This window comes from Chelonia mydas, chromosome 3, assembly GCF_015237465.2.
Source record: "Chelonia mydas isolate rCheMyd1 chromosome 3, rCheMyd1.pri.v2, whole genome shotgun sequence".
Taxonomy (NCBI): domain Eukaryota; kingdom Metazoa; phylum Chordata; order Testudines; family Cheloniidae; genus Chelonia; species Chelonia mydas.
In genome coordinates, this window is record NC_057851.1 from 192,019,430 (window position 1) to 192,307,787 (window position 288,358).

The 288,358-nt window shown below is 43.6% G+C and overlaps 1 protein-coding gene across 3 annotated transcripts; it reads right to left on the reverse strand.

Annotated features, from left to right (window-relative positions):
• Positions 1 to 20,282: 20,282 nt before the first annotated feature.
• SPTLC3 (serine palmitoyltransferase long chain base subunit 3) lies at positions 20,283 to 154,791 on the reverse strand. 3 transcript variants are annotated; one of them, XM_027826543.3, is made up of 12 exons: positions 148,689 to 149,108; positions 100,780 to 100,971; positions 98,058 to 98,212; positions 92,399 to 92,547; positions 76,082 to 76,206; positions 73,128 to 73,221; positions 59,376 to 59,481; positions 46,648 to 46,867; positions 45,223 to 45,349; positions 26,181 to 26,316; positions 24,268 to 24,397; positions 20,283 to 21,732 (listed from the first exon to the last, which is right to left on the reverse strand). In XM_027826543.3, the coding sequence occupies exons 1-12, from the start codon at positions 148,797 to 148,799 to the stop codon at positions 21,619 to 21,621; spliced, it is 1,659 nt and encodes a 552-aa protein (XP_027682344.1). In that variant the 5' UTR covers positions 148,800 to 149,108; the 3' UTR covers positions 20,283 to 21,618. The 3 variants fall into 3 exon arrangements, with proteins under 3 accessions (XP_027682344.1, XP_043399972.1, XP_043399971.1); XM_043544037.1 differs by lacking the exon at positions 148,689 to 149,108 and adding an exon at positions 154,670 to 154,791 and having other exon boundaries at positions 20,763 to 21,732; XM_043544036.1 differs by lacking the exon at positions 148,689 to 149,108 and adding an exon at positions 154,265 to 154,508 and having other exon boundaries at positions 20,763 to 21,732.
• Between the last annotated feature and the right edge of the window lie 133,567 nt (positions 154,792 to 288,358).

Below are 288,358 nucleotides of genomic sequence, written 5' to 3' on the forward strand. Positions count from 1 at the left end.
GGACACCTATCTCCTACTGGAACCCCTAAGTGCAATCCAGGAACTAAGGGAAGATAGGCACTCCTCTGCCTATCTTGTGTGTGGGGCCTGATCGGAAGGGTGTGCTCAGAGTCACCGAACTCCACACAAAACAGCTGCGGGGGATGGACGAGGAGGAGTTGAATGCCCCTTATAATCTTTAGCCTACCAGGAGCTGGAAAAACATTTGTTCAGGTCCCCACCCCCACAACCTGCATCATGAGAAGGGATATGAACAAGGCTCCGCCACCTCTGTGATGAGTGCCCAAACCAATGGGCTATAGATTCTTTCTCTGTCCCAATTAATATTTGATTCGTGCTGGCTTTGTAGAATTCATGCCCATTCTAAGGCAACTATGTCTCCCTGTTCATCGTATAGGGAGCTGAGGCGTCTAACTTAGGCTTTGTGGGTCACAATAGCGTTCCTGTTACTTTTCTAGACATTGCAACAGTCAGCGTTGCTCTGCCTCAGTTCCTTTGTGGATCTGGGCTTCAGAGTGGGACTCAAGGTCTCTGACGTCCCCTAATGGAATTCCCCACCTTGAGTCTCCCCTGTAAAATGCATGTGGAGACTTAGGCACCTATGATTGGCATTCACAAAAGCCAGCACACCACAGGCATAGCTACCAAAATATAGGGGATATTAACAGTGGAACTTAGGTGCCTAGGGACTTTAGGCTCCTACAGGGGTAGGCAGCAGCTGAGGAGGGGTTTTGAGAATGCTACTGGCACCTAAATGCTGAACTTAGGAACCAAACTGCCATATTAGGCACCTGACGGTGCAATTCTCAAGGAGGTGTTAGGTGGCTAAGTCCTACTGACTCTCTGAGACTTATGCTCCAAAGTACCAAAGTATTTGAAAAATGGAACGTAGGCTCCTAAGTTACTTAGACCCTTCTGAAAATGCCACCTCTGGTCCCTTGCTTCCTGGGTCAGAGGAGAACGAGTACTTTGCCCTCCAGCAGGGCCTCTGGTCTGAGCAACACAGATGGGCTCCAGAGGCCATTCCATCCAGCCCTACGTGGCCAAGAGGAAGCTGATTCCTGCATGGGACTGGGGGCCAGTTTGAAGAAGAGCTGTGCCACAGAGGGACTTTCCACAGACACATGGCACTTCAGGAGCTCAAACAGAGGTGCTTGTCAGCTGTTGTGCCATTGGCTGATCCACTGAGGATACCATTTTAGACGTTAGTAACATGACCACTTGCGAGGAGACAGCGTGCATCTCTAAGCTCCACCCAGGGGTACTTTAGAGCACGGATATGGACTCCATAAAGCAGTGAAATATTAAACACATGAGGCCTGATTTACAGTCGTGTTACTCTGATTTTATGCCTGTGTAACACCACTGAGCTCAGGTGGCAGGAAGGACTTGGATTCAGGCTACAGCTGTCTAGATAAGAATTCCCTGGGGTGGGGGAAGCTTTCAGGTGTCACAAAGCCAGTGGTGCTGGCTTCTGCTGTAGCATTCCCCCCTCCCCCGCTCTCCCACCATGGGATTAGGGATCATGGTAGGGCAGAGTGTTGGATCATATTAAAGAAGTTCTGTATTAAAATCACAAATGAGTTTGATTCCCCATAGTTTAAATTCCAGGGTATTGCTAATTAAGAGGTCTCTTGGGTTTTGGTACTGTTTCTCCCCCTCTATGTGTGAAACTTGCAAGCTCCTAATTGTGTTAGTACATTCTAAGACAGAGTCTGTTCTCAAAGCAATTCTTTGTAACAACAACTACTCACACAGAGAGAGACTCAAAGCAATACTGTGTAACAACAGAAACAGCACCCAGAGACTCCCCGCCCTTTTGTTGATTCATCTCGCTTTGTTAACAATTGTGATTAAAATAGAGATAGAGGATGTATGTGGATGGATGCGTGGTGTGGATAATAACTGAATGATCAGGGAGATGCCAGCCTAAGAATCCAGTGTCCATCGGCTGAAGAAGGCGTCAAGTGGAAATAACCAGAGGACCCCCGGAGGGCAGACTGGAATCCACCCAACAGCCTCAAGAATGGGAAAACCAAAGAACAAGATAACATCTGGCAGCATGGAGCCGTCAGGAATGTGCCATCTGCTGATTGATTCAGCAACAGGATGATGAAGCAATTCCCATAGACTGGCATAAGAAGAAATTCTATAAAAATGGACTCTAGAAAGTGAGAATTTTCGGGTCCGATTCTGCAAACCAACTTCCAGGAGCATCAGATGAGCGTCTGACAAGGCCCTGCTCCCTCCTCATGTCCAGGCCACCTGGCCAGTGGCTTGGCATGAGCAACTCTAAGGCTGGTAACTATGATAACAACCTTGCAGAACCTCTGTGTGTGTGTATGAAGGAATGTGTGAATAAATATGAGATTGAATGGAATGTTATAGCTATAACTAACTGCTTACTATGATTCTTTCTGTATTCAAAATAAATGTGGCATTTTGCCTTTTCCTCTTTAATAAGATCCTGCTGGTTTTTATTTTATTGGTATAATAAGAGAGGATGGCTGCTGGAGGTGGGGATGGGTGTGATGGGGGCTAATTCTCCTTCGGATTGCTCTCACACCAGGGCCAGCTCAGCCTGGCCCAAAGAATCAAGGAGCCATAACTGGCTTCCCAATGTCTCCCTCCCTTCTCATATGCAAGAGATAATTTAACCCTAAGGGCACAATCCTGCACCAATGCCATTTACCTCAACAGGTGCTGGATCAGGCCCTATATCTCCACTCTGTCTATGCCTCTTTTTTAATTGGGGGAAAAACTGAATGTTTATCCCAGGCTCCCAGGTGAGGCCAGCAGATTCCACCCTCCCATAGCATAACTGATTTTTGCATGGGGGGCGCCTTAGCATAGTTAAATAAATAAACCCACAGAAGACTGACCCACTTTTACAGGAAAATGGGGTGTCCACTCAAAACTGAAGCCTTGCAGATTTCTGAGGAGGCCTGGCAGGTATAAGGATGGCTATTAAAGGGAAAGGAAGGAGTAGTTAGCAGTTGTAACAACATTGAGGAAGGAGAAAGGACAGTACGACTATCACTGAGGTACAACCGTCCCATGGATGCATCTGATTCCAGTCTGACCTTTCCTGCTCTTTCTTCTTGAGGGAAATATATTCTTCTGAAACATTATCCTGTCTTTGATACTAAAGATCTCTGAAATCAGACCCTTAATTATAGAGGAAAAAGAGAACTTGCATGCTGAGATCACATTAGGAGAAATCAAGCAGGAGAACACTTCTTTGGTTACTGATCTTTCTTATCAGATCCCCTATAGATTGCCTCTAAACACACAGTAGATTCAGCTGCTTGCCCTGGTTCTTGTGAATACAGACCTAGTCAGAATAAGGGAGTCCCCCACCCCCTTGCCCTCTTTGTTAGGGGTACATCATATTTGTTTTCTTAGAACATTAGTTTCCTTTCATCAGGAAGAATGGTGTTCACAGATACAATATTTACATGGACAGAGAGAGTCAAACTTTGTGCATTTTCCCTAAATCCAGACTTACCCTACTTTCAGCAGTACAAAACGACATAATTACAGAACAGCTCAGCTCTGCTTTTAGGGTTGGATGCAATCTAAGCTTTTTCTTTCAAGAATAACTTTCTTTCTCAATGTTATGTAGGTGGAATTGTCCTACAGTCATTAATGAATATTCAGAGGCCCAGCTCCTCAGCTGGTGTGAATAAAACTGTATAAAAAAGTGGTGAGAGGAAAATTCAACCCTTAGATCTTGTTCCAGCAATTGGATCTACATGGGCCTGCGTGGAATGCCATTGGCTTCATAGAGGTGCAGGGCTCCAGCTGCAGAGTCAGAGTTTCCTTGTGAATAAATTTATGTCCTTTAATTGTGAAAGTCTCATTTGTGCCTTACCTGATGACTCTGCTTGTATTGGGCTCTTCCTGCACCCACTGAAGCTTCTCCACCACTCTTGCTCAATCTTGTTGTGGAAAGGCCACCTGTGTGGAAGAGAGAACAGTTCAGTGCGTTGACCCCATTCAGTTCTTGGCTTCTCCACTGAGATTGCAAACAAGGATAGCTAGTTAGCACCAGGTGTAATGTGCTCTCCTATCCATTAGGAACCCTGCTGAGATACCCACCTTCAATCACAGATATGCATCAGCATCATCAAACATGCACAGTCTACTGAGGACCGTTGCGCCAGCCAGAGTGACCATGGTTGATGGCACTGCACCAAGCATTGTGTAGCGGAGCTCCCAGATTTGTCTCAGTCCTGTGAATCCATGAATTTCTGGGGCAGCCCTTTGGGCAGCACCATGTAGGGTCAAAGTGTACTCCTCTTCATGCATCAATGGAGAGTTTGAGAGCATGGGGTGCAGTGGTATTTTTGTCTGCCCTAGTGATGTGGCTGAAGAGCATGCAATGCTAGTTTTGAATATAATGAGGGATTGGAGGAAGGCCAGATCTCTGTGAGATTGTGACAATTTGCACACAACCAGAGCAGTTTATCCTCAGGATTTGGTGCTGACAGCACATGTAGAATACCTCTAGCCACTCCAAGGTTTCTGACCTGTATACCAATACAGGTAGTATGCAGGTTAGATAGATCCTGAACTCTGTCTCAATGCAAAAGACTTTTTTGCATCCATATGTGAGACATGGACTTCAAGCAGGAAGCAGAGAGACATATTCATCAAATAATGACCAGTTTGCTGTGACCTTTTGGACTCTGCTTGTAGCCTAGGTAGATAAACCTGTAATGCTCTCCACAGTACTCAACCCCGCCTGGCTCAGCTGTGAGGTTCTGGACCTTGGTCTTCTGCCATAAGACATTCAACCTCATGGTACAGGTGAGATCTTGGATACCTTGGGGGGCAGGGCTCAAATTCTCTGACTTCTTCACAAGGAAGGAAGTGTTGTTGGTGTAGTCTTGGTCAGTAAGCTCTTTTTGACCAGTCTTGATTCTGACATGTGGAGTAGCAAGTCCTGATAACTGGTCGACAGCTTAACAGAATAGAGCTGGGGTGAAAATGCATCCCTGCACACCTGAGACTGTATAGAAAGTCTGTGAAAGCCAGGAACCAACATGCACTCTTGCACCAGTACCGGTGTACAAGAAGAACATATGGAACACCAGTTCCTTTTAGGGCAAGCCGAAGTGTTGACCCGTCATCTGAATCAAAAGCTGCTTTGATGTTGATATATACCACAGTTGTGGCAGAGGTTGATTCAGGGCTCAACTTTCCTAAAATTTGTGGTGTTCAGATTGGGCTTTGAGGTTTGGGCTCGTCTCCAGCAGCTGGCTGGCTCAGTGGTTTTGTTATACCAACTTCTGATCTTTACTGACTTGAGCAAGATACATACTGCTGATCCAGAGATGCATGGTTCCATCTTTCAACACCATGAACTACCCCATTCTCTTAGCTGTTGTTTCAAAAAGTGAAAGCCCACTAGGGACTTCTCTTGAGTCCCCAGTTGTAGCAAGAGACCAGATGGATGTACATGATGATATAATTAAGTGAAACCATTAAGGTTTGGTCGCCATAAGAGCTTACTCCTGAAAGCATAGAAATCCACTGAAAATTCATCTGTTTAATGTGGGCAACTAGCGTAGTGCTCATGTTTCAAATCTTTCAGTCCTTGTCTGCTTTGCTTCCCCCACACCTAGAATGTGGCTCTGTTTCTGTCCATACATGTATGTCCAATGCGCAGCAAACGGCAATGCAGCCTATATGGGATATTGGAAAATAAGGGTATTTTCTAGGGCTATTGATTAATCGCAGTTAACTCACGCAATTAACTCAAAAAATGTAATCATGATTTAAAAAAGTAGTTGTGATTAATCGCAGTTTTAATCGCACTGTTAAATAATAGAATACCAATTAAAATTTAGTAAATATTTTTGGCTGTTTCTCTACATGTTCAAATATATTGGTTTCAATTACAACACCAAATACAAAATATACAGTGCTCACTTTATATTATTGTGTTTATTACAAATGTTTGCACTGTAAAAATGATAAAAGAAATAGTATTTTTCAATTCACCTCATACAAGTACTGTAGTGCAATCTCTTTATTGTGAAAGTGTAACTTACATATGTGGATTTTTTTTGTTACGTAACAGCACTCAGAAACAAAACAATGTAAAACTTTAGAGCCTACAAGTCCACTCAGTCCTACTTCTTGTTCAGCCAATCACTAACACAAATAAGGTTGTTTACATTATGGGAGATAATACTGCCGGCTTCTTATTTACAATGTAACCTGAAAGTGATAACAGGCGTTCGCATGACACTTTTGTAGATGGCATTGCAAGGTAGTTACATGCCAGATATGCTAAATATTCGTATGCCCCTTCATGCTTCGGCCACCATTCCAGAGGACATGCCTCCACGCTGATGACGCGTGTTAAAAAAATAATGCATTATAAAATTTGTGACTGAACTCATTGGGGGAGAATTGTATGTCTCCTGTTCTTTTTTACTCACATTCTGCCACATATTTCATGTTAGAGCAATCTTGGATGATGACCTAGCACATGTGGTTCATTTTAAGAACACTTTCACTGAAGTTTTGACAAAATGCAAAGATTTCTAAAGGTAGCTACAGCACTCGACCCAAGGTTTAAGAATCTGAAGTGCCATTCAAAATCTGAGGGGGATGAGGGGTGGAGCATGCTTTCAGAAGTCTTAAAAGAGTAGTACTCCAATGTGGAAACTACAGAACCTGAACCACCAAAAAAGAAAATCAGCCTTCTGCTGGTGGCATCTGACACAGACGATGAAAGTGAACATGTGTCAGTCTGCATTGCTTTGGATCGTTATCAAGCAGAACCCCTCATTAGCATGGATGCATGTCCTTTGGAATGGTGGTTGAAGCATGAAGGGACATATGAATCTTTAACACACTTGGCATGTGACTATCTTGCGACATCAGCTAAAACAGTGCCAGGTGAACACCTGTTCTCATTTTCAGGTGACATTACAAACAAGAAGCGGGCAGAATTATCTCCTGCAAATGTAAGCTAACTTGTTTGTCTGAATGACTGGCTGAACAAGGACTGAGTGGACTTGTAGTCTCTAAAGTTTTACATTGTTTTGTTCTTGAGTGCAGTTATTTTTTGTACATAAGTCTACATTTGTAAGTTCAACTTTCATGATAAAGAGATTGCACTACAGTACTTGTATGAGGTGAATTGAAAAATACTATTTCTTTTGTTTTTTATAGCACAAATATTTGTAATAAAATAAATATAAACTGAGCACTATACACTTTGTGTTCTGTGTTGTAATTGAAATCAATATATTTGAAAATGTAGAAACATCCACAAATATTTAAATAAATGGTATTCTATTATTGCTTATCAGTGCAATTAATTGTGCGATTAATCACGATTAATTTTTTTAATCACTTGACAGCCTTAGTATTTTCTTAACTGCTATGCTCAAGGAAGGAACAATAATAATAAACAAGATGAGTAAACCAGACGGAAATCTGAGAATTCACTTTCTATTTAAAAAATCACTATTAACATTAGGCTAGTGGTGCCAAATTCACCCTGGGTGTAACTCCGCTAACATCCAAAGAATTATTCCAGGAACTAATTTGTCCATGGGATCTAAATGAAGATATAACATGCTCTCACAAGAATGACCATCTTACACACTATGCAGAGAACCATTCTAAACAGACTGTGTTTTGTGCACTAAATATGCAACACAAGTGTACAATGAGTAAACACGCTGGCCAAAACATCAGCTGGTATAAATGGACATAACTCCATTGATGTCAAGAGAGCTGTTGCAATTTATATCACATGAAAATCTGGCCAGCTGCCAGCTTCTGGCCAGCTTCCATCCCAAATGGGAGATCACAGAATAAATTTTATTTAGCACCAACATGATGCTCTTCCCCACGCCAGTGTGTAAGTCCTTTGCTAATAAAAACAGAGAGAAAGCAAATGGAGTTAGAATTTGTATGAGAAACCAGGTAGCCGAAGATCTAAATCAAATGGCAGTATTAATGTGCTAATTCTTACCTCCTGCCCCATCTCCCTCCCATTCCCACCCCCCAGTGGGCTGTCGGGAGGGGTGTTAACTATTAGACAAGAAACACACAGCAGTATCGTTTGTTTTTGTAGACTGCTCCTGTCTGATTTGATTACAACATTGTACAATTTTCCAATCAGTGCAAACTCCAAAATGGGATCACACCATTAAAAAAAGGGTCTATTGGTCAGCTATGATTTAAGACCATACCTACTGAAATCAGTTCTCCCAGAGCCATTAGGGGCTTTTCAATATTGCTTGCATGGGATCATAGATGCTTACGTTGGAAAGGGGAGATCGACAGAAAAGGTATATCGATGCTTATGTTGGAAAGTTCAATCTCCTACCGCTAGTGCAGGGTTATGCCCTACATTATTGCCCCAGGTGTGGTAGCTAACCCTTTGCTGGACATTCCTTCTGATTGTCATCTACCTCACAGCCCCATTTCCACCAGGAAGCGTTTCCACTATGGCTACCCTAAGCATGCCCTTGCTTAATTTAAGGCCTGTAAGTCTTGGGGGGCAGATTTTAAAAGGTATTTAGCGGCCCAACCCCCGATGATTTCAAAGAGCCACCTAACGGCCATTGATTTATACAGTATTATTGGTTCCCCCCCCTCCCCCCCCGCAATCGAGATCTTTCTGTGTTTTCTCTCTCCTGCACTGACAATACCTCTGCCTTTTGATACCACTTGACTATTTGATCAGCAGAACGCCTTACTTTATTTTCCAGTTCATTTAGGGTTAGGGAGGTGGCCAAGTCCTGACGCTTGTGCATCTGCCCCCACCCCAGAGATTGGGAGCTCTTCCCAGTCTGAGGATTAATAATTTGTCACAAGTCTTTGTCTCTGATTTGGGGACCACCTCTGCAGTAATGTTTTGTTTTCCACTTTTGCCACCAACATTATTTTTCTTTAGATTTTAACTGCTAGTCCATAGCGTGGCTCTCCTTGTTCTCCCTTTCTCAGTGTCTCCCATCCTCTCTCAGCTCCTTAAACAGGTTCCTGTGACCCCCATTAGTATTTGTTTTATGCATCAGAGCCCATGCTGCTGTCTTTATTCTGTGACTTCAAAGGGAGTTTTGTCGGATAAGATTTGCTATTTAGTTTTATTTTATGACGCTTCCTTGTGGATTTACCTTTGATTTTAATATGCATTTGATTGGCCTGGTGCTAGCTAGACAAGGACTCTGGAAATATTATGCCCATTTTTAATAATGCTGCAATGAAGGAAACAATTTTTATTTCCTGAACAAATGGGGCCATTGTGAAAGATCTTTGGTTGGTGTGAACCAGCCTAGCTCCAGTGCAGCGACACCAATTTATACCAGCTTGGGATCTGGCCCAGGGAATCAAGTACCTTGACATTCCCATAGATCAGTGGTTCTCAACTGTGGTCTACCGCTTGTTCAGGGAAAGCCCCTGGTGCGCTGGGCCGGTTTCTTTACTTGCCGCGTCCGCAGGTTCGGCCGATCGCAGCTCCCACTGGCCGCGGTTCACCATTCCAGGCCAATGGGAGCTGCGGGAAGGGCAGCCAGCACATCCCTCAGCCTGCGCCGCTTCCCGCAGCCCCCATTTGGCCTGGAGCATCAAACTGTGGCCAGTGGGACCCGCGATCGGCCGAACCTGCGGACGCAGCAGGTAAACAAACCAGCCCGGCGCACCAGGGGCTTTCTCTGAACAAGCGGTGGACCACAGTTGAGAACCACTGCCATAGATCCTTTGAAAGCCAAAGTTCTGCCTGCCCTAAAATGAGTTATCTGGCACTATATGTAAATGTGTCAGCTCATTGGTTGCATTCGTTCTGGGGAGATGGTGAATTTCTGAATATTCTCTCCTCTGGCTGAAGCTTTAGCTTCCTTTCCTTTAGAAAGCTGAGAACAACATGATGATGACGAATGAGCTATATATGAGAATATAGTCCATGTTGATCTATGTTGAACAGAGGAGTGCACTGGAAAGGACATAAATAAAATCTTCACAGAGCAATACAAATATTTCCCCTTCAAGCACCCGGGGGTGAAGGAAATCAAAGTCAATTTGCATCCACATGGGGGTATTTAGAAGGATATTTGTAATTCACCACATGGGCAGCCACACTGTCTGGTAACCCTTGAGATCATTTGTGGCAATGTACATGACATTAGATAGATGGTCACTGAAGTGAGAAAAAAACTCAGCCTTCCTTTTAAATGCTAATGGTTCCATATGGATGGGAACTAAACTTCTTTTTGTTGGTAGCAGTAACTGATAGTGTTGATAGAGGGAAAGAAATTGTGTACCTTATTGTTAACTCACACTCTGTTCAAGCAATGCCTGCTTGTTAACAGTGGCCTAATTTTGTATGTAACAAATCTGACGGAAAAGATCTTCAAGATCAAAGAGCTTTGGCTGGGTTACAAACACCATGAAAATAATGAAGGATTATTCTGTCCTGGCATGCCACGCAATGGTTTAGCATTTAAAATGAAATAGTCTAAGAAGGATGTGAGAGATTTTGTTATTCATATTCTCACCTGTTGGCTGAGTAAACACTAAGGGCTTGTCTACGTGGGGACGCTCAAGAAAGTCAATCCGAATTAAATAAAAGGTGTGGATTAGTTAAAGTGCATTAAACCCATGAGTGGACACTTTCATTCAGAATTAAAGTGGCTTTAATTCATTTTAATTCTGAAAGAGATTGTTGACACAGAAGTTTCATGCAATTTAAATTATCCACTTTGAATTCACACCTTTAATAATTCAGATTAATTTTCCTGTCCCCGTGTAGACAAGTCTTAATAGTAAACAACTGCCAAACTTCTGAGAAAGGAGGAGGAAAACATGTTTCCTGAGCTCAGGTCTACACTAGGAAATTAAGTTGGTATAACTATGTTGCTCAGGATGGTGAAAAATCCACACCCCTTAAACCAACCTAGTCCCTGGTGTAGACCCATCAGCCCAGCTACTGCCTCTCAGAGAGGTGGATTATCTATGTGGATGGGAAAAGCCCTCCCATTGGCCTAGGTAGCATCTTCACTGAAGCGCTACAGTGGCTCAGATGCAGCGTTTTAAGTGTAGACAACGAGATTCAGATGTAGGGCTCCAAGCTAAGACACATAGGTTTTATATGCACATCTTGTTTTCCTCCAATACGTCTTCTGCACAAATGGAAGGGTGTATTGGCTGCATAGTATTAACCCGAAGATTATAGGAAACATGATGCTGGTGCAGCAGAAAAGGTGAGCTTTAAGTCAAAGTGCATTCAAGTTATGATCCTATTCAGCTGAACAGCAATGAGACAATGCACTTTGCAGAAAGAGACTACACCCCAAAGAGTATTAGTGTGAAGAAGAATGATGGACAAAGTTTGGTATTCTGATCCAGAACAGATTTGGACTGGGCTGAATTAAGGCTCAGGTTAGAAGACAATGGCACCAAAACTATGGGAGCTGTTCTCAGGAGATTTTGGCTCAAAGTGGCAGATATCTTGTGAGATCAACTCATCTCATGTCATTTCTGTCATTGTGAAGTGTAGGAATCTTGACAGGAAGGTTGAATTTGAGGTTTCAGGCGTATCCAAGCCAGAAAACTCTCCCGTCTTTTGATTCTGGATCCCAATCAGACACAAATCCCTTAAGGATGGGTTTGGATCTGGGGGTTCAGGAGAGAATGTGAAATATACACTGAAGCCAATAATACTAAATCTTTTAATAAAATCATAATTCAAGAAAAAATATGCACCTGGTAAATAAACCTTTTGGAGTTCTCTCAGCTGGGTCACTCCCTTCTCTTTCAGCCATGAGGCAAGTCCTCCAGCACATACACACAGGGGCAATGGAAGCTCCCTAGAAGTGTGGGGGTCACTGGTGCCTGAAACATGGCCCTGCTATCGCACCACCTGTTCTCCTCAAGGCCCCACCATCGCACTGCCAGTTCCCCTTCGGCCCTGCCCCTTCTCACTCCTCTCCCCGCCTCCCCCCGTCACTTGCCGTTAGGGCCAGTACAAAGTGGGAGGGCATAGCCCTTTGACCTTTAAAAGTGATGGGGACATGGCCCCCTGGCCAACCTGTTCCGGCGCCCCTGCAAACACACTGCGGTTCTTTACCGATGGTTCATACTCAGTTCTAGGAGAGAGAACACAGACACCCCACATTTCAAGACTGGGGTTTTTAAAGATGTCTAATGGAGTTGGCTATTGAAATTCCATGGGAGTTGGTTGCCTAGATTTACAATGTGGACTCCATCTTGGTCTGGAACAATTAGGCATCTGGGACAATGAAGACGCTACTGTCACATGCTGTTAAGCGATGACATGATATACTCTGTTGCAGTTGGACATTTTATTGATTTATATTTGAAATCCTGGATGGCAAGGTACAGAGAAGCTGACATGTCAGGTTCAGATTTAATCTGTGTATTTCTACTTATACTGTGATATAAATTGAACACCACTGTTTCAGGATTCTGGGTAAAGAGTAAAACTGTTTGAGCTGCTCCACTCTGGTTTGAATTAGCTCCTAGAAAAAATATTTTTAGCTTTGAAGACTGTGCTATAAAATCTTGAACGTCACATTAACAAACAGACAACAGACATTTAACAAATTGGAAAAAGGTTGGTTCCAAATATTTTAAAAGATAAATTCATACGTTAAAAAGATTGAAAATCTGACTGGTATTAAGTAGAAAGAACTGTACAAAGCTATAGCTAATATAGAAGAAAGCAAACTTTAAAAGTCAGTATTCCAGCAATTTTTATACAGTGTTTATAATTAATTCCTATCATTGTACTAGTTATTAGGTTTGGTATGCATAAACTAAGCACTCTTCTAATACTTTTAACAAGAATAATGAACCAGTTCTGGGATCTATAAATAAAAAGACCAATTCAGATAATAATACCAAGCTCTTACATAGCGCTTTTCACCCATAGATCTCAGAGCACGTTACACAGGAGGCCAGTAGCATTATCCCCATTTATAGATGGGGAACAAGAGCACAGCAAGGTGAAGTGACTTGTGAGCAGGGCCCACAGCAGTGCTGGGAATAGAACCCAGCTCTATTGAGTCCTAGGGTATGTCTGTGCTTAAAATGCTACCGCGGCAGAGCTCCAGCACTGCAGCTGAGTCCCTGTAGCGCGTCAGTGTCGAATCACCCATGCTGATGGGCTGAAAGGTTTATTTATTAGGTGCATATTTTTTTTCTTGAATTAAGATTTTATTAAAGGATTTAGTATTACTGATGTAAGTGCATATTTCACATTCTGTCCTGCAGCCCCCGATTCAAACCTGTGCTTAAGGAGTTTGTGTCCAAAACCAAAAGAAGGGATTTTTCACACTTCTGAGAGATGTAGTGATGCCAGTGTAAGTTCACAGTGTAAACCAGCCCCTAGTCTGGTGCTTTATCCACTAGGCAACACTACTGTGAAGAGACGATAGAAGATTTTCAAAGGAGGTTGCTAGAGTGTGCATCGGGGTGCTTTGAACGTTGGGAATTTTCAACCCTGAGCGGGTGGTCCAGGAGCTCTGACAATATCACCTCTATTGTGACTGCCCCAGCTGTAAATAGTGGAACCCCCAGTCTTAGGCATGATCAAAAGGTAGCTTCCCCATGAGGTTAGAGTATCGAGCTACCGTGGTGCCCACCAACACCTGCACTAGTCAGGAGACCCATCTGGTGACCGTGAGGTAATTATAAAACAAGACATCGATCGAGGAAGCTTTGCCTTCGGAATGTATATATCGGTCAGATGCCAGCTCAGAATAGTTGCTGGAGAAGTATTGTAGAGAAGGAATTTAAATCAGACCGGGGCTATCACAGCATACCTTACCGGTCAAACAATCTCAGGAAACACCCTTTCTCTGGAGCTTTACTTGGAACACTGGACACCCAACCAAACCTCCATTACCTGCATTTTTAGCCCACTGGAGATCATACCCAACCTGCAGGCATGTTTCAGTGATCTGTGATCTGCATATGGAGTATAAGATGGGTAAATTGCTCTCTGCGCTATGGGTGGGTATGAAGAAGCCCCTTTTGTCCTTGTCACAGGCACCAGAGGCAATAACCAGGGCCAACACCTGCAGAGAACTCTACTGAATATTCCCCTTCTGCTAAAGATGCAATGAGTCACCAGACACATAGGCCCTGGCCTTGTATAAGAGGAGGGTGCCAGCCTACTGTCATGGCCGAATTCAGTCAGAGGGCCTATTTCAGTGGGGGGTTCATGAGAAAGCAGACTCCACTACCACTCTCCACCACTCCACATCCTAATTCCTTAACCCTAGGCCTGCATATGTCAGAGCTCCAAGAGCCATAGCCAGTGATGTCACTCGCATTGCTTGTAGCCGAGTTACCTGTGAGCATCCATCTCCTCCGACTGGCTTCCATGTCTTGCTTTCCCAGCGACATCTGGTTGATCTGGCCTCCTGGGGGATGGGGGACGGACTCTCTTGCTGGAGAGACATGCATGCAAAGTTTTCCTGAATCTGCAGAGAAGGAAGATATTGTCAGGCCACCACTGGAGCGAGTAGGTATAGCAGCTACTCCCAATACAGCACCATGCTAAACACACACTATCCTCACGAAGCCGCAGCAGATGATTTATTAAACACCCCTCCCCCCCGACTTGCCCTACCTGCTTCCCAGGCAGGGTAACCCTACTGGAGATGAGGAGGCACCAGAGGCCACACTTCGAGGACCCAGTGACACTGCACAGCTGCTGGCCCGGGGAATAGAGATGATGCGAACCCTTTTGGCCAGCTGACAAAGGAAGAGGGTCTGTTGGTGTGTTAAGGGGATTTTAAGATGATTCCAGCCAGTGTGAAGAAGGCACAGAGAAATCTGAATTGCACAGATTACATTAACCCATTCATTGCTGGCTGACACAAATGGGAGCAGTGTGACCAAGGAGGTGCAACGCAAGGTCATCGGTGCCAGTGTCCCTAAGGATGCATGCAGAATCTGCATCAGCTTATATGGATGCTGGCAGACACTTGCTGGATCAGATGTTTTAGCAAACTCAGCTGTCCCATTATTCTTTCCCAAATACTGAAGCATTAGAAACAGGTATATGCATGAAGCCATGACACCTGAGCAAAGATCTCCCATCAACTCTACCATACACTGAGTCCAATACCAAACTGAGCCCTGGATATGTGCACTCCCTGAGCCAGAGGTACCAAATGAGCTCACCTCTGACTCCGTGATGGGCCCCACCTCTTCCAGTGACTTTCTGCTGTCAGACCCCACACCTGACTCTCCTCAAGCCACATCAGCCTGCATTGTCATCACTGACCAGCACAGTGCTTCAGCTCTGCCAGGAGGAGGGTGCATCACTAGTGCTCATCTGCCCTGGCACAGCACCCCACCTGGCATAGGGTGCTGCAAGAGGGGGGAAATAGGATAATAGGGACAGATGCAGCCATCACCCCAGCCTCCTGCTCTCCTCTGCGTGAACACATTGTAATCACAGAGTCAGATTAATAGGCTGCTCTTTGCATGAGCCATAGGCAAGCATCACCATGATATTGCAGGGAACAATCTGCACCCACAAAAATTGCATGATTCAGTTCCTTGTGCACTGCTCACCTGGAAAACTGTGTGCACTGTGTCTGTCCCTGATTTGTCGCACCTGGATTCTGGCCATGGTCCCCAGCTCCACCACTTCTGTCCTGGTCCTGCACACTTCATCCCTCTCCTTAGCCAGTTATCTTGCAGCAAAAGCTGATTTATGTCCACTCCCTCAGGTGAGGGCCTGACAACGCTGTCTCCTGGTAACAATGTGGTGCGCACACCAGGAATAACCTTTTGGGGAGCCTATTGTGCCATGACGCTGATACAGACGCCAGGATCTGGGAGGTGTAACAGCGAGGAGCCCTTCTCGACATGGTAGTAAGGAAAACCTCCAGGCTGCACGAAAGGGAACAGATTGGCTGATGCTAGTGGTGTCCCCCATGGTCCCAGGTGAAAGGACTCAGTGGTAGCCTGCCTGAGGAGATGGCAACCCTGACAGGAACCGAAGGGGTGTGCCTGCAGGTCATGCTTCAGTTCATCACAATCTGCAAGCCTCCAGGCTCCAACAGGATAAGCCCTAGTCCTAACACTGCATTACCTGCACCATGAGGAGTTCCTTCCTGGGCTCACAGACCCTCGCTGCAGAGTGTGGACTCTTCCTGTGTGTGAGTCTGAGACAGGGCAAGTGGTGCCGGTCTCATCCTCTGTTTCACTTGCCCTCTCATGGCTAGGTGTTGTGCTGAAGCCAGAGTCTGCTGCACCCCCTTTCCTCAAAATGGCAAACGAGACTGATCCTCTTTCAGGCCCTCTCCCCCAACCCCTGACTCCCTGTCCTGTCCCTTCTAGTCTAGTGCTCCTCCTCTTTCTTACCTCCGGGCCCACATGACTCTGAACAACTGCTGTTACTCACTCTCTCCCCACTGGGCTAGCCAGAGTCTGGTTTGTGAACACAAACTGTATTTGCACATATATGAGGGAAACACCTCAGTACCGTATTTGCACATACAAATACAGTTTGCAAATATGCTCTTGCACACCCAGAATTTTAGATGTGGCATTTGGAATTGTGCCTGCAATTTTTTGTCTGTATATTGTAGCCCCTTTGGAAAATTTGGGTCTGGATCTCAACTTCCACTCAAAGAAAAATGAAATTTAGTGCATGAATAAAATGAGAGCATGTTTAAAATGTTTTTTGTTTTTTTGCATTTTTGAGGCATTTGGAGATTTGTTTGTTGCAGCACACTTTAGATGAAAGAAAATAATTTGCCTCCATTAACCTAATTAAGAATTTTTTGCCCTGTCCCTATAGGCTAGCAATGCTTTGTGTGAAATGCTTTCACCAGAGGACAGACTGGAAAAAAATGAAGTGACGGTACTCTATCTAAATTCTTCCCATAATCCTAAACTTCACCCAGAATACCTGGATCTTCCTGGTAGCGATCAGCTGTGACACAGACCAGATAAAAAAAATCTCATCATTAGTTTTCCGAGTTAAAATTCCATTGAAATAAATGCGGGAAGTTCACCCTACACTTAGACCTATTGGGCCTGATTCTGCTCTCACTTATGCCAGTGCAGCTCTGTTGATTTCAGGATGGGAGTCAGTCCTGAGCTACACTATTGTGGGTGAGTGGCGAACCAGGCCCAAGCTCAGACAACCCTGCCTTGGTTCAAATTTGTAAGGTTAGCACCGTACCCAGAGGTGAATGTAAGCCGGTACGCCCCGGTACGGGTACCGGCAAGAGCCGGTGCGCCGTACTGGGGTGGATCGGCTTCCCCAGGTGCAATTTAAAGGGCCTGCAGCTCCCAGCAGCGGCTGGAGCCCCCGGCCCTTTAAATTGCTGCCAGAGCCCCGCTGCCGGAGCCCTGGGGTAGCGGCGGCAGGGCTGGGGTGGAGATTTAAAGGGCCTGGGGTGGTAGATGGGGCTCCGGGGACGATTAAAAGGGCCCAGGGCTCCGGCCGCCGCTACCGCCCCGGGCCCTTTAAACCGCTGCCAGAGCCCCTGGCTGCCGCTGTTACCCTGGGGAGAGGGAAGGAGGCACTTGCCGGTACAGGGTGGGCCGGGGCTGGCTCTGACCCCCCAGCCCCACTTCTGCCTCCTGAGGCCCCGCCCCTTCCGGGGCCAAAGCCAGCCCCAGTCCAGCCCCGTACTGGTAAATCCCTAGACTTACTTTCACCCCGACCATAACAAGGAACTTTCCTTTTGAAAAATGAAAGGTTAGAATGAGCAAAAACTGATGGGGCCACCAAAAAGCATCGGCACAGCGTACTGTGCTTGTGATGCCAATTCTCCCCCCCACTCCCAGGTTTTAAACCTGTATGTTCTGAAGCTGCGTGGGTGCTCTCTGATGGTTATAGCAAACCAACTGCACAGGAATAAACAAACACATAGAAGTGGGGCTGGGGCACATGACTTATGAGGAGAAGCTGAGGGAACTGGGCTTGTTTAGTCTGCAGAAGAAAAGAGCGAAGGGGGATTTGATAGCAGCCTTCAACTACCTGAAGGGGGGTTCCAAAGAGGATGGATCTAGATTGTTCTTGGTGGTGGCAGATGACAGAGCAAGGAGCAATGGTCTCATGTTGCAGTGAGGGAGATCTAGGTTGGATATTAGGAAACACTATTTCACTCGGAGGGTGGTGAAGCGCTGGAATGGGTCACTTAAGGAGGTGATGGACTCTCCATCTTTAGAGATTTTAAAGGGGCGGCTTGACAAAGCCCTGGCTGGGATGATTTAGTTGGGGTTGGTCCTGCTTTGATCAGGGGGTTGGACCAGATGACCTCCTGAGGTCTCTTCCAACCCTAATCTGCTATGATTCTATGATTCTAAGTGGATGTAAAGATTATTTGAGGGAAAGGAGGCAAAACATCTTGTCAAGCAAGACAGGAAAAGGCAAATAATAAAATATAGGTGGGAGTGTGAAGGAAGAGGAAAGAGAAATGGTTCAACAGCTTTGTCACATAGACCTCTTAGGTCTTACCAAAGCATCCACCGGTGGACCAGCACTTTAACTCACCAGGCTGCTGGAGCTGGCTGAATTTGCAAAGGGTTATTGAGCTCACTAACACAAAAGACTTGTATGAGGTTGTGTAACATGACATCATGAACAATCTTTATTGATTATTCAAAAAACTTAGGAAGAACTTCTATTAAAAGCTTAAAATAAACCAACTATAGATCTCCACTTGTTCAGAAGAGAAATAAATCTCCCACAAACGTATACTCCTTCAAATGGAATACATTTTATGAATCATTTCCCAAAAATCTGTGATCATTATACTGGATGTGTTAATTTCCCAACAGATAACCCATCACATGATGATTTTTTTAAAATGAAGTGAAGTGCCTTCATTACCAAGGATTGGCCAAATTCTGATCTCACTTACACTGGTGTAAAGCTGGAATAACTCCACTAAGGTCACACTGAAAACTAGCGTGAGATAATTAGGACTCGATGGGAAATTCTGGCCCCGTTGAAGTAAATGGGAATTTTGCTAATGATAGAAATGGGGCTAGGATTTCACCCCAAGCATTCAAAGCTGAATACTTTTTGTAATACGTAAGATGTGGAGGGAATCAAGGGAAAGCATCTAATATTTATATATAAACTGACAACTCTGAAAAATAGAGGGCCTGTCTCCTTAATATGAGAGAGCGAGCGAGCAGAGAGTAATTTTTGAGGGCAGGAGGAATTTTGCTTTAGACAGACAACATTCCCCAATAGGATGAAAAGTGATCAGTCTCTAGCTTAATGAAACTCAGGCCTTGCTGAGAGAAATATTGCATGGGTTGTACCAGCACGTGTAATGCTGCTTTCTGAAGTATAGACTGTGACCATATACTCTAAGATGGGAGGTCAGAAGTCAGCTATACTAATTTACACGAACTGGCCACAGATGTGCAGGAGTGGAGAGCAAAACTCAATATATCAACTCAGTTCTTTTTCCTTGAAGGAAAACACTCCAAGGCTGCAGACCTTTCCCCTCCTTTCCCCATCCTCACAGAGTAGTGTTAAGCACACCCTCGCCCTACATGCAAATTGCCTGGAAGCTGTATCTTGCAAATAGGTGGCTTAACAAAGAAAAAAAATCACGTCAAATGTAAAAAAAACCCACAACCCAAGAATATTTTTAATATTTCTGCAGTGCATTTACCCTGATGCACAAACGTCTTTAGTACTTCTCAAGTTCATCGGTCAGAGTGAACAATCATATGAATCATAGAATCATAGAATATCAGGGTTGGAAGGGACCTCAGGAGGTCATCTAGTCCCACCCCTTGCTCAAAGCAGGACCAACCCCAACTAAATCATCTAAATATGACACTATTTACTTCTCCTTGTCCCCCAATATACACGTGCTAAGCTGACCTTTGATAGGATGGAATGTTTTGTAATCAATTCTTAAAGTTATAGCACCACTGGATTTTATTAACTCGCATAACAAAACAACAACAACAGAACCCAACAAAACCCAGGACCTCATAACTGATCAGCCTTGTTTTATCCTTAAAGCTGCTTTAACAAGCAGGGAGTAATATATTGCAATTGGTATGCCACAATTCAACTGTTCTGTTCTTAAATCTAATATTGCAGCTGTAGGTTAAGTTTACACCAGAGCTTTCAAGAACATGAAAGTGTGGTACATCTGTGCAACAGAAAGCTAAACATCTCTTGATCTGATGTGTTTACAGTGACATCTGATATTGTGGAAGGGTTTGGAGTTTGTTAAAGCTACAGAACAACTTTTAACTGGTGTCATACGACAACTATGGTCTGCAAAAATCTCCTCATAAACTGCTCAGCCTGATGTGAGACAAGTAAAGCCGAGGAGGATAATGTTTTCTCAAGAATCTTTGTAGATTCGTTTGATGCAATGGAAATGGAACTCTGACCATAACTTCTCTTTCCGACTGTGGGCCATATGCTCAATTATTTCAATCAAGCATTTGAAAAATAAACACCATTTAAATAAAAACACCTGAATACATCATAATAGCATAAAGAGAGAACACAATATTTCAATGAGTGATACTTAAATCAACTGGGGGAACTTAGTACATTCAGAAATCAAAGAGCCTTCAAGTTAACAGGTGGCAGAGCTGTGTATGGTACCCTGGACTTCATATTCTGTGTAACGAGCAGCTTCAGCATTATTTACTAGTTAGTGCATTTATTAAGCTCATAAGTAGTTCGAGAAACTTGGAAATGGGCTCATAAATGTCAGCTGCAGTTTGTGAACTGCAAGTATCTGAGTGTTTTGATCAATGCTTTTACAGGAAAGTTAAAGGGTTATTAAAATTGTTTACTACTGCTACATGAAAAGGGAACAAGCCTGCCGAGTAACTTCAGTGGCAATAAGATGCATAAGGCTGCAGATTGAATGCTGCAGCAGAAAAGAGTTTCCACCTTTAACTAAAAGATTCAGTTCACACACAACATCCGAGTCCACACACTAGGAAGCTTGTTGCATGTTCTTTCTTCACAATGAACGATACAACTTTATGGTTGGTTGGTTTTGTTTGCAACATTAAGTGACCAAGAACACAGGTTTCTGTCAGAAATATTTAATATGAGTAGGTTTCTGCATGAACGTTTTCTCATGCGCTAGTATGTCCTTCTGACACCTGCTGTCCTTTGAGAACTCAAAATGTGGAAATTAGGTAAGAAGATCCTTATCTGCCATTTCCTCGGAGGCAATCCACATTGATGCATTAGGTATTATCCAGTCTGACAGCTGAAATTCATGTAAGCTAACATACTACACTGGAATCCATTCAGGTTTCAAATTTATTATTTCAACCAGAATTAAGAACTACCCAAAGCCTCTTCATAAAAAGGCACCAAGGCTGCACAGTGGCAACTTGACTAATGGGGGACAGTCTGCTTGCATAAAAAATACCTTAAAAAGCATATAATTCCATGGGAGTAGATCTGTAGCAATAGTCTCTTGCACATGGAAATTGGATACAGTAAAATGCAACAACAGTGCTTCCCCTCAGTTCAATTAATTGAGAAATAAAAATTGCCCTTAGAAAGGAAGAAATGCATTCATATTTCTTAGGCTTTTTCCTCTTTTTTGTAACATCATAATGTTCTCTTCAGGGGTGGGAAACTTAATCTTCAAGTTCAAAGCCTGTTTCATCGTATAGTTCAGGATGAGATGACCTGGAATGCCGTGAATACTTCAGTTGCAGAAAATCGCCCAATTCATCAAGGGCATTCAGGACCTGCAAGATCATTACACTGTATCAGTTATCTTAAAAGGATTTAAAGCTGTTCTCACTTCTGCTTTACATCTGAACAGCAAGTGACACAAAAACATATGTGGTTTTCACAGTTTAAAATCAAACAAAAAGGAATAAAGTCAAAGGGGTGATTTTTTCTGTCAGCTACACTGGTGAATGTCAGTGAAATCAATTGAGTTACACTAGATTTACATTAGCATCGCTGAGAACAGAATTTGGCTCTACGGTAGGCTATGTTGTGGCAATATTTATTAGCCGACTGTTGGTAAATTGTGTATATTTCTCAGACATACAGGGGGAAAAATACTCCAACTACAAATTCTCTTTTTTTACATGAAAGAGGCACATACATAATATAAGACAACATTGCTGTATCTGCATACATATCCCAAAGGCCAGTTTCGCCACTGTATAACTCCAGAGGTGGACAAGGCCCAGATGTCTATCAGGGTCATTGTGACTATCTTGAACAGGATTATGTGGTTTGATAGCACATTTTCCACTTTTGCTTGTATTAATATCACAGCTGGCCTGATCCTATAATGTGAATGGCTGCACATCCTCAACTCCGACTGGATTCAATAGAGAGCAAGGGCATTCAGAATCTCCCTGGAGAAGATCAGAACCCTGCAGCCTCAAGCCCATGCCGAAGAGCAGCCAATAGGTTCGTATCAACTAAAAATATAGCACCTGTCCTTTCAATCCTGTTTCTGTTTACACAGTAACATATGCTCAAGAATAGAAAAGTCCCCCCCGCACCTGGTTTAAGACTGTGATAAAATGAGCTAAATAAAGAAGGACCTGCAAAGTATTTCAGAAAAATTACCATCCTTGGAAACTTTCCATTTTATGGGTCTTCCCCCGTATGTATTCCTGCCAGTGGTTTAAACCAATGGTTGTTGTGGTGAGAAATGGAACAAGAGCTGTGTGTTTTTATCTTACACTGGATATACAGCACAGTCACGCAGTGGTTGTCGTTAAAACCTTTTCAGCTGCCTGAGGTAACTAAACCACACTACCCAGGGTGTTTCCCATTCCCCACGTAAGGCATAGGGAACTTTAGATAGTGTTGCAAACACTATGGCAATGATACCTAGCTGCAAAGGCAAACCTGGAAGTTGTAAAAGGTGACTGCCGAGGAGCAGCGTTCAGTTCAAGGCCCCAATCTGCATACTGCAGTGAGATGAATTGCAAGATCAGTGCTTGAAAATTGTAACTTTCCTGTTTTGAATGCTACTGTTTTAAAGAAAGAAAACCTAAGCGAAATAAAGAGATGAAGCTCCTAATCTCCAGGGTGATTTCACTGTGTATTACTGCAGTTGCATAATCAAAAGCTTAGGCAACTCTGGAACTTCACAGCAAAATAACAGCCTACCTACCTACACTTTGGTAACTAAGGACATTGATATATATATTTATGTTACCATTCAACTTTAACTTCATGTTGAGTATTCCGTTGTTCCTTATTGTAGTTTTAAGATTAGCAGGAATTTCCTACTGCACATGTACAAACCAGATTTTTCAATTTTGTTTCTAAAATGGTTTAAATTGGCCTGGAAACTAGTCTTGAGTATACGGCTAAGGCCTCAGTCCTCCACCTGTGTTTGGATCCATGTGCTCACTGAGGTCTGCTTGGGCACAGGGGCCAGCTGCATGGAGTCAGAAGCAGGATCAGGGCTCTCTTCCCACTTTGAAAACACTGAGTGTATAAAACGCATCAGTTTCTGAGAGTTATGCTCATGCAAAAAGAGCCTTAAAATCTGTCGGCAACCAAAAAAGTTCCACCCTTGCCTAATTCAAAAATGGATGAACATATTTCATCCAAATTTGCTTCTGCCTCACGGGGTGGGGGAAATCACCCTTGGACTGCGAGGAAGATGGAAAATTTCAATCTTAAAAATACTTTTTTTAGGAAGTTATGAACAAATGGAAACAGAAGTTTATAATGCAAGTCTCAACATAACTGTAACTGCCCTTCCGGAAGCAAGTAAAGATACAGGGATGAAACTGGTCATATCGCACCTTTTAGCCCTCTTGTTTGATACAAACAATTCCAAATATTGGACTGAAAGTTCCACATGTATCATACAAAACCTAAGACGGTGCCATATTTTGCTGCTGCAATGTAACTCACATAAATATGGAATGAATATAAGGGCATGGACACCCTTATATGCAATTACCACCACATCATTTAGCATTTCCTGCCCTAGCAGTTTTGCCCTAGCAGTTAAGTTTAGTCTTGGTGTGCTCCTCATATAGGTCTTTATTATTATTAATTATTATTATTATTATTTGGTCACTATTAGGAATAGAGGACTATAGTACAGTTAATTGTTGTATAATTTAATATTTTAAATAAAATATGTAATTATAAAGGCTTTAAAGACCAAGTGACAAAGATCAAGAAAAGCAAATGCAAAATGAATGATTGAGATTCAACATAACAGACTTGTAGCTTCTCCCAGCCCCTCTAGCATCTGATGTTAATTTCACCAGGACATCTGCTGTGCTTACCGTGTCTAACATCTCCCGTGTATGTGCAGCTGACACACAAAACCGAGCCCTCGATTCTGTGATAGGAGTAGCTGGAAATCCAACCACAACCACCCCAATATTTTTGTCTAACATGCGCCTAGCAAAAGCCCTGGGAGGAGGGAAAGAAGAAAACAAAAGTGAGTTATTGCCAATAAAGCACAAAAGAGAAAATGCTCAAGTGTGAAAAACAATGGTTAAAAAATCCTAGCCATACTGAAGTCAATGGGAGTTGTACCATCAACTCTCCACTGCCTTCCTTGCAGCTTGTGTAGTCATTTTCATCTCTGCAAAGCGACTGCCAAATACAATCACTGATGTAAGTGAGCAGAGAATTCTGATTAGGAGCAATTTGAAATCACTGTGCACAGGTGCAAATGTCTATGTAAAGTGTAAGGCAGCAAGAATCAGACCCTATATGAGGCAAATATTTAGATTAACAGATGGTGATAAATAAATAATGAATGCCATTTAGATCAAATTTCATTGAACAAGGCACTGAACATAAAGTAGAAGGATGGTCTTGTGGCTGCAGCACGAGACTGGGACTTGGGAGACCTGGGGCTAATTCCTGGCTCTGCCAAAGACTCCCTGAATAGGCAGGTCATTTAACCTCTGTGTGTCATTTTCCCACCTGTAAAATGGGGAGAACAGCTACCTGCTCGGGGTCCTGAGGAGAAAATTGTTCATATTTGTGAGGTAAGTAATGCAGAGGGACATAGATCGATTCATAACACTTAGCATGGACTAACTGGCCTCAACTACAACCCATTCTACCAATCTGTGCAAACAGGTAGAGGAGACTGTGGTCACAAATAAACTGATCCAAAGAGGAAACATGCATGAGCCATGGGGACAACTACAGAGGGACTCTGACAAACAACTTCATGAGGGACTTCCAGAGATGGGGCCCCAATGCTGAGAAGTCTCTGCACCTTGACTGGTCCACACTGAACTTCAGGATGGCAAGGGGAGACATCTTGGTTGATCTCCAATGCCTCAAGAGGGAAACAAGATGGTTCTGCAACTAAGGATGTCTCCAATTTTCCCCCAGCATCCAGTCCAGCTATTTGGGTTGTGTTCTGGGCTGAGGATTTTCTATAGCTTATAATTCTAAGACCTGCCTTCTGCCCATCAGGTAGTCCTTGCAAGAGGGCTTGATAAATAGTTAAACTTCAGACTAAAAGGATCCTGGTGTAACTGGGAGACAGGGGAGTTCACTGTTCCCCACAGATCCTGAAATGCTGATGGAAGCTTGGCCATAGAAGGATACAAGTTCTCCATGCAAGAGCTGGCCTGTGTTCACATCGGAATGAGTAAGCAATTATCCTGGTGGCTTTACTGTTACCAGGTCTGATGGGCCAGGGTAGGACCCATATTTATGGTATCTAAGAAGCAAAGGCTCCTCCAGAGAGTTACTTTTGCAAAGATTCCAACTCCCTACACTCTGGGCCTTCGTAGATAAGCTAATAAGTTACTGCCAATTTCCACTTACACAAGTCAATAAAGAGTTATCGTCACATACTGTAAAATGGTGAAATGTATGTCAGCCTAAGACATGTCATATCTTACATAGAGAACAATGAAATACCTTCAAAATAATTAGACAACAGCTTTTAAATTATTATAATTTTTCAAAACATCAATAGAAAGAGAAAGAAGGGTTTAAATTTTTTAAAAATTCTGTACACTCATTTAGTGTATGGAGAAGCTGGCTCAAAATCAAGACCAGGATGAAGGCCAGGATTAAAGCTACCTATGGCAAGTTCACTGAAAGGAAGAAATTTCTCCCTTGAAACATCTACAGCAAGTAGCCAGATTTAATAGTTTTAAACGTACCCTCCATATAATTTTAGTGTAGTTTGTTTGCCTACCAGGCACATTTCAGTACTTACCCTATTTTACCAGGCATATAAAGGAGCAAGGGGACAACAGGGGAATCATCATTTCCATAAACAATGAAACCCATTTCGTGCAGTCTCCGCCTGAAGTATCTTGTGTTTTCTCCTAGCTGGCGCACTCTTTGAAGCCCTAAAATGAGACAGTCATGAAATCAGTCAGGGCACAGATCTCCAGGAAAGCAAAACAGGGACCTGTAAGTTTCAGAAACATTTAGCTCTCCATGAGATCTTTATATAGCTATTGGATCCATAAGAAAAATATTTAGTGAGTCACCTGTACAAGCCACATAAATACAGAGGCACATACTGAACCTAGGAATGGTTTCAGAGTAGCCGCCGTGTTAGTCTGTATCCGCAAAAAGAACAGGAGTACTTGTGGCACCTTAGAGACTAACACATCTATTAGAGCATAAGTCCACTGACTTCTGCTGAATTATGCCTGACCTACCATGGCATGAAATGAGACTCAAACCTACTGTATTCAGACACACACTCCTACAGACAGGAGTATTCTCTCTCTGTCTCGCTGGACATAGATTAGGGAACAGTTGCCTTTATAGTGCATATAGTTAAAAAGGACACATTGGATGAAATCTACGCATTGGCAGCAGTGGTGGTCTGGTATGACAGTGTATACATCCATCCAGGTGGCTGGGGGGCGGGGGCGTGTCCTTCAGTGCGGCCGAAGACCAGAGCCGGTGAAGGACCCAATGCCGAAGTGCCGCTGAAGACCCAGAGCGCCGCCTGACCCGACGCCAAAGACCCGGAGCGCCGCCGGGTGAGTACAAGTGTTGCAGAGATATTTCTATCGCAACCTATTTTTCTATTCCTATTCTATCATCACTTATATTCAAGGAAACCTGACTCCACAGGTCCCGGTCCGAATCGCACTGCAAATTCATAGACAAGATTCAGGTTCCCATGAGTTTGCACCCGTACACATGAGCTGGCCAAGAACAGAAGTGAAACTAGTAGCCATGGAAGAGTGAAAGCAGAATTCATCTTACTGCATTTGAGTACCATCCTTTCTGGAAGACAGAGATGTGTCCAAAGGCCGAGGCTGCCCACTTCCTACCCCATATCACCCTCTCTTGCTAGTCTAGAGCTAGTGAAACTTTTCTGGCTAAAGCAAACGAAGAACAATTAAAGAGAGGATAGAAAGTCAGCTTTGCCTTTTTCAACTTAAAAAAAAAATTTGTGCCCACCATTCTTTTTTAAAACAATGCAGAAGTAACCATTTTTTCCACACATGCATCTTGAGGTCTTCCTCTCACCCACCTCACAATTAAGTGCACAGGCACCGACTTTCTAATGTGCCAGGGGGTGCTTGACCCCCGACTCTCCCCCAGGCCCCGCCCTACCTCTTCCTCCAAGCCCCCCCTCCTCTTCCCCTCCCCCAGCACACCACTCCCTCGCTCCTCTCCCTCCCTCCCAAAGCCTCCTGCACGCTGAGAAACAGCTGATAATGGTGGATGGGAGGCGCGGGGGGGGGCACTGATTAGCAGGGCCTGCCTGCGTGTGGCAAACACTCACAGGCTGGGGGAGCTGCTAGGGGGCTGCTGGTGGGTACTATCAAACTACCTACAAGAGTTTAACATGAAAGTATTACATAAAATCTGGGGCAGTGGTTAATAGTTCATAAGAACACAGGAACTGCCAGACTGGATCAGAGCCCCATCTCTGACAGTGTACAGCACCATTGAGCCATTAGGCCCGAAGAGGGGTGCTGTGGATTTTTTTTTAAAAAATGACATGTGGACAAATTGGAGAAAGTCCAGAGAAGAGCAACAAAAATGATTAAAGGTCTAGAAAACATGACCTATGAGGGAAGATTGAAAAAATTGGGTTTGTTTAGTCTGGAGAAGAGAAGACGGAGAGGGGACATGACAACAGTTGTCAAGTACATAAAAGTTTGTTACAAGGAGAAGGGAGAAAAATTGTTTTTCTTTACCTCTGAGGATAGGACAAGAAGCCATGGGCTCAAATTGCAGCAAGGGTGGTTTAGGTTGGACATTAGGAAAAACTTCCTTTCAGAGTGGTTAAGCACTGGAATAAATTGCCCAGGGAGGTTATGGAATCTCCATCATTGGGCATTTTTAAGAGCAGGTTGGACAAACACCTGTTAGGGATGGTCTAGGATAATACTTAGTTCTGCCTTGAGTGCAGGAGACTGGACTAGATGACCTCTTGAGGTCCCTTCCTGTTCTATGATTCTATGTGAGAACAAAGGGGGGGGGAATCTGCCTTCTGATTAGTCGTCTGCCTCACGGCCCCGCCTCCTTCGGGGCAGAGCAACCAATCAGAGCTCAATCACCTTCTTTTCCTCACTCTGCTCCTGTGTGAGCGATGGGGTGGCTCCTTTGCCCCTCTCCTTCCCTCCTGCAGCTGCTGGCCTGGGCGGGGGAGGGTGGGGGAAGCTCCTGGAGCTCGAGGTGTGCCGTGGCAGAGAAAAGGTTGGGAACCACTGCGTTGGAGGAAGTTGTAAGAACCCTGCAGTAGGCAGATATGGGGTAATCTGCCCTCCACATAAGGTATCAGCCTGGTCTCTAATAGAGATTGGTGTAAGCCCTTATACACAAGCTTTAATATTCCTTCTACGTTTTGCTGCTAGTAATTCTGATAACTCTGGATATTGCTGATATCCATATAAATATCTAACACCTTTTTGGATCGATCTTATTAACTTCTTGGGCTCAACAATGTCCTGTGGCAAGGTCAGGGCCATCTGCTTCCCTCTGCTTCTGCAGATTGCTCCAGGGAGGCACAAAAGAGAAAGACCCAGTTCCATGGCAGGCTTCCTCCTTTCTCTCAACCCTATGGAAGCACTGCAGGGAACTCATCACTAGTTTGGAAGGGGCAGGTTGGGAGACCAGATGAGCTCAACAGCATTCCCCCACCCCCAAGCCACGGGGGAAAGCAACACAAACTACAGCAAAAGCTACTGCGGGAGAAGAGAGTGACAGGACCAGTGGTTGGCTGACCAAGACAGTTACATAAACTAAGTCAAGAGTTTGGCCTATCAGATATTGTCAGAGTTCAAGGATGACTTTTGATCATTGGAGATAATGTGAAATGATTAAAGATACTTTAACAATATTTCAGATGTATTAACTTTCTTACTAAGTGACATCCAGGGATGTCTGCATGACAAGAAATTGCATTCATATAATGTTTTCAGTTGCTTTGGAAAACGCTTTCACTTGTATCAATGTGTTGAACAGAAAACAGCAATACAGGTCAAACAAGTGTCTTGAAATTCATTCAGACATTTGAAATATTACACTGTTGCTTTGATTTAATCTCACATATTATAGTCTATTAAAAATGATTTTCTTCTCCTATGGTTTTGATGGAAGACTGACTAAGTTGAATGTATTTTTAAATAAATTGTTCTTTTCCCCGCTGCCAAGCTTGTGAATAGATCAAACACGTACAACATGTAATGCATGTGTAGTTACACTAAGGATGTATATAAGCAGTTCCATGCAGTTCTAGAATAGCTATACAAGTAATAAAATTATGTATATTACCCACATCAATTTGGAAAGTAGAATCCGCAGCTGGTGATCAGTTTACACCCTGAAGCAAGAGAACTGATAGACCTTGTAATTTTTTTAGTGCTAGATAGTGTAACAGATGCTCTTCCAATTAATATAATTGTCTGATCCTTTGATTCCTTCTGAACTCTGTATTTGTCCCAGCCATGTCCTGTAGCATTGATTATTATGAAATAATTATATGCTGAATTAGAAAGTATTTCTGAGTATCTGTTCTAAATTTGTTGCCTTTCAACTGAGAGTGTCCATTTGTTTTTGTGTTATGGGAAAGGGGTAAATAGGAGTGTTTAACTCACCCTTCACTATACTATGCTGCTCATTGTTTTACAGACCTCCACCATATGCTCTCTGTCTCATTTTTATTCTTTCCAAATTAAATAATCCTTGTCTTTTTACACTCTCCTTTACGTATCTTCTTCTAATACCTCTGATCTTTCTGGTTGCTACTTTCCTTCTGGTGATTCCAGTAATTGAGGAGATGGCATAATACCATGTTCCAAGATGTATAATACCATTGTAAAAGTATCCATGTGCTTTATTCCCTAAATAGCAGTCATGCCCCCTGGCATGTTTCTGACTCACTTGGCCCCTGTCCCCCGCAGCTGGGATGGCAGTAGGTTGCCCCCGCCCTCCTGGGCCCTGTTGTTGGGGACAGGGGCCGAGTGAGCTGGAGCCTCCTTCCCCCCACGACATGCTGGGCTCCCGTCCCCGGCAGCCGAGCCTGCCATTGCCTCCCAGCCAGGCTCTCTCAGGCAGAAGGGGTTCTGTCCCACTCCCTGCTCAGCTGCCAGGAAGGTGCAGAGAGAGAGGACAGAGCTCCTCTCCTTCCCTGCCCCCAGCAGGCCAATCTGGGGGAGCACTTGACCCTCCATACCCCATCACGTGTTGCCTCGATGATTTTTGGAAAGGTAAACTCCCAGTGTATGGGAGCGGTTTATTTCATCCTGTGCACTGCTTTCCACTTGACTGTTCTGATTTTCACCTGCCATTGTCAGAAGCTCTGGGACTTCTCACAACTCTCGCTATTCTTGATTGGGAAGTTGAGTGAACACCACATATAGTAGTACTGGTCCGTGAGGCACTCCAGTGTAAGGATCAGATTGTCCTGGGCTCTTGCACAGAGGGAGAGAAGAAGGGCGAGTTGTGCAAGGGCCAGGGAGCACTGCAGTCACTGGGAGCACAGAGATTGCTCCTTCCATTTTGTCCCAGGTGCATGATCCACTCTAAAGGAGGCAGAGAGGAGACAAGGCCATGGAGCTGACTGGGAGGAGCAGTCTGTACCATCAAATGAATGGTGTAGATGTGTGCTAAGGTAAAATCCTTCTGGTGCGCCCCATGGTGCAGTGCATCTCTGTATCACACTCAGAGACCAGTGGCTTAATGCCACAGTCTAGCCCTTATTCCTCTTCCACTGTAAGAATTGCCCATGTTTTACCTCCTACATCTTAAACAGCCTATAGGCATGACAGGGCCTCATCTCGCAACCCATGTGTCCTCAATAGCGCTGCATAAAGGACTTTCAGTAACAGCTTCTGGAATCAGAGTAGCAGCCGTGTTAGTCTGTATCCGCAAAAAGAACAGGAGTACTTGTGGCACCTTAGAGACTAACACATTCTGGAATGTGTAACCACGTTATGTCCATGAGTTCCTTTGTTGTATGCAGTGTTGTTTTAGCCATGTTGGTCCCAGGATATTAGAAAGACAAGGTGGATGAGGTAAAAAAAAAATAAAAAAAATTACCTTACACACCTTGTCTCTCCATGAGTTTCTTTCTCGATTATTTTGTGGGTGCATTCAAAGAATACCTTTGCCACACTAATTTCTCCCCATCAATTTATACTTCCCTAAATTCTATATTTCACAGTTTTCTCAGCAAGAAATCCCAGGATTCCTGGATTTGCCCTTTCTATTTTTATTAAAAGTTGGCACCATAATTGGCCATTCTCCAGTCCTTTGCTTTAATAGTAGCCTAGCTGTTCTATCCTTCAGATCCCTTAGAACTCTGATGAGTACCAGCTGGTCCTGGAGATTTATTGCCATCTAACCAGCTTTTTCATTTTTGATACCTTTATCTCCAACAGTACTTCATCTTTATTACCTGTGAAGGATAACCACAAATAGACATTTTCCTCCCATTCCTGTCTTCTTGGTGGGGTGAAGACCGACGCAAAAAAAATCCCACTTAGCTTCCTTGTTATTTCCTCCTTTAGATCTAGCTAACCCTACCTTCTTAATTCTGATGTACTTCAAATATGTGTAATGTGTTTGGGTCAACAGCTTTAGCTATTTGTGCTTCAAATTTCCTCAGAATCACAATTTTGTATTTCCTTTTAGTAATGTCACTTGGACTGAATTTGCATTATTAAGAGGATTCTTTTTTTTTGGCCTGAATTAATTTTTACAAACCTGGGGCTGAACTGTGGTATCCCATTTACAGGAAGGTGCAATTCATCATGTCCAGAGGGCCTGAACAAAGTTTATGTGCCACTCCAGTTCATTTACTCACATGACCAATCCCACGGACTTTGCTGGGACTAATTGCATGAGCAAATGCTCACCAATGTAAGTAGAATTTCCACAGTTGGGCTCTTGCCATTCAACTGTTGCCCTACTTTTCCCTTGTTTTTGTTCTCAGGAATGCAGACTTTGTGACTCTAATCAGGTAATTCTTTAGCAGTCTCCATTCGGATTCTATGGATTTTCATTTCCTAGCTTTCCCCCTTCAGGCTGTATCTAACTTCCTCTTTAAAAAGAAAATAAAATCCTCTTTTCTTGAAAGGTACCATCACAGTACTATCTCCTGGCATGGTCCCCTGCTGAGGCCCTGTCAAATTGTATCCTTTTGTGTCATTGGGCCAAATGAGGCAGTTAGGAAAAGAGCCGTAGACTGATGAACAGTGTGGTAAGTTAAAAGTGATCTGCAAAATAAAAAAATGGGTTTCTACCCTTTTTGGTTTTAATGATGCATAAAAAAAGATGTAAAGCATTTTTATTTTCCAAGGTATTCTTTCCTGCTTGTTTTTTATTTTAGAAAAAAGCAGGAATATTAAGCCTAATCTTCCCTCTTCAAGTTGGGAGACTCATTGGAGGACTGGAGAACGAGTGAATTTCCTCAGCCATCAGTTAAAGGGTCGTATTGCTGAATGTTTCAGAAAAAGAGTTTGTCTTAAGCCCTTGCCAGGAGTTAGAATGAACAAACGCAATCGCTCTTTTACCTATTCCTTATGTGGCCCTATTATCATTTGATCATTCGATGTTGATGAAATTTAATAATATAGAACCCAGATAAGTACAATCTGATAGTCAGATTATTTAAAACTCATTTGTCTCTAAAAGTCTCTTCCCCGCTCAGTTGCTCAAGTCCTCCAGCAAAAGCAGGGGAGTAGAGAATCAATATTTACAATGTTAAAAAAAGAAGCAGTGAAAAATCACTTATATTTAAAAACCTTTCAGTCCTTCTTTCTACATCACAAGGAAGCAGATTTCTAGCAGATTTTGTTGTTTCCCATATCTTTTACAGCCTGATTGAACAACCATGTTTCCAGTAAGAGGACCGAATCACATGCTTCATTACTTCATTTCTGTTTCTATATAGCATAGATTCTACAGTAAATCCAGTTCTGGCCCATCCACAATTTTTATTCAGATAGTCTAGGAATTTCTTGTGGTTACTACCATTGCTCCATTGTTGCAAGTGAACCTGTTTTGTATTTCCCCCCAGTAAATACAATGACCCATAGATTATTCTTATGTCACTAAAGCTTCAGAAATTCTTATCATGTCTCCCAATACAAAGTATTTCAACTTCTCTCTTTTGTTTGTGAAGGGTACAGTATTGGTACTCTACATGAATATTTACAGTTTTTACTCTTAATACCTATTTTTATGTACTTCTTTCTGATGACTCCATCCACTTACTGGATTGCTGCTCCTTGGTTCCCCATTCTCCTCTCTGGTCCAGCTGTGACTATTGTGCTAACCCCGATTACTAGCTAGGTACTGAGTAGATTGCATAGTCAGACTACACTGCCCCTCAGCACCTGTTATCTTTCATTCTATTCTTTTGGTTAATGTGGGGATCACCACACCTATGCAAGCCCTGTTCCTCTAATAATTTCCTACTGCTTAATAAATTCTAGGTTTAACTAAGAGCTATTACTTCATCCCTTTTGTATCTCATCTAGTCAAGACGCTCTCCTGACAAGCTTCTGGCTGGGAAATTTATAGGGAAACTGGGACTTGCTCTATAGTGATAAGTGTTTTGTTGAACAAATTAAAAGATCCCATAAAACCACTGCATTTGTAACTTCATGCACAAAACTGCCCACGCAGACAACTCGCTAGTTATAGTTTCTGCCATTCAGTTTAAAACTTTCTGTGTAAGAAATCCGCTGGGTTAGTAGAGGCCACAAATAGTTTAACCATCTCGCCAATGCTGCTAAAACAAAAACAGCTGTGCCAGAGCAAGGAAAACAAATGAAACACAAAAGCATCCTACTACAAAGCTTTCCAGTCTCTAATAAAAACAATAGTCTGTGGTATTTCCAAAAATATTTTTGGTATAGTAGCTCTCAAAAGAACCAGGAGGAAATATTGAGGGGATGGGGTGGGGGACCACAGAATAGCTTGACTGAAATCTACAAAATGAAAGTTCTCTCTTCTTTTGAATATTAAACAGGTTATTAGCACCTCTTAATGTATAGAAAGAACTGGGTCTTAAAGATTAAAAATAACTGTAGTATTTTAACACTACCCAATCTAATTCCTAAGCTCTCAGTCTACCGCATTTGAAACTACTGACTTTTCAATTAGGGAAAGTTTTCATAGATGCAGATGTTGTTGGTGGATGTAGTTTAATACTTCTCCTTTCTAGTCAGCTATTTACCACAATGCTGGAAAGAGATTCTCAGCCATTCAAAATTCCAGGCTTTTCAAAATTTATCAAACCATCTGATCATTGCATAGAGCTGACAGATAAAAAATATGTAACAATTTAAGGTGCAGGTAATATTCGTTCCCTATTAAGGGGAAAATCCCACCCCTGAGTGATGTGGCTATACTGACGTAAGGTGGTAGAATAGCCTCAGACAAGCGCCTCAAAACTGAATATCCAACCCCTCAAATCTACATCCTTAGACAATTTGTAAGTGTGGAGGGAGAGTTCCCCTTTGGAGCATGCCCACAGGGCTCAGTTCAGGACATTCAAATGCTGATATAGGAATGCCTTTTAAAACAATGATACCAGACAGTGTGACATCCCAGAACATTAGACTCAGAATGCTAACACTGTTTTGCTGGGGGTGGAAAAAGCCTAGGAAAAGATCTGAAAATGCATGAATTCTGAAGAGTGAGGGAGAGAATACTGGAAGAGGATGGGCGGGTGGGTGACCATTTCTTTACCAAGCCTCCACACTTTCCTTTCTGATGTTAAGTTTCTTGGTTAAAGACCACCTACGTGCCTCATACACATTGTCATATGTTTTAGTACTGGTCCACTACTACCATATATAATCAGTTATTCATCTTGCACGCTACTGTGGTAGGTGCAGCAGAAAAACCTCAAGTTTGTAATTATATTTCAACGCTCCTTTTGTTTTTAGTTTTATGCGTCTCTTCAAAACTAGATTTAAGGGCAGCTTTGGGTAAAGCGCAGGCTTTCATTTGAAGAGCCTATTTTCCTCACACATACCTGACCCCAATTACTTCCCCAGGCTTACTTTGCCGGGTGGCTGAATTGAGGAGGTGAAGCCTACTCTTTGCCCTGCCCATTTATTCCCCATCACATGTGGGAGGGGAGCAGTGGTTCTGTGGAGGCTGCCATCCTACCTGCATTGTGACCTGGAATATGGGTAATCAGTGCAAAGGGACAGGCGGTGCCCAATGCCCTCTCACTGTCTTGAGTGAGCACATAAGGCAGCTCACAGTTGAGCTCTCTGGGTACAAACCTGCTTTCATTGGAGTCCCGCAATGTTAGTGTTGAATTCAGTAGTCTAACAGCCTGAGGACCAGATTCTTAGCTGGTGTAAATCATTGACTTCAATGGAACTAGGCTGATTTACAAAAGCAAATTATCTTACCCTGATTGCAAAATTATCATCCCTCTCAAGCAAAGTTTCTTTTACTCTTCCAAATACGTTTGTTTTTCACTTCTGAAAGCTTTTAACCAGCAAATAATTTAGATCTGTCCAACTTCTGCACGACATTTTACCTTTGAATGCCACATGAAGGTTTTTAACCTTGGAAATTCTTACTCAACATATTGAAACCAGGAACAAGCAACCTGTAGCCTTTAATGTTTATATCTCAGGTGTATGTTCACTGAAAGAGGGTTATTTTTCCTGAACCTGTTCCAAAGAGGACAATCCCGCTCTTTGTACTTTTCCTCGGCATACTGTGGGCTATGCAAGACACAAATCCACCTGCTTTAATCTTCTCCAGCTGTTTTTTCATGGGGACTTTTTTAGATAATTAGTTATCCAATCCAACTGCTACATACCAGTGTCAGACTGTCTCTTCAATCTATGTTCCTGGGATACAGAGCTCTAGTCCCCTGCCTTCTTCTAGTAACAACTAGATAGTAAAAAGAAAACTTTAATAGGCTGCAAAAATTTTTGGAAAACAATAGTTGTTCTTCTCCCCTAAACAGTTACAGATGGACTGATTTTCTTTCCTTCTCTGGTTCCACTATAGAAGTAACACATATGTACCTCCATGTGCACTAAATCACAAATAGAACACTATAAAACCAGGGTGCCTAAAGGAAATGAGCTCTAAGATAACGGTTCTGTATAAAAACAACTTTGTTATGGATTGGGGAGAAGCAAAGACCTACACTAACACCACCTATAAACCAAATGATTTAGACTAATACTCCTGCTAAATAAGCCTTTAAGGACTAGAGTCAGTCTAATTTTAACTGTGAATTGCTGTAAAACACTTTTCAGAGAAAAAGCAATGGTAATTTCAAATAAAGGACAGAGAAGAGGAGGAATTGTACAAAATTCTGTTGATTTTTTTATTGGCCAGGTATGTACAGGCACTTGCACACAAATATTGATAATTCTGTATCATGTACACTAAAAGCACCTTGCATGAAAACAGAGAAAGAGGGACAAGCCCTTGCTGTGCATATTTATTACCAAACACAGGTGATTAATCACAAAGCATGTCAGTCCCGCAGCTGAAAGCCAGCCAGCACACATTGCACTACATCTGTAACATATTAGGTATTGCTGAAATGCCAAGGATCTAAATGCATTTAGGAAAGGCAAGTCTCTCTTTTGTGTTCCTCAGACTGATTACACACACTACCAATTGGAGTAATACGACAGCAGCAAGCTTCTTCCAGAACTGCCGGGGAATCTAAAGCTCTGCTATCTCTAGAATGAAGAAGGTACCTTGCCGTGCCATGGAACTATGTATTATTTGCCTATTGTAAAAATGAGGTTTACTAAGCGCCACATTGTGAACCCCTTGCTCACACTGAATAATTCCTATATCCTTGACTTCAGTCCCACTGCTTGAGGGAATAATTGCACACAAGTGTGTGCAAAGGAGTTCAGAATCTGGCTTCATAAGAATAACTGTGAGATTTATTTCCGTGCTAGTCTGTGGATCTCTTTCACCAGCCCTTTTTCTAATGCTTAATTTGAGACTAAGGGGAGATCAGTATTGTGAGAGGGATTAGCACTGGCCTCTGTCCAGGGGTGCTGGTATGGGGGTAGGGATAGGGGGCCATTGCCCCATCACTTTTAAAAGGGGGAGGGCTCTTCCCTCCCACTTTTTACCAGCTATAAGGGTGAGTGACGGGGGAGACAGGGTGGAGAGGAGCAAGCAGGGGTGGGGTCTTGTGGGGAAGAGGCAGAGCTGGGACAAGGCCTCGGGGGAAGAGGTGGAGCAGGGGCAGGGCCTTGGGGGAAGGGGCGGTACAAGGGCGGGGGTTTGGGGAGAAGGGGCGGTGCAGGGCCAGGGCCTCTGGGGAAGGGAAGACATGGGGGCAAAGAGTAGTGCGGGGCCACAGTCCGGGCGACAGTGGCCCTCCACTTTTAGGGAGCTTCTGCCACTCCTGTCCCTGTCCCAGTGGTGGAACGAATGGGGGGAAGCAGGGGTGACCGCACTCCTAGCAGCCATTAGGTGTATGCGTGGCACCTTTTGAGGCATGGAGAGTGAGCCCGCCCCATGCTCACACTGTGCTGGTGGCTCCTGGCCCATGGAGCTAGGCCCAGCTTCCCACTCTGGGCATTACAGCAAGGTGCATCAGGTCGCACAGTGCCCAAACCTAAGTGGTGTCAGGTTGCAATGACTGGAGGAGGGAGCTGGGCCTAGCCCTGCAGGATGGGAGCTGCCTCTGCCAAGCGACTGCAAGACAGGTTGGCTCTCCAGCTCACCACCAATGACCCACCACCCCACCCCCTGCCAGTCACAAAACCTCACTCCACCACTGCTCTGCTCCCACTGACGTCAACAGAAAATCTTCCACTGACTTCAACAGGAGCACCGTTATGCCAGTGCTGAGTGCTTTTGAAAGTCTTACTCTGTCAGCCTATTACTCAAGTTCCCTTGCTTGTTAGAATCAACAGTCCATTATTTTCTATGGACGCAATTCTGCCACATATAGGGTGAGGAGTACCTTACTCTGCAGGTGGTGCCATTGAAATCAGGATGATTACGTTCAGGGTTTGTTCTGCTTCAGCTTGAGTACGGGTGGCAGAATCCAACCTGACTCATCATCTGCTGCTGAGAAAATGGCTATGATGCAAGGCCCTGTTCCAGGCAGGCACTTCAGCATTTTGAACACATCACACGTGGGTAGTCTCATTGCATTTAATGAGAATACTCAGAAGCTTAAAATCAAGCATGTCCTTAAGTGTTCTGCTGGATCAAGACCTAAGAGAAGTTCTTGCAGTTCATAATAAAAGACAAGAAGAAAATCTGAGGGAGCAATAAAGGGAAGTTCCATAATAATTAGAAACTAATGTAGTTCATCATAGCTCCAATCCTGCAAGCCGCTGAGAGTGGGTGCTGGGGCCTGCCCACACAGAGCAGCTTGCGGCATTAAGGCCTCAGATTTGACAGGAGACGCTGACAGCCATATTTCGTTTTACAAAACATGAAAGGCCAGATTTTCAAAAGAGCTCAGCTCCCATTTAGCCCTGGAAGCTCAGCTGTCAGGAGCTGAGCGAGCTCTTTTGAAAGTCTGGTGCCAATTGTGGGTGCTGATCATTTTTGAAAATCTGGTCCTAAGTTTTTACAAAACCCAAGACAAATGTAAATGTTTCCAGGGATTCGTCGCCAATTTTTAAAATAAACCTTTAAAACACAAAAACATATTCCCCTGCAGGTTTTGCAATCCAACTATGCCAGCATTGATCTAGTACATGAGAACTCAATTCTGACTACAAACTACTTGTCCCATTTTCAGTTTCCAAGCAGAGAGAGAAATTGTGATACAAAGTTAAACCATAAACAGCGAAAGTCATTTGCATTTTAAAAATATCCTTTCTGTTTTAATAATCTCAGGTATTGTTTTGTAACATGCCTGAGGACAGTAGCTTCTTAAGAATATATTTTAAAATTAGACAGAGTCCCATAAAAGCATATAAAAAGGAATGCTACTTTATTGTTAATGAATTACCACATATCAAATAGAAAAAATATGACTTTTTAAATGCTTTAATTAGCAAGTTACATCACTACATTTTATTCTTCATCAGTATGGAAACTGCTTTCGTTTGCTAGCAGTCTTAAATCTGTAAACTTAGTGGTTCTATTTTTTTACCTATCAAATTTAAGTGTAAAAATATGCTTGTGGTATTCTCAATAAGAAAAAAAGGTCCAAGGTCACAGCTGGAAGGGGCTAGCATGGCTTTCTCAGACTAATCTTAGCCGAGAAGCTCTGTCAGTGCCTTATAGGCAAGTACGCATAGTATAAGCTATTATTAAAAATCAGACAAAGTCCAAGTATCCTGAGCCAAGTGCAGGCTCATCGAGGGGCTAAAACTGCTAAGGCAGCTGTTGAGTTTCCTGAGGTATCTCCAGTGGTATAATGAGAAGCCATGAAGAGAAGGTATAAAGAATATATATATAATCCAAACTATAAAGTGAATGTCATGGGAACTTCTGCTTCCCATGTCCCATATGAATGAAGAAGGGTATATTTGAGATTAAAAGGCAATGTAAGTTTAAAAGGCAATGTAAGTTTAAAAGGGATAAAATGACTTTAAAAAAAAAACAACAAACCACTGCAAACTAACCTATAGAACTCACCGCTGCATGGTATTAGCGAGGAATATAGTTATAGCTGTGAAAGGTTCGTACAGGGATTAGACACTTGTATTCTATTAGCAATTGTATTATATGAACTACAATAGAACATTTGCAGTTACTCTATCTAGGATAAAAATTGCAAATGCTGTGGGTCCTCAAGTTTTAGTGCCTGAACTGACATATAGGCTCAGGGAGAGGTTTCCTCCTCTTCAACTAAGAATGCTGTAATACTGCATAAATGGCCAGAGGCATTAGGGAATTTTTCACCATTTTCTGAATCCTCTGGCATAGGCCATTGTGGAGGCAGAATACTTAACTAGATGGACCATTAATTAGAGTGAGCCTGGCATTTCCTGGTTCGATTTGCTCAGTGAACAGGAGAAAACGAGGCAGAATGAAGGGTATGCAGTAATTTACTCATGGATTCTGTAAAATTGTTACAGGCCATCTGGTGTACATAAGATAGTCAAGAGATATTGGAGAAATGATCATGAAATGACGCTCGGTGGTTTCAGGACTCTATCACAAATTCTGTGCCAGATATTCATTTGTAGACAAATTTTGGGGGAGACCTTGTATTTCCTGCATTTCTTTTTAGTTACGTAAAGTGGGAGTTCTTGAATGATAAAATGGAACATTCCACTGAAAGTAAAACGCACATTTTGCCAGTGGGTTCACAGCTATTTGCTAACAGTAGAGGAATGGTGAGACTCAGGGCTCCTGGGTTCTGTTCCATGTTCTGAGAGGAGTATACTGTACTGTGTACAGACTCTTCTGCTCCTGTCCCACCCAAGCCTGAAATCTTCTGCTCCTGCCCCTCCAATATATCCATGTCCCAGTTTTAGACCTCCCCTTCCCAACCCAGCCTGCAACCTCTTCTTAGTCCCAGTCTTCCCCTTCATTCCAATATCCTCCAACTCCATCCCCTCATCTCAGTCCACTACCTTCCCACCAAACTCAAACAAGTCTCCACAGAACATGTGAAATGAAGATGTTTCAGAGACTCATATTTGGGTGGATTTTCACAAAGATGGCAAAAGGCACAACCTTGACACCAGGATGACCTTGTGTCAAGTTTCAAGTCCTTGCTCCAAAGCATGGAAGTATTAGAGCTACTCAATGAAACATCTATACATTGTTCTGCCCATGTTAAATATTCTAACATTTCCCTAACTTTATTGAGAGAAACAGAACTTTTTTTGTCTAAATAAATAAATTCAGCCATAGGCAGACACCTGGCATCCATGGAAAATTTCAGTCTGAAAGGTTGAAGTTTGGCAAAGTTATAAGGAACTGAAAACAGGGACTGATGATGGAAACTGTTGGGCAACACTGACTGCAGATATCGATACCTGCAATGCCTTTAATTATATAGTACCACTAGTGCACACATGTATCTACTCAGACCCTCCAGTCATGAATCCATTAATTAGGTCTTGGAAATTCAAACCTTGTTTTCTTTTTCAACCAAGCATAATCATGCTAAAGCAAAATAACTGCAGAAAAAACAACAGCAGATCGATCATTTTGATACATGAGGAGGTAAACACAAACACTGGCTGCATTTCTGGGCTTTGATTACATCCAATGTGTAAGCACATTTCTCTTGCTCTGCTCCAAGTCAGATGCTTACCAGATCAAGGCAGAGTACTTTAACAACTAATGGAAGGCAGGGTGGAAGCCCTATAACTAACTTGGGAAATGTAAACCAAAACTGAGCAAAGCACTAGAAAATAAACGACAGGGAATAACCTGGAAGTTGCAAGGGACTGACTAAACGATCAAATTATGATCTGATTTCTATACATCTATTATTCTAGGATTCAGTGATGAAGACAACTGGGACAAATTTACTCATTTGCCACCAAGGTATTTCACTGTCTCTCTCTAGGTGAGTTATTCCATGTTAAGCTAGCAAAGATGTATTTTCTTTCCTTTTCAAAATACTTAATACATGTGTTGGCAGTTTCCCTAGATATCTGAGGGTCAGCGCCTCTCCACCTACAGGAATATCTGTTGGAGGGGAAACACTTTGTGAGGTTCTCCTTACAGAGTCTCCCCAAAACTATTCTGTGGGGAGTGGGAGCAGCTTTACTCCCATGCAATGAATTCCATTCTCACAATCCAGCAGACCTGCAGGGAGAGGCCATCCCTCCTCACTGGCTCTGGAAGCTTCCCCAGTACAGAGGAGTCTGCGAAAAAGGTAATATGGCCTGAGGCCATGTTATCTTTCCTGGGTAATCTTCATAGGGCTGTTGGAAGACCCATACCCAACTTTACCCATTCCTCATGAAGACCCCATTCTTCATAGAGTTTTTTGTGTGGTCCTTAATTTGGCGTTGGGAAGAGAAACGTGTGCATAAAGGTGAATTACTTAACCTTCTGCAAGGGAGAGATAAACTCCATATGTCAATGGTTTCTTCCATTTTTGGATGTAGGGATGCCATCTTGTCTGAGCTGAGACTTTCCCGTCATGTGGCATGTTGCCCCATGAGGATCATTCAAAAATTAACAGCTGCTATTTTATATTATATTAATGCACAAGGGCCCCAGTCAAGATAAGGGCCCCGCTATGCTAGGTGCTAAACTAACATCTAGGAAGATTCAACCAGAGCACGCTCTCTCCCCCTCTTTCTGTTTACATTCTGAGCCACAATCTGTGTTCCTGAAGCCAAAGCAGCATCAAAGCTGATGACCTGATGCTCAGTATATTTGTATTAAATGTTACAAGGCAAATTAAAATAAATTGCCAGAGCTAACAGAGATAAGCGAAGCAACTCAGTTTATGTAAAAATACAAACATTGTGTCACTAAACTACACTGCTGCTGACAGAACTTTTTCTGAAACTCTAATCCTCCAAATCACCTAGGTGTAGACAGCTTTAAAGGCTCTCTTTTGAACCCAGGTCTCCGATCAGCCTGCACTACACTATATGCAGACTCATGTTACCCCAAAGCCATTTCTAAGCAGCTCTGGAAGGCTGAGATTAGAAATGCTTTACATACCATATATTTTAGGCCCTAAAGACAAAACTCTTGAAAAAGGTTGGTACAATATTGCCCTCTGTTGGCAAGCATTTTTATAAAACTGATTCAGAGGATTATATAATGTATCAGGATCATTTGAATGTACAGTAGGTAAAATACAAGGAGTGTAGTGAGTCTCTTATATCATAGGTTTCAGAGTAGCAGCCGTGTTAGTCTGTATTCGCAAAAAGAAAAGGAGGACTTGTGGCACCTTAGAGACTAACAAATTTATTTGAGCATAAACTTTTGTGAGCTACAGCTCACTTCATAAGATGCATGCTGTAGCTCACGAAAGCTTATGCTCAAATAAAATTGTTAGTCTCCAAGGTGCCACAAGTCCTCCTTTTCTTTTTGCGAATACAGACTAACACGGCTGCTACTCTGAAACCTGTCAAATAAATTTGTTAGTCTCTAAGATGCCACAAGTACTCCCTTTCTTTTTGCGGATACAAACTAACATGGCTGCTACTTTGAAACCTACATAGATATTACTATCCCCAACCCTTAAGTTTCAAATTGGAGAGTATAACAACAACTTCCTTAATCCAGTTTGGATTATTTGCCTAAATGACTAAAATATTGTTTCCCCAGCCTTCAGGCATCACAATGGAGTGTTTCTAGATTCCAAGTAACCTTAATTTTTGCTCGTGCACTGAAGCAAATTTTGGTATTTTGGGCCAGATTCTCCATTCCTCCTTTTCTGCACTGGCACCTTGCACTGGGCCAGAGGACCCATTGGCCCCCGGTACAATTCTAAGTAGCCACAGGGCTGCTCTAAATTGTACTGGTTTGCAACAGCACTCTATGGGCCATTGCATCAGTACAAAATAGTTGGAGTGCAGTCTGATGTGGCCATGCCTCTGTCAGTCTCCATCCCCAGCTTGCCCTCCAACCCAGGACTATGAGGGAGGGCCAGCAGGAAGTCACTGAGTAGATCTTCTCCAGTCAGGGACCCCTACTACAAAAAGATTCTACCTCCTTTATGCTGCTGAACCAGCATAAATGAACTGCTGTTCAGGACAACAATCTGGTTCTTCAAGTATATGTTATACATAAAATTGCAAAATCCACATCATTCTCCCTAAACACCTCCAGAAAATTAAAATGCATTGGTACATCAGCTATTACCCCTGGGTTAGGACAAATTTAAGTCCTAGGAGCTTGGATATACTTCAGTAACATACTGCAGTAGTAGCAGATAGTTACATAACACAGTTGTTCTATAGTTTATATAGTGTACATTATACAGAGACTCTGATCCTTGGATACTTAAAAGTAGATCCCCATCACAGAAGGAATACAAATAAAACTTATCCTCCATAAATGACCTCAATATGTCTTTATTGCAGTTTCTCCAGAACCTGGGGACAAAGCATGTTCGGAAACAAATTTAACTTCAGGACACTGCAGTCTAGTTACAAATTGAAGTGTGACATTAATGTCATAATTTTAATAGTACCATCATGTACAGTGTCACACCTAGGTAGAAAGTCTATATCATGCTTTCAATCATTTGCTGTTTCAAACATTTACATTCATCAAGAATCTCATGTGGCAACCACCTCTATTGAGACAAGGCTGAGTTTGAAACTCCAGGAGTGGTCTCTAAGTAGTATTTTTATTGCAATATCTAAGTCCAACAAGATGATTAATAATAATAGATTCTCAGCTTTAACTCTGAACTCATGCTGTAAAGGCCATCATCAGATTTAAAGAGTTTATATCCTTTTCATATACATTTTTGGGAAGCTTATGTGGTCTAGTGGCTAGAAAAGGCAATTGAGAGCAAGGACTCCAGAGGGGCACTTCCATCTCTGCCACTGTCTTGCTCTGTGATCTCAAACAAGTCACCTAACCACTGCGTGCCTCAGTTTACCCAACAGCAAAACAGACATCTTCTTGCAGGAGTGTTGTGAAGCTTAGTTTGAAATGGCTTCCAGTGTACTCTGAGATCATTGATGAAACTGTGCATAAAAGTATGTAGCAGTATGATTAAAAACACCCAAGGGCATGCCAGGATGGATATGATAGACTGTACAATGTGAATGACTACATTTACACTGACATTTTTACCATACTTTTCTACTGCCTTTGGGACCTTTGTTGTTGGAAGGTATTTTTTGCTCCCTGTCAGTACATGCTAAGATTATAAATAAAATGCGTGCAGTTACTAAAAGGGGTCTTACCTTGTGTTGTTCCGTCTAGTCCCATGACACATTTCATTGACCTAATGATCTGCTCTGCTACAGGTGGACTCATAGATGTGGCATAAATAGCACTATGGGAGTGAGTTCGTAAAAAATCCACAAGTTCCTTAAACAAGTGAAACAAAATTTGAGTTAACTTTGAGTTGTCAGGAGAGCAAAACGCCTTCCCATCTACTGATACAGGTGAGAACATACGGAGATCAAGGATATTTGACCAAGACATTTCATGACTGATTTATTTTCTTAATTGTTATTAAAAATCCATGGTCTGAAGAAATACAGGTGACACTTGGCAAATGTAGATCCTTTAAAATGTAAGCTATGCACCCACAGCTGAAACAAAGCTACAAACTAGAATACTACTTTGCTTATAATGAGACTCTTTACAGAAGGGGAGGCGGGAAACCTGGGCTCACTGCGGGACTAATCAACAAGCTGTATTTAAAATACAGAATTGTCCCACCTTTCAGAAGGATGACTGTGATGTGCAAATGGCAAATAGTGCAGTTTGTCTCCCATTAGCAGAAGAAAAGTAACTTTACTAGTGTCTGTATTCAACTTCACTGTAGTCTTATTAGTTTGTCTTTACTATAAGGCTGAACCCTACCTAGCAGTTCCATCAAAATCCATTGCAACTCCTCATTGCCACATGCTCTCCACTTTAACACACTCCTTCGTCCTTGACACATGCTTCTGCATAAGCTGAAAATGAAAACAGGCCCCAATCATGCAATTGGATCCACCACCAGCCTAAACCCCTGCACCTGTGCAGAGCACTACAGACTTAAATGGGACTCGAGGTGGGCACGGGGATTTGTGCTAGTGGCTCTGAGTGCAATTCTTAGGCCCTGATGCTGCAGTGACACCTCCCCTGCTACTTACCTGAGCCAAACGACTTTATACAAACTAGGATAAGTCATAGGTAGGGGGCCTAGTTACAGGACATAAAGGCTTAAGGCCTTGTGCACACAGGAAAGTTTTACCAGTTGTACTGATATAGTTTACAGGTATAGTTATACTGGCATAATCCCAAACTGGGCATGCAAAGCTGTACATTGAAGTATATTTAGCCACCCACAGCTGGCCGAATATCCCCAAGACAATGAACAGCAGCATTATTTATAAAGCCCTCCACCCAGATTTGGGACAAAAGTACCAACAGCGCAGCAAATTACCTAATATGAATATCAAACAAAAATAAGAAAACTGAATATTTTACCCATCTCAACATGAAGAATATCTGAACAGCTCAATCATGCATTTGGGATCCAAACAGGAATGATGAATTCTCTATAATAGCACGGCTATATGGCAGATTGTATGGAAAGGCAGCTATACATACCATACACAGATAAGATGCCATTTGTTTTGGTGCCAAACAGAGACTAGAAGTTTTCTATTTACCTTCTTGCCAGCTATGTATCCTCCAGCTGCTCCAAAGCTTTTAGTGAATGTACCCATCAATACATCGACATCTTCAGGGTCCATTCCAAAATATTCCACGACTCCCCGGCCGGTGGCTCCCACAGCACCAATGCTGTGAGCCTCATCCAAGTAGAGATAGGCTTTGTATCTCTTCTTCAAGGCGACTATCTCTGGCAGGCGCACAATGGAACCTTCCATGCTAGAGAATGAGAATTAGTAATGAATCTTTTAATCCCCCACTCTCTTTAAATATTAGCACTACGGTACACATTATGGATGACAGGGTTACCCTGATACCACAAAAGGCCTCTTTAAAGCTCAAACCAAATTCGTAGCTCAAAGGAAAACTGGGAAGTCTTTATGCCCATTGCTGAGCAGGCAGTCACTCACATGAGCAGTCCCAGTGACTTCCTTGGTCTTTTGCAAATTATCAGCCCTACTTCTGCATGCAGAAAAGAGAAGGGAAGGATTCAAATGACATGCTGGACTTTATCCAGATCTGTGTATATAATTTATTACAACCCCCCCACAATTGGAAGGTATTTGCCACTCTGGCCCCCATGTATGTCTATATGCCACTCTGACAACATTTACAGGTTGTAAAGGCAACAGATCCAGGCAGAACTCCCGCAGTGCAGGAGAAGTCTAGTGTAGCACAGGTGGGAGCCAGGGGCAGAAAGACTTCTATAGATGAGCTTCAGAGCAGCCCACTGGCAGGCGTGGGGAGGCTCCCTAACTTAGGGAAGACTTGGCTCTTGGAGAAGGAACAATCTTAAAATCATCTTTGACTCCTCCGCTCCTAGTCTGTGTCTTTCAGGGGATGCCACACACAATCTAGCTCTGCACAGGAAAAGATCCTTAATATTTTATGTTTTTTCTCCTTACTACAAGAGCAGAATTCAATATGCTGCATTGATGCTCTTGACACTCCTAGGGAAAAAAGGATAAGAAACCCATTACACTCTTGGTAGTTACTTCAATAGGGTAGGTGAACAACAGGAATTACCTTGCAAGATGAACTCCTCAAGAAACAAATTAGAAATCCACTTTAACGCAAGGCAGTTTAGCTATCTGTACCTTTGTTGTGGACACTATTATGCCTTGAAAACCTGGGTGAGATTCCTAAGGAAGCTTATCACCAGATACCTTCAGATGTATTCTACAGTTTATTTTTACAGTCAGTTAAACTTGGTCTCTTGCACTAGCTGTGGTGAGGGGAAAAACATCTTGAAAGTGCTAACATATTTCATACCAAAAACAAGGTGCTGTGTGCCAAGCAAAACCTACATTCTGTGGGGAGGCCCCCTGCTCAGGTGGGTCAAACTGGAAATCTTGATGCAGCTCCAGCTAAATTGAAAAATGGAGCCTGTTTCTGAATTAAATGTGCAAATGAGTAATACAGTCAGTACGGCCTCACAGACTTATTTATCTCGATATCAGTTTCAAACAGTTTTATGCTGCCCACACAGATTTTAGTATTTGCAACATGTAGCTGCACTGTACAAGTTATAAGGGAGAAAGTGGAGGTTTGGCAGTTCAGTAGGGGACAAGAGGCTTTTGGCACAGAGGAGGCTTTTCATGATTTTGGCCTCTTTTCTTTCCCTCACTCTCATGGGCAGGGTTGTAGGTAACTTGAAAGTTTTGGGAGGGCTTGAACCTCTGCTCCCTAAATCTCGTTAACTCTTGACAATGAGAAGCCATCCCACTGTCCCTCTCCCAATACCCGACACTACAGCCAATACATAATAATACAGTGGACTTTGCATTACTTCTGTGTTGCAGCTAAAACATTCAGGAATGTAATAGTATTTTCACATAGCCCATGCTGATCAATGAGGGCAAATTATGCCACTGTGAGTTATTGTTTCAGGGTGTCTGCAGACTCAGGAAGACACTCTGCATTTATTTACATTTGGAAGTTTATTTTCACAGCTATAAGGGCTAAAATCTTAATTTAAAAGTAGAAAATTTAGATTCCCCTGCGTAATTCTACAGCAAAATCATGTAATTACTGAATCCTGGAATACAGCGAGCTTGGTTACATTCCCTCTCCTGATATATGACTGCCAGGAGATTTTAAATGTGAAGAGAATTTGATGGAATTGTTTTCATACAGTATAGCCTAATGATGTGTAAGTAGCAGTTAATTGTTTTTAGTCTAAATAGGTTAGTGAAACAAAGAACCTATTAGTGTTCTTGAATGATGCTGGCTTATTTAAATTCTGGGATGGTGGCCAGAGCCCACCAGAACAACGAAAGGCCCAGTTCTTCCACAGAATGGCCAGAACACAGGCAGCTTTACTGCAGGTTTCCCTGCATGCTGCTCTGCTAATGAGTCTCAACTTTCCCTCGGTGGGACCAGCTCTAGAGACAAGAGACCAGTTTGGTTTCTGTACCCATTCTATCCTTGGCCTCTCTGCTGATCTTTGGTGATTGCGGAAGAAGGCTTGCGATGGGGACACCTCTCTACTTAGAACTAGACTGAGACCAAACTCATTTGACATAGGCCACCGAGCAGCCCTTATGGAAGGTAAAACTTCCAGTAAATATTACCCTGTGCTGGAGTTAAGCCAGGGACCTAGAGCTGAAATGAAATGTATCTGTTTGTTTCATTTTGGTAGTGTTACTCTTACAAAACGCTCAGGGTATTTCACAGCTCTGGAAGTCTGAAAGGAGTTTATGGAATCTTTAACATCTTTTTGGAGGGGCGGGGGGTTAAATTGTGTCATTGTGGCCTGACTGAGCAGTAGCATTAAGCGGTGCCATCCACTGAGCAACTCAGGGAGGGATTGTGCCTCATGGGCCCAGCGTGCAAGGGGCCGGTGCAGATTACACTATTCTTTAGGAAGGTGCAGGCTCCTCCTCCTCACTCAGCTGGTCTCTTCCTCTGTGAAGTAATGTGGAGGAGGTGGGTGAGACCTTGATTCTGCTTCCTTCCTGTTCCTTTTGCGGCAGTGTGTACCTCAGGAGAGCGCAGGGACTGTAACAGTGACAGAGTCCCTCTCTTACGCTGTGCAATGTAGTTGCACGCCAGCTTCCCGCATCCCTCTCAGGGAGTCCCCACCAGAATCTGCCCCCAAATTAATCTACGAAACTCAACAATGAGTGCATGCTGTCAATGTCAGGGAAACAGGATTGGGGACAGAAGTCTGACATCACTGTATTAGTGCCTCAAACCCAGCCCAACTGGAATTTGTTCGAGTTCAGACCTGGCGTGGTGGAGTTTTGTAGGGTCCTTTCGGCCTATAACTTCTGAAGCTGTTTTCCCTCACACAGTACTCTGTCTGCAGCCCTCCGCTGTTCGCTCCATAATGCATCGTAGGTAGGGCGACCAGATGTCCCGATTTTATAGGGACAGTCCCGATTTTTGGGTCTTTTTCTTATATAGGCTCCTATTACCCCCCACCCCCGCCCCAATTTTTCACATTTGCTGTCTGGTCACCCTAATCTTAGGGCCAGTCTCCAACACAAAAACGACCATGACCTGCTCACGACACTGGTGTCCCCTGACCCAGTTACAACAGTTCAGATCTGTACTGCAGACAGGATCTTAACTGTGTTCCGTGTCAGGGCTGAAGCTTCGGTTACATACAAAGTTCTTAGCTCTGCTACATAACTTGGTCACAACATGAGTACGTCCCAGTTGCTCTACAATTCCAATGAAGTTTTAACCAGGCCACGAGACAAAAGTGTTGGAAAGAGGTCCCCCGGCAAGGTTTGTACAGGACACAAATGGTGTAGTTTCTGACTCACAGAGTTTAGGTCCCAATTCAAATTCCATCATAGTTAATGGGATTCTTTCCATTGGCTTCCAAGAGCTTTGGAGCCTGGGAGATGGAAGACACATGTCACTGTAGGTCAACTAATCCTCTCTCTCTGGCAATGCAGGTTTATTCTATACAGCACACTGACAGCATTTCATCCAGTTTCATTTTAGAATTCTCAGGCAACTGGGCTTCTATCATTTTTCTTGGTAGAATGAGGCATTTTCCATAGCCTTATTCATTGCACTGTCAAGAAGATTGATTTTACTGATATTCAGACTGCCGTTTCCCCTTCTTAATTTCATCTCACAACTCCTAGATATGCCAGCATGTAATACCTTCCAATCGCTGTAGATTTACTCTAACCCTTCCAGTATTTGAAGACTTATCATATCCCTTTCCTCAGTCATTGCTCAGATTACATATAAATCTTTCCTTATAAGTCAATCCCTTTGGCCCCTTGATCATGTCTGTCATGGGTCTTTAAACTCCTTTCCTCTGATCCGATATACAACTAGATACATGCAGTGTATTCATGTTGATCTTGATCTTCCAAAATACACACATTAAATCTTAATCTTTGCTTTTAGCATTATTTTCTTTGGTAAATTTTGTCACAGTGCGGCATTTAGGAGACTTGACGCAGACGTCTCTATTTTGTGGTTTACAGCAACAGTTTAAAAAGTCAAATAAATTACAGTATTTTGAAATGTTAGGAAGCAGCCATTGATTGATTAACCCCTTTTTGTTGGTCTCTGGCCAGTGATGTAAAATGTTACCCCTTTGGACTTAGGGGCTGGCAATCACCTAATAGCAGGATATAAAAAATTGCCCTAATAGACTGCCTAGAGTACTGGCACTGAATCACAAAAAAACCTCAAGTATACATGGAAATGCACTGGACAGTGTCCAAGCGATCAGAGAAATATGACCAAGTCAAATTAAAATGAAAACAGAAAAAAGTTTGATGAAAAACAATCGGTTTTGACCACTGTATATTGCCCCTCAATTGTTGCCTTGGGCCTTGGCCCATCTGACTTATAAGTAAATATGTTACTACGTAGCACAAATATACCAGAAACTGAACAAGAATGCAGTAACTGACTGACCCTAAACTGAAAACAGTAGAAGCCAAGGAAAACACTAGCTAGAATTTAGATAATAGAGACATGATTTAGCAAGTCAGTTTAATTTCTGCCATGGACCCTGCCAAAACTTGTTCATGCTTTTATACTGAGGATTGATGGCCACGTTGTCTCTCTCAGCTTGGACTGAATATGGAATAAATTTACTCTCAAACTAGTCCAAGTTAAAAGCCAGCTTTCATTAATAGTTACATTTACCTGTGCTGAGCTTTCCTTTTCTGAATGTCAAATAAATTTTAAAAACTGAAATGTTTTCTCACTGTTTATTTGACACCCAGCTTGGGTCCTTTATAAGCTGTGGACCAAATTCTGCATTTACTTATCCCCATGCAAACTCAGTGGGCTATGATTTTGAAACACCAGTCTGATTTTTCAACACCACACTGGCTCGCAGTAGTTCTTTTCAACTTTTGCCAGATTGGTAAGTCAAGGTTCATGTGCAGTGTTGCTGAGTAGGATAACTCTTTCACATACCCTTAACATACAAACAGTGAGCTTGCAGGAGTGAAAATGAAGGCAGAATTTGACCCTTAAAGTTGATCTCATCAGTGTCATATATTGCCATTCCCCCCCCCCATCCCCAAAGGGGAAAGTTACATCCATGCAAAAAGATGCCAAGCCAAACTTGTAAATCAAGATACTTTAACTTGCATTATGGATCTGACCAAGTGATTTTAATTCTATATAATAGTTATCAATGATGCTCCATTTCTTTAGAAACCCATTTAAGAAAGCAGCATATGACCTTACCAAGATGGATACTTTAAAGAATTCTCCCCTCCTTCTCAATGCTTTGTGTAAGAATGCTGATTTACCAAATGTCAAAACTAAAAAGAACTAAATCTAGCCTACCCAGGTAGTGTAAAATCTTACTGCTACTTCAAAATCAGAGCCCAAGAAAGGAAAGGGTCAGAAGGAGAGAAAACAGAAGCTCAAGCACATATAAAATGAAGAATTCTAGTATGTCTTCCCTCACCCTTCTTTTTATGTTTAAATGTTATTACCAATATACTGGATTGATTGTGGTCTGCTTATATGTATCTAGCAATATTGAATATATGGAGGTTACTTCCCTGTAACTGGAGGTTCTTTGAGATGTGTGGTCCCTATCTGTATTCCACGTGTGATCCCAAGCAAAGAGATCCCAAGATGGTGTTCCCCACTTGGTAAAGATCTCATTCAGAGCAGAATTGCAACTCTCCCATTCATGGCCCATGGAAAAGTGTCTGCTGAGACTGTCTGCTTGGGAGTTGTGTGCACTTGGTAGTTATATTGCTGAGAGGGTTATGTGGTTTCTGATACACCAATTCCAGACGATGACTGTCTCTACATTGGGGGGAGGTAGGAGATCTTGTTCCCACCCTTTCCCCAATTTGGACTTTCTCTGGATTTGTCCACCAGGCAAGAGAGGCCATAACTTTGGCTGGAATTGCTACTCTAGCATTGAGGTTGTCTTTGGTGAGTAAATGGACTGAAGCCAGGTTTGTAGGCAGTGGAGATGAAGCCTGGCGAATGGTGTTACATGGCCGCATTAGGACATATGGCTTAGGAGGGAAAGACAGGTTCTGACCATAGTCTGAGATGTGAGGGTGATCTATTTTATCAAATCACCTCTGGTATGGAAGCTTTCCAACAGGAAATAGGCACTTGCTGTAGTCGAGTCCAGAGTCGCACCTATGAAATCTATGGACCTCGTGAGAGTCAATGTAGATTTTTGTGGCTGACACAGATTCCCAGGAAAGACAGTAGATGGAGCAGGAATAGGGTCGCCAACTAGAATTCCCTGCTGGATCTGCATGTCTGGAGCCAGTCATCAAGATATGAAAAGACATATGTGTCTTCTCATCCAAGCCATTACCATTGAAAGGACTTTTGTAGAGACCCTGAGTGCCATTGCTAGTCCAAATGGGAGCACTCTGAATTGGAAGTGGTCTTTCCCAATGAGGAATATGAGGATTCTTCAGTGGGACAGGTGAATGTCTATATGAAAGTAAGCATCTTTCATGTCGAGGGCCACAAACCTTGTGCCCCCTGTTCCAGAAAGGGACTTACTAATGCCAATGTGACCATGTGGAATTTTACTTTTTGGAAGAATACATTTAGTTGGTGTAAATCATGAATTTGTCTCCAACCACCAGACTTTGTGGGGACCAAGACATATGGGAGTAGAATCCCTTCCCTTGATGTTAGGGTGGCACCCATTCTATGGCCTCTTTCTGGAAGGAGAGACTTTATCTCTTGACGAAGAACCTCCTTGTGAGAGTGGGTTCCTGAGAAGGGGCCAGGAATGGGGACCGTAGTGGAGAGATGAAATAAACTCGATTGTGTAGCTGTGGTGGAAGATCTCTAGTACCCATTTGTCTGTTGTTATTGCACCTTAGTTATGAGCGAAGTGTGTAAGGCAGCAAACAGAGTTTTGGGGGCAATAAGGCATGGCATCAACGTCAGCATACATTCCTTCAGCATACCATCCAAAGAACTCCTTGGACAGTGGGTGGGGCGGGGTGCCCGTCTCAGAGGTGGGTTTTTGCATACTGCCTTTTGTGTGATGGTTCATAAGGGCACTGGTGATAGAATGCTTGAGGTGAAGGTCTGGGCCTGTAGGTTTGCTTCTGATGTTTCCTCTTCAGGACAGGGGTATAAATGCCCAGTGTGTGGAGGGCTGTCCTAGAGTATTTCAGAGTGTGTAGAAATGGTCTTTTCATTAAAGAGGTTAGACTCCTCAAGGGGAAGATCCGTCATGGTTTTCTGGTTTCCCCTGGAGAACTCCAGAGATTGCAGCCACAATTTGTGCCTCATGACTATAGCGGTGGCAATGGCTCTAGAAAGGCAGTGTCAGCTGCTTCTACCACTGCTTGGAGTGAAGTTTTGGCCATCAGCCCGCCTTGATCAATGAGGGCTTGGAACTGGGCCCTATTTTCCTAAGGAAGTTTGTCTTTAAGGTTTAGACATTTTGAATAATTCAAGAAATCCTATTTTGCTAACAGTACCTAGTAGTTAGCAACTCTGAAGCGGAGACTAGCTGATGAAAATATTTTCCTCCCCAAAAGGTGGAGGCATTTAGTGCTCTTGTCAGTTGGGGTAGTCGTAGGGTGCTGTGTCCTGGACCTTTCTGTAGCTGCTTGTGCCATGAAAGAGTTGGGTAATGGATGAATGAATAAAAACTCTGCTCCCATAGCTGACACAAAATATCATTTTTCGACCCTCTTCAGGGAGGGGGCACAGGAGGCAGGGGTATACCACATAGGTCTGGCAAATTCCAAAACGACCTGATTGATTGGCCTTTCTAGGGTGACCCATCCAGAGGGCTGGATGGTATCCAATAGACCATGCTGGGTGTCCTGGACCTCCTCAGAAGGTATCTGAAGCTCAGTAGCTACCCTCTATAACAGCTCCTGGTACTGCTTGTGGTCACTGGGCAAGGAAGGGGATGATGGAGCAACTGCCTCCTCAGCTGAAGAGAATGGCATACCCATTTGAACTGGCAGAACCAGTGGATCCAGCTCAGCTTCATTTGGATGGAGCTGGTTGTTACTCGTTGTGGGAGACGGGCTGGTGTGATTCTTGCACAGATCCAGTACGTCTGTTATGCAGATCCCATTAGGCTAGTAAAAAGGATTGACTGATGGGGGAGGTCCCCAAGACATAGGGTACTAATGGTCCCCTCAGTAGCCATAACCTGAAGGAAGTGGACGGTTCCAATACCTCCTGTGGGTTCTGTCTGGGCTTATTTTCATTGGGTACGGTGGGAGAAAAAGACTTGTCTGGAGCCTCAGATTTGTTTGACAAATTAATAGATTCCTGCTCTACTGGTGGTACCATCTGTACCAGTGGGAGGACGCTCTGAGCTGTGCATGCAGTAGGGGGCGATCCTTTTCTTCTCAAGGTGATTTTTTCAGGCATAGGGATGTCTCTAAGGAGGATTGGGCCTGTTAGGAATATTCTACTGTGAGGTAAAGATTTTGGTTCTTCCTGCTGTTTGGGGAGCCCCTGAGGAGGGGACTGGCAGATCCAGGGCCTCCAACAGGGTATTCAGAGAATGCCACATGGAGTGCGTTGGAACCATTGAATGGGGTCCCAGCGTGGAGGTCTCAGACAGGCCTGGTGGGTACTGGTCTTTTGGTTTGTGGGATGGAGCCAGAACCAGTATGGTCAGATCATTTTTCCTTTTCCTTCTTGAATGGCAGGTTTATGTGGAACTAACTCCTTATGACCCATGTGTGATGACTCACATGACTTGGACCAAGATGGGTAGAGATCCTTTTTCTTAGAGGCAGATCTGGATGGGGATCTGTCCTTATGTCTATATGGTCATGTCCCCTATTCTCATGAGAGGGTTTCTCATGCTTAAGAGTTTTAGCCTCCGCTCCAGAGCTCATGCTTGGAGAAGTCCTGCTCGCAGTCTGAGGGTGTCTCTCCCTAGCCTGGATCCGAATGAGGCCTCATGACCTGCTCCCATGAGGTGCTTCAGCAGGTGGAGCACTTGTCTTTCACTAGTTTGGAGAGGGAAGGAACAGCAGCTAATGCCCTTGGTGAGGTGATAAAGGCTATGCTGGTGTTTTTTTGCGGACGGAAAAGGAACACGGGGAGGAGACACAATTCTCATACCCTGGGACTCTTGGCATAGTTCTTCTCTACATGGAGAAGCTTCACGGGGCAGGGAAAACTAAGCTCACTATACTAACTGTAAAACAACACTAGAATATTAAGTCTAAACTAAAAAAAAAATTACTAAAACTATTTAAAAATTGTTTTTACTGATATTAGAATAGGAAGATTGAAGTGGACACAGAATTTTTGTTCAGGCCAGGAGGTGGTAAGAAGGAACTCAAGAGATGTTTGCCCTGCCCTTTATATCCTTACTTCAGAGCATGAGGAGGACAACCACACATGTGTGGACCAATGGACTTATGAAAGTTCTCCAGACTCAGGCATGTGGTATGCATGCATACTCATGCGTACAATACACAAAGAGACCATCACTCAAGAAGAACCAGTCCTTCATGGACAGGTCAACTCTCATCCAATATTGCGTCTAGCCAGTCATGCAATGATACATCGTGGTGGCAATGCAGTAGGGATTCCTTCTCAACCCAGTACAGAACTGGTTTGCCATCTGAAGCATGAGCTTCGATTTCTTATTTGCCTACCTCACAAGTATACAATAAAGATTTTAAAATTAGCAAATGTTTGGACTAGTTTCTGATGAGATGCTATAAGAAAGCTAAGTATTATTACTACCCTTATTGTATGCTTTTTGCTTGCACAGATACAAAGGCTATTAGTGGAAATAAATGGTCCAGCACTTAAAAAAACAAAACAAAACAAGAGATCCCAGGTACAGTATTTGACTCCATATCCTCCTATGCAGACTTTCTTTGACAAACACTTAGCCCTGGTCTACACTGGGTGAGGGATGCGGGGAATCGATCTAAGTTACCAACTTCAGCTATGTGAATAACGTAGCTGAAGTAGACATATTTAGATCGACTTACCGTGGTGTCTTCACCGCGGTGAGTCGACTGCTGCCACTCCCCCGTTGACTCTGCCTGCACCTCACGGCACTGGAGTACAGGAGTTGATGGGAGAGCGCTTGGGGGTTGATTTATCGCGTATAGACTAGATGCGATAAATCGATCCCCGCTGGATTGATTGCTGCCCGCCGATCTGGCAGGTAGTGAAAACATACCCTTAGCAGATACCACACCAAAGTTAGGATTTTTAGTGGAGACTAAGGGAGATAGATGCCCAAATCCCACTGAAAGTTAGTGGTTGTTGGGTGTCTAACTCCTGGAGGCCCCTTTGAAAATCCACCCCTGCAAAGAATTTTTAATCAAACTCTCTCTCTGAAGTTTTACATGGTGTTATTGTGCATAGCAACAGAAAGACACATGGCTCTTCTGCTTTCTTCAAAAAGAAAATTATCTGTGAATACTAGCTGCAGATCTAAGGAAAACTAATGCTCAGTGTCCCATAAAATTGGAGATTGAGTAAGTGACACATTCCAGAGCAAGTTTACATTATGGGTCTGTGCAACTGCTCACTTTAACCATACATCCATGACACAAAGGTACCTTCACTTTCCCTGGTTGGTGCACATCCAAAGTAAAGGATTTAAAAACTGAACAAAGTACAGCAGCTAAAGGGTTTTCTGTAGGCCATGTGACTGGCAGGAGTATTTGTCATTAAAATGTTGGTGGTCCACTTAATTTCTGCATGATCAAAGTCCTTAAAATGTAACTTTCTTTTAGCTGTGCAGAGCTATGTTTATTTGCAGCTTTGTTCTGTTTATTCTGACTAAAGGGAGATATCCAGCCTGCTTTGGATCAGCTGGTCTGCTGTTAAACCTGCGTGACTGGTGTTTAGATGAGGGCTGACTTGTTTTCTGCAGAAGCTGGAACAAGTTATGCAAAAAGAACATGCTGATGACTATGAAGTTATGACAACATGAAAAAAGAAAAGGCATAATTATTAGAGCTGTGCAAGTAACTGTTTTTTTCTCTTTTTTTGCTTATGATCTGAAAAATCAAAAAAGTCATTTTGGGTCAACTTGAAACTGAATTTTTTCAGAAGTTCTGGCAAAATGAAAGGTAAAAAAATTTGTTTCAAGGTGTTTTGGCATTTTTAACTGTTTTTCTTTTCTAAAAAATAAATGCAAAGCAACTCCCTTGTAAATCTAGCCTGAAAAAGCAAGAAACATTTCGTTTCACCAATGGCATAATGAACCATTTTAATATTTCTATTTTTTTTTCCCACTGAAAAAATTTGCCAAAATTGACACAAATTTGTGAAATGTTGCGGTCAACCTGAATCTGCATTTTTCGGTGAAAAAACTTTTGGCCAATTTTTTTTACCTAGCTCTAATCCTAATTAAAAAAATATCTTGCTCAGGATGACTAGCATTAATTATTCAAAAACCATAAATTGCTGCTACTCAACGTGACTATTTCAGTGATGGATAATGTGATCCTTGTATGCAACTTTCAATATTGGTTTGTAAATCACTTTGGCTGAAAGGATGCTGTATAAAATACACTCCTATACAGTTGCAAGGTATTATTACTATGCATCATATTAGACAGACCCTCAAAGTTGCCTCTATTACGCATTGCCCTCTTATACTGGGGTATGGGTACCACTACTCTATAATTTTTTACATCCCAATTTTGTACCCACAACCTGAGTGCAACTCCACTGGACATTGATTACTGGAGATATGCTAGTTTCACTAAGGCTGAATTTGGTCTTAAATGTTTATTTTCAACTGTTTGGATATAAAACCGGCATGCAAAATGTATACAGTACCAGTACCTCCACCTTTTCTCAATTCATCAATGTGTAACAGAGAACTCTAAATGGAACAGCTTTCTAATCACCTTGGGGCAGATAGTCAGCTGTTGTGAATTGTCACAGCTCCATTGACTTAAGTGAAGCTACAACAATTACACCAGCTGAAGATCAGCCCTTTGCATTTATATAGCATACCCCATCCCAAAGGAAAGTGCTTTGCAAACCAGTATTCAAAATCCCACACAGGGACCACACTGGAATTACTTCTATTTACACTAGGGCTCAGGTTGACTTTCAGGATTTATATATAAAACACTGACACTGTCTTTACTGCCTTATTACTGTTAATATTGCAGACCAACAATTTTTAGAAAGATCACTGAAGATCCTACATGAGCTGTGAAGCAATTAAAAAAAATACATTGAATTTCTCAGGCAATCCCAGTGTTACGTCTATTAAATTCCTTTATAATACAAAGTACTCACACATTTGTAAATGCCTACATACCTGTAAATGCCCTCTACTAGGATGAGAATTTTTTTCCATGCTCTGCGACTTCGAGGCTGCCCATATGCTATTGCATCCCTCAGTAATTTCTCTAGGCTCTGCATGTCTTTATTTAAAAATAAAAGAAAGGAAGAAAACCAAGTATTAACATAAGGGGCTTTAAAAGGAAGTTTTAAGTTCTTTCTGGCCACTATTTTTTTTTTTATAAGAAATCGACAGTTAGAGAAATGTCTCCTAAATGCACACTTCTGTTGTACAAAGGCTACATGCCTAATATTTGATTTAATTTGCCTGAATTTAATCTTGTGATAATATAACCAGAAGAGCTTTCTGCAACTATGCACCTCAACGGGGAAAAACTTTTCCTTTAACCATTAGAAACTCTCAGCTTCTTTATCTGAAAATAAAACTGAAACACTTTTGTCAGCTCCTGATTTTAACTGTCTATAATTCTTTAATCGGACTGAAGAAATGCACAGCATCCGGAAGCTGTAGTATAGTGAGCTTCACAGGGGGAGATTTCAAACGAGCCTAAGGGATTTAAGAGCACAAGCCCTACTGAAAGTCAATGACACATGAAAATTTTTCCCTACAAGTGCAAGCTTGTTGTAATAAAATCTACAGGCCAGATCCTTAAATAGTATAAATCACCTTAGCTTCCTTGACTCCTATGGCGGACACTGACGGACAAAACCTGAGGATCTAGTCCTGTAGTTTTCTGATTATTACAATTAGGGACAAAAGAAGAGATTAAGTAGACAAAAAGATTATAATTTGTATGTATTTTGCTTCCCTCCACCAGCACTGTCCCCTTTCACTAAGGGCACGTCTACACTTACAGTGCTGCAGCTGAATTGATGCTCTATGCTGATGAACAGAAGCTGTCCCGTCAGCATAAAAAAACACCCCTGCGAGTGGCAGAAGCTCTGTTGGCAGGAGAAGCTCTCCCGCCGACATAGCGCTGTGCACACTAGCACTTATGCCAGTGTCATTTATGTCGCTCGGGGGGTGGAATATTCACATCCCTGAGTGACATAAATTATGCCAACATAAGTGGTAGTGTAGTCATGGCCTTGGGCTTCAAATCTGAGGAGAGCTGAATCAATTACATAATTTTAAAACACAAAAGTAATCACAATGACAATACACTTGTAACAAAAAAAAGTTAAGAGCGTTATATACAATAATTCAGGCTACAGGATCATGACGAGAAATAAATTTTAGAAGAGTAAATAGTATTGTGGTCATACTCTGCTGTGTTTAGCACAGTCATTAAAAACAGACATTTCGCTGGTAACAAAACAGAATAGCTGAAAAGATATTTCATTATGATCAACACAGGCAAATGCCACTGAACTTTATGTTTATTTCATTTGAAATTCATTTAGCAGAATAGAGACTCGTTAAGCCTACTTCAGTTAAGCGGCTTTGGGTCAGTTCTAGCAAGAAGAGGAATCTTGTCCTTTACAAGAAAGATGGGGAGTGGAAAAAGATTAATGAGAGAGAGAGAGAGAGAGAGAGAGAAAATATGCGAACGGGTACAAATGCCCTGAAGGGACTCTGTTTCTTAGCCAAAAAGACACTGTTTGGCATCGATGAGGCTTTCCTTTGAAAGAAGCCTGAAGTCGTGTTAGAAACTTTGCTGCTCCTTCAGGCATTGGTTATGGACAATATGATGCCAATTAGATACTTTTTAAAAAGTAGAATGGGCAGATGCCCAAGTACAAAAGAAAAAGAAAAGAACGTACAAAGCTTAGGGAAGTACCAAAATTTGGCTCCAAATTGATAATTGACTGAAATCTGACCAATATTTGGGTTTGGATGTAACCTCTTTGAAGCTTTCAGAGTAACAGCCGTGTTAGTCTGTATTCGCAAAAAGAAAAGGAGTACTTGTGGCACCTTAGAGACTAACCAATTTATTTGAGCATAAGCTTTCGTGAGCTACCAATGTGATATATGCCATCATGTGCCAGCAATGCCCCTCTGCCATGTACACTGGGCAAACTGGACAGTCTCTACGTAAAAGAATAAATGGACACAAATCAGATGTCAAGAATTATAATATTCATAAACCAGTCGGAGAACACTTCAATCTCTCTGGTCACTCGATTTCTGATCTCAAAGTGACTATCCTTCAACAAAAAAACTTGGAAAACAAACTCCAACAAGAGACTGCTGAATTGGAATTAATTTGCAAATTGGATACAATTAACTTAGGCTTGAATAGAGACTGGGAATGGTTGATTCATTATAAAAAGTAACCTATTTCCCCTTGTTTATTATTCCCCCCCCCCCACTGTTCCTCAGATGTTCTTGTTAAACCCTGGATTTGTGCTGGAAATGGCCCACCTTGATTATCATACACATTGTAAGGAGAGTGATCACTTTACATAAGCTATTACCAGCCGGAGAGTAGGGTGGGGGGGAGAGAAAACCTTTTGTAGTGATAAACACCCTTTTTTTCATGGTTTGTGTGTATAAAAACATCTTCTGTGTTTTCCATAGTATGCATCCGATGAAGTGAGCTGTAGCTCACAAAAGCTTATGCTCAAATAAATTGGTTAGTCTCTAAGGTGCCACAAGTACTCCTTTTCTCTTTGAAGCTGGTTACTTCCTGCAGTTTGTGAGAATCTGGAAGTGCACATTCCAAAATGCCTCAAGACAGCACCCTGCATGGCATTTGGAGATGTGTAGTTCCAATTTCCTGACTGCTGCCAGAACTAGGATTGAGTTGGTGGTAGATACATGAGGGATGGGTCTGTATCTACTTCATTTGGCTGAACCCTTTCCTCTACCACTCTACTGTGGTTAGACATCCATATTCCTGGATCAGGTCACCTCCAAGTTTGGGTGGGAAATTTGATTTCAGATTGTGAACTGGGATCTGATCTGAATTTCATAGGTGGCCTTTTCCACTACGAAAGGGGTTAAGCAGAATGTTAGATCTGAATACCTTTGAATTTGGGTGTTTGAAACGTAGAGCTAGATCTCAATTCTGCAACTCAGGCTCAATGCTCTGTGTCACGTTCACCAAGCATTCTGGAGTACCTGAAGCCCATGAGCACAATGCAGTTTGGAGTGCCTTAGAATTCAGTGACCATTGTAGAAGCAGTGGGCGGCCCTAGAGTGTTTCGGCCCTGCGCTCTCCATTGAAGTGATTTGATTGTTTTACACCCATGAAAACAGTCCTGTGTGTCTGTGTTTGCAGGTCGGAGGCTGGGAGTAGATAATGATACCTTACAAACACGGCTGGCATGTTTTATATTAACTAATGCCACATTTTCAGCAATAAATCTTGAATGCGGTGTTATTCTTTTAGCATTACGACATCTAATCTTGATCTTCTAAGAAAATACAACCCTTCCACTTTACGAAGATGCACCTTCCGTCTATACCAATGTATTTTAAACTATGCAGAGTAAATGAACCGTATTTGTGCACCTTGTCCTTACACCAGCTTGAACTGTGGACCCTTACTCAGTATGTACTCCATGAGTAGTCCCATTGACTCAATAGCGAAAGGTATTATCCAGCATCACTAAGTATACCCCGCTCTAGCCCTTAGCAAAGTTGGCACTTCCTCATGAACTCTGACGTACACTGAGCTGAGAGTGGTTTGTCAATTTATAAGGTATGACATACTTCTTATAATCTGAACTTTTTTTATTTGGCCGTTCAAGAGGAGTTGGAGAAAACCAAATTACATTCGGAATGTAGTGGTACCATTAGTACCCTCCTTTGCCACTATGAAAGATCCCTGTGGGTCCCCTCAGTGCAGCCAATCACTGGCTGTATTTGCTGCCCTCTAAATGGAGGTTAGAGATAATACAAGGTTCTTCAACATAAAGAGCAAGAGGTTAATGAAACAAATTGACCCAGTGTTAGGAGAGGAGTAGGAATCAGATGGATCTCGGAAAAGATTATTCAGCCCCCCCCAGTCTTGTCTTTTGCAAGCCCCAAAGAAGATGAATTGCTTCACTTAAAAACAAAACCTTCCATTAGTCAGAGGTGGTTAGAAAAGGCAGGACAATAAAATAATACTCCAACAATGAGCATAACTGTTGCTAGTGCAACCTAATGCTAGTTTCTCAGGAACATTCCTGTCCTACTACTTTGAACCAATAGGTGGTCCAATCTACAAAGCCCAGGGCATCTGTATAGACAGAACACATCTGCTACTGCAAATATTCAAGGAAGAAACAAACCTGTTGTTTCCCTTTGTGGATTTGTGACTCTGTCTCTGGGCACTGGCCATTTCACTACCACGTCTCCAACATGACCAATCCCCCCCTCTCCACTTTCTAGCATGATCCCAATACAATGCTGCTCCATGGCACAAAGAAGGATTGCAGTCTCCCTGTATGGAATATCCCTTGGCTTGCAGTCTCACACAGCAAAACTATGTTTTCTCGAGTCTTTTGAAGGTCTTGCATACCAGCGGAGAGAGTTCCCAATTTGCCACTTGGGGTGCAGGCAAATTGTGGTAACAGTTGCTCACCCGGCTGAGTTCTTAGATTGTGATTGTTGCCCCATGGGGAATAATGCAATGTGTAGACAGCACAGCTGTCCACTAGATGGCAATCAAGTAAATAAATTCTCCTGATGTTTCTAAACTGATTTGCTTAGCAGCTATTCAGAGCACTCATTTGCAGCCCCACCTGAACAGCCAAGTGCTTTGCATATTTAGTAAGTGAAAGTTTTTATTCCATTCTGCCTTATCCTATATCCAAACAAACCAAATCATTTAAGCTGAGGGGGGAGCAAAGCCTTTCTCAAGGCTGGTGTCTGACTATCATTAGCATTTGTGAGGTAAAAGGACTCCAAGTGGGGCTAATAGAATATGTAACTGGCTGCAGGACATCAGCTTGACAACAAGGGGGGAGATTTTCAAAGACACAGAGGGGAACTTAGGCACCCAATTCCGAAAGAAAATCAACAGGGGTTGGCCTGATGCCTCTTTGTGCCTTTGAAAATCTCCCCCAAAGTATATAAGTTCTTTTGGTTTAGGAACCTATGCTGTTAAACTGGACTAGTGCTGGAATCTGTCTTCGGAAAAGGCCGTTTGCCCAAGCTCATGAGCTGGAGTTAAGGTTGGAAGGTCTGGTTGTCCTAACACCCACGGGGTTTGAGGGGGAGTGCGGAGAAGAGGGTTAGCAATCACTTGGGTGTGTCCGCTCTAGCGAAGAGGTAGATTGCAGAGTTAGGGGAGATTCTTTCTAAAGCCTTGATCCTGCCAACCCTCACACTTGTGCTCAACTTTGCTCAACACATGTGAGTAATCCCTCTCAAGTCAAAGTTAAGCACTAGCGTAAATGCTTGCAGAATCAGGGCTTAATCTATGTACCCCACAGTTGTAAGTCACTGCAGTTGTAAGTCTATTTCAGAGCGTGGGAGGCTGTGAAGAAAAAAAAACATTTAGTTGCCCTGTATTTTAGAATGTTTGTTTATTGCATCACAGCATTGAAGGAGCTTATGTTTTAATCTTCTTACGCCTGCAAGCCTTTAGTCCATAAAGGTGTTACATGTGGAAATGAACTTAATTTCCCCCTTTTCCTCTGCATCTGTTTAGGACATAGTGATCCAGAAGCGGGGGTGAGGGGGCGAGTCTAATACTGCCACCTTCAAAAACAGAATAGTTGCCACACTGACTATGGTTCCCCACACTGATCCACGCTAAAGTTGATATGCGCTTTGGGTGCACAAGGTTGGAACTTTTTAGAGAGCAGGGCCTTTTGAGGGCATGTGCCCACCCCATGGCCTCACCTGTGGCTGTGTAAGATGATGGAGCCCCAGTTGCCATTCGTTTCCTGCTGTTATATCTACTCTATGGTTAGGGCTTGGCTACACTTGCGAGTTACAGCGCAATAAAGGAGCCCTGGGCTAACTAGCTCACTACCCGTCCACACTGGCAAGGCACATAGAGTGCTCTGTCTTCGTGGCTACAGCGCTGCTGGTACTCCACCTCGGCGAGTGGAATAACATTTGCTGCACCTTGACTACAATGCCCGGGTGTCAGTGTGAACGAAGTGTTACATTATTGCGCTCTGATTGGCCTCTGGAAACATCCCATAATCCCCTTAAGTCAAGTGGCCACTCTTGTCATTGTTTTTGAATTGCTGTAGGAATGCGGATGTGACCTTTGAAAGCTCTGTTTCTGACAGCCGGCTGCTTATCTGCTCCGAGACAAAGCAACCATTAGTGTGGAATGCTGTGCATGAGAGAGAGAGGTGGGGGAGTGAGAGGGGTCTGCTGCTGTCTGAACTTACAAGACAGCATGCTGACATGCTCTCAGCCTCTCAAAAACCCACTCTCTCTCCCCCGACATATACACAACACACTCCCTGTCATGCTACACCCCCCCATTTGAAAAGCACATTGCAGTCACTTGCATGCTGGGATAGCTGCCCATAATGCAATGCTCCCAATGCCACTGCAAGTGCTGCAAATGTGGCCACGCCAGTTCGCTTGAAGCTGTCAGTGTGGACAGACTGCAGTGCTTTCCCTACTGTGCTCTACGAAGGCTGGTTTAACTCAAAGAGCTCTACATCTGCAAGTGTAGCCATGCCCCAAGGGTGTGAGACAGTGGCGAAAGGAGGAGGTGAGGAGTGTGAGGCCGAGCAGGCAATCAGAACCAGTTACTGTGGTAAGTAACCATTTTATCTTCTTTGAGTGTTGTTTGCATGGATCCCCACTGGTGGCAATTAACAAGCACTCCCCAGGCGCTGAGGAGGTGATTTGGGGAGCCTTATGTCTTGTCTACACATGGAGATATTCCAGAAAAGATAAAGTGGATTAAGCTAAACAGAAACTGTTTAGGATCTTTAGGTGCTATGTCAAAAGAAAGAATAATAAACATTAGGATGGCTTTCCTGAACTGAGCTTCTGATCTAGAGGCTGAGTCTCTCCCTATAGGTTAGGATGGAACTCTAGGTGGCAGCTTTACACAAAGCATTGTTGGAGACTTTTCAGGCGTAAAACGTTGTCAGTTCATAACTATGTGGGGCTGAAACTTGGAATACGTTAGTCAAATCCTGGTACACTTTATAAATAACCCGCAGACCACCCCCAAAAAGACACAGGCTTTTTTCCTTTTGTGTTCTCTACCTCCTACACTATAATTTTCTATTTCCCCTCCCTCCAATTTCTCTCTCTAACACACACATTTTGCGATTTTAAAATTTATCACCTTAATATTTTCCTACCTCTCTCTCTTGCACTTTCCTCCATCCCAGCTACATCTCTACACACAGAGCTTGGAAATTTTGCCAGACATCTAATAGCCACAGTTCTCAGAATCTTCCTGGGGGCTGCATTTTTTTGCACCAAGCTCTAACTAGTAGTTGTCTGATAAATACAAAATCTTCCCAGACTAGCTCTGGCTCCTGCAAAGGAGAACTAGTATTCTCCCTTCCCATTTTCACCTCCCACACAATATCCTCTAGGATTCTCCAGTGGAGCTCTACTTCTTCTGCAGCTTTCTCCCTCCAGCTTTCCGGCTGCTGCAAATGAGTCTCTCTTTCCTGGCGATGCTGCCTTGCCCCAGACTCTGTTTTCGAGTCTTCCTCATGAATGAATAATTCTAGTGCCCATCTTTGCTTCTGCTTGTAGTTCCCCAAAGCAGTGCCAAAGAGAAAATTGATTGTCAGATGTTTGTCAACGTAACTACTACCCGTAGGGTTCTGAATAGCAGTTTTCACTTGGCTGAGGGCTGTGAGCTCTGGGACAGCTTGAAGTAGCAAAGTCCTTGGAGTCCACCCCCAGACAGCATTGCATTATTTACCCTTGGTTGGTACTTGGAAGGTGAACTTACAACCGTAAGGGCTAGTACTCTTCTCCCCCCCCCAAGCATTGATTCTGTGAAAGTTAAGGGTGCTCACTCAGGAACACTTCCTGCTCACACTTGGCAAGTCACATGGATTTTTCAAGTGGGTGAGTGCAGACACAGCATGGCAGAAAGAAGATATACCAGAAAGTTACCAGGTTTCAGAGTAGCAGCTGTGTTAGTCTGTATCCGCAAAAAGAAAAGGAGGACTTGTGGCACCTTAGAGACTAACACATTTATTTGAGCATAAGCTTTCGTGAGCTCACGAAAGCTATGTGTTAGTCTCTAAGGTGCCACAAGTCCTCCTTTTCTTTTTGCAGAAAGTTACCACAATCTTTTTTCTGTGACAATGTCTGCATGTGTCATAAGAAAACAGGAATTGCCAGACTGGATCAGATCCATAGTCCATCTAGCCCAGTATCCTGGCTCTCTGACAGTGGCCAGCACCAGATGCTTCAAAGGAAGGTTCAAGAAACCCCACAGTAGGTTGGGGGGGAGGGAGGGGCTAATGGGCCTCCAGATGAAAGTCTCGTCCTGATCTCTAATTGTTAGAGGCTTATATCCTGAAGCATAAGTTTTATATCCCTTCCAAAATTTATGTTAGTATCAACTATTATACCTCTGGATATTCTTGTTATCCATTGCAATGGAACATGTCCCCCTCAACTTTTCATTACCTGGTTGATATACTGGGGCTACCGCTGGTGGGCTAGTAGTACTGATAAGAAACCAGATAAAGACAAGGCTCCATTCAATGGTTTCTGGAGATTTTAACAATGTATTAGTTAAACCTGTTATAGGACTGGACCAAAGGCACTACCGGTGGGAATTTTCCAATTGTCTAGGTTGTGCGTATGTCTGTCTGAAAATAAGTCTGTAAATTAAAATATAATATTGAAGGGGAAAGGATTGTGTAGCATCAGCCAAAAGTTTGCAAGTCGTCCACACGTCTTGTGATGCATTTAAATCCAGCTAGATTTGGAGTCTCTCTCACCCTCTCTCTTGTTGTGACATTTAGATTTCACTTTGTCAGAATTACTCCATCTGAGTTTTGAAAGCATTTTATACTTCTTTAATTGTGGAATTTGAGAGAAAACATGGCTTTGTCAATAGACAGGATCTTTTGGATGCCTTCTACTATTTTATTTGGGGGAAGAGGGGGATCAATGTCCTAGCTTGCTGCACTATTTGTACAATGCTAATCTTGATGGATAGGGTGGTTACTGAATACACCTTGCACATGTTTTCCCTATAGTAATTCAGGAAGTATGTGGCCCAGAAAACTTTCTGTTGATTCATGAAAGTGTAGTGTAAGTATGCCCCTTCATTTTGATAACCATTTCCAGCAGCCAACAAAAACATAACAGCAACACACTATTCGCCCCTTGCCCTTCTTTCTCAATGTATCTCGTATACACGTACAATCAGAGAAGTCAGAGTAAAAGTAAATGAGATCTAAACAGTTTAATCAAGCCTGTTACACTCCACGTAAAAGGAGAATGAACTAGACAGTGGGGAGCAGTCACTTTCTCCAATGATTAACAACACCTTCCTCATTCACATTTAGGCATGCTTTGAAAATGTCATTCACAAGGCTGCCAACCAATCTGGTTTTGTTCTGGCAACAAACAATACAGAAGGAATGTTTTCGTCACTAGTTGAGTATTATGTGGCACAAAGGTCTTTGACTTTTCATACTATGTTTACAATGCTGTAATACCAGGTTAAACACTATGCTGGTGAAACTGGCGCAGCTCCAGTGGAACGGTGCCAGTTTACATCAGCAGAGAATTTGACTTCGTTCTCATGTTTAATAAGTGACTTTTTTATTGTGCCGTGTTACGACCCATTGCTGTTTGCCTTCCCGGCTGACCTTATCTTTAGAGCTCTCACAACTTCTTATCTGGATTCAATTCTGCTCTTTGCCCCCTGGTTACCATGGATGGGGACCAGCAGAAGGTCCTTGACACAGTGACATCCTCCAACTGAGGGCAAGTACCAGACCCCTTTCAGAGGGCTGTTTGCTCCCCTCATCAGCCATGACACAAACCAGTTCCCATTCCCTGCAGGGAATGAGTATCGCCTACCTCCTGCTGAGGTTGTGGGAAAGTGATTTAAAAAAAAAGACAAAATCACTTTACAATTTTAGAGTCAAATTAATGCTCATGAAATCCTCTGCACAGACTGTACCAGATGCAGTTTCCTGTTTATACAATACAACACAGGGAAGCTTCCCCATATACCCAGCAATGTGACTCGGACAACGGGTAGATCAGTTGACCTATTTCCACTAAATGTGAGAATGAAAGCACAAGTCTAACATTTGGCTTACGTGTGGCCATGAGCTTAGCAGTTCAAACATCAAGGCCCTGACCCAGCAAAGCACTTAAGCATGTGCATAACTGTAAACAAATGAGTAGTTTCATTAAAGTCAATCGGACTATTCATATACTTCAAGCTATGCGCGTGCTTAAGTGCTTTGCAGTTTTGAAGCGGAAGGCTGGTATGTCTAGACAAACTGGAACAATAGGTTTAAATACCTGAAAAAGACTAAGTTTCTGAGGCAGTTAAATGAAGAACAATTTAGATTATTAAAGGCTTGTCCATACTTAAAATATTACAGCGCCACAACTGTGCCGCAGTAGCGGTTCAGTGTAAACACTACCTACGCCAAAGGAAGGGCTTCTCCAATCAGTGTAGGTAATCCACTTCCCAAGAACTGGTAGTTAGGTCGACTGAAGGATTCTTCTGTCGACCTACTACTGTCTATGCTGGGGGTTAGGTCAGTATATCTACATCTCTCAAGGGTGTCGATTTTTTATACCCCTGAGAGACATAGCTAAGCCGATGTAAATTCCTAGTATAGTGTGGATCTTTTGGGCAAGGCATTCCCTGTATACACCTAACAAATGTAAGGATGTTGGAGTAGCCAGCTACAATGCTACTGTCCTCTGACACAGTCCATTTTGCAAAGTAGATAGCACCTAAACATATTTTTAAAATGATGTCAAAGCCCTGGACACGCTATTTTTAAAATTCACTTAAGTCCCATTTACAAAGCAAACCACAACTTGCTACAAGACAACTGCATCCCAAATGGGTTTACAGTGTAGACGGGGCCTTCACAAAGGGGATTCTGTCTGTCCGGCTGGACGTGTGCCAGTTGGCTGCTACACTGTCCAGCCGTGCTGCATTTCAGTAATGTGCCAAATGTACCGCTGTGGAAACCGCTTGGATGAAGAAGTATTCCATATGTGTAAAACTACTATTAATAGTTATTGGATGGCGAAAGTCAGTAGGCAGGTAGGTTCTGGATTTGATTTATGAAATTTGTTCACAAGAACACTCCAAAATAGCAGCTTTATAGCAAGGGTATTTAATCTATATGGCTTCCTATGCGGGGGTGGGTTGGGGGTTGAAGATCAGAAACTTAAAGTACACAGAGTTTTACAAAATGTTCCTACTGCTTCACAGTGAAAAGGGTCCTCTAGGTACAATTCAGGTTAAGGTCCAGGCAGAATGGGGTTAACTGAGAAACTATATATAATGCTTCAAAAGGTTCCCACCGTTTCATAATGATAAGCATTGTCTTACTGTAATTCTGGTTAAGGCGATAAGGCTCAAAATGGTTAAACTAGCCAGCTTTTAAAGAAAACTAGACTGGCTTTGGGAAATCAAATCCCTAATCTAGGGAACAATGGGTTACATAGAAAGAACCTGATGAGCTTTCAGTGGTGTTTGCTGAGGTGCTTAAGGGAATTACCTAATTTTCCATCTGCAGTTTGGTGTTTGTGGAACTAGTTAGCTATTGCTGTTAGTTTTGCTCCACATTCTTTACAGAGAATATCAGCTCTGATGTATCATAAACCCCCAACAGCATGCTGATTAGATGTTAGCTCACTGGGGGAAGGGAGGAGAAAGTGTATGACGGCTCCTTGACAAGTGATCGGGTGAGGAGGGGGTATTAATTTATCAACATATGGGTCAAAAATCAAAGTGGCATCTTCAACATTCTTTTAGGAACTGTGATCTGAATCACATTCCCTGAATGGATCTCTTCTTTCAAGTGCTATGGGAAATAGCACAAAATAATCAGGGGGTGAATGTGGAGATGGTGTTGGGGGTGGGGGAGGGGAGTTGAGAGCCGGTGGGTTTTGGTGGTTAGAGGACATCCTTCAAAATGTCATGCAGCAGGAAAAGTATGACTGGGATAAGTTACTGAGTAGAGCACAGTGCAAATCTAAGGAAGAGGTCAGAGATCAAGAGAGACAGAAGTATAAAAATACGGCCTCCTATGTCTAAATCTCTAAGGTTGGATCACTGAATGTTAGTAAGCACATCAGATGGTAAATTTATAAATAGTTACTTTTGTAAAAATGTTTTGAATCAGGCTTATTCATCAGGCTAATAATCAGGCTTATTAATCAGGTTATGGAATTGCTTCTTGGCCAATTAAAATGACGCGAATAATGATGCTTATAATTATAGTGCACCTTTCATCGTATGTTTTTATAAACATATACATAATTAAGTGACTTCACTCACCTCTGGGATGGGGCAAAGTAGTAACTGATTACACAGTACCTGTACATGGCATGACACAGAACAGTGGAGAATAGCAACTGAAAGTGAAGGGGGTATTTAGGTAGACAATGTGCAGTAACTGTGTTATAATTTTTACAACAGCAGTTTGCAAGTATAGCAAGAACCGCAAATGCCACAGCAGCATTAATTAAGAAAAAGGCAGTGTTGTCAATGTTTTAAAAGACCATGTAACAGGATGACTGGCCCTTTAAAGGGAGATGGGTCCAGCCCCGTCTGTGATACACTTGACTCACCTGCCCAGGTGGAGAAAATGAGCAAAGTCACCTGACAGGCAAGTCATGTCACTAAATCGGGCCTTCTGAGGGGAGAAATACAACAGAAGCCTATGGACAGCCAAAGAGAGAGAAGGAAAGACCCAGGCAGAAAGCCCTGGGAGTTGATGCTCAACAGAAAGCAGGGAGAGGTTGAAATGAGCAGAAGGACCACATGAATTGCTCCACACAGAAAGACTCTCCCTAGCTCCTATGCAGAAGGCCTGGGGATGCATGCCTACAGGGAGCAGAAGCTAGCTAGGGAAGCTGGAATGTGGTGGGCAAGTCTGCTAGAGCAAAATCTCAGCAGGGACAGGCCTAAGAACCCTACACCAAGGACTGCGAGCCAGCTAGGATGTTGGATGGGAGTTCTTATGTCTCCTTTGTTAATAAAGCTAGGACACAAGAAGGAGTGTTACTTGACACATGAAAGCCTATGTTGAAGTTACTGGGGAGTGACTAGCCTGAAGCCAGACCAGTAGGTACAGACCTCTGTGCAACAACAGAGTTATAATGTAGCATTAGTATCAGTCTTGTCCTAAAATCCTCTTTTGGTGAAGTCAGTATGTGGGCAGATGCTTATATCCCAGCTTTCTGGATCCTTGAAAAAACCTGCCAGAAATTTAGGGTGGGATTTTCAAAAGTGCTCTGCATTAGCTTAAGTCTGCTTCCACTGACTTCAGTGGTAACAGAGTTAGGCCAGCGCTGAGCACTTCTGAAACACCGTAGACTTTTGTACTGATTTGCTGTTGCAATTGTAAATAAATGTTTCCAGAACTGTACAGAATAACAGCAACATGCCAAACCAGAAGGGTGGTTATGGTGAGAAATATTTTTGAAAATTTAAGCTCCAACATGGCACTGGTCACGGTCATGGTCTTTTGTCAGCTGCAAACTGTCATTGTATGCATTTCATTTTTATCCCTCCAAAATTAGAAATCATATATAGCTTTGAGAGGCTAATGCCCCGCCCCTTATCAAATATTCTCAAATAAGTGATGGCAAAATTTGTATAAGCAGTTTCGTCTGGTTGGAACATCTCTGCCACCAAACATCTCCAGCATCAATACTCACTGTTGTGTTTGAAGATTCTAATGGTAGCACCGGAAAGTCTTGCACCAAGAACAAGAGAAGTGTGGTTCAACTCATCACTTAAAATGAGGCAACCCTGTGGAGAAGGCTCACAATAAGTATCCACATAAACCTTTAGAATATTCACAAGTTAATGCGAGTGAATAGATCACATATTACCGACCAAACTGCAATGCTTAAATGTGAATTGGAAAATTTCTTAAGTCTTGGGGTATTTGGACCCAATATTCTGTTTCAGGGACATATATAAATCTTGGGGACAGATTCCTGAATATTCCAAGGTGGTGAAAGGAGGCCAGATACTGTCCATACATAGCCAGTGGTGAATTACGCTGGTGGAGGGGAGCTCCTTGATGTTTTAAACCCAGTGAACCTGGCTCCTGCGACTACTGCTTCCTTTCCTCAGTGAGTTGTGGGCAGAGTGCAGCTCCATTGATCCTCCTCTGCTGTAAGATCCCATAAGGACCATATGTCAGTGAGGTAAGTAAGAGTAACATTCTGGAGCTGGAGCCAGCATACTGGTCTTACAGAATCACGAGCTGAAACTGGCTAGTTGCATTATAGCTGTACTGTATCTCAGTGGTGCCTGGGCACGGGGGAGATCTGTCTGTCTGTCTCTTTCACTCACACACACTTTATCTTTAGTAACTTTTACAGTCACTAATTCCATCAGTTAAGAACTCATTTTCCTTTTAAAAATCCTCAGTGAAATGCATGAAAAATTAATATTGCATCATCTGTTATATTAGCAAAAGCCAGATTCAAACTGGAACCTTTTCTTGCCCCCGCTTTAATCCTAAGCATTATGCTGTGGTCTTTTGTTACATGACCACAATGCAATGCATCATTTTGCAAATACAGGCTAACTAAGTAGAGGCAGAGAAATATTTCACATGTGGATGGGCTAAAATCTACCTTGAGCTATGCACGTGGAACTCACTCTGAAATAATAGGAATTGTGCGTATGTATCTGGAGGTCAGGATTAAGCTACTACATTAAATTATGGAGGTAAATTAAATGAGAAGTCTCCATAATATAGGGCAATAATTCAACATCAAGAATACTCACTTACCCTGCTGTAATTGTGGTTCTTCAAGATGTTGTAATCAGTGTGGATCTCACTCCCCATGCACATGAGCTCTGAATCTTTTGCTTGGCAGGGACCAGCAGGGCCGCACGTTGAGCCCCCTCATAGTTCTGTGCAAAAGCATAAAGGGTGGAATGGCGCAGACACTGGCCCTCAGTTCCTTCTCAACTCAAAGCCCAGGTCAGCTGAGGACTCCGAAAGGGGTGGAGGGCGGGTCATGAGATCCACACTGACTACAACATCTCGAAAAAACACATTTAACGTAGGGTAAGTAACTATTCTTTCTTCAAGTTTTTGTGGATCCCACTGTAGGAGAAGGCAAGCAATTTCTTCTACCAGAAGGAGGGCATGAGAAGCATTAGCTACAACACTTGAATAGAGATCGGAGCACAGCTTTCCCAAATTTCATATCTGATCTGGTAGCCAAGTCCAGCAACATCTGATCTGGCAGCCAAGTGAATGGGTTTCTCTATGTAGCAGTCAGAACTGCATTGGCCAGTAGGGGCTAAAATGATGAGACTCATCTGATCCCATCTTACTTTGACGATCACTCTGGGATTGTTGACAGGTGTAAAAGCGACCATGGGTTCATTGTAGAAGGGAGACATCTGGTGAAAATCCTGGATTCATGTCTCCCCTGGAATAGAAGTTCAGGCACTTTGCAACGTCTTGGGTGGCGAACAAATCTCTTAACAGAGTATCACTCTGGAGAAATATTGAGTTGACGGTGGGTCTCGTTTCTTTCCAATCTATGCCAGGTACATCCGTAACTTGTGGTCTGGCAAAGGATTCCAAACTCATAGGATGCATGCGCACCTACAGTGGGATCCACACTGACACATACTTGAAGAAGACTACTAGAGATTCTGCTCCTTCCTTCCCAGACAGTACCTCTGAGTATCCCAAGACTGTAACATGAAGCTCAGAGTCTACAAATGAGGAACATCATTTTCCCATTATTGTGTCCCTGCATTGTACCCCAAATTTCCCTCCATTAGACTATTGGAGAAAGTTCTTTTAAAATGATATCAATTTCAATAAAATATATTTTTCACAAATATGACGGTTATTTTACCCTAGAAAATAGTTCTCTCCCTTCTCAGGTGCTCCAGGCACTTTGCTTTCAACCTCATGCTTCACAAGACCCTTAGCATTAATGTTCAAACATACACTACACTCTGGGATATCAACAATCAGCTCCAAGAAGGATGCAATCTGTTGTTTCACAATCATGTCTAACTCAAGTGAGGTTACAAATTTCCCTAACAGTCCAAACATACTGTGGTTCATCAAGTCATTATTGGACCAACCTTCTGTAGGACAGTCGAAACTTTGTGCTTGTGTTTATTGACAGCTTTCTTGCAATGTTGGTCTGAGATTTATGTAATATCAATATTGAGCCCCCTACAAAGCATTTCTCATTTCCCAAAACCTAGCCCAATTCTCTTCTCATTTCAGTTTTATGCTGGTGTGGCTCCACCAACATCAATTGCTTTACACCTAGGTAAGCAGGAGGAGAATCCGTTCCACTATTTAATTCTTACAACAGCTCTCCGAGACGGGAGGCAAAAACTATTCACATTTTAGAGAAGGGTAAATGGAAGGAAAGAGGCTAAGTACTTACATTGGTACTTAAATACAAGAGTGGTAAGTGCCTTAGCAACCCCCAGGGGTGACTGACAGCGAGCGTGATGAAATGGTGAACCCGAGGTGAAGAAGAGCATCAGTGTCAGAACTCAGAAGTTCCTGGTATCTAGTCTTGTGTTCAGACCAAGCCTCACCATTTATTGCGTGTTTGAAGTAGTGTAACTGTAGGCAAAACAATTAGTAGGCAATAGTCATACTCACCTTCCCAACCAGCAATGGAATATTCATAGAGTTAGTAGCAAAGCCCATGCCAAACACCATAGCCGCTTCCACATCAAGAAACCGGGCCACCAGGTTCTCTAGTTCTACGTGTTTGTCAAGGTTACCTGGATTTAGAATTACAAGGCATTTTAACATCTCATTACTATATAAAATGTATATAATTCAAAAGGAAGGAAGGATACAAAGCAAGAAAGATCTGGAAATATGCATTTAATTACATTGATGCTTCAGATCTGACAAAGATTTTCCATTTCTATCTTGCACACCTGAGACAAAATGTAAAACAGAAGGATTCAGATGAATTACAATTCGGCCAAGGAGGTGACCGACATCTATTGTTAAAGTAGCACAACACTTTTCTCGACAGCCTCCTATTTTCACATTCTTATAACTTTCTGAAATGTTCACCCCTTAGTCTTTATATTTTCCATGCTGTCTTAAAAAAATCACCTTCAGAAAGAATGGTTTCAGAGTAGCAGCTGTGTTAGTCTGTATTCGCAAAAAGAAAAGGAGTACTTGTGGCACCTTAGAGACTAACCAATTTATTTGAGCATAAACTTTCGTGAGCATAAACTTTCATCGGATGCATAAAATGGAAAGTACAGTGAGCAGATATTATATATACACACAGACCATGAAAAAATATACATTGTGAGGAGAGTGATCACTTAAGATGAGCTATTACCAGCAGGAGAGTGGGGTGGGGGGAGAGAAAACCTTTTGAAGTGATAATCAAGGTGGGCCATTTCCAGGAGTTAACAAGAATGTCTGAGGAACCGGGGTGGGGGTGGGGGTGGAGGGGGGAGAGGGAGGAATAAACAAGGGGAAATAGTTTCACATAGTATAATGACTCAACCACTCCCAGTCAAGCCTAAGTTAATTGTATCCAATTTGCAAATTAATTCCAATTCAGCAGTCTCTCGTTGGAGTCTGTTTTCAAAATTTTTTTGTTGAAGGATACTCACTTTGAGATTAGAAATCGAGTGACCAGAGAGATTGAAGTGTTCTCTGACTGGTTTATGAATGTTATAATTCTTGACATCTGATTTGTGTCCATTTATTCTTTTACGTAGAGACTGTCCAGTTTGCCCAATGTACATGGCAGAGGGGCATTGCTGGCACATGATGGCATATATCACATTGGTAGATGTGCAGGTGAATGAGCCTCTGATAGTGTGGCTGATGTGATTAGGCCCTGTGATGGTGTCTCCTGAATAGATATGTGGGCACAGTTGGCAACGGGCTTTGTTGCAAGGATAGGTTCCTGGGTTAGTGGTTCTGCTGTGTGGTGTGTGGTTGCTGGTGAGTATTTGCTTCAGGTGGGGGGGCTGTCTGTAGGCAAGGACTGGCCTGTCTCCCAAGATTTGTGAGAGTGATGGGTTGTCCTTCAGGATAGGTTGTAGATCCTTGATGAGGCGTTGGAGAGGTTTTAGTTGGGGGCTGAAAGGTGACGGCTAGTGGCGTTCTGTTATTTTCTTTGTTGGGCCTGTCCTGTAGCAGGTGACTTCTGGGTACTCTTCTGGCTCTGTCAATCTGTTTCTTCACTTCAGCAGGTGGGTATTGCAGTTGTAAGAATGCTTGATAGAAATCTTGTAGGTGTTTGTCTCTGTCTGAGGGGTTGGAGCAAATGCGGTTGTATCGTAGAGCTTGGCTGTAGACAATGGATCGTGTGGTGTGGTCTGGGTGAAAGCTGGAGGCATGTAGGTAGGAATAGTGGTCAGTAGGTTTCCGGTATAGGGTGGTGTTTATGTGACCATCGCTTATTAGCACTGTAGTGTCCAGGAAGTGGATCCCTTGTGTGGACTAGTCCAGGCTGAGGTTGATGGTGGGTTGGAAATTGTTGAAATCATGGTGGAATTCCTCAAGGGCTTCTTTTCCATGGGTCCAGATGATGAAGATGTCACCAATATAGCACAAGTAGAGTAGGGGCATTTGGGGACGAGAGCTGAGGAAGCGTTGTTCTAAGTCAGCCATAAAAATGTTGGCATACTGTGGGGCTATGCGGGTACCCATAGCAGTGCCGCTGATTTGAAGGTATACATTGTCCCCAAATGTGAAATAGTTATGGGTGAGGACAAAGTCACAAAGTTCAGCCACCAGGTTTGCCGTGACATTATCGGGGATAGTGTTCCTGATGGCTTGTAGTCCATCTTTGTGTGGAATGTTGGGGTAGAGGGCTTCTACGTCCATAGTAGCCAGGATGGTGTTTTCAGGAAGATCACTGATGGATTGTAGTTTCCTCAGGAAGTCAGTGGTGTCTCAAAGATAGCTGGGAGTGCTGGTAGCGTAGGGCCTGAGGAGGGAGTCTACATAGCCAGACAATCCTGCTGAATTGGAATTAATTTGCAAATTGGATACAATTAATTTAGGATTGAATAGAGACTGGGAGTGGTTGACTCATTATACTAAGTGAAACTATTTCCCCTTGTTTATTCCTCCTCCCGCGGGGGGGGGGGGGGGGCACAGTTCCTCAGTCGTTCTTGTTAACTCCTGGAAATGTGCTGGAAATGGCCCACCTTGATTATCACTTCAAAAGGTTTTCTCTCCCCCCACCCCACTCTCCTGCTGGTAATAGCTCATCTTAAGTGATCACTCTCCTTACAATGTATATTTTTTCATGGTCTGTGTGTATATATAAAATCTGCTCACTGTACTTTCCACTTTATGCATCCGATGAAGTGAGCTGTAGTTCACGAAAGCTTATGCTCAAATAAATTGGTTAGTCTCTAAGGTGCCACAAGTACTCCTTTTCTTTCTTCAGAAAGAAAACTGTCTTTAGTTATTTTTGAGTTTTGGTAAAACGGGAAACAAATGAACAACATCCTCCCCCACTTTCCGCTCTATAAAAAGAGGTGGCGGGAATCATAACCATACTTTGGTAGAGAGGGATAAAGAAAAATGTTTCTCCTGCATCTTTTTCCATTTTGAAAGCTGTGACGCAGCAAAAACCTCTTCTGCCACTAATATTTAACTGAAGAGCAGAGAACTCACCCCTTCGCAATCCATTCATCTCAATCAGGTGTGAAAGATCTGGTACCAGGAAGACATCCTTTATTATTAAGTTTTATTTGTATAATGGTAGTGCCTCTCAAGAGCCCAATCAAATATCAAGGCCCAACTGGGCTAAGTGCTGTACAAACGAATAAAAATGACAGTTTCTGCTCCAGACCTAGGGTAACCAGGTGTCTGGTTTTTGACCGCAACACCTGGTCGAAAAGGGACCCGGGTGGCTCCAGTCAGCACTGCTGACCAGGCCGTTAAAAGTCCGGTTGGTGGTGCTGCGGAGCTAAGGCAGGCTAGTCCCTACTTGTCCTGGCACCACGATGCACTTCGGAAGTGGCCAGCAGCTCTGGCTCCTAGTCGCTGCCCCCACCCTGAGCACTGGCTTCGCATTCCCATTGGCCGGAAACTGTGGCCAATGGGAGCTGCAGGGACGGTGCCTGCGGGTGAGAGCAGCGCGCAGAGCCGCCTGTCACACCTCTGCCTAGGAGCTGGACCTTCTGGCCGCTTCCGGGGTGCAGCGCGGAGTCAGGACAGGCAGGAAGCCTGCCTTAGTGCCACTCCCCCCCCCGTCCCCGTGCCACTGACCAGGAGCCACCAGAGGTAATCCCGTGCCCCAACCCGCTGCCCCAGCCCTGAGGCCCCCCCAAACCCGTAGCCCTTTCTGGCACTCAAACTCCTCATCCCTGGCCCCACCCCAGAGCTTGCAAACCCAGATGGAGCTCTCACCCCAACCCACTGCCCCAGCCCAGAGCTACCCCACATCCTGAACCCCTCTGCCTCACTCCTAGCCTGGAGCTCCCTCCTGCACCCCAAACCCCTCATCCCTGGCCCCACCCCAGAGCCCGCACTCCCAGCCAAAGCCCTCACCCACTCCTACACCCCAACCCACTGCCCCAGCCTGGAGCCCCCTCCAGCACCCCAGACCCCTCATCCCTGGCTCCACCCCAGAGCCTGCACTCCCAGTTAGAGCCCTCACCCCCCCACCCCAACCCCCTGCCCCAGCCCAGTGAAAGTGAGTGGGGGTGGGGGACAGCAGGCCACCAAGAGAGGGGGAATGTAGTGAGCGGGGGGGGGGCAGGACCTTGGGGAAGAGGCGGGACATGGGGTGTGGCCTGAGGGAAGGGTCGGGGCTAAGGTGTTTGGTTTTGTACGATTAGAAAGTTGGCAGCCCTACTCCAGACAGATCATATTCTTAGGATATCAAAAGCAATAGGGAACAGACAAAAGCGTGTGGGGGCGGGTGGTGGTAAGATAAGATATGAAGCTACTTTGCATAAAAAACTAGTATTCTCAACTTGCTATCTGCCTAGCCACTAGTGTGGTAGTGTTCTGTAGGCACCCTGGCAGAGATAAGTCTTAAGGAGCAATTTGAGGGAGGAAGGGAGGTATTTTTATGGGTTTTGACAGCGTTTTCCCCAGCAATATGGTTAGGGAGCATAGGATAAAGTGTGACAATGCTGAAGGAACAAGTGGACCTATCTATGAGTCCTTGAGGGGGCCATTTAGAGATCTGGGGCAAAAATTGGGGATTGGTCTTGCTTTGAGCAGGGGGTTGGACTAGATGACCTCCTGAAGTCCCTTCCAACCCTGATATTCTATGATGATGGCTCATGTCACCTGCAGAGCAGAGGCGGAGTTGGTGTCATGACAGAACAGTAGGTCTGGTAGTGAGGCAGAGTTAAATGATGAAGGGAACTGAAGGAGAAGACAAGAAGCTGTTGTTTGATCTGGTGGAGACAGGTGAACAAATGGAGGGATAATGAGAGTGGTGAGCCAGAAAGGTGATCTTACCTGCCATAATTAAAACCCAACTATTAAATGGGCTCATTGTGGTTCCAGCAGCAATTATAACTCAGCTGGTTGTACTGAGGTATTGTTTTCTATTCCTGTTTTTCTGTTCACATATATACAGTAGCTTAAAGGAACATCGACTTAAAAAAATGCATGTCTGCTGAAAAAAATTGCACGTCCATCTTTCCCACTCTGGTCAGTTGTCCTAACCGTACTTCTTGTCGGTATGTTTTTGTCACTCTTAGATGGAATAGAAAAGGGCAGCATCTCTGGTATTTCTTTAACCTGCCTTTGTTGACTTTGCTAGGATGATAGACTAAACAATTTGAGATTCACCCGTCACTATTTGTGAATGACAAATCCCAGCAATGGAAGGTAGGTGCCAATAAAATGCAGTCACTTTATAGAACTATTGGATATAAATCCAAACTGCAAACCAGAACCACCCCTGAATTTGGTGGGTTTTGTTTTGCAAAACCCAAACCTGACTGACAAGGATTTGCAACACCAGCCCTGGCTTTGCACATCTCTAATTATGATGGAACTACCGTAGGTGGTGGGTGAGGTGTTACGGAAGAAGTATGATGCATAGACCAGATCTTATCAATGAAAGGCTAGGGAAGAACAGGGCTGATTCAGATTCGGCCTACTTAAGATTCTTGAGTTTTAAAACGAGAGGATATTAAATGTATTAAAACCAGTCATTTAAGTATGTAGTTATATAGGAGGATTCCCCAGCAGGGGAAGGTCCCCAAGGGTGTACAGCCAGTTAAACTAGTTATACTTACCCTCAGCCACTCAGCTCTCTAGTGTGGGATGCATGCCCGGTGGAATGGGGTTTGGCTGGATCACTAGTGTTCTGACAATCCCCAGCTAGTGGATCTGCCACTACCAGAAGGTGCAAGTTATAGCAACCCTAAGACTGTTCTGTTTTACTGGGGTTAGACTGGTCCCATGATCAGGGCAGCACAAAGTCACCTTGATGTTACATTTCCCCTACATCCCACCAGGCTCTGCACTGATTGCAGCCCAGCTTGACCAGAGAACTGGGGCCACAGAGTTTTCCCAATCAGGGGGCATAAGTGGTCTACTTGATAAAAGAAGAAAAAACAGCCATCAGCAAATTTGAAAGGAAAACCCAAATAATTCTCTCCCATCCCTCTTCCCAGTTATAGGATAGTGTGGGTTTGTCAGGTTGGTGTTTGAAAAAGACAAGGGTATTATGGGAAATTCTGATAACAATCAAAGATTGTTATAAAAAATTGTGACTTTCATATTTTCAGCCTTCCACACCCTCCTCTCCCAAATTAAGTCACCTTTAGGGCATGTCATCCCTCAGCTCACCTGGGTGTGGGGAATGTGGCGTGTACACTCCTACAGCAAGTTGCCCAGGCTGACAAAATCCAGGCCTGGTGATTAAAAGTCACTGACAGCTTATGAAATGTTTAAACAACAAAGTTAAAAGTCTTATTCACTTTCCATTATCCGTGCTAGCACAATGCTGTAATGTCTGAGTTGCAAACGCTGGTGGGCAATATTTAATTTGTTTTTTAAATTAAATTCTTTCCACTGGATTTAAAAAAAAAATTGTATGGTAAATGTTGTGTTACCCTTGGATTTAATAAAAGCTGATTTTAAACCAAACAAATCCCTTAAATCTGGGGCCAAAACTGAACTGACCCAATAATCCTGACATCCCAATACAAGTCACAGGCCTAAATTTTCAAACATCAATGGTAATTGTGAGATTTCAACCTGAGTCACATGAAATAGTCCTGATTTTCAGACTTACCCACTCTCTGAAAATCAGGCCCTTTTTAAAGGTGGACACCCACAAATTGAGACACCTTAAATCATTAGCCACATCCGAAACTTCAGGTCATAAATACTGAAATTGTTTCGAAGGGTACAACTTAGTTCACATTAGCTTTAGTTTCTTATCACTATATCATCTTCAAGTCAGTAACTGTCTCATCCTGTGTTTGTACAGCACTTGGGGCAATAGGACTTGATCCTGTATCGGACCTTTGGGAACAATTTGAATATAAAAAATAAAATAAAAATAGTAACACTACCATCACCTCCTGCCAGAACATGCTGCTAAAATGTCATGTGCGGCCCTAAAGCCTGAAAAAAGTAAAGTGCTATTGTAATTTAAATGTGGACATGGAAATTTAGATTTTCCCTTAACAATCAAAGAAATTAAAAGACCAATCAAATAATAATAAAAAACAGAACAAAATGACAACTGATTTTTGGTTGAGCACCAAAATTTAAACTCTCCCCACAACCCCCTCTGACACAACTCACACCCAACTTATTCTGTGTGGGCTAAATCTAGTCCTTTGCTCTTAGACTGAGTAGCAATGGGAGAATTTCAAAAGAGGCTGGGGAAGAAATTCTGCATGGCTGCTACAGAGCTGTAATAATGCAGTAAACCCTGCTGCTTCTGGGTGCCAGCTCCAAAGAGGACAATGGCCAGTAGATCCATATGTTTATGTATGATCCATATGTTTATGTAACCACCAAATGTTTAACTATAGAGCCCCTAGACAGCTAAACTTTGTAGTGTGCAGGGGTGCAGATTCTCATTCAGGATGTACAGCTTGTCCCTATTTTTAAAATAAGAGGAAAATTCACTTTCAGATTGAAAATCCCAAAAGCCTCCCACAGATCCATCGATCCCAAGGCCGGTAAAGATCATTGTGATTATCTAGTCTGACATCCTATAGAACACATATATAACATCCTATATATAATACAGGCCATAAAATTTCTCCAAAATAATTTCTAGAGCAGATCTTTTAGAAAAACATCCAATCTTGATTTAAAAGTTGTCAGTGATGGAGAATTCACCAGAACCCTTGGTAAATTGGTCCAATGGTCCAACACTTTACTGTTAAAACGTATGCCTTATTTCCAGTCTGAATTTGTCTAGCTTCAACTCCCAGCCATTGGATTGTGTTATACCTTTCTCTGCTAGATTGATGAGGCCATTTTTAAATATTTGTGCCCCAGGAAGATACTTATAGACTATAATCAAGTCACCCCTTAATCTTTCCTTTGTTAAGATAAATAGATGGGGCTCCTTGAGTCTATCATTATAAGGCAGGTTTTCTAATCCTTTAATCATACTCATGGCTCTTCTCTGAACCCTTTCCAATTTCTCAACATCCTTCTTCAATTGTGCGCACCAGAATTGGAAACAGCATTCCAGCAGTGGTCGCACCAGTGCCAAATACGGAAGTAAAATAATCTCTACTCCTACTCGAGATTCCTCTGATGATGCATCCCAGGATTGCAGTAGCCCTTTTGGCCCTAGTCTCGAACAGGGAACTCATGTTCAGCTGATGAGCCCCAAATCTTTTTCAGAGTCACTGCTTCCCAGGATAGAGTCCCCTATCCTGTAAGTATGGCTTATGTTCTTTGTTCCTAGATGTATACATCTATGTGTATGTATTGAATACCATTTTCTAAGATATACTGAAAAAGTATCTTGCATGGTGGGGAAAAAAAACAAGATAAAAAAAAAGAATTAAGTGATTGGTTTGTCTCACAAACTGACACAAGAATCTGGATATGCCATTCTCTCTTTTTATTAGCTCCTTATGCTTCTGTATTATAAATTGCATATTAAAGTAACATGCAAATGACTGGCTATTTCAGTGACAGGATTTTGCTTTTCTCATTGTCATCAGTTTTTAATCATGGTTACTCAGACTGAAATCATTCCTGCTAAAATACGGAGTAACTAAGAACTTGTCTACACAAACAATTAGACCACCAAGGCAAGCTTGGGTGTGAATCTACCCAGCACTAGCCTGCCGTGGATTAACTGTCCTTTTGCACCCTGCTGATGTGCATTAACAGTTTCTGAGCCCTGGTCTACACTAGGAGTTGAGGTCGAATTTAGCAGCATTAAATCGATTTAACCCTGCACACGATGAAGCCATTTTTTTCAATTTAAAGGGCTCTTAAAATCTATTTCCTTACTCCACCCCCGACAAGGGGATTAGCGCTGAAATTGGCCTTGCCGGGTTGAATTTGGGGTACTGTGGACGCAATTAGACGGTATTGGCCTCCGGGAGCTATCCCAGAGTGCTCCATTGTGACCGCTCCGGATAGCACTCTCAACTCAGATGCATTGGCCAGGTAGACAGGAAAAGGCCTGCGAACTTTTGAATTTCAATTTCCTGTTTGGCCAGCATGGCAAGCTGCAGGTGAGTGCAGAGCTCATCAGCAGAGGTGACCATGATGGAGTCCCAGAATCGCAAAAGAGCTCAGCATGGACCGAACGGGAAGTACAGGATCTGATCGCTGTATGGGGAAAGGAATCCGTGCTATCAGAACTCCGTTCCAGTTTTCGAAATGCCAGAACATGTCAAAATCTCCCAGGGCATGAAGGACAGAGGCCATAACAGGGACCCAAAGCAGTGCCACGTGAAACTTAAGGAGTTGAGGCAAGCCTACCAGAAAACCAGAGAGGCAAACGGCTGCTCCGGGTCAGAGCCCGAAACATGCCGGTTCTATGATGAGCTGCATGCCATTTTAGGGGGTTCAGCCACCACTACCCCAGCTGTTTTGTTTGACTCCTTCAATGGAAATGCAGGCAACACAGAAGCAGGTTTTGGGGACGAGGAAGATGATGATGATGAAGTTGTAGATAGCTCACAGCAAGCAAGCGGAGAAACCAGTTTTCCCGACAGCCAGGAACTGTTTCTCACCCTGGACCTGGAGCCAGTACCCCCAAACCCACCCAAGGCTGCCTCCTGGACCCGCCAGGCGAAGAAGGGACCTCTGGTGAGTGTACCTTTTAAAACAGTAAACATGGTTTAAAAGCAAGCATGTTTAATGATTAATTTGTCCTGGCATTCGCAGCTCTCCTGGATGTACTCCCAAAGCCTTTGCAAAAGGTTTCTGGGGAGGGCAGCCTTATTCCGTCCACCATGGTAGGACACTTTACCACTTCAGGCCAATAGCACGTACTCAGGAATAATTGTAGAACAAAGCATTGCAGTGTATGTTTGCTGGCGTTCAAACAACATCCATTCTTTATCTCTCAGTGTTATCCTCAAGAGAGTGAAATCATTCATGGTCACCTGGTTGAAATAGGGTGCTTTTCTTAAGGGGACATTTAGAGGTGTCCATTCCTGCTGGGCTGTTCGCCTGTGGCTGAACAGAAATGTTCGTCGCTGTTAGCCACGGGGAGGGAGGAGGGGGGATGGGCTAGCCACATGGTGGCGGGGAGGCAAAATGCGACCTTGTAACGAAAGCACATGTGCTAGGTATGTAATGTTAACAGCAAGGTTTACCGTGAAAGAGTGTACCCATTGTTCTATAACATGTGTCTTTTTAAATACCACTGTCCCTTTTTTTTTCCTCCACCACCTGCATGTGTTTCAAGGATCACAGGATCTTCTCCTTCCCAGAGGCTAGTGAAGATTAGAAGGTGAAAAAAACGCACTCGTGATGAAATGTTCTCTGAGCTCATGCTGTCCTCCCACACTGACAGAGCACAGACGAATGCGTGGAGGCAGACAATGTCAGAATGCAGGAAAGCACAAAATGACCGGGAGGAGAGGTGGCAGGCTGAAGAGAGTAAGTGGCGGGCTGAAGAGAGGGCTGAAGCTGAAAGGTGGAGGCAGCATGATGAGAGGAGGCAGGATTCAATGCTGAGGCTGCTGGAGGATCAAACTAATATGCTCCAGCATATGGCTGAACTTCAGAAAAGGCAGCTGGAGCACAGACCGCTGCTACAGCCCCTGTGTAACCAACCGCCCTCCTACCCAAGTTCCATAGCCTCCTAACCCAGACACCCAAGAACGCAGTGCGGGGGCCTCCAGCCACCCAGCTACTCCACCCCAGAGGATTGCCCAAGCAACAGAAGGCTGGCATTGAATAAGTTTTAAGTTTTAAACTTTTAAAGTGCTGTGTGGCCTTGTCCTTCCTTCCTCCACCACCCCTCCCGGGCTACCTTAACAGTTATCCCCCTATTTTTGTGATGAATTAATAAAGAATGCATGAATGTGAAGCAACAATGACTTTATTGCCTCTGCAAGCAGTGATCGAAGGGAGGAGGGGAGGGTGGTTAGCTTACAGGGAAGTAGAGTGAACCAAGGGGTTGGGGGTTTCATCAAGGAGAAACAAACAGAACTTTCACACTGTAGCCTGGGCAGTCATGAAACTGGTTTTCAAAGCTTCTCTGATGCGCACCGTGCCCTCCTGTGCTCTTCTAACCACCCTGGTGTCTGGCTGTGCGTAACCAGCGGCCAGGCGATTTGCCTCAACCTCCCACCCCGCCATAAACATCTCCCCCTTACTCTCACAGATATTGTGGAGTTCACAGCAAGCAGTAATAACAGTGGGTTTCGCTGAGGTCTAACCGAGTCAGTAAACTGCGCCAGCGTGCTTTTAAACGTCCTAATGCACATTCTACCACCATTCTGCACTTGCTCAGCCTGTAGCTGAACAGCTCCTGACTACTGTCCAGGCTGCCTGTGTATGGCTTCATAAGCCATGGCATTAAGGGGTAGGCTGGGTCCCCAAGGATAACTATAGGCATTTCAACATCCCCAATGGTTATTTTCTGGTCTGGGAATAAAGTCCCTTCCTGCAGCTTTTGAAACAGACCAGAGTTCCTGAAGATGCGAGCGTCATGTACCTTTCCCGGCCATCCCACGTTGATGTTGGTGAAACGTCCCTTGTGATCCACCAGTGCTTGCAGCACTATTGAAGAGTATCCCTTGCAGTTTATGTACTTGCTGGCTTGGTGCTCCGGTGCCAAGATAGGGATATGGGTTCCGTCTATGGCCCCACCACAGTTAGGGAATCCCATTGCAGCAAAGCCATCCACTATGACCTGCACATTTCCCAGGGTCACTACCCTTGATATCAGCAGATCTTTGATTGCGTGGGCTACTTGCATCACAGCAACCCCCACAGTAGATTTGCCCACTCCAAATTGATTCCCGACTGACCGGTAGCTGTCTGGCATTGCAAGCTTCCACAGGGCTATTGCAACTCGCTTCTCAACTGTGAGGGCTGCTCTCATCTTGGTATTCATGTGCTTCAGGGCAGGGGAAAGCAAGTCACAAAGTTCCATGAAAGTGCCCTTACGCATGCGAAAGTTTCGCAGCTACAGGGAATCGTCCCAGACCTGCAATACTATGTGGTCCCACCAGTCTGTGCTTGTTTCCCGGGCCCAGAATCAGCGTTCCACCGCATGAACCTGCCCCATTAGCACCACGATGCCCGCATTGCCAGGGCCCGTGCTTTGAGAGAAGTCTGTGTCCATGTCTTCATCACTCTCGTCACTGTGCTGACGTCACCTATTCACCCGGTTTTGCTTTGCCAGGTTCTGGTGCTGCATATACTGCTGGATAATGCGAGTGGTGTTTAATGTGCTCCTGATTGCCAAAGTGATCTGAGCGGGCTCCATGCTTGCCGTGGTATGGCATCTGCACAGAAAAAAGGTGCGGAACGATTGTCTGCCGTTGCTGTGATGGAGGGAGGGGCGACTGATGACATGGCTTACAGGAAATTAAAATCAACAAAGGGTGTGGCTTTACACCAAGGAAAAACAAAAACAACTGTCACACAGAATGGCCCCCTCAAGGATTGAACTCAAAACCCTGGGTTTAGCAGGCCAATGCTCAACCTACTAAGCTATCCCTCCCTCTGCTATTTCAGGCAGGACGGAATCTCCATTAAAGTTTTCAAGGTGCCCCTGACAGCCCTCATCAAAACGATTGTCAGCCGTTGATTTCACAGAGGGAGGGAGGGGGGAGCAAATGAATACAAAACAAATCTGGTCTATTTCTTGTTTTGATCCACTCCATCTATCTTTTACATCTTTGGCTGGCAGCAGATGCTGCAGTAGGACTGCAAACCATCCACATCTCCTGGCTGCTCGGCAGAAAATGGTGCAATAGGAATGCCGTCCTCATCTCCTGCCTGCTCACCATAAGATAGTACAATAGGACTGCCTGCAGGACTAAAGAGAGTGACCTGATCGAGTCACTCTTAATTTAGTCCCTGCGCCCATGTCTGCCCAGGCGCTCCTGACCGACCTTACCGAGGTGGCCAGGAGCACCTCGGACACGATGAGGATGGTTTTCAGGCCTATTGCACCGTCTGCTGCCACAAGGCAAAGGGTTGCTGCTGCTGTGTAGCAATGCAGTACCGCATCTGCCAGCACTCAGGAGACATACGGTGACAGTGAGCTGAGTGGGCTCCATGCTTGCCATGGTATGGCATCTGCACAGGTAACTCAGGGAAAAAGGCGCGAAACGATTGTCTGCCATTACTTTCACAGAGAGAGGGAGGGAGGGCCTGATTACATGTACCCAGAACCACCCGCGACAATGTTTTTTGCCCCATCAGGCATTGGGATCTCAACCCAGAATTCCAATGGGCAGCGGAGACTGCGGGAACTGTGGGATAGCTACCCACAGTGCAACACTCTGGAAGTCGACGCTAGCCTCGGTACGGTGGAAGCACTCCGCCGAGTTAATGCACTTAGAGCATTTTGTGTGGGGACACACACAATCGACTATATAAAAACGATTTCTAAAAACCCGACTTCTATAAATTCGACCTAATTTCATAGTGGAGACATACCCTGAGAGTGCTTTGATCTAATCCTCTTTGAACCAGAACTAGCTCAAAGCGCATTAACAAACTGTTAACTTATGTCATCAGGGTGGACAGGGACAGTTAGATTGTGGCAGGCTAGTTGGGGTAGATTCACACCCCTGCTTGCCATGGTCTAATTGTGTAGACAAGCCCTAAGTATTGTCTTTGGCAATATTCTGCCTTGATTCGAATCTCTTTTGTAAAATGGAGATGTGATTTTAAATATATAAATGGAAACATTAAAATTTCCATGTTAATCTATTTCCAAAGCCAAGCACCTGAAAAATACTCGCATTCTGATTCAGGAGCATCTTATATCTACCATGCACTCTGCACTACACAAGGACATGCAGATTCAGGCCCAAGGTTTTATTATATTATAGATTTTTATCTGGCATTTGTTTTTAAAATAACTACTGTATTCATTTTACTTCTTCATTCTCCCCTCTCTTCACTATACTTCTCCAAGAAATGAAATATTCTTTTCATACACAGACCTATCAGTGCTTAGAAAGAGCGCTTACTAATTAAGGCCCTGAACATACAAAGCACTTATACATGTGTAAAAAGAAAAGGAGGACTTGTGGCACCTTAGAGACTAACAAATGTATTTGAGCGTAAGCTTTCGTGAGCTACAGCTCACTTCATCAGATGCATAAGCTCACAAAAGCTTATGCTCAAATAAATTTGTTAGTCTCTAAGGTGCCACAAATACTCCTTTTCTTTTTGCGGATACAGACTGACACGGCTGCTACTCTGAAACCTTACACATGTGTGTGACTTCCACGGCACTATTTGTGCTCACACTTACACACATGCTTACGTGCTTTCCTGGTCTGGGACCATAAAGAGTCTACAGTGTTAGCTATTATACCTCAATTTATGAATACTTCAAGTACTTAAGTTCAACCAAAATAAATCGTTTTGAAAAAAAGCTTCTTGCCCAACCTTATTATGATGAAGGTGATAAAAAAATTAAAATTATTTCACACAAAAAGTCAAACGAAAAATATTACTCATCCCAAGCGGGTGAGTAAATAATTCAAGTTCTGTAAAGTAGCTTTAGTATTAACTAGCACAGAGTTAAAGCAGCACTACAGATATAACACCAAATGATCTAAACCCATCCTTATACCTCCTTTTCCTACTTTTTTAACCCATTTCCGCCTTCTGCTCACTGTAACTCTCCCTCTGAAAGGCTGTACATTTTAGAGGAAATTATGAATGCAAGAGATCTGGGTTCCCTTTTAATGCTTACTTATTAAAAATAGCTAGAATCCATACAAACAAGTGCCTCATCTTCCCAGCCATCAGCATTTCCAACAGGAAAGAAATCAAAGGTTTCAGAGTAACAGCCGTGTTAGTCTGTATTCGCAAAAAGAAAAGGAGTACTTGTGGCACCTTAGAGAGTAACCGTGCTGGCCGCTGCTTCCTGCAGCTCCCATTGGCCTGGTATGGCAAGCCGCGGCCAGTGGGAGCTGCGATCGGCCGAACCTGCAGATGTTGCAGGTAAACAAACCGTCCAGACCTGCCAGCAGATTTCCCTGATGGGCCACGTGCCAAAGGTTGCCGATCCCTGGTATAGGGACAGTAGAGTGAGTGCAGCCTAGGGGCTGTCGATCAAGGTGTCCACTGTGTGACCTTTGTGTATCTGCACATGTGCAGAAGGGACTCCTGGCCGGAGAAGCACAGGTCTCAAAGTCCTGTTATGGTTATGATTCATGTGAAGGGTACTGTTTACCTGTCAATAACTCCATCATGTTCTGTAGTGATTGGTCAATTGTTAATCAGTTGTTAATATATATATTGTTTATACTGTTACCAATTCTTTGGCATTATCTGGCTCGGCATTATCTGCTAGCTAGGTTCTGCCACTGTGACTCTGCCTAACCAACAGAGTTACAGTGTTTATGATTTCATTTCTAGAATAAACGCGATTGTTTAAATACTAACCAAAGACTCCAGAACTGGATATCTGAAACCAGGTGGGTAGCAGGAGGAACCCGCCAAGAAGCAGTATTGCTTGGGAAGGGAAGGGCCTAGTAATGCCGCCAACAAGCACATTTTCCCCCAGCAGTCAGACCCTTATGGAAAATTGAAATTTGTCAGAAAAATTGATATGTTCCCACAAATGTTTTTGATTTTTTGCAAAAAAAAAAAAAAAAAAGGCATTTTCCATTGGAAAATTATTCAGATAGAAAATTCCTGACCATTTCATAATCAGCAGGAACATTGAGCAGATCGAGAGATTTCAGGCTCCCATGAATACACACTGCTAGTCAGGTTTCTGTCCAAACTTTTTAGTACGATAACTATGACCATTAACAGAGATCTCCAGAGGAGACAACAACAACTGATAACCAAAAACTCTGGAGACTTGCAAGTTGTAATATGTAAAGTTATGCAAGTTACCAAAATTAGTCAAAACAGCTTTGAGAAGACACTACAGGCTCTCTTTGCAATCAGAAGTAGCTGACACCAGAAATGGGTAAGGTTAGCATGCCTTAGTTCTATATTTTTGCACTACCAGCATCATACATAAAAGAGTTCCAGAAGACTATTTCTCCACAGCCGGCCCGGCAGGGAAAGAGCTTCTGAATAGCAATGCAATTGGAGTTGCTTTCAGATGGAGACAGATGCACCTTTCTTGGATGATAAGCTAGCACATGGGACAAAAATCTACTCAAGCTTTTTAACAATTACATAATATTAAAAAGAAATTAACATTCCTTTTAATAGCCAAGCAAGGAATAGTTAACAAGCATAGAATCTTACAAGTATCCAGTTTCATCATAGCATCTGTGACTATAGAACAACCCATCTAGCAATAGAAACCATAGCAGCAATTTAGCAGTTTACTCCACTTACCCATTTCCTGCCTGGTACTGCATACTCCTGTCCCATAGTTCTGTAATTCATCTGCCACTGTTTTCAAAGCATTAGCATCTGTTTCTGCAAAGCCGAGGTAGTTATAAGAACCCATGTTGATTACATCCTTGATAGTTCTTCCAGTAAACCTACAATTCAAGCAGATTTTAAAGAAGAAGGCAATAAATAAATAAAGTATTTATCCATCAAGTTTTGTTTTATTGCCATATTCCAACTTGGGAAATTACATTCTGTATACTTATAGTTTCCAATTGTTTTCTACTTCACTGGGTCAAAAGAGGAGGTCACTTACTGTAACTGGAGGTTCTTTGAGATGTTGGGTGCGCATGTGCGCCATGTAGCTGAATTGAAGTTTTTTCCAAGCAATGTCTGTTGGCCCACACATGCACAGTATGCCTCCTTGTCCTCCCGACCAAAGGTATAAGGGACAGCGCAGGTCAATACCACTCCCGCTCCTATTCGTACTGCAATGTGGTGAAGTCCCAAGCAGAGGGGATGGAGAACAAGTAGTGGAACAGAGATAGGGACCACATATCTCAAAGAACCTCCAGTTACTGTAAGTAACCTCCTTCTCCTCTTCTTCAAGTGATGGTCTCTATGTGTATTTCTCACGTGGGTGACCTGTAATCAGTGATCAGTGTGGTGATGGATGCAAGGAGGCTACTGGCAGAGCTATTTGCAATACAGCTCGTCCCACGGCCTTGTTCATGGCTACTGCATGATACTGCAGGGCATAGTGCGTTGTGAATGTGTGTATGGAATGCCATGCTGTGTCTTTGCAGATGTCTTGCCACAGAACGTCCGCTAATCATAGAATCATAGAATATCAGGGTTGGAAGGGACCTCAGGAGGTCATCTAGTCCAACCCCCTGCTCAAAGCAGGAACAATCCCCAACTAAATCATCCCAGCAAGGGCTTTGTCAAGCCTGTGAAGTGGCTTGTGCCCACGTAGAATTGTAATGCCCCTGGGAGTAAGCTGTAATGCTCCCAGGAGTGGGGAGGTTTGATATCTTGTAGCATTCCAGTATGCAGCCTGAGACCCACTTGGAGATTCTCTGTGAGGATATGGTTTGGCCCCTTGATTTTTTCTGCCAGGGCTACGAAGAGTGGTGAAGACTTTTGAAAGGGTTTAGTTCTTTGTAGGTAGAATGCCAGGGCCCGAACGACATCGAGGGAGTGTAGTCTCTTGTCTGTAGGGGAGGCATGTGGTTTTGGGCAGAACACAGGCAAGTGGATGGATTGGTTGGAATCAGATGGAATTCTGACACAATCTGGGGGAGAAATTTGGGGTGTAGTCTCAAGGAAAGTTTGTCCTTATGGAATACTGTGTCAGGAGGGCCAGCCGTCATGGCTGCTAGTTTACTGATCCTTTGGACACAACCTGGCCACTTTTATGAAAAGAATGGGCCATGGTATAGGTTGCCATAGGTTCAAGAGGTAGTTTCATGAGGGCTGAGAGGACGAGGTTAAGGTTCCTCTGAGGTGTGGGTTTGGTGAAGTGTGGGAAGGTTTTGAGCAGGCCTTTCATGAATCATACCATCTTGGGTATGTAAAGATGGAGCACCTATCCACTGGGGGAAGGAAGGCCGCCAAGATGTACATAGATAGAGCTGAGAGCTGAACCCAGTGTTTTTAGGGTAAGGAAGTCATCTAGGATGACCAGAATGATCACTGTGTCTGGTGAATGGTGGTGGCGGCAGGCCCACTTCAGGAAGTGACACCACTTGGCTTGATAGCATCTTTTGGTTGATTCTTTTCTGCTCTGGTTAAGGATCTGCTGCACTGGCGTGGAACATGCATGATCTATGTCAGACGCCCATCCAAACACAAGGGTGTGAGGTGAAGTGTGCCCAGATGGGGATGTTTGAACCCGCCCTGATCTTGAGTGAGAAGATCTGGGGACAACTGGAGCCTGACTGATGCATGGGTGGAGCGCTTCATGAAGTCTGTGAACCAGAATGGTCAGGGATGGTAGGGTGCTGTGAGGATGATGGTGGCTCTGTCCCGACGCACTCTCCTGGGAACCTGAAGCAACAGGGGAATGGGGGCGGGGATGGGGGAGAAGCATATTGTAGGTGGCCCATCCATGAGAACAGGAGAGCATTGCCCTGAGAGTCTCTTCCCACAGTGCCCCTGGAGCAATACAGGGGGAGCTTCCAATTTGCATATGACATAAAGAGATCCCAGTTGGGGGTACCCCACCATGTGTAGAGGTTGGTCAGTAATGCGTCCTGTAGTTCCCATTTGGGATCAATGTGGAAAGTCCTGCTCAGTGTATCTGCCAGGGAATTCTGGGAGCCCAGGAGATATGCAACTTTTGAGGTCACCTGGTTTCTGATGCACCAGTTCCACAGCCTGACCAACTCCGAGCAGAGGGAGCGAGATCCAGCCCCTCCTTGTTTGTTGATGTATGCCACCGTGGCAATGTTGTCTGAAAAGATTTGTATGTGGAGAGCATGTAAGAGGGGAAGAAAGACTTTGCAGGTGAGGCAGACTGCCCTGAGCTCCAGCACATTTGTGTGTTTCCTGACTTCCCATGGTGTCCACGTGTCCTGCATTGTTTGGTGGTCCAGGTGGGCACCCCATCCCATAAAGGAGGTGTCCGTCATGATGGTGGCCTTCGGAGTGGGAGGGTTGAAGGGGGTCCCACTCATGACCTTGGATGGACTGGATCACCAAGCAAGAGGGGTCAGAATGTCCAAGGGGACAGTGACTCTGGATTCGATGTAAACCTTGTTCGGCTTGTAGGTCAGGAGGAGCCAAGTCTGTAGGCACCGCATGTGGAGTCTTGCAAAAGGCATCATGTAGGTACAGGCTGCCATGTGCCCCAAGAGGAGAGGCACTGGTGGACTGTCGTGCGGGACTAGTGGCAGATGTGAGCATTTAGGGAGCTCACTGTGGCAAAGCCTTCTGCCAGGAGGAAGGCCCATGCAGCAACTGAGTCCAGTCTCATCTCTGTAAAACTTATAATCTGTGTAGGTGACAAAATGGACTTGTCTTCATTCATGCAGATTCCTAGGGAGGTCAAAAGTCTTTGAAGAGATTGGGTCATGGAGACAACTTCTTGTCATGATTGTCCCACTAGGAGCAAATTGTCCAGGTAAAGGAATACTGTGGTACCCTGGTGTCTCATTTGAGCCGCTATGATCGTGAATACCTTTGTAACCATCTGCGGTACCCACTATGCTGAAAGGAAGAAAACAAAACTGGAAGTGTCAATGTCCCACCTTGAAACAAAGGAACTGCCTGTGGAACAGATGGATGTCTACATGGAGGTATGCATCTTTCATGTCAAGAACCGTGAACGAAGCTACCTCGTGGACAGAGGAAATCGATGCCAACATGATCATGGAGAATTTCAGCTTCCTGATGAATGTAATTCAGCTGTTGAAGGTCCAGGATGGATCTCCGGCCTATGCCTTTTTTTGGGATGAGGAAACATGATGAATAGAATCCTTTCCTTTGGGATTGTGGGGGGAAGCCCTCTTTCACACCCTTGTAGAGCATGGAGTCGGTTTCCTGCTGAAGAATCAATTGGTGGGAGAGATTCTGGGTGTCTTCAGGTTGCCCATGGAGACTACGGAGGGACCCAGTTTCATAGTCAGGCCTGTTCTGTCCGTGTGATGTCGAGGTGGCACCATCGGAGTATTCGGAGCTGCACTCGTAGACGCGCACTCTAAGAGTCCTGATACCAAGGTCATTGGCATTACTGATGGATCCTGCTTCTTCTTTGTCTTACCCTCCAGATGTGGGGTCGTTGGCACTGCTTCCGCGGGGTCTGTGCGTGACAGCTCACCCGACCTGGCATAACTTGAGGAGGGAACACATCTCTTATGAGCAGTACGCTGCAGGGATCTGCTTTTGTGCCCGTGAGAGTGTTTTTTTCTCTCATGGTGGGACTTGTCCTTACTTTTCAGTGTTGGCGGTTACACACCATGGCTTGTGCTTGGAGAGGCACTGCTGGGTTGTGGCAGCTGCTGTACAGGGGGGGTCTCCCTGGCCAGGATCTGAGTGCATTCAGGGCCTCATTGCCTCTTCCATCAGGAACTTGCAGAGATGGTGCTCACAGGCCTTTCTGGTTCTGGGCGGGAAGGACTTACAGATGGTACACTTTGCTGAGATGTGTGTTTCTCCCAGGCAGTATAGGCACCATCACTAATAGAAAAAGAACGAGGGCAGGAGACGCAGTTCTTGAAGCCTGGGATCCTAGACGTAGTCCATCAGTGATGGGGGGTTGAGTGCCCTGACTGGGGAGTGCTTCTACTAAACTACAACTATATTTACTATATTAACTATCCTAACGAAGCTATAGAGTAAAACTAAGTCTAAATTATTTACAGTAGAGAAAGGCAAGTCTCTCATCTGGTAAGAGCAAAGGAGGATCAGGGTTCCAACTCAGTCCATGTGGCAGTAAGAGGGAACTGGAGTGGCATTGCCTGGTACTGCCCCATATACCTTCAGTTGGGAGCATGAGGAGATGTACCGCACATGTGCGGGTCAACAGACACTGCGTGTGCAGCCATGTGTGGAATACACACAGGGCCCATCACTTGAAGAAGAACTGTTGGCTTCCACACAATGTTTGCCACATTCCATCCTACAGGTGACTGCATTTCAGGGTCGAGTGAAACAGTGCCTGTATATATTGTTTGAAAATTGCCTTTAGGATTGTTTAGCAGGAACAATGTACATTTGACATATGCTTATCTGCTTCCCAACTCTGTTGGACCATCAGAGGCATGGCTTCCATCAAGCCGTATTAAGAGAGCCAATACCAGAGGAACAACCATGCATCATTCATTGGAAAAAAGAACAAGGAGACATGTCAATGTAATTTCAATAATTTGAAAAATAATCCATAAAACCCACATGCTGCAACACACCCAATATCTTTCTAATACGTGTGCTTACTTTTTCAAAATATTTCAGCAACCATAGTATAAACAGAGACACTACATTCGTTTTCACTATAGTGCATTTCTACCTCAATTTCAATAGAGTGAAGTTCAGTGTATATAAAGCCTTCAGTTCCAAGCTTGGAATTCAATACCAAAGAATTGGTGCAGATCCTTGTGTGTAAATCAGAAGTCTCATCTACACAGCACAAGCAATCATTTTTACAACTGTGCTTAAGAAAGGCTTAAACCAAACTGGGTTATAAGAGAGTTTGGCCGAGCAGTGTGGATGGGTCCAAACTATGTTATAAATGCCTTTAAATCTCTTTTAGGTTTTTACCTGGGTTAAAGCAATTTTTATTTTAAAAAAGCCCATTTGCAACATAATTTGGCCTCCTTCCATGCTGCCCATCCAAATAGTGTTTAGAAGCACAGTGCTCGATCTTCAGCTGGTGTAGAGCCACTGACGTTAATGGATGAAGTGTTAAATGCTGTGGTTTGCCCTTTGTAGATGGGTCAGAAGTAGAAAACTACTATTTTTGTAAAACCAGTATATCTACAATGAAAGCAGATTTTAAAGAAGGGGCAATATATAAATAAACAAATAAATATTTACCCATCCAGTTTTGTTCTGTTGCCATATTCCAACTTGAGAAATTACATTCTGCATACTTATATTCCCATTATAGCTTTCTACTTCCCTGGCTAAAAAACTGTTGGTTGCTACCTGTAGCCTGACCCACCTAAATGTCCAGTTGAAATCATCTGTAATACGTTCCATCAGGTCAAACTGTGGCCCTGGGACACTGCAGATTGGACGGTTCCAATTATCTCGTATTCTCATGTAGAGGTTTCTTGTGTAAAAGTTCTCAAAATCTTGATAAAGTGGCACAAAATCCTGGTTTGAAAACAAATACAGGGTTACATTTCTAAGGAAGTCACCATCTTATGTACTTTATTTATTTAAATTAAAAAGGCAGACTAATTCATTAAGAAACTGGTAGTAATACAAGCCTAGTAGCAGAGAACTCACAAAAGGGTCTAATATTCTGAAAGCTCATACCAGGAGGAGACGTCATGCCAGATACACATTGTGAAAGTTATTTTGAAAATAGAGAGGTTCATTATAATGCAGAGCTTCTAGCAAATGTGGGATAAAAAGCACATCATAATCCATAAGAAAATGGATTCATTAGATATAACCCGAAAACCTACCGTGATTTATTTTGATATTGTCAGCCTAGACTAGAAGTTCCCACCTCAGTTTATACATGCCTTCTTCTTGTAGGGCGTTGACTTTGGTTGACAAATACTTAACCATGGGTTATATATATGTTGCACCACAGTCATACTAGTTAGCAAATACATACATATGAAATATTAGAATTAACAGAATACACAATGGTGTGGTAAAAAGGTTTTACTAAAATGTTTAGGATCATCATTATTCACACGTGGCCAAATCACAGAGGACATATCAAAAGTGTGATAATGAACTCTTTATATCCTGCTACTTCATTACGTAGCTTATGCTGCTTTTTAAAAAAACCAAAACCCTACAAAACCCACCCCCCATTTTAGGGACAGAAACATCTTCCAGATTTTTTGAATGGAGTTGGTATTCTTTTTTGTATCTTTCCTCCTGTAGCTCCAGGTCCCTTGACTCAAACTACAGAGAGCTCAGAAGAAGAAGGAAATTATAAACTAATCAATTTTAAATCCATACTAATGATTATAAAATAGTTTTTCTGTGTATCACAATGCCATGACTTTAGGGTCACGTATCTTGGGCCTACCAGGGAAAGAAACAATTCTTGGGTGTCTTGTTGGAACATGGGGATCCCTCACTTATTTCTAGCCCTGATCATTCACAAGGCTTTGAGTGGTAAACCTGCCACAAGTCCAAAAATGAATATGGTCAGTCCTGGCCCTCAGACAATGTAATTTTGGGGTGGGGACAGGTGAAGAAGGAAACATTTGTGATAATATATGGCCCATATTTGAAAACTGCTCAGATTGTTAGAAATAGTGCTCTCATGGGAATCTAAGGGATCAAGCATGAATTGATCATCTGTAGCTGCTTGGGATCATTCATGCTTCCACTTCCTCTGGCAGGTCTGCTTTAAATTGTCTGGATCAGTATCAAACAGACTGGTATTCGATATGGATATGGTCAGTTTAAAGCAGACCTGCCAGAGCAGATCGAAGCATGCATCTAAGGCAAACTGTTTTTGTTCTGTAGCTGGAGCAGAAGAATCAGACTAATTTATGATCTACTTAGCAAACACACACCCTGGCATGGGAATCTGCCAAACTACTCTCTGTGGAGTAGTGAGAGGCAGCACGACAATGGTCTCAGTTTTAAAAGGGGATAGTATCATAATATTGTCATTATTGTACACTGTATATCAACAGTACTCCAGTGTATTCCCCAAAACTATGCAGGGGTATCATTTATGCATGTGTTAGCAAAACAGACTTAGGGTGACAGCAATCCCCAAATTATCCAGGAATAGCGATCCAGTTTCCAACAATTCTTATAAATCAGGGTTTTATATTTTGGCATCACAGCTTATTTTCTGCTTGATGGCTACCTATGTGTGAACTTCATTTATATTTACCATCTCCTGTGTTTATAGGAAGAGAACAAGTCACGGTCTTAAAATAGCAGTTTGCTAAGAACTTTTTAAAATACATATTCTTAGGTTAAAAATGTTGATTACTATGCTAAAGAATACCATACGCCCGAGCTTTGTTCTTTCAAGACATATTTTAGCTTTCAAGCAAATATAAAGCTCTTGATCCTGCAAATTGCCACCCCCTCTCCTTCTATTATTATGGGCTGTTAAGAACAAAATTTCTTTTTGGACAGATAGAAGAGGAAACCCAGCTCCTGGAGAGGCCAGCCAGATGCATTTGTTAGTGTAATGAGAAAAGATAAGAAACAGAGCTACTGGGTATGCCAGAAGTTTGATATATGAGCGTACACTTGGAGACTGCCTCGACTCCTGTCTCAAGGCAAGGTCAAGCAACCAGTCGAAATGGGCAAGGAGATTGGGGGAGGGGAGGTATAAGACACATTAAAAGCCAAAGAAAAGCCCGACCTTCGCCAGAACACAACCTCACTCCTTACCCTTCCCATGGGATACAAAAAAGTTGGTACCAAAGCCCCCAGACTCACGACCCTCCAAAACGGGACATGACCATAAATTGTAAGAGGTGGGACCAGGGGCATGTACTACAGGTATAATTAAGCCTGCTAAGAAGGAGGAAGTGGGAAAAACAGAGAAGAGAAGGCTCTGCAGCGTACAGAGCTATGGATATGCTTGCTTGATTAACCCCAATAAACATCTCATTGCTTGCACTTCAGATTTCTGGTCTTCTGCTTTCTGTCTGCATGACAGGAACCAGAAGAGGGTGAAGGGAAAGCCCTTAACACAATACACTAACTTTTTTCATACATACTTTCTGTTCTTCTCTTTCTGCAGCAAGGCTACATCTTTCTAGTCCACAGGCTCTCATAAAATCTCGCAGGTAGCCAAATATTGTTCCAACGCCAAAACCCACATAAGTCAAAACAGCAACATACATTGGTGCTTGTTCAAAGTGTTCATTAAACGGCCTTTTGTAGAGACCTCCATTTGATATGCCGTTTTTCTGAAAATACAAAATAAGAATCTGTGATTAAAATATTTCAACTGGCTTTCAAACCAAAAATAATTTGCTTCAAGACCTCAGGCTTTTAGGTGCAAACTCTTCCTATAATGTAGCATGGATTAGCAGAGGTGTATCATCACAGCATTAGACCTGACAAATCCTAAATTTAAGGAGGATTACTTCTTATGCTGTAGTCATTGTTATAGGTTCTAGAAATAAGACAAGCAATAACAGGCAAGGGGGCAACCTGGGCTTGTAACTTGAGTTAGCTTACAAAATTGAGATTGCAGAATCTGCCAGTGTTGAAATCAAGGGCTGTTATTTGTGTCCATTTAATAAAATTTAATTTTTTCCTGTGTATAGAAAAGATACTTCCGCCGGACCCTGACTGAAGGCTTTGCAGGCACCAAGAGAAATGCATAGATCCACTTAAAAATATTAGCAGAAAGGGCAAAAATCAATAATGGTGCTGATGCTGCTAATGCTCGATTTTATTTATGAAAATTTTATAATTTTTACTTGAAAGACAGACAGAATGAATTCTAGCTATAAACACATACACATATATTTTATATACACACACAAACACTGATTTGCTCTTGAGGAATTTGCCTCTACCTCATGTTGGGATTGTAAGGTTACAATCCAACCCTTCGTTTATAAATGTAACAAATTTTGGGTCACAAGTCACTGAATTACTAAACATCCAAGATGAAGGTTTGACAGGCTAAATCAATACTAATCAAAATTGATATAGCAACATGATCAGAAATATGGATCTTATCAATACCTACAGTTTCTATCTGTGCTGCGAAGAGTATGGAAATTCAGAAGAATATCTAGCAGGTAGTGAGGCAGTGTGGCCTCTCTTCAAGCCAGAAGGGGAGGAACCACCCTCTGTGCACAAGTGGGGAGAGCCAGGCCTGCCTCGCCCCCCCGCTGGAATTACTTCACTGGGACAGGAAGTATAAAGGGCGGGGCCTCCTGCTCATTTGGGGCCAAGACACCAAAGGAGGCAGATGAACCCTGCTTGCTCCCGGATGCTGACCCTGCTGCTGAATCCAGTGATGCCCTGCCCGCTGGGGAGCCCACTTCTGCCACAGACCTGCTGGGACTGCCACAGGCCACCTACCCAGAGGAGGCGGAGGACACCCTCCTGTTCCACGTACACCCCAAGGGGAGGGGAGGAAGTGGCCCAGAGACAGTAAACCTTAGACTGGCTGCAGCTTCGCCTGAGGCACGGCCAGCGTGTTGTGGTTGGGATCCTCGCTGACTCAGTGGCAAACCACTCTGCCACTGTTAGGGCCCTGGGTTGGGGTCCGGTGGAATAGCGTGGGTCTGGACCACACCTGCCACCCCACCGCTGGGGTGGCAGCTTCCCCTCACCAGGCCCAGTGGCCTGTGCCCATCGGTTGTGTGCTGGAGCCAGGACACCCTACCCCTGGGGTTTCCTCTGGCTCTGCTACAAGAGCCCAGAACAGATTGACTACTGGGTTTGCTATCTCTGCCTCCATAGGCCAGCGCTAATTGACTGGTGGGGTTGCTCCGCCCTGGGCTGAAGGGCTTGGAGCTGTTTAATGCTAGTGTTGGCCCGGGCCCCAGCCCCAAGGGCCCCGAGGCCATCAACTAAGGTGGGTGCAGCACCTGCTTGAAACATCCAAGGGCCCTAGACAGTTGGCTGCACAGTCCGTTAAAATGGTTGGGATGCTAATGCCTATGCTGATTCCCCTGATATGAGGTGGAGGCCCTGACAGCGAAGTGAGGTGGTGGTGCCTCCCTCCGACCCAGAGGGAGAGGGACACCTGCCCCACCACTACAAGCCTCAAACATGTTTAGTGAACTGGAAGATTAAAAAACAAAACCAAAAAAACCCCCATATTTCCACTAGGTCAGGTTTAAATGTTGCAAAGTGTTCTGCATTCTTCAACGTATGTAAAGTATTTATTGTATGAGTCTTCAAGATGGGTTTATTTGTTCCTCATCCCAGGATTACACATTGCCAATACTGACTCATGGCCAAAGCTATTGTACCATGGTACCATCCACTCCAGCATGGTCACATACGTGAGTCAGCTTCACATTGTGATTAACTGTGTGAAAATTAAAGGATGAGTACTGAGGTGTGGCCTCCAACCATGAAGGTCAGCCTTAGCAACACCATGGAGATCTCCATGCCATGTTCTGACATTGATAAAGCCTACCACAAACTAAGGCTAGGCGGTTTGTGGGCTACATGACGAGCACAGCAGATCTAAGTGAAAACATACTTCTATTATTGTCACCTTATATCTCAGAGCAGGGACACAAGGCTAGCAGCTTTGAAGGAGCCATCCTCTCCTTCCCCCACAGCTGTGGCATTATATTTAAAACTTGTGTAGTGGCGGCAGTTGAGACCCAATCATAGAATATCAGGGTTGGAAGGGACCTCAGGAGGTCATCTAGTCCAACCCCCTGCTCAAAGCAGGACCGATCCCCAATTAAATCATCCCAGCCAGGGCTTTGTCAAGCCTGACCTTAAAAATTTCTAAGGAAGGAGATTCCACCACCTCCCTAGGTAACGCATTCCAATGTTTCACCACCCTCCTACTGAAAAAGTTTTTCCTAATATCCAACCTAAATCTCCCCCACTGTAACTTGAGACCATTACTCCTTGTCCTGTCATCCGCTACCACTGAGAATAGTCTAGATCCATCCTCTTTGGAACCACCTTTCAGGTAGTTGAAAGCAGCTATCAAATCTCCCCTCATTCTTCTCTTCTGTAGACTAAACAATCCCAGTTCCCTCAGCCTCTCCTCATAAGTCATGTGTTCCAGTACCCTAATCATTTTTGTTGCCCTCCGCTGGACTCTCTCCAATTTTTCCACATCCTTCTTGTAGTGTGGGGCCCAAAACTGGACACAGTACTCCAGATGAGGCCTCACCAATGTCAAATAGAGGGGAATGATCACGTCCCTCGATCTGCTGGCAATGCCCCTACTTATACAGCCCAAAATGCCATTGGCCTTCTTGGCTACCAGGGCACACTGTTGACTCATATCCAGCTTCTCGTCCACTGTAATCCCTTAGGTCCTTTTCTGCAGAACTGCTGCCGAGCCATTCGGTCCCTAGTCTGTAGCAGTGCATTGGATTCTTCTGTCCTAAGTGCAGGACTCTGCACTTGTCTTTGTTGAACCTCATCAGATTTCTTTTGGCCCAATCCTCCAACTTGTCTAGGTCCCTCTGTATCCTATCCCTACCCTCCAGCGTATCTACCACTCCTCCCAGTTTAGTGTCGTCTGCAAACTTGCTGAGGGTGCAATTCACACCATCCTCCAGATCACTAATGAATGTCATGCAGTTTTTCACATCTCCAATTCTCTTCCTCTGTGCTGCAACTCCATGGCTTCAGACTAGTCTGGGTCCCTCCAAGGTTGAGCCATCTCCAAGCTGGCCTGATCACAATCACAAAAATATGAAAGAGAGAAAACCTAGGAGAAATGATCCAGTAGGAAATGGGAATATTCAGCCATTGGTAAAGAACGCATTGGCTAAAGCTCCAACCCAGTGGACAAATGACCCAGGGCAGTCTTTCCTCATTGGGGGTGGGGTCTTAGTGGCAATTTGTTTCTCATTTGCCTCCATCACAACACCCTTCACTAACTTAATAAAGAATTCTGCCCCCAGGCAAGTCCACTGTTGCTTCCATGAGAGCAGAGCTTTGAAGAAATGAAAAAGATCCTGTCTCTTCTACTTATCTTGTGCAGTCTGCAGTCTGAGCAAGAGATTGTTTTATAGACAGGCGTACCTGAGAAGAGTCCAAGCAGTCCTGTCACAAGAATTCCGGTCTTTTTATCTGACTAGAGAGCTCCTACCCAGAGAGGTTACATATTCTGTAGTGGAGAAAAACATCTGGCAATCCACTGGACAGTGAGGGCCCTATACTATTCATTCCTTGGAATCCCATTCATGCTGGTCAAACAAGCTCTGTTCAAATGGCTACATGCCATGAAGGGCTCCAACCAAGACATTACTTGATGCCAGGTAGTTAAGTTGGATATCAGCCAGGAACATTGTCTGCCTCAAGCTCTTATGGCCTTCTGTTCCAAGGGTCACAAAGGTAGTTGGGGTGGGGGAGGAATGTAAAACACACAAACGGCAGGTAAGTCTCTTCAAAGGCCTTTCCAGCCACTTGGGCAGCGATGGGAGATTCCGACAGTGAGGGGCAAAGATTTTGCAGCATTTGCCAGATCTGCAGCTCCCCTGCTCTCTCATCCAGAATCCTCTACTTTCTTTGCCATTGTCCCCAACCCAAATGCCAGTCAGACGCAGAGGAAAAAGGGCAGTGCTTGCACTCTTAGTCTTTTCTTTTGATACAGCAGTAGTGGTTCCTGCAGGGCCCACTGAACTGTGGGCCCGACGCACCACTAGTAATGCTGGGTTTGGATTTACCCCGCCTGGCTTGTGTCACACACACATAAGTCTTCAAGGCTAAAAATTTGGGCCAGGTCCTCAGCTGGTGTAAATCAGCCTACGTCCTTTAAAATCATGGAGCTAGGCTGATTTACATTAGCTGAGGATCTGGCCCTCATTCAGTAGTTTCACACTACTCTTTGCCATGCGTATAGTCTCAGACAAATATTACAGTACAAGCATTAGACAAGTGCAGAGCTATGAAACCTTTTCTAAAACGTATGAACACAGCAAGGCTTGTAGAACTAGAAAGCTGCCAACAAGGGCTTGTCTACATGGTGCGGCAAATCATGCCAGAGGGGAGTGATTTGTAAAGTGCACTAACGTGCTGTGCTCTAGCTGCCCCACGTAGTCCCTGTGGGCGCACTCTAAAAGGTACCTAGTTCATGTAAACGTAGTCCTGTTTGAAACTGGGTACCTTTTAGAGTGTGCCCGCAGGGTCTATCTGGGGCAGTTAGAGTAGAGCACGTGAGTGCTCTTTGCAAATCACATCCCCCTACAGTGCACTTTGCTGACGCTGTGTAGACAAGCCTTAATTCCTTCCCGTCTACCTTCATTTTGCTTTCCTCACTTTATTTACCCAGGCCTCACACAGCAGAGCAAAGTTCACTTGATTCCCTTTCAGAGTAAGAACTGCTCGGCTCTAATAATTTCTTCTCTCTGACTCACCCCACCCAATGCCCTCAACTGCAGGTGTCTGCAGAATCACTTGACGTCATACCCGTCCCTCATATGTTTTGAAACTTCTGATGCTTATGAAAGACAGAGAACATATTGTTGTGTAACTTGAAAAAAAATCTCACTGGTGATTACATGGGAATCACAAAACTCTTGGTGTTTGCAAGCCTTTTCAGAACAACAGAGGTAAAAGAGCTGCATTCACAACTCACCTACAACAAACCTGAATTTGCCCCCACAAACCTTGGGTAATTCATGGGAGCAGCTAACCCATATATAAAAAAATCCTTTCTAAAGTAAGATACTTCTACTACACAGTACTTCCGAGCCAAGCAAGTATCCACAAGAGATGCAATCTCTCCCTTTCTTTCAATTGCATTTTTCCAAATATTTTTATTGGATGGGAATGCATTTTTAGTGGCACGTCCCCTACCTATAAGAACGCTTAACAAAAGGAAAGACATCATATTTTGTCAGTATTTCTGCCTTTCACAGACAGTGTGTTATCTTGTTACAAACAGGTCTGGTCAACCAGGGTTGTCATTTTATTATGAATTAAAAACAATGCCCAAGAACCACCACCATCTTTAATACCAGAGAAGCTAATTCTCACACTATTGCAGGCTTTGCCTTTTGAGCACTTCTGCCCCAGACCAAGCTGAAACCCCCTATATTGGCTAAGGATTAGCCTGCCCTTTGGAGACTAGATATCTTCAATTAATCTGAGCAAGGGATCTCTGTCATCTCTGCCAAGGCATTTAAATGCCACCCACATACACTACCAGTAGTATCCAGTTTACTAGTCAAATAACCAAGGGTTAGAGTCACAAAGGAATATAGGTGTGGCAACACTCAACTTTGCCATGTCTCTCTTTCAGCCACCTATAAAATCACTAGCATTCATGAAGCCTGAGTTAGGCACTTAAACTCCCTATACAATAAATGGGGCAAGATAAGTACCTAAGACTGGGATTCACAAAAGCCAGCATGCTAGGGAGCTCCCAACCTAAACTAAGTGTCCTAAGCCCTGCCGCCTGAAGGAATTCATTGCCTATGTCCAGGATGGAGGGAGACACCTTAAGTGACACACAATTAACAAAGGACAGGCAACACCAATCTTATAGGGCTTCATCAGCTTGGCTGAAGATAATAGACACAGATTAGTTAAAGACAGCATCACTACGTAATTGAACCCTTTAATAGCCTCTGCCCAACACCAACATTAGTAATTCAACAAGGAAAGAGCGAAGCTATTGCACTGATGTTGGAACACATAACAAAATAATAGTTAATGGAGGCTTATTTTTTATTCACAAAGTGGATTATGACCTGGACTTGGTACTGCAAATCATTTTTCCTTAATTGATGCTAGACCTCCAGCAAGGCTATTGACAGGTAGCTGTAGATGGAGAGTTAAGAGATAATACAGTATTCATCTTACAAGCAGGGCGTTATCATTTCAAAGTTATGCTTTTGGACTTTGAAATGTTCCCAGCACCTTTCATAATCTAATGAACGTTGTATTGGCATACCTGATTTAAAAATCCCCTCTCATTTGCCTATTTGGTTGTAGTTTCTACAATGTTTGGTCAGCATTTGCAGAAGCAATGGGACCTTCTCATATTGAAGGAACAGGACTGGATATCACAACTCCAGTGTCACTTATGTAGATGAGAAAAAGAGCGCTCTCCAAACCACATCTTGTTTAGAAGGGATAAAATCTGATCCAAAAAGAGATGAAACTCTCTAATTTCCCTCAACTGACAGAATGTAAAGTAGATCTGTCAATAGCTGGGATTTACTGATTATTACAGGAAATTGATCAAAGACTGTGTTAATCTGGTTGATCTATTTGTAGCTTTCAGTATGGAGAACACAGAATTCAAGAGGGCTATGCAACATCAAGAAATATTTGATGAAAACAATCAATCACATGATTTCGACATCTGTTCAGAATTTCACAGATTTCAAGAAGCTGTTCCAAATGTACACAGACACCTATGACAGTGCATTCCTATGGAAGAAGGCTGATGAGAGGACAGTGATTATTACTGATGTAATCCAAATGCTATCTGAGAGTGAGCTTTCTCAGTCAGAGGCAGAATACTATGGTCTTAGGGGCCTCCCTAGCATTGAAGGAAAACATGTATTGCTCGTCACTGTCTGAAGTGGTTGATGATAGTTCTGTCCTGTAAGGAAAACCATCAAGATGCAGACTGAGTATCAAGGAATTTGATGTGGATCTACTTAAACTTGCCAGGACAAATGCCGTACCCAATATCTTCCCCAGAAACCTATTCCTTGATATCCTTAAGATATAGTTTAGTTCCACAACAAGTGTGGATTGTAGCTCTGAATCTTACATCATCAGCAAAAGAATCATCCCTGAAAGCAAAAGAAAACAAAACAAAAAACCTGAAATAACTTCAATCAGAAGACCCAATAATTAGAAGTGTTATTGACACAGCTCCATATGCTTCCATTGATCTCCACCAGTACTGCTTAAAAGATAGGGTATCGTTTACTGTAATGGCATGGAATCATTTCTGATACAATCACCCAGGATGTCAGTTCAGATCAGGTATGCCAGAATCTTTAACAGGAATACTGTTACTAAGGCTTTGTCTACACTACCATGGGATCAACACTGCTGCGATTTAGGGGAATCTAGAGAAGACCCGCTAAATTGATGGCAGAACGCTCGCCAGTTGACTTTGGTACTCCACTGGGAATGAGAGGAGTAAGTTAAGTTGATGGGAGAGCATCTCCCGTCAACCCAGTGTGGTGTAGACACTGCAATAAGTCGACCTAAGCTACATCTACTCCAGCTGTGTTATTAACATAGCTGGAGTAGCGTAATTTAGGTCGACTTACCGTAGTAGTGTAGACAAAGCATAAGCTAGGGATGATCATAGAACCGTTGTATCTACAAGTTGCCAAAACAAGAGTTTCAACAGCAGGTATTTTGACTAGGAACAAGAAAGTATCATTGACTCACATCCTAAACAGCGAAGCTCAGTCAATTAAAAGCAGGTTCATATATGGTCGCAGTATGTGTACAGTGCCCTCGACTGTATGCAAGAGAATGGTCCCTGCTGAAGGCTCAGAGAAAACATATACCTAATAGAGAAACAGCCTATATAGACTGAGGGTAAAATTTTCAGAAGTTCCCAAGTGACTTAGGAGCCTAAAACATACATCAACACAGCAAAAAAAGACCTGTGGCAGTGGGTCTCAAAGCCTGGGTCAAATGACTTGGGCTCACACTGCAGGCCTAAAAATAACAGTGTAGATGTTCAGACTTGGGCTGGAGCCCAGGATTTCAAACCTCTTGAGGGGGAGGGTCTTGGAGTCCGGGCTCCAGCCCAAACATCTAGACTGCTATTTTAGTCCTGCAGCATGAGCATCCTGAGTGTGAGTCAATTGACTCAGGTTCTGAGACTCATTGCTGAGGGTTTATTTGTTTGTTTGTATTTTTGCTGTGTAGCTGTACTCCCAATTCCATTGACTTTTAATGAGATTTAGGAGCCTCTCTCGCTTCAGTAATTTTGAAAAATGTTACCCTAAGTGAACAATATTAATTGTTTCCTCAGGTGCATCAAGCTTGTGCAAGCAACCCTTCCTCTGCACTTCCCACAAGCACAAATTTTATAGAGGAATACCCTTGCTAGTGAACTTTAATCGAACTACAGCCAAACTTCTAGGCACACAGTACAAACTCACAGCACAATACGCCTTCTGAGGAATCAGACACAAAGGTGTGAATAGTACTTACACAGGGAATTGTCATATTAATTGGGACCTGGTCATTTCTACAAATTGCTTTCGATTTCAACACTTTTCCATAGTCAAGCACAAGTGATAATCCAGCATATCTACTATATGGTAAAATTATTCCAGATCCACTTAACCCAGTCTTCAGAAGTGTCCTGAACATGAACTATTCTATTGAATACTATGAGCCTAGAGATGAATGACGATCATGCTAGAAATGTCTTGGACCAGTTCCAAATAGAAAAGCATCATTAGAATATATATCCAGGAGAGAAGCTGTTTTGAGTGTAAATGACTTCAACTCCAACGCAGCTGTGGTTTTACTGCAGCTCCCTTCCACACCTCCACAGGTATTCAGCAGGACTGATTATATTGAATAGTTATTTGAGTGAAGATGCTACTGTCTACATAAAATGCTCAAGTATATTAATATTGAATTTGGGACTTGGCACTTCTCCCAGTAAAATACATGGGAGTTCTGCCACCAACACCACTGGGTAGAGGAACAACCTCCTACTCCCTTACAACACTTTGCAATCTTTACAGTGAGAGATTTGAGATTTTTCAGCCAGGAATAAGATAGCTGTATCTGTCAGAATAAGCGCCTTCACTCTGTTGAAATGCACAGCTGAATTCAGACATAGAGACTCTATACTAACTTCATCTAAGTAACTGAGGAGGTAGCTCATGTAGCCTGTCCCCAAGATGTGGCTTGAGTTTCTACCTAGTGCTTGCTAGTTAGAGTGGCCATCCTCTCCTTGCATGGATTGCATCCTGGATTGGATTCTTTTTTGTGACACATTGTGCCTCCACCCAAGATGGTTCCTCACTGTGCCCAGGACACATGGGGTGCTGTGCCTTGGGAAAATGAAAGCTGCTGCTAAGAGATACGGGAGTATAAAAGCCAGCACAGAATGAAACTTTGAAGTGCATCAACAGAAACCCCAACAAAGAAATGACACACCCAAAAATAACAAAAAGAATAAGGAGTACTTGTGGCACATTAGAGACTAACAAATTTATTTAAAATGTGTTTATTTAAATAAATTTGTTAGTCTCTAAGGTGCCACAAGTACTCCTCGTTCTTTTTGCTGACACAGACTAACATGGCTATCACTCTGAAACCAAAAATAACAATGTAACAAAGGGGGACTTTACTGAGAGCAGGAAAATAGGACCTGGAAAGGAAAGGGTTAACTAATAAGTACTACAATATCAACAAATCAACCAGTTTCCCACCTCACCACACTCTCAATTCTTCCTGAGCGCCAGCTCTCTCCTGGCTCCATTCCAGGCAGGTAGTACACAGAGTATGATCTGGAGAGGAGCGCTCCAGCACTGTGAATGCTGACTGGCTTAAACAATTCCCCTCAAAGGGCTCCCCCTCATAGTATCTTTGCCCCTGGGTGGGAAAGGGTCCCCTCCTGGCTCCCTAGTCTGGAGACCAGTGAAGGTCTTAGCTGGCTCTTGGCAGCCAGCTCTGTGTCCTGTCACTCTGGATGCTAATCTCCATAGGCCAGGAACTATCTGACTCAGGCACTGGATACCATGGCAGTTCAAAGACTCCTTGATCAAAACCTTCCTGATCTGTTCTGCTTCTCTCAGCTCCTAAACCCAAAACTGAAACTAAAACTAGTCTCTTTGTTTCTGAGCAGAGGCGTATTAAGATATATTGGGGCCCTGGGCACAAAGAACATTTGGGCCCCTCACTCTCCCACCTTCCTGGCAATGGGGCCCCTCCCTCTGCTCTTCTCCTTCCTCACAAGGTCCTGCCCCTTGGCCTGGCCAGAAGCCAGAAGCCAGGCCATGGTAAGAGCTGTGCAGGGAGCCCGAGCCACTGTGGGGAGCCCTGGACTCTCCACCTGCCCTGGGCCGCGTGCCCTGTGGGAGCAGCAACAAGGGCTAGGGGCTGCTCTCGGGCACCCCAGCCTCCTACCCAAGGCAGGTGCAGGGTCCAGGGCTCCCCACAGCTGCCCAGGCTCCCAGCCTAGGCAGTTGTCCCAAAACTGGGGAGGAAGGGGGCTTCATCAAGTGGCTCAGCCAGCCCCGCACAGGGGAGGGGAGAGGGCCAGCTCTGTGCGGAGGGAGAGAAGAGGAGCTCGAGCCAATTCCAGGGGGGAGGGGGAAATAGAGGGGGGTTTGGTCCGGTCCGGCACAAGGTGGGGGGGCCTCAGTCCGGTGCGGCCGAGGAAGCGGGGGGCCCTCCGTCTGGCGTGGCGCAGTGTTTAGGTGAGCCGTTCAACCAGCTCTACCTAGGGGTGGGGAGAATATTGCTCACAACGTTTCCATAGGCTTCTGGCTGGGCTGGAGGCGGGGCCTCAGGGGGAAGAGGAAGAGCTGGGTGGTAGGAGAGGAAGAGCAGGGGACAGGGCTAGAGTTCCGGCCGCTCCTGCGGGGCCCCCGGGATGGGGCTCTGTTGGCCCGTGCAGTAATCTGCCACTGTCTCTGAGTCAGGCTGATGGGCTGATCAGCTCTGGCTCATCACTGGCCCAGCACATCCAATTTTAAAAAAGGGCTCCAGAGGTGATCCCGGCAATTGCAGGCCGGTAAGCCGATTTCAGTACCGGGCAAACTGGTCGAAGCTATAGTAAGGAACAAAATTGTCAGACACATAGATGAACATAAATTTTTTGGGGGAAGTCAACGTGATTTTTGTAAAGGGAAATCATACCTCACCAATCTACTAGAATTATTTGAGGGGGTCAACAAGTATGTAGACAAGGGGGATCCAGTGGATACAGTGTACTTATATTTTCAGAAAGCCTTTGACAAGGTCCCTCACCAAAGGCTCTCAAGCAAAGTACGCTGTCATGGGATAAGAGGGAGGGTTCTCTCTTGGACTGGTAACTGGTTAAAAGATAGGAAACAAAGGGTAGGAATAAATGGTCAGTTTTCAGAATGGAGAGAGGTGAATAGTGGTGTCCCCCAGGGGTCTGTACTGGGACCAGTCCCATTCAACTATTTATAAATGATTTGGAAAAAGGGGTAAACAGTGAGGTGGCAAAATTTACAGATGATACAAAACTACTCAAGATAGTTAAGTCCCAAGCAGACAGCAAAGACATCGGACGGTGACCAGTGGTGCCAGAACGGGGCGGGGGGGGGGGCTTGCCTGCTCACTTTTCACAAGAGCGGACCTCTCCCCATTCCCCTCTTCTTCCCCCCCGAGGCCTCACCCTCCTGCCCCCCAAGCCAGGCCAGCATGGAGTCCAGCCAGGGAGCCCGGGCAATTGTTGGAGTTTCGGTGGACACTGCACCTGCCTGCGGTGAGTGTGGGGGGTCTGAGAGCCCCGGCCATGTCCCTGCCTCCCAGGCTCCCCACCCGGCCGAGGGCAGGGGAAGGGTCCGTGACTCCATGCCAGCTGCCCGCACGGCTCTCTCCAATGCATCTCCGGTGGAGGGGGGGATGTCTTGGAGCCTCAGCCCAGCCATGGTATGAGCTGGGCAGGCAACTGTGAGGAACCACAGCGCAGACCCTGCCGTGAGTGGGGGATCTTGGGGGGCAGGGACACAGGCTGGGGGCGGCTTGGGCCCCCCGCCCAGGGCTGGTGGAGAATCCACTGCGACTCCCCACAGCTGCCTGCCCGGCTCTTATCAAGGCTGGGCAGGGGTTCTGTGCCCACACCCCCGTCCAGCTAGAGCCAGGTCAGGGAGAGCCATGCTGGCAGCTGTGGGGAGCCTGGGTCCCTCCACCTGCTCTGGTGAGTCTGTGCTGCAGCTCCAGAGCCCTGCACAGATACAAAATTTGTATCCGCACCCTATCCGCAAAAATGGTCCACGGATATCTGCAGATTTGCAGGGCTCTATAGATGGACCTTTGGTCTGACCCAGTATGGCCGTTCTTATTGGCCTTAATGGGAGTTTCTAGTCCATTCTGTCCCCACCCCGGATTCCAAGCATGCTGGGAAATGGAGTCCGAGGGCTCTGGTACCCATTATTGTTTTAGTCCACAGAGTAGGACCCCCTAGAGGCTCAGTACAGCGATCCTGAAGCACTACATCCAAGCAGGGGTTACCCTGACATTGTGTCACTTGAACATTTATTTGATGAATTTTCACTTTTAGAAACAGAAAAGATAAAAACTATTTTGGCATCAACCTTCATTTGTGAGAGAATGACCTTATTATTGATGAGTCTGTGGAAATCCTAGAATTACAGAGGATGAGCAGTCAACACAGAATCTTTTAGAAACTGAATATTTGAGGGGAACGCAAAATAAAGAAATATATTGATTTTCTCTGCCTTTGTGGGAGAAGAGTGGTATCGTAACCCTTGAACCAGCGAAAACAAACTCCTCCATTCCGTGCTCGAGGAACCCAAATATTATGACCCCTTTTTTTTAAGCCCTCTATATCTACTAACAAAGACCCAGCAGGAATACTGCTGGGAATTGTAGCTAGGTAATGCACTTTATTAGCCAAAAAGGAGGCAACTGAAACAAGGAAGAAAAAAAAAAAGGGTTTACGAGAATTTACAGAACCTCTTTGATCTTCTAAATAGTGCCATCTTACAGAATCATTTGCCTGCCAGAACCTGCTTGTTACAGACATTGGCCTAAAATAAGGTAAAAGCTTTATGGACCTGGTTATTACTCTCTGTGCTGTCTAGAACAAAATAAAGAGGAACCAATCCTGTCATTTTAAATAGCAAGCATCTTTCCACTCAATGGTCATTTACAGTCTATTTCAGTCCTCATCCTCAGCAGCATTTCATCCCGGGAGCAATGTACCTCACAAACATCATCACTGGGCTGGGTTCATTGCTATTATTTCCTCAAGGAAGATGATTGTGTTAAGACCAAAAGATCAAGAAGTTAGTGCTATGAAATAAGCGTCCGCAGGCCAGCATTACAAAAGACACCTCTTTTCAGGTTTCAGAGCAGCAGCCGTGTTAGTCTGTATTCGCAAAAAGAAAAGGAGGACTTGTGGCACCTTAGAGACTAACAAATTTATTTGAGCATAAGCTTTCATGAGCTACAGCTCACTTCATCGGAGTATTATTAAATCATCATAGTATAAGAAGCACTTTGAAGATGAAAGGGTTTGCATGCAAAAATCGTACAGATTTCACCAGTAGCATTTATTAGGAGCATTTTCTATGTAGCCACCTCCATCAGATGAGATAGGAAATATTTGCCACCAAACAGGGCCATTTCAGAACAGGCTTCATTCCACAGAATGATGAAAGTTTGCCTTCTGGCAGTAGGAGCAGAAATGACGTTTTTGAATGCAGAAGGCTGGAAGGGTAGAAGATATATTCACAGACAATATTAAGGAGGAAGATAAGTTGTATAGGCCAAAAGACAACAGTACACAAGAAAAGACATCATATAGGATATAGATTAACTAAGGAGAATATTCTACCATTAAATTAACTTTGGAAGGTTATGTAGACACTCATCACATACTTATTCAAGATTCCTCTCAGCCTTGGACAAGGGGATCTCAGCTTCTACCCCTGCATACTCGCCAAGATTCCAGGAGCAGTATCTGTTATATACTCCAATGGATACCGTTATAAACATAATGTCCCTGCACCAAATTAAACTTGAATCAAAGGTTTTTGGGGTGCATAGACCCCATCCCTAAGGACTGGCTATTTGTCACTATCGTGGCACTCTAGGAGTGCTTGGAACTTCACTGACATCCACACATGACTTGAAAGAATTTCCTTTGGAAAACTTTTAGGGTCAATCAAAAACATATGATGTGGGAGGTTTGGGAAAGACCATAAACCTGGAGAAACACCACCTGTTTTGTAAACCAGGTAATTTCTGAAACTTTTATAATGCCTATTATCTAATATTATCTATATCAACCAGTATATAGAAGAATAAAAATCAGTTGCTATGCTTGATCTCCCGTTGGCTGGCCATTTATATGTTAAAGAATAACCTGGAAGTGAGATGAGCATTCAGAAGTACTGGTGCAGCTGCTGCTCCATCTGCCATTACACACAGTGAATTCAGTATCTACTCAAATTAAGGTAAGTGGGGAGCAAGAGGCAACACATGGAGTATAACTGCTAACCACAGAATCACTGGAGACAAAGGGATTGAGGGCACTGCGCAAAGAGAGACTTATACAGGTGAAAACCCAATGCACTAAATCAACAAACCAACCCTGAGTGCCTATGAGATGCCTAAGTAAAAGTAATATTTGCATGGATCACAACGTCTAATTGCAGCATGATTATTTCCAATGAACACATAGACTTTTGGATTCATATTTTTTCCTTGTATCCCCCCCCAACCTTTAACCATCTGTTATCTCCTATCTTATACTTGGATTGTAATCTCTTTGGGGCGGGGCATGTCTTTTATTCTGTTTATACAGCACCTAGCACAACAGGGTCCTGGTCCATTAATATATAATAATTTGAATATTGCAGCATCTCTACTAATCATTCATCCCAGTGTTTTGACTATGTATAACTTTGTGGGGGTCGGGGGGTGGGAAAGAGAGGAGAAGATTAAGCCCTACCACTCAAAAGGACTTTAGCTTGTTTAGTTCTATGATGTGTGATATTGACATTATTATTCTCAGTTCAGAAAGTGTGTCCCATAAATTCTGTCATTCAGGAACTTGTTGTATCAGTTTTATATGACATGGAATTTATGAGAAGTTGACATTTGATTTGGCAAGCTGCAGAATGTGACTGAAAGGACAGACACTTTATGATGCTCAAACTCAGTGTTAGTAAATGGGGACAGTCTGAATTCTCAACAAAGATCTACATGGCATGATCCACTAATACAGTTACATGCAAGTTAAGTCATTCTGACTCAGCAAACCCACTTGGCCAGAGAATTCATTAGTATAAAATGCAGCTCCTTACAAGGTTTTTTTCCTCGAGGAGAAACATTTACAGATTTATAAACTGATACTACACAACAGGCTGGAATGGTTGAATCATCAATGGATCCAAGGGCTTCACCCATGGTATTGTGCAAAGGCCTGAAACAGAGCCAAAATTCTGCACAGATGACAGGTAGAATAATAGTTTAATGGTAACAGATGCATATGCTTTACCAGAATGCTTGTATCTCTGGAGTTCCTGGCACATGGCAAATAGACATCACAATCCTCAATCTTGACAATTTAAAATTACAGACGCTGTCTCAAGGTAGCATTTGTCACTGACAGAGGAAAATAGCAATTTTGAGGAAAGCTGCCAGCAGTGCTTAATGCACCAGGAACATGTATAGACTCACAGACCTCAACTATTGCCTTCACATTGTCGATCTCATTTTTGTGTTGGCATCAAAATAATTTGATCATCTTAGGGATCTGAGAGTCATGCATAGACTAAACAAAGCAGGAGTCACGGCAAAGCACAAATGATCACGGATTGTAATGCTCTACAATGACAGCTGAGTAGGTTAGTTTATTCTGGTCACCTTTAGTAATTTACTAGTTCTCAAGATTCCACAAGTGTTTATTTTGCAGTGCTACATAAATCCAGGAGTCTGAGCCTTGCTCCAAGTGTTCTATCCTAAACACATACCTAGATTGGAAAAATCCACTCACCCATATAAGTATGAATCTTTTCTGGGCAAGTGCCATCAATTCTGAAGAACCTAAGCTTTCATTTAAAAAACAAAACAAAACACCCGCCACCTCTGAAAAAACACTTGGCTGCAAAGAAAACCTAACAAATGCATATAGAGTGTAAGCTAATGTATTGATACCGTCCTAGTCTGAAAATGCACAGCTCTGGTGCTTCTACTGGAGTGTGGGGGTGAGACAGCCACTGTGGGCTCTGCATGTGTGTGAGACTTCTGCCAAAATTTCCCTGCCATCCCAGCAGCAAGTTGTGTGCTTGACAATCTCGTTCACCAGCAAGGAGTGGAAGTGTTACCTAGAAGCCCCGGATCTCTATTTTTAAGGGGAAAGGGAGGCGAGGACCACAGTGTCCACAGTGCTACTGCTTCTTTAATGAGATGGGGATGAGGTCCGCTGCCCAGACCCTGCTGGTGGGAGGGGGGAAGGTGGTAAGGGACCAGAGCAGGGCCTCAGCTGCTATTTTTACAGGTGGGGAGAAGCAGAGGACCTAGGTGTAAGAGGAAGAACAGTTGGGAGGACAAGGCCTTTTTAGAACAGGGCTAATGGCATCAAAAAAAGGAATGCTGTCGAGAGCTAGGGCAAATTCATTTACTGGGGATAAGGTAACTCAGCAGGACAGAGCATTTTGAGAAAACTAACCCAAACAGTAATTATGGGTTGCCTCAGCTACTCACATATGTACTGGTCATACAGTATGTCACAATGGCACAAAGTTTAGAGAAGCATTTGTTCAACACCTTCAACAATTGCTTGTTGGAACAGCTAGTTCTGAAACAGACAATAGGCCCAAGTTAAGAGCACCTCTCCTAAGTAAGAGACAGGAATTTGTTGAAACTGTAATGATAGTTGGGCAATTAATTAACAATGCCTACAGCACAATTAGAGTTCATTATCCATGGGAGTCACATCATACCAAAAACTAGTATAGGAAAAACCACACTGGATGAGTATCAGTGGTTCATTTAATAGTGGCCACTATCAGCTGTTTCAGACAGAGGTGCAAGAATCCTGTTGTAGGGTGGTTACTATAACAACACTGGATATTCTTGTTCTCTGTATAAATGTTTAATCACCAATGCTATCCTTTGGCAAAGAGTTCCACAGGTTAATTTTGCATTTGCTAGACAAAAACTTTTGGTGGTTTTTTTTCCAACTTTTTATTAAGGCAAAGTAACAGTAAAACATTAACATACAACATCATACATTACTTATTACTTATTCAGGAACAGGTTAATATTCAAAGAACCTGGCTAAAGTTTCTGGCTTTTTGAATTTTTCACCTTTTAATTTCAGTGACTGGCCTCCTGGTTTTATACTATGCGAAAGGGGTGAATAGAAGTTAATTCCCTATACTGTTAATAATTTTGTATACATCTATTATGGCCTCTCTCTAAGTTAAACAGTTCCAATCTTTTCAATCCCTCTTTATTTAAGAGGTTTTTTTTCACATCCCTAGACATTCTTGTCACCTGTCTCTGAACCCCCTCCGTTTCTGCTATGCCTGTTTTTGAGATGGGTTGACTAGGATGAATTGCTTTACCTCAGGCGATAATATAATTCCTTATGCACTCTAGCATTTTATTTGCTTTTTTGATTGCTGTTGCACATTGAGCAGAGAACTCCATTGAGCTATCCATAATGCAAAATTTGGAAATGATACAAAATGACTTAGGTTATCTGAGATTACAGTAAGCTGTAGATAATTCTAATGGGATCTAACAAAGCTACGGTAGGTGAACTGGGCACGGCAAATGAAATTCATTGTTGACAAAAGCAAGGTAACACACATTGGAAGAAATAATTTGAACTAATGATGCCTAGATTTTAAGGCCAGAAGAGACCATCATGATCGCAGTCCACAGAACCTCACCCATCCACTCCTGCAATGGGTCTATAACCTCTGGCTGAGTTACTGAAGTCCTCAAATCTTGATTTAAAGGCTTCAAGTTAAGCAAAGCCACCATTTATACCAGTTCAAACTAGCAAGTGAGCTATGTCCCCTGCTGCAGAGGAAGACAAAAAAATTCTAGGGTCTCAATACACATGGCTGGGCCCTAAATGAATTGTAATCACTAAGGAATTTTTTTTTGAAAGGCCCGGGTATTATTGTAAACAGCTCAGTTAAAACACCTGCTCAATGCACAATGGTAGTCAAGAAAAGCAAACATAATATTAGATATACTATATAAAGAATTAGATAGAAAATATAAGAAAATTCCTGTATTAGAAGGTTAAGTCATTAGGGTTTTTTTTTGCACTTTCTTTTCAGTCATACGATATGAGCAGGCCAGAATCAGGATAGTTGACTACGCAGAATTTTGGTGTGATACGATATAGCAGTACGTATATTACAAGGATAGCAGTTACTTTTTTTTGTACTACTTTGCTTTTTTGTACAAGTTTTGCTTCTTATTAAACATCATTTGAAACTTGTGTAACAGAGGTGCAACTTTGCATCCTAATGGAAAACAGTTTCACATAGTTATTCTTCAGTTGAGGTTTATAAAAATTTATTTGCTTAACTGACTTCAACAAAGTTCTTCTGGCCACTAAACTTTTTCTTAGATACAATAGTTAATAAGAAGATAATGTTAAGGGTAAGTTACAACACCATAGTAAGTTCTGGTCCCGTAGCTTCTCTGAAGACCTTATTTCTCTGAACCAACATATCAGGAAAGTAGAACATGTAGTTAAATATAATCATAATGCAACTTGGTAAATAGTTTATCTTGGTAGAAGCAGACATCAGGAATATGAAATTAGATTTTGAATAAGAGAGAAAGTTGAGTTAAGACTCTACTATCAACTTGGAAAGCAGTCAGTGAACCTTCGGAGAAATCTAAGGAACAAAGTCTGATATTTTCTTTTATGCTTTATCGTTTGGTGATGTCCTAATGGAGAAATTCTATATAATTTAATAGGCATCAAATCGATAGGCTTCTTTAGATATTATTCTCACACCTTTGTGGCAAGGCACCACTTTGTCAGCCTCAGCTTTTCTTCTTCTGGCTGTGGGGGGCTGGAGTAAATTAGTCCGACTCCAGAGGGTTTTTTTAATTTTTCACTTTGATTTATTTTTCAACTTTTACAAGAGGGGCCTCAGGGTAGGCTGAGGAGTTCTCTTAAGCAAAAAATCCAAACTCACAACACAAAGGAAATATATTTCCTTGCTCCCTCCCCAGGGCGTTGACTTATTGCGCTGACTTCTGGATGCTAGCCCATCCCTAAACACGAGTAAACTTTATTGTTTCCCCTATAGGGAGGAGAAGAATCTTCCACTTAAGAGAAACCTTTTCTCCCTACTACAGCTTGTTTTTCATCCCTCCTCCTTTCTCATCAGAAAAGGCATTTTTAAAGGTCACCAGCAGCCCTTAATTGGATTCAGGTGTCTCTGATTAACCTGAGGTAACCTCTTTTCATCGAGAAAAGGGCCTTCATTATTCTAGGATTGATCTACCTGCCTTTCACCACTCTCTGATTTGTGACACCTTATAGAAATAATGATATCCTGTCAATAGTTACTTCTTGATTTTAAAACCAAATCCCATAGAATTCTATAGTGGGGATATAATTCTGTACTAAATTCTGAAGGGTGCTCCAAAGGAACGATAGAAAAAGCTAGCTTTTATGAAATCAAAAAAAGGACTTTGACAAGCTGGTGTCTTTGAAACATACAGACAATACACTCTACCCCCATCTCACAAGGCCCCTCTGTGACTCAAGAGCTGGGATTCTAGAGCTGCACTGGTTTGTGGGGGAGACACACAGTGGGGCCAGAAAGTTGCCACCCTATGCTTCTCATGCAGATTTTCTGGTGTATGCAGCCACCATCCAAAACATGGACCCCTAGATTTATTTAAAGTTACCGGACCATAAAAGCTAAGTGAAAATCATTAAGTTTTCCAGAAATTATTATCTCAGGTGGGATGGTTTAGGTTGGCATGAAGCGGGCCGGGAATAGAACTTCACAACTCCACAGACCCTAGAGATCCATTGAGAAGCAGCATTAACTCCTAAAAGGATAACTGCATGGATAGCCATAGACCAGCTGGAATGAAAGTGGCTGATCCCAACTCCATCCTCTCCTGCCCCCAAACTCTATGGATCTCAATTCCTGCTATTCACTCACAGAGGGACTCCTGCGGGATACCACAGAGGGCTCAGTAGTTCTACTGAAGAGGCACTACCCACTCCCTGAGCTGAGTTTTCTATATTTGTGGAGACAAGAGTGGATGATCTGGGCCTTACTGACTTCTGCTTGTGTCTATTTATTTGTAATACTTGAGTGAAAAACAATATTTATTTGCCATGACTAACCTCGAAGTAATTTACACAAAGCAATTCTTGTACTATGTCTCAGTACTTCAAATTACTGTCCAAAATTAGGTAAATCACGAGTAACTATTTTACGCAATCAGTTAAGTAAAAATTGCTACATGACTATTTTGAGTACAATGCCAATAAATATGCTTTTAATAAGCTGCTCCAGTAATTATGCAGGTTTCTACAACTACAGGAGTAACACTGGCATTCTCTTGCCTACACCTCCAGCAATTACTACATTTGCGGAGACTAAACTTGAGTAAATATTCTGGGCAGGGCTACTGTAAGGTAAACCCAGACTCTAGACATGGGAACAAATTGGGCCATCACCCCTACATGTGCCCTGATTCATCTGCAGACCCCTTCCCAATCCATGACCCCATGTCTGCACAGAGCCCATGGCTTAAGGGTGGGGGAGAAGGCGGAGAGCTCTGTAAAAGCAGCAGCACAACTGAAACCTAAGAGGCAGGTGCGTGCAAAGAGAGAAAGAGGAGGTGGAAGGAGGGGCTAGCTGAAGTATGTCTGGTTTGGCCCATCCAAGACACCCTTGTAAATATCCAGCACGGAAAAGAATCTCTTGCACCTGCTATTGAATCCTTTGCCAATTTTAGTGGTTTTACAATCACATTTCTCCTCTCCTTCTACCCCTAAAATGTAGTTTTTGCACCTGTTGCTGTGAAAGAGGAAACTAACTAACTTACTATATAAAAGTTAAACAGTGACCCTGACAACATACAACATGCTATTAAATGCACAAACAGAATTAACATTTAAAAAATAAACCTATGTTATACTTAAAGAAAACTTTACAAGCCATAGCTTTAGTGCAAACAGTTCTTACTTTTAGCATAACCAGTACGTGCAATTTTCTTCTTATAAAAAGAAAGAACTTAACTTTTCAAATATACCTAAGTAGCAAGTTGGCTGCCTCTCTGTAATCTTCTTTTAAATGAAATCTTCAGACCTGTAAAATGAAAGTCTTCTGTCCTAATTCTCCTTGCTACTATTACTCGGGCTTTTCCCAGTGTCTCATCTCAGGAACTGTTTATTTGCCTACAGATTCAAATTTAGCATAACAGCTATAGAAACTGCTGGGAAAATCATTGCTATTATGTTGATGTAATAAAACGAGTGGGTTATTAAGTTGATCTTTTTAAATATCATTGTATCTGAGCAGGGAAAGATTGGTTTTAGATTCCATTCAATAAATGACTTTTTCATCTTCCTGCAAAAGTCCCTCCCCCCCAGCCCCCTTCACGAAGGATCTTAAATTGAACTAAGATTCTTTCAAATGCCAATCTTGAGAGCTCTTCTTATCCAACATTATGGGATGAACAGTGCCTAAAGGTCAAAGATAAATCAACACTTACAGTATCTAGGTTGAAAGGGGATGTGCAAGATAAAGGACATAACACCAGGAGGAAGAATAGCCTTTTTTTGAATTAAATTCATACCAATACCAAGGTGAACTTTAGCAACTATCCTTTCAGGTTAAAGCAACATAGGGGAAAGCTGATCTAATATAATATACCACTGGAAGATTACAAATATGGTACCAGACTACTGATAATTTTTATAAATTGATTAGGGCTTTGCTGTGTTCTTCTTAGGAGAGTGTAGGAGGAAGATGGGAGGAAACAACAGATGAGTCTATCAGAACTGACCTTACTGTCGGGTGTTAATGGGCGTATTGTGGAACACCAATCCTTTCTAGATACTTCGTAACATTCTGGGCACTTTGAGCTTGGAGTAAAGCACAGTAGGCTTTACAAGCTTTAGCTCTTGGTGAGTTCCCACTAAACACACAAATACCACAATGATGGGCACCCACATAAGAACCTAGAGAGACTTTCATAGATTCTAAGGCCAGAAGGGACAATTATGATTAGCCAGTGTGACCTCCTGTATGACCCAGGCCAGAGAACTCCCAGAACCCCAAAATAATTCCCAGAGCAGATCTTTTAGAAAAGCATCCAGTCTTGATTTAAAAATGGTCAGCTATGGAAGATCCACCTCAACCCTTGGTAAATTGTTCCAATGGTTAGTTACTCTCACTATTAAAAATGCACACCTTATTTCCAGTCTGAATTTATATAACCCCCAAATCTTTCTCAGTCACCGCTTCCCAGGACAGAGTCCCCCATCCTGTATGTATAGCCGCCATTCTTTGTTCCTAGATGTACATATTTATATTTAGCTGTATTAAAATGCATGTTTGCTTGTGCAGTTTACCAAGTGATCCAGATTGTTCTGAGTAAATGACCTAACATCTTCATTATTTACCACTCCCCAAATTTTTGTGTCATCTGCAAATTATATCAGTGATGATTTTATGTTTTCTCCCAGGCCATTGATAAAAATGTTAAATAGTGTAGGGCCAAGAATTGATCCCTGTGGGACCCCACTGTAAACAGACCTGTTTGATGACAATTCCTCTTTTACAGTTACATTTGGATCCTATTAGTGAGCCAGTTTCTAATCTCTTTAACTTTTCACCCCAGTTCCATTGTAAGTTGTTCTTCCCCAACTATTTGTGACTATTTCTCGAATAATGGGACCTCCAAATAAGCATATCATTCAAAACTTGCGGTGTTACTATGAGCTGAGCAAAACCAAATGAACAATAATCACTTCAGACTTGACATGGTGTGAGTTCTCAGTGAGGACAGATATTTTGGAAGTTTGAGAAAATTTGTCTTTAAAAGTTGGACTAAATGTTTCCTACTGAGCACACATAGTACTCTAAAAATCAGACCATCCAGACTTTAGAAAGGTGCTGAACACCTGCTGCTCACATTGATTTCACTCTGAAGAGCTGGAACTCTGCTTCTTTGAATATCAAGCCTTTGAGAATCTAAGGCTATGTCTTCACTACCCGCCGGATTGGTGTGTAGTGATCGATCTATCGGGGATTGATTTATTGCATCTTGTCCAGACGCGATAAATCGATCCCTGAATCAACACCTATACTCCATCTTGGCAGGAGGAGTAAGCGGAGTCGACGGGGGAGCTGCCGCGGTTGACTCGCCGCCGTGTGCATGGCCAGGTAAGTCAAACTAAGATACTTCGACTTCAGCTACACGAATAACGTAGCTGAAGTTGCGTATCTTAGTTCGAACATCCCCCACCGTCCCAGTCTAGCCCAGGTCTAAAGAAGCATCACCCAGTATATCATAGTTACATTAGAGGTAAGAAGTCCGTGCAAGCAGTCATGGGGAAGGAGAACAGGGAAGGTTGCCATGGTTCTGTTTGGCTCAGTAAGGCAGAGCAGAACGCTTCTGCATTAAGGTCAGACAGGAAACAGGTTGTTGGACAATAACTAGCCCACGTGGATCTGGTGAAGGAATAGGGCAGTGGTTCTCAACCAGGAGTCCGGGGCCCCCTGAGGGGCCGTGAGCAGGTTTCAGGGGGTCCACCAACCATGACCAGCATTAGACTTGCTAGGGTCCCGGGCAGAAAGTCAAAGCCCCATCATGCAGGATTGTAGCCCACGGCCCCGAACCCTGCCATCAGGGGCTGAAGCTGAAGCCTGAGCAACTTAGCTTTGCAGGACGCCCTGTGGTGTGGGGCCCTGGGCAATTGCCCTGCTTGCTACCCACTAACGCCAGCCCTGGCTTTTATATGAAAACAAACAGTTGTGGCACAGTTGGGTTGTGGAGTTTTTATAGCACGTTGAGGGGGCCTCAGAAAGAAAAAGGTGGAGAACCCCTGGAGTAGGGGATCTCCGGCCTGTTTCCTCTGGTGAGTGTGTCTCCAGGCCTCTCCCCAGATGATTCTATGATTCTGTGATTTATTTGAGGCACTGGTGCAGTTACAAAAACCTGTTGGTACCTCAATTAATTGCATAGTCCAGGAAGTGCACAATTAGTCAGGTGCACTGGTGAATAACCATTTGAGTTATGGAAATACCTAGAGGCCCCAAACAAGATCAGGGGCACCATTATGGAAGGTGCTGTAGAAATACATGAGAGATAGTCCCTGCCCTGTAAACATTACAATCTAAACAGACAAAACAGGCAACAAGTAGGACTTTTGACTTTAGCAAAGCTTTTGATACGGTCTCCCACAGTATTCTTGCCAGCAAGTTAAAAAAGTATAGATTGGATGAATGGACTATAAGGTGGATAGAAAGCTGGCTAGATCATTGGGCTCAACGGTTCGCGATCAACGGCTCAGTGTCTAGTTGGCAGCCGGTAACAGGTGGAGTGTCCCAGGGGTCAGTCCTGGGGCTGGTTTTGTTCAACATTTTCATTAATGATCTGGATGATGGGATGGATTGCATCCTCAGCAAGCTAGTGGATGACACTAAGATGGGGGGAGAGGTAGATACACTTGAGGGTAGGGATAGGGTCCAGAGTGACCCAGACAAATTGGAGGATTGGGCCAAAAGAAATCTGATAAGGTTCAACCAGGACAAGTGCAGAGTCCTGCACTTAGGATGCAAGAATCCTATGCACTGCTACAGGCTGGGGTCTGACTGGCTAAGCAGCAGTTCTGCAGAAAAGGACCTGGGGATTACAGTGGATGAGAAGCTGGATATGAGTCAACAATGTGCCCTTGTTGCCAAGAAGGTTAATGGCATATTGGGCTGCATTAGTAGGAGCACTGCCAGCAGATCGAGGGAAGTGATTATTCCCCTCTATTCGGCACTGGTGAGGTCACATCTGGAGTATTGCATCCAGTTTTGGGCCCCCCACTTCAGAAAGGATGTGGACAAATTGGAGAGAGTCCAGCGGAGGGTAAAAAAAATGATTAGGGGGCTGGGGCACATGACTTATGAGGAGAGGCTGAGGGAACTGGTCTTATTTAGTCTGCAGAAGGGAAGAGTGTGGGAGGGATTTGATAGCAGCCTTCAACTACCTGAAGGGGGGTTCCAAAGAGGATGGAGCTTGGCTGTTCTCAGTGGTGGCAGATGACAGAACAAGAAGTAATGGTCTCAAGTTGCAGTGGGGGAGGTCTAGGCTGGATATTAGGAAAAACTATTTCACTAGCAGGGTGGTGAAGCACTGGAACAGGTTCCCTAGGGAGGTGGTGGAATCTTCATCCTTAGAGGTTTTTAAGGCCCGGCTTGACAAAGCCCTGGCTGGGATGATTTAGTGGGGTTGGTCCTGCTTTGAGCAGGGGTTTGGACTAGATGACCTCCTGAGGTCTCTTCTAACCCTACTCTTCAATGGTTCTACGGCAAAGGAAGATTTGGGGATCTGAAGTTCAGAGAGATGCAGTGATTTCATGGCTTGTACATTGAAAAAGGTTCTTGGGTGGTTCTTACAAAAATCAGATGGGTGTCTCAAAGAAGAACATATACGAGTTGCTTTTAAGAACTGCACTGGTGCTGTTATAAATTTTTATTCATTTTTTAATTTGACTTATTTGTTTGAATTAGCAATTCTAACATTGTATCAAGGATTGTTTTTCTTTAAAATAAAGCAGATATTGCCTCTGCATTTAAATAAATTACATTTGGTTGTCTTGTTTCATTCTAGAACTTCAGTAGAATCCTGATAATCCAAAACCTTGGGTGATATCAAAATATCATCTGATAATCTGCAGTCAATAGAATAGGTCAACAGCTTGTTAGAAAGAGAAACAGTGGAGGTTCAGATAGTTGGGATTCTACTAGAACACACTGTACAGAAAACTATTCTACAGCTAGTATGCTCAAGTAAAAAGAAAAATAAATAAGGAAAGCATACCAAACTATGTTGTAAATTATTTCATGCTGTCAACTTTCCACAATGATCAGGACTTACATACCAGCTAGAAAGCAAAAACACACTTGCCAAACACGGTGGTGATGAGTGCAGTATAAGAACCTATATAGAATAGAAACCATATCATCATAGAAATGTAGGGCTGGAAGGGACCTCAATAGATCATCAAGTCCAGCCCACTTTGATGAGACAAGACCAACTAAACCTATACCATCCCTGACAGGTATTTATCCAACCTGTTCTTAAAAACCTCCAATGATGGGGATTCCACAACCATCCATAGGAGCCTAAATCCTGATAGTTAGAAAGTTTTTCCTAATATCTAACCTAAATCTCCCGTGCTGCAGTAAGCCCATTACTTCCTGTCCTACCTTCAGTGGACATGGAGAAGAATTGATCACAGTCCTCTTCATTGAGAACTACTCATTGAGTATGGTCTTTCAATCAGTTGTGCACCCACCTTACAGTAATTTCATCTAGACCACATTCCCCAAATTTGTTTACGAGAATGTCAATAGAACATTACAATACATTACATTTAAGAAGCACAAATCATCACATTCTTTTGGAGTGGGGTGGAGAAGTCAGCATCTTTAAAGGATCCTCACTGCATTGCCTCACATTAAGTAAAACACGCGGTTAAAGTATATTGTAACCTTTGAGGGAATATTTATACCTTGAATGGAATGTACTTACTGCTATATGAAAAGTACAATAGAGACAAAGTTCATGATGTAAGTTCATTATGTCTCCCTGAACAAGACGTGGACATTTCTGCATTCCCATAAAGAAAAGACCAAGGTCAACTATTCAAAAGAGTTAGCATCCGTTTACATACTGCGACGGGGCAAGGCCAGATGGCTATAGAAAAGTAGTGGAAGATAGATATATTAGCTCCAGGGTAAACAAATCCCTGGTACCAGGTTAAGTGAAATGGAAGCTGCTCCAGGTCAATTAAGACACCTGGGGCCAATTAAGAACTTTCCAGAAGGCAGGGAGAAGGCTAGGTTGATTGGAACACCTGAAGCCAATCAGGGGCTGGCTGAAACTAGTTAAAAGCCTCCCAGTTAGTCAGGTGGGTGTGCATGTGAGGAGCTGTGGGAGGAAGTTGCACTGTTGGAGAGGCTTGTCTCTAGAGAGAGAAGGGTTACGTGCAGGGTCACAGTGAGCCTCTGAGGCTAGCGAAATCCGCCAGGAAACGCGGGACCCATGGAGGGAAGGACAGAGCTTTGTCACAACTGGTATCAGGAGTGGGATTTCGTTCACAGCGTGGCGGAAGAAAGAGGTTTAAAAAAAAGTGCACTGGGGTTTTGGATTTTTTTTTGTTTTGGTTTGTTTGTTTGCTTTGTACCACAATGGAGGAGGTGGTAAGAGCTCTGGTACAAGCCACGGCAGCCCAGCAGGAGGCCACCCGGGTTCAGGCAATGGCACAACAGGAGTCTATGCGGCTACAGCAGGAAACCAATCAATTATTGGTGGGCCAGGCAACCCAAGATCGTGCCCTCTTGAGAGAAGTGGTGGACCAGCTGAAGATCCTCATCACCCAGGCCCGGGAGTCCGATGGGACGCGAACCCTGAGGGCCACTGGTTGTCTGCCAAAGATGACGTCAGGAGATGACGTAGAGGCATATCTCCTCTCATTTGAAAGGACTGCTCAGCATGAGGCATGGCCTCAGGAGCAGTGGGCCAGCACTCTCACCCCTTTTTTGTGTGGAGAGGCCCAGAAGGCCTACTTTGACTTGCCTCCCACGGATGCCACTGACTATACCCGTCTGAAGGCAGAGTTCCTAGCACGATCAGGGGTAATGGCAGCGGTAAGGGCCCAGAGGTTCCATGAGTGGAAATACCAGGAGAACAAACCCCTGAGGTCCCAGCTATTCGACCTCATATACCTCGCGCAGAAGTGGTTACAACCCGAGGTGTGCAGGCCAGAGGAGATTTTGGAGACCCTGGTCATAGACCATTACATGTGGGGACTGCCGCCAGATCTCCGCAAATGGGTAGGCCAGAACAATCTGTCCACGTACGACGAGATGATCACACTGGTTGAAAGACAGATGACAGCCAGGGAACTGACCCGACTACCCAAGGTAGGCCCCTTTCGAAGCAAGCACCCGACCCCAACCCTGGAAGGTTGGGCAGCCAAACCCCCAGGGAGTCCTAGGTGGAAGAAGGGGGGGGCTGAAAACCAGCAGGGACCCCAGAAGGAAGGGATTGGCCTGAGTGGGGGGAACCCCAGGACTAAACCCCCTAACCCCCGGGATAGGGGAGTGATTAAAAGCAATTATAGATGTTATGCATGTGGGGAGTGGGGACACATAGCAGCACAGTGTCCCAGCACCGAGGAGCCTATGCAATGTAACTTGGGGGATTGGGAGGTCCCATGCTCCCTTATCCACCTCGCAGGGGTCGCATTAGCCCCGCATAATTACACCAGGCCAGTGAGGATAAATGGAGCAGAGACTACAGCACTTGTGGACTCTGGGAGTGCTATCACCCTCATATTGGGTAAGCTGGTAAAAAGTAGTCAGCTGCTACAAGCCAAACGTGTAACAGTGACGTGTGTGCATGGGGCTGTGAGCCATTACCCCACCATCCCAGTGGAGATAGAGGTTCAGGGAAACCCCATTGAGGTGACCGTAGGCGTAGTTCCTAAAGTCCCATATCCTGTAGTCATTGGAGGGACTATCCAGGGTTTGATAATTTACTCCCCCCAGAGAGGCTGGAGGGAGGTGGGGACCCTGAGGACAGCAACTCGTCACCGGGGGAATGTCAACCCCTGATGTTCGCTGAGATTTCTCAGGATCTGTTCTCAGCCCCCCGAAAGACCCGGAAGACAAAAAAAAGAGAGGAAGGCCGCAAAGGCCTTAGGAACCCGGATCCTGACCCAGGGCCAGAAGACCTCCCTAGTAGGCAGATGGACGCGAGCAGCCAACAGAGAAATTTCCACCACAGAAGGTGAGCCAGAAGCTGCCCCCAGCCATGATGGCGGCGAGCCGTTGGAAGAAGCAGAAGCCGGCCCCTGGGAGCTTGGGCAGGCTAGTCCTGGGAGACAGAATTTTGGGCGGGACCAGGCGGAGGACCCTAGATATGATAACGCCAGGAAAGAGGTGGCCGAGATGGGATACCCATGGATGGGAAGGTCCGGGGTTCCGGACCTTACTTTATAGTGAAGAAAGATCTCCTGTACCGCGTGGCGCAAATGCAGGAGCAAGATATACAACAACTTCTGGTGCCACAAAAACATCAAAAAGCCATATTGAGTCTTGCCCACAGTCACCTGTTTGGCGGATACCTAGGGGTAGAGAAAACCCAGGCACGGATCCTGCGGAGGTTCTTCTGGCCAGGAGTACATGAAGATGTCCGGCAATACTGCACCTCTTGTCCGGAGTATCCTCTTCCGCACTTGTGGGCTTCTTTGATACCTCTTCCAATAATAGAGGTTCCTTTCGAACGGATAGCCATGGATCTGGTAGGGCCCCTAGAGAAGACAGCTCGGGGCCACCAACATGTGCTTGTTGTACTGGACTATGCAACCCGGTACCCGGAAACTGTTCCCCTGCGCAACACAGCTTCCAAGACAATAGCTAAGGAGCTAGTACACATCTTTGCCTGCGTTTGGCTACCCAAGGAGATATTGACTGATCAAGGGACACCTTTCATGTCCAAGTTGATGAAAGATCTCTGTTCACTGCTCCATGTACAAGCCCTACGGACCTCTGTATACCACCCGCAAACAGATGGCCTTGTGGAAAGTTTCAATAGGACCCTCAAGGCCATGATCAGGAAAGTGGTGAGCCGGGATGGGGAAAGATTGGGATACCCTATTGCCTTACCTCATGTTCGCCATCCGGGAGGTTCCGCAAGCCTCCACGGGTTTCTCTCAATTCGAACTACTATATGGGCGCCACCCTCGGGGCATATTGGATATAGCCAGAAAAGCCTGGGAAGAGGAGCCAAATCCCGGAAGGAACATAATTGAGCATGTACTGCAGATGAGAGATTGGATAGCCCGAGTTACGCCCATTGTACGGGAGCACTTGGAGAGAGCACAGGAGACCCAACGAACCCATTATAACCACCAAGCGAAGCTTCGATGGTTCCAACCAGGGGATCGGGTGATGGTACTGGTGCCCACAGCAGAAAGTAAACTGTTGGCCCAGTGGCAGGGACCTTACGAAATAATCAAAGCCATGGGAGAGGTGAACTATAAGGTGCGGCAGCCAGGCCACCGGAAATCGGAGCAAATTTACCTCATCAATCTTCTAAAACCTTAGCACGATTGAGAGGCATGCTTAGTCATGCAGGAGACCCTTCCCCAGGAGGATAACTTACACGAGCAAGTGAGGATATCATCCGACTTGATACCGATCCAAAAGATCGAGACAGCCGACATGATTAATCGCAACTGAGATGTGTTCTCTACAAAACCAGGGCGGACGACTGATACCTATCACCATATCCGCATGATTCCCGGAGCCAAGGTAACGTTGAGACCCTACCGAATCCCAGCAGCCAAAAGAGAAGAAATCAAGGCCCAAGTAAAGAAAATGTTAGAATTAGGGGTTATTGAACAATCTTACAGTCAGTGGTCCAGTCCAATTGTTCTAGTGCCTAAACCTGATGGTACCATGAGATTCTGTAATGACTTTCGCCGACAGAATGAAATATCCCAGTTTGATGCATACCCCATTCCACGCATCGACGAACTGGTTGACCGACTGGGTAGTGCCCGATTCTTGACTACACTGGATCTGACAAAAGAGTACTGGCAGATTCCTTTGACCAAAGAAGCTAAACAAAAGACAGCATTCTCCACCCCGGATGGGCTATTCCAGTACACAGTCCTCCCTTTTGGGCTACATGGGGCCCCAGCCACATTCCAGCGCCTCATGGATAAGCTGCTGCTCCCCCATACTAGTTATGTAGCTGCATACCTAGATGATGTCATCATCCATACGCCAGACTGGGGAACCCACTTGGAGAAAGTTGAGGCAGTACTGCGCACCTTAAGGCGGGCTGGCCTCACTGCTAATCCCGCTAAATGCGCCATAGGGCTAGCAGAGGCTAGGTACCTGGGATATATTGTGGGAAGGGGCATAGTGAAGCCCCAAACGATTAAGCTAGAGGCAATTCAAAGCTGGCCCCGGCCAACCCGAAAGAAGCAGGTCCGTGCGTTCCTAGGCATGGTAGGCTACTACCAACGTTTTATTCCCCACTTCGCCACTAGGGCAAGTCCCCTAATGGACCTGGTGAAGGCCCGAGGACTGATATGGTAAAGTGGACCGACGCAGCAGAGGGGGCATTTACAGACCTTCGGACGGCCCTCTGTAATGACCCCGTACTCATAGCCCTGGACTTTAACAGGGAATTTATTTTACAAACAGACGCTTCTGAGGTGGGGTTGGGGGCAGTTCTGTCGCAAACGGTGGGAGAAGAGAAACACCCGATCCTTTACCTAAGCAGAAAGCTTCTCCCAAGAGAACAGAAATACGCAGTAGTCGAGAGAAAATGCCTTGCTGTCAAATGGGCTATGGAGACACTGCATTATTACCTCTTAGGCCGGCGATTTACTCTTGTGACGGACCATGCACCCCTCCAGTGGATGCAGCGGAATAAGGAAAAGAATGCAAGGGTCACCAGGTGGTTCTTATCCCCCCAACCATTCCAGTTCTGCATACGGCACAGGGCTGGATGCTACCATGGCAACGCTGATGGTCTGTCACGAGCATACTGCCTGGCGTCCCAAGTTGCCCAACCCTATGGTTTTGAGCGGGGGGCGGGGATATGTGATGGGGCAAGACCAGATGACTATAGAAAAGTAGTGGGAGATAGATATATTAGCTCCAGGGTAAACAAATCCCTGGTACCAGGATAAGTGAAATGGAAGCTGCTCCAGGTCAATTAAGACACCTGGGGCCAATTAAGAACTTTCCAGAAGGCAGGGAGAAGGCTAGGTTGATTGGGACACCTGAAGCCAATCAGGGGCTGAAACTAGTTAAAAGCCTCCCAGTTAGTCAGGTGGGTGTGCATGTCAGGAGCTGTGGGAGGAAGTTGTGCTGTTGGAGAGGCTGAGTAGAACACACACACTATCAGGCACAAGGAAGGAGGCCCTGAGGTAAGGGTGAAGTGGAGCTTGAGGAAGTGAGGGCTGCTCTGGGGGAAGCAGCCCAGGGAATTGTACATGTTATGTTTCTAAAAGGTCAGCTACCATAGCTGATACTATTAGGGTCCCTGGGCTGGAGCCTGGAGTAGAGGGTGGGCCTGGGCTCCCCCCCCCCACCTTTGTCCCCTGATTAATCAGTGAGACTGGGAGACAACAGAGACTGTGCAAGGAAGGATAACTTCTCCTCACCTCCCTCGCTGGCTTATGGTGAAAATGGCTCAGTAGACTGTGACCCTTGTCTCTAGAGAGAGAAGGGTTACGTGCAGGGTCACAGTGAGCCTTTGAGGCTAGCGAAATCTGCCAGGAAACGCGGGACCCACGGAGGCAAGGACTGAGCTTTGTCATAGTACCTAAATGAAGTGTCCAGATTTCAGAAAAGTTCTCACACCCAACAACTCCCATTGTTTTCAATGGAAGCAATGCTGAAACTCTGGCTATTTCAATCAATGCCTAAATAAGACTTGAGCTCTTTTGAAAAATCTGGCTCAAATGCGGGACATCGAACCCTTTTGAAACTCTAAGCCTATCTATGAGTCTGTGAAGTGAATGAGCGTGCCTCTTTTAATTAACATTGGTTACATAGGGGGAAACACATAACTGAGTAGCTTGCTAGACTGGTCCCAGCTGCCCATAAACAGAACTTGGGATCTCTACCCTCACTTCCTAAGTTTACCGCAGACATCATGACCTTCTGTTATTTTAAAGTGACAGTTATCTGACAAATAGACTTTGTGAGGAAAACCTTTTTTATTTCCCCCCCTATATATAAGGGCCCTCTGTTGGATTTGGAAAGAAATGATAAACTTGACATAATTCTTTAATATCAAGGAAGCATATTAAAATAGATCACAATACTTATATCAGCACAGACTTGTACACAAAGACCAACCTAATAAAGTCTCGCAGTTGATTATCACAAGTTTATTCCCAGCATTCTCAGAATGGGAGCATGGTAACAAGATGGGAGCAACAACCATGGACTGGTAAGGATGTTTTTTCTATTTTGCTGAATATATTTATTAAAACGATGAAATATTTCCTTTAGGTATTACAATTTTATTTATACTAATATTTTGGAAAACAACTTGTCCACATGCTTTTGTTTGTTTGTCTGGACCATGTGCTAACCTCTATCTAAATCACATCACTCACTGTTCACTCCTCTGTCAGTAGTTTGGTAACCTAATTCTTTTTAAAGAATCCCGTAGGATCCAGACTGCTATGGTTCAAAATTGAAAAATCCACGCATTGTCTCTCTTGGAGGCACTTCACTGGCTCCCCATTGTGCTAGGCATCATGATTAAGGTTCTTGTCTTTGCTTCCAAGGCTCAACATCAAGCATCTTGCCTATATCTCTGACTGACCTACTTCCACCTCACCCTACCTCTCCTTAATATACCACTTGTCTCCTTACAAAAACATCTCTGTGCCTTCTCCTGTGCTGCCCTTTATGTTTAGCAGACCCTGCCAAAAATCTCTCTGCCAAGCTTCTATCCTTGATTCATTCAATTCACCCCTAAAATCTCACTTCTGCAGCATTGCCTACAAAAAAAAAAGCTTGCTTACTTTACCAAGATTGCCATCTTAACCACCAAATTAGAGGAATACCTATACTGATCAGTCACATTGCCATACATCCATAACCTGTGTCCTTCACCCTTCCCCCTTCCTGGTGAAAGCTATAGTTTCATTTATCTGTCAAGTCCATAATTTAGGGTCCAAAAAGACTTAAAAACACAAGAACGGCCATACTGGGTCAGACCAAAGGTCCATCTAGCCCAGTGTCCTGTCTTCTGACAGTGGCCAATTTCAGGTGCCCCAGAGGGAATGAACAGAACAGGTAATCATCAAGTGATCCATCCCCTGGTGCTCATTCCCAGCTTCTGGCAAACAGAGGCTAGGGACACCATCCCTGCCCCTTCTGGCTAATAGACATTGATGGACCTTTCCTCCATGAACTAGTTCCTTTTTTAACCCATACATACGCAAGTAGCTTTACTCACATGAGCAATCCCCTTGGCTTCCTCCTTCCCTCTTACTCTAGTTCTTCTCTTCTCCCACTGCTTCTGACCCTTCCTCACCCATTATTACAGGTCTTCTCACCTCTACCACCTCTTGTGCTTCCTCCTTCAGGGGCGCCATTTCAGAAAAATTCAGTGGGGAGTGGGAGAGGGGGGAATTTGTATCAGCATCCCTGCTTCTGCCTCCTGCTGAAGCCACAGCTACTTGTGGGGGGTTAATGGCCACTCCCATTCCAGAGGTGGGTGGGGAGATGGTAGGCTGGTCCTATCTCAGGGAGTAGGGTGGGGAGAAGGGCTGGAAGGGGGTTGTCTCAACAATGGTCAGCCTAAGGCAGGGATTGGGGTGGGCTTGCTCAGATCCAGCTCTGGATGCTCCCGGTGCTTCCTGTCCAGCCAGCGGGGTGAGGAGGGTGGCAGTGACAACACAGCAATTAGGGACCCTAGCCCAGCCCAATCCACAGCGGCCCTGCAGATCTGAGGAAGACACCACAGCACTGACTGGTGAGGAGCTATGAAAATCTGGAGGGAAAGGAGGGCAAACCAAGTTTTTTTGGGGGGCAACTGCCCCATGTCCCCCCCCACCAGCAAATGATGCCCCATCCTCTTTCCTGCTGACATCTGTAATAATCTTTGCTCTCCCTAAAAGCCATTATATCTTCCCTTCTTCCCATCCTTTCTAGCCTCTTCTCTTCCCGCTAGGTCTATTTCCACTCCGTTCTCCATCTCTAAAACTCTGCAGTCTACCATCTCTTCTAGTACCTTGCCCTCTTCCAGACTTGACTATCTCACTCCAACTCTGGGTGCCCTCTCTTCTGATGGACTCCTTCCATGCTCCTGAGCCTGAAGGCTATGGCATTCGATGACTCCTCTCTTCCCCATTTTTACTTTCAGCCCCTCCCTCAATGCCTTCTTTTGATGCTCTCTGTCTTGGCTCTTCCTGTGCTTCTCCTTTCAGGTTGCAGTCACATAATGGCCTATGCCTTTCCCTGGCTATAGCTCACGCTCTCCTCAGTTCTTCACTCTCATCCTGACTGCTATCAGCTTCCACACTGGCAATCCATGTGACTCTTACTTCCTCTCTTCTTACTCTTCTCCTTTGGACTCCAGCTTTACTGACACCCACACCTACTATCTTAATCACTCCTTTGACCTAGTTCTCGCTAAGCATTTTGTTTTCTCAAGCAGCTCCACCTCATCACTACTTTGCCTTTCAACACTGTTCACTCCTTAGGATAATCAGACCAAATTCTCTGATTTAGCAGCTGCTCTAAACACTTCTTTCCCTCCCTCATTAGTAAGCTATCATCTAAGTGAAGGCTCTTCTTTCTAAGCTGTTGACAATTAAAGACACTAGTAAGCTTGATATGACAGGGAGGATCAGTTTTCAAGATCACTGGTACCTGATTTGATTGATTTCTTACATGCAATATTGTTATTTGAATTATTAAAAATTGCACCAGAAAAAAGCAATTGTAGGTCTTTGTTTAAATGTATACTTTGATCTTTATAGGTGTGAAATAGGTATCTAAATTGAGTTACTCCAGATATTATTCGCAAAAAGAAAAGGAGTACTTGTGGCACCTTAGAGACTAACAAATTTATTTGAGCATAAGCTTTCGTGAACTTTCATGTCTGATGAAGTGAGCTGTAGCTCACGAAAGCTTATGCTCAAATAAATTTGTTAGACTCTAAGGTGCCACAAGTACTCCTTTTCTTTTTGTGAACACAGACTAAACACGGCTGCTACTCTGAAACCTGTCCAGACATTATGGTAATCTGACTGCTTTAGAAGATATGCCTACAGTATCTGGTTGCAGAATAATCTGATTATGATATGGTTCCTCCCTTCCCGTTTTAAGTAATCAAAGTTAATTAAAAAGAGATCACTCCTGTTTGCTACACTGATTAAGAGATAGGGCCAGATTTTCAGAACTTCTTAACACTCACAACTGGGGTTAGATTTCCAAAAGAGTTCATCTTCTATTTAGGGAAAATCCTCCACCTTTTAAATTAATGTCTAGCATCCTGCTTAATTCTGTTTTAAACCACAAGGTGTCTTGAGACTTTTGTCGTTTTGAGGCTCACAGTTTTCTTGGTTACTTTATCATTAAAGTGATTTTGCTTTATGGGCCTTGTTTTGGACATTCTTATTGAATGACTTATGCTGGAATGATAAATACAAAAACATTGGCAAGATACTGTTTTAAGAATCTAGCCTTCAGTGATTTCAAGTTAAGGAAACTGTAGATTGCACAAAAAATAACTACTTGTTCTAGCTTGAGATGAACTGAGCTCTAAAGCCAATAGGACTTTATAAGTTAATTCAAAAAAATGAACTGAAGTAGAACGAGAATTTTTTTTCTTTCTGAAGGTGTAGTAAGTAATATTAGCTTGTTTTGTTTCTGTTATAAGTTCCAAGTAGGTTCCACAAGGTTAACAGCAATGCTTGGGATTATGGGTAGTCATAATGTTCTGATTTGTAAATCTGATTCCAACAGGAGTACTTTGCATATGTAATTTTTCAGTAACCCAAAGATTCTCCTTCCTCCTAACTACATATCCCATCCTTCATCCTCCTCCTTCTGGCAATACACTGTATCAAATATGCTGTGTCAAATGTTGTTGTTTGCTTCGCTACATGGTTAGTTAGGTGTGCAAGATACACCCTCCACTTCAGGAGGCATATTAGTAAGGGGCCAGTAAGATAGATGAGTTGAACAAAGGGGCAGGAAGAGAAAGAATAGCAAGCAATGAGGTCCAAGGACAAATTCATGGTGAGGACAACTCTTGAGCCTCAGCTACTGAGAAGCAAGGTAGATAAAAACCAATTAAAACTGGACTTAAATTTAAATATATTTTAAAAGAATGAATCTATTTTAAATTAAATTTGAAAATACGACAACCTATGTTAAGGACTAAACTTACTATCAACTATTAAAATAATTTAAATTAAATAATTAAAAGAGTTATTTAGTAGTATGTTTGCCACCAAAGTCTTAAAACAAGACAAACCACTGAAATGGTGAAAGGCATTCCACAGAATTTGTGGAAGTGCTAACCCAGCTTTTGACAACAGAACCCTCTTCTGCAGGTGCAGAAAGAATATTGTATTCATTATTCAACTAGTTCAGTTCAATGACTAGTTCATTCAAGGTCAAGAAACTGATTGGGAGTTGAAAAAGGAGGAAAGCTTGTTTTCCTCTTCCCATTTATGAATAAAAATTAGGTGTAAGAGGAAAAGATCAGCTAGTTTTAAACTCTCAAAGGACATGGTGACCAGAAACAATCAGTTCAATTCACTTACTACTGATAACGCTTCCTTTGTTTAATGAATCAGTGAGTTTTAAAAGAAAAATATGTTTTAAGAAGAAAAAGTTTATCATGTATCCAGCACATTTAAGGTAGTTTTATTTAATTACTACTACTAATAAAAAAAATGATGTTTTTGTGCATTTTTAATTGAATTCCAATTCCCATCCAAACAGAGCTTGACACAAATCATGAATAAAAAAATCAATCTAGTAAATAAGAAATACATCAGTCACTATTTTCTAACATTTTTATCCTACTGATTGCTTGCAAATAGTTGGTTGCAGATATTGCTAAAAGCATCAGAAGTCTGAGGCTTATGATTGGTTACCTGATTAGCTGAACTGTAGGAGTGCTTTTTTGAGTCACTGGGTTTAAGGTTCTTTCAGGGAGAAGGTTGGAGGACTTCAGAGTGAGGATGAGCAGGCAGAGAGAGAAAATTCTTCAGTCTATATTCTTATAGAGCCTTGTCTTTACTGGTCTCTAATTTCCCATCCACATCACTATGGTCAGTGACACATAATAACTGTGTGTTTGTGAATATACGTGGCCCAAACTGTGAGGGGTGGGGGCAGATCACAAAAATAGTCTGCATGGGGGCTCTTTGTCCAGTGACCTGGGGGGACATTTATAAATCTCTCCCCACAGCTGTGTTACTTTAAGCAAGCTCTTCTTTGGGACTGCCTTTATTGGCCTTCAACACATGAAGCTAACAAGAGAGGTAGGCACAGCAGCAGTCTAGGGAGAACTACAAAACAGAAACGTTAGGCCCTCTACAACTGCAAAGAAACTACCCTAAAGAGCACCAGCAAAGCTTCATTATAGCATCTCTGCTGGGGGCAGACCACAGCACAGAAATCAGTCTATTTAGCAGCAAACAGGCAGGGCTTCTGGGAATGGAGGGAGAAGGCAGGTCTTTCAGGTACAGAAGATGTGACAGTCTGTTGTGCAATCACAGGATGATGCAGATGAAGTCAGTGCATCGGGAGAGGAGTGTTTGTCTGCAGATGACACACTTCAGGGTTACTCACTGGAGATCGCTGAGGACTGTTACCATGGGACTTGTTACAAAAGTGAAGGACGGGTCTAAAGGATGTTGTGAGGAGACTCTGCTTTATTTAGTTTCTGAGAAATGAAGTATGTCCACCTACGTGTCACACAAGCTGTCTAGGTTAGAGGATTGGAGTCACTGGAAAAATACTCCCATACCTATCATTACTAAACTGACAACTCTGCTCCTGTTGGCTGGCTGGCTGCCTATCTGAAGCACCATGAGAATCTCCATGACCCCTACTGATCCTCATGGCATCCTTTGTTCCAGTACCAGTTTCGTCCCACCCCTCCCATTCCCATTCGTCCCACCCCTCCCATTCCATGCTTTTAAAATTGGATTCTGTTAGCAGCATACTACGCTGAACTTTCTGCACACCAATATCACATATCCTATGCCGCCTCCCTGACTTTCTGGTGCAGGCGGTTGACTTTCTGGCCTGGAGAGGGGCAGTTTAGGTAGAAATTCTATATGTGATTATAGAGATGGATGTGTGGCCAGGGGTGACAGAACAGTTCTTCTAGCGGGGAGGCTGAAAGCCACTGAACAAAACTGTGAGCCCTGTACATGATGGAGGCCGTGTGTTCGGTTGGTATTATTACTCTTGCATCCCCACCACTGCTCATTCCAGCGCCACTGTGTGGGGCAGAACTCTGCATACTATGTGTCACCACCTTCTGGCTTCATCTAGAGGCTGGAAAGCTGATCCCCAGCCAGAACCTCCCCGAGGAAGCAAAGCGCAGCTTGAGGCTGGCTGAAGGGGCTGCAGATCTTTCAATGTTTGCGGTGAGAACATGCTCCGAGATCTCATTACTGAGGAAAAGCTTGGTCCTCACTAAGCTGAGGGGAAAGCATGGAAGGATATGTGGAGAGGGAAGGAGGAAACTCAGAGCACATGTCAAAGTCTACTATTGGGAAGGCCTGGAGAGCAAAGGGAAGGATCTAGCTGAAGAGGTCAAAGCAAATGTTGGGAGTCTCATGGGCATGTGACCTCATGGAGCTATGCAGGAGGGTCTCGTTGCCCTCCATCTTTCTTTGTGTTCAAAACTGCTCCACTGCTTGAGTCACACAGTGGTCAAATGCAGCAGCAAGATCCTGCTCTATGCCAGCCTGCTGCTAATATTCAGATGTCACCTGACACTGTTGCCTGTAGACTCCTGGTACAAGCAATGGTGTAAGGGAATTGTCTGGGCACAGGGTGTCATGCAGTTCCCTGTGCGGCAGAAACAGGAGTACACACAGTGAGTTTGTCCTGGGGTGCAAACTCCCCACTTCACAATCCAGCTGCTCTGAAGGATCTCACTGGAAGCTCTGTCTCTGTGATTGGACTGAAGTATCACCAAGCGAGGAATTCTTTGACTTCAGTTGCCTCTGGTACTCTGCTCCTTTCATTCCTGCTACCCTTTCTAATCAAATTACTAAAATCTCTCTCCCGCATTTCCCCCCCCCCCCAAGCCTCTCACAAAATGCAAGGATTTCTGGTGTGGACTCTTTCTGCAAATGATTTGTGCAAACACACATTTGCCACCAGGAACTCCAGGAGACCTCTGATTAGCCAGTGGAAGGAAATGTAGACTTCCCTCCAACTATCCAGTTTTTCCTCTTCCTCATTCATTCCTACTTCTGTTTTTCTGCCCTGTGCCGCTTCACCGATACTAAATAGCAGCAGAGTGAAAGTGATTTTTAAAAATCTACGAAGTGCTTCTATATAGTTCTTCAGATCCGATCTGCCCCTAACAAAGAAACAATCATTCATTCTTCTGCAGCTCACCAGTGCAAGCAGACGCACACAAAATGAAAGGAGAAAGGGATGTAGGCAGCTGCCAAACAACCTATAAAACGGGACTTTAATCTTCACTGCACAGTTACAGCCAGCATGATGTTAAAGGCAGCAAGATTTTAATTACTATTTTGATTAAGTGATGGCTAAAGTCTAGTTTTATAGGGACCTAGACAGCCCCCAGAGATCCATTAACCTATCATTTTCTTGTTGCTGATATTAGTTATATGTTATGCTATATCTCTGGCTAGCACCACAGGTAAAGAATGCGGACAGAAATGACTCTATTTGTCATAAAAGGCAAAATGCCGTCTAATAAACTGTTTGCAAATGTGGTAGCCATGTTGGTCCCCGCATATTAGAGAGACAAGGGTGGGTGAGGTAATATCTTTTATTGGACCAACTTTTGTTGGTGAAAGAGACATGGTCAGCACTGACCTGCAGCCCTGCGGATCAGCTCCTCCCCCTCCCTCCCAGCACCTCCTGCCTGCTGGTGATCAGCTGTTCGGCAGCATGCAGGAGGCGCTGGGGAAAAGGGGGAGGAACAGGAGGGCAGAAACAGGCCGGGGGGGGGGGGCGGAATGGGTCAGGAAGAGCCATGGTGGGAGTGGGGGCTTGGGGGGAAGGAGTGTAGTGGAGGTGGGGCCTGGGGCAGAATGGGGGTGCACCCCCCCAGGAACTCTGGAATTCGGTGCTGCTGGCTCTGTGTAAGCTTGAAAGTGTGTCTCTTTCACCAACAGAAGCTGGTCTAATAAAAATATTATCTAATAAACGGGCAAGGTAGGCAGTCCAAATACTGGAGTATCAGAATTTCGTACACAATAAAATTAGTGAGTGTATGGCTTCCTTTTTGTTGGAGAAGAATAAACTGATAAGAAAAAGAGTTTATATTAAGTAGCTTTTCAGCTAGGAATTAATTAAATTAAAATCCATTAAATTAAATTTATCCGAGGAGTTTCCTCCTGTAGAAGGTTTTATAGATTTATGTTGAGAAAAGAGCCTTGGAAGAATGCAGATGGCTGCAAACAAAACTCACCACTAAATAGTTCTGAGATCCTAATATGTACTTTTAACAATCGTTGTCATCCAAAGACCAGCTGGGAGTATTGCTGCCTTTTAGACTTCATTTTAGGTGGCACGAGGAGGAATGCAGATCGTTAAGCTTGTCCAACATTCTGAGGTCACCAGACTTGAATGATTTGGGCTGCAATGTTTTGTGCCAAGCGTTCACCTCAGGCCGATATTTTTAGGAAAGTTTCAGCTAAAATAGTTTGGTCATTTCTCAGAATGATGCTAGGGAAAAAATACATTGTTTTACCCACTTAAAAAAATTCTTACAACTGTTTTGTTGAGAGGCTCCAGGCTTTACAGCAAGAGGTTGAAATTTTGCAGGAGAGGATGTCCTGTGGTCAGGAGTCTGTCTTTTGCTGTTCCTGTGAAAAGGTGCCCAAATTTGGCCAAGTTATAAGCCTCCAACATTTTCTATTTACACATGCTCAATAGAGACTTCTTAGAGTTTGACAGCTATAGTCTTCAAAGCTTCCGTTTGTACTGGGCACGGTCTGGCTCAGGGCTGCAGAGACTCAGCTGGACTTTCCCTGCAATTGTTCTCCCAGGAGCCAGTGGCCACGGTAGCACCAGGCATATGAACAAAGAACAAGGAGATTGTCAGCCTTATGCTCTCAATGTTTCCTGTGCTGGCACCCAGGCAGCAAAGATGAGAAGTCCAGCTGGAATGCAGAGAGGCAAGGAACTGGGCATAGAAAGTGGTGAGATGGGAAGAGACTGATAAAGGGGTGGATGAGTCTGAGACGAATATCCAAGGGGGTAGGTGGAGACCAGACGGTCTCAAATCCTGGGCTCCAGCCTAAGCGGGAAAGTCTACACTGCTATTTTAGCCCTGTAGTGTGAGCTCTATGAGCCTGAGTTAGTTGATCCAGGTTCTGAAACTAGCTGCTGCAGGTTTTTTTTTTTTTTTTTTTTTTGCTGTGTAGACATATCCAGAGAGATTAAGGACAAAAGGGTACATATGTTTAAGGTGCCCAATTTGAGATGTCTATGGGATGATTTTTCGGAGAATTTACCATTTTATATGTTCACACCACAGCTCTCATTGACTTCAGTTATAGAAGTACTGAATGCTCAGAACTGCAAGCCATATTGCAGGTGACTTATATTGGGCACTCAGAATATGAGGAACACACCTGTGAACATTCTGGTTTATATGACTTGTCCAATATCACACAGGCACTCTGTGGCTCTTTGAAACTGTAGTACATTAAAGTGCACTAGGGGACCATGAGTGCACACCAGCAGGGTCTACAGGGACCAATTAATGTGCAACATGTAAGTGCGCTTTAGAAATCATACCCCTGTAAAAGGGAGGGAACTTAATTACAATCCAGTTGCCGCCCCCATCTCCTCCCCAGCTACAACATGGTTAGGGGGCTCTATCTACACTCCATCTTTTAACCATATCCCTGTAACCAGGTTAAACCACTGGGTAATTCAAGTGATCAGCCTCGTTATGGGGACACAGTTGGGCCTTGTCTGCATTACCACATGTAACCCTGTTGTAAACTAGGTCTCCTGACTGTTACGATCGCAATGAAGAGCTGGTCAAACAGAGTGACTTACCAAAGGTCCCAGAACAAGGAGCCATACAATTTCTGCTTTCCCCTATATGGGAACTTCCTGCATTAAAAAGGGGAGAGGGTTGGCTCTCTCCCACAGTCCCATTCCGCCAGGGCCTTAGGCCTCTTTCCCAAAGACAACAGCATCTCTCCTAGCAGAGTGCCCTGGAACTCCTGCATTGCTCCCCACTTAATGTTACCTCTTTTCCCATCATCCTCTGCGATCAGCAATAGCATGCCACAAATTGCTAGAATTGGGCAGAGCCTGACTCCTCCCCACACCTGGTAATTTCAAATTGCCCTCTGCCCCTTGTCCCCAGCTCCACAGCCCATTTGAAAACACCCTCCATTGAGAACAAACGTTTTGGGGTTTTACAGGTCCAGGACAGTCTCTCTCTCTCTCTCTCTCTCTCTCTCTCACACACATGTGTTCTCACACCATTCAAATGCAAAACATGTCACTGATCCCAACGCAAATCGGTTTGCTTGCTGCTAGCTTCTCAGCAAAGAAATTTATGAGGCTGAACTCTGCAAAGTCTGATGTGCCAGTTGATCACTTTGGGTACATCTACAGAGGGATAAAAGACCCACGGCACGTTCAGGGCTGGCCTGGGTCAGCTGATGTGGGCTTGTGGGGCTCTGACTGCAGGGCTAAAAATTGCGATGTAGACGGTCAGGCTCAAGCCGGAGCCCAAGCTCTGGGACCCTTCACAGTCATGGAGGGTCAGCCACAAGATTTTTATCCCTGTGCAGATGTACCCTCACATGCAACTCTTGCTGCATCCTCCAGTTCCTGGCTTTTTGTGGGGCCACTTTCACGACCACATTGTAGCCTCTGTGTCCCCTCTCAAGCTACCACTTACCCTGAGAAACCATAGGCCTAAGCAGGAGGTATGTCCGCACTTTGAGCTGGGGGGCATGATTCCAAGCTTCAGAAGATATACGCCCATTAGCTCTGATTGAGCTAGCATGCTAAAAGTAGAGTGTAGTCACAGCAGCACAAGTGGTGGGAGGGGATACCTGCCCCGAGCACTTGCCTGTGGTCTTGGATGGGTCTTGATTTCAATGCAAGTTAGAAGCCTAAATACCTTTGTTGATCTGGGTCTAAGTGACTAGTTAAAGATCAGTGTCAGAGCCAATTTTATCAACTACATCATCCAAGCATCCTGTCTCAGTGGGATACTCCCCATGCATGTCACTTACTCATCAGTAATGAATGGGCAGAAAAGTGGGGTCAGGGTGAGGAGCAAGGATAAGTGGGGGAAAAGGTTCAGTGATTAGAACACCAGCCTGAATTATGACAGACCTGGATTCAATTCCTGCTCTGCCACAGGCTTCCTATCTGACCACTTAGTTTCCCTGTGCCTCCATTCCCCATCGGTAACATGGGGACAATGGAGTCTCCCTATGTCACAGGGCAGCTGTCATGATAAATACATTAAGGATTGTAAAGTGCTACAGTGATGGAGGCCAGACAAGTACCAGAGACAGAGTAGCAGCAGCATCCACTACATGTCTGGATGGCAAAGAACTGGCAAACATGATAAAACGAGGGCAGGGTTAGCTGGGAGGAAGAGACAGACCAGACAAGGAAAGGTAGATTCCTATCAGGAACAAGATTCCTGTTGTACACAGCTCTCCAGGCAATGTAGTTCAATGAGAGAAGCAGCATGGGGTATTCTGAATAGGGCAGACAGATAATAATAGGGCCTGGGACTGGAAGTAAGGAGATCTGTGCTTGTCTACACTGCCCTGCAGTTTGGGCTATGAGGGCATAAACAGCAGTGTGCACCGAAGTGCTGGGCTGTAAACCATCCCCCCTGCCGCCCTGTGTGGATACTGCAGGCCTGAACTCAAAGGTTCCTAGTTTGCATTCTTGGTTTGCGTTCATTTAATGCTTTTCAAAAAGGACTTACATGAATGGGAACAAAGAGCCTTTTAGTTCATGCCCACAGCATCCTCCCGGGGGGTTACAGTGCAGCTCTTTACACTCTTTACTGCTATTTACACCCCAGCAGTCTGAATGGCAGGCAGCATAGACATAGTTTTGGATTCTCAGACCAGATCTGCACTGACTCGCTGCAACCTTGAGTGAGCCACTTAATATCTCTGTGCATCCGTTTCTCCATCTATACATTGGGGATAATGATATTCCCCCCCTATAACAGCTTTGAGATACAAAGCTGGAAAGTGCTACATATTAGAATGCTGTCTCTTTCACAACGGCAGTGGCAGCCCCAAAGCTCTTGAGGCTGGCACCTCGACTGGCAGCAGCCCCCGGACACATTCACTGCGGAGTCGCCAAACAAGCGGTGGAGCAATGAAAAATCCAACAGGGACTTGACCCCCAGCTTGGAAGGCTATGAGCACCTCAGGGTTCTACTGGTTGGTCGTTTGTAGATGGATGCCCCAGCCCATCAGGGAAGGGGCAGATTCATCGGAAGCAGGATGATGAGGCATTCGTGCAGTGGGTGGCCATGTTGTGCCAGGGCATGGACTGAGAGCTGCAGCAACTGCGAGGTCCAACAGCACAAAAAGCAGGAGACCAAGGAAACCAAGAGGCAGAACCAGCTGCAGCCCTCCATCAACTGAACCCACCCAATAAAACACTCTGCACCCCTCAAATCCCCTCAACAGAAAAATTATTGAATAATACCCCCCTCTCCTCCACCAATTTGGTGTTTAAGGGTCATAATTCCCAACTTTTACAGGTGCATCAAGTAACCCCCCCCCCATGTCCCAGTCATTGTTTTCTTACCACTCACCCCCAAATACATGCAATTCTGTTTTTCTGGCTATATTCCTATTTATTAATAGGTGGCAAAGCTTTTCACACTTCTGAATTTGCTACTGTAACAATTTCTCATTCTTTGTCCAGCCACTTAACTATTTCTGGAGGGTGAGATGCACACCTAAGAATTTGCTACCAATGCTAAAAGTATAGATTTCATACATTACAAATGGAAATATTCTTAATTTTTAAAATGATGTCACAGAATTTCACATTTGGTTTATAGGAGCAAATCCCAAGACATGGTTTTCCCTGTCATTGCACAAGTTTTCTTCCCTTCCACAATGGGGTTGGGCCAGAAACCAAGAGCCACTCATGCTGGAGACTCCTGGGGCCAGCACCCACTAACTTTTACATTGGGTGTGTCCTTACCCGCCTTAATGAGGGTGGTAAATGAGTGAGCTTCTCATTATGAAAAGACTTAAGACAGAAGTTTCTTGATTTTAATGCATCTGAGCCTGGCAATTCAAAGAGCTACAGTCATTGCCTAAAGCTTTAGACATAGGCCAAATTAGAAAAAAAAATGTCAGGTAAGCACTTAGGCACAAAGCACAAAATTTAGCTCTTAAACTTTTTCTATTCCCAACTGAAACTTTAGCTCAAAAATGATGTAGCCATCAATATAGTCTCAAAAACAGCACAACTTTGGTTTGAAAATCCAGCACATTTATGATAATGATAGGCTTCACCCACACACATCTTTTAAAATGTAGTCCATACAACCTGTTTAACAAGAGAACACCTGTGGTTTTGATGTACCATATGGGGAAAACCATGCACCTCTCATTAGCTGTAGTGAGGCATTCATGCACATGAAAGGCTGTGGTTTCAAAGAGGCAGGTCAACACTTTGAAAGAGTGGTCTGCAGATTAATCTGATTTTTAAGTACTGACAACTCTGTAAAATTAGTGTAAATAAAAAAAGATCAATTGTTAAGCCTGCTAAGCATGCCTTGGTAAACTAGACACAATGCCAGGCATACAATAGTATAATCACCAGGAAAATCAAGCTACAGACAACAGCAACAAAACCTTTCTCCTTCCTCATTTCTAAGTCACACGTGTGCAGCATCAAATCATAATAAAAACACTTCACACAAACTTTCTAAAAGGATAAAATAAGTTTTCAAACCAGTATCAGCACCATGAGTAGGAAAGCTTTAGGGAACCACAACTTTAAAGTGTGTGTGGTTTCTCTATTTCTAATATGAAATACTAAAATCTAGTTAGGTCAAGGGCTCCACTCTATAGTCCTTGAGCACCCATAAAACTCATTGACTTCAGCCAGTGATGCAAAGAATGTAGGATCAGGTCCCATGTGGGTAAAACTTAACAGAAAAAGCCAGTAGTGTACCATCCATTCAATGAAAAATGAAGACAGATGATTACAAAGCTTTCTTATTAAATAAATTTGTAACTGTTCATCTAAACAATTTCAGAGTAATTAAATAAGTGGTTAAATCTTACCTTAATTTCTTTAGCAATTCCATTTTTCTTATAGATTCCACTTTTTAAGAGATTATTCCGTTTCTGATGACAATGTAGATGTCCATTGCTGACAGCATTGGGATTAGCCATTTGTTTAAATCAATAAGGTTCTCAGTTCTTAAGAGTGTGTCAGGTCTTTCTACTTTAAAAAGGCAGAGGGATGAACAAATAAAGTTCTGAGTTGAGGCCTGAAAGGTATCCAACTGGTCTGTCTGGCTTTTCCAGGAAGAGAGGAGGGACTATCTTTTTGCAAGATCTTCAAAACTAAAACCAAACTGTTACCTTTATACAGCTTCAGCCCCAGTGAGGTAAAATGGCAAGTACATGGTGACAGATCTGCTTTAAAAACTACGAAGTGCACAGCTCATGCTGGTTACTGTATGAGCACAGCACCTATGTGAGTGAGTCAACAAGATTATTGCAGCTAGAAAAAAGTAGGTGGATTCCAAGGTGGAGATGCTTAAAGATACACTGCCTCCTAAATATTTCCCATTACCATACTTTTGTCCCTTGATAATACTCAGAGAAGTGATAGATTATCCTGCTTTGCGCAGTAAAAGGTTGAAAGTTTAAAAAGCAAGGTGAGCCACAAAATGTTAAGGTTGTTTTAAGAATTTCTACACTGGAACAGGTAAATCTTTGTGGTCATAGAAAATCATGCATGCTACCTTCTTAACCAATAGGATGACAGACCCAAAATTTAAAAAATAATAATAAGAAGACTATAATTAAATAAAATAATTATTTCTTTGGCCTCCAGCCTGTAAACACTTGTGCTAACAAGGGGACTGCTTACATTAGTAAAGATAAGCACATGCAAAGTGTTTGCATATTCGGGCCTTTATTAGAATTTAGCACTTCCATTCCACCTTCAGCAGAACACCTTATTTATATCTTCTTTACCAAGATATCCTGATACAAGTCCATAGTCTTTACTCAGGAAAAACTTCCATTTGGTGAGATCTTTCTGGTACAGACCACTGTTATGCCGCAGTGTGAGCGTCGGTCTCAGTTGCTGTAGCTTTGTTAACAATAGGATTAAACAGATTGCTATGCAATTCAAATGATGAGAAATGTTAAAAACTTTGTTACAGGTAAGTTTAAAAATAAGACTCGCTCAAACCTAAGTCCCAAAACATTTATGCATTTAAGTAGTAAATGGGACCACTTATGTGCATGCTTGCAGGATTGAATCAAAGGATTCCTTTGACTTTAAAGGAAACACTTGCTTAATGTCAAGCATATGTCTTTGCAGAATCAGGGCCTTGTAGATTGTACGGACAAACAGATTTTCAGGATGCTTTTTCCTATTTGAGATCGCTTATCTATTTGATTATAGGAAGTCGAGATCTTTATAGTATCTATAATCTAACAACAACTAAAACGACAACTTTAACTTTTCTGATTAAAGGAAAACATATGATCTACATTTCAAAGAAAAGTAGGGTTGAGGCTTTAATCGGTAAAAATATGTGAAGTGTTTAAATAAAAGAAACAGTGGAAAAGTTTGCTGTCAAGAAAGCAGCTTTCTATAGGTTACAATACAGAAAATGAAACTCACTATTTGACTCCAAAGTAAATACAGGAAACTTTCAAGTTACCATAAACTATTATCAGTATTTAAATGTTGAATAAACCAGATTTAAAATCTGAAGGAGAACAAATTTTTGCCGATTCTGAGAATCTCTTGCCAGGGTCATGTACTGAAATATTAAACTGTTTTTCCTCTCTTTCTTTCTCTCTTCTTAGTGACTTGCAAAGAGAAATGATTTAAAGGGGCTGAAACCTTTTTTGTTTCTTCAAAATATGTATGTATACCTGAAAGGTGTTTTTTCCTTTAGAAGTATCAGGATTGTCAAATCATGTCTTCCCTTATCTGTTGAGTGTTGGAGGACTCAGAAATGTGTATTTAGAGTTTTTCTAGCTTTGAGTTGATGGATGGGAAGGGGTGTTGAATTGTTTACAAAGAGAATTTTTCTCCCAAGAGTCTTAGCCCTGGTCTACACTGAGGGGATGGGGAGGGGGAGAATCGATCTAAGTTACGCAACTTACATAGATCTACTCACTGCGGTGTCTTACTATGGTGAGTCGACTGCTGCTGCTCCCCCGTCGACTCTGCCTGTGCCTCTCTCGGCAGGGGAGTACAAGAGTCGATGAGAGCGCGCTCGGGGATCGATTTATCACTTCTAGACTAGACGCAATAAATCGACCCCCGCTGGATCAATTGCTGCCCACCAATCCAGTGGGTAGTGTAGACATACCCTCAGATTGTTTGTTTTTTGTAAATTCCTAAGTTTGCCCCTAAAACTCATTTCCCTCTTCAATGAAGCAGGTTTTACTTCCTTGGTATGTCAGAATCCCCCTACTTCTCCAATTGTCCATAAAGTCTTCCAGGGTATTCAAGAACTGTACGAAGATAAAAACCCATCCAGGCCTTTAATTTAACAGAAAACAGCAAAACAAACAAATAAACCATGCCGCCAATCCGACCAATCCACTTCTACACAAGCCTGATGCCTGATTTTGTCTTCCTTTGTGAGTAACCTTTGACCTACATCCTCAGTATCTGTCAGATGGTAACAGCCTTCGTTGCTGAAGACAACAGAACCACTCACAGTTATGGAGATACCAAAACAATGACAAGGGTTATTAAAAACTGGAAAATGTAATCACACAGTGAGTCAGTGTTAGGATTAGAATTCAGGAGTTCCTGGCCTTTGACTCTTGCTCAGCCTACTAGACAACACTGCCTCATTTTTGTATGAATCACAGTCTCTGATAGAGCCCATTAAGCCAATCAGCAGGGTGACTGTATGATGGATTAGTTATGGTTAGTGTGCAGTAATACGCTAATAATGGAGTTAGTTATAGTAAGTGATTGGGACTTGGAGAAAAGATCCCGGTAAGAACAGCCAGGAAGTAGGTGGGGGTGAAGGCCCAGTAATAGTTAGTGGTATCCTGTGGTTTTCTTGCATCACTAATAGAATCCTTACAAAATTAAGGATGACAAGAACGAATTATACCTGTTCTTTCTGTACCTAGCACACCTACCTAAAAGAAAGACATGCTGAGCATGCTCCATATTGGACTTATTCCTGTGGTTTCTCAGTGAACCCCAGTCTCCTGGAAAAGATGCTTTGTGCTCTTTGAGATTGACTGATCACCCTATGGTAAGAAACTGTACCATCTTTGGATGCATCTTTGTAGCAGAAAGCCAGTGATTCTAGTATACCTGAGTTTGTATATGCCATTCTACTCTATAAAGGATCTTATTCTCCCCTCATCACTGTGGTTTCTGAGGTGTAGGGTATTACGTGACATGATTAACTCTGCCACATGTGGTTCATTCTCTCTCTCATCCCTTCCCCATGGGAGGGATGAATCTGCCCTTGAGATCTAAACTCCACCTTTAGTCCTGAGCTGTAGAGCCTAGACCCTCAAAGGTGTCTAGGCGCCTAACGTCTATTGAAATCAACCTATGAGGACCTGGGCCTAGTCTCTATTTGTTACTCATTTGGGAGGCCTCAAAATTGGCCCTATATTGGCTGTGGCTTCTCAAGTGAGTAGAAAAACAAACAAGCTCCCTATAGTATTTTTACTTCCTAATGTGTCTATCAACATCTCTCTGAGCTCACAAACAACGAATGTGAAATTAAAAGACCCCACAGGTATAATCATCTTACCTGTCAATTTAAAAAAGGCACTAGAGAAGGCCACCCTGCCCAGGCTATACCCTGTCCTCTCAACCCACTCGCTCAGATGCAAACAAAGCATAAAACGTGGAGTTCACAGGTATCTTTTGAGGGCTGTCAATATTATAGGCAAATTCATCCCTGATGCAACTCTGTTCAGGTCAATGTTACCTGGTTACAACAGACATGGTAGAATCCATGTTGAAGGTTTTTTCTGCAACAAAATCATGTATCAGTCATGCTTGAGCAGTCATGTCTATCATGCTTCCCAAGTAGTATAAATAGCACTCATGGTATAGTAGTAAAGTTAATCATATGCGTAAGTGATTGCAGGAGCAATGCTGCTGGCAAGGGAAGGAGATGGTCAGCTGCTAAGCATAAACTATTTTGTATATAGACACAAATCACATTTGTGAGGATGTGTGTACTGTAATTTGTAGCAGGAAGACAGGCAGGAAGATAGCAACATGGCCTAGTAGATAGAGGTGTGCAACTCTAGGGACTTGGGTTCTATTCCTAACTCTGGCACTAGACTGCTGGCTGACTTTGGACAAATCACCTCCCCCCTCCTCTACTCTGTGCCTCAGTTTCCCCATCTGTAAAATGGGGATAACACCACTTTACAAATGGAGTTAAGTGCTTTGAGATTTACTGATAAAAAGCACTATATAAGAGTTAGGTGGTATTATTATGAGGGAGAAGCTCTATCGTGAAGCAGACAAACTTAGTTTTAGTAAAGTTTTCTGTTAGGCATTAGAAGAAAGTTACTTTTTCTGTGAGCCTGTACCATTGCCACATGCAGACTCATATTGAACCAAGATAAGAAAAAAACAAAAAGTTAAACCTTCCATAAGATTTTCACTTTGATAAGCCCATGGAGGAGCCTGAGCGGAATGAGCACTTCCCTAGATTCCCATTTTCAAACACACCGCTGGACTAAATTTAAGTGGAGAAGAACATATGTTATAAGACACCTACCCACAGTGCTCAGGGCATGTGACGCTAAAGGTGGAAAAGTGAGGGCCACTACCTTTTTGGAGTGTGGCGTTTTTTGTGTATTGGAAATGATGCTGTTCCTCTGTGTTGAGTGAACATTTGGGCACACTAGCAGATCAAAAGATAGTTGCAGGGTCCTGACAATTTCAAACTTTTTACAGATGCAAACCAGTCACACCATTAAAAACCTGTAAAGACCTGAACAGTTGGCCTAATTCTGCACTAAATCAGTTTTATACTGGTTTTCATTGGAGATACACTGGTGTCAAATTGCTGCCACAAAAGGGAGAATAAAGCTCAAGCTGCCACTAAAATGTCAGAAGTTGCTCATGCATCTGATGAGGTTTAAATCAGTTGCTGAATAGCGTCACTCGGTCACACAAATTCCCCAGAGGTGTGGCCTGGTATCAAATTACATGTGGTTATTATTTATTGTTTGTATTGCAGAATGGCTTAGAGGCCTCAGTCAGGGATCTGGGCCCCATTGCATTAGTTGATAGGCACACACATAACAAAAACAGTCCCTGACCCAGAAATCTTAATGTTTTAGCATAACAAGAGGCAGTGGGTAGATGCAATAAAGCAAATATACAGGGGACAGACAAGGTAATAATCATAATTAGCTTAAGCAGTAATTGCAGCATGCCAGCTGCCTAGCCATAGTCACACAGGTACCATGTTGAGTGGCTTGCCAGCCTTACGGCAGAAATTAGAACTGATTAAATAGCCACTAAAGTTGGTACACAGTTGCGAACCGTAACCAAATCTACAAGACATGATTGGCCTAGTAACTTATCAGCAGTCCAATAGCCAGTTTGTTACTTCTGTGCAATGTAGGGGTACTCTCTGAAACTGCAGTCTGCTTACCTGTGGCGCTCACGCTGTATGTTTGGAGGATGACATATCGGAAAAAAGGACATTAAGCTCTCCAATGCCTCACAAAATGCCAGGCATGAGCCTGTCTGTCTGTGAGGTGGCCCAGTGAGGAAGGACCTAGCACAAGAATCTTGCAAAGTTACTAGAATGGTGACCAAAAAACTACCCCAGGTGTGGTGGGAGAGCCAATGGCAGCATTGCTCCTGAAGGACCCAGGTTGGTGGGCCATGGGAGGGCAGCATTGTGGGAAGTTTGGTCCTCCATCTAAGGTTGCCAACTGTTTAATTACACAAACCAGAACACCCTTGCCCCGCCCCCTGCCCCTTCTCTGAGGCCCTGCGCCTCTCACTCCATCCCCCCTCCCTCCATTGCACGCTTTCCCCCACACTCACTCACTTTCACTCTCACTGGCTGCGGGAGGCGGTGTGGTCTCTGGGCTGGGGCCAAGGGGTTTGGAGTGTGGCAGGGGGCTCCAGGCTGAGCCTGGGTCAGAGGGGTGGGGTACAGGAGAGGGTGCAGCAGAGTACAAGCTCTGGGAGGGAGTTTGGGTGCTGGAGGGGGCTCAGGGCTGGGGGAGGGGGTTGGGGTGCAGGAGGGGGTGTGGGGTGCAGGCTCTGGCTGGGTGATGCTTTCCTTGGGTGGCTCCTGGTGGGCGGTGCAGCAGGGTTAAGGCAGACTCCCTGCCTGCTTTGGCCCCCAGCCCCGTGCCATTCCTGGGAGCAGTCAGCACATCCACATTCCCGGGAACTGCAGCCAATGGGAGCTGTGGGGGCAGAGCCTGCCTTAGCCCCGTGCACCACCAATCAGTAGCTGCTTGAGGTAAGCGGGGCCAGGGGTCTCTGTGCGCTGCCCTTGCCTGTAGGCACCGCCCCCGCGGGGGGAAATCAGCTTAGGGGTGCAAAGGATGGTTGGGGGTAGGTTCTGGGGGGACAGAGACAGGGGTTACCAGAATATGCCTGGGGGAAGCGACCGCTATACGGGGGCGGGGGGAGGCTGGAGCAGCGGAGAGGGAAGCTGTTTTGGGTGTGTGTGAGATGTGGGGAGCTTCACCCTTCTCTCCATGCGGCCAGTCATATTCTGAACCCCCGCACCCCAGCTTCATCCCCTCCCCCAGCAAATTCAGTCCCTGTCCCCATCCCCCACCTGCCCTGCTGGCAGAGAGCTGTGACTGAGGTGGTGGGCAGCTTCTGCCGCCTTCCCTCTTCCACTCCACCTGCTCTGTCTGTGCTGACTGTGACCCAGCAGAGGGAATGGCGGGCAGCTGAGAAGAGAGAGAGAGACAGACCTCTTTCCATATCTGGAGCCACAGCAAATGCTAATGACTGGGTGGCGCAATTGCAGGAAACGCCTACTCAGTCCCTGCCGGATACATGACAAACAGAGTCCTCTAAACATGTCTGTCATGCCCACTGAGTGTCACCTGGCAGAGCTGCATCGTTTGTGCATGCGCTCACCAGCTATAAACATCCAGTAGAGGCGAGATTACAGCTGCAGCCATGTCAGAGCAGTAGTGTTTTGCACCTGCTTTGCAGTGGGGTAAAGGACTGTGCAAGGTGGTAGAAGTGGCTGCTTACACTACGCAGGTGGAAATGTGATTGTGGGCTGTTGAACTGCAATGAATTTCCTCTGGGAGCCACATGTAGCTAATTCATTCCTGCCAATCTACTGGGAAAATCTGCAGTGTTCAATACAATTATCTGCAGCTCAAACAGATCCAGCTGGGGTGGAACAAGAATTTGACTACATTTCCAACTGGGGCTCCAGAACGTCCTGCTACTTCAAACAGCTGCAGCTTCGGCAGATTTGCTGATTATTATCAAAGGAGTGGGACACTATTAACCTATTCCCAGGCACATTCAGCAAGGAGCGGGCATGAAGTCATCATTTTATGGCTGGTCACAGCAGTGGTGCATAAGGATCTCACATAGAAAATAGGAGATTGTGTGCTCAACTGCAACAGAATAAAAAGCTCCCCGTGTCCCCAAGTAATATTACCTTAGTTAGCCTGGAACAGGTACCAGCTCTCATGTTTAATAATCCTCATAACTTCTCTCTGATTTCTTCCTCTTTAGTGGGTGGCCTCAGGGCAGCTCATTGGGAAATACTGCGAAGCAGGCAGGGACTTGAATTTTCACACTCTCTGCCTGAGTTTCACTGGTATTGCTCCATTATCAGGCTCCTCTTTATATCTGATTTCCCTCTCACTCACCAGCCAACAGGATGGGCCCAGATTTTGTGGGCTAGTGGTGCTAAGGAATGTACCATTTTAGTTTTGACCCACCTGCATACCCATCCCATCCCTCACTGACCTCTGGCACTTATCATATACACAGCTAGATCATCCAGAGAGAGCTTGAGAATTCAAAATGGACCAATCCTTAGCTAATACATCAGAAACATTTAACTCTATGGTGGGGAAGCGAGAGACAGATGGCCAGTTACTGGGTTCAGGCTGATAGCAAGGCAGTAGTAGATTCTACACTGCCTTGCACTCTGTGTAGCTATTCACAGCCATGCAAGGAGGATATAAAATGTTACTTCTGGTGTGAATGAGTAGAAACATAGCATTTGTCAGTGTTTTACACCCCCAATACACAGATTAAATAACTACACAAGGTAGGGGAGAATCAGTCCAACAGTGCAGGTCTTTTTTTACCACTAAGTCCAGAGAATATAAGAACGGCCATACTGTATCAGACCAATGGTCCATCTAGCTCAGTATCCTGTCCTCCGACAGAGACCAATGCCAGATGCTTTAATGGTAATGGTAATGAACAGAAGAGGGCAGTCATCATGTGATCCATCCCCTGTTGTCCAGTCCCAGGATCTGGCAGTCAGATGCTCAGGGCCAACCAGATCATGAGGTTGCATCCCTGACCATCTTGGATAATAGCTATTGATGGACCTTGTTGGGATGGTGCCAAATTTGAATGAATGGTGTGAGAACATGGCTTGATATGACTGAACTGTGAAAGAGGATTCTGGGAGCAGAATCCTTCTCTTAGCATCAGGCAGATGCCAGAGGTGAAACTGACTGGCTCCATGCCGCATGTATGATCAGTATTGATCTTTGAGTCATCAAATATGTCCACTTGAAGGCAAACAACATGTGCAGAACATCTTGAGTGGATCCTGGGCTGATTGGGGCATCTCAACCCTGTTGAAGGATATCACGCAGGGGGCTGAAGTCTAACATAGGAGTTACATCTAACATATGTCTCACTTAGGACGGAAGAATCCAATGCACCGCTACAGACTAGGGACCGAATGGCTCAGCAGCAGTTCTACAGAAATGGACCTAGGGGTTACAGTGGACGAGAAGTTGGATATGAGTCAACAGTGTGCCCTTGTTTCCAAGAAGGCCAATGGCATTTTGGGATGTATAAGTAGGGGCATTGCCAGCAGATCGAGGACGTGATCGTTCCCCTCTATTCGACATTGGTGAGGCCTCATCTGGAGTATTGTGTCCAGTTTTGGACCCCACACTACAAGAAGGATGTGGAAAAATTAGAAAGAGTCCAGCGGAGGGCAACAAAAATGATTAGGGGACTGGAACACATGACTTATGAGGAGAGGCTGAGGGAACTGGGGATGTTTAGTCTTCAGAAGAGAAGAATGAGGGGGGATTTGATAGCTGCTTTCACCTTTCTGAAAGGGGGTTCCAAAGAGGATGGCTCTAGACTGTTCTCAGTGGTAGCAGATGACAGAACGAGGAGTAATGGTCTCAAGTTGCAGTGGGGGAAATTTAGGTTGGATATTAGGAAAAACTTTTTCACTAGGAGGGTGGTGAAAAACTGGAATGCGTTACCTAGGGAGGTGGTGGAATCTCCTTCCTTAGAAGTTTTTAAGGTCAGGCTTGATAAAGCCCTGGCTGGGATGATTTAGTTGGGGATCGGTCCTGCTTTGAGCAGGGGGTTGGACTAGATGACCTCCTGAGGTCCCTTCCAACCCTGATATTCTATGATTCTATGATATGTCATAGGAGTTGTGTCTAACATAGGAGTTATGCCTTAATGTAACCCTTTACCACTTGTGTAATTCCTTCTCAAATAAACTGCAGTGAATGCAAGTTAATTACTATGGACCTTTTTCATTGGTATAACAGTAATCTGCTCCACTGGGAGCCATTAAAGATCCATTCAGGGTAGTAGCCCCCTGGTGCCAACAGACCTGTACTCCATAAACTTATCTAATTCTTTTTTGAACATTATATTTTTGGTGTTCACAACATCCCCTGGAATGAGTTCCACAGGTTGACTGTGTGTTGTGTGAAGAAGTACTTCCTTTTGTTTGTTTTAAATCTGCTGCCTCTTAATTTCATTGGCTGACCTCTGGTTCTTGTATTATATGAAGGAGTAAATAACACTTCCTTAGTCACTTTCTCCACACCACTCATGATTTTATAGACCTCTATCTTATCCCCCCTTAGTTGTCTCTTCTCCAAATTGAAAAGTCCCAGTCATTTTAATCTCTCCTCATATGGAAGCTGTTCCATACACTTAATCATTTTTGTTGTCCTTCTCTGTAACTTTTCCAATTCTAATACTCTATTTTTTTTTTTTGAGATGAGGTGACCTGAACTGCATGCAGTATTCAAAGTTTGGATTTACCATAGAATCATAGGACCGGAAGAGATCTCAACAGGTCATTTAGTCCAGTCCCCTATACTAATTGCATGGCTAACTATTATCTAGACCAGGGGTCGGCAACCTTCGGCACGCAGCCCATCACGGTAATCTACTGGCGGGCCACAAGACATTTTGTTTACGTTGACTGTCCGCAGGCATGGTGCCCCCTGCAGCTCCCACTGGCCGCAGTTCGCCGTTCCTATTTACTTCAGACCCTTTCTCCAGTTTGTCCAGATTATTTTGAATTGTAATCCTTTCCTCCACAGCACTTGCAACCCCTCCCAGCTTGGTATTGTCCACAAACTTTATAAATATACTTTCTATGCCATTATTTAAATCATTGATGAAGATATTGAAAAGAACCGAACCCAGAACTGATCTCTGCGGGACCCTACTTGATATACTCTTCCATGGACTTTATATAGTGGCATTATGATATTTCTGTCTTATTATCTATCTCTTTACTAATGGTTTCTAACATTCTGTTAGCTTTTTATAGAGAGGTATAACAAGCTTCTAGAAATGTTGACTCAGGACTAGCTGCATCCCTGGTGCAACTCCACTGAAGCTAGGTATGCATTTGATCCTCACAACAGTTGGATTTAGCTACCTCCATGAATTGATTGTGCAATAGTTTGAAACTGAGGGGCCGTCCTCACTTCAGAAATTGCTGTTTAAGGGATTGTAGGTAAGAGTCACAAAAAGGGAGGTGCTGTCAGAAAAAACAATGACATCTGAATGAGAGATGAACTTTGTTTAGGCTGCAGTTCAGTTATGAATTGCAAATCACTCACTGAGTGCTGGTGACTTAAATGGAGTATGTTTCTTGGAACTGTTGACTTGAGGGATAGGAGGGGAAGTTTCCTCACAGTTTCACTACTGTAATGGTTTATTAACTTTGGGGAGATATATTTTTTCAAAGACCATCTTTAGAGAAGCTCAAAAATTGCTGCATTTGCAACAAATACAATTTTGTCAATTGCAGACCACTGATACTGGAATACATTTTTTATGTTATATTCCTTTCCTCCAACCTTGTGGCTGTCTTGTCTATTTCAACTGTAAGCTCTTCAGGGCAGGGCCTCTATCTCTCTCATTCTGTGTTTGAACAGTGCCTAGAACAATGAGGCCCTGATCGTGGCTGAGATCTCTAGGTGCTACTGTAATAGAAATAATTAATTTGGAAGCAGGGTAAGCTGCACTGGCGCAAATCATTGTTTATACCCGTGCAGCCAATTTACACTAGGTGTTTGCACTGGTACAGCCCTAGGGCCTTCACAATTAGCACACACTGGCCTTTCAGACACTACTGAGTGGATTTGTGGAAAAAACAATTTAAACTGGGTATTTGTCACATTCCTGATTTCAAGGTCTGATCCTGGCTGGGCAAATCTAGGGGTTCCATTGTTAAAAGGAAGAGCACTACTTCACGGAGGCATCAAGACCAGTGGATGCATGGAGAAGTGTCAATGAACCAAGGGACTCCTGATTGTTCTAGTCATCTTGGAGCCTTGAGATAACAAAATACTGCTCTGTGCCTGCATGTTGTATTATCAGACCATATTTTCCAGTAGCACATTATTTGACAGCATGTTGTTGATTAGGGATCTTGTTTTTGTTATAATTTTGTAGGTACTGAAAAGGGAAATACTATGACTGACTTAATATTCTTAGACATTTTTCCTTCTTAAGCTTGGTGTACACGACAGAGTTAGGTCGAAGTAAGGCAACTTACATCCACCTAATTATGTCAATGAACACACTACAGCCTTGCTCCCACTGATGTAAGTGTCCTACTACATTAACATAATAATTCCACCTCCACGAGAGGCGTAGGGCTTATGTCGGTGTACTTAGGGCAATGCAGCGTCTGTGTAGACATTGCATTAGGGGATATCTAGGGCCTAATTCTCCTCTTGCTTACACTGTAACATAGTATAATTACATTTGTATAATTCGACTCATGTCAGTGAAGTTAGACCAGTGTAAATCAAGTATAAGTGATGGGAGAAACATCTTTAATTTCCGTAAATCTAAGCTATTCTATTATCTGTTTTTAGCCTAGGCCAAGAAATCTGTTACTAGATCATCCAAGAGAATAACATGAGGGGGAAAGGAGTCCAGGAGAGCTGGCTGTATTTTAAAGAATCCTTATTGAGGTTACAGGGACAAACCATCCCGATGTGTAGAAAGAATAGTAAATATGGCAGGCGACCAGCTTGGCTTAATAGTGAAATCCTTTCTTATTTTAAACACAAAAAATAAGCTTATAAGAAGTGGAAGATTGGACAAATGACCAGGGAAGAGTATAAAAATATTGCTCGGCCATGCAGGAGTGAAATCAGGAAGGCCAAATCACACCTGGAGTTGCAGCTAGCAAGAGATGTTAAGAGTAACAAGAAGGGTTTCTTCAGGTATGTTAGCAACAAGAAGAAAGTCAAGGAAAGTGTGGTCCCCTTACTGAACGAGGGAGGCAATCTAGTGACAGAGGATGTGGAAAAAGCTAATGTACTCAATGCTTTTTTTGCCTCTGTCTTCACGAACAAGGTCAGCTCCCAGACTGCTGCACTGGGCAGCACAGCATGGGGAGGAGGTGACCAGCCCTCTGTGAAGAAAGAAGTGGTTCGGGACTATTTAGAAAAGCTGGATGAGCACAAGTCCATGGAGCCGGATGTGCTGCATCCAAGAGTGCTAAAGGAGTTGGCAGATGTGATTGCAAAGCCATTGGCCATTGTCTTTGAAAACTCATTGTGATCGTGGGAGGTCCCTGATGACTGGAAAAAGGCTAATGTAGTGCCCATCTTTAAAAAAGGGAAGAAGGAGGATCCTGGGAACTACAGGCCAGTCAGCCTCACCTCAGTCCCTGGAAAAATCATGGAGCAGGTCCTCAAGGAATCAATTCTGAAGCACTTAGAGGAGAGGAAAGTGATCAGGAACAGTCAGCAAGGATTCACCAAGGGCAAGTCATGCCTGACTAATCTAATTGCATTCTATGACGAGATAACTGGCTCTGTGGATGAGGAGAAAGCAGTGGACGTGTTGTTCCGTGACTTTAGCAAAGCTTTTGACACGGTCTCCCACAGCATTCTTGCCAGTAAGTTAAAGAAGTATGGGCTGGATGAATGGACTATAAGGTGGATAGAAAGCTGGCTAGATTGTTGGGCTCAACGGGTAGTGATCAATGGCTCAATGTCTAGTTGGCAGCCGGTATCAAGTGGAATGCCCCAAGGGTCGGTCCTCGGGCTGGTTTTGTTCAATATCTTCATTAATGATCTGGAAGATGGTGTGGATTGCACCCTCAGCAAGTTTGCAGATGACACTAAACTGGGAGGAGAGGTTGATACGCTGGAGGGTAGGGATAGGATATAGAGGGCCCTAGACAAATTAGAGGATTGGGCCAAAAGAAATATGATGAGGTTCAACAAGAACAAGTGCAGAGTCCTGCACTTAGGACGGAAGAATCCCATGCACCGCTACAGACTAGGGACCGAATGGCTAGACAGTAGTTCTACAGAAAAGGACCTAGGGGTTACGGTGGACGAGAAGCTGGATATGAGTCAACAGTGTGCCCTTGTTTCCAAGAAGGCCAATGGCATTTTGGGATGTATAAGTAGGGGCATTGCCAGCAGATCAAGGGACGTGATCATTCCCCTCTATTCGACATTGGTGAGGCCTCATCTGGAGTATTGTGTCCAGTTTTGGGCCCCACACTACAAGAAGGATGTAGACAAATTGGAAAATGTCCAGCGGAGGGCAACAAAAATGATTAGGGGACTGGAACACATGACTTATGAGGAGAGGCTGAGGGAACTGGGATTGTTTAGTCTGCGGAAGAGAAGAATGAGGGGGGATTTGATAGCTGCTTTCAACTACCTGAAAGGGGGTTCCAAAGAGGATGGATCTAGACTGTTCTCAGTGGTAGCAGATGACAGAACGAGGAGTAATGGTCTCAAGTTGCAGTGGGGGAGGTTTAGGTTGGATATTAGGAAAAACTTTTTCACTAGGAAGGTGATGAAACACTGGAATGCGTTACCTAGGGAGGTGGTGGAATCTCCTTCCTTAGAAGTTTTTAAGGTCAGGCTTGACAAAGCCCTGGCTAGGATGATTTAGATGGGGATTGGTCCTGCTTTGAGCAGGGGGTTGGACTAGATGACCTCCTGCTGTCTCTTCCAACCCTGATATTCTATGATTCTAAGTTTTGATAGATCTAGGGAAGCAGCATAGTACAGAGAAGACCATTACAGACTAGTAAACTATGATGGATTGCCATACTGTAACCAGAACTAAGCTATAGGGTAGAGGGCCCATATGGTTGCTTGAATTTAATAATTATTTTTAAGTTTTAAATTAGAATATTGCACATATTAGAAATATACAAAGTATGTCCCAGAGGCATTACTAAGTCTATCCTTCATCTTAAAGTTCTGATGACATGGATAAACGATTCACATTATTTTAATAGTTTATTACAATATCAGAACTACTTGGTTTGGACATAGACTATGTAGATATGGATACATAAAGGACAATATTTGTATTTGTGTGGGAAAAAGTGTCAGCATGTCTTGGACCCTCTTGGTTTCCTCTGCTTCGAAGGCAAGCTTAAGATTTATTAATGGCCTGTGGGAGAGGCTGGTTGTTACACTTCAGGATCACTAGTTATCCTCAGTTAGGTTTGGTGCCTCGTTGGAATATGATGTTTTTGGCCATTTTGAGAGGCGAGGTATTAATTTTTCCAGGCTATTCTTAGGTGGACCATTTATTTTCTATATCAACTCTGGAGGCGGAAACTGTTTTTAATTGTAGCTAGGTGGAAATGGAAAGGCCATTTCTTTATATGCAGCCAAATTTTCAAAAGTGGCCACTGATTTTGACGCTCAGCTTGACACACCTTGAAGTGTCAGACTGGGCCCCCGAGAATTGAGGCCCCCAAACTCAAGCCACTATTCTTGAAAATTTTGGTTTAAGGCCCCAAATCTGGCAAATACTTAAGCACGTGCTTAACTTTGCTACTGCCCCCAATGGGACTAAGTAAACCCTTGCATAAGTGTTTGTTGGGTCAGGGCCTTAGGCCTGGGTGCACAAAAGGAGTTAGGCCCCTATGTGCTAGTTTTAGGTTCCACTGCAATGCTCAAATCTCCTGCTGAACCTTGTAGGCCCCTAAATTCACTCAGCGCCTGAATTATTGCAGTAAAAACATTCCCTCGTTGCCTATGTTTCTGCCTCTGGGCATGTGCTCACTGCTGCCTCCCTCGAGGCGGTTGGGCACCTGTCAACCTCTTAAGCCCCAGAGCGATTCACAAACTGGAATAATATAGGTGCTCCTCTGCCTGACTCATGTGTGGGTCCCAATCCAGTAGGCACCCGCTGAGCACACCTACCAGATTAGGCCCCTGAGGTGACTTCACACAGGGAGCAGGAGGTCAACCACCCTCATAACTTTGAGCCCAGTGGTTAGCATACTCACCTGGGAGGAGACAGAACCTGGTTTAATTCCCCCCTCTGCCTAAGGGGTAGAAGGGACTGGCCACCTCTCAGCTGACTGCTGAGTCACTGGGCTATGGGATATTCTGATGCAGGTTGTGGGGAGGCTCTGTCAGCCTCTTTTCTTGAAGCTGTTGCATTTTGTGTAAGCAAAGAGACCCTGGAGCAAGGGACTGGCTCCTGGGCCTCCCACATCCTGGATGCGTGCTCCAGCCGCCAGGCTATAGGAATCAGGATCATGCTTATGTGCCCTTTCTGACCCAAATGACTCTTCAGGAGCAGACATGCCAAACCCGTGGAAAAAATGCAGAAATTGGGCTTGTTTTTCGCTTAATTGGCTTGTGAGTTGCTTGTTGGCTAGTTTTTGGCTTGTTGCTTTTTGTAGCTTGTTGCTTCTTTGTTTTTGATCTGCTCCCGGCAAGCAGGGACAAGGGGCAAGCAGGGGAGAGAGTCAGGGGTGCACAGTGGGCCCACCACAGTCCCAGACTGCAAGCCAGAGGGATCTAGTCACATAGAGTGTTGGCGTTCTTAGAGATTGGCTTATTTTGGCCTTGTTTTGAAATGGGATTCACTTGATTTTTGGTTTTTGTGCAAGTCGGGGTGCTTATTTACCACCTGAAAGTTGGCAACTGTATTCAGGAGTGTTTCCAGAGTGCAACAGCTTCAACATGGAAAGACTGAAGACACCTTAGGTCAGAATGTCCCATCGCCAAGTGGCTAGGGCATGCACCTGAAAGGAGGTCAATCCCAGTTCAGATCATTTGAACTGCGGGGTCCCTGCACCCAAGGCGAGTACCCTAACCACTGAGCTAAAAGCACTGCTCCCTCAGCTTCTTGGTAAAACCGCACAGGTGACTAACTCCAGGAGAGGTGTGACGGCTAACAATCACGAGCAAATCTCACTGCCTCCCTGCAGCCTAGATTTAGGCACCTATTTTCAGGAGAGGGGTGGGACTTAGCACACACCCCTCTGGTCAGCATCTGTCATTGGCTAGCTTAGGCAGCTCCCTGGTTAGCATGCTGACTTTTGTGAACCAAAGTCAAAGGTACTGATCTCTCCCCATTTATCGTAGAGGGGGCCTAGGTGCCTCACTCAGGCTTTCTGAGTCACAATGATTTTCTAGGCACCTGTCAGTTAGGCATGGCAGTGCTCAGTATCATAATGACTAACTCCTTTTGTGCATCCAAGCCTTAGTGACTTACTATATAAGGGGAACAGTATTATATTACCATCTGCAGTATTGCCAATCTCGAGCATTCAAAAATCACCAATTAGGCCTTCAAAATCATGAGATTGCCTTCAAATAATAAATGTTGGGTTATTTTTATTTGCCTTCTGCTTTCTGAGCCTTTAGGGTGCATTTGGCTCTTCCCCCCACGCCGCAAAAAATCTAGAGAGTTGGCAACATTAGGCTGCAGTTACATTCTCAAGACACTGTTGCGATGTTTAACATTTTAATTTTGTTGGCCAGCAAATATTTTTTCTAGTCTTTGGTGTCAGTGAGTTCTGCTGACACATGAGACATATGCACACTAGTGAAAAGCAAATTGGAAAGATTTATTATGAAAAGGTCCCGTGCTCCTTGCAGATGATCCTTTTGAGCTTTCAGCGGGTCCTAAGAGAAAATAAAGAACAAGCAAAAAAACTAAGTGCCAGAAATGGCTCAGAAGATGTGTACAGGTGAAACTTCTGAATAGCTTAAAATTTCCACCCAGGCTTGTACTTACCTACAAAAACAAACCTGTCTTTCATGGAGAAAATGAAAAGAAGAAATATGGACCTTGTTTAGATTAGCCAAAACTTTCTTTATCATTACCAAGCAAGCAGCAATGGAGACCCAAGGAGAAAAGTCCTTTCCAGTTAACTCACTTGCAGGATAGGATCTGCCTTAACCCCCCTTTTCCTCTGACCACAAATCTTGGACTCTTTAATCTCCCCTGTGCACCAGAATAATGCCTCTTAATGGCCATCAGACCCAACCCATGTATGCATAGTCACTGTCCCTCTTGTCTCCCTAAACTGTCAGAGCTTGGGTCTTCTCTGTCCAGCCATGCCTTCATCAGGACGCAGTGGTTGGCACGTTAGAAATCTGTTGGGGGGCGTGACTCCCTCTGCCATCACACACATCAGGTTAGGAGGCCGCATACCCAAACCTTTTATGTCAAGTGGTCCTTTAACTAACTCCCTTGCAAGGACTAAAACCTCCTAGAAGTTATGATGTCATGACTACAGAAAGGAAAAACTTGCCTGGAAACTCACGGATTGGGCAAAAAATGCAAATACACAAACCAAGAACCTGCTGCAAAAGTACAAGACGAAACATGTCAGAGAAACGCAGCAAACCACATGACTCCTACCCCCTTCCACAGTCATGGAACATCCCCACCCTGCACCAATGGTGAACAACTATACCTGACCATGGAGAGACTAGGTAAAAGAGCTTTGCAAGAACAGGACAGGGGGAAGAGGCCTGGGCCTTCTCTGATGGTTGTCATAATCAGGGTAGCTTTACTAGGTGGTTACTACAGTGCCTCTCCAATCAGGGGCATCAACCAATGACATCCCTGCCATGGCCTTACCCTTAAGACAGAGTCCAGTCTCCCACATTGAGACTACGAGCCAGTTGTGTTGGTCTGCATGCTGGTCTCTATAGATATGACAAGCCAGGGTAGCACTGCCACTTCATCTACTCTTCAACCCCATTAATGAGGTGGGGATATGGATTTTTTCCTTTCCTTCTCTGTGTCCTCATCACACTGACCCAGGCAAGTAATGTCCAACTGTATTTGTGTGGGACACACAAGCAACCACTCATTTGCCTGGGAAAATAAAACTGATCAACGTTTATGTTAAAACTGAACCGAAAGAAGATCAAGACATGGGTTTAAAACTGCAGCACACACCATGATGATGTAACTTTAGTTTGTACATAGGAAGATTGCCTCAGGAAACCAGGAATGAATTTCAAACATAACAACTTAAATGCTCTGTGCACATATAATTTTGTACTACGGGAAGGATGACAGCAATACCTCATCCTCCGGATGAGGATCATGGTGAAGATTCCTTCTTTGAAGGAACAAGGTTGTGAAATAGCAGTAAAAAAACAAAAACAACAAACCCTCAAAAACTACAAAGTGTTTGATTCTGCAATGCTTACTCATACTGAGTAGCACTTACTCACTCAAGTAGACCACTGAAGTCAACGAAACTACTAATTCTAGTTAGGTTTTAGCACCCCTTCACTAAGTGCTAGTATAATATGTAGTGATGTGATGCTGGTGGATGGCTCTCAGCAAATGTAGTGACGCAGAATTATGCAATTAAGTTGCAAGGTGACTCTATATATGGCATACTTCAATTGTGTTTCCTGGTTCTCTTGATTTTATTTCCTTGTCACTCATTATTCCAGCCTTGCAAATTTTCTAGCCTTGCAAAATTCTACTCATCCCATATGTTAGGACAAGTAACTTTAAAAAAATGGGTGACAGAATTGTGTATTTACTACTAATTATCATGGTAAAGGGCTGGTGAGTAGCTTTGTTTTGTGAGGGCTAGTAAATTTTCATGGTAAGTTTCCATGGCTGTATTACTCAGCAGGCTCATGATCAGTGTAACTTGACTATACTGCTATGTGTACTGATTATTTTTAACTTACTACCTTCAAAAATAAAATGAAGGAGCTATCGTTCATTTTATTTAAAAATTATAATCTTTCTGTAATTATAGTTTAAAAGTTGTCTCTGACCCCAATCTTTCAGTTCTTACTTAGGCAAAATTCCTGTTGACTTCAGTGGGAGTTTTGCCTATATAAAGACTAAAGTGGCTAGGCTCTGATACTGTGAGGGGATCAGCACAGTTGGAGTCCTTCCCCTGTATGCAGCCCCCTTGAATTCAAGCGCAGGTGTTTAGCCTTTGGGACTGGGGTCTAAGTAAGGATTTAGAACTTGGTCTCAAATGTAGGTGGGCCCAAGCCACTATATTTTGATCTGGATTTTGAAAACCCACAAGGTTCTGGGATGGTTTGATATAGAGGTTTGATTTCACAGCTTTCATCTTTAATTTCACAGCATGATTGTGAGACTTCAATGCTGTTACTCTCTGTTCATGGTTATTTGTGAAACATTACTTGATGAATCAATATATACATTAGAACAGCCTAAAGGTCTGCTGCAACAGCTCCTTTGGGTCTCGGAAGCAGCCCAGATTGGTCAGGTACCAGTGCACTTTGGCCAGATCTCAACCCTCCCTCCACAAACACTTCTTCCTTCCTCAGTTGATATCGGGGGCTGTGAGGGGGGAGTGTCCCAGGATTGTTCTGTGGTGCCCTACATCAGAGTCATTTCCAGGTAGCCATTTCTGAGCAGGAGCTGTCTGTAACCCAGAATCAGGGGTCTAGTTTTGGTTTTTATTTTATGCCTGTAAAGTTGTAACCTGTTAATGGATAGCCACATTTGCCCAATATCTGAAGACTGTGTAAAAAGATGGTATAGAGAAGATGATTATTTTAGCGAAGTGACAGATTACTAGCTTGTAATCAGGCTTGATTCGGTAACTGGATGAGTACGTGCCAAAATGGCTTAAAGTGTGGCTAAATTCTGAAATCCTTACTCAGATATTACTCCAGGAAAATCTCTCGGACACCATTTGGAGTTTCCCTGATTGAAATCTGAATAAGTACTTCGGAATTTAGCCATGGCTTCCCTCCATTTCCTTTGCCATCAGTAACGGACTATTAGGGTCCTGCTAAACTGCAAAACAAAACAAAAACCCTATGGCAGTGAGTCTCAGAGCCTGGGGCAACTGAGTCAGGCTTGTGGAGCTCGCACTATGGGACTAAAAAGAGCAGCATAGATCAAATACCACCACAAGAGTTAGGTATGGGCTGTTTCAGTTCCAGCCCGTATCTAGGCCTTTCCTTTCTTCAGAGAGACATGGGCAATCTCACCCACTCACCAAGTGGTCAAACAATCCGATGCCTTTGCTAACCAAGGAAGTTCCTTGTTTCACCTGCTGGCTGTAGATTCCAAGTCTACACCATGTGTTCTGGAAATTAATACTGCCTTAGTCAGCGCAGCCTCCTCAGAGACTTGCCTTCTTTCTTTTATATCATGTTCCTTCCCTATTATTTATTACATCTGGAATAACTTCCCACCAAGCTGGACAATTCAGCCAGGTGTGTTAGGTGGAACAGTGTCTCCAGGGGCTCCGGGAGAGACCATTAATTTCTTCCTGGCTTAGCCTCGTGTGGGGGTTTGTATGCTCCAACACCGGTGTTTACAGCTTTTGCAGGAGATTGGTTGGTTGTCTTGTAGGGCTGTGTCAGTTAGCTATTTAGGTCCTGCAGTAAGTTTTGTGTGGACATAGCTTTATGCAGGCAAACCCCTGGCTGAAAGATCAGGGCCTTATCTTTAAAGGGAAAGGCAGCTGTTTCAAGATGACTCTGAGATAATTTTGTTTGATTTTCCTCCCCTTAGATAAGGGGGAAATAAAGATGCCACACTCATAATCATGGTATAAATACCAGGATGGATGGATGGATGGATGGATGAGGTAACTAGAGAGGAGCTTTCTTTACTTGGCAGCTTCTAAGGGTATGTCTACATTGGCAGGGTTACTGCGCCGCTCAGAGCGTGCTGAAGGGAAATTGCTGTTGTGTGTTCACACTGTCAGCTGCCTGTGCAATAGCATGTTCACACTTGCGGCACTTGCAGCGGTATTTGTAGCGGTGCACTCTGGGCAGCTATCCCGCCGAGCATCCCTTCCTCTTCTGCTGCTAAGAGTTGTGGGAAGTGGAGGGAGTTGCGGGGCATCCTGGGTCCTGTCCCAAAGCCCCATGATGCATTGCTTCGCATCCCAGCGATCCCTGTGCTTCTGTTCACATTTGGCACCACCTGTCAACAGTTTGTGCACTGCGCTCTCTGCTCTGCCTCTTCAGTCTGCAGGAATGGATCCTGCACTGTTGACCAATATGCTGCTTGCTTCTCTCTAACATGTCACGAGTGGCAGTGGAGTTATTCCTTAAACTACAAAGGCAAGAGGAGTTCGACATTGATCTCGCCACGTGTAGTAGCTACGACACGCGATTGCTCGTGGCATTCACGGAGGTGCTAACCACAGAGGAGCACTGCTTTTGGGCTCAGGAAACAAGCACTGAGTGGTGGGATCACATTGTGATGCATGTCTGGGATGATGAGCAGTGGCTGCAAAACTTTTGCATGAGGATAGCCACATTCTTGGGACTGTGTGATGAGCTCACCCCAGCCCTGCTGTGCAAGAACATGAGAATGAGAGTGGCCCCATCATTGGAGAAGCACGTGGCGATTGCACTGTGGAAGCTGGCTACTCCAGACTGCTACCGATCGGTTGCTAACCAGTTCGGAGTGGGAAAGTTGACCGTTGGACTCATGTTGACGGAAGTGTGCAGGGCCATTAATTGCATCCTGCTCCGAAAGACTGACTCTGGGCAACATGCATGACATAGTGGATGGCTTTGCACAAATGGGCTTCCCTAAATGCAGGGGGCGATAGATGGCATGCATATTCCAATTCTGGCACCAGACCACCTAGTACATTAATCACAAGGGGTATTTCTCAATGGTTCTCCAGGCACTTGTGGATCACTGTGGGTATTTCACGGACATTAACGCAGGCTGGTCTGGAAAGGTGCATGACGTATGCATCTTTCGAAACACTGGCCTATTCAGGAAGCTGCACAGGGACTTTTTTCCTGGACCAGAAGATCACCATAGGGGAAGTTGAAATGCACACTGTGATCCTGGTAGACCCTGCCTACCCCTTAATGCCGTGGCTTATGAAGCCATACACGCGGCACCTTGACAGCAGCAAGGAGCAGTTCAACAACAGGCTCAGCAAGTGTAGAATGACTGTTGAGTGTGCTTTTGGCCATTTAAAGGCCCACTGGTGCTGCCTATGTGGAAGGCTGGACCTGGCCGATGACAATATTCCTATGCTTATAGCAGCGTGCTCTACGCTCCATAATGTTTGTGAAGGGAAGGGTGAAAGCTTCACTCACGGCTGGACCGCTGAGGATCAGCACCTAGAGGCTGAATGTGAACAGCCAGAAACCAGGGCTGCTAGAGGGGCACAGCACAGAGCCATAAGAGTCCGGGATGCCTTGGCTGCAGGGGAGGGCGGGCGCGGAGCTGCTCGGTTTGCCGTGTTAGTAGCGCCTGGAGCGTGTCTGCTTGGCGCTCCATAATGTTTCAGAGCCGCTCCATGGCTTTGTTCTGGCATGCCACATTCTCCTTTCGGTCCCTCTTCTCGTTGTCCCGCCACTCCTTCGATTCTTCTTTTTCGGCCGCAGGGTCCATCATGACATCACACTCAAAGTCCTCTTTAGTTCTTCGTGGCCACTTTCTAATTCTGCGCAGCCATTCAGCTGGTGATAACAAAGAGGGAGGCTGGGCTCTCTGTGAAGCCAAAATGCAGCATTTTACAGAAGCAGTATTGTTTGCAACACACAGATCACTGATTCAGTGATTTAAAACACAGCCACTATTCACAAACCTATCACTAACTGGCTGCCCCCAGGCAAGCACGCATGAGCCACAAGACCCCCAAAATGGTGAGTCACTGCAGGGGCAGGGGAAATCAGTGTTCCAGGACCATACTGTACACTGGGCATGTGGCTCTTGGGGAGAGCCAGCACTGTAGTGTGGGCCTTATACTCATTACTGTCCCCACATTTTCTACAGGCTGTGTTCATTATGGAAGATCTCTCGCTGCTGAGGGTGAGCAGGGAATCAAGGAAGGGTCTTCTCCAAGACTGTGGCTTCTGCCCTGGCCCTTCTGCAGCTCGCCTGTGTGCAGCAATTGTCGTCCCCCCTTCTCCCCCCCGCAGTGCTGGCAGAGTGGCGTGGGAATGTTACCTTTAATGGGGCAAGACACAAAGCAGCTCTGCCAAAGAACCTGCAGCAGCGGATTGCCCAGTGTCTCCATGAGAGTTTCGTGGAGATCTCTGAGGCAGATTCCTGTGAAGTGAGGAAGTCAAACACCCTGTTCCACTGCTCAGACTAGGCATGTGGTGGTACGTGCATCATACAGACACAAGCCTGCTTTCTGCAACCCTCCTGCCCACAACAACTCGTTTCAGCGATTCCCAGAATCAAAGCCTCTTACCAGGATCCTCTTCCCCTGTTTGTGCTTCACCAAGATCTGACAGCTGTGACTGGCGAGCTGGGGTAGAGAAGAGCTCCGGGGTAGAGAAGAGCTCCAGGCTCCATGCATCTCTCACCTCCAAGTCATCCTCTGCCTCTGGGTCTCCTTCCCCCTCCTCATCCAAGATCTCCTCCTCCTGGCTCGGACCACTCTCAATTGGCACGCGAGCCACCAAAGTATCCACAGTGGCCTTCGCAGCGGAGGTGGGGTCACTGCTGAGTATCGTGTCCTGCTCTTTGTTGAACTGTCAGCTCGTGGGTGCAGCACCGGAGTGGCGGTTTGCCTCCTATGCCTTGTGGTAGGCACACCACAGCTTCTTCATTTTGACCCTGCACTGCAGTGTGTCCTGGTCATGGCCTCTTTCTGTCATGCATCGTGAAATCTGTCTGTAGGTATCATAATTTCTATGGCTGGAGCACAGCTGGGACTGGACAGCCTCCTCTCCCCAAATGCCGATGAGGTTCAGCAGTTCAGCATTGCTTCAAACGGGGGATCGCCTGGTGCGTGGAGAAGGCATGGTCACCTGGAAAGATGCGCTGAGATCAGTGCATGCGTCACTGAGCAAACAGGAAGGGGACTTTCAAAATTCCCAGGGAATTTAAGGGGTGGGGCACAAAAATTTGCACAGAAGAAATTTTTTGCACACACGGCCTGTCAAAAATTAGAGGGAACATTGCCAGTGACACATTCCTAGTGTAGACCTGGCCTCAAGCTTTCAAGGGGAAATGCCTAGCTCCTTTATGCTCCTTGGAAAATTTTAGCCGTCATCTCAAGCCATTAGAGAATTAATCAGTTCGGACCCTGTCTTTTACCAGGGTAAATCAGCAGTGACTCCCCCGACGTCAACGTGTGAGTTCAGAAGCCGCCTCTGACTTCTTACAGGGTTTTTCTCCCACTGAACCTAGATACATGTCTGAGACGGAAACAGGAGGCACAATACTTTTCTTGAGGTCCCCATGATTCAAGAAGAGTTGTGCATGCGGCGTCATATCTGAGGATCATACTTCCTACTCCACTGCCCTGTGTGGAGGAGGCAGGTCAGAAGGGGCCCGCACTCCTGGGACCAGCTGGAGGGAGAAGTTTTTGTACTCCTCCACTGTAAATGTGCCTGGTCCTTCCATATGGAACAGAAAGCAGGAAGAAGTCTCCCCGAGCCCTGGCCCATACTCATACTACACACTAGCACAAGCTTGAACTAGCCCAGAAATAGCAATGGTTGTAAACAATGGGTAATAGGGGTGAGGCTAGGAATTAGGATTATTAATATAAATTAGGTAATGCTTATGGGTTGCAGGGCGTGAGGTAAGGGGAAATGGGCTAGAGATAAAACATATATTGTATATATTTGTATGGATCATATCCGTTCCCCATTCCTTTGTCTCTGTGTTATCTAAGCTCTTTATGGCAGGGACCTCTCTTCACGTGTTTGTAAAGTGTCAAGCTCACCTTTAGGTATTGTACAGTTAATTAAATGATAATACATCTCACAGTGCTTTGGGAAGGTGTGTGAACAGGATTAACCCCATTTTACAGGTGACGTAACTAAGCCACAGAAAGCAAAGGTCCTTTTCAGTGTAGCTCAGCTGAATCATACCAGGAATTAATTTAGCCCAGAAGGTTTCAGTAATTTTCCTGTGGGCGGGGCCAGGGTGGAGTAGATAAATATATGGCTAGTGCAGGGGCTAACTTATTTTGTAATGTGATCCACCTCTTACCAGACACAGTGCCTGATGGGCAACCTCTGCTTCTAACCTCCCATGCCCCTATTTGCAATCACACAACATTTCTGTGGCAGTGACACTAACAACTGATTGCCTCTGTGCTCGTGGAACCCATGGCCTGCTTCTCCTCCCTCACTTAGGAACTGTACAGAGCTGTGGCCCTTAAGAATATTGCAAGACCATAAATGCAGCCCTGAAGGGTTCATGAGGATCAAAAATAACAGCCACCCCATGTGAACCTGGTCATGTGGGGGAACTGACTGAGCTCCTGGTTGAAGCTGGGGAACTGCTGGCCCTTACAAAGAGATTTCTAATACCAGCTTTGTCATAGGCTTCAGAGGACCTCTGAGTTGTTTGTTTTCTCTGTACCTCCATTAGTCCAGCTGTAAAATGAGGGTAATAATATTTTTTCTACCTCACACAAATGGTGTGAGACCTAACTAATGTCTGTAAAGAGCAGAGCCTTGTTAAAGCTTCCCTCTGGCTGGTATAATAGAACTCAGGATGTTGAGCCTCCTCCTGCCATTGTGCTCAGAGCCTCAGGGCAAGCGATGGGGCTAACAACGATTGACACTGATGGATGATCTATTTCATCCACTCCTGGCATTTCCTAAGACATTTCCTAGGGTTGTGACTTTCCCGTAAACTTCAGAGAGGTTTGGTGCTACATCAAAGGGCGACAGGGGATGGATCACTTGATGATTATCTGTTCATTCCCTCTGGGGCACCTGGCATTGTCCACTGTCAGAAGACAGGATACTGGGCTAGATGGACCTTTGGATGGGGCGGGGAGTTGTATGGGCCAGTGGTGCCCGGGCTCCAGGAATATTCAGGGCCCAGAGGCCCAACTCATCTATGTTCGGAGCCGGGTCTCTCCCCCGGCCCTGCCTGCTGCCCCCGCGTGCCTCCCCCAGAGCATCCCCCGGCCCCCTCTTGCCACCTCCGCATGCCTCCCCCGGGCCCCAGAGTGTCCCTGCCTCAAGCGGGTGGCTGCTCCCTGCTGCTCCGCGCTGCGCTCCCTCGCTGCCGCCAATGGCCGCTGCTGCCTACTACACAAGAGCGGCGCCGGCGGCAGGCTGAGGCGGCTGCTGCACCTGAGGAGGGGAGGAGGCGCACACATGATCGGCAGCCCTCCCCTCTGCCAGCACCCACTGGGAGGTGATGCTGAGAGGGGTTCCAGGAGACGGAGTCTGGACCTCACCTGAGCAGGTGGGGCGTGGGTGAAAGTTGTGACACCCTGTGGCTCCCCACCCGCAGTCACCGCTCCTGCCCCACACGGGGCAAGGGGCAGCCCCATCCTCTGTGAGGCTACGGTGAGGGACAGCAGCAGGGGAGGAGGCCACACGTGATGGCAGCCCCCACCCCCGGCACCCACCATTGGGGAGGCGAAGGGGCTTCCTGGACCTGAGAGGGGCTCTAGGAGTTTGAGCAGTGACACTGGTACAAGGTGAGTGTGCTGCTGGGGGGGAAGAGGAGGGCCCCTCCCCCAGAGCTCGCTGCTGCCGGCGGGGAGAGGGTTGGGGGGGAGTCCTCCTCTCTGGCCCCAGCCCTGGGGCAGCCTGTCTGCACTCCAAGCTCCTCATCCCAAGCCCCGCCCCACCCCAGAGCCTGGACCCTCGGCCAGAGCCATCACCCCCTGCACCTCAACCCTCAGCCCCAGCCCTCAGCCCCAACCCTCAGCCCGCTCCTGCACTGTGAACTCCTCATCCCCAGCCCCACTGCAGAGCCCTCACCTGAGGGAAAAAAACACAACTTAAATTCGGCGGTCATTTTGGGGTATGATCGTGTTTAGCACAATACTTGATTAGTTTATACCCTTTAAAGTATATAATTGGTTGTATACGGGTACAACAAAATATAATGTATTGAAGCAGGCGAGTGCTGCTTCTGACTTTCCACTTTTAACTGGCCCTTGTAATCTTGTGGTGCCGGTACGTTGCAGCTTCATTTTATCCCAGCAACAAATTCTTGATTTGTAGGACCAGTAATAATCAACAATGGATAAATTCTTAATAAAGTTACCCAGAGAAAAAGAAGGAAAGGGTAATTCATCAAGTGTCGGCCTGTGTTCGACACCCAGCTTTCAAACTGAAGTTATACAAAAGAAAGATGCAGCAAATCTACAAGACAAGAAAAGGAGTTTTCAGCAATCTTGGCTATCAAGATTTACATGGTTGGAGTACAATAGCGAATTAGACAGAGCTTGTTGCTCAGTCTGCAAAAACTGTTCCAAAAAGAAGATCTTAATATTTTCTATGAAGGCTGAACTAACGTTTATTTTGTCTGGATTTCAAGATTGGAGACACGCATTGCATGGTTTTACATCACACAAAAAATCCTTCTGTCACAAGGAAGCGGTAATGAAGTCTGCTGCTCTGCAGTCGCAGGTAAATGTCGGCCAGTTACAGAAAAGAATCACAATCAGCTAGGAATGCACTACACAAATTTTTTAATAGTGTTCAGTACCTAACTCAACAAGGAATAGTGTTACGTGCACATAATGAGAGTGATTCAAATTTGATGCAGCTCTTGTTGCTACGCGGTATAGATTCAGAGGAACTGAGACAGGGCTTAGTCACCCAAAATACAAGTGGCTGTCACATGGGGTTATTAACGATATAATTGCAATGATGGCGCTGAGACAAATTGTGCAAAAGATAAAGGCCTCAAAGTTTTACGCCATTGAAATGGATGAGACTATTGATTTTTCAAGAAAAGAATAAGTATGTTTTTCTTTAAGGTTCTTTTCTAGTGAAGACTGGGAGATTTATGAGGAGTTTATTGGGTTTTACCAAAATGAATAGTGGTTCTCTTTTCAAAATGGGGAAGATACACTTCTCAGGTGTGATTTGCACTTTTCTGATTGCTGGGGGCAGTGTTACGACGGAGCCAGTAATGTGTCCGGCAAATTTCCTGGGGTCCAAGCCAGAGTGAAGGATTGAGAGCAGAGAGCAGAATTTGTGCACTGTGCTGCAGATTCCCTTAACCTTGCCATGCAGGATGCCCTGCATAATATTCCAGAATGTCATGATATGTTTTCAATGGTGAAAGATCTCATCAGTGCCTTCAGGGTGTCACCAAAGCGTATGACAGCATTTGTTGGGATGGTGCCAAATTGGTGTGGCCATACTGAATGAATGGTGTGAGCATAACGTGACATGACTTAAACATGGCTGGAGAACTGCAGAGGATCCTGGGAGCAGGGTCTCTTTAAGCAGAAGCAGATTTGATAAAGGACTGGCAAAGCCTGCATTTGCGATCGATATTGAACCTATTGGTCGGCAAATATGGGCCCATGCAAAAGTAAATATCACATGCATAAAGTTCCAGCATAGAGCACAGGTCAACCTGGTTATAGTGACCCTACAGAAAGGACATCACACAGAGAAACAGAGTGAATGATTGATGAGTGAGTAAACGTGGCGTGATGTTTGTTCGGTACCGCCCCCCAACCCCTGCTAAAATACTAATCAGATAAAATTAATAACCACGCGCCCACTGGGCATGCTTTTGAGACATGTGAGTCCTTTGAGGAAAAAGAATATAAGAATCAAGCAAAGTAATTACTGTTGGGGGATTCCTTAATTGACGCTTGAAGAAGCTGCTAGACAGAGTAGCCAAAACTCTGCTCCGTGGGCTCGAGTAGGACTGTGACCAGAGGGGTTTCCAGGCAGGCAAGGCCTTGCCTCAAGGGAATCCAAGATAGACCAGAGGTCTGAGGAGACCAGACCTGGAGAGAAGAAGCCATCCATAGAACTGGTAACTACTTTCTCTGTTTGCTAAGCAGGAACTGTGTGAGGCTAGCACAGGGCTTTTTTGTGTATGTTTGTGAAAGAGAGGCTTGCTAAGAGGAATGTATAGTTCTTAGTGTCTAACCTAGGAGTTTTGTGCTTAATGTAACCCTTTACCACTTGTGTAATTCCTTCTCAAATAAACTGCTGTGTATGCAAGATAATTACTGAGGACCTTTTTCACTGGTATGACAGTAATCTGCTCCACTGGGAGCCACTAAAGATCCATTCAGGGGTAGTAGTGCCCCTGGTGCCAACAGCATTCAGAGAGTTTCAGAGTGAAGGGGAGCCTTCTTTATGACCATTGTGCCCAGGAAAATGGACACTAAGTATCAGTAGCATTAAATCACTGCTCCACAACTACGAGGCTATGCTGAACTGCGTAGATGAATTTAGTTAGTCTTCAAATGAATTTGGCTCCAAATGTAGTGGATTCTCAAAGCAACTTCAGTCTTTTTCAACATACTTTACACTAACAGTTCTTGTGAAAGCCATAGATTCTGTAGAAGAAGCTAATCCAAAAATTCAAAGCCCAAACATGCCATTGGCAAGCGTTATGAAGGAAGTTGGCCTGTTGCAAGAGGTGTTGAGTGGGAGGCACACCGACTTGTCATACAATCACTTCTGGGAAACAACAGCAGAGAAGGCAAGAAATCTTTATTTAGATGATCCTACACTCCCAAGAAAACACAAGCCACCAAGATGGCTTGACCATGGAAGCCTTCCTCACACTTTCAGTGACCCCAACGAGTATTTTCATCAAATATATGTCAGAATCCTTGATGCTTGCAAAGTTGCCATTGAACAGAGGTTTTCAACAGAAAGCTTTACATTTGCAGTAAAATTGGAGAAGCATAGAAATGATGTAGCAAATGGCTTGAAACAGGACATTGTCCCAATAAGTGAAGCTTTCCATGGTCACATTAACATGGAGAGGCTATCTCTTCATTTAGAAATGTTGAGTGATATTTGCAGATTGAGAAATTTCTAGCTTAATTCAGGTTTCAGATGAAGTGAGCTGTAGCTCACGAAAGCTTATGCTCAAATAAATTTGTTAGTCTCTAAGGTGCCACAAGTACTCCTTTTCTTTTAGCTTAATTCAATGAGTGAAGTGAAGCAATTTCTGAAACAAAACGAAGGCTTGAGTGACATGTCAGAAGTTACAATTCTCCTGAAATTATTCTACAGAATTCCGACTACAAGCTGCACCGCTGAGCGATCAGAAAAATTATTTGCGAATGACAATGGGCCAAGAATGTCTAAATCACTTGGCATTTGTGCACATTCATAAGAACTCTACCTCTGAATTGGACACTGGAAGTCTCCCGGATGACTTCATTTCAAGAACTGAACAACGACGTAAAGTGTTTGCTGCCTCCTGAAAAACATCGCAAAAGAAGGGGATACATTTTGTTTTCATTTTAGAAAGTATTTGCTTTGGAGGGTTATTGATCCAAGAATGCTTGGTTGTTTCCATATTCAAAAGAGTATTAATAAAGTTGATATTCTTACTTCAATAAATTTTTCTTATGATAGTGATATTGTGCAATATAGGGAAACTGTTAAACACTTAAAAAGAAAAGGCATACTTATGGCACCTTAGAGACAAACAAATTTATTTGAGCATAAGCTTTCATGAGCTACAGCTCACTTCATCGGATGCATTCAGTGGAAAATACAGTGGGGAGATTTATATACACAGAGTCTCGTTCCCTAATGCCCCTACTCTACTTGTGCTACATTGATGACATCTTCATCATCTGGACCCATGGAAAAGAAGCCCTTGAGGACTTCCACCATGATTTCAACAATTTCCGTCCCACCATCAACCTCAGCCTGGACCAGTCCACAGAAGAGATCCACTTCCTGGACACTGCGGTGCTAATAAGTGATGGTCACATAAACACCACTTTATACTGGAAACCTACTGACCGCTATGCCTACCTACATGCCTCCAGCTTTCATCCAGACCACACCACACGATCCATTGTCTACAGCCAAGCTCTACGATACAACCGTATTTGCTCCAACCCCTCAGACAGAGACAAACACCTACAAGATCTCTATCAAGCGTTCTTACAACTACAATACCCACCTGGTGAAGTGAAGAAACAGATTAACAGAGCCAGAAGAGTACCCAGAAGTCACCTACTACAGGACAGGCCCAACAAAGAAAATAACAGAACCCCACTAGCCATCACCTTCAGCCCCCAACTAAAACCTCTCCAACGCATCATCAAGGATCTACAACCTATCCTGAAGGATGACCCATCACTCTCACAGATCTTAGGAGACAGGCCAGTCCTTGCTTACAGACAGCCCCCCAACCTGAAGCAAATACTCACCAGCAACCACACACCACACAACAGAACCACTAACCCAGGAACCTATCCTTGCATCAAAGCCCGTTGCCAACTGTGTCCACAGATCTATTCAGGGGATACCATCATAAGGCCTAATCACATCAGCCACACTATCAGAGGCTCGTTCACCTGCACATCTACCAATGTGATATACGCCATCATGTGCCAGCAATGCCCCTCTATCATGTACATTGGCCAAACTGGACAGTCTCTACGTAAAAGAATAAATGGACACAAATCAGACGTCAAGAATTATAACATTCAAAAACCAGTCGGAGAACACTTCAATCTCTTTGGTCACTCGATTACAGACCTAAAAGTGGCAATTCTTCAACAAAAAAACTTCAAAAACAGATTCCAATGAGAGACTGCTGAATTGGAATTAATTTGCAAACCGGACACAATTAACTTAGGCTTGAATAAAGACTGGGAGTGGATGTGTCATTACACAAAGTAAAACTATTTCCCCATGTTTATCTCCCCCCCCCCCCGGCTGTTCCTCAGACGTTCTTGTCAACTGCTGGAAATGGCCCACCTTGATTATCACTACAAAAGGTTCCCCACCGCCCCGCGCTCTCCTGCTGGTAATGGCTCACCTTACCTGATCACTCTGGTTACAGTGTGTGTGGTAACACCCATTGTTTCATGTTCTCTGTGTATATAAATCTCCCCACTGTATTTTCCGCTGAATGCATCCGATGAAGTGAGCTGTAGCTCACGAAAGCTTATGCTCAAATAAATTTGTTAGTCTCTAAGGTGCCACAAGTACTCCTTTTCTTTTTGCAGATACAGACTAACATGGCTGCTACTCTGAAATCTGTTAAACACTTACTGTTTCTAGAGTTTCAGAGTAACAGCCGTGTTAGTCTGTATTCGCAAAAAGAAAAGGAGTACTTGTGGCACCTTAGAGACTAACCAATTTATTTGAGCATGAGCTTTCGTGAGCTACAGCTCACTTCATCGGATGCATACTGTGGAAACGGCAGTTTCCAATGAAGTGAGCTGTAGGCAGTTTCCACAGTATGCATCCGATGAAGTGAGCTGTAGCTCACGAAAGCTCATGCTCAAATAAATTGGTTAGTCTCTAAGGTGCCACAAGTACTCCTTTTCTTTTTACTGTTTCCAGTCCATTTTTACATTATTTTAAAAAATATATATCGGCTTACAAGGCAGGTGCGGGGGGACTTGCACCCATTCTGGGCACCACCAAAAGTTATACAAACCTGCTGCCCCTGCCTTTGGTCTGACCCAGTATGGCCGTTCTTTTGTTCTTAAGCATTCCGTAGCAACTGTACTCCCCTATGAGTCTCATAGGGCTTTTTCTCCCTCCATTCAGCATTTCCAGCTCTCAGAATTTTATTTTGAGTCTCATGCTAGTTGGTGTTTTTCTTAAAGACCCAGCCCCTGTAGTCATGGGATTCTCTTGATCACATTTTCAAGTTTTTCTCCACGACCACAAGGGTCAGAAACTTTTTTAAAACAAAAGCTGAGATTTTCGCATAAACAGATGACTGCAGGAGCTGGGGCTTTAAGATAAACAACAAGTATTGTGGGAGTAGCCATAAATTTGGAGAGTTGGCAATACCGAGGGGCATAGTCTTTTGTACGAATGCGTAGGGTGTGAAGCTGAATTTTAATATTGCTCCCTCAGAGACAGTAAATATATTGAATTGTTTATTTTTAATTTATTTTTTTTTCTACAGATTTAATTGCAGCTGGTGGTATGTTGCACGTCCAAAGAACGACAATTCGATTTTGCAACAACTTTTGGAGGTTTCAAAATCTGTTTTGGTTACTCATTGAAACAATGTTTCAACCTTTTTTGCGAAAACGGAATTGTGTTAAAGTGTCTGATTCAGAGTAAGAGCTGAGATTTATGGTTCAGGTGATGTTTCAAGAGAGAGCACACTCATATTTGATATCCTGGCTGCTAGGGCACTGACATGTGGGAGACTCAGGGAGAACAGGGACTTGAACCTGGCTCAGAGCAGACATTTTTTTTTTTTATTCCAGATACTCTGAATCAGGCAGAGGAGGGATATGAACTGCTGTCTTCTAAATTCCTGACCACTTCTCTAACCAGCAGTCTGGTGAGAGTTTTTAGCCAGAAAACTTTGCCAAAAGTATTCCGATCAGCTCTAATATCTGTATATGTATTTTGCGACCGTGGGTAAGGAAGTAGAATTAGACATTGGTGTGAAAAAATAAACTCTGAACTTGATTTGTCTGCCATTAAGGATTCGCTTGTCCTTGTTCAGCAGCAGTTTTTAACATAAATTAGACATTTCTGTGCTGAGGCATCTGGGATTAAGACAATAAAATAAAATCAGTTACAGATCAGCAGAATATAAGAGAAGCTACTGCTGACTAGCAAATGGCATGCTCTCTTATTACGAAGATCTGTCAAAATACTGGCCAAAGAGCTCTTATGTCCGCTCACCAGACTTGGGTTTGAACAGCCCCTGAAACAGCATATTCCAGAGCCATAGGGTCTTCACTGAGAGACTCCCCTGCAGCCCACCGTTGAGAGTTTAAACCTTATCATCAATTACAGGAATGGTACAGCAGAGCTTAATGGGGCCTGGAGATCTATAATCTTGAACTGGGCCCAGAAGTGGCTAGTCAGCCAGTGAAGATCCCATGGCAATTGCTGATGTTTGCTCCTATGACAAACATGAAAGGGAGTTTTTTATTGATTGAAGCTAACTACACACAACCCCATCTTAATTTTTTTCAAGCCCAAGGTATGTCTTTGTTTACTTTACATTTATCATGGACATTCAGGATTGTTTTGGTTTTGAATGTTAAACCGTTATAAAAACAGAGCCAAGGTGGGTGAGGTAATAGCTTTTACCAGACCAACTTCCGTTGGTGAAAGACAAGCGTTCAAGCTGCACAGAGCTCTTCTTCAGGACAGAGAATAAATACTGTAAAAATGGGAAGATTACTTAGCTTATACTGACCTCTGATGGCTATAAACATGTATAATACATTGCTGTAGGGTAGCTATGTGTGTCTGGAGATGCGCAAACCCTCAATGGAAGTAGTGCTGGCGTGACAAGCCACAAAAACTCTTCTGATGAAGACTCCGATGAAGTAGTGATTTTTTTTTGTGATTTTTTAAAAAGTACTCTTGCCTTTGTAGGGATAGCAGGAAAGCATGTGACGATTGACCAAAGCTTGCAGAAAAGAGCTCTCACTGAAAGTTTTATTTCTCTTCCTTTTGGTCTATCTGGAGTCTTTCCCCAAGGCATTGCCAGAAATTAACCATCTTTCCATCTCATCCTTTTTTTTTTAAGACTGCAGATCCTTCTGACCACGGGGAAATATTTAAGATGTTTAAAATATTTAAACATTTAAGATACATACTATTGCCAGCATTTTTCAACTTGGATGCTTGGCACCTAGATCCTCAATCCAGTCCTTCACACTTGATTTTCAGAAGTTCTGGGAAACCCACAGCGTCATCAGATGAGAGCAGGAATGTTAAAACCTTATCATGATATTATAACTCCTGTGATCTCAGGGAAAGGACCATCTCTCCCCAATGCTTTATTCTTGAGGTGCAAAGCACTGATGAGCTACAGGGGGCTTACGTGAGTCCCTTGTTAACAGAATCTTTGAGCCCCATACATGAGTATCTCATCTTTCATTAAGAAAGCATCTATGCCCTTGCTTATGAAGATATGTTTTCAAGACTAACCCTAAGAATACGGAGTGCTAGGGTTGACAGCAACAAGCAGCGGGACTCCATACTTGCAGCAGGAGGCTGGGAAACTAAAGGTTCACCCTGCTACTTAGAACAGTTTATATAAAATAATCTCCTAAAGTTTCTGGTACAGCTCATAGAATCGTGTCCGACAAGACCAAATTATAGGAGTGGTGGATTTAACTTGATGCTACTTTGCCTCTGCATTTTGTGTACTGTACCTTTGAATCTGCAAGAACAGTATCTAGCTACATTTCATTTTCAGCGTCACTGAGGTCTGATACAGAGGAGACAGACACACCATGCTTTCTCATGGAGACCTTACTTTTGTTTTCTTTTGTTTTCTTTAACTAGAAAAATTCATTTTAGACTGGAAATTTGTTTTGCTCTCTTTGCATATAAACATAACAAGGATGAAATCCCTTGCCATTTTACAGCATCAGGATATAGGAAAGAGGAATAAGCAGATGATATTTTGTGAAGAAATGGGACATTGTGGGAGTGTTACTGAAACGGACAGTCACAACTGACAACCTACCTAGAAACTGAGTATCAAAACTCCATCCAGGTGGGCATATTTAATATGAGGCTGAGGTTTACAGAGACTTGGTTTTTCAGCATGCACTGATTTATTTTGGTCAGAACAGCTTCATCAATTGGCTGCAGGTGGAGTAATGAATAGTTTACAGCAATCCTACACATTATGTTGCAAGCAACCAATATAGACAGCTACTCAGATTGTGACAGAGAAGTGCATTTTGGGACTTGAAATCTCCTTGGTATGCCCCAATTTATTTAAGGGTGGTTCCATTCTGAAAAGTTATTGCGTAAAAATTGAATCTGCCTCCTTTCTATGTCTATTCAGAGTCACATTTGCTAATTTTAGTGAGAAAAACAAATGCTTGCTTAACTTTACTCAGCCCTGCAGAGTCAATGCTGCAAAGAAGGAATGAGTAGGATTCTACTCCACCCTGTACATCTGAATTTTTAATAATTTCCAAACATGTTCACTTGTGCTGCCCAAGAGGAGGCAAAGATACACTGAGGGTGCAATCTGGCCTGCAGTATCAATAATTACCGGGGCTGCACAAGATAGAAATAACCTCACTTACTTGTCAGAATCCGTCGTGAATTTGCAGGGTCAGGAGTTAGAAAAAAACATTGAACTTGAAAACTAACTTTAAACTTATGATGCCATTATTACAGAGAAGAAATGAACTGTAATAAGAAGCCACTGGCCATATGATAAGACTTTGTGTGCCCCATCTGAACCGCATGTTGGATATGCCAGTTTACTAACAGCCGGAGCTTCTTCATAGAAAAAGTTGCAAACGGCTGGCTAATGCCTAAATGAAATTTAATGTTCAAAATTTTACTACAAAGAGTGAAAGAGCAAAATTCAGTAAACAGTACCAGTGAAGTTATGAGAACGTCTCTCCTGCAATAATAATCACAGCTTGATATTTTTATTCTTTCAGAGAAAAGTGATGTTTGCATTCAAGTCATTCATTGCTAGCTGCACAGCGAAACTGCTCTCTCTATAAAAGAGGAAGCAATATACACAGGATTCCAGGACTTTCATGCAAATATCTTTATCCGTGAACATACTTATTGCAATGCTAGTAGTGTACCGCATAATAGCTCACCTCAAGTGCTAAAAAGGAAATTAAGCTCCAAAGAGCTAAATGATGCTCTACAGAAAATTCCATAAAATGAACCATCAGGCATAGATGGGCCCCACTGTTGAACTTTGAGTTATCTCATTTTCTTGCTGAGTTAAATGGAGGATGCTTAAAAGCAGATTTCTGTTGCAGTTGGTGCTTTGAGAACACAGCCAAGAAATATTTAAATACAACAAAAGAGAAAAAAACTTGGTCCTCTCTTTCAGTTGAATCTAAGATCAGACTCAAATCAGTTTGAAAAGAGTTTGCTCAGGCCCCGAGAGCGCACACACAGATTGGGGTGGGGTAGGGGTGGAGAATAAGTAGGATGAATAGTTGTCCTGTTTTTAAAGGGACAGTCCCATTTTTGGGGACTTTTTCTTATATAGGTGCCTATTACCCCCCACCCCCGTCCCGTTTTTTTTACTGTTGCTGTCTGGTAACCCTAAGAATAAGTCTACCCCAGAGAGAAGAGATAGTTGGAAATGAAGTTTCCATCCCGCAGGAAATTCCAACATGGATAAAAAGTTAAAATCTTGAATTATTTTGTGGAACAGAAACTCAGAAATATTTCGAATCAGAAACATTGAAACGAACAAAATATTTCAACAATGCTAAACTGTTTCATTTTGATAATGTCAAGACATTAAACAGTTTACTGACACAGTCTAAATGAAATGGGATGAGAAAGTTGAGAAGAAACAAGAAAGTCAAACAAGAAAGTTGGAGCTAAATGAAACAAGACAATGAAATATTCCATTTTGATTTTGACTCATTGCAAAACTTTTCTGTTGAAGTCTTCATTGAAAGCAACATGCTCCCACAAGACATTTTGATTTAAATGAAAATGCATTTTCCCCCAGAAAACTGTTCTGTCAAAAAGGTTTTGACCAACTCTATCAGAGCTAAGAAAGCTGATTATCTAAATTCTGGAGACTTCAGACTTGTCTACACATGTTGTTTTTCAGGAACAGCTATTTCTGAAGAACTCCATGTATGGACAAGCCCTACATTTCCAAGATTCATGTGACAGAAATCTCTGAGCAGAAGAATGTGCTAGGCAAATTTTGGTGAGTGCAGTTAGAAGGGATTCTGGAACCAAAATTCCGTCATCCCTTTGTGATTTCAGAGGTGTCAACAGGAATACAAATTTGATCAGAGGGATTTTGATCATTACTAATTGTCATTATCAGGCCATGCGTGTTGTGCCCCCTGCAAAAGTGACCTAGTTTGAGACTTTTCTTAATCTACCTCAAGCTACAGCTTTCTAATATTTGAATGAGGAGAATATGCTCATATTGGGTTCTGGGAAGTGGGCAGGCCTAAAGAACCCTCTCGCAGCCTATGGGGAGGATCCACTGGGTCCGGGACTCAAATAATTGCATGGGGCAATGGAAAAAATAACAGGGACAAGTGTGAGGGTGAAAGGGTCAAGAGTAGGGCAAATTCCTTGATCCACATGTTTTCCAGGTAGAGCTCCTTAAATGACTCTTCCCTTCCTCCCCTCCCCATTTATCTCTTCTGTCTTCCACTGTTCCCATAGCATGTCATTGTCATAAGCAGAGATAATCTTGCCCAAGCCTATTCACTTAAGAGTGGGTCATACTTACCTGGTTTGTTGTGTGAAGCATTAAGTGGAAGAAGTAAGCTGGCAGGGGATGAGGGTGCAGTGTGGGAGTGTGATTGAAGAACAGGAAATCTAGCTGGAGAAGGAAGCATGTGGATGGACCTGGCTGGAAAAGGAAATAGAGCAGCGGTTTTCAAACTGTGGGTTCAGGGGTAGAGCAGAGAGGGTTTTAAGCCAACTGTATTGCAAAGCCATTCAGTGGGTGGCCCAGCTCCCTGTGTAAGTTAGGGCAGCCATAATTTAATGCAATCTGGCCATATGTTCTTCCTGTCCCCAACAAGCTCCCTATACCAGGGACTGGAGAAGGGCTACGATAGAACCCTTACACTAGTTCCATGCTAGTTGAGAAGCCCCCTGTGCAGGGTATATTCTTAGCATGCCATTTCCAATTTCCTTAAGGCTCATTCATGCTGCCAAAGTAATGCAACTGAGAATCAGGCCCTGGATGTCAGACATTTGCAGTTGCTCCAAATGCAGCATTACTGCAGTCCAAATATAGGCAGGTGTTACTCTTAGCCCTGGTCTACACTGGGGGGTGGGGGTGGGGGTGTCGACCTAAGATATGCAACTTCAGCTATGTGTATCTTAGGTTGACTTACCTGGCCGTGAGGATGGCGGCGAGTTGACTGCTGCCGCTCCCCCATCAACTCCGCTTCTGCCTCTCGTAAGCTGGAGTTCCGGAGTCGATGGGGAGTGCGTTCGAGGATCGATTTATCGTGTCTAGACAAGAAGCAATATATCGATCTCTGATAGATCAATCACTACCCACCGATCTGGCGGGTAGTGAAGGCCTGTCCAGTGAGAGGGAAGACTAGGGTGGCCTCAAAAGAATATGATGTGAGCTCAGAGATTGGTTAGAGGATTTTAATCTGCAATGCAAACTGAGTGAGGATACACTATTATCTTAGCGCAGCACTGGAGTGAATGATTGGGCACCGAATGCTCTAGTTACTAGAGCAATTCTAATTACCATTCTTTACTATTCCTATTACTGATGAAACCTATCACTGGACTACTGGGGAAGCTGTGCACCTGCCTCTTTGCATGCAGTGAGTTTTGATGACGAACAGTCTCTTTGGACTGCAGTGTGTATGTAAAACCAGACATTATGGGGCTTGCAAACATGCGCTCTTTTCTTATTTGAATATCGGTTAGTTACAGTGGTCTGGGGACATAGCTACGGAACAAACACGTACCGTGTTTTTTAATTTCTGCTGTGTCCTATGTTGTATTATAGATTATGGCTAAACATGGATTTAATCCTAGATATTTAACTGTATGCATTTATTTACTGCGGTGTTCACAAAACTGTTAAAAGTTTAATCATAAATCACTGGTAATCTTGAAAGTTAACAAAAAGCTTAGGCCAAACCATTGTCTGGCTGAATGCTTTTTATAGTAAAGTATCACTAATGTATCCCAAAATGAACACTTCACATTTCACTTCCAGAGTTATGGATACAACTGGGTGGAAACTGCCAAGATTATCATAAAACTAATCATGTTTGCAAGCATTATGCTAAGACCAGCTGTCATTCTACGTGGCTTCTAGTAGCATGGTTTCTTATCAATGTTTGCAGTTCAAATTAAAGCCATTACAGTGGTGGACAGGACCAGTTCCTGAGTAGGCTGTGCCTTCTAAGACTTTTTACCAGTCCCCCAGGTGCACCCCTTTCAAGTGACAGGCCCATGCCTCCACCCTGAGAAATGGATCTAAACCAAGAGATAGATATGAATATTGTCTTACTTATGCTTGAGACAAGGTGGTGAGATAAGATCTTCTATTGGACCAAGTTCTTTGAACTAGGAAAAAACTTTTGCCAAAACATTACCAGCTAGGTCTGTCTTTCTAATAGTGTATTTTCCACTGAATGCATTGGATGAAGTGAGCTGTAGCTCACAAAAGCTTATGCTCAAATAAATTTGTTAGTCTCTAAGGTGCCACAAGTCCTCCTTTTCTTTTTAATAATTTTTGTTGCTCTTCTCTGGACTTTCTCCAATTTGTCCACATCCTTCCTGAAATGTGGCACCCAGAACTGGACACAATACTACAGTTGAGGCCTAATTAGCGCAGAGTAGAGCGGAAGAATTACTTCTCGTGTCTTACTTACAACACTCCTGCTAATACATCCCAGAATGATGTTCGCTTTTTTTGCAACAGTGTTACACTGCTGACTCATATTTAGCTTGTGGTCCGCTATGACCCCCAGATCCCTTTTTGCAGTACTCCTAAGCAGTCATTTCCCATTTTGTACTGGTGTGATTACATGCTCATGATTACTGCCTACCGTTCTGACACCTAGAAGGCTCATCGGGAATTTCTTAACAAAATATTTTTTAATTGAAAAAAGCAGATTTGTCAAAACCTAAACTTTTTATAGGAATGTATCAGTTTCGGCAAAGCTTTAATTGGGAAGGTTTTTCAGGTCCAGGGTGGAATTTCTGGTCAAACCCACAACACGAGAGAGAGTCTGATATTAAGATACTCACGTAGGATGTGGGACACCCAAATTCAAGTCCCTGATTTGGAGCAGGGATATGATCCAAACATTCCAGCTCAGTGACCTAATTACCAGGCTATTGGCTCTTCTGGTGAGTGTTTCTCTCTTGTTTTTTGTCAAAAATTTTGAAAAGGTCTTGTGTTCATCCTGATGTAGAATGGGAAGATTTGACATCATTATATATTTTAAACCACACAGAATGGGAAAGCCATTTGCTGCCGAGCTCTAGGCACCCATTTAACCCATATAATTGAGGTGACTTAAATGGGGCATGGATAATTAGGGCACATACTTTAAAAAGAAAAATCCCAGGGAAGCTTGCACATACACATATTTTTAACAACATGGACATGAATGATCCTTCCAATTTAGGGACACATAAAATAGCTAGAGATGTCAATGAATATTAATAGCTGGGATATACCAAGAGAACTAGCAAATTCCAGGTGCTACTGGAATAGAACTAAAATTAATTAAATAACTTTTTCATGCCATCACCTTTATGAGACAGGATTCTTTGTTAACAATGAACAGTGAGTTGGGAAGACCTAGGATCATAGGAAAGGAGACAGATGATGCTCCATCTGATATAGACTAGAAATGATTAAAACAATCACAGGAAAATATGATCCCTGTCTCTTTAAAGAACAATTATCTACCTTCAGGCTTGACACTTTAGCTTAAAGAGGCTGTCAGGCTGCCATGTAAAGATTCCCAATTTGAGTTGAGGTATCAAGAGCTATTAACTTGTTAATTGTGTCTGATTCAATGGAGGATCAATTAATGGTGTGGAGGAGGCAGAGAAGTGGATGTGCACCTTTTGTTATAGTCCCATAGGTGTGAATAGGTCTACGTTTCACAAACAATAGGAGAGTCCTATGTAATAGTGAATAAAATAGAAACATATAACTGCCCATTTAGCAAGGAGAAAGCAAGCAAGCCTTTTTTGTGCAGGTGAGAGATTAGTCTTCTTCATAAAACAAATGTCCCTCCAGAAATATTATGGTTTCTCCACTAGCCCACCCAAGGGCTCTCTAATATATTTGATCATGCAAGTTAACACCTTTATTTGAAGGATATTTGGTAGTCAGGGGGAGTTTTTCTGATGGGGACAAATCATTGGGACTCAGATTGATGCAAAAGAGAATTTGTTCTCTATTTCTCATGAACATTTAAATTTGTACTAGTCTAGATTTCCTTTCATAGAATCATAGAATCATAGAATATCAGGGTTGGAAGGGACCCCAGAAGGTCATCTAGTCCAACCCCCTGCTCAAAGCAGGACCAAGTCCCAGTTAAATCATCCCAGCCAGGGCTATGTCAAGCCTGACCTTAAAAACCTGTAAGGAAGGAGATTCTACCACCTCCCTAGGTAACGCATTCCAGTGTTTCACCACCCTCTTAGTGAAAAAGTTTTTCCTAATATCCAATCTAAACCTCCCCCATTGCAACTTGAGACCATTACTCCTCGTTCTGTCATCTGCTACCATTGAGAACAGTCTAGAGCCATCCTCTTTGGAACCCCCTTTCAGGTAGTTGAAAGCAGCTATCAAATCCCCCCTCATTCTTCTCTTCTGCAGACTAAACAATCCCAGCTCCCTCAGCCTCTCCTCATAAGTCATGTGCTCTAGACCCCTAATCATTTTTGTTGCCCTTCGCTGGACTCTTTCCAATTTATCCACATCCTTCTTGTAGTGTGGGGCCCAAAACTGGACACAGTACTCCAGATGAGGCCTCACCAGTGTCGAATAGAGGGGAACGATCACGTCCCTCGATCTGCTCGCTATGCCCCTACTTATACATCCCAAAATGCCATTGGCCTTCTTGGCAACAAGGGCACACTGCTGACTCATATCCAGCTTCTCGTCCACTGTCACCCCTAGGTCCTTTTCCGCAGAACTGCTGCCTAGCCATTCGGTCCCTAGTCTGTAGCGGTGCATTGGGTTCTTCCGTCCTAAGTGCAGGACCCTGCACTTATCCTTATTGAACCTCATCAGATTTCTTTTGGCCCAATCCTCCAATTTGTCTAGGTCCTTCTGTATCCTATCCCTCCCCTCCAGCGTATCTACCACTCCTCCCAATTTAGTATCATCCGCAAATTTGCTGAGAGTGCAATCCACACCATCCTCCAGATCATTTATGAAGATATTGAACAAAACCGGCCCCAGGACCGACCCCTGGGGCACTCCACTTGACACCGGCTGCCAACTAGACATGGAGCCATTGATCACTACCCGTTGAGCCCGACAATCTAGCCAGCTTTCTACCCACCTTATAGTGCATTCATCCAGCCCATACTTCCTTAACTTGCTGACAAGAATGCTGTGGGAGACCGTGTCAAAAGCTTTGCTAAAGTCAAGAAACAATACATCCACTGCTTTCCCTTCATCCACAGAACTTTAACTGAGCTGTGGCTCGATCTGATTTCATATGCCACATAAGCAAAGGCTGAAGGAACTGGGTATGTTCAGTTTGGAAAAGACATTAAGGGAGGGATATGATAGCGGTCTTCAGATACTTGAAAGGCTGCCATAAAAAAGATGGAGAAAAGTTGTTCTCTTTTGCTACAAAGGGCAGGACAAGGGGCAATGGGTTCAAACTACAGCATAGCAGATTTAGATTAAATCTCAGAAAAAACTTCCTAGCCGTAAGAACAGTAGGACAATGGAACAGATGCCTTGGGAGATTGTGGAAGCTTCTTCACTGGAGGTTTTCAAAAGGAGGCTGGCTAGCCATCTGTCTTGGATGGTTAAGACACAATAAATCCTGCATCTTAGCAGCGGGTTAGACTAGATGACCCTTGTGGTTCCTTCTAGCCCTATGATTCTATATACTTTAGATGTGATGATTTTTCTCTTTGTGTTAACTTGGTTTGAACAAAGATCCTTTGGTATCTGAGGAGGATTTGGGGAAATTCATGAAGTCCTTCCTGGGAGAGGTACATGAGCCTTTGACCCTTAATACATGCCACCTGGAGCTAAAAGGCTTAATGTAATGTGTTTTTTACTATGGAGTAACTAACATGTATGAGCTCTGCCACTGTATAAACACAGTGATACAAAGCTCAGTAGTTATACTGAGTAGTTATACAAGGTGAAATAGGTGAGGTCAGGTGGGGGTATAATTCTGATCTTGCCTAGCTACCTCAAGGTAAACTCTGCAAGTGCCTTGTATCCATTTAGGATTTAGGTGAAGACAAAGCCTTTCTCTACCTGGTATTCTTGGTCAAAAGGCAAGGCTTAGAGGGGTTCATTAACAGGGCCTAAGGTGATAAAAATCACTGGAGAATCTTTTCAGAGTATTAAGAGTTTTCCCTACAAGAGAGAGTATAGTGTCCTAGCCCGAATCACTGACAGCAAGGCCAGGTTTACATTAGAGACCTATATCGGTATAAATATGTTACCCAGGGGTGTGAAAAATCCATACCCCGATCAATGTAATTATACTAACACTCCCGTGTCAAACGGGAGAGCTTCTCCTGCTGACATAGGTACCGCCTCTTCGGGAGGTGGATTAACTCTGCTGATGAGAGAAGCCCTTCCGTCGTCAGTACTAAACTACTTTGTTTAGTACTGATGACTCCCTTTGTCATAATACCGAGCATCCTCAAGGTCTATTCAGTTCTCCCTGTGCTCTCCTTGCTTATATTAGCTACCACACACCTGTTTTGGAAGGAGGGTTCTGTGGTTCCCTTGCCTTTAACAGAGACAGGCCTATCTCTCCTACTTTACGTATGTCACTCCAGACTGCTCCTGAGATTAAAGCTATGTGGGTGCGTAAGTGCTTGCAGGATAAGATCCTTAGCCTTCTCTGAGAAAAGACCCGATCTCTCTTCTAATAGGAGCCTCTGGCAGGAAATAGTTCCAAACAGAAACAGTCAGCAGTTTCAAAATCAGGTTGTTCTCTTTTTTTAAGACAGACTTTATAAATTAATAATGGAAGAGTCCTGAAGTTTAAATTAAGCTTAACATAAAATCATAACTAGTCTGGACCTTCTTTATAGTTGCTGATTTAAGGAAGAATAAAACCTTACATGGCAGAAAGATCTCTTTCTCTTAACAGCAACACACAAGCTAGGTCAGTAAGTGCCTGTCAGTCTATCTCCTGCAGCTGCACAACCTTTGTCTGTCTCCTATCTGGAGATTTGCGTTCAGGGGAAAAGATCCATTAGTAACAAGTGGGACTTTGTCATTTCTCTAATTCAAATACCTTTATGTACCGAGCATTTGCAACATTTTAAATTGAATTCCTTATCCACAAACTGGGTTGGAGATTTCCTTCTAATCTGCATTTGGGCATATTTGATATATCAAGGGTTATGCGAGCATTTCAAAGAGTTTTTTTGATTCTCTGTTAGGGGTTGGGGAATATGCGATTAAAAAATTCTTCCTAGGTACACTTAAGACTTTCGTAACTTTCCAAAGCCACTGACTCTCTGGGTGGGGCCTGAAGAAAATCAGCTGAGAGCAAGGTCCTTTAGCAGCTAATTAGCTTCCTCACTGCTGGTGCTATCCTTGTTTTCCCAGATGCACTGTCGGTTTAACCACTGCCTTTTAGATACAATCTTAATCTGACTATAATAATTCATAGGGCAACTATAAATCATATTTGGTCTGTCCTACTTCATATGCAAAAGCAGGCATAGCCCAGAGCAAATTATTCACAGGGAAAAAAATCAAGAATATATCATGCAAAAGCTTATCATTAGCACAGGGAATGCAGTCCTCAAATACCTAGTGTTTGGAAAGATTCCAAATATTTTTGCTGAACTAATCACATGCTTAAAATTTCCCACACTAAACCCCCCCACAAACGCATGCAAACAATCATTCATGATGATCAATTGGTACTTCTCTTTACTTACCATTTAACATGACCTGCTATTCAAACACCTTTCTTATATCTCAAACATTTCCCCCCTTTCACAATCGCTGGGCCATATACCTGCCATGGAACTTTTATTGACATCCATAGGAGTGCTCCACATAGATCTAGGGTAGAATGTATCCGCAAAAAGAAAAGGAGGACTTGTGGCACCTTAGAGACTAACCAATTTATTTGAGCATGAGCTTTCGTGAGCTACAGCTCACTTCATCGGATGCATGCTGTGGAAATCGCACAAGACATTTTATACACAGACACCATGAAACAATGCCTCCTCCCACCCCACTCTCCTGCTGGTAATAGCTTATCTAAAGTGATCATCAAGTTGGGCCATTTCCAGCACAAATCCAGGTTTTCTCACCCTCCGCCCTCCCACAAACAAACTCACTCTCTTGCTGGTAATAGCCCATCCAAAGTGACCACTGTCTTCACAATGCGTATGATAATCAAGGTGGGCCATTTCCTGCAGAAATCCAGGTTCTCTCACCCCCTCATCCCCCTCCAAAAACCACACACACAAACTCACTCTCCTGCTGGTAATAGCCTATCCAAAGTGACCACTCTCCCTACAACCTGCATGAAAATCAAAGTGGGCCATTTCCAGCACAAATCCAGGTTTTCTCACTCCCCCACCCCCATACTCACACAAACTCACTCTCCTGCTGGTAATAGCTCATCCAAACTGACCACTCTCCCCACACTGTGCATGGCAATCAAGGTGGGCCACTTCCAGCATAAATCCAAGTTTAACCAGAACGTCGGGGGGGGGGGGGGGGGGGGGGGAGGGGGAGGAAAAAACAAGGAGAAATAGGCTACCTTGCATAATGACTTAGCCACTCCCAGTCTCTATTTAAGCCTAAATTAATAGTATCCAATTTGCAAATGAATTCCAATTCAGCAGTTTCTCACTGGACTCTGGATTTGAAGTTTTTTTGTTGTAAGATAGCGACCTTCATGTCTCTGATTGCGTGACCAGAGAGATTGAAGTGTTCTCCGACTGGTTTATGAATGTTATAATTCTTGACATCTGATTTGTGTCCATTTATTCTTTTACATAGAGACTGTCCAGTTTGACCAATGTACATGGCAGAGGGGCATTGCTGGCACATGATGGCATATATCACATTGGTGGATGTGCAGGTGAACGAGCCTCTGATAGTGTGGCTGATGCTATTAGGCCCTGTGATGGTGTCCCCTGAATAGATATGTGGGCACAGTTGGCAACGGGCTTTGTTGCAAGGATAGGTTCCTGGGTTAGTGGTTCTGTTGTGTGGTATGTGGTTGTTGGTGAGTATTCGCTTCAGGTTGGGGGGTTGTCTGTAGGCAAGGACTGGCCTGTCTCCCAAGATTTGTGAGAGTGTTGGGTCATCCTTCAGGATAGGTTGTAGATCCTTAATAATGCGTTGGAGGGGTTTTAGTTGGGGGCTGAAGGTGACAGCTAGTGGCGTTCTGTTATTTTCTTTGTTAGGCCTGTCCTGTAGTAGGTGACTTCTGGGAACTCTTCTGGCTCTATCAATGTGTTTCTTCACTTCCGCAGGTGGGTATTGTAGTTGTAAGAATGCTTGATAGAGATCTTGTAGGTGTTTGTCTCTGTCTGAGGGATTGGAGCAAATGCGGTTGTATCGCAGAGCTTGGCTGTAGATGATGGATCATGTGGTGTGGTCAGGGTGAAAGCTGGAGGCATGTAGGTAGGAATAGCGGTCAGTAGGTTTCCGGTATAGGGTGGTGTTTATGTGACCATTGTTTATTAGCACTGTAGAATGCTACAGCACGGTAGAACGGTAGAATGTATGACACAGAATTTGAAACAATGCAGAAACAAAAGTAATTTATATTAGTTTAAAACTATATTAAATTAATAAGAGACTTTGAAAATGAGAAAGAAACAATTAATATCCAGCTACCTTTATTTAGAGAGATTTAGGGAGGCTTTTTCAAAAGCTCTCAACATTGGCCTAACTCTTCTCCCATTGAAGTAAACTGGATTCAACTGAGTGGGAGAAGAGATAGGCAGCATGGAGCACTTCCGAAAATACCACTCTCCGGGCCAGATCCAAAATATTTGCTATCATGGCTGTCTTTCCATTGATCAGGTCCTTAAAGTACAGATTGGAAGCTATAGTGACAACTGAACAGAGCAGGAGTAGTCAAACTTTATTGGCAGAAGGCACCCACAACCCCCAGTCAACACACATTGACACACCCTCACCATATGATATGACAACAACCCCACCCCCTTGCATCACTTGGCAACTGGGACAAGAGGAGGAGTCAAGTGCTCAGTCACTGAGTGTTGTAAAACAGATGATATCTCAGTTCTTTTGTCTCCATCTCTTCTGGCTGCTGAGCAGGATGGGCATATGGTGGGTGGAAAAGATGAAGAAGATTAAGGTGTTGGGAGGGGTTGTTTCCTAGATCTACTCCCAACCTCCTTCCATGCCATCTCTCTGTGGCCACTGTCAATTATGCTGCGGCCCAAACGAACCACAAGCAGCCCCCAGGATTGGGTGCATACAAAGGTGGTGGAAGCAGAGGGCTGTAGCAGTGCAGTGTAGATTGCTCACTAAAGCGACAGGAGGGACTCTCTCATCGCTGTAGGTATGCCACGTTTCCAACCCTGAGAGGCCATAAAGCCTCACCATGAAGTCAGATTTTTGGGGGGAAATCTCCAGTGAAGCATTCTGACTTGTCTCTGTGTTAGAGTGGAACAGAAGTCCTAACATGCTTGAGCAGGCCAGCTTTTGGTCTATAGTGAAGTGTGTATTAACCCCCCCACCCCCAACACCACCACCCCTTTTTTCTTATCACATGGTTATTCTTATCTACTACCTTAGATGGCATCTGGCCAGATATTCATGCAACAGGGAGTTGCTGGCCACAAACAGGACCACACAACCATTTTAAACACACTGTTACAGATATGCCCAAGCCCACATCATCCGTGTATAAGCTGAGACAGAAGTAATTCGGTAGACTAGAAAAACAAGGACTCTGAAGGCACACCCAGTGACTCAGAAGACAAGCATCTTTCTGCACAATCCAATAGGTGGCTGTATTGCATTTCTTTCTATTAACAAACAAGCACATTCGCTAGAGAGAAGCACAGCTGTCACTGTGCTATGGAATTTATTTCCAATCAGATTTCTAAAAACTGTAGCGAAAACTAGCATGGTGTTTTTCACAGCACCTGAAATAGAGAGAAAGTTATAGTTGCCTCATTAGAACAACATTATTGTGTTACTTATTAACTATGATGTGACTGTTTCACTATTTATTGCACAGTACCTGCTCTCATTTTCTTGGTGAGCTCCGGAGAGTACTATGCCAGCTTCTCCTGCTTTATTTTAATCTTCTTTCCATGTGTTGAACAGAGACTTAAAAACAAAAAAACATTTGGAAAGGTATAATCAACAATGGGGATAACTGGGTCAAATTCTCTCAGATTAGATGGTCTAATGATCCCTCCTGGCCTTAAAAAAAGAAATCGATGAATCTCTGAACCATTATATGGCTCCTAGTAGAACAAAAGAGATTAGTTAATATTTTGTGACTAAATATTGCAAGCTCATTGAACTGCTCTTTGTGGCTCATACTATTTACTGTATATGAATGTCTGCTTGACCAATGTTTTTCAGTTGTGAAAATGTTCATGAATCCTAAATGTTAACAAATATTAGCATGAATGATTATTCACCTTGATAATTTGTACTTGAAGTCATTATTGCTTAGACTGTATTTGTTTTTCTTCTGTTTAAAAATGATCAGTGATCTAATCATGGTGCAGAAATAATATCACGTGACTTAGATGACCAATCAATGCCAGAACTAAAGATCATAATATACTCAAAGCAATAGCAGCAGTGAATACTTCACAACAACAACAAAAATATCCTCATAAAGTACTTGAGGAATTTTTGAACAACAAATACATGACTAGAAAAGGGGCAAGATTCATCAGATGATTTGTTCATCGAAAGTAATTTGAATGGTGCTAGTTCATCATGGACCTATAAAGATTTAGAATGAATCAACATTGCCAAAATTGAACTAACTCAATCCTCTAGTATTAAATAGATAGTAGACTGTAGTTTAGAGAGTTCCACTGTTGCCAAGACATAAGAAATAGACCTCAACAGAGAATCTAGCTCTGCTTAGCAGAGAGTGAAGCTAAGCAAATATTTCAAAATATAGTTCCTGAATATCTGCACTCTCTCTGGCCCTATGAATATTCAATTATTTTATATGAAGTGGAACAGCTTGAAAAGGAGAGATTGAGAGAAACCGCACCAGGGTTTAAGGGGGTCATCACCACCTCCTTGCTCTTTTGTGAGAAGGAACTAACCTAGCAAAGGCACCTAATTCCGGGAGAGTGTTCATGGCTGTGAATCCTGAGCAGAGATGAGCACCTCCCTTTGGCCTGGACTTAGGACCTGTGTCTCTGAGGGGAAGAGTCACACTCTTCTCTCCTCAGCATTTCCTTCTGGCTAGTTTAGGAAGCTCCCTGCTCGCCATGCTGGCCCCTGTGAATTCCTTTTTCAGATACCCAACTCCCACCCTGCATTGTATGAGGAGCCTAGGTGCCTCACTTGGGGTTGTTGATTCCACTAGAAGACAGGGCACCTGAGTCCCCATTGTGAATCTAGCCCTTAGTGTTTTCATTCCCTGTCTGGAAAATGGAAATCATCCTTCCTTTTCCTCACCATTTGTGAAGGGTAACATGAAGGGTTTCTACAGGTATGTTAGCAACAAGAAAAAGGTCAGGGAAAGTGTGGGACCCTTAATGAATGGGGGAGGCAACCTAGTGACAGATGATGTGGAAAAAGCTGAAGTACTCAATGTTTTTTTGCCTCGGTCTTCACAGACAAGGTCAGCTCCCACACTGCTGTCCTGGGCAACACAGTATGGGGAGGAGGTGAGCAGCCCTCAGTGGTGAAAGAATGGGTTAAGGACTATTTAGAAAAGCTGGACATGCACAAGTCCATGGGTCCAGATCTAATGCATCTGAGGGTGCTGAGGGAATTGGCTGATGTGATTGCAGAGCCATTGACCATTATCTTTGAACACTCGTGGCAATTGGAGGAGGTCCTGGATGATCAGAAAAAGGCAAATATAGTGCCCATCTTTAAAAAAGGGAAGAAGGAGAACCCGTTGAACTACAGACCGGTCAGCCTCACCTCAGTCCCTGGAAAAATCATGGAGCAGGTACTCAAGGAAACCATTTTGAAGCACTTGGAGGAAAAGAAGGTGATCAGGAACAGTCAACATGGATTCACCAACAGCAAGTCATGCCTGACCTGATTGCCTTCTATGATGAGATAACTGGCTCTGTGGATATGGGGAAAGCAGTGGATGGAATATATCTTGACTTTAGCAAAGCTTTTGATACGGTCTCCCACAGTACTTTTGCCAACAAGTAAAAAAGTATGGCTTGGATGAATGGACTATAAGGTGGATAGAAAGCTAGCTAGATTGTCGGACTCAACGGGTAGTGTTCAACGGCTCGATGTTTTTGTAGCAACCAGGCAACATACTAACAAACTTCAACAGGACCTCTTTACCAAGCTGCTGCTGCACCCTCGGTAGCTCTCACTCAGCCTCCTCAACTTCCCCCCCTCCTTCCTGTTTCCTGTCCTTTCAGACTCCCAACAGCCAGTGCTCCCAGTTCTAAGGCAGCATTTAAACACCACAGATGTCTAGTTGGCAGCCTGTATCAAGCGGAGTGCCCCAGCGGTCTGTCCTGGGGCCGGTTTTGTTCAACATCTTTATTAATGATCTGGACGATGGGACAGATTGCACCCTCAGCAAGTTCGCGGATGACACTAAACTGTGGGGAGAGGTAGATATGCTGGAGGGTAGGGATAGGGTCCAGAGTGACCTAGAGAAATTGGAGGATTGGGCCAAAAGAAATCTGATGAGGTTCAACCAGGACAAGTGCAGAGTCCTGCACTTAGGATGCAAGAATCCTATGCACTGCTACAGGCTGCGGACCGACTGGCTAAGCAGCAGTTCTGCAGAAAAGGACCTGGGGATTACAGTGGATGAAAAGCTGGATATGAGTCAGCAGTATGCCCTTCTTGCCAAGAAGGCTAATGGCATATTAGGCTGCATTAGTAGGAGCATTGCCAGCAGATCGAGGGAAGTGATTATTCCCCTCTATTTGGCAATGGTGAGGCCACATCTGGAGTATTGCATCCAGTTTTGGGCCCCCCATTACAGAACAGATGTGGACAAATTGGCGAGAGTCCAGCGGAGGGCAACAAAAATGATCAGGGGGCTGGGGCACATGATTTACGAGGAGAGGCTGAGGGAACTGGGGTTATTTAGTCTGCAGAAGAGAAGAATGAGAGGGGATTTGATAGCAGCCTTAAACTACCTGAAGGAGGGTTCCAAAGAGGATGGAGCTCAGCTGAGTGGTGGCAGATGACAGAACAAGGAGCAATGGTCTCAAGTTGCAGTGGGGGAGGTATAAGTTTTATATTAGGAAACACTATTCATAGAATCATAGACTTTAAGGTCAGAAGGGACCATTATGATCGCGTAGTCTGACCTCTTGCACAATGCAGGCCACAGAATCTTACCCACCCACTCCTGTAACAAACCCCTAACCTATGTCTGAGCTACTGAAGTCCTCAAATCATGGTTTAAAGACTTCAAGGTGCAGAGAATCCTCCAGCAAATGACCCGTGCCCCACGCTACAGAGAAAGGTGAAAAACCCCCAGGGTTTCTGCCAATCTGCCCTGGAGGAAAATTCCTTCCTGACCCCAAATATGGCGATCAGCTAAATCCTGAGCATGTGGGCAAGACTCACCAGCCAGACACCCAGGAAAAAATTCTCTGTAGTAATTCAGATCCCACCCCATCTAACATCCCATCATAGGCCATTGGGCATATTTACCGCTAATAGTCAAAGACCAATTAATTTCACTAGGAGGGTGGTGAAGCACTGAAATGGGTTACCTAGGGAGGTGGTGGAATCTCCATCCTTAGAGGTTTTTAAGGCCTGGCTTGACAAAGCCCTGGCTGGGATGATTTAGTTGGTTTTGGTCCTGCTTTGAGCAGGGGGTTGGACTAGATGACCTCCTGAGGTCTCTTCCAACCCTAATCTTCTATCATTCTGTGGTACTGTCTATTTAGCTTGGAAGCTCTTTGTGGCAGGGACTTTTCCTTAAAACATATAGGTACTCAGTGTCTAGCACAATGGGACTGTGATCTTGGTTGAGGTGTGTGGGCACTGCTGTGTTACAAACAAACACCACCAACAATACGTAGAGTGGCTACTTGTGCTCTGTATAATACAAGGGAAGTTGTCAAAGTTTTTCTGTGGCAGCATTCACAGCAAAGGAGAGAACATTACAAGTGTGTTCTGAATCAATTTTTGAGGTTAAAGCAGGCTGGAAAAAGATTTATTTGCTCTGCAATAATAATACCCATTGCCAGTCATTCAAAGAGAAGATATTTCAAGGGTAGCCTATCCCTGTATGACAGAGAGGCTGCCTTCGGAAAGTAGATCTGAAGGCTTATAGTGGTAAGGTAGGGTTTTCAGTTTAAGGTTTTTTTAAACTTCAGTCCTTCAGCTGGACTGTTAACTTCCATCTTATTTGTGGCACATCTGAGGATTATCAGTTTCCCTGCTCACATTGGGCTGGCTAATTTAAGCACAAATTTACGAAGTGGAAAGCAGTGTGCCTGAATGAAATGGAAGGAGGCTGGCTGGCCTGGAAAGAATTGTAGTCTGCTAATGTTTTTGCAAAAACTTGATCAAGAAATAGATAGAACTAAATTAGAGATCTATTAAAATATATTAGCGGTGTCTGGAAATCAAATTACATCGAAGATAATTAATCTACTTTCAGGGTCCCTGGTGAGCATTAATGCTTAACTTTTCTTGCGTTTGATGAAGGCCTCTATTAATTACAAATATTTATGTAATGTAGAGTCTGGACACAAGTACTAGTTCCTAAAGAAACCTGCTTCTATTAATCAGCCAGTCTAGTCTTCTCTTTACAGTGAAGGCAAGACCTGCTTCAATAAATCCTATTTAGGTCCACACTTCCTAAATATCCTTCTGGGCTGGTATACTAAATTTCTACAGTATGATATAATGCCTCACTCTTTTCCCACTAGTTAATTAGTTTGCATTGGGAATACACCTTTTTTCCCCACCGTCCTTTTCTTTTGTTATTAACCTCTTATTGAACTTCCAAGCCTAGAAGCCAGCAATCCATGAAATATCAATGTATTGTATAAGAAGGAGATAAAAGCAACACCTCCGATAATGGACATGTAAATATTGTCTGACTTGGAGGCAGGGTCTGATCAAGACCTTGTGTCATTAATGAGACTAATGAAAGTAATTTTGCTGAAGTTACGGGCACATTGTAACGTCAATGGAAGTGCATGGGGTTTGAATAAAGAAGCCACTGTTCTGCTTTTCATCCATAGATACGGCTATTTATATTTGACACAGAAGGGAAACTGCATTGTCAGAGAACTCTTGCAGGAAATAACAGGGATGGTGATGTATGGGCTCAGCTTCTCAAACGTGCTGATAAAAAGGCATAGGCTGTGTAGTCCACCCTGACTGATAATGCAAGGATGTGGGATGTGAAGTAAGAGAGGGGTGAATGTGTTAAGAGTAGAACAAAGGGAAAGCAACCTAGAGAAAGTGACACTGACTTAATGATTTCTTCCAGCTATGCTAACTGCTGAAACATAGAACTGTGGCCTGGCCATATGGGTATAACAGAGTAAACACTGGGATACCTCCATGGTTATCCTGTTGCAATGAAGCCAAAGGAGAAGAATGATCTGAACTTAGGCCTAGTCTACACTATGGGGGTAAGTCGGCCTAAGTTACGCAAATCCAGCTACATGAATAACATAGCTGGAGTTGACGTAGCTTAGGTTGACTTACTGTGGTGTCTACACCATACTTGGGAGAAACTCTCCCGTCGACTTACCTTATGCTTCTCGTTCCGGTGGAGTACCGGAGTTGATGGGAAAGCGCTCTGCAGTCGATTTAGTGGGTCTTCACTAGGCCCGCTAAATTGACCCCTGGTGCATCGATCACCACAGCCTCGATCCCCGCTAAGTGGAGACATACCCTTAGGCTGGAGTCAGGCTGCCCTCCCCCACCCACCAAGCATGCTCCCACAAGTGGAAGGGGTTGGGGGAGGGAAGAGCTCAGCTAGGTCTTCAACCCCCAGTTCCCCAGGGGGGCCACTCATCCTCCCGTGGCCAAAGAAAAGCCTCTGCAGGGAAAACCAGCACCGTGCTTTGGATCCTACAGCAGCCTGCTATAGCTGCTGTACTGGCTGCCTCTGTTGTGATGCTGGGGTGATTTCAGCCAGCCTTCACTGGGACCCTGAGGCTGCTGGGGTACCCCAACCCTGCATGGCGGGGCTCCGGGGGCACATGTAACTGCAGCGGGCTCCTCTGCTGCCTCCTTGCAGCAGCAGCTGATCAGTAATTGAGAGAAACAGTTCCCTCTGGAATGCAGAGGTATCCATACCTCTCCCCTTCCCCAGGTGCACCGGTGGATCAGTGCTTGGTGTGGCCACTTCCTGTTTCCCACTCAGGTAAGTCCCACTTTCTCTTCCCTTATAACCAGTGTTTCTCAAACTGGGGGTCACAAGGCTATTATAGGGGGGTTAAGAGTAGGGTTACTATGTCCGGGTTCTCCCAGACATGACTTTTTTTTTTTTTGGTTCTCTGATCTCTGTCTCGGTGACTTTTTGAAGGCAAGGAAAAATCAGGGACTTTTTTTTTTATATTTCAAAAATCTTCCCAGACAGAGGTCAGAGGACCAAAAAAGAGGTGATGTCCCTGAAAACCCGGATGTATGGTAACCTTATCAAAACTGCACCCCTCACATTGTGTCCAGCTATTTCATTTGTATGTAGTTGTGTGTAAGCCACAATCCTTGGACAATGTTATGATTATTGCCACTAACACTGGAAAAGGCTTCCAGCTTCCCAAAATGTATCCTGTTGTCTGTTGTTTTTTGGTCAGACAACATGTTTCTAAATGTCCACATATTTAGTCCTGAAAACTGTTGCTTTACACCTTTTTTTTTTAAAGGTTTCAGTGCCTTTGACAGTGGGGATAATGATTACATGCTTCATTCAGTGCTCCTATGAGTATGTACAGTAATTTGCTGTCATTTTTTGGGGGGGAGGAGGGAAGAGGAGATATTATCACAGACTAAAATATTTTCAAAGGGAGTGGGAACAAAAACAAGTTTGAGAACCCCTGCCCTAGTGAGTGGAGGAGTCCCGTTGTACTTGTACCAAAGCTGAATGGATCAACCCATTTTTCCATCAATTTCTGGAAAATAAATGAGCTATCACAATTAAACACGTATTTTAGGTCTAGAGTGGACAAGTTGCTGGAGAGATTAGTGGCCACCAAATATCTCCCCTTTGTCAGGGTAAGAGTTGTATTGGCAAATTTCTCTTGTGACTCTCATGGCAAAGGAGTCCTTTTGGCCACTATCAATTCAAGACCATATTATTTTGGTGTTCCTGTGCCCAAAGCCACCTTCCAATACCTGATGGATGGTGCACTCCAGTGTCATGGGTAACGTGCCCCAGTGTAGGTTGATGGTATTGTTATATACAGCTATAATTGGCACAGCATTCCAAAGCATGTTACTCCTGTCTTGCAGACCCTCAACAAAGTGAGACTAACGGCCAGCCAGGAAGGGACTTATCTGGGCTATATGCTGATGGGGAGGAGGTGGAATATTATGGCCACTGGTTGTAAAGTTCAAGCCTTAGCACAATGCCCTGTCCCAGCCACAAAAAAAGAAGTGCAGCACTTCCTGGGCCTAGCCAGCTGCTGTAGAAACTTTGTGCCAGCCTTTGCCACAATTGTGGTGCTGCTGAATATGTGAATAAGCCTTCAGAACTCTGAAGGACCAGCAAAGGTGGGAGGCAGTCCCCTGTCTCTGGGATCTTTCAGGGCAGCCTGACACTTCGGATGTATGACTCAGGGCCCTGCTTCCCCAGGGCTTTGACAAAGAAGAATACCCTGTCCTCTACCTTAGTAGGAAGCTGTTCACCCCAAAGAATACCCTATTCTATCACTGAGAAAGAGGCCCTGGTGGTGAAGTGGGATGTAGATGCCTCACAATATTATTTACTGGGAAATCCTTTCCTCTTTGTGACAGATCATGCACCACTGGCTTAAATCAGTGAAAGACACTAACCCTAGGATTACGTGACGCTACAACTCTTTGCAACCCTACAGTTTCATGTACAGGGAGGGACCACATGTACACAGCTTTTTTTACATGAGGGGGGAGAACAAGAATGTCGGGAGCAGACCCAAGCCCTGGGCTTGAGGGGGAGGGTGTGTGATGGGGTTTATAAACTCCACCCTGGGCCAGAAGGGGTTAAGGAGCAGTCCTGGGTCCAGGTGACTCTGCCCTGCTGCACCTGCAGAGGCTGCTGTGGGTGGAGAAGGATTCTGAAGGGGAGCTAGGAAGCTCAGAAGGGGGAGAGAGGGCTGGCTGGCTGGCAGGGTCGTACTGGAGGCTGGAGCTGAGAGTGGGGCTCTGATAGGGCTGGGGCTGCTGAGGGAGGGCTCAGTAGGCTGCTGGCTGGCTGAGCTGTGGCTGGCTAATGCTTTGGTCAACAGCATAGGCAGAGTAAGATGGAAGAGATCACAAATTAAACTGAAACCGGACTAGACAATGAGGACCAGGAAAGCACCGAGAAAGACTGGATGCAACCAAAGAAAAAGAAAAAGATAGATTCTCTGGAACCAGAAAAGGGACCAGCAAATAGGAGGGCAGGAATGGGAAAGGAGCAGAATTGCATAATAGTAGAATCCATAGGCAAGGACCTAAAGATAAGGTATATCAACTCCTTGAGGATTGCAGAGAGGCTCAAAAGAAGTGCTGGAGATATAGCAAGAGCTAAGAGACTACTTGGTGGAGACTTGTTAGTAGAATGTAAAAACAAAGAACAAGCAGGGAAACTCCCTAAGACAAAAATGCTAGGTAATATAAAAATGAGCTGTCAGCTACCAAAATTCTTCACTGAAACAGCAGGGGTAGTATATGGTGTGCACCAACTGAGATGTCAGAAGAGGAAATAGAGCAAGGAATAGATGATGATAAGGTGATAATTGCTAAGAAGCTAATTAGCAGAAGAGGAGGTAATATTTAAGGGAAAGGAGCTATCAGACAGTAACTTTAGGGTATCAAGTATCAGGGGGCAGCCATGTTATTCTGTATACACAAAAACAACGAGGAGTCCAGTGGGACCTTAAAGACTAACAGATTTATTCAGGCATAAACTTTCATGGGTAAAACCCCCCCACTTCTTCAGCTGCATGGAGTGAAAATTACAGATGGAGGCATAAATATACTGACACATGAAGAGAAGGGAGTTACCTTACACGTGGATAACCAGTGTTGACAAGGCCAATTCAATCAGGGTGGATGCGGTCCACTCCCAGTAATTGATGCGGAGGTGTCAATCCAAAGAGAGGGAAAATTGCTTTTGTAGTGAGCCAGCCACTCCCAGTCCCTATTCAATCCCAAATTAATGGTGTTAAATTTGCAAATGGTTTTTTACCCACAAAAACTTATGCCCAAATAAATCTGTTAGACTTTAGGGTGCCACTGGACTTCTCGTTGTTTTTAGGATATCAGATATTCTGGACAGAGTCCTGTATTCCTCCTCCTGTGAGAGGCTACAGCTTTCAAAGATCTGATCATGTAGCAGATAATTTCAAAGGGAAAGTAAATTTGCAGTAAGAGTGGAGGTGAACAGTCATAGGATAATTGTGAGGAAGGGACAGAAAAAAAAATGTTGCAAGTGTGGAGGTAAATGCAGCTCAGCATATGGAAGGTGTACTGAGGAAAAGCAAGCTAGAGAATTACAAAAAACCAACAACCCAAATTACTAATAACATCTCATGCAGAAGCTGCTAGGAGATAGCTAAAAGAAGAAGAAAGATTACTTGGGGAAAGCAAATAGCCAGCAATAAAATAATGGGAAGGAAGTAACAAGTCACATTGGGGTAAAAGGACATGACATACTACTTACAGAAACAGATTCATTGTGTTGATGATAGAAGTAATAAATTGTATGTCTCAAACGGGAAAGAAAATCGAGAATGTGAGAATCATAGTTAAAGCTGCTGAAAGGTACCTGTGGGTTAGCAACCAGTCAGTGGAATGACTTCATACTTTCCTAACTGAAGAAATATTGAAGGTTAAAAGAATGGTGGGGACTATTTTCAGCAGGAGTGCCCATAGACTAATAGTGCATGGGCAGAAATTAAAGAAAATATTCTTGATGTGAATTGAAGCCTGATATAATGTGCACATAAGAGACTTGGCTAATAGAAAAACTAGATAATAAGATCTCAGCATATGGTATGTATAAACATGCTAGAGAAATAGGAAAGGGTGGAGGTATCTGCACCTTTGTTAAGAAGAACCTGAACTGTCTTGAAGTAGAGGTTAAAAAGCTAAATATCCAGTATAATGATATTGAGATACTGACACAAAACAATTTTTTCTCTCTAAGACTTGATCCTGTTTATAATCCATGCATGCAACTAGAGGTTATGGATTGGAAAGCACTAATTGCAGATGTCACATGCCAATTCACAATCTGTGGTGATCTGAATAATCACAAAAGATTGTGCAGAATTTAGAAAAATGATAAAAACAGAAAACATTTAGAGCAATTCTTTGAAGAGAATAATTTAGTAATATTAAATGATGGAGCAGCTACCAGATTCAATACAGCTGACGAAAGCCTCTCATGCCTGGATCTGGGAATAGCTTCTGGCACCATAGCAAATAGATACAGCTCAGAAACTTACAGAAAGGAGGGAATGGGCAGTGACCACTTCCTGACATGAATTACATCTCAAGTAAAAGGAAATACCAAAGATGAGGCTAATATCCCTGCTTGGAATCTAACGTAGGTGTGTGTGAGAGACTGAGCAATGTATACTGACATTACTTAAAAAATAGGCAAAATGCACCGTGGTGCTATAAGGAATGTGCAATGGTAATTAGGGAATGGAGTAAGGCATACAATACAACAAAACATTCCTTAAATAGCAAACACTTAATGAAATATAAGAAAAGTAAAGGAGTTGCCCAAAGGGCTACAACAAGGGGAAAAGAGAAAACTGGAGAACTACAGGAAAGTAAATAAAAATACCAGTACACCAGAGGTATAGAAACAAATTAAGAAGAAGATGAATGGAATAAAGAGTAAGAGCCCTATAATACCAAGTCTTGTGGTTGCAGGGCATGGAGTAATAATCTCCAACAAAGAAAAAGGAGAAATTCTAGCCACCATGTATCAAAAAGTCAGTAACGAAGGAGAACTGAGGATAGAAATTAGAGAGAGGAAAAGAACATTCATTAAAGATAATTATAAGGTGATGATGAGGTAGGAGGAGGATGTGGATATTATTTAAAATGAAAATTTTAGTTTGAGAGAACTCCAAAAAGTGATAATTAGGAGCAAAAGCACTGCCCAAACAAAGGCGAAACAAGCTTTGAAATGCTTAAAAACCTAAGTGAAGGAAGCTTGAGGATGATACTAAAATAATATAACAACATATGGAGAAAAGGTGAAATACCTACAGACTGGAAATTTGCAATTATTTTCTCAGTGAGGAAACTGGGTAAGTTGCACTCAACCCTGAGGCATACAGATCAATTGCCCTCGCAGCATGTTAGATAAAACCATGGAAAGAATGGTAACAGAGAGATTAGTAAAAAGAAACATGGCAAGCAAAGTGAGTTCAGAAGTGAGGAATGCGATTGACCACGTTGTATGGTGAGAGACAGAAGCAAGCAAACACATACAAAAAACCCCATGAAAACCAAAGAATTCCTCATGTAACTTTCCTGGACATAGAAAAAGCCTAAAATGTGTTATGGAGAGAGGGATTATTCATAAAGTGACCTCCTTATGTATAATAGGAAGAATGTTTAGATGGATAAGGGACTTCTTAAGTAAAAGAACTATATAAGTCCGAATAGGGAAAACTTTTTTCAATGTATATTCAATTGCAAATGGAACTCCACAGGGAAGTATAGTTGGCCTGACCCTCTTTAACATCATGATAAATGACCTCCCTAACCGTACAGGAATGAGGATCACATTATTTTTGGATGACTGTGCCACGTGGACCAAAAGCAGAAACGTTGAAAGCACCGCCAGAAGAATCAATGATGCACTTAAGAGAAGTGCAGAATGGGGAAACAATGAGGCTTCAGATTCTCCATAGACAAAACTAAGGGAATGATCTTCACAACAAGGAAAATCCAAAAAAGATGTAGAATTGTATCTATATGACCAACAGATAAATATAGTGAAAAATTACAAATTTTTGTGTGTGCTATGTAATAACAAGCTGGTTTGGAGGGACTGTACTGAAAATACTAAAGATAAGTGCAAAGGTAGAATTATTTTACTCAAAAGTATCTCCAGAACATTCTCGAGAGTGGATAAGGAAACAGTAGTGAGCAATTACTGAGTATGGATGCCAGGCCTTTGAGTCAGCAGAGAACACAAATCTGAGAAGACTAGACTATATCCCAGCACAGGCATTGGGTATTGCATGTGGTGTCTTCATTACTACTACAGCTGTAGTGTGTACTACAGATGGCAGGCAGTAAAATGCCTGTTATTCTTAGAATGAAGCTCCTAGATTTAACTTTTGGGACCAAAGCACTAGATAATAGCAAAGATGATAACCCTAAGCTAATACATAATGATGGTTGGGAGTTAAGTGAAGGCCAGGGTAGGACAAAAACTAAAATTCCCCATGTAAGTGGAGTATAAAAGTAGATAAAGAAACCTAATGAAAGGAAAGGATTGAGAGACCAAAATCTAGAGCTATGGCAAGCTACTCTTATAACCGGAAAACCGTTCCTCCAAAGATAGACATGGAATTATATAATGAAATAAGAGGATAAGTATGATAAATATACAAGATATAACAAACCAATATACTATGATAAGTGTGGACAATATTGGCATATATATACATACAGATGGCTCCAAAGAGGAACAGAAAGAATGGGAACGGCTTTCCCCAGGCCCTCATTAGGACTCAAGAAACCATAAGGCTAACTAACTTTGTATCTATCATTATGGCTAAGCTAGCAGGGAGTATGCTAGCAATAAATTGGACACTAGATGTGAGGCCAACTGGCATGGCCATCCTGTCTGTTTCCTTATCAGGGCTGCAGGCAATTTACAATGGGAAGTCTGACAGCAGAAAAGATATTCTTAATGAAATATTCCCGCTAACAACTGAACTGGTACAATTGTAATAGCACGTAGGGATAGCACGTAGGGATAGGAGGCCACGAATTGGCAGACACGCCGGCAAAAAGTACTATTAATCATGAACAAGTTGATCTAGGAAGCCCCTTAAGCAAACTGGAATTTAAATATCTAATAAAAAATGAACTAAGGAAGGAATGGCAGGAACGAAGGGGGAAACGTTCCAAGACATAGGCCCAACAGTTGAAAATGGTAAGATAATACAAGGTCCTGAGACGAAGATCGAAGTGGATTTATTTAGAATTCTACCAGGGCATTGTGGATTAAATAGCAATTTATTTTTAATTAGCATGCACAGAGATGGATTATGTGTAACATGTAAGTTCCAGGAAATGGTAGATCATATCCTTTGGGATTGTAAAGACTGTACCAGTGAAAGGAGTTGTTTATATAGAATATGCAGAAGTCTTAAAAGGTATGTCTATACTGAAATTAAAAATCTGTGGCTGGCCTATGCCAGCTGACTCAGGCTCGTGGGGCTCGGACTAAGGGGCTGTTTAATTGAGGTATAGATGTTCGGGTTCAGGCTAGAACCTGAGCTCTGAGACTCTTCCCCCCGCACAGAGTCCCAGAACTAGGGCACCAGCCTGAGCTTGAAAGTCTGCACCACAATTAAACAACACTTAGCCTGAGCCCATTAGCCTGAGATAGCTGGCATGGGTCAGCTGCAGACATCTAATTGCAATGTAAACATACCTAAAGTAACAAAATTTTTCTTGCCTCATCTATCCGAAATACAAGGAAAATGGGGCCCAATTAAAAAAGCTCTTCTGCAATTCTTTAAGAATACCAGGAAAGATGCAAGACAAAAGTAATGAACAAGATGAACATGAACATGGAGGTAAGAACCACTTATTCCTCTGGGCACTTGGGGCTCAAAGGAGAGAGAGATGCTGTCCCTGGTCCATAGGCTGAGCTTTCCCTATCCCTGGATCCCAGCCCTCGTATAAAGACATCTTTTTCATCATGCTGTTCTTGTTTGACTCCTAGGAAAAGCATCACCAGAGGAAGTGTCCTGGATTCTGGACACTTGTTTCCTGCAGGACATTCCATCCACCTTGTGTGACAAAGTGTGAATTTTCTGTAAAATTTTAATGAATCTTATGTGTGCCTCAATTCTCTCAATATTTTGCATGGCTACCCAGTGGGGAGAAAAGGACTAAGTTTGCTCTCACGGCAGGCAGAGCCATAAGTGTGTGTGTTGCCTCACTGTCTCCAGCTGGGCACCAGCTATCATTAAAAAGGACAGGATGAAGCCAACCCCATGTCAGTGGAAAATCTGAGAAGACAACCATGGAAAACCCAGTCACCAGGACATAGTCACCTAGCAACCAATGACCCAGAAGGAGATGGATTTCCCCATCTCTCAGCAGGGAAACTGAGCAAAGTCCCTAGCTCAAGAACAAAGGACTAGAGAGGTGTGTGGTGGAGGATAAGTGTTGACTTCTGGAGGAAGCAGGGCTCTCTTACCTGGGAACTAAGGTGGCGAGTCAGAGAGAGAAACACACACAGAACATGAATATGGGGTTCACTACAGCTTGGCTGGGCCCTGCACTAGTCAGAATGAACTGTGCCTTAACTTCATTTCTCTATGCTAACCCAAGGATGTCCTATGCTGTGTTCCAACTGACTAATAAAACCTGCTGTTTTCAAAACACTGCCTGAGTGTCACTGTAAATACTCGATGAGGTGATTTGTACCCTCTTCAGGGATTAGTCTCTAGCAGGGGTCTATCTGGGACATACCAGGGTATAATCCAGCCCACTGAGTAGGGGTGTCACCCCTGCCCTGTAACCTGGGTGCCTGTTAAAATGCCTTACTGCTGTAGCCTCCAACCTGGACTGTTCAAACACTCTCAACTATGTCTGTGTGTGTGAGGCAGTCAGCCAGCCAAACTTTGGCTCTTACCAGCCTTGATTTATGCTGCAGGGTGACCCCCAGTCCCAGATCTTCTCCCAGAACTGTATGTTCTGTACTGCCAGCCCTCGTCTGGATAGTACACCTGTACTGAGTCTTTTATTCCTTGAAGGGAATAATATGCATACAACTTGTTACCCCAAATGGAGTTACCCAGACACTTCAACTTGAACACACTGTATTAGATAGAAAGGTAAAACAAGTTTATTAACTACAAAGAGAGACACTTTAAGTGAGTACAAGTAACGAGGTATAAAAGTCAGATGGAGTTACAAGAAAAATAAAGATAAAACACTTGCTGGTGCCTAACATAACAAACTCTATTACATTCAGAGCAAAGTTCTCACCAGATGCTTTCAGCAGTCTTACTGACCAAACTCTCTATGTCAGGACCCCTCCCCCAGAGTCCAATGGCTGCTTCCTTTGTCTCTTCAGGTTCAGTGAATGTGGTGGGCAGGGAGAGAGAGCTAGAGAGGTGCCTGGGGGTGTTTGTCCCTCCTTTTTATAGTTTCAGTCCCTCTCTTGAAAATCATTTCCAGTGAGACCCAGGAGACAAAGAGTCGATGTGGAAGGATATTCCCTGCTGGTTTCTCTTCACCTGTTTTTACTTTCTTTGTTTTCCCTTCCTGCTTGATGACTGTTTACTACATAAATGTAAATTAAGGCAAGCACACATTCCTTTGTTTAGGACAGACCTGTTTGCCAACTTCAGTTTGGGCAGGGCTGTGGGGTTTGGAACATGTGATAATAACGTACAGGGGAATCTTATAACTTCACATACACTGTTGCCACATTTTACCACTGCAATACTGACCAGCAAATTATGAATTTTTAAATGATGCCTCACAAAGCATACCTTGTACAAACATGACAGTGGAGTGTAGGGTGGGAACACCGGGGTATATTCTGTCACACTATCTCAGTTGGACACACTGAACAGAGCTCAGAGTGTGAAACAGGAGTGCTGAAGCCCAGAGGATCAGTCCCAGGAGGGGTCAGGACACATGGGGTACCATGAGGGAAGAGTGAGACCTTTGGGGGTCTGGCACACTGAAGGGTTTCCTCCAAGAGACTGTTCCAAAGCTGGAGCAAAGTACCGATCCTGGGGATCTGGGACACCTTGGCAGGTAGAGATCACTGTTTTGAATACAATTTTTCCAATGCCCTCTTCTGCCCTCCAGCTCTGCTCCCTCCTACAGGACAGAGTCCTGATTGCCTGCCATTCAAGGGTTGAGGGGTGGGTCTTGTATTGCTCCCACAACCAGCTTTTTTATTTTGAGAATTTCTCTATGGCAGGGAAGAAATCTCCTGCCCTTTTAGCACCACCCCCCTCAGTAATTCCACCCACATTGGTCCCATTTGTGCTGCTTTGTTTACCTGAGATCAGGGACCTCTTTTGAAGCCCTTTGTATGTGGGGGTGGAGACCTCTTTTGAAGCTCCAGCAGTTTCCTCTGGAGAACACCACCCTGTTTTTCTATGGCCTGACTAGGGCTCACCATTTGTCCTGGGGATGAACACCTGATGGGAGCTGATAGATTGTCCTTGAAGTGCCATGTCCTCATGTGGGTGATGGAGCTGTGTGTCAGACAGGTCAGCAGAAGATGCACTGTGCATGACCAGGAGTGGGCTAATGATGGGTAAGTAAAACCATGCCCACATACAGACACCATGGGCATCAATGGGGACTGAATCTGGGCCCTTCAACACCAAGGAGTAACTACAGGGGTGTTGTGACCCCTGACGGCCCCTCTGAGGTGGGTCGATATTATCCCTGTTATCTGGGGCTCAGAGATGGAACTCAACTGGCTGCAGGGTCACTGATGGAGGCAAGAATGAAGTGTGGTACCCATACCAACTGAGAGAGTCTATCCCATCCTGGTAAAGGATGACTTGGCCTCCGTTATTCACGCCTTCATCACCTCTCAGCTGATCTATAGCAATGCAATATACTGGGGCATGAAGACTTCCACATTCAGAAAACTCCAACTGGTACAGAACGCTGCAACATGTCTCAGCAGCTCCAGCTACTTCAGACACATCACACTTGTCCTCTGCTTCCTACAAGGGCTTCCCATAGAAAATCGAATCAATTTCAAAGTCTCAGTCCTTATCTTCAAGGTACTCAATGGCCTGAGTTCAGGATATCTTAAAGCTCTGCCATAATTACTGAGGTCATGAGTTTCACTCCTCTAGCACAATGGAACACTCTGCCATATGTGTATAGTTCAATGGCGCAGAAGACGGAGCTCTCTCAGGGGCTGGCTCAGGACTATGGAATGAGTTCCCACAGGAGCTAAGGACCATCAGACCTCAACACGAAGTACAAGGCAAATTTTTCTCACCTGCCTTTTCTAACATAAATCTGTAGCAACGTGTATGTACCCCCCCACACTAACCCTAAAATGCCACATTTCGCCCCCCGGTGATAGGATGAGAGAACAAACACATGACCGACATTAGTATCCGAGCACCTTCCAATAGTGCATTAAGCAATGTAACTATGTGATGAGCATGATGTGAGAATCTATACAGGATAGAATAGAACAGAACACCAACATAGTGGCCAGGAAAGAGGCTATCTGGGGATCAGGGAGGGAAAAGTCCATCTACCTACATAGCAGTGGGATAGGGCCTTTGACATTAAACCATCTTGCTAAGAACAGAGTAAGGGACCTCTCTGTAAACTGTTACAGAGTAAACTGTTAGCTCCTTTTTAAAGCTAACCAACAGTGTTGGTATAGGTTTCAGAGTAGCAACCATGTTAGTCTGTATCCTCAAAAAGAAAAGGAGTACTTGTGGCACCTTAGAGACTAACAAATTTATTTGAGCATAAGCTTTCGTGAGCTACAGCTCACTTCATCGGATGCATGCAGTGGAAAATACAGTGGGGAGATTTTATATACACAGAGAACATGAAACAATGGGTGTTACCATACACACTGTAACGAGAGTGATCAGGTAAGGTGAGCTATTACCAGCAGGAGAGAAAAAAAACCTTTTGTAATGATAATCAAGGTGAGCCATTTCCAGCAGTTGACAAGAACGTGTGAGGAACGGGTGGTGTGGTGGGGGGTGGGGTGGGGATAAACATGGGGAAATAGTTTTACTTTGTGTAATGACACATCCACTCCCAGTCTTTAGTCAAGCCTAATGTAAGGGTGTCCAGTTTGCAAATTAATTCCAATTCAGCAGTCTCTTGTTGGAGTCTGTTTTTGAAGTTTTTTTGTTGAAGAATTGTGACTTTTAGCTCTGTAATCGAGTGACCAGAGAAATTGAAGTGTTCTCCGACTGGTTTTTGAATGTTATAATTCTTGACGTCTGATTTGTGTCCATTTATTCTTTTACGTAGAGACTGTCTGGTTTGGCCAATGTACATGGCAGAGGGTTGGTATAATTAACCAAGGAATTCTGACAGTTTTGCCCTGCATTTGGTCAGATTCTTAGTTGTAGGCAAATGAGAAATAATGATATGTTGGGAACAAATTAACTTACAAAAGAATAGGAAACTTTTAAAAAATGTATAAGAAAAACAGTCTTGAAATATTGATCATAGACATGCTTTTGCTGGATGGAATCCATTCTTATTTATGTTGCTCACATCTAGATATATTTTCCTGCTGCCGGTAAGACTCTTTTGTGTTGGCCCATATAATCAAGGTTTGCTAAACAATCCAACACTTTGAAATACGATAGCCACTGATGTCTTTGCAGCTTACTGGAGAAGTATGTTTTGTGTTTCCAAATACTCTTTCTGCATCCGATGAAATGAGCTGTAGCTCACGAAAGCTCATGCTCAAATAAATTGGTTAGTCTCTAAGGTGCCACAAGTCCTCCTTTTCTTTTTGCGAATACAGACTATCACGACTGTTACTCTGAAACCTGCCTAGGGAATGACACTTACTTTATCAATATGCACTTTACACCTCAATCCTTGACATGTGATTTGCTTGCCTGGAAGGAAAACATAACACCTCTCAATCCGCCATGGGGTCTGGCCCTGAGAGCTTAAGCCAATTGTGAGCTCAGCGAGGCTCTTTCCTGGCCCTTAACAGACCAGACCAAGTCTGCGCTCCCTGGGTTCTCAGTCCTGCCCCAGGACAGGCTGTCTTTATATCTCCCAGCAGGCCTGGTTCCTAGTCACATGCTGCCCCTTGTCACGAGACCCCTACACCTATTCCTTTCTCTTGGAGAGGTAGCTAACCATGGCGCAGGTGCAGTTGAGCTCCACCCCCTTAAAGGACCACCTCACCTTGTGACAATCTGAAATTTGAACCTTTTGGTTTAACATACACTGTTTGCTGTCAAAAGTGCTCAGCACACAATGGAAGAGGAAATCCTTTTGACTGTATTTAAATAATTCAGACTGAAAGTGAACGATAGAAAATATGTCCAGAGTTCTTTCAATAGCAGCAGAAACATTCAGAGAGTCAGAAAGGACGATCATGACCATCTAGTCTGACCTCCTGAATAACACAGGCTGCAGAATGTCACGAAGAGATTCGTCCGTTAAGCCCATAACTTCTGATTGAGCCAGAGCACGTCTTTTGGACAGAGAGCCACATACATCAGAGCCAATCTGGGTAACAGAAAATCTTTCCTCTGCAGTTAGGGAGAATTAAGGGAAATGGAGAAAAAGAAAAAAACTCTAGCGGGGCTACGACTGACATTTGAAAAGAGAAGCCAGGATAACAAGAGCTAGGGCCCAGGACTGGCTCTCACATGACCTGCCATTTTCTATTCCTGGCTTTCCTATTGCGTCACTGGGACCACAAATAAGTCACTGCACCTCTCTGCCTCAGTTTCCCCCATGACAAAATGCAGATAATCAAGGAGGGGTTTGCGATTCCAGTTTTACAGGATGGGAAAATGTGGCAGATGTGGGGCCTGTCTACAGTACAGCTCTGCAGTGTATTTGTAAGCAGTTCACAGCCACACACTTGTTTCATAGCCCCACCTGTCAGCATGTATATGTCATTTGTTTCACTCCTATGTGAGAGCAGGGCTGGAAGCCTGTTACTAGTTGTGCAGGAGGGAGCAGGTACCTGGTGCCTCAGTTCTGAACAAACTCTCGAAAATGAACAGTTTATTCAATGAACTGGAAGTAAATATAGTCACTGCTGATAACATTGGTGGATGGAACCCAGTCTGGCAGAGTGGTAAATACTGATGACGACAGGGCAGTCATATGGAGCTATCTGGATCACTTAGTAAGTGGACCCTGTCATAAATATAAAGGGAAGGGTAACCACCTTTCTGTATACAGTGCTATAAAATCCCTCCTGGCCAGAGGCAAAACTGTTTCACCTGTAAAGGGTTAAGAAGCTAAGGTAACCCCGCTGGCACCTGACCCAAAATGACCAACAAGGGGACAAGATTCTTTCAAATCTGGAGGAGGGTGGGAACAAAGGTTTTGGTCTGTCTGTGTGATTCTTTTGCTGGGAACAGATCAGGAATGCAGCCTTACAACTCCTGTAAAATTAGTAAGTAATCTAGTTAGAAATGTGTTAGATTTCTTTTTGTTTAATGGCTGGTAAAATAAGCTGTGCTGGATGGAATGTATATTCCTGTTTTTGTGTCTTTTTGTAACTTAAGGTTTTGCTTAGAGGGATTCTCTATGTTTTGAATCTGATTACCCTGTAAGGAATTTACCATCCTGATTTTACAGAGGTGATTTTTTTACCTTTTCTTTAATTAAAATTCTTCTTTTAAGAACCTGATTGATTTTTCATTGTTCTTAAGATCCAAGGGTTTGGGTCTGTGTTCACCTGTACAATTTGGTGAGGATTTTTATCAAGCCTTCCCCCGGAAAGGGGGTGTAGGGCTTGGGGGGTATTTTGGGGGAAGATGTCTCCAAGTGAGCTCTTTCCCTGTTCTTTGTTTAACACGCTTGGTGGTGGCAGCATACGGTTCAAGGACAAGGCAAAGTTTGTACCTTGGTGAAGTTTTTAACATAAGCTGGTAAGAATAAGCTTAGGGGGTCTTTCATGCAGGTCCCCACATCTGTACCCTAGAGTTCAGAGTGGGGAAGGAAACTTGACAGACCCATTCAAACATAACAGGTTTTAACAGAGCCAACTACAAGGTCATATGCCAAGCGACAAAGCATGCAGGCCAACCCTACAAACTGGGGAACTGTATCCAGGAAAGCAGTGACTCTGAAAAGGATTTAGTGGTCATGCTGGGCAAGCCACTCAACATGAGCTGCCGGTGTGATGCTGTGGTGAACAGGGCTAAAGCCATCATTAGACATATGAGCAGAGCTGTGAGTAGGGTAGGGAGGTGCCACAGCATCAGTGAGACTGAGACTGGAATACTGCCTCCAGTTTTGGTGTCCACATTTTAAAAATATGTTGAAAAATTGGAGATGATGCAGCAAAAAGCCATAAAATGTATTGAGGGCTGGAAAAAAATTCCTTCTGGTGAGCTATTGAAAGAGCTCAATCTGTTTAGCTTAGAAAAAAGGAGATTGAGAAGTGATTGAAGTGTTTAAGTGCCTTCATGGAGAGAAAATATCGGGTATTAAATGGCTGTTTAATCTCACCGAGAAAGGCATAACAAGACCTAATGGCTGGAAGGTGAAAACAGACACATTCAAATTAGAAATAAGGAACAAATATTTAACAGTGAGGACGACTCACCACTGGAACAAATTAAGAAGGAAAGTAATGGGTTTTCGATCTCTTGATGTCTTCTAATGAAGACTAGATGCCTTTCTGCCATGTGCTTTGATCCAAAACTAGCTATTGTGGTATATAGAAGGCCTGTGATATTCAGGGGGCCAGATAAGATGCTGTCTCTTCCGGCCTTAAAGTCTACAAATCTATGAAAAACAGAGTGCGGCATGGGGAGCAACTTCTGATGCTTTCTTGCATAGGTGGCTTACTCCCCAGGTTCAACAGTGAGTGAATGGGGTGATCCACATCCAGCTCAAACATCCAAAGAGACTGGCCAGGGGCAGGACATCAGCACTGCAGGGGAGAGGTGGGTATGGCAGTGACATCACAAGGGCCTTTGGCAGGACCTTAGCCTACTGGGCAAAGGTGGATGGGGAGGTGGTGACCTCACAGAGAGACCCTGACATCAGCCAGGCAGGACAGGGGTGCAGTCCTGAATGGACTTAACTGGGACAATGGTTAAAATTTGGTCCCAACCATTTCTTGTTTCTCTACACTAGACATTTTACCAAATGGAGGAGAAGGAGAAGATAGAGTCATTATAAGCCCTGAGGCAAGGGTGTGCCACTCACAAGTGACAGGAGGTGGGCTGAAGACCCTTTCTTTTGTGGGGACATTGGACTATGCATTTTGTTGGACTCTATTAACTCAGAAAGGGGCCAACACAATTGGTGAACTGGCCCAAGAGTTAAGTTGCTACCTACCAAAAGGTGCACCACCATAGCCTTGGAGTGATTGCTGACAAGAGAGGCTAGAGATAGAGGAAAGTTATCTAACCACTAGGTGGAACTACTGGGAAGCCCAGCCCCCATCACAATTTGGCAGAGAAAGCAGGCAATGTCCTAGACCTACTGTAAGGCCTAAGAAAGAGAAAAAGGGATAGATGTGGAAAAGTTATTGAAGTGGCTGTTGGATAGCCAGCAACAGATTGCCCAACAGAAGCAATAACAGTACCAGCTGCTCCGACAAATGGGCACCTAGGAACAACAGGCAATAAGACCTTCAAACCCACTCCAGCTCAAGCATTCTGATAAAACTCACAAAGAAGTGGCCTGGAGATGACCCAGAAGCCATCCTTGTCACCTTTGACCAGGTCACCATGGCGGTACAGTGGCCACTCCAGGACCGGACTATTTTGTGCCAGCCCCATCAGACAGACAAGCCGCATATCTTGGCCTTGATGCCATGGCAACACCCAACTATGCATGGGTCATGGTGGTCATCTGTGACATCACAGCCAAAACCAAAGAGTGCTTTTGCTGGGTGACAGACCCACTGAGGGCCTGATCTCGAGCAGTGGTCCAGAGACTTTAGTAGGTTGTTGGCTCTGGCTAAAACCTAAAAGGTGACCTGGGCAGCAGGTGTCCACTAGTGCCTCTCCTAGTGGTTAGAGAACACTTTGAGAGGATGGGTATGGATTAGGTGGGGTTGCTGGGGAAAAAAGCAGGTAGCAGCACATCTTGGTGATACTAGACTACACAACACCGTATCCTGAGGCCTGAGAGAGAGAATAGCAAGAGTGTCTCACACTACAAGATCTACCACCTTGAACTGACTCAAGGCAGGCAAATAGGAAGGCTCCAAATATTGAGCCAGTATGTGAGTTTTACTCAACTAGGACAGCAGAGTTTGACCTATGGAAAGGTGCAGTAGACAAAACAGAATCAGAACATCTCTGTAGCTTCATGCACCACAGGAATACTGCCTACTTCATGAGAAATCTTGTTCTGGAGAGATTTCTGTCCCAATTTTGCAGATGCAAGAGGTTCAGAGAAGGTCTGAATAAGCCTCCAGAATTTTGAGCGATTATCCAAACCAAATGACAATTCCTCAACTTTTGATGTTTGCATATCACTATTCTATGGCATGAGTTGGCCTACTCTCCAGAAACGGCATTAATAACTTCTGATGATGCTGATGTCTTATAAGGTAAAGTAGAATCTACAATGGAAAAAATGAACTGTGAAATAAATTTTAGTGGACCAGTATTATTTACTTATTTTGCCTTATTGGTGTGCATCATACTTTGCAAAACACAGGGTCACATTCTCAGCTGGTGTAAATTGACATAGTTCTGATATAGCCAGTGGAGCTCTGTGAGGTTTTGACCAGATGAGGATCTGGCCCATAGTTTAGACAGGACCTTTCTCTTATGACCTTGCAATCCAAAGTGGAGGGTTGCAATATAAACAGAAGATTTGCTGTGAAGGTCAAAGCAGGCAGAAGCGACCTGTAATCTGTCATCACTGGCAGACTAGGTAAAAGCAGCGGGTCTTAAGTAGGGAATGTGTGTGATTAAGTATCAGAACAGGATTTCATCAGCCAAATGGGTTTCAGGTTCTTTGCTGGCCATTTTACAATTCTCTCGCTTGACTTGTTTACTGATGGAAATGTTTGCCAAGGAACTTTGGAAAAATAGTGACATATGAACAATCTGTTGTGGCATATTGCAGTGATGTTGTTTTTGCTTCTATAGTTACTAAGCTTTTAGCATGTCCATAATTTATCTTTAGAAAGCTGGAAATTGGCACCCAAAGTTTTTGGGGCCTACAGCTCCAAGTCAGATTTTTTTGTTTTGTTTTTTGGTGAGTCTCTGTGATTTTGCTATGTTGTAAATGTCTGTTCCGTTGTAGGGAAAAAAACCCCTCACTGTTAGTGGAGCCAAATAGATGTTAAGTGCAGATCAAGTAGCTCCTCTGCCCCCTCCCTGAATGAGCCCAGGGACAGAAGCATATTTATAGGCCAGGCTGCAACTACTAAGACTAAGTGTCAGTGATTTAACAGGCTCATGGGTGAAGGGTCTAGGGACTTTTACTATACATTGGCCCCAGAATTTCCTGACAGATATCATCATTACGATTTCCTTAAACTTTTAGATGTTTTCAGCAAGACCTTAGCCCTGGGTCTAGAACTTGCTCTAAAAAGATCTAATTGACACACTGCATGAAGTGCTAACGACTGGTGGGCTGTGTGTACTAGGGCTCCCAACCCTGCTAACACCAGTGAAGCTGAAATGATATTTGCAACAGCAGGAAATGTTTGAAAAGTTTCTCCAGTAGGCAGGGCTATAGAGTGATGCATTAAAGGAAGATACTTCATCAGAGGTACTTAACAAGGCACCCAAAACAAGGGGAGACCAAAAGTACGGAGGGCAAAGAGGCTTCAGAGTATGAGTGAGCTTGATAACAGGGAGTGAAGCAACATCTTGAATATATCATCAACAGGGAAGATTGAACTCAGGAACTAAAAGCAAGAGCCTCTACACTGCCTGACCTAAAAGACCTATCTCTGTTGGCTCAAAGCGGACTCATAAATCCATAAGTGGCCCAGGAAAAGTGGGACTAAGAGCCACTTTATATAATTGTGGGTGGCACAAGCAAGCTAGACATCTATGGAAAAGAAGTCCCGAGAGAAAGGAGAATGGGGAGCAAAGAGGGGAAAAGATAAAGAGAGAGAGAGAAAAGAGGTTTAGCAGATGGAAAAGAAACAGCATTCAAGGCAACAAAATTACAGTTAAAAGGGGAGAGAGCATCAGCAATATGGGGAGCTGGGCAGTGTTCTCAGGTGTTTCCCTGTGGCCAAAACATGAACGACAGTTGGCACATGTTATTCGATATGGGGCTGTCTCCCCTCACTCCCCCCATGAACTCCTCTACAGAGGGGCATCTACTAAATCTGAATATGACACTAGATCTCCACATTGAAAAAAAGCCACCACAAATCATGTCCTGGGCTCATGCCAGGCATTGTTCTAAACACAGGGAAAATCTCCTCTGGTATAGGTAAGATTAAGAGGCATTTGGCAAGTGTTATGGAAACACTGACTGCTCAGAATGTCACCTCATCACATTGCCAAAACCATTTTCTTGACACCTTGGACTTTCCATAGGTCTCCTAGCTTACATCTACACTGCAGTTAGACACCCATGACAGCTGAATTGGGCTCGCAGGACTCGGGCTGCGGGGCGGCTTAATTGCAGTGTAGATTTCCGGAGCCTGGCCTCTAGGACCCTGCAGGGTGGGCAGGTCCCAGAGCTGGGGCTGCAGCCCGAGCCCCAAAGTCTACACTGCAATGAAACAGCCCTGCAGTCCGAGCCTTGGGAGCCCGAGTCCGCTGACGTGGATCAGACAGAAGTTTGCATTTGCATTGTAGACAAACACACAGAGAGAGAGGGCAGTTGAAAGAGATGAACATCGAACATAGGCCCCTATCTATGGGCCTATGTTAGAAATAGCACCTAGTCTATGGAACCAAGAAAAATTATTTGGCTGTATGGATTTTACTTTGGTATTTTCATATTAGTTCAAGAGCAAAGGGACGTTAAAAAAAATTAAAACACCTCATGTAAAATAAAAGGGAATATTTCTGCATAATTAGCTTATGGAACTCATCAGGAGAAAATATTAGTGTGGCCTACATTTTGGGGAGGGATTGCAAAGGATTAGACATTTATATAGATAATAATAACATCTGCTTACATTAAATAAATAACAAAGGCCATAAAGAAGCCTCTAGTAAAGGGTATTGGGAAGACACTTCTCCAAGGTGTGGCATATTCCATAATTATCCATGTCAAGGTTTCTTGTACCTTCTCCCGAAGCATTTGGCTTTGGCTACTGTTGGAAGCAGGCACTGATGTAGAAATGGACCACTGGTGTTACCATATAATACAATGTTCTGATGTTCCTCCATCAGCCCCTAGCCTGCCATCTCACACTATAAAACACAAATTGCCTGTAAAAATGATAATTTTCCTATCAATTTTTAAGGTCAAATCAAACGATGTGGAGAATATGCAGTGGTGTGACAAATAATTTACATAATTACCATAAAAAACTTGTTACGCTAGAGATGAATGAAGGAATCAAAGTTCACTCTGGGAGCACAACCTGATGGATCAGATCCCCAGCTAGCATAAATGAGGGTTGTTCCCCTGAAGTAGGACTGTCAGCAACATCCCTCGCTACTGTGGCTAGTCTCAATTTTGACCTCACCCTCACACCCAAAAGGAAAAATATCAGTGGACAGTTTTGCTATTTCCCCTCCCACCCTGTTATTTTACCAGCTTTTGTTCCAGATCTGGAAGGCAGTCCCTAAATGCCTTACCCACCCAACCACTGTCACTGGGACAGGGAGCCAGTCTGTCACACCGGTGTCTCCTACCTGGTTACCAAAAAGCTGCACTCTGTGACCTCCAAGCCAGTGTACAGCAAAGGAGCCAGCTGGAAGTGGGTGGAGTCTGTGCACTGGGTTCTGCAAACTAAGCCCGCAGCACAGTCCAAGAGACCCAGGTGGCTTCTTCTGGGCTGGCCGACCAGCAGTGTGTGTAAGGGGTGGGGGCTGTACTCTTCCCACGCAGGGGGGGTCCACAGCACAGTGACAAGGCAGGAACCAATCCTCTTTTCTGTTGGTGCGTGTTGAGGAAGCTAGCAGGTGCGCTGTTCTGCTCTTTCACTAGGTGGTTTTGGGAGGCTGTTGAATGAGCTACACTCTGATTCGGGGAAGCTGTCGGCTGGCTCTGCACTCTGCTCCAGCTGCTGGGGACACAGTATTGTGTGAGCAGGAGTTTGATATCTCGCTTTTGATTAACTGGCTGAATCAGGCTGAGCAGCAGCAGCAGCGGCTGGTGGTAGTCTTGTGCAGAGAAGACTGAAACTCCACCTGAGGCTTAAGTTTTATTTCTTCATGGTCCTTCTGAAAACGGGGTTCATGATAAACAGAGGTTGAACTCATAAAAAGCCAAACCCCAAACATTCAGAGGAAGCTTCTGATTCCCCTGCTATCAGGGCACCCATTACCTAAACTGTAGAGCCATGCCAGGTCTTCAGTGGGAGCCTACGTATTCCTGTATGACAGCGGCTTGCTCCTCACAGATCGAACTACAAGAGAGCATGAGGTGCTCTGACATCATCACTGGATACAATGGACAGCCATACAGCTGTTCTGGTGCTGACCATTTTACAGTTGCTGCAGTGTAGGGAATGGGAGAACTCAGAGTGCTAGCAAGAAGCCTGCCATGTATCCATCCTTTCTCAAGATCAGGGCACATCCCTTCCAGCTGTCTGTTTATGTATTTCTGGCACATCGGTCACCAGGTTAGCTCGTATGTTGGCCATACTTCACAGCTGAGACAAATATACTTATTTCTGGGGCATGGCTGTGAACTAAACCTGTTCCTCTCAAAGAGGATGCTCAGCAACAATTTAAATACAATCATGTACTGTTAATCATTTTAGTTGAAGCATCCTGTGAAGGTGCCATATCCAGTGTTTGTTGGAATTAGATGGTAGATTCATTAGAAATGATGTTCCACAGAAATAAGGTGGCACATTTAAAGGTGAAAATAATTGAATGTAGATAATTTAATAATACTTGAAAAGATGCACAATTGGACTCATCTTCTCCCTGCACTTACATGACTTGGGAGCTGGGTATATGAGGGCTTTCTTTCTCCTGCTGTGTAGATGGGAAACCCTGTGACTCTAGAATGGGCACAGCGAGAGAATTCCAAAGCAAACTAAAATTTTTGCTTCTTATGTTGGGAACAGTTACACTTGTACCGAGTTTCAAGATCAGGCAAGTTTTTTTTCATTTGTACCTTGTTCAATGTGTGGGAAGATGAGCACTATATTTTGTCTGTCTATAATGTAATAGCTCTGGGCTGGAGTTAGATGCGTGAAAGAGACATTTCTGAAAAATGTCAGATGTGAAAAGGCACCAAAAGCGTTAGACAGACCTATGTTACCAAACGTGAAGATTATGTACGCACCAGTACATACACCATTACTGTCATAAGATGAGAACAAGATTTTACCTTAGAGGCTGGTGTTGATTAAAGCAAAGAAAATTATGTCCCCTGCGCCGTCCAGAACAATTTATTGAAAGCCTGGTGATTAAGGTTCACCACAGAAGTAAATGCCACTTGTTGATAAGAATTAGTATTTGTGCTGTACCTGGGGCAACTGCCCATAGAGGAAAGCCAGGGTATTGGTGTAACCCTGCTAGCTTCGGGCTATACAAAATACCAACATTTAAGAAAGATGCATAACTTGCTTTTTATGGAATATTTTTGGTCTCGTTATTTACTTCCCTTGTTTTATAGGCTGGCCTGGAATTATGGGGGTGGATGAGACCAAAGTTGAAATCAATTACCTTAAATTAAAGGCTCAGGTGCCTGGAGTTCTGCTTGGCTCCACTTGATGCACTGAACAGTAAATGGGACAAATTCTGATCTCACTCTAATCACCACCTTTCTGCCCTTCCCCTATCGTGGTGACGGTAGGGGGCCAGACTGGCTCTGATTAGTACATTCTAGTCATGTCCTTGGAACACTACTTACTTGGGGACAGCAGGAGTGGATAGCGTACAGTCACCTGTGCTGGCATGCAGGAATTCCTCTACAGAGGGGAATCCTCAACTGCACCTTTAAGTTGCCTTTGTGCCATTGGAGTGGTACAAAGTAGCTTTAGGATAGGGCAAGGATCTGGCCCTGCAAAGTCACTTACACCCCTGCAAAGTGCATATAAAATGCTTCCGAATCGAAATTCTCCACTCACTCACACCAGCTACACAAGGTGCAAGGCAGTAAGGACTCAGGTCCTGATCTGGAAGAACATGGGCCCGATTCTGCTACTCCTTGCACTGGTTTTACCGTGGTGTCACTGCATGGTTTTCAGTAAAGCTAGTCCTGATTTACACCAGCCTAAGTAAGATCAGAATCAGGCCCAATTACTGTGGAATTGTGGATTTTCTGACAGCCAGTTCAACACTAAATGACCTAGGATTGTCCAGAAGGTAGGAAGGGCTTTACATAGCGCATAACAGAGCTGATTCCGCTACAAAAGGAGTTGGGCTGTAGAGAACTCCCCGCCATCCGGTGCACTGCACAGCACTGCTCTCTGGTGGCTCTCCTTGTGGTACAGCAAGTGTGTGTAGGGAGCTGGGACCATTGTAAAGCCATTAGAAAGAACCACAGGCCTGAATCTCCTGCTTGGAGGCATGCACCTGAGATTTGCTATTACAGCCCATGGACTGCAGAGGTAGTGAAATAGCCGTGCAACTGCTCCATGCCAAGTTGCTGGGCTGTGTGGAGAATTCCTTCCTACCAGTCCTTAGCTCCCTGTGATAGGGTGTGTTCCCGACACAGGCTCTGAGTGGGCTAATGTGGGTGTGGTAGGGAGTTTGTATGCCACACAAACTTTCAATGGATTACTGTGGGCCTGAGAGGCCAGTTAACGTACCAGACAGCACCTGCGGGCGAGGGAGGGGGGGAGAGCTAGGCTTAACTAATTATGAAGCCCAGCTGGGCAAAAGCAGGGTGGTTAGCATAAAGAGAGGAAGTTTGTAGCAGAAAGAAGTTGGGTTGGGCTGGCTGAGGAAGCTTGATAGGAGGAGGGAGGTGAAAATCCTGCTGGGAGCAGGGTAGTGAGAAGCAAGCAGAGCTGGAGATGGAAGGTTTTTCTGACCCCCGCCCCCCCCAAGTGAAGTCACTCTCCAAACTGAAGAAGAGCCTAGTAGAGAGGGAGAACAGATACGGGGGGGGGGAAGAAAAGTGTAGAAGCAGACAATGAGGATGTTCACACAAAAAAACAAAGCTGAGGAAGGAAATAAACCAAAATCTTACAACTGTAAGATTACTAGCCAAAGAAATGAGAGAGGTGACATTAACCCTGGATTTTAAAAAGCCTAGGGGATGTAATAAGAGCCATGACATGAGGTTGTGAGATGGGGATCTTTTAGCTGAATGTAAAAACAAAGAGCAGGCTAATAACTTACTTATTTTTGTTTTTAGTAATGTAACAGCTGCCGAAGTATTTGACTGAAAGGAAGGGGGTAATGTAGCCACTGCCATTAGAACTGACCAATGACGAGATAACAAAGCACAGGAGATGATTAGGTGTTAGTAACTGACTAAACAGTAAAAGAGGAAGAGAAAGCAAGCCATCAGCAGCAATGCTGATTACATTTAAGGAAGAAAGTAGCACTAGGGTTTGAGATGTTCAGAACCAAGCCATATAACTCCTTTTTAGAGGAGGAGGGATATAAGTGCTAATGGTATGGACACGTCACTGATTACATCATGTTTTCCCTTTACAAATATCTGTGTGGGTGAGACCATTCCTATGCTAATTGTATGGAAGAGGCAGAGGTCAAGTGTAGTTACTGTGATGGTAGTCAGAGGCCGGCATACTGAAGGAGTTCTATGACAAGAGAAGCAAAAGATAAAAATTGTTAATGCATCTTAGTCTGAGAATTTCCTTATATCTGGTGGAGAAGGAAGAGAAAATCAGCACAGGACAAGGGGAACTGCAGGCACAGCCTTACTCTATAAGGAATTAATGATGGATGTAGAACAGGAATAGGATCTCCTGGTGTTGGGGTGTGTGTGTAAAGAAGTATATTACATGTGTGATAGAAGTGATAAATTGCACTTCATAAACAGGAAAAAAATCAGAAAAAAGTAAATTCTAGCAAGGGCAGCAGGAAAATACTTGTATGTTAGCAATCTATTAATTCATGTGATTTTTTTTGATTGAGGTTAATGGTGAAATATGACTAGTATGGGGATCTCAATCTTTTGTAGGAATGCACACAGTCTGATAGCACATGGTCAAGAATTAAAAGAAAATATCCTGGAAATGAAAACTAAATTAGATATCATATATATCCAGCAAATATGGTTGGTTGAAAAGCTTGCCTTCAAAATTCCAGAGCATATTGCCATTTGGCAAGACCAAAAACTAGGAAGAGCAGGAAGCCTTTGTACTTTCATAAGGGAAAGATTAAACTGCATAGCAGTAAAGAATGAAGAAATAACTCTAGAATATAATGCTTTTGAGATCCCAATGCAGAAGAGAGATTTCTTTATAATATCTATAACCGCTGTGGGAAATTAGAAGGCTCAGAGTTTCAAGAAATAGTAAAGAATGCTAAAAGATCATAATTATATCCAGTAACCTAAATAGTCATCATAAATTGTGGGTAAATCAGACAACTGACAAAAATGGTGCATACTTAGAAAAGTTCACTGATGAAAATTAGTGGTTTGAAATGATGGCACTGCAACTAGATTTAGTGCTGTAGAGGGTAGCTTTTATTACTTAGTCCTGGGAATTATAATAGCAAATATTGCAAGCAGATGCAGCTAGGAAATATATAAGGACAAATAAATGGGTGGTACTTATGCCTTTTCAAGAACAAGGTAAGGTAAAAAGTAATGAAAAGTTACTCACCTGGAATTTTAAGAAAGCTAACCAGGAGCTAGTTACAAATAAACATACCAAATTTGCGAGTGATCATTGTGTGAGTGAGTGACAGAATTTCAATGGCAGTGTAATAAAGGAATTAATAGCAGCAGCTACTGTAGCCAGACCTAGGATATTGAAGGAACTAAAAAGAAAAGGAGTACTTGTGGCACCATCATGGTTTGTGTGTATAAAAAGATCTTCTGTACTTTCCACAGTATGCATCCGATGAAGTGAGCTATAGCTCACGAAAGCTTATGCTCAAATAAATTGGTTAGTCTCTAAGGTGCCACAAGTCCTCCTTTTCTTTTTGCGAATACAGACTAATACGGCTGTTACTCTGAAACCTGAAGGAACTAAAAACTCACTTCTGTGGTGCAATGAGGAGTGCAAAATGGCAGTTAAAGAAAGGAACAGCCTGTAAAAAAAAAAAAAATACAATGAATAGTGAAGAGCTAATGAAGTAGTAAGGCAATGGCACAAAGAATTTAAAAAAAAAATAATCAAAGACAAGAGTTGGAAGAAGTACTGCAGGCATATAAATAAATATACCAAGACATCAGAAGTAGACAGGGAAATTAGTAGAATGAACGGAGTTCAGACCATGAGTAGCCACATCCCAGGTCTTTTTGGGACTGACCAAATACTTAGAAGTTCTGATAATGAGAGAGCAGAAACTTTCCAAGGGTTGAGTAATGATGAAAATCAAAGTGCAGTTTTCCAGCAGAATAAAAGCCAATTAAGTGAAGAGCATCATGAACTATTATGTAGTTGGGGTAAACATGAAGATACTATACTGTGTGAATGGTTTTGTATGTGGAAACTTGAGAAAGCTATTTCTATCTGCAAGAATACATCCCCCAAGAGGGAGCTAATCTCAAGGAAACCAGCAGAGCCCATGGGTATAAACTAGCTTCACCGAGGGGTGACGTTTTTTCTTGTTTGTGCTGTAGCCAGCAGTTGGAAGCTGTGAGCTTCTAAACAAGGTTTGAAATCTAGAAGCCTCTGTTCATTGACTGAGCCTTAGGCAGGGGGTGGGGCTATCAAGGAGGCCAGGGATTTATAAAGCAGTGAGCAAGCGACCACGGGCTGCTAACAGGGAATTTCGAGAGGAAGTTGGGAAGGGGAGTGGGAAGGGGGCAAGGCACACTTGCCATTCTTTAAAACCTTTTACACTAAACTGTAATCAAAACTTCTTGATTTACACAAAAACCCTATCTTTAACATAGATAACTGATAGGAGAAAATGCAGGCAGAAGCCCAGCAGCAGAGTGGGGGCTATCCTGTTTGTTGCACTCAGTGTAGCATGTATGCTTACCTGCCCTGTGTGTGCGCATTCGGGGCAAGGAGCTCCTGGCCCTCAGAGACCATGTACGGGCTTTGGAGGCCAGAGTGGCGGAACTGGAGGAGCTAAGGGAGGCAGAGAGGTATGTTGATTTCTCCCACCTCTGGTCAGACTGCCCCTGCACTGTTAAGGAGGATGAAAGGCCCAGAGAAGGAGAGGATTCAATGGCAACAGAGGGAAACCTTCCCATAGTTGGGACCCTCCTTCCAGATGATCTTAGGGTATCCTCTCGCACAGAGGTCACCTCTCCTCCGGGGGAGGTAACTCCAGTCATTAGGAAAAGGCAGGTGTTAGTAACGGGAGATTCAATCATTCGAAACATAGATAGCTGGGTTTGTGATGACCAGGAGAACCGTATGGTGACTTGCCTGCCTGGTGCGAAGGTTGCAAATCTCTAGAGACATCTCGAAAGACTTTTATGTGTAGTGCTGGGGAGGAGCCAGTGGTCGTGGTACATGTAGGTACCAATGATGTAGGGAAGGGTAGGAGAGATGTCCTGGAGGCCAAATTTAGGCTGCTAGGAAAGAGACTGAAATCCAGGACCTCTATGGTGGCATTCTCTGAAATGCTTCCAGTTCCACGTGCAGGGCCAGGTAGGCAGGCAGAGCTGCAGAGTCTCAATGGGTGGGTGAGACGATGATGTAGAGAGGAGGGGATTAGATTTATTAGGAACTGGGGAAACTTTTGGGATAGGGGGAGCCTATAAAGGAAGGATGGGCTCCACCTAAACCAAAGTGGATCCAGACTGCTGGCACTTCACATTAAAAAGGTTGCAGAGCAGTTTTAAACTAAGAGATGGGGGAAAGCCGATTGCTGCAGAGGCTCATGTGGATCGGACAGAGACTTCTCTTAGAGGAGAGTCTATTGATAGAGATTCTCTAGGTTTTAGTCAGGAGGAGAGGATGGAAGAGGATAAAGTGTGGGCCAGATCAGATGAGAAACATTCACATAAAGAATCTGACACATCAGAAAAGGGCAGACAAATAAACTGTGACAAGTTTTTAAAGTGCTTGTACACAAATGCTAGAAGTCTAAATAATAAGATGGGTGAACTAGAGTGCCTCGTGTTAAAGGGGGATATTGACATAATAGGCAACGCAGAAACCTGGTGGAGTGAGGACAATCAATGGGACACAATCATTCCAGGGTACAAAATGTATCGGAAGGACAGAACAGATCGTGGGGAGAGGGATCTGGAGAAAGTGGTAAACAGCAAGGTGGCAAAGTTTGCAGATGATACTAAACTGCTCAAGATAGTTAAGACCAAAGCAGACTGTGAAGAACTTCAAAAAGATCTCACAAAACTAAGTGATTGGGCAACAAAATGGCAAACGAAATTTAATGTGGATAAATGTAAAGTAATGCGCATTGGAAAAAATAACCTCAACTATACATACAACATGATGGGGGCTAATTTAGCTACAACTAATCAGGAGAAAGATCTTGGAGTCATTGTGGATAGGTCTCTGAAGACGTTCACGCAGTGTGCAACAGCAGTCAAAAAAGCAAATGGGATGTTAGGAATCATTAAAGGGATAAAGAATAAGACGGAGAATATCTTATTTCCCTTAGTATGCCCACATCTTGAATACTGCATACAGATATGGTCCCCTCATCTCAAAAAAATGTACTGGCATTAGAAAAGGTTCAGAAAAGGGCAACTAAAATTATTAGGGGTTTGGAACGGGTCCCATATGAGGAGAGATTAAAGAGGCTAGGATTTTTCAGCTTGGAAAAGGAGACTAAGGGGGGAATCTAATGGAGGTATATAAAATCATGAGTGGTGTGGAGAAAGTGAATAAGGAAAAGATATTTACTTGTTCCCATAATATAAGAACTAGGGGCCACCAAATGATATTAATGGGTAGCAGATTTCAAACAAATAAAAGGAAGTTCTTCTTCACTCAGCGCAATGTCAACTTGTGGAACTCCTTGCCTGAGCAAGTGGTTGAAGGCTAGGACTATAACTGGGTTTAAAAGAGAACTGGATAAATTCATGGAGATTAAGTCCATTAATGGCTATTAGCCAGCATGGGTAAGGAATGGTGTCCCTAGCCTCTGTTTGTCAGAGAGTGGAGATGGATGGCAGGAGAGAGATCACTAGATCATTACCTGTTAGGTTCACTTCCTCTGGGGCACCTGGCAGTGACCACTGTCAGTAGACAGGATACTGGGCTGGATGGACCTTTGATCTGACCCAGTATGGCCATTCTTGTGTTCTTATGAGGGGTAGCCAAGCTCCGGGAGTTCCATGGCACTCTGAGAACACTCACAACCTTATTTTAAACATCTGCACAATATGCTGTGAGCGGTGTCTCATTTTTGACTAGATATGTAGATGGAGCTTGTTAGGTGGGTGTGGCTTGGAATTGTACCACGCATCTGAGCCCTGTTTGCACCAATGCAAAGTGCATATAAAATACCACCATTCAGATTTGGTAGCATTTAATACCCATTTTGCACTAGTATAAATGACTATAACAGGAGCTGGGAGGCCCTTGTCACTATATATGCCACACTCACACTGCGGCAGAACTCCTGAAGTTAAATATATCCACTGAGGGCAGTATATCATCTGTACTTGAGGTGGCTGAAAAGTAGACTATTTGTTCCACAAATATTTCTATCTCAAACTTTTCCATTACTCATCTGAATTTTTCAACAGAATTTTCCAACCAGTTTTAGAGTTGATTGCTTGAAATTTTCCCCCAGCCTGCTCTAGTCCATACGTAATATATTGCTTTTTAACTACTGTGTACAATTATCACAATGCAGGATTACAGATTACTGCTGTAGGACTTCTGTCGCAGCTCATACAATAGATTGCTCAAGAAGACTAAATGTAATTTCTTGGCAGTCATATTAGAAAAATGCATATTGTATAAGCTTATTGCCCTTTAGCATTCATAGAGGTACCCTAATATTTACAACAAATACATCATATTAATGCATCAAGCCATTACCGGGGCAAACTGAAATCAAATCAGTAAAGTACAAAATTGACTCAATATGGTTTTCATGTTGCAGTGGGGTTCTGCTTCCTTGTAAAAATGAGGCATCCTAAAATTACTTTGGAATGCAGCTAGGGAGGACTCCAGGAGGGACTCGGAGGTGAACCAAGGACGCCAACAGAAGCCAGACTAGGAAGTGGCTCAGGGAGGGTCGCCTGCCTCCTAGGCTGCACATTTAGAATTGTTTCATTGGGCACTGGGTTGGAACCTGGTGGAGCAGGGAGGGCCTGAGTTCCCCTACCCTGAGCTATCTACTTCCACTGCAGGGTGCCACAGCCCAGAGTATCACCACTAGACAGTACTACCGGGTTCTGACACCAACCCTGACAGCAATCAATTTAATACTTAATCTAGAAGTCATGTAAAAAGGCACACTTCTGCATTTAGAGTTCATTGGAGTCTGTTAATGCTATAAGCATTATGCATCATGCATACAGACATCAACAACTAAGATTGCCATAGATCATTTATGCTAGATACTTATGACAACAATTGTATAAAAGTGAAAACAGAAGAATTCGTCTGGCATGTTATGATAAAGGCAAGGTGTAGGACATAAGTAGGAATTCTGATGTTAGGTTTTAAACACCAATGTGTGCACCTGATGCAAAAGAAAATGAAATCAATGTTTCTCCAATAAACACCAGAAATGGTGACTCAATTCATGTTGACTTCACCCCTTTCCCAGCGCAGTTTGTTAATCTAGGTGATGTCCCTGCTCTCTGGCTTGTATCTAAGGTCAGAGCACTAACGTGTTTCACAGGAATTGGCCCACCTAAACCCTACTGATGCATGCTATAGGTTCCCTAGTGTACTTTAATGTAGTACTGTTTGAAGCAGAGCTACATGTATAGACAAAGAGAGTCCCAACCCCCAAAATACCTAGAAGTCCTAGACAAACATTGTGCGGTGTGGGGAAAAATCAAAAATATACAGACACCAATTTTGTCCATAAGGTCCTTGGATCGTTCATAGTTGAAAGTTACTTTATGGGGAGGTGAAGTTCAGGAATTAGCAGTATCCCAATTTTGCTGTAAGGTTGGTCACAAAGGTTAATTTCAAACCCATATCATGTAATTCCACAAATCATATTTGGCATGTTGTGAGGGCATCATAATGGACATGTAATTAACTACTATAGTAAAACCTTTATTTTTTCTCTGAACCTACCACTGAAAAAAGAAAATTAACATCCAAATGTTGTGTGCGAAACAAAAGACTTTAATTTTTAAAAGGCCTGATTCTTACAATCTTTACTAAAGTAAAACTGCCATTGTTTTTAATGGAAGTTTTAGCTTGGGGTGGAGTACGGCACTGGGCTCAAAATTTTGCATTAAAATTCAAAATACTACATATAGGCTTATCAACTAATCTTTCTCCTATAACAGTGGGGAAAAGGGCCAGGATTTTTCATTAAATATGGGTAGCTATTTTCTAAAGGAGGTGCTTTGAAAGACAGCACAATACAGGGCCAGATTGTGTGCATGCCACTCTACATCTCCTGATGGGAATTAACTCACATGAGCAGTCTCACTGATTTAAGCAGGATAACTTGAGTGAGTAACTCCTTTTAGTGTGCATCAGGGGTTTACAGTCTGGTCCCTAGTGATCAGGGTCCCGATTCAGTTGTCCATCCTTATTCAGAAAAGCAGTTAAGTACATGCTTCAATGCTTGGCAGAACTGGGGTCTAGAACATGAGTGGGAATCAAATGACTTGGGATCTCAGCCTGCATTGGCACATTTTGTGACTGGGTTAGTAATTTAGGCCAAGATTTTTAAACACTGACACCTAAGGTTAGTCACCCAAGTGCATATTTAGGCTTGTAAACGATGTTCAGAAATGAGAAGCACCCACCACTCCTGGAGTTCAAGGAGATCCAGTTGTGAGGTTTCTGATTCCGCCCATTTTAAAGATAGCTCTATTTGCAAAATCAGAGTAAAATCTGGGGTCAGATTTCTGAACACCTCAAAAATTCAGGAGTGTTTGACCAGGGTCTGGATTTGCACCCATATCTCGTTTGAAATAAGAAATGCTGACCTGGCAAAAGTACACGGAGATAGATGTTACGGCTAGCTGTTGCCTATACTCTGGAAGAAAACTGGCATAATAAAAAGATGCTCAAGAGTAAAATAGTATGTCTTCTCCCATACTTTCCCCTCATTGTAAAAGTCTCTCTACTGTTATTCAGTATTGCTGTTGTGCCTGACCTAATGAATCAAACACAAATAAAAATTATAAAATAGGAACGTAGACATAATGGGCATTGACAATAAATGGCAACAGCCAGAAGTTAATTTGTTTTTCTTTACCTGGCCATGAAACAGCATTTCTACCAAGGGAGTAAATGGATGTAGCTTCTTTATCCCTGGGAAACTGTCCTGGCAGTACATAATTAACTCCAATTAGTCATACTTTTTTTTCTGTTATGAAAACAGTGACATCTGTAAAACCAATGCACCATTTGTTCCATTATTATAGACAGACCAATGAAAACCTTTGATACTGAAAAGTCCTGAAGCTGGGGACAGAAGGAGACAAGGAGTGAGTGAAGCTTGGCTTAGAGCAGGGGTTCTCAAACGTGGGGTTGGGCCCCCTCAGGGGGTCACGAGATTATTACATGGGGGGCTATGAGCTGTCAGCTCCATCCCATGAGCTTTGCCTCCAGCATTTATAATGGTGTTAAATATTTAAAAAAGTGTTTTTAATTTTAAGGGGGGTCACACACAGAGGCTTGCTATGTGAAAGGGGTCACCAGTACAAAAGTTTGAGAACCATTGGATTAGAGAGTGGTGAGGTTGGCTATACAAGATATCAGTAAAGCCTCAAATCACCAGTTTTGTGGTGATCTTAAAATTTATGCTCTCTGATTTGTCTGTCTAAAGCTGCTGGTTGTAGATGGGCATTAACTCCACATAATAAAATATATGAAAGGAGAAATTTGGGGGATTGATGTACCCAGATGAAAGGCACATGATGCAGTTCATAAATTCTGTGGATTTTTTTTGTTTACCCAGTCCCAGCTGGTAATTTCAAGGAGCTTTATCCTCCTAGTTATTTAGACAGCATAACAAACTATATTGTTTTTATGTCACTGTTGGGGACAGTCTGTCAATGAACAAGCTGCAACTAACTAAATGAATAATAAATAATCACAGACAAGTCATGCCGAAAAGATGATCGCTGGTCAATGGCTCACTGCAAACGAGCAAGGAGGCATGTGGATTAGAAAAGTTATCTTTGTACGTGCTCATGTCTTCCAGCAATTTCATTAAGTCTGCATTTATTCTGGCTTACGTTTTTATTTCAGAGAGGCAAGCAGGAATGATTTCCAAAGGAAAGTGCAACATTAAATCTGGGACTGCCTAACGGCCACCATGATCTGTCCTTAACTCTTTACTGCATCTCAGTCTCTGGGAAACAAGTGGTTTTTTTTTTTTTTTTTTTTTTTTTGCAGTGTTCCTGAAGGACTAGCAGAACTCGTAGAAACCATCCTCAAACCACTCACTACACAAAGGGCAAATTTCCTTCAGGAAACACCTGATTTCTTCCAGAAACTCTAACATCAGCAACCTCCCTCAGAACAGCATCCTTGTCACCATGGATGTCACCTCCCTCGACACCAACTTCCCTCATCACGATAGAGTCACTGGCTTCCTCAATATCTACAAGACAATGGACAACACTCAGATATCAACCCCATCCACGATTGCCAAACTCATCCATTTCATCCTTACCCATAACAACTTTTTACATTCAACAACAAACACTTTGCCCAAACCAAGGGAACAGCCGTGGGTACTAGGATAGCTCCCCAATATGCCAGCCTCTTCATGAGCTACCTCAAGAAAGAATTTCTGAAAAAAATGCAACATGAAATCCTGAGATACATCAATGATATCTTCATCCTCGGGAGAGATGACCTAAACTCCCTTGTGGATTTCCACCACAAATTCAACCACCACCAAACACCGTCAAGCTCTCTGTAGAACACACCCACACCAGCATCAACTTCCTGGACACCACCATCAGCTTTGACAATGGAACCCTACAGAAAATTATAGACAAGAAACCCATGGATCACCACACTCACCTGCTCAGGTCCAGCAACCACCACAGATGCACCAAGAAATCTATTATCTACAGCCAGATACTCTGATACCACAGAATATGCTCCAAAGAGAGAGTCTGGGATACATACCTTAACTCACTAAAAACGCCTTCACCAGACCAGGATGCTCTGTCACAGAAGATCAGATCATAGAATAGGCCTCCCTATTCCCTGTGAGAACTTCCCTCAATTTGGAACTAGCACCCCACCCCCCCGCGACTGCACATCCCTTGTTGTCACCTACCACCACACACTGGAACCCACACAGGCTATCATTAAACAATGACAACCCATACTTGATGGGAACCACATCCTGAGAGAAATCTTTCCTGAACCCCCTCTTCTAGCCTTCAAACAATCCCACCCACCCAAGCTCATCATCAGAAGCAAGCCCTCCACAGACAGGACATGCCAACTCCAAAGCGACACCAGACCATGCCAGAACAGATGCAAAACCTGCAGCCATATCTCCACTCTTACAATGATCAATACCTCCCCCACACACACCTTTCAAGATCCATGGGTCCTATGCAAACCTCCACAGCATGTGGTATACTCATCCTGTGCATTGAATGCTCCAACCACAAGTATGAAATGAGACAATCACCATGCTCTGAAATGAACTCACGCAGAAAAATGATAAAAGGCAAAAAACAACCTTTCACCTGTGGGCGAACACTTTCTGCAAAATGCTTGCTTTATAGCTGACCTCTGTCCTTGTCCTCAAAGGAAACCTGCACAACATCTTCAAAAGGTGTCCCTGGGAGCTTAAATTCACAATGCTGCTAGACACCAAAAATCATGGACTCTACAGAGATAATGAGGAGTCCGGTGGCACCTTAAAGACTAACAGATTTATTTGGGCATAAGCTTTCGTGGGTAAAAAACCCACTTCTTCAGATGCATGGAGTGAAAATTGCAGATGCAGGCATAAATACACTGTGAAGAGATTATACATGAAGAGAAGGGAGTTACCTAACGAGTGGAGAACCAGTGTTGACAGGGCCAATTCAATCAGGGTGGATTTGGTCCACCCCAAAAATGCCAAGAGAGGGGGAAATGGCTTTTGTAGTGAGCCAGCCACTTCCAGTCCGTATTCAAGCCCAAATTAATGGTGTTAAATTTGCAAATGAATTGTAGCTCTGCAGTTTCTCTTTGAAGTCTATTTCTGAAGTTTTTTTTGTTGAAGGATGGCTACTTTTAAATCTGTTATAGAATGTCCAGGGAGATTGAAGTGTTCTCCTACTGCAGGGATTGGCAACCTTTGGCACGCGGCACATCAGGGAAATCTGCTGGTGGGCTGGGACGGTTTGTTTACCTGCAGCGTCTGCAGGTTCAGCCGATTGCAGCTCCCACTGGCCGCAGTTCGCCGTTCCAGGCCAATGGGGGCTGCGGATAACGGCGGCCAGCACATCCCTCAGTCCACGCTGCTTCCTGCAGCCCCCATTGGCCTGGAACAATGAACCTCGGCCAGTGGGACCTGTGATCGGCTGAACCTGCAGACGCTGCAGGTAAACAAACCGTCCCGGCCCGCCAGCGGATTTCCCTGATGGGCTGCGTGCCAAAAGTTGCTGATCCCTGTCCTACTGGCTTTTGTATGTTACCATTCCTGATGTCTGATTTGTGTCCATTTATCCTTTTGTGTAGAGACTGTCCAGTTTGGCCAATGTACATGGCAGAAGGGCACTGCTGGCGCATATCACACTGGTGGATGTGCAGGTGAATGAGCCCTTGATGGTGCGGCTCATATGGTTGGGTCCTCTGATGGTGTCGCTGGAGTAGATACGGGGATAGAGAAGAAAATGGGGTTTGTTACAGGGATTGGTTCCTGGGTTAGTGTTTCTGTGGTGTGAGGCCATTGGACTGTGACCTGGAGCACATGTGCAAGTGTGAGTGAGACACAAACGGAGACAGACAAAACAGAGGCAGATTGTAAGAGGCAAAAAACAAGACCGCTAAGCAGCAGCCTTTTTAGCACAGTGTATGACCCTGGAAAAAGCTAGAGAGAAAGATGGTAGTGACTAAAGAGGCTTAGGGCTGTTAAGCTAAAAATTTATCCTTTTGTTCAGGTTCCTCCTGCATTTGGAGAAGCAGGACCTTGTACATTTTGCTTGTAAATACACAAGATTACACCAAGGAGAAAATACCAGACTCCTTCATCAATTTCTCTCCCAAACCGGAACATTCCCAGGGCCATGAACCTTGATTAGCTGCTAGGATAGAAAAGGGGCAACAACAGGTTTTAATTACACCACATGTGGGCTGTTGTCAGATGGACACTGTTTCAACAAGAGGCAAATTAAAACTGGCCCAGAGATATCAAAACGGGCAGAATTTAGAGATTTTTTTTTTTCCTTTTTCACAGTCCACAGCAGCCATATCTAGAGCTGGCTTTGCATGTGTCATGTCCCTTAGCAATAACTTGAAATGAGACTGATTTAATAGTGTGCAACTATATTATCACTTCTAAATATGTCAAGGGACCAGGCACTTTGGTATATGAGCCTTTTGGAATATTAGTCTGCCCTTTCCATCCTAATTCTAGGGGAAAAAGCTAATTAAAAAGATTTCCCTCACTCAAAGAAATATGCCAGTATTTCTTAATTGGCACGTACGCCTCTCAGAGCAGTGTGCCTGACACAATACAGCTTCTGAGAGCAAAGGGGTTAGTAATTGGTCTAGTTTTTGGTCTGTTACTTTTTTCCCTCACCTCCCAGGTTATTTATTTTATGTAGTCAAACTTAATTTTAGAAGGAAGAATAGAAGTGGAATTAACTAAGCAGGTACCGTGCCTGCCAATCAGTGACTGGATATTCTAAGCAGATTTAGCCAATTAGCAGGGCTGTCCCTCCCATAGTTGGATTCTTTCATCTGAGAGGAGCACAGCCTGGTAGTTAAGGCTTGATTACAGGACTTGAATAGTCCCAGGTGAACTAAAGAGAATCGAGTGCCTGGGTGAGCTAGTAAGGGATCTGCTAAACTTTTCTAAACTAATGACAGGTTTCAAACTAACAGCCGTGTTAGTCTGTATTCGCAAAAAGAAAAGGAGGACTTGTGGCACCTTAGAGACTAACCAGTTTATTTGAGCATGAGCTTTCGTGAGCTACAGCTCACTTCATCGGATGCATACTGTGGAAACTGCAGAAGACGTTATATACACAAAGACCATGAAACAATACCTCCTCCCACCCCACTCTCCTGCTGGTAATAGCTTATCTAAAGTGATCATCAAGTTGGGCCATTCCCAGCACAAATCCAGGTTTTCTCACCCTCTGCCCCCCCCCCCCCCCCCCAAACTCACTCTCCTGCTGGTAATAGCCCATCCAAAGTGACCACTCTCTTCACAATGTGTATGATCATCAAGTTGGGCCATTTCCAGCACAAATCCAGGTTTTCTCACCCCCCCCCACCCCCCTCTAAAAACCACACACACAAACTCACTCTCCTGCTGGTAATAGCCTATCCAAAGTGACCACCCTCCCTACAATGTGCATGATAATCAAGGTGGGCCATTTCCAGCACAAATCCAGGTTTTCTCACCCCCCCACCCCTATACACACACAAACTCACTCTCCTGCTGGTAATAGCTCATCCAAAGTGACCACTCTCCCTACAATGTGCATGATAATCAAGGTGGGCCATTTCCAGCACAAATCCAAGTTTAACCAGAACGTCTGGGGGGGGGGGGGGTAGGAAAAAACAAGGGGAAATAGGATACCTTGCATAATGACTTAGCCACTCCCAGTCTCTATTTAAGCCTAAATTAATAGTATCCAATTTGCAAATGAATTCCAATTCAGCAGTTTCTCATTTTTATGGCTGATTTAGAACAACGCTTCCTCAGCTCTCGTCCCCTAATGCCCCTACTCTACTTGCGCTACTCTTCATCATCTGGACCCATGGAAAAGAAGCCCTTGAGGAATTCCGCCAGGATTTCAACAATTTCCATCCCACCATCAACCTCAGCCTGGTCCAGTCCACACAAGAGATCCACTTCCTGGACACTACAGTGCTAATAAACAATGGTCACATAAACACCACCCTATACCGGAAACCTACTGACCGCTATTCCTACCTACATGCCTCCAGCTTTCACCCTGACCACACCACACGATCCATTGTCTACAGCCAAGCTCTGAGATACAACCGCATTTGCTCCAACCCCTCAGACAGAGACAAACACCTACAAGATCTCTATCAAGCATTCTTACAACTACAATACCCACCTGCGGAAGTGAAGAAACAGATTGATAGAGCCAGAAGAGTTCCCAGAAGTCACCTACTACAGGACAGGCCTAACAAAGAAAATAACAGAACACCACTAGCCGTCACCTTCAGCCCCCAACTAAAACCCCTCCAACGCATTATTAAGGATCTACAACCTATCCTGAAGGATGACCCATCACTCTCACAAATCTTGGGAGATAGGCCAGTCCTTGCCTACAGACAACCCCCCAACCTGAAGCGAATACTCACCAACAACCACATACCACACAACAGAACCACTAACCCTGGAACCTGTCCTTGCAACAAAGCCCGTTGCCAACTGTGCCCACATATCTATTCAGGGGACACCATCACAGGGCCTAACAACATCAGCCACGCTATCAGAGGCTCGTTCACCTGCACATCTACCAATGTGATATATGCCATCATGTGCCAGCAATGCCCTTCTGCCATGTACATTGGTCAAACTGGACAGTCTCTACGTAAAAGAATAAATGGACACAAATCAGACGTCAAGAATTATAACATTCATAAACCAGTCAGAGAACACTTCAATCTCTCTGGTCACGCAATCACTATCAGACATGAAGGTCTGTATCAGACATGAAGGTCGCTATCTTACAGCAAAAAAACTTCAAATCCAGACTCCAGCGAGAAACTGCTGAATTGGAATTCATTTGCAAATTGGATACTATTAATTTAGGCTTAAATAGAGACTGGGAGTGGCTAAGTCATTATGCAAGGTAGCCTATTTCCCCTTGTTTTTTCCTAACCCCCCCCCCCCCCCCCCCCCCCCCCCCGACGTTCTGGTTAAACTTGGATTTATGCTGGAAATGGCCACCTTGATTATCATGCACATTGTAAGGAGAGTGGTCAGTTTGGATGAGCTATTGCCAGCAGGAGAGTGAGTTTGTGTGTGTGTGTGGGGGGGGGGTTGAGAAAACCTGGATTTGTGCTGGAAATGGCCCAACTTGATGATCACTTTAGATAAGCTATTACCAGCAGGAGAGTGGGGTGGGAGGAGGTATTGTTTCATGGTGTCTGTGTGTATATAATGTCTTCTGCAGTTTCCACAGTATGCATCCGATGAAGTGAGCTGTAGCTCACGAAAGCTCATGCTCAAATAAATTGGTTAGTCTCTAAGGTGCCACAAGTACGCCTTTTCTTTTTTCTAAACTAGAAATTTGACTTCCACAAATTACATTTATTATACTCTGCAGATATACTTAAATATACATAATTGGAGGCTTTACAGCAATGAAACTACAAAAGGATAATTGTAGATTAAATGAGCAGGTGCATATCTAAAGAACTATTCAAGGCACAGCAAACAGTAAGATTTGTGTAGAATGTTAATATAATTTTAGTGTAGACAAGCCCTTAGTCACCTTTTTTTTTACAGTATCTTCCCTGAGTAATGTGAGCACCCATGTTCATGTATTTATATCAGACCAATTAGAGCTAATTTCCCATGCCACCCACCCGATACAAAATAAAAGTTTTGCTTCTTGTTTTTGAAGTGTCCAAACTATTGAGAAGTATGGCACACTCCGTACTCACACAAGCAGCCTCACTGATTTCAACAGTGCCGTGTGCACTGCACCTTGTACGATCATTTACACCCATATGAGGTGGGTGTAAAGTGCTGCCTGATTTATTAGCGTTTTGCATCTACTTTGCACAGCAACAAATGAGGACAAAGTGCAGTGCCATGGAGAATCAGGCTCTTGGTGTTTAAAAGAGTAGCTGGGGCTGGTATTTGGCAAAATCCATCAATGGGGACTTGCTAAGATTGGGCTGCACAATACTTTCTTTAAGGACAGCAGGTACTAGCCTTCTATAAGGAGGCATTGATTGGCCTCCACCAACAGTGGACTCAGAACATCCTCACCAGCCAGGGAGGACAAGATCCTTGCAGGTTTTGGTGCAGAGAATCACTGGAAACTCCAGAAATGCAGTGAGAGAAACCAGCCTGAACATAAGCAGAGAAGAATCAGCCTTTGAGCCCTCATGTCATTGCTCTGTTCCCATAGAAGTTCAGTTCCAGCTGCAGTTTCATGGTGTAGTCCATTAAAAATGGACATCTTCCGACCTAAGTGGCTTGGCTCTTACCTGAGAATCTTTGTAGCCCTTCCTTGGTAGTTGCAGTTATCAGGGTCATGCTGTGCCAGTCAATATGAGTAGAGCTGCTTAAGCTCTGTAAAAGTGCTGGGGTTAAAGAGAAAGTGCTACCAATGAGCCATGACTATGATGTGTCCTCAGATCTGGAACTCATTTCCCACTTTGGTCCATCAGAGCTCAGGCTTGTTGTCCTTCAAGGCACACTGCAAAGGATCAGGGTTCTGGGGTGCTCATTGTGGAAATTAGTGTGTATTTAGGTTCATGGGTTCTTTATCATCAATGGGCAATGGTTTCATTGCTGTAGAAGAGGAGTTTGGTCTGAGAGGTTTCTGAGGCTATTTCAATTTGTGCACAAAAACCAAATCAGGAGGAGAAGGTAGATGAGTCATTTCTAGGACAAACAGAAATATCCAAAACACAAGACCTACTAGTAATGGGTAAGGCTCCAAGCAATCTTGGAACCATTAGCAATTATCTTTGAGAACTCCTGGAAGACAGATCATGTCCCAGAGAACTGGGGAAGGGCAAACATAGTATCTGTCTTTGAAAAGGGGGACAAAGCGGATCTCAGGAATTACAGACCAGCTAGCTTCAATTTCAGGAAAAATTATTAAACAATCAATTTGTAGACACTTACAGAGTAATCGGGGGATAAGCAGTAGCCAACATGGATTTATCAAAGACAAATCATGCCAAACTGACCTAATTTCCTTTTCTGACAGGATTACTGGCCTAGTGGATAAGAGGGAGGCAGTAGATGTGATATCTTGATTTTTAGCAAGGATTTTGACACAGTCTATGTGACACTCACAAGCAAACAAATAGTAATTTAATCTAGACCAAATTTCCTAAGGTGAGTGCACAACTGGTTTAAAGACTGTAGTTAGAGTAGTTATCAAAGGTTCACTCAGACTGGGAGGGTGTATCTAGTGGGGTTCTGCAGATATCTGCCCTGAGTCCAATACTACTCAATAGTTTCATTAATGACTTGGATAATGGAGTGGAGAGTATGCTTATAAAATTTGTGACTGCCACCACGTTGAGAAGGGTTACAGTCATTTTGGCGGATGGGACTAGAATTCAAAATGACCTTAATAAACTGGAGAATTGGTTTAGAATCAGATGAAAATCAATAAGCACAAGTGCAAAGTACTACATTTAGGAAGGAAGGAAAAAAATCAAATGCATAACTACCAAAGGAGGAATAACTAGTTAGGCAGCAGTACTGCAGAAAAGGATCTGGGGGTTACAGTGGATCACAAATTGAATGAGACAATAATGTGATGCAGTTGTAAAAAAAGGCAAATATCATTCTGGGGTATATTAATAGAAATGTCATATGCAAAACACGGGACATAACTATTCTGCTTTATGTGGCACTAGTGAGGCCACAGCTGGAATATGGTGTCCAATTCTGGGAAAGATGTTGGCAAATTAGAGACAGTCCACAGGAGAGCAACAAAAATGAGAAGTTTAGAAAACTGGACCTATGAGAAAAGGTAAAAAACTGGGCATGTTAGTCTTGAAAAAAGACAACTGAGGGGGTACCTGATAAGTCTTCAGATATGTTAAGGGCTGTTCTAAAGATGTATAAATATGTTAAGGGCTGTTATGGTGATCAATTGTTCTCCATGCTCATCAAGTGTAAGGCAAGACGTAATCAGCTTAATTTGCAGCAAGGGAGATTTAGGTTAGATATTAGAAAAAACTTTCTAACTATAAAGATAGTTAAATCCTGGAATAAGTTACCAAGGCAGGTCTTGGAATCCCTGTCACTGGAGGTTTTTAAGAACAGGCTTGACCAACACCTGTCAGGGATGGTTGTGTTGTACACGGTCTTGCCTTAGAATAATAGAATATCAGCGTTGGAAGGGCCCGCAGGAGGTCATCTCGTCCAACCCCCTGCTCAAAGCAGGACCAATCCCCAACTAAATCATAGCAGAGGGGGATGGACTAAATATTCTCTCAAGGTCCCTTCTAGCCCTTCATTGATATGATTTTATTCATTTCATGCTTGGAAACCATTTTTATTCTTGTTCCATCTGTTTTGCTAGAGCAATAAAATAGCATAGAAATAATCCATTTTGATTGCCAAGAAAAGTAGCCAAAACGCTTACAGATTTAGTGACCCGATGACTTTAGAAGCCAAAGATGGGGAAGAGGAGCTAACTGAATCAGAACTCTTCCCCCCTTGGCTTGCTCACTGCTCTCAAGGAAACAAGCTGTTTTCTCCTTCTGTCTAAAGAAGCAGAGGATTTGGTGGAAGAAGAGTCAGAAATAACAAGCACTACTGCAGGATAAGTAGTAAACCCCTCCAGAATAAAATAATCCTTTATGAAGCACTCCCACCAGACCTCTTGATAATACTGTAAAATCCCCTTATTTTGGGGACAGATCATAAGCTTCCTATCAGTGAGAAACAGTCAGTATAGACAGGCTTTAATTTTTTCTGGGTCACCCAGAAAGAGATTTACCTTTCATTTAAGGCATTGACATTCTCCATTCACAGTATAGTTTTTGCTTAATAAGTATTAACATTAATATCATTCCCCACCCCCTGGCATATAGGGGACACACGTGCCCCCAAGGGCCTGTCTTAAGGAGTCCTTTTAGTCAATTCATTGGGTAATGAAGTAAACCTTAAGTTTTAAAAAAGCCCCATAAGCATAGTTTCTGACTTAATCCATTCACATCCATGAATCTCCAGTGAGCATCAAGGCTTATGCAAGACATGTCCATAGCGAAGCAGGAGAGATTAAGGTATAAAATCAATACACATAATCAGACTGTGTTTCGGTTCCCCCCGCCTCCTCAAATGAAAGCTAATAAGACCCAGAGTGACTTGAGCCTTTGTCTGCAAAAAACAAATAGAGATGCAATCTGATGGAGTGGGAGGCAGGTTAAAATGTGCTAACGTTTAGTGGAAGGCACTGGAGCATTTCCAGCACGCTATTGTCTGACTGCCACAAAGAATTCAAATAATAAAGCTGACATTGGTGTGATCCAGACTTACATGTATGCTACAAGGAAACATATTGGATCTGATCCAGAGCCCATTGAAGTCAATGGAAATCTTTCCATTCACTTCCAATAGGCTTTGGATCAGGACCATTATCCTCATTCCGCACAATGAGACGAGTGCCTCAAAGATAATGGGAAGAGTTGTCATTTATGGAAAGCCAGTTTCTTGGCCCTAAAATGCTGAATATTTACTTTGGGTACTTCTAGACTGATTCCTTTCATTGCCATTTGGGAAAGTCATTTACTTCCTGCCCTTAAGTTTCTACTTAGTGCTCAACAGGTGCTTGCCATTTCATCCAAGAAGTGGCTGAGTTTCAGGGTGCGGGGGCAAAATGGTATTTGTGACGCTCCCTGAGAACTTTTGGGAGGAAATACTCTCGAGAAACATTATGTTCAGTGATAATGGCCACGTTTTTATACAGGACCCTTGACCTTAGAGAAAAGCAGCATGTTAATCGTGCACAGTTCTATTCGTTGTCCTCTGCGCATGCTGGTTTTTCTATACTAGAAATATAGGGCTGGATTGTCACAGCCCTTACTTGGCTGCACAGAGGAAGAAGTAACTCTCTTACCCCCTGGCTTGGATTGTGACTCCAGCCATGGGGACGGTGCAGACGTTGCTTACCTGATATTCCCCACTGTGAGGGGCACATAAGGGCAAAGATTGGGATGATCCATGGCTCTGGATCCCCTTTTCCAGCCAGGTGCACAGGGAATAAACTGCTCCATGCAAAGGAATGACATGCCAGATTTTCAAAGATATTTAGGCACCTAAAGATGTAGATAAGTGCCTAGTGGGGGTTTCAAAAGTGTCTAAGCAGATTAGGTGTCTGAGTACCAATGGGACTTACTCCCTGCCAGAAGCAAGATGGAAACGGGTGGAACTGATGAATCACAATTCATGCTCTGGTTTGCTCTTGAGGTGATGCAGCTGTATACAACCTCTTCCTCAGGCCAGAGGGTGGAGTTATAATGCTGCCTTCAGTGAATATCACTTGAACTATTCATTGCTTACTTGCTTTCATTGGTTTAGTGTATCTACAACCAATAATCTCTTCCCTCTCCCCTGTTATGTAAAATAGAGCCTTTACTGTATGCCTCTCACCTTTGGTGCTTTGTTTAATTCTTTGCTCAGAATTGCTATTGTCCAGAACCAACACAGTGAACGAGTGATTTCATGTGTCTTCTGCCCTCTGTCACCTATTGCTCCTGTGTATGGCATATCCAGATGCTGAACTCCATAGCTACAGCTTTAACTTCTCTTGTAAAGAGTCGGTCATACTTCCCGCCATTCTATCATCCGGTATGTTCCAAAACTGTTCAGGCCCACCAATCCACTCACAACAATCTGCATTGCACAGAAAGGCGCAAAAGTCTCTGAGCAAAGGTGGTGCTTTGTACAGGTAAGTATCTGCAGGCCTGCTGGACATTTGGGCCTTAACATTTTTGGAACATACCTGATGATAGAATGGTGGGAAGTAGAAGCTAGACACATTCAGATTTGAAATAAGGTGCAAATATTTAACAGTGAGGGTAGTTAACCACTAGAACAAATTACCAATGGTTACAGTAGATTCTCCATACCTCCAGATTTTTAAGTCAATATTAGATGTTTTCTGAGAAGATTGAACTAGATCCTAATAGGAATTAATTCAGGCAAATCCTGTGACCGGTTTTATACAGGAGGTCAGACCAGATGATCAGAATAAGTTCCACCCAGCCTTATAATGTCTGAATCTATGATACTATTGAATCCAGAAATGATTCACCCGTCTGAAAGGTGACTCAGGAGAACTTGGCTTCCAATTCCATTTTTAGTATATATTTTTAAAAATAATTTGTTTTGCATTATTATTAAAGATACAGGGCCAGATTCTCAGCTGGTACAAATCCATGCAGCTCCACTGATTTCCACCTGCTGAGACTCCTGGCCCTGTGTCCCAGCTACCAGGAGCTTCGAATTGCTTCCCGTGTCTGTAGTTATGCAGTATCCTTAATTTCTTGGGCAAATTATTAGAAACGGGGTTTGAAAATGCCTGGGCACCTCTCAGAATTTGCCCCTTTATTTTTAACCCCATGGGGGCCAGGAGTTGTTTCACCACCAGCTAGTATTGAAATGAATAAAGGCCTTCACATTTATGCTGGTATTTTTCCACAGCCGAGTAACTTATGTGAGGAACGATTAATGGGCTGCTGAGACCGGCACTGTCAATGGTAATGCTGCAGCCTTCTACCATACCTGTGATGATCATCTCAGCCGGAGGCCTTTGGAATCCCACATCAATCTTTAGAATGTGTTAAAAGTCTACTGTACAAGCTAGGATACAGGCTTATGTTGACCTTGAACATCGCTTTACAAGGCAGCAATTCAGTAGGAAGACAGATGCCAAGATTTTGTATTTTTATGGAGGGGGAAAAAAGTGAAGAAGAGGCTGTTTAAGTTATGAATTTACTATCTTGTACCATAAAAAGCTGAATGGAAGCATAGAGCTCATGCCATGGCAGCAATTACATTTTGAGCTAGTGTGTCATTATACGGAATAGGTGCAAGTTAGCAGGCCAACAGCCACTTTATCCTCCTAGTGCAGTACAGAGGCTGGAAGTTTCTAATTTTCTTTTTCTGACAGCACAGCATTCTGCTTCTAATGGCACTAGGGTTGGGTACAGGGCTGACATCTAGAGCCAGAAACGTACTGAAGGAGCACAAGTAAGGGTCCCGAAGTATGTATTTGTTTGCAAATGGGGAGACTGCAGCAAGACAAAAAATAAACCAGGGGTTTTTGGAGTACACGAGATAAACCGTTCCACCCCCAAATTCTGCTTTAAAACATGCAGGTTTGTTGTTTGATATTAGGAAGATAATGGTATAGTTTCTTTAAATGTGAACCAAGAAATTATACAGGAGGGGCTATGGAAGTTTGAGCGAGTTTCTTCTTGTTCTAATAAAGTGCCAGGTTCAGTGTTAGAAGAAAGTCTGACTTCCTATGATTTTTCTATACTGGTACACAGATACCTGAAAAAAAAAAAATGAACCATCAAAGGCCTACCCTGTCTTTCACCTAGTTTTTTCTCAGTGGTGGCACTATTCCAGGATTTACAGTAAAGCCGTCTCCACCTGGCCCCATATTCAGAGGCAGGAGAGTGAAAAGTGATAAGGAAAGAAAAGTTCATTGTGCCATGAGCAATTTCCCTTTGTCTGTGCTGGATTGCCCCTCCCAAACAACCACCCTCAGTCATGTTGCATGTTTAGCTAATAGATGCATGAACAGGGAGAGAAGTATATTTAGGCTCCAAAAAAGGTGCAGTTGCTAGAAAACTGAGCCTCATTCCACAAGATCTGTGAATAGGGCGGATCAAAAAATGAAGAAACCCTCAGCGCCCAGGAGCCGCAATTCGGAAGAAGGCAAGGGGAAAGGTAGCTTAAAGTCAGCTTTACACCCTCTCTGTTTCGGGTCTGCTCCCCTGGAAACTCCTTTAATTCACATCAACTTTCCACTGTTGCCTATGAGCTGCTGCAGGACCTAAAATAGTACTATGGCCACATCCTACCACCTCCATAACCTCCTTGGCGCGCCCTCCTACTGGGGCCAATACCATCCCCTACACTGCCTGGGTACCTTTCTGTGTGTGGGTACTTGAGTTTCATATCCTTCTATCACAGGAGCGGTGAAAAAGGGCTGGAGTATGGCTCAGAATCGAGGCCAGTACCTCGCTGCAAATGACTGACTGCCGAGACAGCTTGCTGTGTCATACTGTTATACACATCCAGTATCTGGTGATTTTGCTAAATGTTATTTTAAAACATGACAAAATACTTACCCCTTTGCTTCAAATTAAGGAAATACTGTCTTTGTGTAGTTATGAAATGATGGTGAAAGCCATGTCCCATGCAATTAGGTTAATAGATGCATAGATTTTTTTCCTCCTGCATAACAGTGGCCATAGACCTTCACCCAGTTACCCCTGTACTCATTTTGTTCCAGTAACTTAGGAACAACTTTTACCCACTTGACTAATTCATAATATGCTATGTAGATGCCAGAAAAATGGAAGCGTGAGGACTGTTCATAACAAAATGGAATGTTAATTTTATTTTGGTATTCCACGATAAGATCCAAAATGGAGCAAAAGCTCAAAAATGTAGATAATATATACAGCGTACTCAAGCAAAAAGCAGGCCCAAAAGGTACAGCTTAGAACAGCAAGAAAGTGCATTTACAAAGATAGTCCATACTGGCTCTGCAAATAAAGTAAGCCATGCTAGAAAAAACACTTCTATGCCTGTATAAGCTGCATCTGCACCAGGGCTTTTGCCAATATTGAAATGCCATACAAATGTCTCACCCCTATCGGGCTTAACTATCACTTGGTTGCAGAAGAAATAAACTTTTTTAATATGTCTATTCCTGTGTAAGAGAGATTTTTAAGGTGGTGTTGCTGCTTTGTGAAACAGTTTGGTTTGCTTTATGAATCATTTATTGTTCATAGATATATTTCCTTATTTCAAGTTGCTCCAGGGTAAACATTATTCTTCCAAGAGGTGTATTCCTTTGTTGGGTATTCATTTTAAAGCACTCAACTGCATTACCATTTACATAGTGGTTTGGTGCAGGGAAAATATATTCTTTTACGGGTTTATTCAACTCACATGTTGTTCTAATTGGCCTCCCATGTAACTGTCTTTCATAAGGAGGCTGGATGACTCAGGGGAATGGGCAATAACTTTCTTTGACTTTCCAGGTCAATGGCTCAAAGAGTCACTGGTGACTGAAAGTTACCATGTAAAGACTGGTTGATGGCCTGTGTGAAATGAATTGATTTCAGTCCAGTTGCTGTTTGACAGGCTATCACTAAAAACAATTAGCGCTCTAGTTTGGCAGTCCCAGAAGAGAGGCCAGGGAATAAAGTTCGCTATCTGCTCAAGAGGTAATGTTTTTATGTCCATGGTGAACCACACTGGCTGGTTATTTATTGTCTCTGCCCTTGAGTGACCTATTTCTCTGATCTGTAGGTGGATTTCACTTCCCCCCATTTCTGTCAGTTGGGCACGAAATGCACTGAAAAAAATTGGGACCATCTTCTGCCTCTGCTTATATCTTGTGACATCGCACAGTTGCATGGGATGTGTGAGCTAGGGCTTTGTCTCTCATCAAGTTACAAATGCCATTAAGCTGTGTCTGCCCTGGTGGTGAGGCTGGAGATCTGCTTAGCAGTCCTGTGGAAAATGAACACCTTTTCATCTCGTTGCTCAGAGAGGGATTTCAGAACACAACCCTTGCTTTGCTTAGCCATGACTGTCTGTGTAGACCTCTGTGCAGCATGATGATGATTTGCTCTTATGGGTGGGCTTATAAAACAGCAACCATGTTAAAGAAAGAGACCATGCCTAAGTCTCCATTCTTTTTGCTTTACTAAAGGGAGTGATACATTGCAAAATAAGTTAACGTCTCGAGCAAAAGAGGCTTTGCATATTAGCCAGTTCATAGACTGCAAAGTCATGGTGTCTTCAAGAAACCACCACACTGATTCAGTTAATATTCAGATAGAAAACAATTATATCTCTTGTTTTCCATGTGTCTTACATTCCCACATGGTCCTTTCCCAACTCCCCACTAATTCTGACTGTGAATAACTAACCATGGTGGAATTGCTTAAATCTCCTCATGGTTAGTTTGCTTTGTTCTCAGTGGTATAACAGCAGAGGGATATTTCATTTGTTTTTTCTTATGATGTTTTTAATGAACTGCTGCTGGGAACAAATTAATGAGGTTGTCAAAAGCTGCAGTGAAACAGTACCACACCGTACACAGCAAGTGTATGCAAATGCTAGTTAGGCTCTTAAAAAAAAACAACAGAAAAATCTGCTGGCCTCAGTTTCATATGAAGGAAATGCTGAAAAAGTTCATACTGCAATGGGTAACACTTGAGAGGGGCGGGAACCCAAATTGAATGGAAAGGAATAGCCCAAGGGAAGGAGAGAGATCAGGAAAGAAGCTCTCATGAGCCTTAAATAGCCTAACAAAACCTAACTTTCTGTTTGGTCTCTAGCAGTGGAAGTAGGTGAAGACAGATACAGCTAATGTTTCTGGTTTCAAGACAGTTTCTTTTTTTCTTGTGCTACATTATGTAATAACATTGTGCGTCAGGAAAGAAAAGCATGGAGCACCTACAACTATTCTCTGCTTCACATACTTTGGAGAATTGGGGTAAGGAAGTTCAAATTCAATTACAGTGTGAAGTACCCAAGAGAAGTCTAGCAGTTCAGACCCAGAGAAGGGGAAAATTACATTCACCTAAGGGAAAAAAATTAAACTAATGCGTGACACTGACAATGATGAGACAGGGATTTTCTGCCTTTTTTTTTAAATTCAAGACCAATAGGACATACCATGTTCACACAAATTGTACCAATTCCCAGAATTCAAACAGTTGTGAACTTTACGAGTGTTTGAAATCCAAACCAGCACCTTGGATCCTAAAAGTGAATTAGGCAGGCCCTACACTCATGTAACCCACTGGTTAGTGTGAGTTACATATCCCCTCCTGCAACCAATCCACAGAGGAGGCAGGTCTGTTTCAGCTAGAGACCCTTTCTCTTTTGCTCAGAGTGCAGAGACTTGTAGTTCTGGAGGTTCTCAGTTCAGTCCTTGGAAATGGCCATGATAACGGACCGTGCACCTGCACAAAGCCCCACTGAAGTCAATGTCTTGTGCCTTCAGAACCCTGCGCCTGTGTTTTTACATGCCGTGTTCAGCCCAGGTTTTGAGACAACACCTGACTATGCAGGAGAAAGCAGGGAAGTATGGCTGCAATAATCAAGGGTTCTTCTATCAACTAAGAAGAGCCAAGGAAGACAGATATATCCCTCTAGTCTTTTCTAACATGGGTGCAATTTGTGTGATTAAGAGAGAAGAACTCTCTCTTAAACTGTAAGAGAAGAACAGCAGAAGGGTTTGGGGTTCTGAAAGATTCTAATGAGACCAAGGGTGTTCTGTCCTTACACACACACGGATGCATATGTGACAGTTACCATTTTGGCCAGCGCACCAGGGATGGAGCCTCCAGAGCTAAAAAGCATAAGCTACTACAGCTTGACCTAAGGCTCTGCAGTTGTGGGGGTGGGGGAGGAGAAGCTGTCAGAGTGTTCCCCTGTGAGTCCCTTCAGGTCTTAAGCACAAACCACACCCACTCCATGTCCGTTTCCCTTCAACCATGTAGTATTGTATTTTATAGTTAGAGTGAGTTGCCAGCTTACCCATTTGCTTCTGGGGAAAGGTACAGCAGCCAGTCCTGCCAAGTTCCGCCTGCTTCAGGCTCCCAACTCTTCTCCAAGCACTGCCTTCCTGTCTATGTAGTCCTAGCTGCTGGGGCTGCTTCTCCTTCAGTTAGCCCCTTGGCTGTAGCTCTACTCAGTTAATTGATGCTCTGTCAACTACCTGTCTTCTAATTAGGTCCCAATTAAAATATATGAATGGGCTTTGCCGTGACAGGGTGCCGAGTTAGCTCCTGACTCAGCACCCCCTGTTACACACTGCGATGCTGGCAGACCGGGTGCCAGCTCATGCCAAGGCGCCAGGCCTCACTGAACACTTACAATTGCATAGCTGGAAACTAGCATTGGTTTACTGCGGGCTAGCATTATCAAAATAAATATTAGATGTTAAGTTGATAAAATGTGTTTTATAAAAAGCTTGTATAATGCAGAATGTTTTGTTCTCAGGCAAATGTCATAATGCAACAGAAAACATTTGCATTGTAAATATCCCTGTAACTAAGTAACCCATCAAAGGATGGTCTCTTACAAGAAGGTGTTAAATCGTGTTCCTTAAATGCAAATGAACTTGTGCAAACTGTTGCTGTCAGCTTGGTGTTTTGTGAGAAGAAGCTATAAATATGGACACATGGAAAAAATGTTCATCTCTGGACTGTTTGGTTATTCTGCCCTGTTAGAATCCAAACGAGAAGACAGACCCCTGGAGTTACTTTGAGTAGCCCAAAATACTTTTGGGAAATGGGCAAATTACTACATCTTTGTTACCTTTTGAAATTATAGATACTGACTCACCTGTACATACATTTTACCTGCTTTAACCTCTCAGTAACTCTCATTCCTTTTTCTGAGCCAATAAACCTTTAGTGAGTTTACTAGAGAATTGGCTACCAGCATTGTCTTTGGTGTGAGATTACGATGCAAATTGACCCAGGTGACTGTTCTTTTGGGACTGGGTGTAACGTGAAGGTGTTGTGATCTCTGGTGTGAATGGCCATTTATCACATAGTCCATCTTGCCTGGGTGGCGAGATAGACTGGAGTGTATAAGGGAACGGTCTCTGATTCCGTTATTAGACTATTGAAGTACTTTGGGAGTTCACATTTGGTACTGGATTGGAGAAATCTAATGATAGAACATACTGCCAGTTGGGGTGTCTGTCCTGCTTTCTGACAGGTTGCCCTGAGGCTGGCACTCATGGTTGTGAGTACTCCAGACAGTGTGACACACAACTCCTCCCTGCTTCTTCCCAGCTGAGGTCTCCTTTTCCCAATGCTCTATTTCTCTTGAGCTGAGCTCTGTCTTTGTTAACATTCCCTGCTTTTTGTGGGATCTCACCTTTTGGTCTCTTTCTGCCCCCTCAATGGATGTTCTCTACTTTCCAGCCACAGAAAGAACAATCTGTGTGTGGAGGCCACCCCCACAATTTGGTCTCTGCCCACGTATCCTCACACCAAGGTCACTTGGCAAGACCTTCTATTACCGGACTGTCCTCTTTAATCTGTCACTGCTGTACTGGTTATGTCCCTTGTTTGGCTAAATTCTTTCTCCTGCCAATCTGCTCCTGAAACTATGTGGACATATTTGTAAGCAGCTAACTCCATAACAGGTCTTGTTCACCAGCCCATTTCACCTCCATTTTCTCTTCCTTCTCTACCATCTCTGTCTCTACCCCAGACTTTTTCTCCTCTTGCTGATGTTCTTTGCTTGTATCTTCCTGTCTAGGTTCTTTTTATTTCTTTCTGATTGCCCCCATCTTCAGTCTTTTTCCACACTCTATGGTCTTCTGGAGTTTCCTCTTTCCCACCAAGGGGAAGGGTTAACTGTTAATTCCCAACATGACTGGATGGGGAAAAGTCTTCACCATCCCCACTTGCTTCCCTTTAAACATTCTCTCTTGACCTCTAGTAGGATTTTCACTACTTGACAGTGTCTCCTTTTGCATGCATTCCAACTTCAATCTCCTCCCAGGTAACATCCAGTTGGGTTCCACAAGGTCTCCCTGGATGAGTGAACACCTGGCAGTCGAGTCTATTAACCCCTTTCTCTTGTTTCTTGCCAACCCTGACTGTAAGATTAGGCACATGTTTTCCCCAGGGTATCCCAGTCCGCTCACAAAATTCTGCCAACCCGCAATCCATATATGGAGTGTCTCTCCTTATATGTCCTGACTACCTAGACTAGTAACAAACCACCCCTCTGCTTGCGGAGGAGAAGGACCCCTTAGCCTCTTTCTGTCTTTTTTAAGTCCCTTTTCCTACCTAGGCATCTATAGTCTTCCTCCCCATCTCTTGTCTCCTCAAGGGATGGACTGTTCCCCTGAGTAAGTAAGCCTCTAAGAACTCTTCCATGAGTCTCACCACATTGTCCAAAGTTGAGGGTTGATGACAGCACACCCATACACTTTCCACTTCAGGGAGACTTTGCAAGAATTGCTCTAATATAACTGCATCACCCCTTCCTCCAGCCCCTGGTTTTCCAGCCACTCTGTGTGAAATCTCTGGGCTGTATTCCCTTGTCCATTTTGCAGCCCAGAATTTCTGCCAGTATTTCTTGAATGACAGATCCATTCTACCCATGACGCTGCCTTGACTAACATAATCCCTAGTGTATTCTTTGTTTAGGGACATGTGGGCTAGACCCTACAGCTGCCCTCTCAAAAGTTTGTGGAAAGGCCTCAAGGTCATCTATTGGAGCCATTTTACCCAGCCCAATTCCCTAGGCTTTTAATGCCCCCCTTCTCCCTGGTCGCAAGACTCACCAGACTGCAGCATCTGGCATTGTGCCACCATCTACTCCTTAATAAATTCCTGGAGAGCCTTCTGTTGCTCTGCTAGCCACACCATCTTGAACTGTTGCTCTGCTTGCTGGGAGCTTCGTGGACTGTTGCTGCTCCTTTTGCTGTTCTATCAGCGATTTCAGGAATTCTTCCATTTCTCCACACCACCAACCCTCACACCGGCTCCCTCTTTGGCTTCCTGCTCAGAAGAGGGATGCTGATCCCAGACAAGCCTCCATAATGTCACAGGGTGGTCTCCTGGGAGCCCCTTCAGGCATTAATGACAGACCACAACCACTCCAGGTTTCCTTCTTCACCACTGTATTCCATTTAGGTCCCAGTTAACATAGGCGGGTGGCTATTAGAGTGACAGGGTGCTGAGTTAGCTCCTGACTCACCACACCCTGTTACAGGCTGTAACAACTCCTATCCTTTGCAGATCGACATGGTGGTGGTGGTGGGGGCAGGGGGACTGTAACACACATTCACCAGTGGGTTACACATGGATGTATGACAAGTGCCAAACTATCACATTGGGGCTGCCTTTTCCCTCAGCAGGGTAAAATGACTCTCATTCAAGTCCATGGGAGTTTATTGTGTCCACAGCTGGCCTTTAGGTGGCAGTTCTAGGTGCCACAAAGATGGTGGCAGTTCTAGGATCAAGAAACGCGAATGAGAATCTCCGCTTTTATTTACAAAAAAGTAATTTTCCAGCCCTTTCCCTTTCAAAGGTAGCCTTGAAAATGTACATTGATGTAAGCCAATGCAAGCCAATCATGAAAGTTGAAAGTCCACCACTAAGATTTTTTTCAAAAGTGGGTGCCTAAAATTAGGCCCCCAATCTATGTTTAACACCTAAATAAATGCCTGATGTTTAGAAGTGCAAAGCACCCAGTGACTCCAGTTTATTCACAATACCCTCTCAGAAACCTAGGTCTGGCCTTTGGGATCCAGAAAAATCATGTCCATCAGTCTCTTGACTTGGTGAGAAGACCCAAGATCAAATTCACAGCTGTAGATGACAGTTCTGCCCAAACTCCCTCACCGCTGGTTGCCTGTGGCTGAGTCAACCTCTTTGCCAAGCAATCTGTCTGCTAAAAGAATCCACTAGCTATCAACAAAGGTTGCATGGGGTATGTCTGCAGTACCAACCCCCCCCTCCCTTACACCCCCGTGGTAGCAAGTCTCAGAGCCCAGGTCAACTGCCTTGAGCTTGTGAAGCTCATGCCACCGGGCTAAAAATAGCAGTGTAGACATTCTCAGTAGGGCTGGCGCCTAGGCTCTGAAACCCAGGAAGGCGGGAGGGTCTCAGAGCCCCGGCTCCAGCCCTACTGGGAATGTCTACATTGCTATTTTTAGCCCTATAGCGCGTGCCCAAGTCAATTGACCTGGGCTCTGAGACTCAGTGCTGTGGCTTTTGGGTTTTCCAGTGTAGACGTTCCCATGGTCTACTAGACCAAGCGGGGGGCTGAGAGCAATGATCTAGTCCCAGCTCTGACACCGACTCCCTCTTTGGCCTTTGCCAAGACAGACAGGCTGAAGTGTTCACGCTTGGATTCTAGAGGTGCAGATTCATGCCCTGATTCAGCACAGTGCTTAGGCACATACATTACTTTGAACATAGTTGGGGATTGGTCCTGCTTTGAGCAGGGGGTTGGACTAGACGACCTCCTGAGGTCCCCTCGAACCCTGATATTCTGTGATATGAGTTGTCTCATTCTCTTCAATTAATTAGTCCAACTGGTCAATAGGCTCATAACCATCTATCCCTTCCACTGATGTACTTATCTATAGCCACCTATAACACACAGAAGTCCTCTTTGCAACAAGCTTATAACATCTATTAGTCATTTAACAACCATTTATAAGCTATTTATAAATATAACCTTAATATAAAATGTGACTGTGTTGGGTTCACTGGGCATGGCCACTAGGTAACTCAAGGGGATGGAAGACCACGAGTGTCAATGAAGCCCCCTTGCACTAGGCCCAAGTGTCCTTGGCCCCCCCGCCTGGAGGCACTCGCAGCAGTCATGCTGGGGATTTCGCAACAATATGTTGCAAAGTCAGACTGCCTGAAACTAAACAAGGCCAAACAGGGCAGATATGGCAGAACAATGCTGAACAAAGCAGCTTTATATCTATAGTTTAATAGATGGTACAGAGAACAAGGGAACTAGCTGGTAAGTGGATTGGCTGGCTATATGGATACTTATGGCAGCTTGCTATTGGATAAGTATGCTGAATAAAGGATGTATAAAAGCCTGTGTAACTTCCTGCTTTGTGTGCAGGATTTGAGATTCTATTCTCCCTGTACCTTGTTTGCAGCTGCAAATAAACTTTTCTGCTTCTCCACCCCGTTGTGATTATTGGGTGATGCATACCGGGCAACGAACCCCTTGCTGTTGCTTGCCTCTGGCACTGGGTGCCGGCAACAACTGGAATCCCAACCTTTCAGAGAGATTGTTTTTCCTTCTTCCTTTTACTCAGATTGTTTCATATCACTGAGCTTGGACGCAAGAACATTTTCATTATAGTTGAAACTACCTGGGAAACACCTCTGTCATTGTGCAAGGGAACTAAAGTACATAGTTTACAATAATGTCCCTAGGAAAAGATCCAGTTACCTTGACTTAAGGCACATTTGAAATCTGGACCTTTTAGGATAGATGTTCCCTCTGAGAGAGAGAGCCTCCCAAGATAGTTGGCGAGGATAAAAAAAGTTCCATTTTTGCTATTTTAGGAGAAAGCAATGAATACTGTACATGTATATGCTTTGGATGTGTGCCTGAGTGACACATAGGAAGGCTGTCTGAAGTCCCAGCAGACAGAGAAATTAAATATGAACAGATGGACTAATTCAGTGCAATCCAAATGTGACGGAAACCTGGCTGACTAGAGATGACAAGGTTTGCCTGCATTCAGCACTGGAGCTATAAATGGCAAGCCCTTTTTTCTTTTTTTTTTAAACCCATCAAATTAATCTTCAGGAGATGAGCGTTGCAGTGGGTTTTGAAGCACTGACCTTTCATTTCCAGAGGCACAGGGGGTCAAATTGGAATTCAGGGTAGCAGCTCAATACATTTGCTGGTTTCAGTCCAATTCATGATGGACATTTGCCCCTTCCCCCCAAAACCACTCTGCAGTTCAGTGTTAATCAAGTGCATTGACATTATCTGCTGGAAAAGCGTCAGAACTAAAATTCTAAAGCTGTTGTAGGTCAGTCCTCAGTGCGGTGCTAGTTGTGACCAGTAGCAGGCACAGAGCAAGGGGGTAGGAGTCTTTGTCACAGGAGTTAAAGTCAGTCTTGTACTCACCCAGTCGTAATGTTCTGGGTAATCTCTACATGGCATCCACGTGGGACTGAATTAAGATCCAACAGATCACAGAACACCCCTGCAAAAGGGGAAAAGGAAGACAGGCAAGCCATCCAGCCCCAGGCAGAACAGCCAGAAAGCTGCTCAGAGTTAGCAGCAGAACAGCCAGAGAGGAAAGGCCTGAAAACACAGAGAGCCTAGAAAGAACAGCTAAAGTGAGTCCAGGCCGCAACAGGGAATGTGAGGGTCACCAAGGCATTCCAGAACACAGGGAGAGAGCTGAAGGGTCTGTTTGGTGGCCTGGACTGAGCAAAGAGCTACAACAGAGAGTTCAGAAATGTGTGATTTGTGCTCACATGAGAACCAACCCACCAGAGCCGCTAATGCCATCTGCTCTACCAGAAAGACCATGGGAGAAAGTCAAGACTGGCCTTTTCTGTCTGGATAATCCAACCTACTTTTTTGACTGATTTATTTCTCAACATCCATGGAAGTTGCCAGACTGCTCAACACCATGTCAAGTGTACCAGTGGAGGAGAGAAAACCCCTCTTAGCCTGTTTCAGGATTCCAGAGCAAGTCATCTCTGACAATCGTCCTCAGTTTTCCTCTCAGATCTCTAAGAGGTTGGCAGATACCTATGGTTTCATTCATGTCAGCACCACAGTTCCCTCAGAGTAATGGTGAAGCAGAACATGCTGTATAGACAATAAACTTCTTTCTAAATCCTGAGATCCTCATCTCATGCTGTTGGCATACTGATCAATACCTCCAGTAAATGAATTCAGCCCTGTAGAACTGTTGAAGGGAAGGAAGTTGATGTCTGTGATCCCAACCATCCCTTCCCAGCTAAGATCCTTGTTCGCCTGACTTCCTGAGACTAGAGAAAAAAGATCATCTGTATAAAACCAGCCAGAAGAGGGACTTTGACAGGTGCCATAGAGTCAAATCCTTGGAAGTACTGAATCCACGAGATCCCATTTGGGTAAAAGATTCTGAAGAAAAGGGGAAGCAGCCAATATGGTGCAGTATTTTATCCCTCTGGGGCCCAATGTGCAGCCCAGATAGTCACTGAGGAGAAATTTTCCCACATCACAGTTGCAGAGTGGCTGTGGAATCGCTCCAATGAGTTATTGCAGCCCAGTGATGAAATAGCCTTTGAGAGCTCCTACCTATAACTCCTCTTGGGGTGGGGGAGAGGGTCCAGGGAGCTGCACATCTTTTGGCCTCCCTCATCTCAGCAAGCTAGCTAGGACACGTGCTTTCTGCCTCTTGCCTCCTTCTCACTGCCCCATATTCAGCCCCATCGTGGGCCATGGAACTACCCCAGTTCTACTGCGAAGAGCCCTTTCACCCATCCCCTATAGAAATGTAGCTGACAAAAAAAAAATGGAGGGAAATGAAATATCTCTGCCTGTATTAGAATAATAACTGAGGAAAAATGCACCAAGTGAGATGAATTGGTTAAAATAAATCTTTGACATAGCTTTATAATAGCAGTAGGTGTATTTACTGTAGCCCATCACTTATTCAGATGCAGCCTTGCTTATCTCAACACTCTGTTCTTTTATTGTGTGTAAGAAAATAACTTCTATCCACAACGGGTCCTGGTTATCTTTAATGAAAAATTAGTCCTTCAAAAAGGAAAAACTAGGTCCTCCCTTTGTTGGAGCCTGGCAGTAATTATATTAGCTTATGTTAATTTTGTTTATGTAGCAATGACTATTGTCACAAGATAAATTTGCTTTGCAGACAAGTTAGTAAATACAATTGTTTAGTTCTACAGGAAGAGGAGAGATACATCTGCCTGCAGGTTGGATGATCTCAGATGTGCTGGGGAGAAAGATGTGTTTAATTCCTTAGTTGTGCTACTTCCTAGTGCAATTTCCACAAGAAGCACATCAGCTAAGGTGGATTGCTATTCAGTAAATCTAAGTGAAGGACGATGTATTTCATATTGCTATGCAGGTTGCAGCCCTCAGTGCACCTGTCTAGAGCAGAACACTACAGAACTGGGGGTGGATACTCAAGTCAGTGTGGATGTTACTCATGACTGGCTTTTGTTCGGTGCTGCATAAAGCACTTCACTGAAGCACACAACCGTGGTGTTCATTTAAATACTGACTCTTTCAAGAGGGACAGCTATTACAAGGGACATTCTATGCGTGTTTTGACCCACATAGCTAGTGAAACAGGTCAAGACAGATATTTATAGACTAAAGCAGTTTGAGTAGAATAGGACTCTGAATTCAGATGCGTAGTTTGGTTTGTCCATGTTTTTACCACTTGTTCACTATTTGTCAACATTCATGTGAAAAATGATATTCGCTGTTCATTATTCACCATTCCTCATTTGCTGTTCTTTGGTTTAAAATGTTTCAGGCAGCAGAATCCTTATGCTGGGCCTTAAGGGACTACTCCCACAGCACCAATAATGAAGCCCAAAGAGTCCAGGAGAACAAGTTCACTTACACCCAACAGTATGAAAACTATTAGGCCAACCTAATCAGCAAAGACAATCGCAGAATGGAATCTAGAATTATCTGTGAACAAGAGACGTGGGTAAATCTGATGGATAATTTATTCTGAATGAATAACTGGACCAGGTCTATTATGAACTGGATGGACATAAGTCAGAGGAGGAACAGAAACAATGTAAGATGGAAAAGATCACAGGTCCACCAAGGCCCTGCCTTCCCAACAGGAACTGCCCTTACTTCTTGTTAGCTCCCTCCTGTGAGGATAAGATATTTTATTAGAATAATTCATTTCTGCTAGCACCCGCAAAAGGTGCTAGGCACTGTACAAATATAAAAGATGACATGGTGCCGATTCCCAAAGAGCTTACTATCTAAAAATACTCTTAAGGGCCTGATCCAAAGCTCACTAGAGTCAATGGGAGTGTTTTTCCATTGACTTCACTGACTTCACTGGGCTTTGGATCAAGCCCTAAATATTTATCTATTATCTATTTCAGATTTCACTTTGTTGAGATTCAGTTCCCCATCCCAGAGGGAGGGCTACTCCATATACTAAAAAATGTATTTGAGCATAACCCCCGAGCATGCTCAAATAAATAAATTTGTTAGTCTCTAAGGTGCCACAAGTCCTCCTTTTCTTTTTGCGGATACAGACTAACACGGCTGCTACTCTGAAACCTGTCCATATACTAATAAACCCTTGAGCTACAAAAGAAATTTATCTCTCCCCTCCCCCCCCATCTCAGATTGTTCTCTTCAGTGGTATCAGATACTGTAGAGAGATTGGCTTCCCTTTGTCTCCCCTATAATATTTATATATCGGCATCAGCTCAGCTTTCCTTAGTGCTGGGCCTTTTTTTGTAGAACTTTCCTTCCACTCCACAAGTTAGTGTTCTCCCTCTCTTTGTGTCTTCAGCAAAATCAACATCGAATATGAGTGGTGCTCCTTTTGGGATGTATAACTGATGACTTACTGCTTCCTCTAGCGGTGGCTAACACTGTGTGACAGTGGAAGGCACACTACTTCACATGTATTTAATATCTCACTCAAATATAGGCTCCCATTCTGCGTGAAGGGAATGTTCGAAAATGTAATTTCTTGCCATTTTTAAACAAGGATTTTATCCCGGGTGCTCTTTTATAAACTATTCGTCTTACCCCTAGAATTCAATGGCTCATAAGTAGAAGCCAGAATTGTTCCACTTGAAAAGCTGCTGAGAAAAGACCGTTTGAGCCAATGTAAAAAGAACTATGTGGTAGACCGGTCACTGCACGAGGGAAGTAGTGCTTAAGAGAGATTTTTTTCCAACACAGTTGTCTTTTTAAACTTTTATTGAAGATTACGATTGCGAGAGTTCTTCAGCGACACACAATAGAAGACATTTTCTAGGATTTTAATGTATATTCATAGTTTGATCAGGGCTCTGGCTCTTAGCTTTAATTCTTATTTGCAACACTTACAGAATGGAACTTCAGTGCATCCCCCTTTAGGTGAACCTTATTAGAGGATAATATTTATCTCGGTGGGGACTTGTAGCATAATCACACTGGCGTTTGATGTGGTCATAAAGATGCATCTGACTGCCTTTGCCTTCTTACCTTGCAGTAGCGCATAGTCCTGTAATTCCCCATTCCTGCCTCACAACCCAATATGGGTTTGAAATGACCATAAATAGTGTGTTACGCTGATGGATTTTGGCTGTTACTTGTGCTCTTGAGGGGGATTGCTTTACTCAGCTTGGCTATGAAAAATGAACTGGATTCGAGGGAGGGAGAGAGGACCGAACATGCAGCCTGTTGCCAATCAGCACTGGGCATTAAAAACCTGCACCCGGAATGCTTCCCTGCTCGTGAGCTATTGTCCATTAGCAGTTTTTTCCAGAAAGCATGCACTGACCGATGACGCTCCACTGAGTAATTTACCGTTGGAAACTAATGACTGTCTAGCAGCTACTTGCCTCCATTTTTGACGGTCTCCTCCACTGTAGTGGTGTTTGTTTATCAGAGAAGAATCAGCTGTGGAAGAGCCCATTGCATAGGGCAAGTTGACGCCTGGTGCTGTGGCACAAGGGTCGTTATTGATTAGTGCCAGGTAGATGGCTCGGCACAAAACTGAGCCGGCTCCAACTGGAGTTCAAGTCTGCTGAACCCTGAGGCTGCGTGTTCAGTTCTGCCGGCAATAGGTCAGATCCTCACATCCAGCAAGTTATGCTCAAAGCTCAGCCCAGGTGGTGGTGGTGAGGCAAAGGCACCTTTATGCTTGCCCTAATCCTGGAGCAGCTGGAAGCTATTACTGGCCATTTAACTTAGGTTAGAGGTGCCACAGGTCTGTTGTCTATGCTGGCTCATCGTGGCCTCTTAAGAACAGTTACGTTGCCTGTGATTGCTGGGGTTCAGTACCCTCTGGTTGCCACCCATTATGTGCCCTGGAAAGTCAGTTGTAGGGAGTGGATGGTATAGAACCAGCTTTAACTATGCTGGTTCTATCCCCATACTGGGGAAACCCCCAACTGCCCTATTAAGGCAGCTTTCTAGCTGGATCCTTGGTGCCTTAGACGAGGACTAAAGGGACCAGAGAGAGGAATGAGGTTCTGGCCCATATTACTATGAAGATGCCTGAGAAAATGAGGCTTGGGCTAGTGGCTTACACACTGGGAACAAGATCAAGGTAGATGGGGAACAAGTTGCTGCTGCATGCTAGTCCTGCATCTGTCTTTGGCTCCCTCTATGGTGCCAAGCGAGTCATTTAGGCTAAAGCTTTCAAAAGTGGAATGGCTAAAGTGAGGCACCTGAAGTGGCCTGATGTTCAGAGCTCCCAGTGGCCTTACGTAATGAAACATAATGAAACAGTGGGATGCCAAGGTGGTTCCAAGGTCATGCAGCTTTCTCCACACCCACGCCTCCCCTTCTCTGCCCTGGGCGCCCTTGGGGTAGCTTGCTGCCACTCCTGGCTCAGAGTGGGAACCATTGATTTACCCTCTCAGCTGTTTTCACCCCAGAGTTCATCCTCTCAAGTTGACATCCCCATTTTTTCATAGGGGGAAGGCCCTTAGGGGAATCAAAACTGCTGTATACATGCTTGTCTCTGAGTTTGTATCTTGATGCAATGACATTTGCATTACCCGTTGAAGCACATGTTGATGGCATCGCATCATACCGCTGACCCCAAAGAGCCCATTCATTACTTCAATACCCTAATCCCAAAGGAGTCCATTCAGGTGTCTGGGTTCAGATTTGCTGAACTTGTTTTGGTAACACCCAACCATCTTTGGCTTTTCCCAGTGTTCCTCTCTTGGTAAAAGATGAATGTTCCTGGCAAATTCCATGAATGAGCAACTAAATGAGGACATTATTATGGACATCAAGCTAAGAAAAGGTATAAGGAAATCTGGGGCTGACTACAGTAAATGCTGCTTTAGCCCATACCTGAGGCCAAATCCCACCCTGGCCAGCTCAGTTGAGATAGAACATGCAAAGACTCACTTGTGCTTTCTGGTTCAGGAATCCTGTTTGCCAAGATGGCAGCCTGGAGGGCATCTACTGAGACAAACTTTGGGGTACTCTCTTGAGCACTAGGGAGAGATTTTGCCCTAGTGTTACATGGAGAAAGGAGACTTTATACTTATTTGTACTTCAGTGGTGGCTAGTGTCCCCTCCTGAGATCAGAGGCTCATTCTGCCAAGTGATTTACATACACATCCTACAGCATTTACTATCTAGACAAGACAGTCAAAGGGTGGGAGAAAGAGAGTATTATTTTCCCCATTCTACAGCTGGGGAAACTGAGGCACAGAGGCCTCAGTTCAGGAAGGGACTGAACCCTTAGATAACTTTGAGCATGAGAGTAGGCTCTTTGACTTCCCATGCTTAAGGCTAAGATTTTTGTCATGGGTATTTTTAGTAAAAGTCACAGACAGGACACGGACAATAAACAATAAAATCATGGTCATATAGACACAGTAATGCAGTTTTCACTACATCAGTACAGAAGCTTTTAAATTGCCTATTAAACCTTATATAATTTTGACTGCTGACAAGATTAATTGTTAGAGTGGAAAATGGTCATTTAGGAACACTTAAAGCCTTCCACGATTCTGAAATAGCATGTTGTACATCGCCAGGTTGTCATCTTTGATTGAGCATCTGCCATCTCGCAAGATATTTCTTTGTGAGACGAAAATGGTCTCTCGCAATCCGCACAGTTAACGGGCACCAATCAGCACCTGAGGGCTATTACAGCCAGGTTTGCAAAGCGATCTTTTAAGTTGTACCAAAATTCCACAAGGTCAAGGCACTTCATTTTAGAAACTGCACCGCCGTCACTCCAAAACTCAGCTTTTGCCAACTCATTGTCTTTAAACATGGGAATAGACTCAAATACATTTAGTGATGGAAGGTCAAGAAGTTTGGTCTGATTGGGATCAAACACTCAGCAGACAAAAAAAAACTAAAGAAACTGGCAGCGGGTTGACTCATAGACTCATAGACATTAAGGTCAGAAGGGACCATCATGATCATCTAGTCTGATCTCCTGCACAACGCAGGCCACAGAATCTCACCCACCCACTCCTGCGATAAACCTCTCACCTATGTCTGAGCTATTGAAGTCCTCAGATCATGGTTTAAAGACTTCAAGGTGCAGAGAATCCTCCAGCAAGTGACCCATGCCCCACACTGCAGGGGAAGGCGAAAACCTCCCCAGTGCCTCTTCCAATCTTCCCTGCAGGAAAATTTCTTCCCGACCCCAAATATGGCGATTAGCTGAACCCTGAGCATGTGGGCAAGATTCACCAGCCAGATACCGTTCAGAACCAGTCATGTAGGCTTTGATTTTCAGCGCTGTTTTTGTGAAGGGCTCTCTTAGCTATCAGGTTGTCAGTCATGCCACTGAAGGACTTTGCCCCACTGGCAAGATCAGCCAAATCATTTGCCACCTTATGCAATCTGATTTCTGGTTTCCATAAGCAGGGAGAGTTGCCGTTATTCTCAGTCCAAACGCTTCGATGGACGCAATATCTGCTTTAATTTCCATTGAGTCATTTAAAGTGACCACATCTTCAGCAGATGAACTGCAGCTTTGCTCCTTCTCCTCTTTAAAAAAAAAAAAAAAAAAACCCACGTAATTCTGCATGTGGCCGGTCTGAAAAGGGACAGCTTCAAGCCAGCTGTTCTACCGTGTGATTACTGGGGAAGGTGGAATTTCAGGCATTTTCCCTTTTTCCTGCAACAATTGATGGAACCGTGCTTTGCGAGCAGGGCAGGCAGTGAACGCACGTTTTACAGCAATGCCAAGTTCTTTTACTTTTCCAAATGGTTTTTCTCCAGGTATCACCCACTAAGCTGAGAAGAGTTGCAGTGCGTTACATGCACCAGATTCAGAAAAAGTGCTTTGAGGCTACGTTCCCAGATTTTGTTTGGATATGTAGCATTGTCAGTGACAAAAGAAGTGACTTTATCAAAATCAATTCCGTATTTCTGAACTGACTGCCCAAGCCCCACCATCCCAGGCTGACATTGTGGAGCTCACAAAAAATCACAGAATCCATGACCTCAGAGGCCAACTCTTAGCCTTACCCATGCTTAAAGTTAGGCATGTGCTAAAGTACCTTCCTGAATCAGGGCCAGAAAGATTAAGTGACTTGGCTGAGGTCACACAGAAAGTCTGTGGCATAGCCAGAAACCAGATCTTCTGAATCAAAGTCCAGTGCCATAAACAGAAGACCTTCTCCCATCACCTTCTCCCCTTCCTCTTTGTCATCTAGCCCTTGGTGCTTATCTGATTTAACACAATTCACTCTAAGTACTGTATTGAAAAGGGAACGTAACAATGGTGGTGAAGAGGGTCAGAGGCTGGGAGGGAGAGGAATTAGGGTTGACATTTTATGTCTTTTAAAAGTCTGACCTTTTGGAAATATCACTGTGTACATTTTAAATATTAATAAAGGCACTAGCTGTTAGAAGGCGGAGTGGCTGTTGTCGGGGGGGTGACCTTTCATTGAAGTAAAAGAAAATTGACAGTTTTACTAGCTGTAGAGCACTGCAAATGAAAATTAAAAAATAAAATAAAATAAAATAAAAGCTGCCACTGTAATTAGCTAAACTAGCTACATTCTGTAAATGAATCTGAATATAAGGTTAAGTTGCAATGTTGCTGCAGGCTCAGTTCATACCTCAGCCCAGATTCAATTCCTGGCTAGCCTGGGAAGATACAGTATTTCTATGTTTGACATTCTTTGCAACAAAGGCATTGTTTCCCAGAGGTTAGAGCAGGGAAAAAGGTACCCTAGGCGCTATGCTAGTGCTATCACTGAGTCATTGGTAAGTCACTTCTCCTATTTGTGCCACAGTTTCCTCATTTGTACAATGGATGTAACAGAGTTAAAAATTGTATTCAAGCTAATGCTAAAATTAATTAATACCTAAGTTAAGAAAAGAGTGTCTGTACATCTGGCTACAGTGCTTAAATTATCCAAAAGTACAAAGATTGGTTTAAAAGTAATACAATACATACAGTACATAATCAGCAACCCAAATAAGATTAATAAATTTAATGATACAATTTAGATATTAGTATCCTAAATATTCGGGTACATCACTCATGGAAAAGTTATACAGAGAGTTGGTTGTGGAAAGCAAATATAGCAATGAGTGCAGATTGTCCCTTAGTAATTGAGCATTTAGGATAGGTTGTCCCTTAGTAGATATTATTCATCAGAGAAGTATTTCAGTTACTTTCCAGTTTTGCTTCTCATTGGCACTCCAGCTTATCTCTCCTGGTATTGCCGATGTCCAGCGATGTGTGCTAGGTAGATATCCCTCGACCACCTGATGATGTCCGACACCATGAGTTGCCACATCAGCCAAGTGTAGCGCTGACCAATTCCACATTTTTGCAATACTTGCTCATTATTGGGGTGCCATGTGCCCAGGGATCTGATGATCAGTGCATGAGTTTGAACCTGGTAACCCATAGCCCTCAAGGTGTCAGCCAGAGGGGAGGTATTTCTCCGGCTTTCGAGATGGGGAGTCACAGAAGGCCGGGGTCCTGTTTTCAAAGGGAACTGTGATGTCCACCATGATGATCCTCTGCTTGGTGGTGATGACATCCCGTCGCAGTTGGCTGTCCGTTCCGGGGATGGCGGAGTTCATGGCCATCTTCCCTACGAGTGGCGGGATGGCTCGGAGTAGGGGATTCTAGATGGCGTTGTGGCGCAGCTGCCAGGCTGTAGAATGGGACTTGCAATTACACAAGACATGGGGTAGCGTCTTGCTGGCATAGCCGCACTTCCTGCATCGCTTGTCCCAATTCCCAAGGCGGACGGCTCTGTTCAGCGGGACGCAGTTGAGCCAGGCCCTGTGGATGAACCGCAAGTCAGCAAATCAGGTGAAGTTCTCCATGTAGCATCCTTCTGTTGAAGAGCAGGTGAGATGATGTTTATCCTGGCTGTGATGTCCCAAAGGTCATCCTCGAGGTGCAAGATCTCCCTGCAGCAGCATCTCCACGGGGTTTTTTTTTTTCAAGGAAGAGTCACTTTTCCCATCAGTACTGCTCATCTACATCATCCTGGAAGCACTGAGGGTCTTCTTAGAGGCTGTTTCCCGATGGGTGTTCCATGGAGCAGCAGTAGTCAAAGCAGCGGTTGAAGAATTCTGAGGAATTGCTCAATCTGTTGCCGTCTTGTCGGTCTGTCCTGGAGTCTCCAAAACAGCATGAAGATCTTCTTTTGAAACAGCAGTAATAGATTTCATCTTCAAACAGTAGTCCTCTTCAGGAGAGCAAGTCGAGGCTTCCAGTAGGTGCAGTGTTCTGCCTCAGTAATTAAACTGGTAAGAACAGATTTACAATGTTTGTTGAAGCTAATGTTAAAATTATATAATACACAGGTTAAGGAACGAGTGTCTGTACATCTGGGTATAGTACTTAGGCTATTCACAAATACAAAGTTTGGTTTAAAAGTCATAAGATACATATAGTACATAATCTCAAATAGCCAAATTTAGGTGAATAAATTTAACAATAGGTTTCAGAGTAGCAGCCATGTTAGTCTGTATTCGCAAAAAGAAAAGGAGTACTAGTGGCACCTTAGAGACTAGCCAATTTATTTGAGCGTAAGCTTTCGTGAGCTACAGCTCACTTCATCGGATGCTTATGCTCAGATAAATTGGTTAGTCTCTAAGGTGCCACTAATACTCCTTTTCTTTTTGTAAATTTAACAATACAGTTTAGATATTAGGATCCAAATATTGAGGTACATCACTCAAGTTATACAGGGAGTTGCAAGTATAGGAATGAGTGTAGATTGTCCCTCAGTGATTGAGAATTTGGTCAGTCATATAAGGCACCGTCAATCACAGCATGGATGATGCAACTGTATCCAGGGAAGCAAAGTCAACAATATTTCAGTAAGATCAGGAGCCACCAAGGGATTTTACATTCAGCCCGGTAGGCCTGACATGTCTGTTAAACTGGGCAGTGGAGCAGCAGGTTTTTGATAGTCATATTTGTGTGTGTGTGTTGAGAGTTACATGTCACAGGCTGCGGCAAAAATATTAACCTCAATGATGCTAGTTGAAGGAGACGGTTCAGTATGTCTAATGTCATCCTCGGAGAACCTCAGTCCTGCCAAAACACAGTAGGGTCTTAGTCTCCTCTGACTTCAGTTTTACACCAGTGTAACTCCAGTGATTTCAGTGGAGGTACTACTAATTTACACTGGCGTAAAGGAGAGGAGGAGCAGACCTTTTATACTTTTGGAATCTCTGCTTCCTATTTTCTCTGCCGCTCCGCCCCCTTCTCTGCAGGTCCTACGGATTCCATGCTCGCTGCTGCTGTTCAGAGCAAAATCGGCACTTCCAGTCAAGTCATTTATACATCATCCTCTTGTGTCTTGAAAAGATTCAACTCTCATAATCCTGGATGCTAGCAGCTGAATTCCGTCGTCCTGTGCACCTTTTCTCCTCTTTTGCTCCTTCTCAACAACCTTAACCCTCCTCTCTCCTTTTTTTTTTATACATTTCTCTCATGCTCTTCAACTTTCTCTTGGGTCCTCTCCTCTTTATCTATGAACTTCTCATCACATCATCTACATTGCAATCAATGGACAGGGCACTGGATTGGGACACACAAGATGTGGGTTCTGGTTTCTGGCTCTGCTATTGACCTTCTCTCTAACCTTTGGCAAATGACTTCTTATCTCTGTGCCTCCATTTCCCCTCCTAGTCTTTGTCTGTCATCTATTTTGATTGTAAGCTCTTCAGGGCAGAGAATCTCTCTCTTATTAAGCATCAGAGGGGTAGCTGTGTTAGTCTAGATCTGTAAAAGTGGCAAAGAGTCCTGTGGCACCTTATAGACTAACAGATGTATTGGAGCATGTGCTTTCGTGGGTGAATACCCACTTCATCCAACGAAGTGGGTATTCACCCATGAAAGCTCATGCTCCAATATGTCTGTTAGTCTATAAGGTGCTGTAAGGGACTGCGGAAGACTCTGTGATGGCCTAGCTAGGGAAGAACGCTTTCTCGTGCAGACGGTTACTATCGGTCAGTGTCGGACATGAGGAACCGGTCGAAACCAGTCCTCAACCGGCCCTCATGTGGCCCCTTGCCAGTAAAGGAGCACAACCCTTAGTAATTATACATGAGCTGATAATGTTAAGTGTATATTAATGCCTGCTTTCCGCCCCTTCGTTGGACTCCGTCCCAGGCATTGCTCCGGTGCGCTGGGCTCTCCGCCTCCGTGACAGCAACGCTTGGAGTCCCCGTTGCGGGTGTGTCACTTACCTTCAATAAAGCCAATAATTCGCCGCTTTGCCGCGTTTGAGCCTCGCTTTTTCGGAGCACCCCTGCCAGGCCTCCCGGGCCTAGAACAGAACAGGTGCCACAGGACTCTTTCTCTCTCATTAGGCATTTGTACAAAGCCTAGCACAATGGAAGCCATATCTCAACTGGAGTCTTTAGGTGCTACTGAAATACAAATTAAAGTAATTATTGGTTAAAGCTGTCTGCATTCCTCTGGTGTCTGAAGATAGTGTGTCCTGCTTTCTCTCATTGTGTGTCCCGTAGTTGGGCAGGTGGAGTGAAAGAGAAGCATAAACAAGAAAACAGTGCATTTGAAGAAACTTTTAGTCCTTCCATCAGGTTTTCAGGGTGACTGAAATAACTAGAAGATCCTGTGATATCTTAGCCAAAAATAAGTGACTGACATGTGCCTACCAGATCTACGTTTTGATATTAACCACACTGGCATGCAGTCTTTTTTTTTTTTTTTTAAATGTTCAAAGTCTATTTGATTAAATCTCAGAGCAGAAAGACAAGTGGCACTTCAAGACAACGAACTGCAACTAAATCACACTGTTTGATTTAAGTTTTCAAAATGTTAATAATAAAATAATTACTTGATTTTCAGTTCCTGATATTTCCTGTGGAATTATTTTCATAGACTGCTTTAGCTCATGAAAGCACGTGGGCCCAGATCCTCAGAAGTATTGAGGCTTTGAATGGAAACTTCTATTGATTTCACATGCTAGTTCACATAAGACATCAATTTGGATCAAGCACAAGGGAAAAATCTGGGCACAAGAATATGAATGCATAAGAGAGGGAGCAGAGTGTAGAGTGAAACCATTTTAGGGAGACATTTAAATCCTCATTGGGGAAAGAATAATCTAGGTGCACTTCAGTATTTTGTGTATAGCCACAAACTCCAGACATGAAGAAAAAGGCATGAGAATTAAAAAGGAATATAGAAAACTAAGGCAACATCTCAAAAAGAACACACCAGCTCTCTTGCTGTTTGGCTCTCTCTGTTTTTTAGGGGTTCACAATTTTCCTGCTATTTATGTACAGGCGTGATTACCTGCCCTTTCCTAGTTACTATAAGCAGCCAGTCCACATCGAAGTCCAGTAAAAAGAATAACTTAAAATACGATATAATTCCAGATTTATAAGTATTTATTAATGACTTAAAACCACTATCTGAAAGGACGGATAAATCAATAGCAATGGATATAAAGGTATTGATAACCGATAATCCATACATTTAAAATATGGAAAAAAATAGCTTACATTTAGTAATAGTGAGATACATGGAATGGAGCTCCGGGATCTCTACTTGACACTGAACATAGTCATCAGATCTGCAGTGGTATATACAATGAGTCTACAAATATTTTCCTTAAAATTTTTACCTCTCTCGATTCCTAAGATTTTTAAAAGATCATCATTTCCTTCGCTCCATTTGCCACTAGCCCCAACAATGAGACCAAAGAAGTGGACGTTTGTACCTCCCGTTAGTTTCTTAATATCTTCCTCCAATTCGAGGTAATAGGTGACTTTCTCTTTGTGGGCTTTCTCCAGACTATTGGCATTATCCTCCCAGCAAATTGTGACATCTACCACCACCGCAATATCTCCTTTTTAAAAAACAATATCTGGCTTTCTCAAATTTCCTTCTTTAGTTCTTAGGTGAGGTTCTACAATTGATTTCCACCCCAATTTACACACTTTATCTACTACTGTGGAAACTACCCTATTATGTCTTCTTATCCTAGCCTCTTTAGTTTTAAACCTTGTCCCGATATGTGTGGTATTGTCTCTCTAAACTTACCACACCATCTACAGGAGGCCTTTAATCCTTCTCTACCTCTTTCCAACGTTTCTCTTGTAGGGTAAACATTGGCCCTAAGTTGTAATATGTCAATTAGTGAAGAGGATCTAACCATACAAGATGTTTTCAAAATTGAATTACAAATTACATCATTCTTAAAATACTTAATATCTACCCCCTGACACCTCAACCCACACCATCTAAAAAATTCCTCCTCCCTCCATTTCTGCACCAAGAACCAATATTTTATCTACTAGATTTTCTCCAGCATATAGATAGGATAAATCTATCCAATTATCTTTAGATACAATATGTCTTCTCCACTTGCAGATAAGCATGTTGGGTATTTGTACACTAAATATGGTTAATGCAAGTCCTCCATCTCTTCCCCTTGCATAAAATAATCCATCGGTGGTACATTGTGGGAGATGTAAAATCTGTTTTACTATTTTCCTAACTAAAACATCCAACTCATGTAAAAGATAAAAAGGAGGCTCAATTAAAAGTAAATTATAAAATAGCCTTGGTAAAATATATGTTTGTAAAATCCTCAGTTTTTGGACTGGTTTAAGAGGAGCCTTGCTTAAGTTCTTGCGCCGTTCAATCAATTTGTCCTTAAGAGACAATCCTCCAATCCCTATCCAAGGATCTATCCTTGCACCCAAATACTTTTTGAATTCTCCTGGCTGTACATAATCAATAATTTCAGTACCCAGTCTCCAATTATCCTTGGGATTAATCACATAAGTTTTGTATTTTGTGAGTATGTGAAATCCCTTAGTTTTTTTCACATTAACCCAAAGATTAGTATTTCTACAGAAACATTCTAAAATTCCTAGATTTTTGGCCATCCCTTGATACAACCCACTTAGAATTGCCATGTCGTCGGCAAATGCCAACGACATGACACTATTTCCTTGAACGTAAAACCCAGAGCCCTCTGTTTCCAACCTAGTTAATAAAGGATCCATGGCAATATTGAATAAAATAGGAGATAAAGGGTCGCCTTGCTTAACCCCACTCCTAATTAAAATAGATGCAGTGCTCTTTTCACCCATCCAAACCCTTGTGGTGCAATTATCATAGAGGTCCCCTATAATTTCTATAAAGTGCTCATCTATCCCAAACCTTCTCAGGCTGGACATAATATGTCCATGTCCCACCGAATCAAATGCCTTTGCCAAATCCACAAATACAATAGCTAATTCCTCTCCATTTCGCTTTGCCCCCTTTATTGAATTGTTTAAAATTGAGATATTCTCTTCACATACAGGAGGGGAGATAAAACCTTTTAATCTATTGCAGATTTTGACTGCAGTCATTAATCTTTTAGCTAAAATTTTCGTATACAGTTGTATCTACATAGAACCTATTGTTAATGGCCTCCAGGAGGATAGTTTCTTTAATTCTTCCATAATTAATGTTTTAGGAATTAAAATTGTTCTATTTTCTTTAAAAACATCAGGGATCTGACTATTTAAAGACCATATATTAAAAATTCTCATGAGAATTAAGGAATCCAGATTAAAAATATCACATAAATTGTTTACTGTCATTTTGTCTGGGCCAGGGGCACTATCTTTGTGAATTTCTCTCAGGGCCTCCCTAATTTCATCCACAAAAATAGGACTCATTAATAAATCATTATCTGCTCTCTCTGTGGCCGAGGGCCATCCTACAGTACTTCCATGTCCAATCTTTTCCAATATATCTACATAGTATGACTCAATATCTTTAAGGGGAATATTACATTTAGCCCTATCTGGTTCTCCCATGATAATACGCGCTAATCTTCTTTTATCCTTAACAAATAATTGTTGGTAAAATTTGTACCTAGCCTTCTTAGTGGCATATCTCCGAATAGAGTTAGACTGTCTCTTTCTATCACCCACCCCTCCATTCCCTTTTCTATTATTATTATCCATCTCCTGTTGTTCCTCAGATCTACTAATATCTATCTCTATCAACGAATTACACACCTTCTCCACCATTGCCCATCCAACTGATTTAGTCTGATTTTCCTTCAATAAAATTTCGATCTCCTCTAAGCTATTCAATATTTCTCCAGCTTTCCTACTTTGTCTCCCGTGCCTACATACCTTCCCCACCTTGTCCACATATGGATGCTCCTTTAGTGGCAAAATTCTTTCTCTCGGGGGCGGAACTTCCAGTATATTCTCTTCAACCCTATTTACCTCTCCTGCTTCATCAATATCTCTATCTTTCTTGATCTTTCTCTTAGCCAATTCACGGCTTTTATCAGAAATTTGTTTGTTGGTCTTTGTTTTTAATTTGCTTTCAATACACTTATTAATATTCCTTTTTCTAGATATTTGGTCTCCAATTGAATAAGCAGCTCAATCTCATGATCCATTGAGATCGAGAACAAGTTGACTCTCTGGCCTTACTGTTAGCTGTTATGTTCTCTTTTCTCTGTTCATTTCTAATAGCGGGGTGTCTATGTCTACAATGCTGGCTTAAGCCCGATTTAATATGAAAAGCCATTCCACAACTTGAGCAGGTATAGCCCTTCACCAGGGTATCCACCTCCTTGGGCACGCATTTGGGGTAGTGGCATGCTATATTGTGGAATTGAGAGGACTTTCCACACTTTTTGCAGACCACTCTTATGGCCTTGCTTTTATGTACAACATTAATGTGTTTTGCCCATTTTCCAAATGTTGCTAAAATCTGCGGGCAAATTGGACAATTAAAACAATCGATGGGATATTCTAGATAAAAAAACTGTCTTTCCATGAGCTACTATTTAATAAATTTGGTAAATCTGTTAAATTATCTATATCTATATTGTTAAAAACAGTAGTTAAGTTAGTTAAATTAGTATTAAAATGCCCAGATTCTTTAAAATACGGATCTTCAAACGCATTTAAATACTCAAAACCAGGATTAAAATTGTCCATATCTAAATTATTAAAAGTGTCATTAGTAAAAACCATAGGTAGAAATGATAAAGCATCCTCACCTATTAAATCAATTTCCTCAACTCCCTTCTCATTTTCAATAGGGAGGTGTCTCTTCTTAGACTCGTGAGAAATCCACTCATTAAAAAACATCTTATCCATAGGTCCAGCGACCCTAATTACTCCCCTAATATATTTAACACTTCTGGATGGGGCATCAAAGCCGGCAGCAGGGGCGTTGTTTACCTGGTCCAGCGTCAATCCGGTATGTAAATAAAAATTTCTTTTTTCCATAATTAAAAGATATAATGCTTACTAGGGGGAAACTAACCCTTACCAGGGGGATTCAACCCATACCTGGGGGAGGCTACCCTTGCCAGGGGGAAACTACCCTTACCAGGGTAACAGATTTGTTGGGGCTGCCCACCCCAATCCCCACCTCAATCCCCACCTCAAAAGGGATGGGGATTCATCCTCCGCAATCCGCCCGGTTATCCAAGCCAGTTACTGACTCTTAGCATGAGGAGGTAGCAGTTGGACTTACTATCCAGAGGCTTTCCTCAATGAGGAGTCCCAGCCAGCATAATGTCGAGCCCTAATGGGAGTTTGGAAGAGGGCTCAGATCTTGGCAGAGATTGCCCCTATTGGCTGGGTTCGCACCCATATCCGCCTCACTGATCACCCAATCCACCACAACCCTCGGGTATTCATAAGCTTCCGGGCTCGACATCTGGAAGGGTCAAGAAGGCATGGGTAGTCATTAAGAGAGCCAATAAAAGTAATTAAGAGAGTTAAAACATGGCTTTCTACTTGTCATTGTGTGTACTGAGTTTAGGACTTCTCCCAGGGCTGTGTTAGCACCATAACAGTAATATAAATGATTAATGATAATACCTCACAACTACGTGCTACTTTTCATCCCCAAGAACTGCAAAGCACTTTAAGAAGCTTGGCTCCAGTCCTGTCATTGTTTGTCCTCAGATCTCCCATTGAAGGCAGTGGCAGGAGCTGAAGCCAGGTTGATGGTAGGGCCAGGTCCATCATAAGGAAAGGAATCACTGTACACACTAATGAAATGCTGCAGCTGTTTAATAGTGGCACAGCAACACTACAACTATTTGGGGGAGAATAGTAGAAGTATCATATTCAAAACTGCAAGTTAATTTTGGGATCCCATGTCCATTGAAGTCAATGGAAAAACTCTTCATTGACCTCAGTGGGCTTTGAGTCAGGCCTAAAGTCATGTAGAATACAATTATCTATACTTGAACTATGCAGAATACTGCCTCTACCATAGCTCTAATTGAAACATAAATGCCCTCTTGACATCTCGCCCAAGAACTTACAATTGTGACCAGAAGTTAAAATGATCCATCTCTATCAAGAGAGATTTAAAACTCAGCAAAAGTTTATAATCAGATTCCACATCCCATCTAAACACCGAATGGTGTATGTCAGAGGAGAAGAATTGCAAGGGAAAGGTTATTAGATTTGCAAAGCTTTAGTATGACTGACAGACTTATTTAGCAGAGTTAAAAGAAGACAAGAGAAAACTATTACGGTACATCTCCTAATCGCAGGAATGAACATCTCCACAAGAATAAGCTAAAACAACAAATGTCCTTTGTGTGACTGACTTACGTGTCCTGAAAAGAAGGATTCAATATTTTGTGAGCTCTTGAAGAGATTGGGAGGACTGGCTCTGTTGTTGTTTTTGTGTGATGTCCTTTCGCCAAAGGGATTTTCTTGGGCCTTCCTCAGTGCAAGGGGGCTGGACCTGATGATTTTGAGGTTCCTTCCAGCCCGACATTTCTATGATTCTATGATCTTCAATAGTTAGCCTGATGGTGCTTATCATAGTGACTGATAATAAGAACATAAGAATGGCCATACTGGGTCAGACTAATGGTCCAGTGGCCAGTGCAAGACATTTCAGAGGGGATGAACAGAACAGGGCAATTATCGAGTGATCAATCCCCAGTCATCCACTCCCAGCATCTAGCAGTCAGAGGTTTAGGGACATCCAGTGGATGGGGTTGCATCCCTGACCATGCTGGCTAACAGCCATTGATGGACCTATTCTCCATGAACTTATGTAATTCTTTTTTGAATCCAGTTATACTTTTGTCCTTCACAACTTCCCCTGGCAATGAGTTCCACAGATTGACTGTGCATTGTGTGAAGTAGTTCCTTTTGTTTGTTTTAAGTCTGCTGCCTATTGGTTTCCTTGGGTGACCCCAGTTGTTGTACTATGAAAAAGGGGGTAAATAACACTTCCCTATTCACTTTCTGCATACCATTCATGATCTTTTCTTTTTTTCATTTCTTTTCTAAGCTGATCAGTCCCTGCCTTTTTATTCTTCCCTCATATGGAAGCTGTACCATACCCTTATTCATTTTTGTTGCCCTTCTCTGTATCTCTTCCAGTTCTAATATCTTTTTGAGAACTGCATGAAGTATTCAAGGTGTTGGTGTACCATGGATTTATATAGTGACATTATGATATTTTCTCTGCTATTACCTCTTCCCTTTCTAATGCTGCCTAACATACTGTTAGATTTTTTGTCTGTCGCTACACATTGAGCAGATATTTTCATAGAACTATCCATGATCACTCCAAGATCTCTTTCGTGAGTGGTAACAGCTAATTTAGACCCCGTCACTTTGTAGGTATAGTTAGGATTATGTTTCCAGCGTGCACTACTTTGCACTTTTCAACACTGAATTTCATCTGCCAGTTTTCTGAGATCCCTTTGTAACTCTTTGCTGTCATCTTTGGACTTAACTATCTTGAGTATTGTCTGCAAGTTTTGCCACCTCACTGTTCATCCTCTTTTCCAGATCATTTATGAATATATTGAACAGTAGAGGTCCCAGGACAGATGATTGGGGAACCCAGCTATTTACCTCTCTCCATTCTGGAAACTGACCATGTATCCTACTTTTTGCTTCCTACCTTTTAACCAGTTACTGATCCATAAGAGAACCTTCCTTATTCTCCCATGACTGCTTATGAGTCTTTGGTGTGGGACCTTGTCAAAAGCTTTCTGAAAATATTTTCTGAAATATTGTCTTATTGTTTCCTTGTGTTCCACTCTGTATCCATCTGTGGTCTCTTGTTTTCTACTTAGATTGTAACTCTTTGGGGCAAGAACTGTCATTTTGTTCAATGTCTGTACAGTGTCTAACCCAGCAGGTTCCTGATCCATGATTGGGGTTCCTAGGCGGTATGGAAACACAAGTAATAAATAAGGCCTATTTGGAGAGATTAAGTGGTGATGCTGGACTTCAGTGGTGCACATCAAGAAATTTCACCCTATGCACCAACCTCTGCTGGTGTAAATCAGCTGTGATACAACCATAGCAGTGTAGGACTCCAAAGGACCTCAATAGGTCATCTAGTCCAGTTCCTTGAACTCACAACAGGACTGAGTAATAACTACACCATTCCTGACATGTGTTCTCTAATCTGTTCTTTAAAACTTCCATTGATGGAGATACCACAACTGCCCTAGGCAGTTTGCTCCAGTGCTTAACGACCCTGACAGGAAGTTTTTCCTAATATCCAGCCTAAACCACCCTTGCAGAAATTTAATCTCATTGTTTCTTGCCCTATCCTCAGAGATTAACAAGAACAATTTTCCACCCTCCTCCTTGTAACAATCTTTTATGTACTTGAAGACAGTTATGTGCCCGCTCAGTCTTCTCTTCTCCAGACTAAACAAACCCAGTTTTTTCAATCTTTCTTCATAGGTCACTTTTCTAGACCTTTAATCATTTTTGTTACTCTCCTCTGGACTTTCTGCAATTTCTCCACATCTGTCCTGAAATGTGGCACCCAGAACTGGACACAATACTCCAGTTGAGGCCTAATCAGCACTGAGTAGAATTACTTCTCATGTCTTGCTTAGAACACTCCTGCTAATACATCCCAGAATGCTTTTTTTGCAACAGTGTTACATTGTTGACTCAGATTTAGCTTGTGATGTACTATAACCTCCAGTGGAGGACTTTGCATTTGTCATTATTGAATATTTTCCTATTTACTTCAGATCGTTTGTCCAGATCATTTTGAATTTTAATCCTATCCTCCAAAGCACTTGCAACCTCTCCCAACTTGGTATCATTTGCAAACTTTTTAAGTGTGTACTCTCTATGCCATTATCTAAATCACTGATGAAGGTATTGAACAGAACTGGACCAAGGACCGATCTCTGCAGGACCCCACTGAATATGCCCTTCCAGCTTGACTGTGAACTACTGATCATTACTCTCTGGGAGCAGTTTTCCAACCAGTTATGCACCCACCTTATAGTAGTTTCGTATAGGTTATATCTGCCTAGTTTGTTTATGAGAAGGTCATGCAAGACAGTATCAAAAGCCTTACTAAAGTCAACATGTACCATATCTACCACTTCCCCCCATCCACAAGGCTTGTTACCCTGTCAAAGAAAGCTATTTGGTTGGTTTGACACCAATTCAATCAATGCTGACACCATTGACAATCAATGCTGACTGTTACTTATCACCTTATTATCTTCTAGGCATTTGCAAATTGATTGCTTGATTATTTGCTCCATTATCTTTCCAGGTACTGAAGTTAAGCTGATTGGTCTGTAATTCTCCAGGTTGTGCTTATTCCCCTTTTTATAGGTTGGCACTCTATTTGTCCTCTTCCAATCCTCTGGAATCTCTCCCGTCTTCCATGAGTTTTCCAAGATAAATTAGCGATTGTCATGACTAATGCATACGTAGCATCTGAAAGCTATAAATAGGGAACGGGGGGGCAGAGGAGGGGACAGACACACACTTTAGTGCCATACAGAGGACACAGAGATATTTGGAGGCATACAGTGTTTAAGTCAAAGATAATTTACTCTAAAAAACAAAATAAAACAAGGACCACCCCTTTTAAATAATGACAACTGGCATGCTTCCCCCCTCCAAATAAATGCTCCCAGGCTCTTTAATAGTCTTATTGACCTCAGGACTCAGCCAAACTGTCTTTCTCTCCAGGGCTCAGAAAAGTGATTAATTTCAGGATTCACAGATGTTTGTCGTAAGAAACAGACACAAAATTAGTTTTCAAATGCACTTAAAATAAAAAGCACAACCCTTGACAACCAAGCAAGTTCACTCATAGCATCATCCCAGCAGACATTCTGCACAGTATGACATCTGGTCTCTTATTACTGGAGGAATCACTCGCTGAGTGTCCCAATTACAGGTGAACTATACAATAGGAAATAACAGCTAGGGGAGACAGAGAAAGCCAGTCAAGATGAGCAGATCAGAGAACAGAAATCTGGGACACAATAGAGAAGGAGGGAATGAGTCTTATTAATAATAAGTAGTTATGGGAGTAGCTCACATTTATAGAGCATCTTACATCCTGAGGGATCACAAGGTGCTTCTCAGTCAAATGCTGCCCTAACCCTGTTTAGTATGAGGGGATGGGAACCATATAAGTGTCTTAAATTGACAGACAGAGATACAGCAAACTCAGCTTTCCAAACATTTAGGGTTATGTGAATCCACAAGAAATTTGTGTGGTTTTGTGTTTCATTACAGGCTTGAAATAGAGAAGCTTGGCTGAAAGGTTTGGGGAACTTTGGAATGAAATCGGGCTGAATTGATTGGATTAATTTTGATCGAAAACCAATGGAAAATGTGCCAGTTTTAGCCATTGGCTGGTTTCACCTGACTGAATTTTGGAGATCGTTTGATCCTGACATTCAAAGTGAAACTTGAAAGGGGTGAAACTCTTGTCAGTTGAAACCAAGGAAAACTTTCACACAAACCTCCTCTGAAGTGAAAGGAGTTTTATCCATGCCTAGTTTCATACGTAATTGCTCCACAGTGGGGAGAAATTCTCTGCTAGTGCACATGGATGTGGTCACTGGAGCAGCACCCATTTACACCTGCAGCAAATTTGGCCTTTGCTCTCTAGAGGGGAAAAGGATTTCCTCTGAATCTGGAACAAGTTTAGATATACAATACGGAGAATGCAGTGAAGCTGGGATCCCATAACTTCTTGTCACAGGCGAGGTCGGAGTGAGCATGTAAGCCTCCTACTGTGCACATAGGGGCAATAACGATGTGTTAGAGATGCCACATTCTACTGGCTTCATGCACGAAGGGACATTGGGGGGAAAAAAGGCAGATTCCTCTGTCCTCTGCCATCCACCAAATGTAGCAGCATCACGTCCCCGAACGTTCCAAAACATACATTCCTCCACTGGGCTCGCTAGTTTACATGCTTCACCATGTGATGCACCCCCTCCAATCACAGAATCTGATGGTGCGTCAGCCTTTTGTGACATTACTTTTGTACCTTTTTTACTGAAGATTGTTTTATTAGAACGGTCCAAGTGTAATTGCAAAGAAAGGACTACAAATGCAGACAATATTCCATGACTGTAGTGAGAAATCAATTATTCATAGACCGTGAGAAACAATTTCCAAAAATAATTACAGCGGGCAGCATGCAGTTTTGGGAAGTCCCTTTCCCGTGCAAAGATAACTCGGGGGGGTCTCTCTCTTTTCTTATAGCCCTTAACTCAGGTAGAGGCTAAATCATATAACACTTAGGCGAAAATGTCCCCGAGGGCCATCTCACAAATGTTAGGGAGTTTGCTACTGACTTTTATTGAATATTTATTCCTCTTGCAGGGTCTAAAGTGGTGCTGAAAGTCCATGCCTCCTTTTGCATATGCCTGCCTATTTTTGCATGCATTTTTGTGCATGTGGAGCAGAGCTATACGTGGACAAATAGTTATAGAAGTGCCTGAGTAGCCATGAGCGGGAACTAATCCCTGATTTGTGCATGAAGAAATGGCAGATGCGTGCACAAATCAGATGTACAGACTTCACTGGCTCCCTCTCTATTTCCTCAAACATAAACTTCTTGTCTGCACTTTCAAGGCCCTTCACTACCTAGCCCCATCCTGTCATTTCTCATTCAGTATCAAAAGGTTGACTCCCACCTCCAATCGGCCCAGGATGTCAGCCTCCATTGCCCGCTGTTCAATTTTCAAACAGGCATCCCTCTTGCTTTCTCCATGCTGCCCCTCACACTTGAGAGGAACGCCTCTAGAGAGCTGCAAAACTAACTTGTGATGCTCCTTAAAACTCTCCTTTGCTGTGAGGCCTACAAAACACTTGAGAGGTGTTAGGCTGTTGGGTGTGCCCAAGCTGACCAATATCATGCTGACCAATATTGTCTCATTCTTTCCTTGTGCTTTCCCACCTGTTGTCTCTTGTCTTATATTTACAGTGTGAGGGTCGTGGTCCATGACTGGGGCTCCTTGCCTGTACAATAGAAATAATAATAGAGTAGGCATAGATGTGGGCCTCTCCTTTCTATAAACCAGAGGTTGACACCTGCAATCTGTCGCTCACACACATAATTCTTCCTCACATCAAGCTCTCAATGTGCTGCCTTCCCTTCCCACACCCAAACAATGACTACTTCCAAAGTTTAGTGATCTGTATCAATATTTTCCCCTCGTCATGAATTTTGGGGAAGGTTCATAGCTAACAAAGGAAAACGACTGACCTGAGAGAACTGAATCTTCCGGAGGCATTGCAGAATACGGTGTGTACAAGTTCATTGTACCACTCACTAGTTACACCCATAGCAATCAACACACAGTTTAAAATATTTGCTCCAAATTATTCAGAATCAGTGGTCTCCATACACAATCGGGAGAGCGCAAATCCTGAATAATGCTGACTAGCACTGGATAAGAATATAGTAAATGGCTGGCTTGCAGCGTGGTTTGATTAAGCAACAATGAGACACACATTTATTTTAACGGTAAGTCGCTGACAGAAAAAAAAAAGGTAAGAATGGGAACAAAAGGGCCCCTCAGTGAATTCAGTTATTTTCCCCTTGACCATTGTGATCAGTTCTCAACAATTAAACATGGCACAAATTTGTGGATCAAACAGCTATGGATTCTCCCGTTAGACATTCACCCGCTCAGCTTTCACTTACAGACACAAATTAGCATCTACTGGAAAAGCAAACAAAAAGTATTTGGTTTTCATATAAGTAATGTGAGAGTCTGCATATGTCTGTTGAGTTTTGCTTCTTGTTCCTACTTTGCTGAGGAACAACTATAATTTTCCCTTCTTCGCCAGGAAATGTAAGAAAGTAGCTAAGCCAAGCCTAACAGCGCCATTTATTCTATAAAAAGGTTGGCTGGCTCTGTCCTCCTGGGGTACTTTATGCTTGATTTTTATAGCATTGTGCTGCAGCCACAGAACCAGCCGCTAGAAAGTGAGGGGAGTCGAAGTAAAAGGGTGGGCTGAAGCAGAGTGCATTTGGGAGTAATCTGTGCAGAGAATTTTATCTACAGATAAGTCTTTAGAATCCTTCAGTGTTCTTTGCGGAAGATGGTCTTGTGGTTAAAGACAGTGTGCCTCAGTGGATAGCGCTCTGGCCTGCAACTTAAAGTCCGTGGTTCAGTTCCCAGCTCCGCCACAGGTCTAGTGGGTGACCTTGGCCCAGTCACTCCACCTCAGTTTACACATCTGTAAAATGGGGATAATTGTAAAGCACTTTGAGATCCACAGGTGAAGTGTGCTATGTAAGAATTAGGTGGTGTTAGATTATTATTAAAGCACTGGATTGGGATTCAGGAGATCTAGGTTCAACTCCTGGCTCTATCAGACTTTGACAAGTGACCTGATCTGTGTCTCAGTTCTCCATCTATAAAATGGTGACAGTAATACTTTCTCCCAGCTTTGTCTGTCTGATCTTTCTAGCCTGCAATCTCTTCATGTAGAGATTTAGTACAATGGGGTCCTGATCTCAGCCGACATTTCCAGGAGTCAGATTTCTGGAGCATTAATCCACAGCTAGTTTTCAGCATCATCTCAACTCGCATTTCCTACGAAGTGTTATAGCTGGAAATTTCTTGGCCTTCACCTAACTGCTCCCACCACTGGCATCCATGAGAGCAGAGTTTAGACCATGCCACGCCCTTTGGAAAATCCCACCCTGTGTGTTTGCAAAAATTAAGTTCCACACCCACTCCGATCAGGCCATGTAATGTGCAGTGCTTTAAGATGTCACTGACTTGATCAATCATGTTGCTTATAAAACATCAGGCTCGAATAGCTAAACAGACACATGCAGGTTCAAGTGTTTGCCACATAAGCAATCAAACAAATTGATAAACAAGAAGAAAATGATGATGGAACTATAACTGTTCTATCATTAACCAGCAATCTGCATATCTTCCTCCAATTAATGTCTAAGAAATGGGATGAAACCTAATTACTGGCATCACACTTTGTTGATTAGAAACACTGTAACAGTCAGTGCTTCCACTTCATTTGCATGAGGCCCATAATAATAACCCATGAGGACGTCAGTCATTGCACTGTGCTGCCAGAAGTTTCTGCTTTGTGGTAATAACTTTCAGTGCAAATGTACTTCATTCTCCCTGTCACTCAGCTTAGTAATTGCTTTGCCACTCAAAAATCCTGCTCTGATCTAGAGATGGGATTTTGCCTGAGATATAAAGAAAATGGTAGCAGTGCGTGGCTCGATGCTAGCTAAGTTACTGAGGGGTTATTTTTCCCCATGTTCTGTTCTATTAAAGGAAGCAAATAGGAAAAGAAAGTCTCAGTGCCCGTGGATGCTGCACTGGGACCGAATACTGAGTGCATCGGGTTAATAAATGGGCTTCAAAACATAACAAGGAGATGTCCTGATTGGATTGCAATTCCAACACTCGGGAGATATCAGGACCCAGATAGAGAAGAGTTGGCTGAAGTGAAGCCTGGGCAAAATGATAGTGATTCTAGTGTGAAGAGGAAAACTCTTTGAAGAGCTTGGCACTTCTGTAACATTTCGTTCCACTATGGGCATCTTCCCTCAAATCATCAGGTAAGTCTGCAGCCCCTCAGGGTCCTTATGGATCCTTTTCAGCTTCTGAATGCCCAAAGAGCTACACATCCTAAAAAAATACCTGCTTCTGTGTCTAGCTGTCCAAAAGACTGCATCCCCTCCTGTGTGCCACCAATCTGTGCATTCACAACTTACCATTGTAACCCATAGGTAACCTCTTCCTGCCCAGATTGAAGCCCAGTTGGTACAGAATGCAGCAGTCAGCTTATTTAGCAGTTCCAACCCTGTAAGT

What these genes read in the sequence shown, in the direction of transcription:
- SPTLC3 (XM_027826543.3), bottom strand. Translation starts at nt 148,799, where the DNA reads ATGGCTAATCCCAATGCTGTCAGCAATGGACATCTACATTGTCATCAG. An exon ending in GATTTCAACTGGACATTTAG is followed by an intron (nt 92,548 to 98,057) that starts GTGGGTCAGGCT and finishes CTTGAATTGTAG; the next exon opens with GTTTACTGGAAGAACTATCA. An exon ending in CAGTACCAGGCAGGAAATGG is followed by an intron (nt 76,207 to 92,398) that starts GTAAGTGGAGTA and finishes TTCTAAATCCAG; the next exon opens with GTAACCTTGACAAACACGTA.